Consider the following 203,338-nt stretch of genomic DNA (forward strand, 5'->3'; position numbering starts at 1 on the left):
TTTAAACTTATGAACTGGCATTGCTTACCAGTGTCCATGAAGCCAGCCTTGGCAAATGCTTCCTGTGGCTCGGCATGTGTGTCTCTGGCAGTGGTCCTGGGCAGCCGTGGGGGTAATGAAGAGAAACAGGACTCAAGCACGAAGCAAGAGGGAAACCAACCTGAGGGCATAAGCAGACGCAAAGTTTTCAAGAGCTTGTGAGTTTATGTTCTTTACTAGCAATACACTCTGGAAACACTAAAATTTAACTATATTTTCTAAGAAGATGATTTATTACGGTGATATAAAGCAAAAAATAAGTCTGTATCTTTCTACATCTAGGTTTGCCTTTGTTAATTGAATCCTCTTTACCTCGAACCTTCTTCATCTTTCAGATTAAAACAATTACAGAATTGTTCTTGGTACTGCAATCTGGGCTCCTTTTAGTGTGTGTTAAATGGATTAAGTACAGGATGTATGCTGAAATATTCAATAATAATTATCTCTATAATAATTCAGCTCTATAACAACAATGAAATCTCCAGTATTTAATTTCAGCTGGCAGTGAAATCTGAATACTGAGTAGATTAAGAAGAAAATATATAACAGCTTGGCTCCCTCGGGAAAAAGCATATCTCAAAGCTTAGCATAAATAATATTTTGGGAGCCGTGACTTTGACTAAAATATCATTTATATGTCTGCCTTATCTCGTCACAAACTGGAAGCCAAATAATTTCATTTAAAAATGTACACCTCAAAAAAATTCAGTAAATGGCACTCCAGAAGAAACATTACGCCACTGTTGGGAAATAAAAGTCACACTCTCAAAGGATAGCAAGCAGCAGGGTTTGCTTTTTGCATATGAATAGTAAGGTACCATCTATAGTGCTTTTTGCCTACAGATCTTGTAGGTCATGTAAACTGAGGTAAAAATTGCATTTGTGGAGGGGAACCTGAGGCACTTGGAAGTGAGAGGTCAGATTCTGAGAGATTCTGCTGCCCTGAAGACTGGTAAGATTTAGCCCAAGCTTTCTCACACTTTGAGGCAGCAACACCAACTGCTATGTTCCTCATGTTCACTGTGCAGCTCAAACCACTACACAAGTAAATCATTTGGTGCAGTAAGCTCAATAAGCAACACTTGTAGCAAGACAGGAAGGATAAAATGTACTATTAACTCTGAAGAGTGGTTAGCCCCATGCTGACCTAATTTATCTGATTCTGCGTTTGACTTGTGGTGGTTTCTCCAGATGGCTGATCTAGAGAAACCCTACACAGAGATGGAGGCTGCAGTATAGCTCTTGACAACTAGATTGTGTTCCCAGGCTGCAAAATTCTCGTGCTTCCTTCAGTTCCCCCTGAAGCAACAGAAAAGCCTGAAGAAGACAGCACTGGACCAAAGCTGCCAGAAGGACACCCCACGTCTAATTGCTCCAGATGGTCCTCCAGCAACTTCTGACAGCACAGCACTGATAGTGCTTCAGCAGAAAGAGACAAATGTACACCTTACATTTTATCTGACTTGATGACAGTTTGTAAGGAAATATTTCTATCTCTAATTAACAAATTTTGAAAAACACCACTCCCTTTTTTTTCAAGCATGTTTGACTACTGATTCCTATTACGTTTATTTGTGTATGTGTTTGCCCATGTGCTCCCCCAATGTATCACCTACTGATTTCCAGCTGTGGCTCCTCTTAAGATAATGTTCTAGTAGTTTTCCACTTGATTGTTTAGGAACTACTAGAGTACATGCACAAAGTAGTCCCTTCTCATATTCTGGGTAAATATGTGCAGACCAGAAAAAAAAATTAAATGGCTCTAAGCAAGGATTAAGGTAGGCAAGTTGAGAGAAGCTCATTTAATCATATGGAGAATCATATTTAATGTAGTGGTTTGTGTATCTGTAGGGATTATTTTTTTTTAGAAATCAGGTCATATACCATTTAGTTTTTCTTCATTATTATTAATAGTGCTTTTTTCTTTGCTTTTAATTTGTTTTTCTTGTGTGTGTCTCCATTTTTCTGAATCATGGAGTACTGTTTCTATGCCAGTAGATAAAATATGCAGCAAGACATCACCTCTTACATTGCTTTTTGGCTTTTATCCCTAGAAAGCTTGAGGAGTCCACATAATCCATGTAGGCAGGGAAGTGCCATTATCTGTATTTTACAGTCAGGGAATTCAGTCCAGAGAGCACAGCCAGACTACATAGAGGCAACAGCTCAAATGCACACCAGCCCTTTCCTCACAACTGTGGCTGCACCAAAGTGGAGGCCACCAGCATCCGGCTCAGTGATGACACAAGCTCAGGGAAGCAGGAAGCAAGTTTGAAGTTTAAGGTCCAGAGGACACCAGTATGACATTGGGTAGGGACACAAAGAAATAATAATTAAAAAAAAAAAGGTCAGATTTTCAGTGGCCTAAAAAACAGCGACCTAACCTGACATCCTTTGCAGTCCCTGGGAATTTTACCGCTGGCTTCACTGGGAGAAGGCTAATTTATAGACTTTGAAAACACAAAATAGTTTGACTTTTTAGCATTACATAGGAGATCTCTGGGAGAACTTATGTCCCAGTTTCCTCTTTGTCTCTTTGTTAGTTGAATATTTCATCTACAAAATACATTCATGCCCACTCTGTCCACCTCGTTTTAGTGCAAACTAAAATCTGACCCACTGATGTCAGAGTTGTTTGAAAAACCTTTAGTTAAGTACAGCTGAAGCAACACACTGCACACTCAGTCTTACTTGGTAGATGATTGTATTGTCTGCCTCATAAACAGTAATTTTGACAGCCTGCCAACTTCATCTGCTGGTTACCAGGCCAAAAACTGGTTGGACGAAGACCTTAAGTGATGCTCAAAAGATAGTGCTAAAATGAAAAGGAGCAATCAATAAAATGAAATAGTATTCGGATACTACTGCTGTTGGGGCCAATAAAATGTTTTTCTTGGAATGGATGCTAAATGCTCCTGAATAGGTTCAGCCAACTGAGTGTGTTTATGCCTGGAAGCTAAACCTGGAAAGCCCTGCACTGTTCTTTTCCAAAGCGGAGATCACAATATGGTAAAAGGGTTTGAATATTTTTTAATGAATAGCTGAAGTCCATGTGTTCCACAGGTGATGGAGTTAAAAACCAGAAAAAAAAACCCTATCTTACTAAGCTACACTGACGTTTTTCAAGTGCTCAGTGATACAGGTTTGTACACAAATGCCAGGTTTGTGGTTTTTTTTTTTTTAAATCTGCTTCTCAAAGGCAAAAATGACTGTGATATTTACATTAAAATCAGTCAGTTAATGAAGCTGAAATCAATTCTGATTTGAGCTTGTAAGTTTTAGCAGTGATGTAACTGAATCTAACACTATACTGAAATGTTACTCAGGCTTTGCTTAGCGAATACTAAGGTGCTTATTAACTGAGTTGGAATCACTCAGGTCCTTATTTTGTACAATGATAAAGGCTATTCCTATTGCCTCATTCTGTTGGATTTCACAGAAAGCAAACATAAGCTTCAAACCAGTGCTAGCAATAAGCTCCTGCGTGGTCAGATATCTTCTCCTGAACTAGTAATCTCTTCTCGTGTGACATTTACTGTGCACATTAAAAACAATCAGTGGCATTTCATTTTCAGTCCTCTTTATTGTGTGGGCTTTGGGGTAGAATTGAATAAATAAAAATATAAAGCCAAGTCTACACAACAGAAAGCCTACTTTTCTTGCTGTTCCAGCACAGAACTACCCAATACAATAAACCAGCTTGGTAGACAAGTGTGGTATACAAAATAAGCTGTAGATCAGGAAATTTACATATTTATTATGCCATTATATTGCACTATTTTTTAAGACCTTTGCCAGTCTAGAAGTCTGGCAAGTCTAAGTCCCTTCCGCCCTCAGGAAGGGCCCATTCCAATAGACCCCTGCAATGTGTGATGGCTGGGGCAGTACAACTGCTTGCGCATAAACTGTATCATCATCTGGATGAGCTGGGGTACCGATTGCTCTCCTACTTGGAGTTTGATATTTGTAAGCACGCAGCTCCCACTCAGAAACCCAAAACAGGCCAGGTTGTCAAACGTCACCATCAGATGTACTTTGAAAAAAAAAATACCTTCTTTTGGTCTTTAAGCAAAGGTAGTGCACATACATAAAAGACAAAAGTTGAAACTATTTCTCTAAGTCTGGATGCTGAGCAGTGTGGAAAAATCTGTCCCTGTGAAACTTTAAATCATTAAGTTTCCTTCTTTGAAAAACAAAAATGCCCATGATCCAGAGTCCTTTCTAATGAGTGCAACCAGTGTCACTTTCCTGTTACATTTCCAGCAAACAATACATGTGTCATACTATTTTGCTAGTTGTGTTTAAACATTTGTATTAGATTGTAAAAGGCCTTAGCTGAGTTTGAGCAAGTCTCAGATAAATGATGTACACTTATTATTACGCAGCACTGCTTGGTCCAATCAAAAATGGTGTTTCTTATTGCCTTCACCCCAGTATGGAAGAGAACACTATTTTTACAAGCAGTAGGTATTGATAGATAAGATGATCTTATGAGGTCCCTTCATATGTGTCCCTACAGCATTGTGTTGGCCTACTTCCAGATGAAAATTTCAACTTTGAGAACTATTCAATCAATTATTTAATTGTTTGCAGGAAGAGAGAGATCCAGAAGCCTTTTTTATTAATGCAGTCATTGTCTCAGACCCAGCAGCTTCCTTTGCCAGTCAATGACATTACCAGACAGATCTCCATACCAGGAGGTTTTCCTGATACTTAACGCCACCTAATTTCTTTCCCTTTCATGATATTAAGATCTCAGGAGTAGAAAGGTCTTGATAGTTTGTTGTGTCCGGCCATTACAGGCACCTTGTTATGTAAGTCTTTCCATAAATTCACAGAGTGTTGTGGCAAGCAATTTTTAAGTCCCATTTGCTTTCATAGCAAGGCAATTCTGGAACCTGATTCCAGATGCTAGTGATGAGAAAACTTTTCATTCCAAGGTATTAATGGCCACCTTATAATTGTTTATCATTATATCAATATTGCTGGTAAGCTTAAAGTTTTCTTTTTCCTGTTTATGTTTCCTATTCCCTTTGTTCCATGACTGGATGGAGCAGACAGCGATCGTATTTCTGCTCCATTTGTTTTATTAGGCTTAATAGGCCAAGCTTAAAAACTTGGATCAACACTTCTCTAAGCATCCTAGAATCAAGTTATTCCAATTTTACTTTACCTGTTTTCAAGTATGAGTGATGGACTTCTGCATACAACATCCCACGCGGTTGCACCCCCACCTTCCATGGCATTTCCTGCCTCCCTGTCTCTATTGGAAACACTTCTGACACGTGCCAGGTCACAACATGTTGTTCACAGACACATCATGCTGGCAATTAATAATCATCCTGCGATGGTCTACCTCACCCAAAGCCTTCTTCGCCTTGTTTCCAAAGTATGCACTTCCAACTTCTGAGGTGTCTACACTTTCTTTCTGACTTTATTTTTCTCAGTTTCTGCATTTATACAGTGCTAGCTGGCTGCTGCTGTGAATCTCAGGTTACAAGCAAGTTGCTGCAAAGTGATCAAGTACAGGAACATCCTTTGGTAATCACCCCTGTACATGTTTGTATTCTGTTATAAATGTTTTTTTCCAAGTGCTACAAGAGCATTTTTTTACTGCTTTACAGTACTGTAAATCTGCTATGTTCAATAAAGCTGTGACCTTGATGGGTTTGAATACCTCCAGTTTGGTAACTTATTTAACCGTTTGCCAAACATGTTTCAGTTCTTTATCCTGAAGGTTCATCTATACTGCTATTGGTAGACCTCACGTAGATGTAGATTAATGTCATGGGTTGACCCTGGCCAGCAACTAAGCACCCACCCAAATCCTCACTGACTCCCACACCCAGCAGGATGGGGGAGAGACTAGAAAGAGCAAAAGCAAGAAAAAAAACCCTCATGGGTCAAGATAATGTCAGTTTAATAACTGAAGTAAAGAGAGAAAAAAAAAAAAATAGCGATACAAAAATCACTCACTCACCACCTCGCAGAAGCAGACGGATGCCCAGCCAGTCTCTGAGCAACGGCTACTTAAGAGAGTCAGCTTCACAGGTTTTATTGCCGGGCATGATGTGATATGGCATGGAATATTGCCTTGGTCAATTCGGGTCAGCCACCCCAGCTATGCCTCCTCCCAGCCACTTGCCCACCCCCAGCCTACTTACTGGAGGGGCAGAGACCAGCAAGTCTTGATGCCATGCAAGCACTGTTCAGCAACAGACAAAACACTGGTGTGTTACCAACGCTGTCTTAGTCACAAATCCAAAACACAGCACCATACAGGCCGCTATGAAGAAAATGAAGTCTGTACCAGCCAGACCCAGTACAAAGAGCTTGCTTTCAACCAGCTGGCACAGGACACTGCAGCACATGTGGTCACGGCAGCATGACCTGCCTTGGAGCTCCTACTGCTCTGATGTCTAACAAGGGTTGAACTAACGATGAAGTTTTTTTTCTCAGGATGAATATTAACAGGCTTTCTGTACTTGACTGGCAGCCTCTTTTTATAAATTTATTATCTTTGAGATCTTTATTGTCTTCGCAAAATCTGGTTGAAATTGGCTAACATTGAAAAGTTTTAGAGGGAGTGCTGACAGACAGCTGCATGGACAGACAGACTCTGACAGCAAGAAAGCTCGGCTAAAACACAGATAGCTACATTAAATTCTCACCGAGATACTGACAAGTGTGAAGTAAAGTCAGAGAGATGAAGCTAAGGAGGCTAAACAGCCTCAAATTAGGCTGTTTAATGATATTTTAATGATAAAATTACCATTCCCCAGTCCCGTCTTAGTTTCTACTTTTAATTGCGATCATAAGGTCCCATTAACTTAAGGGGAAAAGTATTGCATAAATTTGGATAGGTGGCTGTCATAAATGGATTAACTCCTCCCCCCCCCGCCCCTCTCTCTCTTTTGGGGCTGTACAGGAAGCATGAAGAAGTTTGTTGGGTTCAACCCAAAAGCTGGGCCTTTTCCTGTGGTGTTACTGGGGGTTTTTCTACTGACTCATGGGAAGAATGAGGTTGGCATTAATTAAAACACATCAGTGATGAAAACTGCAGAAATTATCTGACTCATATCCACCAAGTGTCTGCCTCTCTCTCTCGACTACAGATGAGGTTTGGAGCAACCACGCTCCTCACTCCAGTATCTCAGTTAAATACCTCGAATTGGTGGGGTGACACCAGCAGAAGCCAGCCTGGTTTTGGGTACTATTTAAAGATGACTAGGACAACAGGCAGTGCAACTCCTAGCTCACCAAGGAGGACACTGAAGTCACAGCTGATTACAGTCAAACTTTTTTCTGTGGTGGCAGTAGCCCAGTAATACGTGGATTATGGAACCAACCTTCTCACTTAATGCAGCTTCAAAGCATGTAACACTCAGGGGAGAGATGAGAAGAGGAAAGGCATAAAGGTGGCTTTTAGTGATCTTGGTCTTTTGTCTGACAGATTCCAGGCTGGGCCCAGTTTATTGGCAAGGAGGGAATAGGAAGTTTTCCAGAGGGGATTATAATGGCTCTTTATCAGTAAGTGCCAGTGTTTGAAATAATGCCACATAATCACATCCTTATATTTTCCTACTTAGTTTAACATCTCATGGGGGATTTTTAAAAGTACGTTTTCCTTCTTTTTTATTGAACTCATTGTATTATGGTGATTGGCAGAATATAAACTATATTGCTAGATAATAACTTTTTTAAAAATTTAAACGGGACACATTTTTAAGGAGCTTTTTTCATTCTTTATTGCAGTATCTAAGAAACTTAAAGTTAAAATAGGATTTTGTCTTCTCTGCCATTTATGCACTTTTGAACATTTTCCCCAGAATTAGTTTTGTCTTATACCACCTAATAGGGACTAAATAAATTGCATTCCACAGACATTGAGTAGAATATTAAGGAGGTATATCACACAGCAGGTATGATTTTATCTCCTATATATGCTTCTTGAAAAATATACTACTCTATAGCATGAATAGAGTTTTCATTTCTTTCTGTAGGAAGGAATAAAAAAACTCCTAAACTCTTTTACAGGATAATTTTTTTCAGAAAGAAAACAAAACCAAAACACTTCACTGATCAGAAAATTATTCAAAAACACATATAACCTTTTAGCAAACGGCTGAGTGGAAAACCTAGCAGCAAATGCCAGCACCACCAGCTAAGTGGCCTCAGTGCACCCTCTCTGCAGAGAGCAATGGCTTGTCAGAAACCATTTCTCCAAAATACAGTTTAATGTTTCTGGAGACCCTGCATCTTCCATACTCTGGCAGCAAACATAATAAGATTAAAATCTTCTCATGTAACTATAGACCCTGTGCAGTTCATTCATGTCCTACTTCAGTGAGAAAGGAAACAATAAGCTTTTTACGTACAACCTTATCCCTTTTTTACTTCCTAGTTACAGACATTGTGAATCCTGCATTGCAAACTTCATAAACTGTGGTACCATACCCCTGCTGGACTACCACAACTACAGGAGCAACATTTTGGTCAGGATTCATTCAAAAAAATTTAGTCTTTGCATGAACAAATGAATTTTCTTATAAACACATCAACCAACTTGGAAAGTCAGGAACACTGGAATATGCATCCTGACCTGCCTCTTAACAACTTGTCTGGCCTCAAGCAAAATGCATTAACGTGCACTTGCAGAACTCTCTGGCAGAATTATTCTGTGACAAAATACCTCCTTCTGTAGTAAACTGCTGAGGAACAAGAGTTGTTCCAAATATTATTCAATATTTCTCATTTAATAGCAAAAAGACCCCAAACGAACGAACAAATCCTAACAGGTGCTTTTGCTTTAGTTTTAGCTTATAATCTTAAATAAACAAAGCAAATGCATTATAATTTCACCAAGAATTGAGTCTTGAAGAATGAGCAGTGGTAGGAAATTCGAAAGCTGAAGGTTTTCTATGGTTATATGCCATTGGAAGAGCTTTGCTGTAAAGTATTAGGCATGTTTTTCCGCTTTGCTGTTACCATCTCTTATATCCTGACTCTGTCATTTTCATTAATTACAAGAGTAGCTATTCTATCTAAGGGACAATGTTTTGACCTTGTACACGCAAACGGCTGGCTTATCAAATGCCCTATATTATAGTACAAAGGAAGTTGTAAAGTACGATGATAAAACAATTTCATCCTCTTTCCTCTGCCGCTGTTTCAGGCTGCCTCCGCATACTTCAGTCTCTGCCAGCCAGGAGCGCCCTGCATTACAACTGAAAGAGGCTGCACGTGAGTATTTATGTGACTAGAAACTGTATATAAGGTACTGGAAAAACTGCATTTGCAGAACAAAATTTGGACTTAACAACACATCCTTCTCTCATTGACAATCCCCATTCCTCCTCTTTGAACTTGATATCAAGTTCATTCTACATCTCTCTGGTAAGAACCTAACTCGTCCCAGATGATGACTATCACATTCCCACATACCTTTCTGGTGCAAGAGGGGCATTTAGAAGAAGCACAAATAGGCTGACTGGCCTGAATTTTCTTTCCTTTTTCAGGAGAGCAGCACCAGTAATCATGAAGGAAGTAACTTACCACTTCGGGTAAAGATGGCAGGATCAGACTCATGCCCCTGGCCTCACTTCACAGACAAGTTGTGAAAATAAACTTGGACACTCTAACAGTCAGTACCGTTAAAAACGCCCACAAGGGTTTAAAGAACATGCAATAAATATGAGCTTGTGTTCCTGCCACACACATTGGACAAGGAAGATAAAATAGTTTTGAATAACTTCTCATTAAATGAGACCTGCTTAGTTTTTTTTCTGAATATGAGAAGGGATCTGCAGAAAAGGAACTGGGTAGCCATGTAAACTGAAACCTACATAACACATGAAGACCCACAGAGGAGGCAGTAAATTTGTACGGGCCACTTTCATACTGACATTTCCCTCTCTAAGTGGTTGACTGCAACATACCTTTTGCTGGTTGTGTGTGTGCGTAACTTATAAATCTAAACGGAAAAAGCGCATTAAAACACTTATTAGCTCTATGAAGTTTGAAATCTCATGCTGTAGCCACATTTTGCTACTCAGACTCATTTCAAGATCTGTTGCATGTCTGTGCCCTCTCCCCTCTCCTTAGGAGAGCTAACTGTGGGAAGTAAGTCACTGTACCTTCCATACTTTTCTGCATAGATCCAATATCAGTGAGGACCTTGCCAAACGTCCTCTGAAGAATTTTGCTGAAGTGGCTGAAGACACTACCGTGCCTGTCTGCGTGCCCTGCCCTTCTTCTGTTACTTGCTTTTTTCCAATGGCAATTACTTAGCACTGAGCAGTTCACCTTCGTGGGTGATTTTGTTGAAAACTTGGGCTATGCCCTGGAGCAGTTTAGACACAGGTACATGTTGCTCCTTCATCTTCTACAGGATCAATAACCCAGGAGGGTAGGAAAGACAGCTAGGAGACCAATAACATCTGAAAGTGCCCTGGTGAGATTTGCCAGAGTCCGTCTGCTAAAAAGCCCCCCTTAGTAAGTAAATAAGTAAGCCCCCCTTGGTAAAGGGCCACAGTCTCCTGTAGTGTAAACCAGTACTTAGTGTCATGGAAACTCATGGAACTACACCAAGTTTACACCAGTTAATCAGTTATACCTGTTTATAGTTCATGCCCTGATAAATATTTAGCCAGCAGAAGGCAAGGTTCCTTATATTTATTCTACACTGACCAAATGAACGTCAGGCCAGGGCATAGCTTCCTCTCTATGGAGCTGCAGATCCATCCCATCCCCACCTGCCCCCACATCATCCCAAACAGAGCTGCCACAACCTTCCCCAAAGTGATTTGAAGTCACTCAGGTAGCGAGCTGAATGCAACATTAAGGAATTCAACCCTTGTCTAATTAAAGACAATGCAATCAACTGGTCCACAAACACTTAAGGATCTTCTTAATAACGCTATTTTTATCAGCTTGAGTGCCAGACACTGTAGTGCAAGGTGATCATTAGTGCTGATATCTGAAGTCAGGAAAGTTTTAGCTTACTGTATTTTCTCTCATGAGCTTTTGCTCTCTGCTAACCCACTCCCTCTGCCATTACTATGCTGGCTCCCATTTGCTGCTAAGATCCAATATAAAGTCATTTGCTCTAAATTACTTTAAAAGTACTGATGGCCATGCTTCCAAAAATACACTCTTAATAACCAGCTTCTAGGCAGAATTTTAGGATACAGGAAAATGAAAGAAATAAAAGGAACGTACTAGAATTGCTTGTAAGTGAAAAAATTTGGGACAGTTTTCAAGAGGTACATTCTTCTGGGAAGATGCATATTGTCTATTTGTTTGCCTTCATTTCCTAATTCAGAAATGGCTTTTTGATTCCCAAATATATTTATAACAAAATAGTTTATCCATAAAATTAGACAACTTCTGTTGCCCAAGCCTGTCACTTGTTGCCCTAACTGTTGCACAGAGCAGCAGTCGGAGGGCAAGTTACTCTTGGAGGCACGTAATATTCCCACAAGGCCCTGTTCCAATAAGAGAAGAGCTGAAACTTGATGGCAAAATCCACAAAATGCTATAAATGCAGCTGGACCCCTCCAGCTGTGATATACACAGTGATTCAGCACATGAGGTCCGGAACCGCTTTTGGCGGCTGGATGAAGTAAACCTGTCTATGCAGAAGTCTTTACCCAGTAAAGTCTTTACCCAGTAAAGACCCAGAAGTCTTTACCCCACTTTGCACAAGTGGGATTGTGCAAACCTCACTTGTTTTCTCACATGATGGAAACTCCTGCACATGCAGGGCATTGCTGTTTGAAAGTCTGTATGTCTTGGTGAGTGAATATAACACTGGCTATAAGATCCTTATGCTGCGCTAAATGGAGCACTGGGAAATCCCCTTGTCTTCATAGAAGCTTTATTAATTTCAAGCGGATTTGAGGAAAGTCCCCTTGGCACAACTCAGTGCAGGAGGGAGGGTCCAATTAGGATTGCAATCGTTTGACTAGTGCCAATGCATAGGATTTGTTTTCAGAGTTCATTTCTTTGCCTAAATAAGGAATTTGAATTAAGAGGAAAAAGTATTTCATACCTGCCAGGTAGAAAGTTTTCCTTCGGCAAAAGACTTTTAAATTAATTAGTTGCCATGATGGTATCACACTGCCTGATGTAGGTCTTGTAACAGTGCTAGTGTGAGGTGGAGATTTTTCAGCCATGTGTTTGGGAATTCTATCATCTGTGTTGAAATAAACACTGATTTTTTTTAGATTGTTTGTGATTCCCCTTATGAAAAAAAAGGTACAGGAAAAGAAGGCAACAGGACAGAAGAGACATTTCCAGTGTATAAACAAACTCAGACTACTAGGTCACTGATGTCTCAAATGCTACAACTCATTGGGGGTGGAAAGAGAAAGCAATACATAGGGAGTCAGCTGCAGCCATCTGTCTCTGAGGAGCAGCTGCTGCTGAGATGCTGTTATTAATGAAATGGGATTGCTCAGTGCTGTCGATTTACTGCAGTGAGCGTAGCCAACTCTGATTCATGCTACCATTATGGCTACCATGCCTGGGAGGCAGCAGGCTTTGTTGGTAGCATTGATAATACTTGGGACACCTGTGGTTCAAAACGCATGTGAAAAGCAGTAGATTCCGAGTGCTTAGGCAGACTTTTGTGGTTGAATTGCCAGGTGACTGATTGACAGATCTCAGAGCTCAGAGTTTCCTGGCTAGCGATTCTTGGTCATCTGGGAGTTGGTGAGTAGGAAATGACATTAGCTGTGTTATTCAGATTGGAAAAAAAAATGAATCAGTGGGGTTTGGTGGAATAATATACTGCTAGCAAGGAAGTGCGCATACAAATAAGACACTGTCAAATCACTCTGAGAATAGTTGTGCTAAACCTGTATCTACATCAAAGAGCTGGGGCTGAGCTTGCAGATCCAAGAGCTGATAAGAACATGGGCTCACCAGGCTGCGTGTGTGCACAACAAGCCTTTTTTTTTGTTAACATTGATGGCTTGAGCTCAGGGGCACCTGAACTCCTGTGATAAATGAGTTAGTAGGATGACAGTGAGGATTCTCTGCAGAGCAAGAGATGTCCCTTAACAGCAATCCAGGTCCTTCGGCCCAATCAGTTTTTAATACAACACACGAAAAAGTACCTGACGTACTGCACTCAGCTTTGGTACTTCTGTATTTCCTGCTGCATTTTCTATAAAACTGTATTGTTGATGTTTTTATGCACTTTTCTAACACAAATACATGTCTAGTCAAAGCAATTCTGATGCTGGGCTCTAGGGTCAGTCTTTCTCAGAAAACAGTCCATTCTGTGTAACAGCTTTCATGAGAGATGATCTAAACTTGTGGTTGTGACACTCATCTGACTCAAGGTCCTGGGTGTTTGAGACCCATTTGTGACGCAGGCAGCCATCTGATGAGGTCCTGCCCAGCAACTGTTCTAAGGTACCCACCTTAGTATGAAGTTTAGGTGGACATCTCCAGGAGGTTCGCCCCTCCAGGGCCAAGTGGGAGAGTTGCCCAATTTCTGGCTGAGCCATTTGGGCATTTAGCCATAAGGTCACTTAGCGCAGTTTCCTATTGGAGAGGTATTTGGAGCAGGGCCTTTGCCTCAAGCGTGAGGAACGCATTAAATTTGTGACAAGGGACCCAGCAGCCTCACACAATGCGATGCCCAAGGATCTTGAGGATTGGTTTCAGGACAGCCTGCCAACAGTTTGTAAGAGGTTGCTAATTACTATCAATTGCAGTGATTTTTCCAAAGGAAGTGGATTGCAATTGCAAATTCACAATTGCAATTTCACATAGACCACAAAGGAGCCATCTGAATAAACAGCCTTTGATTCACCACCATCCTTTGCTGGATTCAGTCTGCTGACTAGCTCCATACCCTGTTGTTGCACCCCTAGCTATCCCCTGGGTCCTGAGCTTTTCATAGAATCAAAGAACAGAAGGGAGGAAGATACAATGGGGCAGTTTGTGCCATGAAGCAAAGATGGAACAGCTGATTTCTAAGTGGACAAAAAGAATCAGGGCCCTTATACTGAAACAGTGCCGGGTGTTGCTGTGATTTGTGCTGAAGGCCACACTTAGGACTGAGGCAGACAAGAACACAGATAGCACATGGGGGCAGCTGGATGCAAAAGCAAGCTCTTACAGAAATGGCCTGATCTTTTGTGTCTGATAGTGGTTATGGAGAGGCTCTGCCATGGCACAGTGGCTGGCACTGTTTTGAAAAGGGAAATGGTGTGGCATCATCACTTATTTTGCGCCTACCAAAAGGCACCCCTGGATTACATGCCTTTCTTACATCTCTGGCAGATCCTTTTAAGCTTTGCCCCATGCACAGGCTGCAGGACAGCAGGGCATGGTACAGAACTGGAACCAAAGATGTGTAAACTACTATGGTTAAGGATTCAAAGGTAAATAATTAGTGGATGCCAGCAAGGCACCCAGAAAATCTTTCACATTGAGGCAATTTCACTTCAGAAAGTATAACATCACTCTTCCAACAACGTTTCCTTTTCATTATGGCCTGTCTTGAGAGCATCCTGGTGTTTGAAACAGCCTAAGCACTGAGGCCTGGGCTTCTGAGAACTGGGCTTCTGAGAACTACTCTGTCATTTTTCTCACAGGTGTCCAGTATGCTTTTCATTTCCTAGATTCTTTTCGAGCGACTGCTGCTGAGGGACGATCAGATGTCTTCACATCTGACCACATAGAGCTCAGAGGGTAGTGATTAGGGGCACAGAGTCTAGTTGGAGGTCAGTGACGAGTGGTGTTCCCCAGGGGTCAGTACTGGGTCCAGTCCTCTTCAATATATTCATCAATGACCTGGACGAGGGGATAGAGTGCACCCTCAGCAAGTTCGCTGATGACACAAAGCTGGGGGGGTGGCTGACACACCGGAAGGCTGTGCCACCATACAGAGAGACCTGGACAGGTTGGAGACCTGGGCAAAGAGGAACCTTATGAAATTCAATAAGGGCAAGTGTCGGGTGCTGCACCTGGGGAGGAACAACCCCATGCACCAGGACAGGTTGGGGGCTGAGCTGCTGGAGAGCAGCTCAGCTGAAAGAGACCTGGGAGTCCTGGTGGACAACAGGATGAGCATGAGCCAGCAATGTGCCCTCGTGGCCAGAAAGGCCAGTGGCATCCTGGGGTGCATCAAGAAGAGTGTGGCCAGCAGGTCGAGGGAGGTTATCCTTATCCTCCCCCTCTACTCCGCCTTGGTGAGGCCGCACATGGAGTACTGTGTCCAGTTCTGGGCTCCCTGGTTCAAGAAGGACAGGGAACTGCTAGAAAGGGTGTAGCAGAGAGCTACCAAGATGATTAGGGGACTCAAACACCTCTCTTATGAAGAAAGGCTGAGGGATTTGGGTCTCTTCAGTCTGGAAAAAAGATGGCTGAGGGGGGATCTTATCAACACTTATAAATACTTAAAGGGCAGGTGTCAGGAGGATGGGGCCAGGCTCTTTTCAGTGGTGCCCAGGGACAGGACAAGAGGAAATAGGCACAAACTTGAGCATAGGAAGTTCCACTTGAACATGAGGAGGAACTTCTTTACTTTGAGGGTGGCAGAGCACTGGAACAGGCTGCCCAGAGAGGTGGTGGAGTCTCCAACTCTGGAGACATTTAAAATCTGCCTGGATGTGTTCCTGTGCAGCCTGCTCTGGGTGACCCTGCTCTGGCAGGGGGCTTGGACTAGACGATCTCCAGAGGTCCATTCCAACCCTATGATTCTATCATTCACGAGATTTCCAGCTATTTTATGTAAAAATATTCCTGTTTTAAGGTTTTCATGGTCACTTAAGACTTTTATATTCAGGAACTATTTTCCTTTTCTCTGAAACTTAGGGTTTTTCTTAATACAGCATCCTTATGCAATAGCCAGTTCTGGAGCTGTGTCTGCATCCCCTGAAATCAATGAAATGCCACTGGGAGCAAGATCAGGACAAATCGTAGAAAATGAAGAACTTTGAGGTCAAGGCAGGAGACCTGTCTCCTGCTGTGACACTGGAAATGTCTAGGTTCCCCAGACCACAGTTTCAGAGAGGGAGAAAGTTTAACTGGAAGAAATTACAGGAAAAGTAGTGTCCTGTACGCTTTTCACACAGGACACAGATTTGCTCTAGTTAGTGGGATAAGGCAGTCCAAACGTACAGTGTGCTATATTTTTTTTCAATGGTATTGTTGTCCCAGGTGTTTGACAGCCCAAGGCAAAACCAGTACAAAATCTTATCTGACTCTTTCACCCCTTCTCTCTAACCATTGAGCTTCTAATGCTGTTTGTCTCTGTATTCCCTGTTATCATGTCTGACGCAATCTGTTTCTGCAATTTAGTATCAAATATGTTGTCCCAAATTTTTTCATTCCTTAATGTGCATAATAGACATTTACAAGAACTGTAAGAATTCAGCTTTTACCCAATTAGCTTTTAGCTAATGCCTTTTTATTTTTAACCACCAGCTCAATTTAAGAAAGAAAGCAACAGTATAGAATGCCAGTTATCTCATTTTTTGAGGGGTCAAATTTGCTCACACCAAATATCTTAGTCGATAAGGTGTACCACTAAATTTAACCCTTGAGTCTTCAAGAACCATACTTCCCAGAATGTCTCTAAAGTGTGGGGTCTTTATGAATAATAAGTGGGCTCTACCAAAATATACAGAATAAAATTTGACACATATCTGTTCTTCAAACGCATCAGACTGCACAGAAATAAAAGAAAAATATATCCACCATCCATATAAAGACTGCTGCATAGTGGATATTTCCTACCACCTAACCAGGGTTTACCCCATAATTTTCTCAGGAAATAGACAGCTCCTTGATGTTCCCTTCAGATGAAGCAGTCTTTACAAAAGCAGCGCATAAGAGAACATTGGACAGAGACTGCAACAGCTGATCAAGACGAGAGTTGTGTCCTGTCTTGTGTTTCCAGTGTGGACAGCGTGGTGCAGGGTTGGTGAGAGGAGCTGCTTAAGGCAACGTGTTCTTCAGTGAGCAAAGTGTAAGAATGAGTATTTTGCCTGCTATTTCTTAAAAGTTTGTTTGCGTTTTTTTAAATGACCTTTCCAATTCTGTGTATTTAAGCAAACAGATAATCAAATGCTAACTTCAATGTAAATTTGGACAAGGAAACTAGAGCTGCTCCCTGTCAGAATGAAGATGAATGCTTTAAGTGTGGCTTAAAGCTGCTGTCTTCTATGGGCAGGGTGAGCACGCAGCCATCCATGGGATGAGAACACTGCCACAGAATTCATTACAAGCTAGATCAAGAAGCACACACTTATTGCAGGGATTGCCATTTTCTGCAAGTTTGTAAAAGTTCAAAATGGCATAGCTCATCTCTACACGTTATTGCAGCATAAAGCAGCCTTACCCTCATCATGCTGAAATAATTATTTCCTCTTCTAGGTGAGGCAATGTACATATACAAGCAAAAAAAATGGTGGTGTGGATTTGTTCCTGACTTGTTAATGTCTGTCTAACTATATATGCAGATTAGGTATTGCCCCTGAAGGCCTGGAGAGCGGCCAGTGTGCCTCTTCCCTGGTAAAGTTGATGTAAACAGTTATGCATAAGCAGCGTTTGTTATTACATGCTCTGAGTTACTCCAGCTTCCCAGTTGTTCAGGCCAAGATTTTGTTCTACAGTTTCCTATCTCTGCTTCTGGAAGAGTGGCAGTTTCCCACGTACCCTCTACTTTGCAGCTCCAAAGTGATCTTTCCTCTAAGATCTTAGAGGAATTTCACCCCAACACACATATCCATGACTATGACAGTAATAGAAATTGGCATCTCTGTGTTTCCATGGTGCCACTGAAGCCCTCACTGTTTTGTCACTCTCTGAACCGTCTTTGATCAGAGCTGCAAGATTTCCTCCTGCCACGGGGCAGAGGTGTGTGCGCGGGCGCGTGCACACATGCATGTGTGTGTGTGCGTGTCGGGGGTGTGTGTGTGTGTGTGGGGGGTGCGTGTGTGTAGAATTTCTGCTCTGTCATCTGCACATAACAGGTATCTCTAAAGCCAGTCAACTGCGCCACCAAGTTTGGGCCCAAAGTGGTCCACGCAGAAGTCTTAATTTTAATCGAGCTTTAAGAAAACAAGGAAAACAAACCTGTGGCATTTTGTATTAGATATGTGTGTAGAGAGAAACAAAGGCCCCCTCTTCTCCTTATAGGTAGGCTCAATTTGAATACTTAAAACAGTCATGGAAATAATATTTGCAAGTGTGTAAGGAGTGCTTACTTTGTGGATGTCAGTAGATGTGAAAATATTTGGTCTAATTCTGCAAAGAATAATTTGGAAAAATTTTTGTATAGTATCATCCTTGGTATTCATAAAAGGAATTATATTCTTTTAAAATTATAAATGCACCATAATTGATTAATGGCCACAGACTTGTTGCAGAAAATGAAGCATACTGAAAGAAGAAACATGTTAGAAGAAACATGTTAAAAGAAACATGATTTTTCTGCATCTCAGACAGTAGTCTTTCTGTATGTACTAGGCTTTGCAAAGGGCCAAATTGGACAACTTGGAACTTAAATTCCTGTAATGCACCTCACACAGCTCTTTTGCTAAAGTGTATTCAATTAAAGAATGAGTGTATTCTAAAATTAACTGCTGCCCCAGGGTTTAGTTTTAACAGGATGTTTACATTTGTGGGTACCATGTGGCTTCTGTGCAGGGAAGTGGAGTTTTCTGTATGAAAACAGTGGATCCACTGTACAGCTGAGGTAGAGGAGAAGCTGACAGGTGTCATAGTTAGGGTTAGTCCACACTAGAAAAACTTGCCCAGAAAAGCTAGTTACATGGGCTATGAGTGTGTGATTTTCACCCCCCCCCCTTTCCCTGGCATGTTTAAATTGATACACCTGCATCCGCATTCGGACTCTTCTCTCATCAGAACAATGCACTGTTTCAGTACCTTTCATTTTTTTGTTTCCATATTTAAAAAAAATCTGTTAGCATATATTAATTTATGCACACGTATTTTCATCTGGGTTCCTAAAGGAAAAAAACTGTGCAGTCATGCTATATGCATCAATTCTTACAATAATTCCTGAACTTGTTAGCTGATTTTAATCAAGCCCGAAAAAGCAGCAGAGATCTCAGACACAATTACTTTCCCACAGATTTCATAAAGTCAGATAAGCCAAGTACAGGAAAGACTTCCTGTTTTTGCCTGTGTGGAGGGACAGCCTGCAGCTCAGCCTTTATTACACTCAACCAGAAGAGGAACATTATGAATGCTTTTAAATGCAGGAAACATGTCTTTTATAATCCACACCTTATTAGATATTAGAGAATCTAACCATAAGACATGCAGCAAGAGCAAACTGGGCTTCTTGAGTCCAGCTGCTCACAGCAGCATATCCCTATAAAGTATCCACCCTATCTATCTAGCAGCATCAACACTATGCGTGCTGCCTCCTTCTCTAGGCTGGCATGGCTAGAACAGCAGAACTTTCTGGAAGAGGCAAGCTTTTGCCTGCAATTAAATTTATGAAATTGAATTCACAAGGTACTTAAAAGTGCAGGGTTGAGGACCAGCTGCTAGAACCAGCAAGCAGTTAATTTCACTTCAGCCATGAGAGATACCTGGGTTCCTTACCAATTGGAATGCGTGCTTTGCCCAGCAGGAGTCTGGGGTTTTTTGGTTTGTTGTTTTTTGGTGTGGTTTTGGGGGGTTTGTTGTTGTGTTGTTGTTTTTTTTTTCTTACAAGGAGACTCATTGAAAGTCACCCATTTCACTCACAGTGGGACATGGCCCTTGGATAGCTGGGAGGAGTCATCGCCTGGTGCAAGTTCCTCACTCAGCTCTTGAGTCTTGCCCAATGCAAATAAGGTATTTGCATAGCCACAAGCAACAAGGAAAGAACTTCATTGAGGTTGCAAACTCAAGCACTCAGAACAAGGAAATGCCAAAACTGAGACCCAAAGAAACTTAATTTAGCTGCCCTTGGTCATATGATTTTTTTTTTTTTAAATTAGCTGTAAAAATCTTAATACATTCTATTCAGTGCTCTGGAGGGTAGAGCATAAGGAAAGAGAAAGATAATCTGATTCTTTTTTATCCTCCCTGTTCACAGCACCTAAAAAAATACAGTGAGGACCTCACAAACCTTGCTCTTAATACAAAAGTATTCTTTTGCTATGGGCTTTCCAGTAACAGTCTTTACCATGGTATCTAACAGCTTCGTAAGATTAATACCTTTTAAACCCCCTATTTAAATAAGAGGGCTTTATTATTCACATTTTCTTGGTTAGACTTTTGAGAAATAGATGTACTCCATAAAAACTAGGATTTGCATCCATAAATCCTATTATATTCAGCTGCAGCTTAACACCAATGAAAGCAAGAAGGCAGATTTTAACACGTCTCCCCAGAAAATGGGGAACATACAAATAACCAGCTGCAGAGAGTTTGGTCTCAAGGCCAGATAAGTAAAAGATGTTTGGGCACTACCACACTCAGCATTAGGGTGCCTGACTTTTGGACCCTTGGCTTGCAGGATAACACCTAGACCCTGAGTGAGATCCCTTGGAAAAATATCCTGAAAATCTGTAGATGTAGTATACAAAGCTGGTTAAAGTAGCTAGTAGGGGATGCTTAGAACATAGCTGTGCTACAAATCCAGCCACTCTCCAGAATTAAGTACTTCATTCAGGGATTTTAAGTCTTCTCCCTCTGCCTGGAAGTGTCCCTTTTTAAAAATGCAGACATGGGGTCAGTCTTTTAAAATACAGCTGGAGAAATACCCTTTACCAATCTCTCTCCATGTAACAGTTCAGCAGTTAGACCACTGGCCTGAGCATGTCAGTGAGCTGGGTTCAACTCCTTCATGACCAAACGGGAGGAGGGTTGCAAAATGCAGGGGGGTTGGACTAGATGACCTTTAAAGGTCCCTTCCAACGCAATACATTCTATGCTTCTATGAAATCTTGACTTGCTGAACAGTACATTCACCCACCTCACCAGCAAGAATGTCAGGGCCCTGATGGCACTGTCAGGTCTTAATGGCCCTGACCAGCCCCACCTGGGACCCCCATCCACACACTCTGCCCATGGACCAAGGCTCCATTTAAGCTGAGGTCAGGGCCTTCAGTCCCTACCTGAGCTCTCAAGTAGGTGGATGTGCCTTCAGTTTGGTCTCCTGCCTTGTTTCCTGGATGGATCCATGTGGTAGCCCTATCTCCAGCTGTAGCCCTATGCTCTGCTGCTCCTCACTGGATTTCCTGTACAAACTCTGCACTTGATTCATTGCTTCATCTTGTCTAAGGCTGTCAACGGATCCCGTGCCGTGCTGTGACCACTCTGTGGGGCTGTGCTCTGGCTGGTGAAGACACTGCCTGCATTGTGGTCACCCTTGGCTCAAGGCTTGTCCTCCCTTGAGCAGCAGCCTTGTTCTGGCTGTTCCCTGAGAGCTGTAGCTTCTTGCCCTTCCCAAATGTGCTATGTTAGTCAGGACACTTCCCTCTTGCTCCCTAGAGGACATCCTCCAGTGACTAAGTCTGGGAAATCTTGCTTATATCTGCCTTCTGCCCCTGTTTAATGCATAGTACAACTTCCACAGTTCAGCGTTTACTTCAAATACTTTTAATTTAATAAAAAAAAAACCCAAAAATCTTATACTGAGGGTAAAGAGTGGTGCTATGTGGCTGTTATGGACCAGGACTGTAAGAGGGCTCTGCTCCAGCAGGCTCATCCTAGCCTCCCCTGCCAGAGCCTCGCCTCGGGAGCCATCCAGCCACAGTGCAACGCTGTGGAGCTGACAGTGCTGCCACACTGATACGTCATCCCAGGCACTATCGCCTTCCAACTCTTTGAGTGTTTAATAGACTCAGTTCTTGCTGCTCTCTGTTCAGGGAGGCTGCTTTTCACCCCGCAGTCAGAGCCTGACAGCGAATGCCATGTGTCGGGGCACTGGGTGCCTGGATGACTGCCACCCGCATTTACGCTCCTCCACAGCGCCCGGGCCATGCACTCGCTGCTCTGTTCCCCGGTTTCTACTTCAAGTGCCAGACATTCACAGGTGCCCTTCACCCCGCGGCAGCTGCCCTTCAGGAGCGCCTCCCTGCGGCCCGGCCTGCCCCCTCCTTCCATCTTCACCCCACGCTTAACGAGCAGTCAGTCCGGGCACCGCCGTCCCTCAGGCTGCCCTAGCGCCCCTTTCGCCCGGGCCGCCGCTTCCCCCGGCTCCGAATCCCTCCTCAGAGCCGGCCCCCCTTCCTCGCCATCACCCCCGCGCCCCTCAGCGGCGGAGCCCTCCGTCTGGCGGCGCCCGGCGGGGCAGGCGAAGCCGGGGCAGGGGAGGGGTCGCCCCTTCCCGCCGCCCCGGGAGGAAGTGACATGGCGGCGGGGAGGGAGGGGAGGGGAGGTGAGGGGCGCCCTTTTCCTCTCGGAGCCGCCCGGCGGGTGGAGCCTGGCGGCCCCGCCCGAGCCGGCCGCCTCCCGGCGCGTGCAAACTAGTGGCAGTTGGTGGGGCTCGGCTGCCGCCCCGCCGCCCGCTCCCGGCGCCTCAGCGCGGCACGCATGCCAAGGCCCGGCGGCGCCAGGTACGTGCTCTTCCTCTGGCGGACAGCGAGCTCCTCAGGTGTGGGGCCGCCCTTCTTCTCCGGCCGGCGTGGTGCCCCGCTTAGGGAAAAAAAAAAAAAAGCCCTAAACAACCCGACACCAGCCTTCCCTGCCTCCCCAAAACAACCGCCCCCCCGGCGTGCTGTTAGCGGCCAGGCGAGGGGCCGGCGGGGCGGGAGGCGGGCTGCGGACAGAAGTTGCCTGATTTATTCGCCGCCGGGCCGGGTCTGCCCAGCCGCCGCCGAGAATTTTCCTGCCGCCCGCGGGCCCCCTTTGTGTGGCGAGCACGGCCCGCGCCGGGGTTTCCGTGGAAACGGCAGAGCTGCGGCAGCCTTGCCCCGCCGGGCCCCCCCCCCATCCCCTCCCCTCCTTGGCCGGCCGCGCCGGGCGGCGGCAGCGGCCCCTTCCACTTTCGGTCTTTCCCCTCGCGGCGGCGGGGCCGGCGGGAGGGACGGGCAGGGTGGTTGCCGTGGAAACGGGCGGGTGCGATCGCCTGGTGGCTGCCTCCTCCCCGAAGGCGCTTCTCCATAGCGAGAGCGGATAGCGTGCCCCCACGGCGGGGGGGGGGGGGGTGTCGGAGGGGACGCGGGGGGTACACGGTCACAGGTCGCGGGGGTTGTTTTTTTTCCCGTGGTAGCGAGAAGTCCGTGAGCTGAGGCAGCGTGAGCGGTGGGTTAGGCGGAGGAAGAGGGAGCCTGCCTCCCTGGCGGCGTGTTCGCCTGTTGTAGGAGCTCTGCCTTTCATCTGTCTGTGTGTCTTCATTTAAGGCGAATTAAATAATGGCCACAAACTGACTTAAGGTGTGTCGGCTGATACCATGTGGTGCGGGGAAGGCTCCAAGGGAGGGGGGGGTAATTGCTTGACTAAGAAGTAATCCTTTGTAGCATTTATTTCAACAAGTGAACACTTGCTCCTGTGGCTGAAAGGACAACCAAGAAAAGAGTCTGTTTGAACAATGCCACACGGAGATTTCTGGTCTTTATCTTTGTTATGCATTTCTGAGTTGTAAGTGTTTTAAGACCGTGTGCAAACATCTAAGAATGGTGTACCTTATGCAGGTACTTGCGTGGGTGAGGGAAACCTTGCTGCCACGTGAAAACTGAAAATACTTCACAAGAGATGGAAGGATGCAAGAAACTCTCAAAAAAAAAAAAAAGTCCCCCAAGCATTTCTTTAAAAACAGTAATGTGTCCAGCCCAGGAAGTTGTACCAGGCGATTCTAGCCTCAGCTTGCACTGATAATCACTTAACACTAAGAGTGAATTGCAAAAGAATTAAAAGCTGGTGGAGTAGGAAACTAGTGTGGAACAGCTTAAGCTGAAATTTGCAGCCTTCTTTCTTCTCTGAAGTCTCGTGTGAATGGTAAGATTACTGTAAACATACGGAGGTCTGTTTTATGCTAGGACTACCTCTGTATAAAGATTGAATGGATCGCTGCAATAGTCGAAGTGCTGTAAATGTTTGCTGTCACTGACAGCAGCTTTCTCTAGCTGTTTGTAGCTGATCTAATGCTGTGTTTTTCCAAATATTATGGTTTAAAATACATTTTGATTCATTTTAGGAATTTGTGTAAATATTATGCATAGCTTTGCCCTTTCCTAGTAATGTTTTGCATAACAATGCCTGAATAAGCTGTATCTAAAAATGAAACTTTATGGACATGTTTTATGGAAGACTGAGGGCCAGGATTCATGTGGAAGAATGTATCAGAAAGCCTGCAATGAAGAGAGGAAGTTTAGTAAGCTGCTGATGGATAAAGATTGCTCTTAAGCAAAGTTTGGTTGTGTTGTTGACAAGCACTGAAATAACAGATTTTAGTAAGTGCTTCACAAGAAGCTGTATTATATTTTAGGAGTGGAGAAACTGCACAGAGAGGTCAGTGCTTGCCCAGAGTCACAGAACAGAGAACACTGTGCCCAGAGCACGGTAATTAACTGTGTTTCTTGAAACCCAGTAGGTGTCAGTTTGGTGGGGAGATTGTTTTTTCAGTGTCTTGCTCTGTCTAGCTAAAATCCAGAGGCACTGAAGTGGTGCTCGTCTTCTCTCTGGAGTGAGGTGTGCTTTCCTGGAGTGACAGTTGTACATCATTTACAGTTTAATGTACTTACTGTACCATAACAGAGAAGACCTCTGTAAGAGAAGGGTTATCTTGCAGGTGATGGATGAGAATCCTACGACTGTGCTCTACCGTGCTGAAAAGAGGTCGTTTATTGTTTTCTGTTGTATACTGGTGTATTGCTGGCAGGTGAAGACTAGGAATAATGCCCCTTGAAATCTCTTCAGTGCAGGAAGACACTGTCACAGCTGTGCCGAGATTAGCAAGATATTGTTCTTGTGTCACAAATGTGCACTTGAGGCCTTAGAACTCGCATTAGTAATTTGGTCTTAAATTTTAAAACGTTGAATGTCCACTGCACTTCTCTAACTGCATCACTACTACTACTGTTGGTTTGCCCTGTAAGGGAGCAGGGAACAAGAGGGTTACAAGGCATTGTAGTGCACTGTGTGTATGCTTTAGTCAGTGAAAGCTTTTGCAACTGTGGGCCTCCCTCATTAGGAAAACATTATATGAGTCAAGGCAACTGTCTCCTCAGGTGTGTTTGATTTAGCTATACTAATTGCAGTGGGCTTTTTTTGTAAGGAAACTAGAAATGTGAGTGAGAGCAGTACCCTGTATGCTTTGTTGCGTTTCGGCACTGGCATGCAGTAGCTGAGTATGTTTTTTGCCCAAGTGCTTTGCCTGTGGGGTGGCTTTCCCCGGTGATTCAGTTTTAAGCATTTGGGGAAGTTTGCCCACCAGTCTGTTGTTTGGTGGTCTTAAACTTATTCACATCTGACTGTGTAGTGAGTACCCTGATCACCTCTGAGTAATGCTTGTGTGCTGACCAGAAACTGCTGACTCACTTCGTTTTTGTGCTTTTTGCCAGTCCTCCTCCAGTAGCTCAGACTAGAGATGTGGTAAGGTCAGGGAAGGAGGAAATGGACATGAATGACAACTGTGTGTTGTGGCAAGGATGATGATGCTGTAAAGACCGCTCTTTGATAATGTGAGAAAAAGGTGATGGCTGTAATGGATTTCCTGAAAAGGTCCATAACCCACGTGTTAGGAACTGGGCAGAGCAGTCTGGCAACTGTAATGAGCCCACAGTTGGGAGATGCTGGATTATGGTCCTGCTGGCTGTCTGCTCTTCGTTTGGGACTTAAAGCTTTTTTACTTCTATGCGTCCATTTTCACCTTCAGACCTTCTGTCTGTCTTGTTATATTATGCTGCAAAGAGCTTAACACTGAAGTCACTTTCTGCTGCTTGCAAAAGGGCTGACCTCGCTTGAGGTTTCTGCTGTAGCATAAATAATAGGAACAGGGAAAGACAATTAACCAGTTCCAGGCTGGAAACAAGTCAGAGGTATAGGTCACTGAGAGAGGGTTTACTTGCCAGAAGGTTAGAAGCTGCAGGCAGAGACAAGCACATTGATTTCATGTGCATGTGTGACTGTTTATTAACGTCTGAAAAAATTCTGACATGCTCCAGATTTCCCTTTAATCTGAGCAACAAAGTTAAATTTCGATCACAGTTTTCCAGCGTGATCCAGGTGAATGAAAAGGTTTGCCTGTGCAGATTCAGTTGGCAGGTGATGCAAGTTTTTCTACCTATCAGAAAAAGGAAAAGACCTGACTTAAAGCCTGCTTTTGAAGACAACTATATTTGTGCGAAGTCTATGTGTAGAAATGGCACATGATTTTTAATCCATTTCAAGTGACTACAGTCTGTGTGAAAGTTAAACTGTGTTCTGCTTCTCCGCGTGTCTCCACATTATCCCTGTCTTCACACATTATAGTTTGCCTCTTCTTGATATGTTTTTCAGCTCTTTGGAAAATACCATTACTACAGATGCTGCTTTGCACTTCTGGAAGCATTCTATCTGCAGCAGCCTACACCTGCACTTGAATCATTTGTGAGGTTTTCCCCCTTCAAGCCACAGGTGGTTTGTCAGGGGTTAACAAGGTTTTAGTTTATTTTATGGTTCTGAGGATATGTTTAGACAGTGCCGAAACTTGCACAGACCTTTTTTCCACCACCCCCCTGGTCAGGTATTAGTGAAAATTACCGTAAAACAATACAATAACATCAATGTTGCCAAATGTGCAGATGGTAGGCAGGAGCAATACCACTGTCTTCCCACAACCAACAAATGTAAACCAAGTATCTAGAGGATTAAGATAATTGAAAGAAACTGTTCATTTCTGTTGCCCAATAGTGGGAAAGGTGCAATAGGGTTGTAATTGAGCAGAAAGATAACTAGAAAAGTGCTGTTCCCTAGTTCATTGAGCTTTCAGGGTGTCACTGTGTGGTTTTTACATGCCTATGCCTGTACCTCTGAGAGTGTGCATAAATACTGCATTTCACCCAAAGTGGAGACAGAGAAAAGCTTCATTCTGAATTTAAGCCATGTAAAACTGTCTCAAATTTATTTGAAGTTAGCAGGACAAAAGCTGAAAGCCAGTCTTTTAAAAGGATTTAGGCACCTGAAGTTGTGTAGAGATGTTGTGGAAAATCCAGGTAGGTATTGATGTACCTGATGCTTAATTTAGTGCAAAATTTATAAAAATGTTACTGGACACTTGCCATCCAGTAAGGTAAATGCTGTTGGATCAAGCACTATCTCTGAATGATTTCGCTGGAAGTTTAAGGTGGTTTTGACTAGCCCTGGCTTTAGGTGCTGAGAACACAAGTTCATTGATCAGTTATATCACATTTGGCTGTTTGGAGGGATAACGTTTTCCAAACAACAAGGACTACTGAAGCTTGTTGAGATATTTCTTTTGCCTTCAACAGGATTTGAATCAGGTCCAAAATGAAACCTCCCATTATTATTGGACTTGGTAAATCCGGTGCCTGTGATAAAGGCTTTTATTCTCTGAAGTTCTCAAATTAAATCAGGCTGCTAGGGGACTGATGATTGGGGAGAATGAAGAAGCTGAAAGGGTTCTAAGTTCATGGTGTAGCAAAACAGTTCTGAACACTCCTGTCTTAGAGGCAGAGGCGAGTGAAAACTGATGTGGAATAGGACCACTGAAATGTGGGTAAAACAGTGACCATGTTTGTTTGGGTTTTTACTTGGCATCTGGGTGTCTGATTGTTTTGTGTGTGGGTGCAGCTGAACCTTTCAGTGAAGATGGCATCTTATTTTTTTGGAACCATGACAACAATATCTCAGCTGTAAGACACATGTTTTTCTAAGTATAGGCTGTTACCTCTTTGAGGCAGGAGTTGATTTTCTTTGAATAATAAATATGGAAGCTTCCCTGTCGCACTCATTCTTCAGTTAAACTATCTTATACAGACAGAAGCATTAGAAAACACTTAATGAATAAATATTAATATTCTGTGTATCCCTGTCTTGGTGTGGCTACATCTTGTATACGCATTGTTGTTTCCAATTTTGGGATGTGATTTTCATAAAGGAGGAATTCATCTGCTTCATACTCTTTAGTGTCATATGATAGAATACAGACAAATTAAATTAATACTTGGAAGTTAAAAAAAAAAAGTTGCAAATCTTTTTCTGTTTAACATTTCCTTAGTATTCAAAGAGCATACTAGTGAATGTTATTTCATATTAATTAAAAATATGCAAATGGCTTAGCTGAAGGAGGCACACTACTGTCATAGAAGATCAAAAAAACTAACAGCTCACTTGGAGTTGTAATCAGGTGGATGACACTTTTCATTTCCAGCACTGTTAACAACATCTTGTGATTTTTACTGGAAGCTTTTGGTTCCCCTCACAGACGAGGTCAGCGCTGTTCCCCCATATTCCTGTGAATAGGAAGCACAGAGGATATGGCCCATCCCATGTTGTCATTGAATCTGTGGCAGAGTTGTGAGCAGGGCTCAGATCCCCCAAGTGGGAGAACATGGTTGTCTCTAGCAGGCCATACAGCTGCTTGGAAAGAGACACTATGTTAAAAGTATTTTCACTGTTTTTTTGTGGGGACAGCAGAAAATTTGTTACCAGCTCACGGTCTCGTGGTGGAACTCCCATTTATAAAACATTGCCACCAAGGCTTTTTTCTCAGCTCAGTGATTTATGCCCTATCTCTTCCACTTTCCAGATCTTTTTAAAAGATTTTTTGCTGCCATAAATACTTTATTGTTCATTAATTGCATTTTCTGGCTTTCTTGAATAAACAAAACAACAGAGCCACATAAGTTAGGAATTAGACTTCTAGGAACAGGCTTAAAGGGGTGTCCTAAAACTACTAAAATGTAAATCACAATTCCAGAAAATATAAAGATGTAATTTTATGGGAGCATACAGAGGAAAGAAAATTATCTTTTTCCTAGTGCTGATGATTTTTATCTTCTGATTGTTGTCCTTGAAACATTTAGCAACACCTTTAATTCCTTCTTGGGTAGGAATAATGAGAGAGATGTATGTTTGTGTGCACATGCCCGCCATACTTGGCTACAACTAGAAGTTGTAACTTCTAGTTTATAGTACAGAACCATCCAAGTTGCTGAATACTCGGTTTTAATTTCTTGAGGAATGGAGAAAGGAAGGGGAAGTAGAGTTCATTAGATCAGCACATACATCCTGGTTTGAACCATCTCCTGCATTTATACCAGTTGCACCATCTGCTGCCACTGAAGATCCTTGTGGAATATATCCGTTCCTTCTCTGCTGTCTATACGTGGCCTGTCAGAAGATGTTGGCAAGGGAAACTTGAGCATGGGCAAGAAGGCAAATAAAGGAGGATGAAAACCACTGGTTTATGTTGAAGGCTGGAGCCGAGGGAATTGATACGTTGTGGTTTTGGAGTTGACTCTGTCATGAGTTTGCCACGTGACTGTCACAAGCTCTCCAACAGCGTTGTTCTGAGTTCCCCATGTGTAACACAGGGACAGCAAGACAGATCTTGCTAGGCTTACTTCACTCGCATCTTCTAAGTGGCTGGAGCTTTTCCTATGAAAGGGGATAGATAAATCCAGGAAAGAATTGTCAAAAATCCTTACTATTTTCTAATCTTATCCATGAAGGGTTTGATTAGGCATATAGAAATGGACTTGCTCCTGCTACGAAGTCTGCTGAATGGATGTGAAATTTCTCTGCCTGGATAGACTTGCTTATGTGTGTTAGTAGTGTGGAAAGCTGTCTGTTGCAGAACTGGAGTTAGGAGGTGGTACTTTTGTAGCCTAACTTTGTAACTAACTCATTATGGGTAAGAATAGGAGGATTAAATATTTAAAGCTTTAAAATAAACATGTGCTCCATGTTTCCTTGTTGCCTTGTGCCTAAAGCTAGTTTGGATGTGGGGGGAAGTATTTTGTCCGTATAGTGTATAGGCAGCTCCTGTACATTGTGCTGACCCTTTGTGTTGCTGTGAATCTAATTTACAGTTCTTTAAAACAAGATGAGTGATCAGTGTTTGGCAAGCATAAACTGTGAATCTTCATAGGAGAAACCTCCTTTCCAAAGCTTATCTCTCATCAAGAGAATGTTTGGGCTCCTGGCACATTTTATTTTATTTTATTTTTTTTTTTAAAAAGCAACCCTGGTTTTATACCAGCTCCTGAATGATCTTTTGTCTCTATCCCTCCCTCCCTTACCCCATTTCTTTAGGCTTTTCTGAAAGAAATGTTTTTATAATAACCACTGGAGAACTCAGTAGCTCCTCCTGTGTTGGATCTGTTCCTGAAATACCCAGTGCAGAGGTGATCTTGATGTGCCCTTGATGCTGGATAAATACTATGATGCAGGTGGCAACATCCTGCTGTTGTGTCCCTGCTGCCTCTGTAGTTTTTAATGGGTTAATTTCCCATGCACAAGAGCAATGTTGTAGATCTCACAATTGAGTTATTTTCCACAGGTCATGCATTAAGGACCAATGGCTTAATTAGACTCTGATCTCTGAACCTCAGATGTACAGTTGCCTCAAACAGTACCTTGACTGTTCTGTACATTAATCAATGTATCATAAACACTGATGTACATATATATATTTGAGAAGGTTTAGTTTGTTGCAGGCATTCAGATCCTGTTTACTTGATAAGCCACCTGTACTTACGCAGCAAGTCAGATCACCCACTGAAGTCGCTGGGCAGAAACACATTTTGGGGTGTTTGTTTTTATAGAGGAGGGTGCCAGATGACAGTAATGTGTGGGCCTGGTTACCTTTGACCAAACACTTAACGGTGCCTATGAGAGCAAATATTAAATTGGCTATGAGAACATTAGATAGGTGCTTGTCCTAGGCTGTTTGTTGTTATTCATCCTGCTTATTTTTGAGGTGGTATCCAGGTCGCTTATATTCGTGTGACAGCATAGCCCACATCCTGCTTAGATTCTCAGTATACTTTCCTGTAAATTTTTGTTTGCTATTTAGTCATGCTCCCTTGGTCAGTCCCTAAATTTGAGTTGTGCTTTTTATGTTGCCTTTGTTGGCAACACAAGTAACTTCTTAGATTAACGGCCTCAGATAAAGTAAAAGATGAAACAGAAAGACTCTGTTTTCCCCAGAACTGAACTCTGTGGCTGAACTCTGATGGTCTCTTCCAGGTCTTAAATATCTTAATGCAGCGCTTTCTTTTCTTTTTCCCAAGTAAATTGCAGATATTGTGCTTTGGAGAAATATATACACATATATATATTAAAATACAGAACCTTAGGTGGGAAACAGTTGAAGAGCAACACTTGCCATGCTGGGAAGAAGCAACATGCCTTCCACTGCTATTTCTGTGAACTGGATGTTCTGCAGCCAAGATAACTGTTGTACTTCACCCTGACGTATTTTTTTGAGGATCTCTGCAGGAGCTTGGAGCAGAAGTGCTTAACTTCAGGGGGTTTGCCCTCATCAAATAAATGCATCCCTCAGCATCAAACCCTGCAGTCCCTTAACACTGCATCTCCAGGAGTTCTGTATTGCCTTGTGTTTAAGCCCAGCTCCCTTTTCCCTGAATATTTCATGTTCCTGGAAGAAGGAGCTTTTCACCAGAACCTGGGCAGTGGCTTCCCATCTTTCCCCATCCTTCCCTGACTACGCGTGTCTGTCCCAGGTTGCCATCATCCCCCTTTGCCTTGCTGTATAAACACTTTCTTTTTTTCTACGTGGTAAGAGGACAAGCATTGAGGCTGTCAGGGCTAACAGCAGCTATACTGTGCATTTTACCAGCAGAAAGTATGCATACACAGATAGATAGCTTGTGTCCTGGCAGGCATGCAGCGTTTGCCTAGCTGTCTTGCTCTACATTAGATCACAGCAGGAAGAAAATAAAAAAGGGGAAGGGGAAAGCATTATTATATGGTAACCATTTCAAAAACTCCTGGGTTACTTTCGTTTCTTCAGTTTATACTCTGTTATGCTCATTATCTCTGTGCTCAATAGAAAATAAGTAAAAATTCAGTTTTATAGCAAGTCTATAAATTGGAAATCCTAAATTTGCTGGTATTTGGTATTCATTCTTCAGCCTTTGAAACAGCCAAACTGACCTCTCCTTTGTAGCGGTGTGTGTTACAAAATATGCAGTTCAGGAATGTGTGGCTCCTCAGGAAAACCTAAAAACATTCTTAAGTTCCCTTAGCTTTGGGGGAAGGACTTAAGATATGTTCAAATTCTTCCCTGATTTGGGACTTTCTGAGGAGCTGTGGTGGGTTGACCTTGGCTGGCTGCCAGGTGCACATCAAACCGCTCCCTCACTCCCTGTCCTCAGCAGGACAGGGGAAGAAAACAAGATGAAAAAGCTTGTAGGTTGAGATAAGGACAGGGAGATCACTCGCTAGTTACCATCATGGGCAAAACAGACTCCACTTGGGGAAGATTAATTTAATCGCAGGCTCAATTTGACTCCTGACTCTTCTACCACCCTCTGCCACTGCACCAGGGGCACGGAGAATAGGGGTTGCAGTCAGTCCATAACCATTTCTTGGTGCTGCTCCTTCTTCCTTGTGCTGTTCCTCTGCTCCTGATGGGATCCTTCCTACAGGGTACAGTCCTTCAGGAACAGACTACTTCAGCCTGGGGTCCCCCACAGGCTACAGTTCTTGCCAAAAAGCCTGCTCCTGAGTGGACTCTCCTCCATGGGCAGCAGCTTGCTTCAGGGCACCTGCTGCATCATGGGGTCCTCTGCAGGGTGGATATCTGCTCCACCATGGTCCTCCATGGGCTGCAGTGGGACAAGCTGCTTCACCATGGTCTTGACCACAGGCTGCAGGGGAATATCTGCTCTGGTGTCTGGAGTGTATCCTGCTCCTCCTTCTTCACTGACCTTGGTGTCTACAGGGCTGTTTCTCTCATGTTATTCTCGCTCTTCACTCACAGCTGCTGATTAGAATTTTTTACCCTTTCTTAAATGTGTTATCACAGAAGTACCACCAGCACCACTGATGAGTTCAGCATTGGCCTGCAGTTAGTCCCTCCTGGAGCTGGCTGGAATTGGCTCTGTGTGATGCTGGGGGCAGCTCCTGGTGTCTTCTTACAAAAGCCATCCCTGCAGCTACCCCCACTATCAAAAAGAGAAAGAGCACAAGGGCTTCCTGTGACTTGCCTTGCATATGTATTTCATATACAGAAGCATTGTTAAAATGGACTCTGATATGAAATACAGTGCTGCTATCTGTGCTGTTCTGATAGTAACTGAAATTCACTTAGAGGCACTACTGAAATTGCTGTAATCTGACCTGAGCGTATATTCATAGCCTTGGCCACTGTAACTCATCCATCCAAGAATCTGGTTTAGATGAGGAAATGTAATAATGGGCATCATCATATGCTTGGTTGTTCTTAACTTGCAGCAAAGCATTTAAGGACTTTATCAAAGAGTAGACCTAAGTGAAAAGCCTTTGCATAGGCTTGAAACATGCTGTTCTGAAAATAACTAGGTATAGTGCTGTCTTGCATCTATTTGTAAGTATGGACAATATTAGCTCAGTCCAGATGCTGTCAGATAGATAGGTACCATATTGTTTTGCACACTCCAAGGACTCTATTTACTACATAAGCTTTGGACAAGGTGGGTGAGAGTTCTTTGCTTCATTCTTGTCCTTTCTGTAAAAGTGAAAGTGGTTGTGTTCTTTACGAGATTACTAGTTATAGTCTTGAAACTCTTACAGACTTTGAGGTATGAAATAGTATTGTTAATTGGCCACAGCCTCTGCCAGAAGAGAGGTGTTCACCTTGCATATAACTGGTGTAACATTGCCTTTTCTTCTATGTCCTCCTGGTCAGTTGTTACAAGCAGAAGGAAATGCTGAGAGTAGTTAAAGTAGAAAACACAGTGGATCTTGCTGAAGAATGAAACTTGATGAAAAGACGTAGAACGAATAGTTGTGGAGTTTGCTTTTAAACCTGATCCTGTTATCTCCTAGTCACATGAACAGATGCTTGTTGACTTGCTCCCTAGACAGACATTTGAGGTTTGAGTCTTTTTGTTTTATATCTGAAGGAAAACTGTTATTAACGAATGTCCCTATCTGTTTTTGATCCTCTGCCTGGCCGTTTTCTCCTAATTCGTTTTAAGGGGTGTTTGATAGAAGAGAGCTTCTTGGCAGTTCTCCGATCTTAATGGCTTCTGAGAAAATGCATTGCCTGGCGCTTTTGTTTTCAAAAGATTGCTGTCATTTTCAGTCATTATCTATAAGGAAATCAGTGTAATTTATTAAACCAGCATCATGGATTAAGAATTAAAGACCTGATTCTTTATCACTTAAACTGGTATTACGTTGATGTTACCCATGAGGAACTTTAGTAAGACAAAGAGCAAGTGGAAGAAGTTCCTATGAACTCTTAAAAAGCAAGCTTCTAGACCTCTTACATAAGCTCAGAATTGATTCCTGAAAATAAATTTCTGCTATTTTGTTGCTTGTACCAAGAATAAACTGCATTTCTTGGGTAATGAAAACATTCCAAAAATATCATATTAAAAAAATCTAAGAATGAGCTTATGCCTGAGAAACAGAACACTTAGCTAGCGCTCTGTATACAATGTTTGGGTTGCAAATTTTGTAGGGAAAACAGCTTGCATTTAATCAGAAAAGAAAATTAATCTCTCTGGTCTCTCTACTTTCCAGAAAAGCAAAATTTAAACAGTGGCTCTAATTTCTTGTTCCTTTTACAAGCCGGTTAGGTTAGAGGCATTTCGGTGGTACTGCTTAAGTAGATTTAGTTTGCCTTTAAAACATTTCTTAGAAGCTTTACAGAATTGAAATTTGATGACTGAGGTGTGAAAGCAAGGAATAAATTACTTTAAACATTCCATTGTGGCATCATAAAATTGTAAGACAGTAATTATGTTTTATCAGGGTCATCTCATCTTTATTTATTTTAATTCTGTGAAGTTTTTTTTAAAGACCCAGTACGAAGTAAATGATTCCCATAAACATAACATTTTAATGCAGTTTGACTACTATTACAATGAAAAAAACCCTGAATTGTTGGAATAATGTTCTGGTGAATTCTTCTTTGTCACAGTCTGTCGATCAACTGCCTACAACAGTATATTTCTGTTGATTATATCAAATAGTGAATTTTCAGGTCTCCACTGTAAGTAGGCAGTGTGCTTTGATCTTATTTTATATATGGAAATTTTTTGATCCTGTCCCTTACCCATCTCTGGGAGTTACATTAGATTAGAGTGATTCTGTGGGATGGAGTTAAACAAGCCAGCTAGCACAAAAAACTTTTGATCAGTTTTAGCCAAGGACGGTAGGATAAAACGAGTCATCAGGGTTTTTAAAGACTGCACAGTCTTTTAAACCACACACTTGTAAGTAACTGGTTGCTTCCATTCTGTTTTAAAGAAGTGATCTAATCCTGCTACTTGGTGAAGTACAGTAGTCTGAATTAGGGAGGTGAAATCTTGTATCTTTCACTGTAAACGTATTAAAACCTTGGGTTTGCCTTTTTTTTCTTTTTTTTTTTTTTTTTTTTTTTTTAAAAAAAGTGTTTGGCTTTGTCTTCAAAGTGTGCAATGGAGGGGCTGCATGAATCATTGCAATGGTTCCTACTAGACAACATTTCTCATTCTACTTAGCCTTCAACAAAAACAAAGCCTTTTATCAAAGCCCATGCTAATAAATTGTCTGCCACCCTCAGAAACGTAACTTTAATAGAATGGCTGGTTAAAGCTGGAAAAGCATTGTGCAAGTATCATGACAGTAGTTACTACAATGAACAGAGGCCTGTTCTGCCATTCTGAGCTACAGATGATGTCTGCTCTGGTACTGAATAGTACAGCAAGATAAAGGGAACAAAGTCTGTGATACACAAGGGCACATTTTGTCTGCTAATAATAGGCTTGGGACTGCCATAAATTCTCTATATAAATTATACAACAATACAGATTCTCTTTCTTAAATTTTTCTTCATCTTCCTTGCGGTTGAAAACCTGGCTAAATAACTTGCTGTTGCTTTGCAGCGTGTGTGCTCTTTGCTGTGGTAAGCATAGTCAGCAAGGGCAGTAAAACAAATGTTTCAGGACACTGATCTAGACTTAGTGCCTCACATAATGGGGTCTCATATAAACTACAAGGATAGGCATAAAGATTTTTTTCATCAGCTAATTCCCTGGGGTGCTGACAGCTGTCGTTTTGTTATTGCCTATGACTGGCACATTCAGAAACACTGTCTCAGGGCTTCCTCACTGGGCAAACTCTCCGGTGCCTTGGAAGGAGAAACAGTGTAGGAATGGAACAGGATGGCAGCACCTTCTGCTTGACTGTATTCAAAATACTGAGGTTTTGTTTACTGAGAGGTCATGTCTTCATATTTTTTCTCCTAACAAATGAGACTAGTGTTGGTGGTAGTGACGGTTGGGGAAGGTCCATGCAGTATTTGGTAGGCCAGAATACTTGGCAGAGGACACTTACTCTGAATGCTCAGCTACTATAGTTGGACTGGTCCTTTCCAAAATTATACAAGCATTTCTTAAGTAATGTAAGAGTTGATTTTTTTTTTTTTTTTTTTTTTCTGGAAATACTGCTGGGTCACGGGTTAGTACTGTTATTGATGTTTCCTTTCTGGGCTTATGGACTGTAACTGACAGAATTACAGTTTCAAGGAATAATTGAACAAATTGTGTGTATTGTGCATAGCCAAGCTTTTATTCTCTTGCCAAAACCAACTTTTGTTTGAATGTGAGTAGGGAACAAGCCAATAAAGCTAGAATTAAGGGGCAGCTGCTACTTCTTGGTTGGGGAGCATGGCTGGCATAGCCTGTAGAGGAAGGTGCAACTTCTAACATAAAGTTCTAAAGCTTGCGTTTACTTTGGAGCTGCTCTTGAAGACAGCAGAGGCCACAGTATATATATTATGTAGTCCAGACAATTCAAATAAAAATTTAAGTGGGTTATTTTGCACATATTTTATCAATAAAGACCTGATAGAGGAGTACTGTAGTCCATGGAATGGAGCCATATGCTGATGGGTTTTGCAGACTGAAATGTGAACATTTGTTTCCAAAGCCAAATGTAAATTCATTCAGAAAGATGGTGTTCTCTTTCCACGCTTACTTTTGTGAATATTGTCATCAGGCCTTTTTCTACAATAGAATTAGCTTTCATTTTAGTGTATTTAGTGTATTTAAGTGTAAAACAGGAGGTCTGTATTAACAGTCTGTTCAGAGAAATAAATGCACTTTGTAACCACTGATACTGTTTGGTTTTGCAGGTTGTCTTCTGAATTTTGGGTCTGAAGGTACCTTCTTGCTTTCTCAGCAAATCATGGACATCGTTGGTTTTCTGAAGTCTCAATTCATTTGCCACCTTCTGATCTGCTACATATTTATAGTGTCAGGACTGATCATTAACTTCATTCAACTCTTTACACTTATACTTTGGCCAATCAACAAGCAACTGTTCAGGAGGATCAACTGCAGGCTGGCTTACTGCATTTCAAGCCGTAAGATTTAATTTTGTTTTTTAAAATATTTCCATATTTTGTCTTGAGAGAATTGGTAGAAAAGTTCTGAAACATATTTCAAAGTAACCTTGAAATGAAGGTCATTAATGTAGTAATAAAAGTAATGAAAGGTCATTACTGCTTCCTACACCACTTGCATTTGTGTGAGGATGTGTATGCTTTGTTGAAATGTCCTGTTCTGCTGAAATGTTTTGCTCTTTTTATACTGTGATACTTGCTTGACTCAGGATGTAGAAGAAAGAATGCCTCTTGTTTGGCTATTAATCCTGTTCCATTAAGCCAAATGAGAAATACTGGCCAAATAATAGCTGAACTTGCTGACATGCATTATCTGTAGGCTTACAGTGTTAACAAGTCACTTCCAATAATGCTGTCAATCTTTTTATCATGGATGATTTTGTTTATGATCTTGGTTTAAGTGTTTAATGTGCGAATACTGTTCAGGACTGGGAAGTAACGATAAAAAAAAGAAAAATCTTTGATTTCATGTGCTTCTTTCTTAAGCTAGTTGTAAACTGTTGTTTCTTTGAATAGGCATTTCAGGCCTTAAGCTGCATCTGTATGTATTCAGTATATGTATACAGTTATAATGTAGAATATAGCAGGTAGGCTGTAAGCATTGAAAGAAGCAGGGGTTGCAATTATTTTTATTTTCTGGAGCAGATGGGAGCATAAGCTCAGGATATTACTTGTAGAAAGACCAGACCTTTGTAATTGCTGAGAGACATGACAATTCACTAACACTTGTCTAAACAGGTAATTCTCATGGAATGAATGTGACCTGTATCCATTAATTTCTTCTTTGTTAGTAGGAGGTTGATAGAATCTCCATGCATCAACAATGGATTATCACAGCATATGTAGTTTTCTTGATATTATCGGTTTGCTTATATGTTTGTTTTTAAAGAGCTATGACTGCAGTTTCAGCACTGAGGTATTGCAGTGCAACTTTTTAACTTCTACTTAATTGCTCTCAATTTACAGCAGAGAGCATTCTCCACAGAAGCGGTTAAAAAATACGGTAATGGGCCTGTGTTCAGTAGAATGTGCTGTTAAATGTGCCCACCTTCCAGAGAGATTTCCCTTGGCCTTTTGAAACTCAAAAGTACTTTCTAAAAATGAAAATGTTGCAAAGTGCATGCCTAAAGATTATTCAAGTGTGATGTCACCATCAATGCCAAGTGAGTTGTGGATGGTTTCATACTAGGGAAAATAGCCCTCCAGCACAGTATTTAAGAATTGTGTTGCAGAAATGCAGCAAAATGGTTTCCTTCAGGTCACCTGTTCTGCCACTAGGAACCTAACAAGGGAAAGCCTTGTTAGTATTCATAATGAACTGCTTGAGGGAGAAATCTGCCACACGTCTCAAATTGGAGGCCACCATGTATAATTTATCTCTCATCAGTGACTCTGATATGCAACTATTTAAAGCATTGTTTTTAAAGATACTTTTGACTTAAATTTCAAAGCTGTATCAGCATGTATAGGCCTAAATAATTTGGGCGTGTTGTTTTATGATTTCTGTAATACAGAGAGGGTGTTCCTGCTGAAAAATTTCATTTTTGCAGTCTGTGTTTATGTCCCTGAAGTAGTGAGTTTGCAAGTACTATTCAGTTGTATGTAAGAACAGTTGCATGAATATGGCCAGGTTTTTACCTTTTGCCTGGTAGCATAGTATACGTTTGAAGCTGTGGAATGTGGAAGATACTGTACAGCTGTATACAGATATATGTAGGTATATTATTATTATTTTTCATGCAGTGCCTTCTTCCCCATTCTTCCTTTTTGGCTACTTAGCGCAGAGACATCAGCTACTCTAGAGTCTCCAGACTGAACCCTTTAGCTGCCCTCAATCTAGTCTCATCTATATTGGGGGCTGATCACCGTGTGAGAGTGACAGACAGTGTGCTTGTCCTTTGTTGGGCAGATGGCTTCGTACTCGGGGCTGCTGATCTAGTCTTCAGTGTTGATGCCACTGTCAAAGGTTGTGTTGTGAGGTGTTTGCACAGTCATGCTCAGAACAAACTACCTCTAGGTTAAAGACAGTTACTTTAGCTTTACAACAGAGCAAGCTAACATTTGATATGAGTCACCCTTATCTGCGTGATATTTGAAAAGGGGAAAATGATAGTTAATTAAAAAAAGTATTTGGAAAAACTGAAGAATGCAGTAGACCAATTAATCAAACCCGATGTGTTTGTGTAGTAGCGTATGTGCAAGATAATGCATTTTGGGGGCCATTGGTGTACTGACTAATAAGTTATGTCTGTATGGGTCTGATGAGTGTCATGGAAACAGCCTATAGTTTGAGAAAATGAAGCTTAACCTTGGAGAACGTAAAGAGGCATGTGCTTTGCAATGGTGACTGTTGAGGTTTAACCCCAGCTGACAGCTAGGACCACGCAGCTGCTTGCGCAGTTCTCCCCCTTTCTCCCTCAAGAAGGGCAGGGAGAAGAGGGAGAAAAGGAGGAGAAAGGAAAAGAAAAAAACAACTTGTGTGTTGAGATAAAGACAGTTTAATAGAACAGTAACAGAAAAAGGAAAATAGCAATAATAATAATGATAATGGTAAAAGAATATACAAGATAAAGTAATACAACACAACTCACTCTCACTGCCTGGTCAATTGGTTGCCCAGCCCATCCCGAGCAGTGATCGTGGATTCGCGCCCCCGGTCACCCCCCATTTATATACCAAGCATGATGTCTGTGGTATGTAACATTCCATTGTCCCTTCCATTGTTCTGCCTATGCTCCTTCTCAGATTCTATGGGAAGCTGAAAAAAGTCCTTGAATAGTATAAACATCACCTAGCAACAACTAAAACAATATGCAGATTGACATGCCTTTCATATCAAATCTGAAACACAGCAGCCACTAGAAAGAAAATTAACTCTACCCCAGCTGAAGCCAGGACGGTGGCAAGCATCATGTTGCTTTGAGTGGCTGGTACAGCCTGAGTCACCAAGTCAACCAAAGAGTGAAACAGAACAGGCATGGTTCAACTTAAGAATGGAATGAAAGCAGCAGCTATCTTTAGATCTTGCAAGTTCAGTCAGTTTCCATTTGATGTCAAAGGCAGACATAAATGATTCCATAAAATCAGGGGAGAGCATTTAGTCTTTGACACGGTGGTCTGTGGGAAATTTTTTGGTTTGGTTTTGTTTTGTTGTCTTCTACTCCTTTTCTTCCTATCTCATTTTTAATATAAGAACATAATATTCTCACTTCTCCACATGCAACGTTTGCTGTCATACTGCATATGGGAAGCTAAACTGCTCTTGTGATTAATGACTTGTTCTCACTTCAGTAGTCCAACTTGAGTCGGGGTGTTATCTGTTCACATGAATCAAGCCAGACTAGCTCAAGTAAAAGTATTCATAGAATCATTTAGGTTGGAAAAGATCCTTATGATCATCGAGTCCAATCATAAACTTAACATTGCCAAGTCCACCACTAAACCATGTCCCTAACTGCCACATCTACGCGTCTTTTAAATACCTCCAGGGATGGTGACTCAACCACTTCCCTGGGCAGCCTGTTCCAATGCTTGATAACCCTTTTGGGGAAGAAATCTTTTCCTTATATCCAATCTAAACCTCCCCTGACACAACTTGAGGCCATTTCCTCTTCTCCTGTCACCTGTTACTGGGAGAAGAGACTGACCCCCACCTCACTACAACCTCCTTTCAGGTAGTTGTAGAGGGTGATAAGGTCTCCCCTCAGCCTCCTTTTGGTATTGAGAAGTTGTTGCCTTTCTTCAAACCAGTTGTGAATCCTGGGTTGGTCAGATTGGGTGAGTTTAGCTTCTCTACTGACCTGCTTAATTGTGTTTTAGCACCGGGGAGAACTTTCTAATAGCAGTGTAGCAAATGAAAAAAATGCCAATTTTTCCATCATGGCTTTTTATGAAATTTGAATCAGGTGAATGTTCAGCCATTGTTCAGCTTGAATCTCCTGCTCCACACATGGTGTGTTAGCCATTCACCAGATTGCAGTTTGGGTTGCTTTTATATCTCCAAAATACTTTTAATGTTTTGCTATGAATAAACTCTTCCTGTTTGATGCCATTATCCCATTTGACAACTATCTACAAGGTAATGCTACATTCTAGTCCTCCTTCCTTTGTATTTCTCAAACTTTACTGAAGACTGTTAGTTGCAGAGAGTGGACATTCAACTTGAAAAGAGCAGACTTTTGTCTGTTTTGGTCTTGAAATGGTCTAGTGCTAAAAGACTAGTAAGGGTTACGCACCCTCTGTTGCGTTTTAAACTTAAAGAAACAGAACAAAACAAAAACCCACAAACCTTTGGACTTCTAACTTTCACAAAATATTTTCTGGCTCCAAGTATATGTTCACTAACTGGTTCAACTGCCTGTTAATCCCTCTTTTGTAAAATGACAACCCTGATACACTCTCCCCAATACTGAACTCCACAGAGTGCACCTCTAATAAGGAAATTGAACACTGCAAACCTCAACAAGGTGGTAACAATAAAAATTTTAAAAATAAGTGTGCTTGGAAGATGGCCTTAGAACAAAGGTTGGACAAGCGATCAATCTTATTTTTTATTTTTAAATAATTTAGGGACATCTTATCCTCAGTCTCTTTTTCCAAAAGACTGAGGGACAAGATGTATGCCAAGGAAGGAAGCACTTAGTGTGGAATACATCACAGTTCTCATGGATGCTGTTTGTGCCTGAACTGGAAGAGGTGGGAATACATCTTCCTCCTCCCCCTTGTCTGAGGACAGCAAACCACCACAAAGGGTATGCACAGCTTTTCTGCACTAGCTTGTAAAGTTGGCCAAACACAGGTTGTTTTGATTATTAGTGCCATGTCTGCAGATGGCTGCGTAGCTCACTGGGGCAGAGGGAAAGTGGTTTGTGCTTCCTGAACCAGTTTGTATTTGGTAGGCTGGTGCAGTGCTACCCTCGGGTGAGCAGAGTGTGCTGGGCTCCTGCGGGCTGTTTGGATGTAACTCTGCTGTGTGCCAAGACTATAGGAGTGGGACATCCACATACAGGACAAATGGCTTCTTCAGTGGTGCTGGGTGTATTTACTCAGGAAGCTATTTGCCTGTGAGTGGAGCAGTGGTTGATAACTTGTCCTCTTGCTGCCCACTGTGTTGGGGGAAAATTCGCTTCTCCTTGTGCTGAGATCCACCTTGTGCTCCCAGCGTGAATGGCAAACTGGCCTTCTGCTGGCTTGCGGCACGAGGTGAACTTTGCATAAACAAAAGAGCTGCCAACAATGGCACAGTGGTGTGGACAGGTGCAGAAGGGCTTTAAAAACAATTGACTTAGCTTCTAATCTGCCTTCATAAATAAATTATAGTAGTACTAATACCTATTCTTGTGCTATGAAAGGGGTGTTATTACACCTCTGGGTAAAGTTACATTATGTAGGCTGCAGTTTGTAAATCCCTCTGAGGGGAAGGCCCTTCTTTGCATGGAAAGAGGCACCCTGATGCCTGCTCGTTGACTGCAGCAAAAACAAGATGGAAACTTATTCTTCTTATGACTGAGCTTTCTAGAAACAAAACCAGAAGAAATTGAGCACTGCTTCAAGTTCATCATCTTGGCTAGCTGTTACAAGACAGTGAAGCTCATTCCTTCCACTTACAACTGTAGGCTTTGCAATGTGAGAACTGGGCATCCAAATAAGGCTCTGTGGTAGTATGCGGGCCACGTTAATTCTCAAGATTGTTTTGTTTCCTTGCATGTGCTGCCCACTTGGAGTTCAGAGGAGCCCTTGGCTATTTTGCTTATTGTTCGTACCAAGGTGGTGCTGGGACAGAGAGGAGAATTCTCTCCTCTGGTGCAGCTGAGTAAGCGGGAAGGGATGGGGGAAGCAAGAGGGCCCCAGAGAGGCAGGGCTTGCTTCTTCCTCCACTTCCCTCTACCGCCATCTTGCACTGCAGAAGGAAGCCATCTGCTGTTGTTCAAAGTATGCCACAGTGTCCTTAGTATAATCGTGTACTGTTTTATTTATAAAGCAAATTGAGTTGTGCTTGTCAATGTAGATGTAGCGAAGAGCTTTCACAGGGCACTTAGGACTGCCTTCTTAGCCTGTTTGCAGTGTTGTTTTGAGTAATGTGTGCAAAATGACTTTTTCTCAAGTGCTACTTGTCCATATAAGCCTTTGTTGTCTTGGTTCCACACACCACATTCGTACAAAGCCACTGGTAAAGACTATGAATGGTTTACAACAAATACCAAGGGAAAATTGGAGGTCAGATTTGATAGTCATGGCAAAGAGAAAATGTTGATTTGGACCTTTGGAGAGCCAGACCATCATCTTAGCCTTCTCGTTTTCCCTCAAGCCGTGCCATGGGAATAACTGTAGAAATAGAGCGTACCAAGGAAATGCCCATGTTCCTTTCAGTCCAGATAAATTCCGCTACTGAGGGCAGGATAGTTATGGTAGCATGGCAGATCTGACTAGGCAGGTGCCCAAGTACTTACCTGGCTGGTGAGGTGTCTGTTGCAGCCTGCATGCTGCTGTAGCAGTTTTATTCTCAGCACTCGGGCTACCTTGGGTAACTCTGGACAAACCATTGCCATACCTCATTTCTGTAATGCAGTCTTAGCTTTCTTCCCATGTTCCCTGCAAATCTGAAGTAGGCGTTTACATGTTAGACTCAGTGGGGTGTCTTGCTTATAAGTTCCAATCGTTGCTGTTGATCACTGAGCCATGTACAATAAGGGTAGATGATGAGCTTTCTTTAAAATCTACTTTTGTTAGAATGGTGGATATCATTGAATCTTTGGATTCTTTTGCTCTCAAAAATTAAATTCATAGGGGTATATTGTGTGTGACAGATTTCGTTAAATATAAAATATGCTTGGAGCAGATAGGAGTGTATGTATATGTCATCATACAGTAATGTTTAATTTTCTAACTTGCTTTGTCTTCCCTTCCTTATAAGTAGTGTAGTAACATACTTAGCACTGCATCATAAAAAAGATCTCATGAAAAATGAGCAAAGTGACAGGAGTGATCTCACCTTTTGTTGCTAGCAAGGACAATAGAATGTGAGAAAGTAGTATCTGATTTACTGAAGCCATCCAAACAGGAGCTGCAGAAGGTATTCCTCTGATTTAAAATAATATATGAGAAGTTATGAACTCTGTAGCAGCATATTTTTAGCTTCTGCAGCTGTATTGCCTTTTAGTGTTTTAAAAAAAAATCCCTTAACGGGGCAAAACTGTGCTCCAATTTTAAACAGTCTGTGTTTCTAAATTTTATGACTTCAAGGTTTTGGTTTTGTTTGCCCAAAACATACTAGTAGTAAGCAGTCTTTCGAAGAGCTCTGGATTGTATCTCTCCTGAAAACGTGTCTGTAAGTAAAAAAAAATGTATTGGTATTTGTTCACAAAATAATACTGAGGGATAGGTAGATTAAATGTTGCAAGCAATGAAGTACACTGCAGTCTGTATTGGTGTGTTTTCCAGCTCTTGCTTGCTTCATTCTGGGGTCTGAGTCTTCTTCTAGGGGCAGGGAGCTGGAAAGTAGACTTAGAGATGTATGCCATAATACTGAAATATGAATCTCTTGACTCTTCAAGTGCTAGGCTGTATAATTGCCCTTCATAGAATCAGTCAGGCTTGATTTTAGGGGTAACGGGGAGATCATAGCATTTTTGTTTGTGGGTGTGATTTTGAAATGTTTTCTTTTTGTTGCTGAGTATTCTCTTGTCATATGATGGCATGTGCCCCAGTATCCTACTGTTGAGTTGTCCGAATTATTGTGTGCATGACGACATATGAGCATACAGAGTTTCCTTCTGGTAGATCATATTTGCTCTTATGGTTGATTTCCCTTTTGAAGCCTTCCAAAGGATCCAGGTACATCTTTCTCATCCTGAAATTAATTTTGCCCTCAAAAACTATTAGTTTCCTTTGCCTTGACAATGTAGATGTTTTGTTAGACTGGAAGTTGTTTACTCTAAAGTGTCATTTACTCTAATTCGTTAACATCTTCCTCCAGCCTGCTTCCTAATATCCTTTTATATCTGTTATGTACTTGTGACAATGGTGGTGGTTATCTGTACAGTTCCCCACTGATACCAAACCTTGAACTTCTCTAATTTGGAAAGACTGAAGGAGCCAATCACTGCAGCAGGTTCTCCATTATTTTGTTGGCGAAGTAAGATAATGTGTTTGTTCTCTGCATCCATCACAGGTTGAACTCCCTTTTTTCCACAATACGTTAGTGGAATTATATTCAGTTATGAATAAGTCCTCTGCAGTGCCTAGCAAATGCCTCCATACTTTCCCTACTACCATTAACTTGCTGTATCAACTAATAACATTTCAGTCCCTCTCATTTTATGCCACTTGCAGGCATTGTTATCCAGTTTTCATTGTGGTTCAGGTATTGAAAGTGAGCTTTAGTGGATCAACCAAGACTGTGTGCTGACTGCAGGCATGCTGTGTGAATGTAGTGCTGTTCTGTTCATGAAGGTGTGATTGAATGACATCTGTGCATGACCTTTAGCAGAGTTCCTAATTAGCCTAAAAGGGATATTGTTTGTTATGACCAGCTCTTAGTTTAGGAGCAAGAGAGTGCTTTCTGGGAAAATGGATGTGAAAAAAAACTTTTGGTATTGATGCTTTCTGTCCAAGACTGGTGAAGAGCTAGAGGCACTTAGTCTGATCCTTAATGAAAGGAGCATCTTCACTGTCACTGATCTTTATTTTGCTTTTGCTGGGGCCTTTGTAGAGGTTGCTTCATGTCTTCATTTTCTCTTTTTCTTTCCCCCCCCCCCCCCCCCTCAGATGCCTGATCGGAAGAAAGGTGATGGTGATAGCCTGCAGACTGGAGAGGGGGATGGTAGGGAAGCAATAGAAGGTGGACGACATTCTGTTTGGTGTCTAGCATCTCACATCACAATGTGTCTAGCACCTTTTGCTAAGCATTAGATCTGGCCAGCGAGCTTCCTAGATTCCGGAACCAGGGTAAATCTGGAGTGTTTGTATGAGACCCCACCTGGTGTACTGCATCCAGCTCTGGAGCCCTCAGCACAGGAAAGACATGGACCTGTTGGAGCAGCTCCGGAGGAGGGCCACAAAAATGATCAGAGGCCTGGAACACCTCTCCTATGAGGAAAGGCTGAGAGAGTTGGCGTGGTTCAGCCTGGAGAAGAGAAGGCTTCACAGAGACCTTACTGTGGCTTTTCAGTACTAAAGGGGGCTTATAAGAAGATGGGGACAAACTTTTTAGCAGGTCATGTTGTGATAGGAGAAGACGTAATGGTTTGAAACTAAAAGAGAGTAGATTTAGACTAGATATAAGGAAAACATTTTTTACAATGAGGGTGGTGAAACACAGGAACAGGTTGCCCAGAGAGGTGGTAGATGCCCCATCCCTAGAAATAGTCAAGGTCATGTTGGATGGAGCTCTGAGCAACCTGATCTAGTTGAACATGTCCCTGCTTATTGCAAGGGGGGGTTGGACTAGATGATCTTTAAAGGTCCCTTTCCAACCCAAACTATTCTATGGTTCTGTGAAAGTGCTTCCATCTGATATGACTCGGGAACGTGGTATCTAGTGATCCAAGCCATAGCACAGAATATGAAGACATTAATGTTTGTACAAGCTCCATGCTACAGTTGTTTATTCATTAAAGGTAAATAACACAATCAGGGGATCAAATTCTCCTTAAGAGACGTAGCATAATTGTAGAAACTCATTTTAGCTGTAGGGCTGATTTTAATTGCTAAAATGGTACCAAATCTGAAGGATTACCCTATGTAACCACCCTGTAAAAATGCAGAGAATAGCTCATTGATTGCCATCACCAGTTACAAGCAAATACAAACTAGCAGTAATCCAACCCTGTCTGGGGCAGAACACTACTTCCATAGGCAGAACTACTGGGGGAATTTTGAATTCTCCTGTGTTTGGTCAGGGAATGCATCTACTGGTGTAACATCCAAGTGAGGTGCGGTGTATTGTCTCATTGCTATTGGTTGGCTACATCTTCTACCTCCCTGCTCCCTTTTGTAATATACTGTAAGTATATTACAATATACTGTAAGTATTTTGTAATATACTCTAAGTGTATACCTAGGTGATTCTCTGTCTCCCAAAAGCATGAAAGTCACATAGCAGTGAGTTGTTGTGGAGTAGGTTTATCGGACTCATCCTGCAGCGAGGATTTCAGCAGCTGGTCCAATTAAAGTATCTGGTGTCTGACTGACTTTTTGCAGGAGGATTTCCAAACCAGTAGGAAGCAGTATTTCCTTTCAGCAGGTACTTGAGGTCTTTCAGTGTGACACTTGAGATGAAAGAGCTTCTGAGTGCACGTGCTTGGTACTCCTCTATGGGTAGATGCTTATTTCTTGTGACTGGTTTCCAACCTTCAGGTTAAGGCTTCTTACTTGAGGATTATGTTGCTTTCTCACTTTGGAGACTGTTGCAAGGTAGCAGGTTCTTCTTGGGTAATTTAAATATATGTTGTTCTTTACATCCATCTTGGCATAGTCTATGCTTAAACGTGTTTCTTCCAACACTGTGTTCAGAAGTAGGAATCCTTTAACTGTGGATAAGAAACCAAATGGAAATGTGTGCAAACCAATTCTTTCATCTGCTCGGTTTTGGGAAGCCATTTACCCCTTTGCTAGACCCACTTGGTCCTTGCTGAAATAACGTTTGAAACAAAACAAGCCACAAAGGGATAGAGGTATAAGAGATTAAACTGTAATAGTTTGTGGGTAGATTGTTTTGCTCTTCTGTTAGCCCACTTTTATTAGTATTTTAGATCTGTGTGCTTTTTCTGTACTCAAGAAAATTGCATTGGAGTGTCAATAACTAACATTTCCTTTCTGTCATGGTGTTAAAGAGCAGGAAGTACACTTCAGTCTGATTATTCTTCAGTTTACTTACCTGTGTTTCTAAATTGAATCTCCAGTATATTGCATCTCTGAGTGTGAGGTTTTCTTTGAAAGTTAAAAAACAAGTGAGCTTCCAAATACATGAGGGTTTTTCCATTGTACATAAATTTCTTAGTGCTCATTAGTACTTACATGGCTCTGTTAAAACAAAATAAAATCTAGGAATCGATGTGTACTGCTAATGAAAGATTTTGATGAATGAATGTATCTGCTGCTTGTGTTAGGTAAGGATATACAGGTAGTGATTGTACAGACTTGATTTCTCACTGTCATTTCTAACGAAGCTTACCCTTGGTTTTTGCTAAGCGTGGGAGATCTGCAGCTGTGAGGCTTTTGACAGGGGCTCTCGTTAATATAGAATTGCTGCTGTAAAGGAGTTCCTTTCCTGCACCACCCTCAAATGCTGTAGAGAGTCCTTTATTAGATGTTTTTCTTTTTTTCTTAAAGCAAACAAACTCTTACCATTCTCTGACATTTTCCGGGCTTTTTCCCTAGTTTATATGGTGTCTTATCTGAAGAGGTGCGATGTGCTAATAGTAGTTTGCTGAGGACTCTATATTGGCAAGCTAGCTGTAGAGAACTGAAGAATCTGTTACTTCTTTCAAACTCAAACTATGTATCTGTAGGGCCTATGTGAAAAACCTTGTACAAAGGCAAAAGATAGGGAGGCGGATGTTAACCTTGCAATATTCAGAAAAGTGCTTTCATTGGCTGGATGGGGTTATATTTTCAGAAATTGAATGCGAACTGAGCTTAGCTGAATTTTTATCAATGAGTTGTCCTGCCCAGCAAGATATATCAATTAAAGTTTTATTGTTTGAACATGTATTGCCTTTTGTGCTCATAAAGGAGGAGGAAGATACACAGGCAAAATAGCTGACATACCTCTTTAGTTTCCACATGTTCTTAGTCTATCTAGAGTTTCTATTTTTCCACAGTACATTTTCCTTTTACTATGACACTATATTTTCAGTATTTTTTAAATGCTGAGAGTTCAGGAAATTTCTCTTGGATTGAAGCTTACCATGGAGTTTGTCCTCCTTGTGTCTTCATAGGCTCTCACTCAGTGCTAGAAATCTGCATTAATTCATGCCTGAAATTCAAGGTTTCCTGAAAGGTGATTTAAATTTCCTTATTTGTATGGTGATAGCTTGTAGCTTCCTGTAGGTGCATGCAGTCCTCAGGTGAGAATTAGAAAGTCTGGAATGGCAGATCTACGAGTCTTTGAGATACAGGCCTTATTCTGATAAGAAGTGATAAATTTCTTCGTGTGGAAAGCAAATGATGGTTGCTAAGTAGACTATTATGCGAGTGCAGGTGAGCAAAAGGGCAAACAATGTCCCAGCAGCATCCCAAGCTGTGTGGGTTACACTATTAAACTTATTGACTTATAGTTAATATGAAGACAGGACCTGATGTACTGCTACTCAATGTATATGCCATGTAAATAAGTCCTTGAGAAGTTGTATTTCTGTGTTGGAAAGATGGGGATTGGACTTCTATTAAGAGCGGTGGTATGCTAGGTGTTCTTCCTGTGTTATGTAGGATACTAGAGTGCTGTAGTAATCTTCAGGACTGTTTTTCAAAGGTGGTTCCTGTGAACAGTATGAGAAGGTTGAAAATACTGTTGAGTACTATGTCCCAAATGGGGTGGGAATGGTAATGCTGTCTCTGGCTTTCCTACAGAGACTGAGAGTCAGGATGCTGCAGTCTCTCCTTTATTTCCAGATTTGTTGCTATAGAAGAGTCCTGTAATCATGATTGCATTTTTAAACAGGTCTTTTTAAAAGACCAAAAAAGGGATAGGAAGGTTGTCTGCTCTCATGTATAAGCAGGGCTGTGGCAGGTGGGTACTTCTGTAGGATGTCTTTCTTAAGATATGAAAAATAACTGTTGGTAGAAGAAACCCATGGGACCAACTTGTCTGTCTGGACGGGCGCCTCTACTGATTTCTGGTATTACCGTTGGAAGGTCATTTCTGCTGCTCCCTTCGGTGCCTCATTAGATCTTCACCAAGGAGTCGTGTGCTGGCCTTTGGGGACAGCCCTGGTGGACAGAGGAGCAGGAGGAAATGCCTGCTTGATTGTTATCTGCACTGACTGGTCCTGTTGCCAGGAGGAACTGCTGGTTTGTTGAAACGTAGGAGTATTGCTAAATTCCTCAGGGAAGGAGGATAAGAGGAGCCTTCAAATGTGAGACACAAATCTCTCACATGTGGCTGTTAAACAATTAATTTCCCCAAAGGGTTTGAAAAGAGCATTTCAAAACACTGACTACTGCAGATCTGTATGTGTGTTAAACCCCTTGTACTTGCAAGGCTGGCTTTGTTCCACACCCTGTGTAACTTGGAGAGAAGAAGCTGTTTTGTAGGCAGATTGTGTAGAGATAAAAGACAGAAAAAAGCTGTGAAATGAAATGTTTGAAGTGCACATCTGGTTTTTTTTCTGAAGGAAGGGTTGCTTTTAACTTTCAGTATGGAGGTAGTTTAAAAGGAACAGTGGCTAAAGAAATGAACAAAACTTGTTTCTGTATTGCTCCACCCTGCTAGCTCAGGACTGCACTAGAGAAGGCAGCATCAATTGAAACCTCTTGTATCAAGAATACATGTGCCAACTTAAAATTTCTTCTTCACCTGAAGAAAAATTGTGTTTTACGTTTTGTGAGCATTACATTAGAAAGACAGAATTTATTTGGTCAAACTTGAATGATCAGTATGCATTTTGAGAGGGAAGGCAATATGGGAATGGGAGCTGGGGGGAAGCTGGGAAGTGAGGTAGTGTGCCAGTACACCTGCAGTAACTGCAAGGGTCCTGTGCAAAGCTTGTGCCCAGATGAGAGCTGCTTGCTAAAATTTTAGAGGCGTGCCTTAATGTACAGGTTTTAACCACAACTTCTCAGTTCCTATCATAGTCCTTATGCGGATCTGAAATACTCTGACTTTCAGGATACATTGAAGGCTTGTGCATTTAAGATCTTGCATTAAAACTGATTCTGATCTTGATTCCTAAAGCAATTACAGCTTGGCTGTGTTACAGGAACGCAAGCTTGGCCATGTTAAACTGTATGTAGTTTATCTTGTTTGGTATGTTTCATCTGAGAAAACATTGATGACACTCCATCAAAAATGGTGAAACACTTTTTATCAATAAAGTGTTTGTTGTCTTCATTCTGTAAGAAAATGAAGTGGATCATGTTCATGGAGCTGAGGCACAGCAAGCACCAGAACTCTCATTGTGTAATATCGGCCTTCAAAATTACAGCCATAATGTTTCAATAAAGCAACATGTTTTTTCACTTACTACACTAGCCAGTTCATGTATGTGTACATGGACTTTTTAATTCTATGACTAAGCAAGCATTGAGGTTCAATTGCCAAGAAGATCAAACTACAGATAAAGCTTTAGCTTTGTAACGGGTGTGATGAGTCTAATCCTTATTTTGTGTAACTCAGCATGTTGTAACAGTGACTACACTGGAATCGAGGATTATTTTATGCCAGTTGAGGATCTGGACAATTTAAGTAAATGTGAGTGTGTGTTTGGGGAGGGAAGTGGGGAGAAAAATATCTGTGTACCATCAGTCTTCAGGAACTAATGTTTACTTATGGCTAATGCAAAAATCACATTTCAGCTTGAAGTTACATTTGATTCTTATAGTGTACAGAATCAGCTGGAGGGGTACAATTGGCGTTGGTTAGTAGGTTGGTTTGGTTTGGTTTTTAACTACAAAATATATCTACCTCTCTCTGAATCTGTGATTTTTATCTTGAAGTTGTGTTTACAAATTACTAGGTGTTGGGAGGAGGTGGTTGTTATCACTTTAAAGTGGTAGTTTTGTTTGTACTTTAATATTCCAAATGGAGCATTTATTAAGTGTTCCTTTTAGCATGTTATTCCTTGCCAGTCACAGACTACCTCTACATAGAGCATGCCTTTGAGCAATTATCAGTGAGCTCTGCTTTCAGCAGCCTTTGCGTGCTCTGTGCTCCATAAAAAAATTCTGCCTTGCATGCTTGCCTGGGCACTGTTGCTGTACGCTGCGTGCCCTGCCTTTGCTTTCTACATGTAAAAGGTGAGCAACGGCACGTGGGCTCTGTGGCCAGCCTAGGGCTCCCTCTGTGCCCTCTGCCTAGGCATGTTAGATGAAACCCTGCTTTCTGTCCACATTCCTTGTTGAGTTGTGTGGGCTTTTTTAAATAAATGGCCATCTCTGGTTTGAAAATCAAAGTGTATTTTAAAACAGAGGTTTGAGTCTTGTTTTAGATTTATTTTTCCTTTGCTGTTTGGCTATTTTTTCTTAGCTAAGAGCAGAGAGAGACTTTGTCTTCAGATTTGGGGCTAACCCCTTGGTCTGGACCCTCTGTAGAAGAAGCTCCGTTCCCTCCTGTTCATCTTTCTCTGCAAGAGGATGTAGCTCTTGCACAAAGTTCATAAATCAAATTCCTCCTTGCTGAACTTTAAGATCTGCTTGCTTGGCCCACTGCTGTACTGTGTCAAGGAGTGATCTGATGTGCTGCAACATAAGGATTTGAGGACTCTGGGTTGATTTCTCCTTGTGTAAGACTCCATGCAATCTTCATCCCACAGAGCCAGGCTGTTGGAGGAGGCTTTGCATGCCATCTGGCTGAATTGTTGTCCTCTGCTCCTGGGCTGTTTTTTCACAAGCTTCTCAGTCACACCCTTGGCAGTCAGAAAAAAATTGGAAGGAATGATGCTTACAGCAACCTACATCATGAGTGATTTCTGTCCTTCAGCTGAACTTGCTGACGTTGCTTCTTCCACTCCTGTCAGGCTACATGGTAATTCCAGTTGGAGAAAGATCTGAACTGGCAAAAATTGCACAGTTTTCAAGTAACAGGCCCATAGCGAGAGAGGACTCGAGTACTTCTAGGCTCTTCCTGTCCCTTCTTGGTTCTGTTGTGGTGCAAGCTGTTTGCAAAGACATTGAAGCAGCAGTGTTGATAACACAGGAGGTTATTGTCTAAGCCTTCAAATAAGGTCAGTAAAATCAAATGCTAAATAATGTTTATTTGCACTGGCTTTCTGCTTTCCAGCTTTTTAGGCAAGATTTTTAGAGAAGATCCAAATGGCCTGCACAGAACCTCAAAGACCTCAGGCACAGTGCCAGCTGGCAACCTAACAACTCTGCAGTCTGCCCTTGTTGGGTCTGGTATAGCAACCAGAACTGGGGCTATTACTGTGCTTCTCTTCATTTCAAGTGGCTGAAGTCCTGTGAGAAGTCTATGATGACCATCAAGAAGGGATGATCTTAAAAAGCTGTAAATCTTCCAAATGCAAAGGGAAAATGTCAACCTGCATGATTTAAAGCAGAGTATTTCAATCCATTGTAAATCAGTAGTGTGTATGGCCTAGAGGATGGGAGGAGGATAACTTTGTCTACATCACCTTGCAAGCTGATAAACACTTCATCCAAGTCAGTGAGTCACATGGGTCCTGTGGATCTTTAATTTTGAGAAAATTGGGGCAACAAAGGTGGTCAAGGAGCTAAGTTCAAGGAAATCACTGACTCTTGCGATAGGCTGCCTTTTTTTGTTCTGGGGTTTCTGTAGAGTTTTAATCAGTTTGTCATGGGAGAAAATTCTGGTACCTGATATACTTTGTGTAATATTGTATCCCCTGCTTAAATCTTGAAGTTTTTCCTGTTTTTTTTCCTGTGATTCTGTTGTGCTAGAAATACTTGTGATAAAGTTGAAGGAAATATCAATAGTGCGTATGCATCTGATCTTGTGATACCTCTCTACTCCTGACACATGCACACCTTGTTTGCATGATGGATCTTCATTTTGCCACTGCTGTGACAAGTCAGATTGTGCCTTTTGAAAGAAGCAGTATCTATTTCTCCTGTACCTACTTGAAATGGTATGTCTGACTGATACTCTTCATAATTTGCAAAGCATTGAATAGGAGAATGTCGTGGTTACCAGAGAAGCGGAGCCTGCCTTTTGTAACTGTCAGAGGCTGTCATTTTGGAAACTGAATAGAAGAGCGTAAACTCTGAGCCTGATGATTATGCAAGGTTGCCATACACCATGTAAGCTAAACCTTTGTTTCCTAGGAAGGGTATTCAATGCAAATAATACTGAGAATACAACACTGTTGCAGCAAACATGCAAAAGCAAGAAGCTAGTTACTTCTCTGCGCAGTATTTCTGCAGTGTTGTATTGAGCCACTGTGACTACAGAGTAGGAAGCCAGTAATGTTTTGGTTTTTTCTTTTTTTGGTGGGTACCCTTTTAGTTTGAGCTGTGAGAGGTTAGGCAAGTCAGTGGTATCTTAACATCCTCGCCTGCTGGAGCATACGAGCTGCAGGCGGTCTGAACAGGTTGCGACGTTCAGCCTGTGTATTCTTTTTCTTTCCTTCTTGCTGCACTTAAGTTCTGAGGAAATATTAATGCAAGCATAGTCAAACTAAATGTGATTTCAGAGGCACTGGTGTGCTTACCTGTGGTGTAATATTGCATGCTTTGTGTGTATGTCTGTCTTAACAGAATGTACTATTTCTGATGTGTATTACAGTCTTTGGTTAAAAAAAAAAGTGGGTCTTTTTGTGTATTTATATATTTGGATAACTTCAGTTTGAGGGGTTACACGCTACACCCAGTACGAAAACCACAGCTTTATACGTACTTGATCAGGTATATTTTATCTGTAGTACTTTATTTTTAATTCATGAAAGCCATTTATTTGATTTGTATTTTCTGACCTTATTGTCCCTTTAAAGAACACTTTGTGAAAGTCACTGTTAGGGATTAAGAAGCTAAAATAAGCACCGGGACATAGTTCTTGTCTCTCAAGACCTCACGTGGTGAGATGCTGTAAGATTACAGGCAGAGACAGGGAATTCAAGGAATGCAAGTGAAAAATGAGTAATGGTTTTGTTCTGAACAATGTTCTCAAAGTGATAGAGGTTCCGTGGCTATTCAACATTAACTCTGATGATATAATACAGGTACTTAGTCAGCTTTTTGTGTCCTGTCCTGAAATCCAGATAGAATATGTTGTGCATAAGAACACTAAGTAGAAGTTATCTGCTTTAACGCCTACAAATAAATTGTTTGTAGCATGTTATTTCTAGTAATATGTGGATATTTCTTATGAGCGCGCTAGTTATCTGAAATCAAAAGCCAAACACAAATACTATTGGAAAAGTACAGGAACCTTAGATGCCATTACCCCTAGTTTTCTTGTTCTGCTGTTCTGTAGAGATGGTAATTCGTTCTTTTTATATGTTTGCACCTCTATGAAAAGTAGCTCTTAGAGTAACTAGAGGATTTATTTCAAAGCATTGCAAATTTTCTTAGGATTTAAATTATCTTTTGCCCAGTTTGCTAATCAAATTCACTTTTCTTCCAATTTGTGCTAAAGATTGCTTTCTATGGCAACCAGTAGCGTCTTTTGTCATCAGTCATTTTTCTCTGAGATAAATTCACATCTGTTCTCATCAGTAACTGAAAACACAGGTTAAACAACTTGAAGGCATGGATTTAGAGCAACAAAAACAATGGTATTTTCTCTCTTGATGTGCCATTTTGGTCTGAAATGCTTTCTTTCGAAGGTCCAAATTTTTGTTTGCTTTGAAACTAAAGAGGATAAACTTTATGTAGAAATTAAGAATATTGTAAGAATACATGCTAGAAGGAGAGAAATTATGTGAAAATAGGTTTTCTTCCTAAATATGTGGATGAAAGTTTCACTTAAGAGTCAAATAAATTTCCTAAACTTTAGATGATCTAATTAGTACATATAAGCAATGCATAAGGCAAAAAAAAAAAACGGTCACATGAACTGCGGGTATTCTGAGTGAAAGTATGAGCCCTAAGTATGAACAATGTTGATAGCCCTATAATTAAGGAAATGCTAATGATTCGTTATGTCAAAGAAGTCAATTGTGATTGAATAAATACAAGTTAAGACTGTGATATCTATTAATTTAGTTCACATTTGCTTTTATGCATACTTGAATTTTCAGATCCTGGCCCCCTGGAAGATGATTTTTTCAGCTGAGAACTCCTTTGGGAAAGGTTGTGGGCTGGTGCAACCCTGCTTAAACAGAAGCTTTTGCATATTGCTGCGAGATACTGGCTTCCTCCTTGTCCAGTGAACGCTCCTTGCAGCCTGTGGTAGCGTAGCTCTGCAGTGTGTTTCTCAAGCAGTGATGGAAGAGAGGAGACATTGGTCTGTAGGTGTCACAGATGGAGTAATGCACTTCACTCGTAAGAGAGAAACAGCTATAAATTTATTGATATAAAACAGCAGTTTCAACAAAACTTGATAGTAAATTCAACAGTGGTTTAGCAAGATTTGATGGCAAAAGGTACACATCGTACAAAACTGTCAGGGAGACCTGCTGACTCACGAGGTTCAGAGAGGACCCCTTGCTTTCTAAACTCCTTCTCAGAGTGGAGTCTAGGTGCGGCAGGATCCAATCCTGGTCCCAGATGTGGTCAATGGTTTATGTCTAAAGGATTATATGTGCACAATCAACCTAAGATATAATCTTAGTGAAGCTTCAAGGTTTAGCATGCAATTAGTCACTTACTGAGGATCTGTTGTGGCAAGGAATCTCTCAACCTTGAAGCGTAATCTTGAGAGGTGTCCCTACTCAAAGGGAGATCCTGGTGTGCAGCCTGCGGAGAGCTCAACGGGCTCTTGGGCTATTTCCTGTTTATAGGGGCAAGATGATTGATTTATAGTCATATTTGCATATTGACCAGTATCAGTACTTTATCAGTACTGTGGTTAGGCAGGCGCATTGATCAAGTTAGTCTTGGCTATTTTGTTGTTATCTGTCTCCCCCAAATCTACGTTGCCATCGTAACCGGATGCACCCTTTATGACGGCCATGGGTGGTTATTGTTGGGGCAAGGTTACAGGAGATAAAGGTCAGGTTGGGGGGCGAGCACACCCTCACAATAAGACAATCTGTTTGGAAAATCTCGCTTTTTTTCTAATGACAGGAAATAGGACTAGAAAGGAGTTCCTGAGTCATTGAAATAAATTCATACTGTTTCTAGCAACAGTATAATGTACTCTTTTTAAGATTAATCTTGTTCAATTTATAAAGGTGTAAAGTATTTTTAATCTGTCAAAGCAATTAAAACGCAGCTTCAGAATATCAGATACCTGTATTTTCAGTCATTTTAGGCACTGTTGTTCTTGCGCTAGTGGCATTTAGCTTAAATTGTTCTTTTTCTGCACTGTTAGCCTCCCACATCCTTAAGCCATATTTATGGGGGGCAACCCAGTCCTTTCTCAGCATTTGTTTGATAGCTTAAGTGAGCCACGCTTTTCTCTTTTCAGGTCATCCTGATAGCCCTGGTCTGCATCTGCTTTGTTTCAGGTTTTCCTTCCTGAGTGTGGAGTCTGGTACTGATGTGCTGACCCAGAGATAATCTTAGTAGTGCAATGCGCTTTTCCCTTTCTCTCCAGGAACAAACATCCTAATGCCATCTTTCTCCTCCTTAAAACTGCATAATATGAACAGAGCAGAAACTTTCAGTGGCAAGCTAATGTTCCCAGATATCTCTCCTCTGTCATTCCAGATTATGAGGCTCTATTTTATTAGGCATCACACAATGATCTGTCCTATCAAAATTAATTCAATTTCTGTTACCTTAACTCTCAAGGTCATCTGATTCTTAAGACGTGTTCTGACTTTGTATTATCCACAACATTTATTAATTTGCATTGAATGCTTTAGTCCTCAGGAACGCTTCAAGGAGATCTTTCTTTATCCAGATTGACCAAAAGACAACAAAAAGAGATAGTTGCACTTCTTAGTTTAGTTCTCCTTTACAGCTGTTTACTAATCTTCAGTTTCTCTTTGATTTAATAGCAATTTCTTTCATTGTACCATATGAATGGCCTAGTGTAGCCTGGGTGCATTAGATTTGAAGTCTCTCTTTTGTCTATAAAATCAGAGTTATCAGATAATGACATACAGACCTGCCTCTGAAAAATTATAGAGGGTTTGTTTTCCTAAATTCCAACTTTTGCAGACAACTCTTCTGAATAACTTGGGTTTTGGTTTTGTTTTGTTTTCGTTCTGATGTAATACTGAGGCCTGATTATTATGTCTGCAGTTACCCTGATCATTTATCTACTCACCAGTCTAAGTATTGGTAGTATTTTTTTCTACTCTTCTCTATTTTTAAAAACATGGTGCCATGCTCAATCTGAAACTATTTTTCTGATTAGACTTCATTAACCTCTGATTCAGTGTTTTGGGAGGTCATCTGGGTCTCCCCGAGTTGAAATTCCTTAGATTATGAGTTTTGCATTACCTTTGTTTTCATACTGCTCCCTTGTCAACAGTCTTCCTTGTTGCTTTCTCATTGGTGATACTGGGGCAAGAGTGTTTGTTTTGTTTGGTTGGTTTGTTGTTGTTTGCTTATCTAAAGACATTTCTCTCATCCTGGCTAGGAATTACTGAATGACTGTCTTAGTCATTTGCTGTAGTCATTAGTCTGCTCACCATTCAGAGACAGAATTTAATCATAAAGAGTGAATTCTTTATAGTTGTACTGGGTCTAGCTGGTACGGATTTTTTTTTTTTTTTTAAATAGCCTGTATGGTGCTGTGTTTTGGATTTGTAATTATAACAGTGTTGATAACACACCAGTTTTGGCTATTGCTGAACAGTGCTTTCACAGCATCAAGGCTTTCCCTTCTTCCCTGCTCTGTTCCCCCCCAGCAAGTAGGTTGAAGATGTGCAAGAAGTTGGGGGTGGGTGCAAGTAGGACAGCTGATCTGAACTGACCAAGGGCATATTCCATGCCATATAATGTCATGCTCAGCAAGAAAAACTGAGGGGAAGGTTGCTTTTTGAAATGCAGCCATTACTTCAAGACAGGCTGGGCATCGGTCTGCTTGTGGGAGGTGGTTGCTTTCACGTCACTCGTTTTGGTGGGGTTTTTTTCCTCCTTTTCATCTTCCTCTTTTCTTTGCTTATTAAACTGTCTTTATATCAACCCATGAGTTTTCTTGCTTCTGCTCTTAATATTCTCTCCCCTGTCCCACTGGGGATGGGAGAAATGAGCAAGTGGCTGTGTGGCACTTAGCTGCTGATCAGGGTTAACCCACCTTTGTCACACCTAGTTTGGGGCAACATGGCTGAGGAAGTGCTTGAGAAAGCAAAGAGAATAATCCAGATTTTTCTGAAAGCTGATACTGCCATAAAACAAAACAGGGTCAAAGGACCTTCATGAGAGATCCGGTTTTGGGGAATAATATATCAAGATGGGCATCATAACATCCCTATGGTCTGGGGGTATAGAGGATCTGAGGCCCACAGCACCCCAAATGAAAAAAATATTAGCAATGTTATGAGGGGGGTTGAGCTGCTTCAGAAAGAGTTGGTACAGAAGCAGAGCTCCTCCTAGCTGCTTGATTTAGCTGCTGACCATGGTTAAGCCACAACATGTATTTTTCTCAAATAATATGAAAAAAAATAATCCTTCCATAACCAAATGAAGTATGGGGTTCATATCAAGAGAATTCCGGGTCTATCCCAGTGGAACGGATTATCCATCCATTCCCCTTCTCTCCCACTCACTTAAATCCAAACCAACCTGACTTACTCATACTGTCTTTTCACAAAATGAAATATTACGGCCTCAGTTATTGAGGAACAAGAAGCAAAAATCTACTTTGTTTAAAACTTAGGTTGCAGTCCTGAGTTGCATTTCCACTCTGTCACTCCTAGCCTTTTCTGTACTAGCAGGTGGGTTCTTTTTTGGCATGTACCGTGCTAAATTTTACTTTTTTGTTTCTTTTTCTGATCTCTGAAATCTTGGTCAAAACTGGTAAAATTCTTTAGCTGACTGTGCCCATCTAGTGGCTCCTGTCTTCACCAATATTTGTAATTTTTTTTTCTTGTTACCTACTGAGTTTTTTACTTGTGTTTCCATCTTCAATTATTTGCTTTTCTTTCCTCTGCTTGTACATGCTGTAAGTCTTGTAAATAGCTGATGTTTCTTCTGAAAGTTTATTAAGTTATGCCAGATTCTCAACTTTTATTCAGAGCAAGTTGCTCCTAGGCCTTCTGGTATCAGGAAAGAACTTGGAAAGAAACTGTAGAGATTCAAATACGTGGTACTTGTCCATGCATTTGATGTTTTATAAAAGTTTGGGAGCTGATTTGTAACAACTGCATAATTGTTGGATTTGACTTTTTGAGTCTATTGATTTAAGATGGCACTTGCTTATGCTTGATATACGTCATCCTGCTCTCATTTAAGCCTCTGTTTTGGGATTTTGACAGTAATATACCACCCTAACCATCAAAATGAGAGCTGGAGTAACCTCATACTGTTGTACTGTTCATTCAAGCTATCATTGCTGCGACAACTTCATCAGCGGGACACAGAAGTTAGTCCTTGCACACTCCCCTGGGTAAGGCATGATGCAGGGTCATACTTGATGAAGGCATGCCAGAAGAGGGATCTGTGATGGATCAGGTGGCGTTTTGCTTTGTCCCTTTGTCCCAAGGTGGGTGTGTGTGCCAGAGTATGAAAGGTGTTTGATTGTCTCTTTAGAAAGTGGCTGATGTGCAAGCCCAAGCTAAACTAACTGATAAGGGCTATCAAATGCTGCGTTACTGATCACTGCAGAACACTTAAAAGATGTTGTTTCTCTCCTACTCTTTTCATGTTTCCTCTCCCAGCACTCATCTCTTATGCCTGTCAGTGCTCATAGACGTCAACATACTAAACTTCCTAGTTTGTGTACATCAAGTACTGAATAATTTAGTTAAAAGCATAATCTAATATCAGAGAAGCCAGACCTCAGCTACTGCTTGCTGAGAGAAGATGCTTCCCTCTAGTAAGGACAGAGCAAAACTTTTCCTAATACTCCTTAAGTAGTAAGACAGGGCAAAACTTTTGCTGATACTCCTTATGTACATTTTTGTCATGGTTTAAGGAAAGCTGCCTAACCTGCTTTTCTTGGGGGCAGTGGAGATTACTTGTGTGAAGTGCTGTTTGTTAGACATCATGAAGTATTGTGACAGACAGTGTCTGTCCACATGGAGAACAGGACACTGTAGTGTATCTGGTCTTTACTGTTTGGGATGACGTTGTCTGATTATCTGAAGACAGTTGGGATAGAGTTAGGAAAAATGGATAATATAGATATTGTTTCTTATTAGACCAGTTGACATACCTGGAAAACTGGAAAGGATTTGCATGCAGAAGCCCTTCCTCAAGCTTAAAAGAGAAATTGCAATCTCCAGGTTAAGTTCAGATTGAGAACAGTTGATCAAAGGTTCATTTATCTATTCATCCTGTTGTCCCAAATCTGAGTCCTTTTAACTCAGTGTGCAAGGAGCCAGTATACACACAGAGGTGAGATATTTGTTTATTTCATTTCTGCAGAGAGATGGGTGCTAGGTGGTTCATACGCAAAGCTAGCACACAGCGGTTGGCACAGGGTAAGCTTTTATACTTTTTGAGCAACAGTTAAGCAACAGTTATCAGTAATTTCTACAGTTACACTTAGTCATCCTCATTCCCATGGTTGTTGCTGTGTCTCATCTCTGTTTAAAGTCACAGCATTCTCTCTTTTTACTATGCATGCTCTGAGAGGAGGGGGCTTTTGTTAGTAGGGGCCTCTCTTTACCTAAGGGCGGGTTTTTTACTATATTAATTAGGATGGTTCACTCATAGTTCAAGTGACTTCTTGTTTGGCCTTGTTAGCAATTCTGTTCCTTTTGTGCTTAAATCGGTATTCCCTTATTTTGGCTAATTTATGATAGCCTCCTCTTCTTTCTTCAGGGCCACATCTCTGAAGTATTTACGGTGGTTAATTGTACCCTTTACTTCTAGTACTTCTCCAGCAATACATTAGCCTTTGAGAGGAGGAAGGGTTGGTACCTGTGGATTTGGGAAGAGTAGGGATACAGGACAAAGACAGGGAATTGTCTGTGGAACAGTGATCTTAGTTGGAGGTACACAGGCATCGTGGAGGTGACAGAAACTATAACATCATAATTATCCTTTCCAGCTATCTTCTGACTGGTTTTAATATATTATAGACTAGGCTTTCTTTGAGAGGAAGCAGAAGTCGCTTACATGAATCCACCACTGTGGAAAACATGCATGTGTGTTCAGGGCAGATGTGTATTGTTTCATCTTCTCAATTATAACCTTCTTCTGTAAGAGCATCAGTAACTTCTTCCCAGAAACTTTTTGGGGATTGCTTGCTAGCTGGAGTTGGTAGCTTTTGGACTTTGTTTTGGTCTGTCATCTCCCTCCTGCTGATAACTAATTCTGATGAAGAACTGAACTTTGAGGTCTTTATTATAAGCCTAATGGTTATAATGTACCATTCTTAACAGTGAAAAGGCTTACTCAAAGCAGCTAAGTAGGGACAGTATTTCTTTAATTTAAGATATGCAGGGTTAAAATTAATAAAACCTACAAGTAGGCCAAGGATGCATGAAGAAAAAATTCTTTTCGGTGCGTGTGTATATAGGAAGTTGCTTAAAAGGAAGTGTTGAAATGAGACTGGTGTTCGTTTTGCACAGTGACTTTCAGTGGATGCACTGTAACCATTTTTCCTTTGCTAAGCAGTTCCTCTCTGGTGGTGCTCCTGTGCACAGCAGGAAAAAGGCAGTGGTGTTTTGGGCAATGAGAAACTGCATCTGGAAGAGATGTGAATGCCTGGTTTCAAGCCCATGCGAAGCAAATGTCGATGTCATGGGAACTTACCAAGCAGCATGTTTTCTTTTCACTGTTGTTTGGTACTAACTCCTTTGATCAGCAGCACATGCTATACTGACCTCAGTCATTTGTGGCAAAACCAGCACATTGTCTTTGTTGGAATACAAGATTGGTGAAGAGAAGTACATTAAAAGAATTTCCTGCACGCAAATGCTGAAATAAATGGGTCTCAGAGCCTGAAAATATGAAAGGGCTGGCCTGTGTTTATCTCGTTCTGTGCAAGCACATCCAGTAACTTATTGTGATGGGTGGAAAATTAAGAATCGTAATTCCTGCCTTCCTCTCTGTTGGCGATTTCTGTCCCTAAAAGCACAGCCATTTCACTCATTAAAGGAGTTGCATTCAAGGGAGTTGCTTACAGGGTCTCCCGAGGGGACTGGGGCAAAAGATCTCCAAAACCAGACCTGCAGCCAATAGAGAAAGGCTTTGTTTGTTTGTTTGTTTTTGTTTTTAAATTCTCATGCATGATTTTCTCCTCATCAGCTTCCCACCTTCTGCTGCAAAACAGCTTTAAAGGAGGGGAAGACGAGTCCAAAGATGACAGTGACTATATCACCAGCCCGGGGTAGATGGAGGGGGTAGGTAATGGGTGGTGGTGGTGGTGAGGCAAGACGGGGGTTGGATTTTCCTACAGGTTGAAGACCTCTGTCTTGCAGTGGACTAGCTTACTCCATTACACCTCATTGGTGCTCACTTGCACACCTGCATGTGTGGCTCATGCAGAGGAAAGAATGGGAGGGAATCTGCTTGAAGCTGAGAGCTGATGCCTTGCCCGGCTGGGCTCTGTGAATGGCCCCCCTCATCTCGGGGAAAGGGGGAAGGCATTGCTTGACTTGGCAGCTGCAGGTTTCTTTACCAAGAACTAGCTTTGTGTTCCCCTCACAGGAGATATATGTATGCGTTTTTATAGTAATAGTATAGTATACTATACTATACTATAGTATAGTTTTTATAGTAATAAGTTATTTTAAAAATTTTTCTTGTAGACAAGTAATAATGTAGTCTGAAAATCTGTAAAAGTAGTAAGTTATTATTATAAATCATTCTTCCACAGACAGGCATGGACTGGATTACCCTATCTGTCTGTCTTTAACCTTATTTTTACATATTCATTTTTTTTTTAATGCTTTCCCCAGTCTTCTGTGCAGCATACTTATTCATCATGCAGCCATTCACCCTGTCTGGTCTCTGAAATGAAGGTCACTGCTTGCCTGCTTGTCTTGCCTTTTATTTGTATTGAAGAGTTTACTATGCTTTTACCATATATTCCCATAAGAATTTCGAAGGTCTTTTACTTGGTGTTGCCTTGATTCATAGGTTAAAGAAAATGAAGAATGTCATGGGGGGAAACAGTTTTGTTGCTCTTTAAAACAGTTTATGTACTTACTTGAGATCTTCAGATTATCGTACTTGTTGAGTCAATACGTAACTATGCTTTTGAGTCAATGCATAACTATGCTTTTAGTTGTATTTTAAAATATGTATTTTATGGTTAGTCTTGTAAGCAAATGTTTCCATGTCTTATCAAGAATAGTTAGACAAAGGAATTACTAACAACTTCTACAGAAGAACAGCGTTAACTGCTTTAATGACTCATTCTTGCAAAACTTTGAGGTGGAAAGTAACAAGTCTCAGTAAACTCTGTGTGTGTTTCCCTTCTTCCCTTAAATGTTTTTCATATAACTGGTTATAGTACAGGTCAGCCTTGGAGATGTTTTCTCTTTAGTTATTTGTTCTACGAGTGCAAGCATTGTGACAGTTCAGATTTGTGCAGTGAAAGGCTAGGAAGCAGTCTACTCTTGCAGGAGCTGGGGGCTGTTCTGTGTAGCAGGGTGAGGGGTTTTCCTATTCCTGAAAGGTAGAAAACCTCAAAATTCTTAAGCACACAGAGTACCCATATTAGGCATTTGAAGGCATGTTTTCTCCCAACCATCGGCCTCTCCTGAAGCTAGTTGTAATGTACTGCAAGGACTCTGCCTTCAAAGCATGGATGAGAATTTGCAAGTTCTTTTGTTTTTTTCCCTTCTTTTGCATTAACTATGTGGAAGTGTCACTGGAAGAATTGCTTTGCAAGGTAGGGACCCCCATGGCGTGGGTGAATGAATTTGACAGCTCATTTGTGATGTTAAAACTCCAAAACCTCATGAAAGGGGGTGGGGTGAAGCCTTAGAAATCTTGGACCAGCCCTGTTTGGGAGCAAGAGAATCTTTTTTTCCCCCCATATAAATTGATTTTTAGTTATACAGTCTGACTGGTGTGCAAAGAGGAGGAAACTTGCACTGGCTGTCTACGCTGTGAAGGAGGGAAGGAGAGTGTGTATGAGAGACGTTGTGCTGCCGAGCCACCACAGCAAGTTTCTGGTTAGTAAGTTTCTGTGGCAAGTTGTGGAAGTAAGTTGGTGACATGATGCAAGAGCTGCGCAAACTGACACTAGTAATCATTGCTTGAGAACCACAACAGAAAGGAGGCTGGGAAGAAAGGGAAAGAAAGAGTAGGGAACATGAGGGGAAAGAGATAAGTTAAGAACTTAAAGGCTGGCAGATGGTATTTATTGTATTTAATACAGAGGCGTTCACTGCCTACTTTGTGTCTCTGCAGCAGCTGCCTGAGCACATCAGTGACAACGGGCATATGAGGTGAGGAATAGGGACCTATTTCTGCAGTATTTATTAAAAAAAAATCCTGCTTCGTGACGCCTGAAGAATCAAATAACATACATAAGTATTTTTGTCAATGCTTTTTTGGAATGTATTTGAGACTGAAAATATGTACCTGAAGAGTTCTATGCATGTGGCACACCTGTATAGCGAGATTTGGATGGATTATTAGTTTGTCTCAAATTCAAAAGACATTCAAAAGACAAGATAAAACCACACACTTGAAGTGGGATGGATTTGAAGTTGGTTTTCTCCCAGATAAAGTTGGCTTTTTCTTCAAGAGGGTCTCCCAGTCATAATCTCTACTTACTTGTTTTAGGTGATAGGTTTAATGGCAGTAGAGGTTAAAGAAGAGAAAATACCATCTGGTAGTCATTTCTTCTCTTAGTTGGGTTCCTAGTTAAGCAAAAGACAAACTAATCCTGTCACTAGCTTCCTTTCTTTTCTGTGATTGTGTTCTGCCCCAGTGTGGGGTGGGTTTTTTCCCAATTATTATTCAATTTTGCTGTGTTTTGGGGAATGGAGGGCTTTTATTTCCAATACAAATCTAATAGAAAGCTACACCCTTGGAAAGATGTAAAATTGTGAATGTGTGTCACAAGGCGGCTCTTAGTAGGGGAAGTCTGGAAGTGGCAGCCAGCCCTGTATACACTTTTGTATCTCCACAGCTCTGTTGCTGAGATGTGAACATCTTTGGCTTTTGTTGGGCAATTGGTTCCCAACCAGTGAAATCATTGTTCGGTTAGCATATGGCAGTTAAGGTCTCCCTCCGTATCTCTGACTATTGTTTTGATGCACAATAGTATGCACTGAATAATATGTACTCCTACCACTGTAGTAGTTACCTGCCCTGATTAGAAATGAGCAGGGCGACTGACAAGTTAGTAATTTATCTGTACCATAAACATGGTTTTCTCATATTAAGGTAATGTTATTTGAATAGAGATTGTCTATTAGCCTGGCTATTAGATAAAATTCATTCATGTCACTAATGCCTGTTCTCCAGTGTACAGCACAATGTCATCCAAAAGCTTCAGGCAATTAATTTCGCTAATGATGACTGAAAATGTAGATGACTTGTTCCTAGCTGTTTTGTTTTCGGTCACTAGTTGAGGCCAGTAGGGGACCTAAATTGAAAGGATTTCAGAAGTGTTTCGAAGTCTGGCCTGGTTTTGATTTTTCCCTGAGGTGAATGAGGATTTGTGGTGCTTTTGGGCCTGCCTGAAGCCAGGAGAGCATCTGAGATGTCTCATCTTTCCAGCACAGACATTCATATGGCAGAGATATGCTCTGAGAAGGGTATACATTTCACTTAGCAAAGAATAACCCGTCACATTAGACCTTTTCATGGTGCAGAAGTTTTGTGATAGCTTGGACAGGAAGCAAATGTGTCCCTTAACTCCTCTTCCATTTTGACAGATAGCTCTCATTAGTCCTGTGGTTCACCCAGCTCGGGACGTGGGTTGCTTGAGGAGAGCCACTGCTTTTAGATTTTCTTTTTCCATCTCCATAGAGACAGAGCTCTCCAAGCTTGTTGGCTTTACTGACTCACTTCAGCTTCCCATGCCCCCGACCAGAGAGACTTTGCTAAATAAAGGTTTGATTCACAAGTCTTGTGGTCAGGTTTATAGTTTCAAGCAGAACAAGTATGAAGCCTACTTCTTCCCTGTGCTTGATAATGGGATAAGCAAATATGAAGGTGAAAGCTATATGATGGTCACTAGGAGACTGCTGAGAAACCACTCCCCAGCTTCTAAGTTCAGCTGTGTTTTAAACAGCCCTCATTGTCCTACCAATTCTTGTATCATTTCTTAAAATTCATTTTTGGTAACAAAGCTGGGTGCCAATCCAGAGTGATTTTGAGGTATTTAACAGTGATTTCCCTGCTTCCCCACCCCTCTTCTGTCCCCCATTTGCTTCATCAGTTCATCAACTAAGGGATGCGCAGACACTTACGCTGTTAATAACTATTATTGGCTCTGCACACTTTGTCAGCCACCCACCTTGTCTTTGGTTTGGGGATGGATGTTCTTCATCTAGTCTGAGCTATTGGCTTTGCTCTGGATGATTGATACACCCCTGTCAAACGTAGAATGAATTAGTAGTAGCAGGGCATATGGCTGTTACTTCTGACAAGTTCACAGAATGATGTATAGGGTATACATATAACAGACCTCGTTCCATGTGTCTTGTCCAAACTGCTTTCTGGTCTATAACTTTGCAGTTTTTAGAGGAGCATGAGGACCTGTATGTAGCAGCAATAGGTGTGTTTGTTTTTCCTACACGTTTGTTCTGTTCTTCATGTAATTTTTTTGTACTATTGTAAGCTATAAATGCTAATTTTACATGTATTTTGATAAAATAATTTGTGGCATTGAACTTGCAGCTTTCAAATAAATATCACTGTGGAAAATTTCTGCTCCTCTTTCCATGCAGTCTCCTTATTTCCCTTCTCTCCCCTGACCCCCACCTTGCTTTACCAAGGTGTGTGACTGTGTGGTTTATGTTCAGCATTTCAACTTCATTACAGCCCTTTCTTTGTCATGCCCTGTTGAGCTGACTGATGCTTGTCAACATGTACTGATTTGCAGCTTTGCATATACTACATACATTCATGTATTTCTTGTTCTTTATTCCAGAGATGGTGATGTTGCTGGAATGGTGGTCAGGCACCAATTGCACCCTCTACACTGACCCAGAGAGTTACAACAAGTATGGGAAGGAGAATGCCATCGTAATCCTTAATCACAACTTTGAAATTGACTTTCTCTGTGGTTGGAACTTTTGTGAAAGATTTGGGGTCTTGGGGGTGAGTTTTGTTTAGCATTTAAACTTTCTCTTCTTGGATGTGGGGAAAAAAAAACCAACAAACCAAATTCTTTGTTTTTGAAAGTTAACAGATCTGTACTTGAATTTCACTCAGACATTGTCCAGACTTAGAGGGATGAACCTAAAGCAATGTAGTGCAAGAACATGGAATACCGAGACAGGATTACTTGGGCATTCACAGAGATTTTAAAAGCATTGCAGTTAAAGCTAATGAAGGGGATATATTATTTTAACCTGTGGAGCTCATTACAGTTGTTTCTGTCTGTGTGCTTGCACAGAGGTAGTAGGTAACTAGTAGCGTTCATTGTGCTGCAGAAAAATGAGCTGTTCTGTGATTCTTTCCCAGTAAATTGTAGAATTTCTTTGCTTTTTCTACTGTAGTCTTACAAATCCACAGCTAGAGTTTGAATGGTGTGGTCTCTGTCTCTCAGAATGAAAGAGCTGCCACCTGACGTGAAAGCAGTAACCAGGGTATAGCTAGTAAGAGATGGGGGAGGAATGAATTATCCATAGTTGAATACAGTATTACATTAGGCCAGGAGTATGCAAGCATTTGTTTTCAGGGTTGGTTTTTTTGTTTCCCCTGTCAGCTCATTGGGATGATTCAAGCCCCACTGCTAAGCCAGCTTGACTTAACTCTGTGGTGGTGGTGGTGGTGTGGTTTTAACCCCAGCTGGCAACTAGGACCACTCTGCCATTCACTCACTTCCCGCCACTCTGAGTAGGATAGGGAGAAGAGGGAGAAAAAAGAAAAAAAACTCATGGGTTGGGATAAAGACAGTTTAACAGAACAGTAAAGGAAGAGGAAAAAAAATATATTAGTGAAAGGATATACAAAATGAGTGATGCAATACAATTGCTTACCACTTGATTACCTAGCCTGTACCGAGCAGCAGTTGCCGATCCCTGTCCCCCAGCCAACCCCCATTTATATATACTGAGCATGATGTCTGTGGTATGGAATATTCCTTTGGCCAGTTTGTTCTGTCTGTGCTCCCTCTCAGCTTCTATGGGAAGCTGAAAAAGTCCTTGACTTAATATAAGCATTACTTAGCAACAACTAAAACAATATGTGTTATCAACCTTACTCTTGTACTAAATCCAAAACACAGCAGCTACTAGGAAGAAAGTTAACTATATCCCAGCTGAAACCAGGACAGGTGGTGACGACGTTCTCTATCTACAAGGGATTTAGATAAGAGTTCTTCCCTCCTAAGACAGCAGACTAATACCTCGTTTTGGCGGTCTTTGGTAGCATCATCTTCTATCTTTACTACTGGGCCCTGTCAAAACTCCTGACCTTGGATTGTGTGAACCTGTGACTTCTTGTGACCTTTCCTTTGGCCACAAATGCACTCTTTGCATTTTCTGGATTTTAGGCACAACTTCAGTCACTTTCAAATTATTATAATGACAGTCTACTTAAAATAATAAAAAGGGGCCTTAAAAATGGAGAAGAATGAACCTAAGTATTACAGGCCCTGCATATTACCAGTTGGCTGCTGGTTACTGAGGAACAATTCTACCATCATGTCTAGGACTTGAGCATGGAGCTGAAAGATAGCATCAGACAGCAGGAGATGTAGGGAAGCGTGTTCCTGGCAGGCAGATGTACATGCCAAAACCATTCTCCCTTCTACGTGCTCATTATACAGTAGTGCTTTAGCGTAGTCTATCTAATGTTGTAAGCCTAATGGCTACAGTTCTGTAAATAGAGCTGCGTTTTGGAGGGTCAGGTGCCACTTCAGAAAGCACCGTTGTAGACAATTAAGGGATTATTTTTGTAAAAACTAATAGGGGCCTACAAGGTCAAAAATCTCTTGTTTTACATTGTTGCTGTGTGGTTGGATTGACTCTCATTAGCTTTAATATTATTTTTTTTTATAGTTTCTCAAGGTAATCGGGATTATGTTTTAATTTTATGTTGCTCCCTATGCATAAGAAAAGCACTGCGTAGAAGCATAACTGTTGAACAATTACTGTGCGGCACTGAGTGATAATAATTTTGTTGTGTTTTTTTTTTTTTTTTAGGTGCTTACAGTTATTACTTACTTTGTATCTTTGCTAATCTTAGGATTCTTTCAGGAAGTGGTACATGGTTGGGGTCTTTTTTATTATTTTTTAAAACTGTTTCAGGCCTGAGTAATGTACTATGATTTTACTTCCCAGAAACCGTTCCAGGAAGAAATAGTTCCCCATGTGCTCTCATTTGCGTATATGCCTTTACGCAGCAAAGCAGTGTATTTCCCTGTTGTGGCAACCAGTCAAAGTTCATCTTAAGCCAGGTTAAAAAAAATAATTGAAAAAGATACACGCAATCAGTTTCCTGATTGGATTGCCTGTATTGGCATACTGGTACTTGGCTTGGGGCAGTGCAGGAGTGGATGAATGTGTAGGGATTGGGGAGTGCACCTTTGTTTGACTTTGTGCTGCCTTCCATGCATTTGCAGTGTGCGAAGCTTCAGGGTTTGGTGTGGCAGCACAGTTAGGAATGTAAGAACCATTACGCTGAAAGCTGATGTTTGTGAAAAGAAGTTACAAGAAAAAGGCGCGCATCCAGAGAGATTTCTAAGTGCTGTCCTAGCCTCCAGCATTTTGTGGCTCAGGGATTTTGTGAGCCAAAGGGGTTTTATATTTAATGCTATTTAATTTTATACTCCATGAAGTTTCTATGCAAACCTTAGGTAACTACCAACATCTTACTGAGCTGACCTTATGTCCACTGCTGCTGAAAAGGAAATCTTGCACATGCCATCCTATTTTCTGCATCTGTTCTAGTGCTTGTCTGCCCTGTTTTGGCATTTTTCAGACACCCCTTCTCTCTCCTGCCTTAACTAATACAATGAAATAAGGAGAGGTGACTGGGGAGGGGGAAGAGGGAGAAGGTGAAGACAACTTAGGGCCAAAGGAGTTGGGACTGATTGTGCTTGGCTGCAGCAGATGGACAGAATGGCTTTGTTGTGACATCCACCTGTACCCTGTGTGGCCTTGGCTCTTAACAGTGTCATAAGCATGCGTCCAAACTCTCAGTATTTTACATCTTGAACTTTTTTTACATGAAGCCATTAAATGCTGTAATTTTTTGCTTGGTTTTGCTCATTTAAAGGCAAAATTAAGCTTCCTTAAGCCTGTCTTGTCTGTCCTGGTCTTAGTTGCAACATTCGATCTGTGCATTGTTCTGCTCCTGCTTTTGTCTCTGTTCTCCTGTACTGGCTTTCTCCTTTCTCCTTATAGCCAAATTGCCATAGTCCCAACAGGATTATAATGGTCAATCAACGTGGTTTTGTTTTTATCAATGTGGTTTTAGGGTTTTTTTGGTGGTTTTGGGGGGTGGAGTGGGAGCGGCACAGTCTCTTGCCTGTTGTTGTTAGGTCTGTAAACCTGAGTCCTCTTCTAATGACTCAATTCTTGTACTTGGACTGCATGAAGTTCTCTGCTTTCATGAAAGTTTTTAAATGGCTGTGGAAGAAAATCTAGCAAAAAGAATTAAAGAAGGTGCTAAGAATTTGAGAAGTGTGTGGAAGAAAGGCAAAATAAAAAAGAAGGCAATTCTAACAGTTATTTTACTTTTAATTTTTTTTCTTTAATATGATACTTTTGAGCACCCACTGAAAATGCTAGGAGGTACTGGGTTGACAGTGCTGAGTGAGAGACAGAGATCTATTTGTTTATAGCGGAGAAGGAGAAAACCACATGAAGAAGCAATTCTATGCTCACTTTTACTCTGCAAGTTACTGTAGCCAGTGAGATTGTCTTGCTAGCTGCACCTGGACTCTATGCAGCTGAAGTTACTGTTGTGTAATTGTTTGCAGCACCAAATCTTAGAAGATTTTTGGTTGTTGTTGGAAATCAGAAGAAGGAAGCAAACTTCACAAAAACTAGAATTTGACAGGTATTTCAGGCAAACTTGTGTTCGGCCCAAACTATTAATCGCTTACATCTGTATTTCAGTTGTGGTTTTTTTGAAGGGATCTTCCTGCTTTGTTTTCAGTCCTTGACACCTGTAAGCCACACGTGTCCACCTCCTTGTGCTGCCAGACCTCAGCGATGTGTGCAGGAGGGAGGGAATATAGGGGTGCTTGATGCCAATGATGCCAAGTCAGCATCATGCTTCTGTGGGCAGCATGGACGACCACAGGGACAGCTGAGTCCTGACTGCTCCTGACACAGAGGTGGCTGCAATGTGCTGTGAAGGAAGGAGGAGCTGCAATGCCAACTTGGCTTTTTGTAGAGTCAGAAACAGCATAGCCCCAACAGGAGAGAGCTTTGTTCACATCAGTGTTTCCTAATAAAAAGCAGGGTTGTTATTATGAACCTGAACTATGGTGACTGCAGTGGTTGTGTTGTGGATGCTCTGCTTTTCCACCCCGTGCGGTTCAATGGCTGGGGGAGATGCCAGCTCCAGTGTTTCTGTGTTGCTCTGTTGTGTAAGTAGAGATGTGGTCTTGGTGACAGGTCCCTGCACTCTGCTGTGCCCTTCCATTTTCCTGCCTATGCCATTCCAGTCCTAGGACTTACCTTCTTCTTAGTGGTGGACAGCCTAACTACTGTATCAGCATTTAAACACATCAGTAGCATTTAGTTTCTTCAAGGTGTGTGCTAAGCATCCCTTTGAAAACAGAGCCATTGGGCAACAGAACTTGAAATCAGGACATAGGCATGTTCCGAGGAGGGAAGTGTTGTTCAGGATTTACACCAAAACCACATTTGTACGTACCCTGCCAGGATTCACTGTACCCTTCTGCTTCATTGTTTGATCTGACCAAGCAGTGATAAAATAGTTTTCTTAGTGACTTTAGTAACCCTTTTTCTGAGATGGAGACATTTATATTAGCAAAATTTGCCCACACTTTAAAGCTAAACCTACTGGTTTATCTGTTCATCTTCTGGTGTCTGGAGTTTCAAGTTGTTAATGCTGGTGGGTGTTCTGCCTTGGCAAAACATAAACATTATTCTGAGTGGCATCAAAATATGTGCATTTCCAAAAGAGGCCGTAGCTGTTTATTCCTTGGCAGGGTAGGCAAGGCAAAAAAACATTATGGAAAACTAATTGTTAACTATCTTGCTTTAAGTTTCTCATAAAAAATTGCTGAGCGCATGTAATAATTTTTAACCCTAACTATCTGCTCCATATGCCAGGAAACACAAATTTTATTTAAAAGCTGTTTATGTTGAAGCTTGCTGTTGGAAAAATGGAGCATGACCTTAAATATAGGTGTGAGAAGAGACTTTTTCTAGGTTATTGTATGGGACTGATAGGTGTGTGAACACAGCAGTTCATTTGTACTTTTTAATGTATTAATAGAAGTTACGTAATTGTTCATGTAGGCAGCCAAAATTACATCATTATTTATTTTTCACACAGCATCTTAGCATATGCTCTAAAATATTGCTGTGTTAGCTTTCCAACATGTAAAAGTTTTATTTAATATGAAGCATTAGAAATTAGGAGACTAACTAAATTTCTGAAACCATGGTGGGTTCCAGAACCATGGAGGGATTAAAGAAACATATCTTTCCATCTTCATGTCCCAGAGAATATAATAGGAAGGAGTGCTATATTTCAAAAATAGAGCAAATGGAATCATCAAAAGTATGTCAATGCTGAGGGCAGCCTGGAGAGTAAAATAACTTACAAGGCAAGTTGCTGCTGCTAATAGTTTGCAGCTACAATGAATTTGTTTTGAAACTGTAGAACAATTTTTGTTAGACATCCTCAGCTTGCAGGTTGATTTCAAGCTGTTTGTTGCATTCTGTGATCAAGAGGTGTTGAATAACTGAGGCTGGACATATAAATCAAGATTTTTCTTTCTGTGACAGCATAGCTAAAGTAAGCTTGTAAAAATAATTTTGTGTGTGTGATGTTAGTGTAGGCACTAACAAAGGGAGAGCTTCATGGGTATTTCTATCTGAAGAAACTTGGCCAAAAGAAATTAACCTGGCTTAAAATGCTATTACTGTAGACAAGTTGTCCCCATTCAGTAGTAATTTCATTAAACATCTGTTGGAGTTAGACAGTTCTGAGCACTGAAAATGTTTGGCTTCCTTCAAGAAGGCATCTTACATGGAATAAATCAGCACTTTTTAATGAAATTTATTCTGTTGAACAAGCTGAATTTGAGAAGACTGTCACGTATTTACCAAAGCACTTTTGTAAAGGAAAAGTTAGTGGCTGAATTCAACTAGAGCTGCATTTTTCCTCTCGGGAGGAGGAAAGGAGCTGTGCATGGGTAGATGACTGAGACAGAATGGATTGTAGCTCTAGTTACTGTAAGAGAGATGGTAGCTTCTGAGGGGAGGCCTAATGTATGCCTCCCACACAAGAGCAGTCTTGCCAGTATACTGCACTGAAGAGTTTCCTTTCTCTAATTAGTTCTGTGTCATTAGCCTTCCTTTGACTCCTAGGATAGACAGCGTAAGGTAATTTAGTTTCTTTTTATGTGCATTTAAGGAGTCGTACACTCACGTGTCTAAAAGAGTGCTTTTAAATTTTAAAAAATGCATTAGCACATAAAATGAATAAGCACATGCCCTGGGGAAGAATTCAAACTTCTATTCTGCTTTTGTGGTTATACCTGCACTACGTGAGACCTTAGCTTAGAACATCATTTCTTTGTTTCACTGGGAAAAAAAACAACAGTGGCAACTTCTCTCCTGCCCCTTGTTTAACTCATATGCTTTTTAAAATATGAAAAACATTAGAAAATAACTATGGTGAAATGGTTAGTTCAGCTTCCTTTTGGAACTAGGATTCCTGTGTTTTAAAGTCTAGGAGGGAGGAATATTAGATTGTCTTTTCTGACTTTGCTCTGGAGGCCTGGAACATCCTATGCAGAGTATACTTGAATTTTTTTATGGTAGGTCTTATGATACTGAACATTTACTGTAAATAAACTCTAAAAGCATGGGTTTTTTTCTATTTTTTTGGGGGGGTAACGCTGTTGCTGTTTGCCACCTCGTGCAGTGGCTTGCGCTAGGCTGTGGCTACGGCTGCCCTGGTTGTGGCTGAGGCAGGCAATAGTTCCTTAAGGTTTTAGCTCTCCCTGCTCAGCTAGAAACATTTTGCATCTGTTGGGGTTTCTTGGGGCAAAGCCTTGGTTCAGCTGTCTTCCCCAGGCAGGTACAGGGGAGAGGAGTGGAAGAACGTATGAACCGGTCTGTGTGCTTTGAATGGAAGCTATATTGTATATGGTCTACCACAAAAATGCTCTTTAGAGGCTTTTAAAGCTATATGCTAGAAGGATTTACATTTATTTTGGAAATAAGAAAATTGCCTGTATTAAGAGTAACTGAGAAAAGGAAAAATGGTAGTGTGGGAAAAAACCAGAGAGGTAAGGAAAGCGGTGGCAGGACAGCCTGTTTCGCTGTGTCCAGTTTGGAGAGCTGCAAGAGGAAGCTGGGCTCAGCATTGCTGCTGCCATGCAGTAGGGACTAATGTTGAATATGACTTGAAAATGAAATGGCAAAAAGTGTGCGGAATCCTACAGCTGCTCCTTGTGGGGGAGATGTGCTTGGAGTCCTGACCTGGGCCCATCACTGAAATTCTCGAATGATCAAGAGGGAGTGCTTTATTACAACATGTTAAATCACTGAGATGGTTCCTGCATTCTTAGAGTTGGAATTGTCTCATGTTGTCTTCTGCTCTGCTTCTGTGTAACAATTGCTAGTGAAGCTACGTGGTGTGCTCTTGCCTTCCAGTCTTAGGAGGTTTTAGATAGCTTAATTATTTATGGTATTTTCCTTCTCAAGGAAGGAGAGCAGATGAGAGAAATGAGCTGAGATAAAGAATTAGGTCAAGTTTCTTCCTCTAGCAACAAAATGAACTACAGTGACCAAAAAAATAAAAGCAAATAATTTCTGTTGATGGTAATTTCTGCCAGTAAATAATTCCTGCTAGTCAAATGCCATGTTCTGGAACCCATCTGCAGAGCACTTTGATGGGATAGCTTATAAAGATATCATGAATAGAAACTGGATTGTAATTGCTCCATCTGTCTTGTAAGAAAATGTCACTGTTTTTCAGGAAATGATGATGCAATACACACACATATGCATGTGCCATTTTATTCTTTAAATAACAAAGTGAACCGTAAGACAGCTCACCAAGGTGGGCTTGCTTGGAAGACAGGAAAGGAGCAAGTGGAATCAGTTCTCCTGCCCAAAGGGATGTCAGTCTGAGATGATCATAGAGTTAAGTTCTGGAGTAGGATTTGAGATTTGAAACTTCTGAATGCTTGATAAACCATAGACTTATTGTGAAGGGTCTGGAGAAATCACTTCAGTGTCTATCACACCTGTGGGACAGGAACAGTACTTTTTTTTTTTTTTAACCTCCAGAAGCTGACACAAATGAAGTATTTTTATTGCTGTTGTTGTTTCTAGTGTCCTTTCAGGCTTCTTCTATTGGTAAACCTCGTGTATGCATCAACATATTGTTGTGCAGCAATGGCTCTGTGGCTCTGCTTCTCATTCAGAATAGGTATTTTTGGTCATGGTGAAGTGTCCCAGCTTTGGGGAGAAGTATAGCTGCAAGATATCTTAAAGGAACTTGAGTTGCCACTGCCCAGTGTCTGCTGGAATTAATAATTTTGTTTCATGTGGCTTGGGCCTTTTGCATGGGTTCCTCAGTGTTTGAAGGCATTTGGCATGTGTTTTGGGTTTCAGGGTTTGAGTAGGATAGACACACACACACACATATATAAAATTCTGGAAGTCTTCTTTCATGCAGATATCTGAAATTAGATTTGATTATTCTGCCGTATGAGGAAAACTTTTTCGTTTTTTTTGCTTTTGCACTGGTGTTAAAATTGTGGATGGTCAATAGGAATCAATATATTAGTGCCTAACTGTGCATGTGTCATATCCACAGAGGACTCTTAAGTGGTGTAACTCTGTTTTACTTGCTTTAACTCTTTCTTGCAGAGTTCCAAAGTGCTTGCAAAGAAGGAGCTTTCCTACATGCCTATCATAGGCTGGATGTGGTATTTCCTAGAGATAGTCTTCTGCAAGCGTAAGTGGGAGGAAGATCGGAAAACAGTCATGCAGAAGTTGCTGAATCTCCGGGACTACCCTGAAAACTTTTGGGTGAGTGATGACTAATGAGTGGAGTCCAAGGTGCGATCCCTTCTTTCGAGGGAGGGGATGAAGGGCATGGACAGTGTGTGGTAGTCGCCATGTTGCTCCTGAGAACTTAGATTCATTATCTTCCTGTCAGAATCAGGAGAGTATTCTCTAAGAATGGAATTTTCTCTTGAATTTCACATGTAGTAGTCTGTCTTTTCTGGTTTTCTTCCTCTGTAGTATGGAGTCCTACAGATGTTATTGCACAAATGCCTCCACTGTTATCCATTCAGTAGACTTTGTGGTCCTCTAAATACAGGAGCTGGAGATGGGTAGATGCAGGGGTTCATGGCAGTGTATCAGAAGAATGTGACAATGTTGTATTGAAACACATTAGCTGTATTCTTTAGCTAAGTTCCCCTCTCACTTATTGCTGAGTTCATACTAGTATTTTCTCCTTCCATTTTCCTGTGATTCTGTCATTCCTGTGAAGGTGCTAAGACAGGCATGGCCCAGTACAAGTGCAAGCCGGAGATAAGTACCTGGTTGGGGAAGTGGCCCCTGGAGCCATCAACTGTGTTACAGGGAGAGAATTGGTGTCACCTTTCAGTAACAGGAAAGTGTTACTTTTTGCATCACCATCATTTTTTAATATTGAACTTGCCTGGCATTTTCTAGTCTGGGAATTAAAAGCCTTTGAATTTTTTTTCTTCTCAGTAATCAGAAAAATCCTAGTTCTTGTGAGCTGGTGATGGTGAGAGAGGGATTCAGTTAAGGAAATGGTACCTTAAGCAGCATCACAAGGGCCTACAGAAACTATTGCTTAAGAAGTGATTTCCGAGTGAAGATTCATATGCTGTATCTCTCACTGTCTGAAACAAAACTTTTTTTTTTTTTTTATTTGTCATTGATTTCAATAAGGGCTAAGCGATTGAAACTAAGCTCTGTGCTTGGATAATTATTAAATGACTTCCAAGCAGAAGGCTATCTAGCAAAAGGACAATTTTTGGTTTCTAATTCTAATGTCTCTCACAGGGATTTGCGTGGGCTCTGTGACTCTCCAAAGGTGTTGAATGCCTTTCTGTATCCCTAGGCAGTTCAGCACCAATTCATGAGCACAAACTGCCACCATCCTTTATATACTGCTGTAAGGGGATTGCCAAAAAGGAGCTATACCTGTCCTGAGAGATACAGTTGTTGGTGTATACCTGGGGCTATTGCAGCATGGAGTTTTAAGTTGCCCTTGTGTGGGGACATAATGTCAAAAGGCACAGCAACAGCATAGCACCTTGGAAGGTAGAAAGACAGAGCATGCCAAGTGGGTTAGAAGGATTTTCTCATCAGTTTCTGGATGTTCCATCTAGCTGTTTAGCATGGTATGTTTCTTCTAGCTGCTTAACAGTATGCATGTGATACATGAGTAAAAGTGCTCCTAGATGAGCTGAAACTGAAGCTGGCTGCTTGGCTCATTTTCTTCAGTCTCTCTGTCTTTGTTGGGTAACTCTTTGCTGTGGGATCTGGAGACTTAGCTTGTGCGATTTGGCAGTGCTTTCTGATGTGCTAGTTTTGCATTCAGGCTTGGCAGAAAGCAGATGAGCAAGTGGTAAATCTCCAAAGATCTGTCTGCTCTCCCCTCTCTGCCAGTGGCAAAATTGTAATTGTTCGTGTCTGAGCACTTTCACTGTATAGTTCATAAGGAGGTGAGGCTTTCAGTTGTCCTACATTTACTGCCCTAGATCTGTTACCAGCTCAGTCATTGTCATCAAAGTTACTGTCTGCAGCTGTCAGTGGTCCTCATGCCATAGTGCAAGCAAAGGGGTCAGAGCAAGGGGAAGCAATCTGGGTGCTGAAGCATTTCGTAGAAATGCGTTTGGTTTAGACACTAACCAAGTTTTAGATACCAAGACACTCAAGCACTTCACCATCAGTGAGAGATTTGCAACAGGAGGTGTGTTTTGAGTGTTTTCTAACAACCCATTAGAGATGGAGTGACTCATTTAGAGAAATCAAGTCATTCAGAAACCAAGTAGCAGAGCAGATGTTAAAGCCCAAAGGCTAGAGTTCAAACCAGAGGATGGCAAGTTGGATGGGTAGGGGCAATTGAGAGAGTTTTGATTTGGCTGGTTTCTTTTTTTTTTTTAAGTCCAGGGCTATTAAATTACCTGAATGTCCCTGCTAGCAGTGTTCATTTAGGCTGTGTGGGTGGGAGTTAGAGGTGCCTCTGGTGGTGCCTCTGGTCACACAGATGTAGAAGACCTGAGCTGCTTTCTAACTGTAGTTCTTTCTTGGTTTTAGTTCCTGATTCATTGCGAGGGCACAAGGTTCACAGAACAGAAGCACCAGATTAGCATGCAGGTAGCCGAAGCCAAAGGCCTGCCCAAGCTCAAGTATCACCTACTGCCGCGAACGAAAGGATTTGCTGTCACTGTGCAGTGTTTGAGAAATGTAGGTAAGGAAAGTCACAAAGAACAATTCTAAATGGTTATTTCATATAACTGCTGTCACTTTGCCATGCTCTTCTTTTCCCTGTAACATGTGTCCTTCCAGAAAAGCCCTGGGATCCTTTCTGACCTTTCTTCTACTAGCCTGTCAAAATTAAAAATTAGGTTTTACAGACAAAGTTTTGGGGCAACTTGTTTTTTTTTTTATTTATTTTTTGCTTTGTTTCTGTTACTGAGTCTGTATCGGGGGGATCTCAAGGTGCATGTTTTGTACCTATTGCCAAAAGATAATGTTTCTTAGTATTTACTAAGCAATCCTATTCCGAATGAAGCAAATACATCACTATAGAATCTGAGGTAGTGTGTCTTCAGTGTTTTGTTGTGGTAAATATCTGCCTCAAATAACACCATTTTTCAACTAAAAAAATATTCTGCTTTCAACTTCTGTGTAGATGTACTATTTATAGTTTCTTAGTAACCTTTGTGGAGCTGAGGAATGGGAGTATACCTCGACTGAAGATATATGTAGGAGACATTTATAAAAAAATTATTTTTACATTACAGAACATGAGCAAGTTTTTCTTTGTTAATGTTGTTCTGAACTCCCTACCCCCAAGTTATTTCTGGTTACTTGAATTTGCCAACTTTTAAGTGCTGTCGGTAAGAATATGACATGCATGCCTTTGAAGTGATTTTCTTTGACTAATACAATCCATCAAAGTCTTTTGCTGTGTACTCATGGGCAAGGGAAAGACAGTGCTAAGTAGCCATAGTGCTACAGAATCTTTGGGGTTTGGTAGATTTGTGTGCTGTTGGAAGGCTGATATGTAAGAAAGACAAAGTGGTTAGTGGTTTAGAAGAAAATGTTCTAGCTTGACTGAAATTAATGTCAAAGCTTCTTTTGTCTTTGAAGACATGTTTTCATGTGGCATATCTGGGATAGCTACTGTAAAAAAAGCTTTGCAGTCAGCTGTCTTGCTATCTGTCATGTTTCTTCTACATATCCTCTTACAAGTCAGGTAGATGATATCACTGTTGTAGCTTGTCAGGCATCCACAACTCCCCGCTCCCAAAATGGATCCAAGCATAGCTTGGATCTCTTCTGATATTTGAAAAGGTAAGTTACGTGCAACATCCAGCAGCTCCCTTTAGGGCAAGTTTAACCTTACTTTTTGAATAAGGGCAACTGTTTTGCTGAGGGCGGGGGCAGATAGACTTGTGGCATTGAAGAAGAGCTGAGTCAAAACTCTGTGACCTCCAATGCCCTGAGCTGGGAATCAGGGACAGGTTCAAAACATGGTATGATCATGGACAAGTAGCTGATTTGTGGGAAATTTTTTCAAAAGGAAATAATTTTAGGGAACCCAAGTGATGTTTATTAAAAGGGGATTTGGGCGTTCATGTGATACATTACAGTAACACTCCTTAGGATCTTAAATATTTGAAATATTTTCAGAAAAAGAAGACTGAGATAGCTAGATTACTTATATACTTACGGAAGTGTATGTTACTACCTCAATCTAGCAGCTGTGACTTGCTAGATCAAACAGGGTGAGGCTAATGAGAAGGTAATGTTTCCCTGTAAGGGTTCAAGGAGAAGCACAGACAGTTATAACTTCTCATAGATAGTTTTTGTTGAAACTGTATAGCTTAAAAATCCAACGAAGAAACCTCTGAGGCAAACAGCTGATGACCCCAGACTGGTGTTGAAAAGTCTTCTGGTTATGTTGCTTTACTTGCCTTGTTGCTTTTTGCAATGAAGGGGAGATAATAAGAGTTACTGTCTGGGTTACTATATGTTTCTCTGCTATAGAGACAAGGGGTATGAGTGGAGAGCAATTGAAAGGCTTTTGTAAACAATATATCTTATTTTTAGACAATATCTTATTAAACAATATCTTATTTTTAGAGCTCCTTGTAACATCAATGCGTACGGGTAACAAGGAAGTCCATAAATGTTATCTGAATAGAGAACATGATGGAAGTCTATTTTGTCAGTCCATAATCAAAAAATATAAGTTCTATCTAGAAATTATTCCTTTCTTACTGATAGGATATGACCACTTATCTCTGTTAACCTTCGCTGACATTTGGTACCCACGTTATAAGGAGTAACATGTTGTAGGTGTCAATATATGCAGAGGCTATATGCTGTAGTCATTTGGGCGTTTTTTTTCTTTTGAATTGGTAAATAGTACTTGTTCACCGTAAACCCCCGAAGTCTCACTGTTATGCTCTGCCTTATAATGTATCCCAGCAAGTGACTTTATCCCTCTATTACAGCCTCAAATTATTTGTTCCAAAGAGCATCAGTGTAACTACTGAATTGCCGCTCTGTCTGCAGAAGCAGCAATAGCAACATGCAGCTGTTCATAACTTCAGTTCAGTGACATCTCTAATGGTCTACAAGAATGACTCTTGCAGGCTCTTTTAGTACGACTCACATCCATTTCAGTGGCCAAGTTTGCAGCGGGGTATCCCTGCATGTCTCCGAAAGTGTGAGACTGGTGCTGAGATGCCTGAGCCCATTTTGGGGCCCGACACTTAGGTTAATGGACTTTCTGTTCTTCCACAAGGGGTGGTGGGCCTGGCTGGAGTGCCTTGCTAAGGGAGGTAGCAGCAGCAGGACATAGCAGTGAAGATAAGCCAAATGTTTGGATCCAGATCCAGGCTGGGTATGACAGAGGTCAGCATGTCATTTTCTTGTAGTCTTCATTCCTCCTCTGACAGGGGTGTGATTCAACCTGTCTGAGGCTGTAGTACTGTAGGATGGACGGATGCTGGTTGCTGTGGCTGGAGAGGTAATTCACCCACAATAGCAGTGATCATAGTTGGTCCTTTTCGAAACTTTATATTAACTCTTAATGCTACCTGGCGCAGTAGTTCTGTGTCTGTTGGAAGCACACATTGGTGACATCAGTCTGGCAAGCCCATCTGTTCTGAAAAACTTAGCTTCAGAAGGACTTTTAATGTGCATAGATGGGAAACTGCCTCCATACCAGTGGGTGCCATATCTGTGAGCATAAGCAGATATATTTGGATAAAAATATATTTCACACAAAATAAGAAACAAAGAATCCTCCCTCCTAACTCATTTCCTTCATAAGGGATAGAAGAATTCTTTTCAGCGACTTACTTTCACAAATTCAGATCTCTGCACACAGTTTGATTATTAAATGAGTGCTTTTAATATTTTTTTGAACTTGTTCTGATATTTTTATCAGTGGCCATCTCTACCAGTTTGGTAGTATAAATGCAGTCCCCAGGAACTTCATTTCTAGAAGCTGTTTGCTGTCCTAATAAATTTGCTGTTTGGTTGTAGAGCTTGCTACCTGTACTGTTCATGGAAGCAAATGAAAATACAGATCTATTTCTAAAACACTCATCCATTACTTGCGATAAAAAAAAAGAAGTCATAAATATTGGAAAAGTCATATTTAACTGTCACTTTTATTGCCTGGCAGTATATCGGGCAGTTCCTTTCAGCTGTTTTTATTTAGTTAGGACTTTTATTTAAAAATGTGCCTGATGATGGATTGTAGATTGTGCATGCTGGGAACTACTGTCCTAGAGGGAACACATAAGAATAAATTCCAGGGTGATGTTCTCATGGAGTTCAATGTGATGGTGTTTGGAGGTTTTGCAAGGACTTTTTTTCCCACAAGCTGCACTTTAGTCCTGGGGTTTTTTTTTCAGTGTTTAGTGACGCTCCTGGTCAACCTTTTGAGCAAGCTACCAAGTTTGAGAGGAGGAGTGATTTTTGACCAAGATGAGCAATGAGATGTTAAATCAAAGGATTGTGTCAAGGTGGCTGTCATACCAGCAGTACAGTGAATTCCACCATTCCATCTCTTCCCCTCCCTTTCCCAATCTTCACTTCAGATCATGGTGTGCTAGTTAAGGAAGCTCTGTGTAGGCATACTCATTGCCTGTAGGTTGATTTGTTGGATGATCATTCTGGCATAATCCACCATGTCCACAAAATAGTACGTGAAATTCAAGAGGACAGCTGAAGTAAGAAAAATCCTCTCTAGATATGTGACCTGAAGATTTCTTAGGTCAAAATTCCGAAATTAAATCTTAAATTCTTAGGTACGTAGGTCTCTGTCAGAATGCTGTACAAGGAACCAAAAGTTAAAGATACAAAAAAGCTGGGCAGAGATTAGAAAACAAAATGAAAAAACATGTCAGAAAATAGCAATTTGTCTAAAAAAAAAAAATTTGTTTTCAGTTATGATCTGTTCTGAGCCTTTGAAAAGGCTTCCAAATATTGAATTGTGCTTGATTTTTAATGAAAAAGATGTTTTAAGATAACTTCTTTGGGAAAACATTGTATTTCACAATTGAAGCAAAGCTTCTCAAACACTGCCTAAATTAGTCTGAGAGTGAGCCAGTTGCGATGTTTTCAGGATTCTGTGGAGTTATTTTTTTTTACTTGGTTTAGAATGTGAGGTTTCTGGACTCTTCAGCTTTTGTATGAGAAAGTCATGAGATGTCCAGTTCTAATTATGTAATTTTGAAGTACACATTTAATGAAAAGCAATTTCAGTGTGTCACGCAGCATTCTAGTACTGCTTTGTCTGTGGAAACTTTCTGTCAAATTTTAATTCTGTGCAGTCTTTTTCTTCGACACTTCTACTGTTGTTCTTTTCCTGCACTTTCAAAATAGAAAAGCTGAAGTCTTCAGTTATTTTATATCTGGATGTAACAGAGGTCTGTTTACTCCTGCATACACTGTCATTGTCTTGGGTTTGGCACTGCTTTGCACCAAAAGGTTTTGGTGTAATATTAAAAAGGGCTGGACTGAATATCAAACTACAGACCAGTTACAAACCGCAATGGGTTATTTTTTCCCTGGAGTGAAGGAGAACTTTGTGTATGGCCATCAGCACATAAAGATGTTCCTGACCAACTCTGCAGAAGTTTTTTCAGAACAGGAGAAGAATTTTCCAATGTTTCTGAACAAGGACTCAGTTTGTACCAAAACTCCAATATAGCCATCTTCCAAAAGACTAAAGAGCAAGTGCTGCATGCATCATACTTTCCTTATTGTGTCCCTGTTGTCATTAGGATAATCTAATGCTATTAAAGAATATACTAAGAAGCTTACCCTGTATAAACCAAATTGAGCTCTTGTCTTCCTTCAATTACATTGGATTAGTAAATTAGATTAGTAAAATCCTTCTACACTAAGAAGCTTAAAAATGGAGGTAGATAATTTATTCAAAAAAGTTATTTCCTACTTATATTGTACTGGACGAGTAGTGTGCTTGAAGCAGATTCTGGCTTACATGTTGTAGTTTTGAGTTTGGTTTAAAAACCCAACTGTAGTAGGAAGAGAGTTGTTAATGAGGGGTACAGTCTGTATGCAGGCCTCTGTTTTCAGGATTTCCTTCTAGTGCTGAAGCCAGGCTGTTCTGTTCTGTGCTATGAATTCTGCTTTGCAATAACAAATGTTGCGGTGAGTTTCTGCAGGCTGAATGTTGTGACCAAGCCATATTTATCTCTCATAGCTAGATAGGCTTCAAAAATAAAAGCAAATCTGTTCTGTGTAATAAAATGTTTTTCTTAGGTGGGTTGAGAGCTCTCACAATAAAGGTTCATCAGAGTGTTCGTTATTGCAGAACTCCAAAGCAGAAAACCTAAAATACAGCAAGCTATGTGTGAAGTGCATGTTAGCCATTTAAGTGACAAAAAAAAGTTTTGTTTCTGGCATTGGTCTTACAATTTGTACCACAATGCACAATTGGTTTTAGTATCAGGAAAATTAATTGCTTTCTGGTAATTTTGTGACATCAGGAAAATAGCATCTCTAAGGATGTGTTCCAAGAAACTCTTTTGAAACACTTTATGTGGTTTAAAACAGTAAACACTTCTTCTGTAGACACTGCTTGTTAGCATTGTCTTAGTTTAACTAAAGATGGCCTTCATAAATACTTCTACTGTTACCATGCAGTCCTGAACTGCAGACACAGTGTTTTCTTAAGGCTGAAAGTTTGGTTGCTGTTCTGAGCTGTAGAACTTGGATTCTATATTCCTTACAGCTGCATGTCTTCATAGCAGCAGCCCAGCTCATGCAGGACGTGGTCTGTTACTCTGCCTCTGCCTTTGTCCTATAGCAAGTGTCTCAGTTATCAAATAATGGGCATGACAGGGAGGTTGTTTTGAGCCCCAGCAATTCACAGTTACATTAAGCCCTCCTGCTACAGGATGTACCTCACACACACTCTTACTTATTCTTAGTCAAACTGTATATATTGTTCGTTGTTTATAAAGTGTGTATCTGCCTGGGTATTTACCCAGAAGAGGGGAAAAGTTGTGTCATTTGTCACTCTTCCCAGTGAGTTGAGAAAGCTAATAGTTTTTCAGCCATTTGACTCCTAGCACATCCTAGGTATATTAACTGTCAGAAACTGTGTTCCCTATGCCCGGCATTCTGCACCTGATGGGGAAGGGGAAAAGGGTGGAGAGCAAACCCTTCCATTCTACTGGTGCTGTTCCTGAAAGGGTCACTGGTTATTTGGCTTCTTAAAACCTGCATGTTGAATATTCCATTATCATCTTTACCTTGGTGACAGTTCATACTATTGCTGATGACTTCATATTTAAATATGTTCCTTGTCTGAGAGAGAATTAATTGTTTTCATTCTATTACTACAGTAATCACATAACCTGTTTCTCTTCTTGTAGTTTCTGCAGTCTATGATTCTACCCTCAACTTCAGAAATAATGAGAATCCAACGTTGCTGGGAGTTCTAAATGGAAAGAAGTATCATGCAGATTTATACGTAAGGCAAGTAATCCATATTTTAATTCTTTTTTGCCATACAGAAATGTGTACTTGCAGTCACAATTGCACAAGCAAGGAAATATTTTCAAGTAGGTAACAGATAGCAAATGTCTGCCAACCTGGCTTCACAGAACTGCAGATAAAAACTCATATGGGATGGGAAGGGTTTCTTGTGAAGTTTCGTAACTATAAATGGGTGGAGATCCTGTAAAGGTCTACGGGATTTTGAGGTTTTTATTTTTTTTATTCATTTGCGTGTCTGTTTGTCAGTTCAGCAGCAACAGTGGGACCCCTTTTCACACACTTGGCCAGAATAGCAAACAATTACTGAGTGTTCAGATGGAGCAGCTTTATACCTGTCTTTGGCACAATAGTTCCCACTCAGGTGGAGGCCAGGCTCAGGACTGTTCCCGTCTCTGTTTGGTGCAGTTGTTGACGTATTTGACTGCCACCCCCTCCCTGCCAAGAAGGGGGTTGTTTAATGAAAAAGCAATTACCGGGATTCTGTATCATTTGTATTTCTGAGAGTGATGAATACCGCAATGGTTTCTCATAATCTTAATGAGAATGGGCCAATTCCAAGACCCTTATTCCCAGGCCAGGTTCTACCAGCAGCACTCATGCTGCAGGCACTCGGGGCATGTGATGGTTTAGGGCTGGAGCACAGGAGCCTAGAAGTGATCCCACAAGTGATCAGGAGTTCATCATAACCCCTTTATAGCTATAATTGGCTGGTCCGATTGGTTTATCTTGGGTACTGACATGAAGTGGAGTAAGGTGACCTTTTCTTCCTACCTCCCCTTTTCTGCCTGTTTGAAAAAATATTTTCTTCAGAACTGTTTTTGCACAAGGGTAAAAAGAAACTTTAGCTTGATTCCCAAGGATGCAGCATGTGTTTGCATTCCCACTTGGCTCAGCCTAGTGGCTTCGTGTCTGGTGTACATGGCCTGGCTGGCTAGTGTTCATGGAGGAGCAGTGTGGCCTACCTGTGTGGGCCATTCCTCCAACAGTGTAGAGGTGTGCATCTTGCTGTGTAAAACCCTTCCAGCCTGCTGCAAATTAATCTGGCAGAGCATGGAAATTGCTTTTCACAACTCGGGCTAACTATTTGCCCTTCTGTCCTTTTGAGCTTCCTGAAAAGCTCTTACAGGTAGGGTAAATCTTTGGCAATTAATTGGGGACCATCACAGATGTTCTTCAAAATCCTCCGTATTTGCTTATTAAAGTGCTATAGGTGTTGCATTCAGTAGAAGTTTGTAAAATTTGGATGGCCTTGTCTCTGCTTAAATTGTGTTGACTGCTAATGTTTGTCATCTTATGACTTCCTTAAATAAAGGAACAAAACAGTAGTGCTGCACCTCTTAAATTAACTGCAAACAGGAGTGTCCTGATGATGAAAAATGGGATGCTGAATTTAATTTGATGTTGTTCTTAATGGAAATTAATTAAAATATATGCTATACTGAAAAATGTAGAATTATTAAATATTGCTATTAGCATACCTAAATGAAGATTACAAGGGGATTTTTTTTTTCTGTCATAGGATTATTGACTAAAATTTGATTAAAACTTTGTTTTATCAAGAGAGGGTTTTTCAGTGATAGGAGCCATTTTTCTGGAAATCATCCAACCAAGCTGCACGTAGCAAAAAATTACAGGAATGGGAAATGTTACCTGAGAAATACTAGAGTGCTTTACCCTAGGTATAAGGAGAATAGTTTGTTTTATCTCTTTAATGCCTTGCTAGTTAAATACACCCTTGAACGCTATAGGTGAGGTAAGAAATTAATTCATTCAAAACCTTCGTTTGGAAACTGAAAATTGCAAACCTTTATCTAGAAAATGGCTCTAGTGAGCTCAAACATAATGCATTACTATTTCAGAAATCTAAATTTCTGATACATGTAGAAACTCTAGAAGCAAACTATACTTTGCTGATCTGGGATACCACAAATTTAAAAAAAGATGGAAAATGTAGTGAGTCTTCTGTCAGGTGGATAATCTGTGTATAATGAAAGTACTGTTCATGGGAGCCGAAGTATTTAATATTCTTCAATTTGTCTTGTTTACCATTGGCAGGCGAATTCCGCTAGAGGAAGTCCCAGAAGATGAACAGGAATGTTCTAACTGGCTCCACAAACTGTATCAAGAAAAGGTTGGTTTTTTTGTTTAGACAGCACTTGCAAGCCACTAGTGCTCAGTTATTTATATTACTAGTAGACCTTTACAGTGTGCATGTGTAGCGGTCCTGCTTTGGGGGCTTGGGGTTGGTTTGTTTGTTCTTCAGAGTAAAAGTGCTCTGTTTCTCCAGACACAAACTGGTCTTGTGCTGTCAGTCATGATTGCCTTTATTTTGTACTTAAAGAGCAACAGGAAGAAAACTTAAGTAAGCCTCGACAGAGTAGTTTTAAAAATCTTCTTTAGAAAGTTGCATAAGGATACAAAAACCACAACTGCCTTCTGGTTGGTAGAAGGACCTCCTTCCCCTTAAAGGCACCTCCTAAATGAAGAAGTAATTCATGGGCTAAATGAGAGATATTTTCGCTCTGGTGTCCTAAAATTTTTGTCCCTTGTTTTACCCTGTCTCTTTTCTCACTGCAAAGATCCAACATTAATAGGACAGGCTGATAAATTGCTTTCACGTTGTGTGCGTAGAAGGCATTCATTCAAGATTTCCAGTTACATAGGATGGAGGCAGAATAGTAATGACTGTGTGTTTGTAGATGCCCATTGATTTTATTTTTTTTTTCCCAAATACTCTCATATGCGTCCTTCAGACTTTCAGAATCTGTTTCTCGTGGGTTTTGTTTTTATGACTATAGGAGATAATGGCTGGGGGATGCTGTCCTTGAATACACGCAGCACCTCCCATTTCAATCAGTGGGAGTCATAGGTATGCAAAGCATGAGGGCCTGGCAGCTCAGTTTGCTTCAATAAGTTGATCAAAGTTATGTATTCAGACTGGAATACAGCAGTGCTTTGGATTTAGAAGTGATAGAATATAGCTACACTCTGGTTTCTTCTCACTGGGGCAGCAAAATTCTGCTGTGCCATTTGTTGTACTCTAGCCAGAACACCATGTTAGCCTTTCTGTATTGACTAGGTTCTAGTCTTTCTCGGCTTCTAACCGTGACTTGGTTCTGGTTTAGTTCATGGCCTGTCTAAGCAGCTACAGGAATGTGAAAAGTAAATGTGTATTGAGACCTCAGTTGTAGATCTACTAGCTTTGTCTCTGATCTCCCTTCTTGTAAGTCGTGCCACTAACACCTAATTCAGACACAACCCCTAACACCTTTCTGCAGAAAGGCATTGTGTTACCCATGGGCCTGTGCCCTCTCTACAGGCATAGAAGTGCAAAAGTCCACTTTCTGCTACTTGTGACTTTATCTCTAACCATTTCATGTTCCAAAGAACTGTTTAGACATTTGCAAGACAAAAACATAAATCAGATGAGAATGTGACTGTTTTCCTGAATCCCTTATTACATGGTTTGCGGTAAATCACTTCAAGTTTTTTCTGTTATTCCCTCTTTGGCAAATGCTCAGTGCAAACAGAGTATACATCTGTCTTGCTTTCTTCATAACAGCTTAGTTTGCTGGTTGGTTAAATCCATAGTTTCCTATTTAAGTATAGGATGAAGGAATGTGTGTTCAGTTTTCCTTTCAGTTAAAACCTGTTTGGTTATGTGGCATTTTTTGTTTGGTTGGGGATTTTTTTTGCTTTGGTGCTGGTTTTGGTTTTTTGCTGAAGGTGGTACGTTCCTCTTCCTTCAGCTGTTTTACATCAGTGAAACTTATTTCATTGCAGTCATTGCTGGTTTACGCAAACCAATGTCTCTGTAAAATCAGACTGGGAGAATACAGAGCAGGGACAACTTCTTCAAGAGTTCTGAGGTGGTGAAAGCCCACCCGCAGGGTAAAAATTCAATTCTGTTTTGCCTTTCTGCCATGCATCTTTAAAAAGATAATTGGCTTTTAGGTTGGATAAGAAGCAGCATTGCCATCTAGGTGTTGTTTCCAAAAATAGATTCTGTTTCAGGTTAATGTCTTCAGAGTTAGTAAATATTTATGATAAAATGTAACAAATCTGTATTCAAAGGGCAGTAATTGGTTGCAAGGTATGCGCTCATCCCCTGCTTTATATATTTTGGCTGTAGGACTCCCCTTTCTGTTTCGAAGTAAGACAAGGTATGCACACTACTGAAAAACAGAGTCCCTATTTTACCTTGCATTATGGTTGCATGTGCCATTGCTCATTCTCAGCGATTTTCATAATTTTGCAGTACCTTCTCAAGACTTACATACTGTGCACTGAATTATGCTCTGATAGCATGATTTAGCAGGTGGGGCGTGCCCCAGGTACTGAGGTCAAGGCCGGAGTGCCACGCAGTCACGATGGTCAGGGACACAAAGCCGTTTGAATGAACAATGACATCAGCAGTTAGTGGACGTGAAAGGACATGTTTTTTTATTATTTTTTTTAATTGTCATTAGTAAAGGAGTGAGAGTCTTTGAGAAAAGCTTGTTCCATTGTTTTTTTTTTACCTTGCTGCCCGATGTCAGTTACCTCAGTCTGAGGTACTGCTCTCTAGCAATTTATGTTCTAGCTACTTGATCACTTCATTTTCTGGTTCAGCCACTGCTGCAAATGCAATGAACAGGGCCTTGCCAAATAAACAATGACACTCTGCTGTTCTAAACCAAACACTGTACTGCCCTTTTCCAGGCTTTCCATGTCCACATGCTTCTTCCTTACCTGGGATGAATTTTGTCTTTCCATAGATGGCCGGCACTGTATCTCTTAATGCCCAATTATGACAGAGGTGCAGTTTGGGTTGCACATTGCCTTTTTTCTCTCTTTTCTTTTTTCTTTTCTCTCTCCATATACTTCCCACTCGTGCCCCCCTCTTCCCTTCCTCCCCCCCTTCCCTCACTCTCCTTCCCCCCACCCCTCCTTTCTCTTTCCTCTCTCTCCTCTTCTCCCATTGCTATAAACACTCCCTTTGACTTTAACAAGGATGGGGTTGAGCATCTCAGTGCCTGGTCTGATGAGGTACCGTTTAATAGTCACAACTCTACTAGCGCTTGCATGTTTGATTTCTTTTTTCACATCCTTACAGCCTCAGTGCCTGAAATAGAAGTTCTGCTTGAGAATCTTAATTTCCATTAAAAAGAAAGCGAGCTTCTAACTCTTCTCACTTGTAAGAGAGGCATGGAAAACAGGGCATGAAAATACATGCTGAAATGCCCCAGGGAATTAGCAAAGCATAACTGAAGAGGGGAAGCGTACAGAACTCCAGTGTTTGGTAACAAAGGATTTGTTTCTGGATACTTATTCTTTGGGCTTCCTCATGAAAGGGCAGTGGCATACCTCTGCAGTCAGGCCTCCCTGGTGGGAGCAGGGAAGAAAAATCCAGGTAGCCTCTCACATCCATCATCCATGATGGATACTCCCTGATTTCCCCCGACTGCATTACCCACCCCACTGTCTGAAGTAACTCAGATTTGGTGGGGGCATTAGAGGGAGCATATTTTTATGTCCGAGTACAATACTTGGGTGGGTGGGTGGGATTTATTACAAACTGAAAATGAGCTCTGTATGCAGGGGAATGAAAGGAACTTAATTTGGGGGAGGTGATTGGGGGAAATTTTGAGGTACATCATGGGTTTAAATGCTGACTAGAGCTGTTGATGGGTACCATAGGCACCCTTGCAAAAGCTTAGAAGACAGATCAGCCCACAGATCTCTTCTGCAAGGAATGTGAATGTTTTTAAGGGTAAGGTATCATAACTGAATTGAAGAGCTGTTCTCCACAATGGTATAAAATGTGTAGTGGAGGTGATGGCATTGACATTGTCTTGCCGTTGTATGTTTCTTCGATCTGTCTCAAACTTCTTGGTGAGATGTGGTCAATGGTTTTGCTGCCTCTAATGCCATGCAGAGCCAGCAAAAAGAACACTGCTGCGCTTGTTTTAAGTGAGTCTGTCTTGCTGTTTGTAGTAATAGGCCCCCTAATGGCGATACCAATAATAGTCAGAAATTCTTAACTTCTCTGTGTAATACTGGTATTTAGAAACCTAATTATATATAGTAAAATTCAATTTACTGATGATTAGTAGCTCTGTGTTAAACCAGTCATAAACCAAAATCCTCAAGGCACTGTAAAGAAAACTTCATATACCATGTAATTTGTCAAAGATAGCTAATTAATTGGCCATAATGATCCCAGTACGATCTAGCTCGCATGCGCAAAACAGTCATAATTTTTCTAATCTCAATAAAGAGGGTGCAATGCTTTAATTACTGTGTAATCTCTTAAAAGCTAAATGTTCCCTTTGAAATAGATAAAATGGTAGCAGCCTGTAATTGCTCAAGTTGCCATTAAATAATTAAAACATTGTCTGTGTCAGCTGGAGTGTAAGTAAATGGAAAATCATAGCAGAGTAGAAATAATCTTCTTGTGGTTGATTAGGACAATCTTGGCTTTGCCAGAATTTTTGGAAACAGTCATGAAACGTTCCTTTCTTTGAAGAAATTTAGCATCTCATTCTGACTAAATTGAGGTTCCTTTTTATGTCAGTCTGAGTTCATTAATTAACCAGTTTCTTGTGATAACCCAGATTAATAATCTTTGCTTTTGAACCAGAAGGAAGGGGGTTTTTTCCTCACCCACTTTGATATCTCGGGTTGATCACATAGCTAAAGGTAATGCTGCTCACCCATATGGGCTCTAGAGGAAGGTACTCAATTCTAAGTCTTCTTTTTGTATACCACAAACCAAAAACACCCAAACCCCACCCCATTATATTTTACTAAAAGGGGGAGTCATCTGGTCAAAACTAATGAGAGATTCTAAAGTGTTTGCATGCTCAACTGTCTGTGGAGAGGTTCAGCAGCCAGACTTCCTTATGTAAGGTTCACGGGAACAGGATGAACAGGACTGCATCTATGGGACAAAGCTGACAGGAGGAGGTGGTGTTCTTTGAAGTGGGTGCTGTTTGAGAGCAGTGGTTGGAGACAGCATTAGGGAACAGAGATCTGCTGCTGAACATGTAGCCCAACCACTTCTGTGGCTCACCAGCCACAGTATTTGTCCAGCGGCTGTGGACCTTGCAGGGGCTTCAACAGCGATGCCTACATCCCTTCACCCTTCTTATTTTACTGGGCTTGTTATACTTTCCAGGTATGCCATTTTTCAGGCTTCTGTGTGTAGGAGAAAAAAAGGATGCGCGCATCAGTGTAAGCTCTTTGTTTTTTTGACTGTGTGTTCATTGACTTCAAAGTACTAGCTTTCCAGCCATGACTTGGTCTTTGATCTTCCCCCGAAGTTACAAGCATGCAGAAAGAGGAACATCAAAGCCAGGAATGGCTAGTTTTGTTGGCAGATGGGGATTTAATTGTTGCCCTCCTTTGTTCTACTAGGACGCATTCCAGGAAGAGTACTACCGAACAGGAACCTACCCAGCAGTCCCTGTAGTACCACCCCGACGACCATGGACACTTTTGAACTGGCTTTTCTGGGCCTTATTGCTGCTATATCCTTTATTCAAGCTGCTCATCAACATGATCAACAGTGGATCATCGCTGACACTGGCTAGTTTTGCATTTGTCATTGTAATAGGTAAGTTTTCTAAAACAGAAAGATTACTTACATGGTAACTGTCAGACATGATTTATTGAGACTTACTAAATATAAACATGACTTGCCACATCAGTAGACCATCTGATACGATATCCACTTTAGCCTGGAATAGGTTAAATAGATTTTTTTTGTTGTTTATTTTTGTGTACTTGTGTTATTTTTTATGAGAGCTACATACAAAACAGTAACTTTCCAATTGTTTGCATTCTCAAAAAGTCTGAATCTTGAGCAGGTCCCATGCTAGTCTGATCAGGAATAATTAACTAATGTCCTTTTCCCCATCTGTGAATATCTTGATATGGTAGGCACACAATATTCTTTTCCAGAAAATGCTCACCATATTGAATTCTGCATAAGCTACTGTGGGAGATAATTGGAAAAGGAAGAATTTGTGTGTGTGTGTGCATGCGTGTAGGAAATTTGCTTCATGATGCTTTGGTCCAGAGGAAAGAAAACAAGAGCAAGGATAATGTCCAACATAATAGTTAGTACATTAATGTGAGAAAGGTAGAGGGAAAGGGAGAAGAATCCTGTGCTTTTGTCCTTACCTGGAGAAACTGTTGGTTCTTTTTACCCTGGGAATGTTTTATGTAAAATGTGTAAAAATTTATGGGAGCAATGACTGCAACTTAAAAGCACCTTTTTTCACCCACCTTACTTGTTGGAAGGCACAAGTGGTGCTCCCCACCCCGCCACCTTCTTTGACCAGTGAATAAGTGAGCAGTGAGCACTGTGGTTGGGGCGTGCTCCTCAGGAACGGGAGGTGTTGGGTTCAAGCCCTCTTCAGTTGCAGAAAAAGGTCAATCTGTCTCCCCTGTGCTCTAGTTCAAAATGGGTATACAACAGTGGGCGGGATGAGGTATGCACTCAAGAGGGCATTTGTTCTGCCTTTGGAAGACATGCTGGCATAGTCTACGTTTGGTACCGAGCTGTGGAACAATGGCCTAATGGGGCACTGAAGCTTAGTTATTGCGATTTTTTTTTTTTTTTTTTTTTTTTTTTTTTTTTAATTTCTTATCTTTCCTTCAGCATTTTCCTCTTAATTCAGCTTCTCCACTCAGTGGGCTGGTTGTTCGGGTGCCGTTCCAAAGTGCCTCATACCTTGTGTACCCTCCACAGGGAGCCTCGCTGCCCAATTCAGGATTTTAACCTCACGGCCAGATGCTTTAATGTTTGGCCTTGTGGCATCTATGATATTTCTGGATTTAGCTCTTATTAATTTAGTTGAGTGGCACCACACCCCCCACTGTAAGTCCAGTACCATCTTGCCATTAGTGGCTTTTACAGCCAGGTCACGTCTTCTCTTTATCAGGAAGGGAGGGAACGAACCTGTAAAGAAAAAAAAACCTATGATGCTACTAAAAATGAACAGCAAAAAGCCCTATTATTTTTCTTTTTTCTTTTCTTTTTCTTCCTGTCTTAGTCCCCACTTAGCTTTCTTCTGCTTCTAGCCACAAGGAAAGATTAATCAGCAGGCTGCTGTGAGTCCTCTTTTGAATGCAGTGATAATCCAAAGGTTCTCAGGTTATTTGTAATGCTGGAGCTAACAGCAAGCTACAGCAGCAGTCTACTGCCAGAATGAAGGCATGAGCACCCAGGCTGCAAAAGCACAGCTGAGGAACGCATTAAAAGTGGTAAGATTAACGGTCCACTGCAATATGCATTGCTGCCCTGTACATATCCACCACATTTGTGGGATGCTACAGGTTTCAGTCCTCTGCAAGCTTTCAAAGACCCTGTGCTTTGCAACAGCTCCGTTCTCACTCTGAATGTTTGGTGTGATCAAACCCAAAGTGCTTGTAATTGGCCAGGATTTGCGGCGCAGCATAAGACGCTACATTACCTGTAGTAGTGGCTGTTGCCTGATCAGACTCAGCCAGCCACCGCTGGCTGATGAGGACGTAAAAAGAAAGATGATATTGTCACTTATTAGCAGATAGCAGCCTCCATGAACCTGTAGAGGGAAGAGAATCCACAGGAGTGTAAGGAAGCTCAGCCTTCAGTAAAAACAAACAAAAAAAGCTGATCTGGTTTATCCTGGTCACTTAAAAAAAAGATGTGTCATTACATCACAAAAGTGCAATTGTTCATTTGGTATGTTGTAGTCATGTTGTAGTCTGTTTCTGGTTTACTGTATCCCTTTAAAAGCAATATTACTGTTCGGTGGTAATTACTGGCTTGGTCTGTTTCTATGGAAGCATCTAAAAACTTCAGCCCAAGCTGTCACATTGACTTTTGTAGCCAATAGCTGAGTTTCTATAGCAAGGCCGTTCTCCCCAAACTGTGTTTTATATCCCAAGGGGTGTCTCTGTCATGAATGTCCTGGGAGTGATGAAGCCATCTTCTGACAGAGGAACAACCAGTATTTTATTTTGCAGTCAGCCTCCAGCTTTAGGCAAGGTCTCAGAAGAGACTTCTGCAATTGCCGCGATGTAGCAGTACATGAACACAAATGTACCTTGGAGGTTGTGACTCTTGGTGCCAGCTGGAACTGTCTGCCTGGCAGATTCAGTTTGTAGCAAAGCAGGGAGGACTGTATAAGCTGACTTTTCCGGTGTGAGCAGTGATTGGTACGTGCTCACTTAACAATGTAAAAAGGAAGCTTTTTCTGTAAATCAGAGGGATTTATTTACCATCGTGATCACGTGATAAAATTGCCTTTTCACATGGCTCCTAGTAGACCTTTTCCCTCTGTTCGTTAACGGAAGCAGCATAGGTAGCTTTGGGACATTATTTTTGTATATGGCAATTTGACAGCTCACCTAATACTCCGGAATCAGGAAGCTTATCGCAGCGCCTAATAGCCCATTGTAAGTAGATTGCTGTTTCGAAGGGCAGATTTCAGTACCTTGTAACATTATTAGCATAGGCGCAGCGAGCACAAGATATTCCCAAACCTTCTGTGATAGGAAAGAGCGGAGGAACTAGGAGATTCTTTTACCTGGTACCCTCTGCTTTGTTTTCAGAGTGTCACTTGTCTTCTAGACAGTCTCTGCTAATTGTGCTCTCCAGTAAAACACTTACTGGCTTGTAAGTAACAGGCTGTTCAGGCAGAAAGCGCCATAAGAGGAGTGCCCCATGGCAGTCAAGCTGGAGTGAAAGCACTGTAATCCCTCAGACCCTAACTCTCAGATCCAAGGAATGGATAACCAATGTATATATAGCTTTGCTGGTTCAGCTCAAACGCTTTCAGGTCTAAATAAATGATGTCTCCTCTTTATACCGAGAATGCTGAGCCATCCCCTCTTGCTTTGCTGTGCTGCACTTTGGCTATTTATACTCATAATAATCATGGCATTGTGCTAATATCTAACTACCGGTCTGGGAGCAGGAGCCCTTTGTGATACTGCTTGACCCAACGCAAGGCAGTCCCTGCTCCAGAGGATAAATGCTGAAGCAGTTTGAGGGACAGAAGTCTCTGGAAAACTGGCTTTAGTTTCATAGGACACATGGCAAGAGATTTACGTACTTAACTCACAACTGCTATTTAAAACTTGGGGCTGATATTTTGCCGTTAAAAGCAGTGAGTGAGTCTGTCAAATGTCAGTATTTGTATTTGACAGCAGCTTCTTTTTTTTCCTCCTTCTGCTTCCCCAATCTTGTTTGGCTCCAAAGAACCCAGTGTTAGGTTGCCTTTCATGTTTTGGTAACTTGTGTTGAAAAGGACGGCCTTCATGCTCAACAAGTATTCTATTATAGAGCTGTTAACAGCAATTAAAAGGGAATTGTTGGTTCTGTATGCAAAAGATGGGAGGGCTTCTCTTGGCTTTTAAAGGAAGAAGTAGCTCTTCATGTCTAATGCTAAAAGCGTTAATGGCATCTGGGCTTATGGCGTGGGGCCAGCAGTTAAGTATCAGTTATAGGCAAGAAAAGTATTTCATTTGAACCAAGTGTGAGTAGTAACGAGCCAGGCTTGATTCTGCAGGAGCTGTCATATGTCTGCTATACGGGGTGTGCACAGTGCTGTTTGACCTGTTTCCAGGGATCAGAGTACAAACTGTGAGCGCGTCCTTGGTGACTCGACAGTGTCCAAGTGCAGAATGTGTCCCGAAGGGTTGGAGCATAATGTGCTCTGGGCAGCAATGCTGTTGATGCCTGTAGGCTGAGATGAGTGGAAAGTGAGGAGTGCATGAGCCAACAGCGTTACACCAAGTTTTACAACAGGATATAAACCATCTGCAGGATTCTGCCTGTGTTGATTCTGCTGGTTGGTGGAGCTGCCAGACAATCTGGCCTTTCAGCTTAGTGCCTAAAACTCATATTTTTTTTTTTTGTTACTTGCTTGTTTCTTCTCCTTTATAGTATGTAAGATAGGCCCTCAATGGTAATTTCTGCTATTCGTATAAGCTTAATTGTACAAATATTCATTTCAATGTGTAACCTATATAACTCAGGTTTACAGCACACTATACATGGGAAATTTTTATGCCCCTGCCTGCTGTGCTGCTTATAGCACTTGCTGTGTGGTACAAACCCCAAGTAATAGATGAGAAGAAATCCTGAGGTGCGAGAGAAAAGGTGGAAATCCTCTGCTCTGAGCTAAGGTTTAGCTGAGGGATGTGGTACTATGTACGGAGGTGGTGGCTTTCTTCGAGCTAAAAAATGTTGCAAGAAAGAGATCGCATTATTGGCTCTGTCGATTTGTGTTAGCTCAGCACCCAGCTCTCTGGCAGGCAGAGCAGGTCCTCAGCAATCTCCTGCATCTTTTGGCTGGTGGGTAGTGATGGGCAGACAGATGGCACGAGCTCGGTTACCTTCTGTAGTTTGCCATGGAGCAGTGCAGGGGTCCCTCAGCCGATAACAGCTCTCTCCTGCTCTTCTCAGGGTAGGCTTAAACCCTCAGCTGATTAAGCTAGGCACAATTACTGCTTGAACTTCCTTTCTGCCCTTCCTTGTAGTAAAAAAACCTAAGTTCCCTTTACTATAGTTCTATTTAAAACAACAGCAGAATAAATCCTTAAATGTCATGGTATCTCTAGGGTATGCACTAAGGCTCCAGGAGAGCTGTGGAGAGGAGGCAGGCAGTGCAGGGAGAAACCACTGAGGCACCTCAGCACTTAACCCACTTTGCTTCCACAGGCTTGGCAAACGTGAGCTGGTGCTTTTCCCTGCACCCCGCCTTCCCCAGCGTGCTGAGGGCTGCAGGGTGAAGTGAGGACAGAAGGGCAGCGACAGCTTCTGCCAGGGAGCAAAGGAGAAGAAACAAAAATTAATCACAACTGCTGAACTAGGTATTTTTTTGGTGTCCAGGCAGCAGCATTCTTGGAACTGGACAAAATCCCCAATGTGCCGTGTGGTTGCTGTAACAGCTGCTCTTATTTATGCTCTGTGTCCATCTCCAGATGCTGTTACTATACCTTCTGGTTAAAATCTTAATGATTTCTTGCTTACTGTTATGCTATGATCCCAGACTCCAGGCTACATGTTGGATCTTCCTTTTGTCTTCCCTAGCTCACGGCCATTTAAATGTCAGAGATGTTCTGTTCTTTTCTGTTTGTGAGAGTGAAACCCTTCACTTGTCCCAGCTGTTTGCATTTCCATTCATGGTCTAACAGTGGAGTGTAAGTGACAGTGAACTCCCTAGGAACTATCTCCTTTTCTGGGTTCTTCACTGCATGGCTGTCTTCCCGCGAGAGGGCTCTGCTTTCCTCGTGCCTCAGCATCCAGAAGACCCGAGGGCAGCCCCACAGGCAGCCCAGCTTCCCCATTGCACCACTGTTCAGCCATCGCTGTGTCACACCACGTGTGACTCACCTCTAGTATCCAATTACCACTTGCACTTCTAAAAACTGTCGCTTCATTTACTGTCATATTACAAAACCCAGTCTGTAGTTGGGTTGGTTTTCAAGTGCTGGTATCGTGAAAGAACAAAATACACAGTGCCTTTCACCCATGCAGATCAGACAGAAGACAGTAGCTGAGGTGGGAAGGCACCTCTAGAAATCATCCAGTCTAAACCCCCAGTTGAGAGCAGGGTCAGCTACAGCAGGTTCCTCAGAGCTGTGTCCCACCGTGTTTTGAATATCTACAAAAAATGAAGACCACAGCCTCCCAGGTCAGCCTGTGCCAGTGTTCAACCACTCGCACAGTAAAGATTTTCTTCCTTTTTTTTTCTTATGCTCAGAGGGAACCTTCTGTGTTTAAGTTTGTGCCCATTGCCTTCTGTCCATCCCTGGGCACCGCTGAGAAGAGCCTGGCTCCATCAGCTTTACTCTCTCCCTTCAGGTGTCTCTGTGGCCTTCACTGGCCTTGCTCTAGTATGTCCCTGTCTCTTTTGTACCAGGGAGCCCAAACTGGACCCAGCACTCCAGACGTGCCTCACCAGTGCTGAACAGGGTGGGAAGGATCATCTCCCTTGACCTGCTGGAAATGCTCTTCCGAATGCACCCCTGGGCGGCCTCGGCCTCCTTTCCCACCAGCTAGTGTCTACCGGGAAGCCCACGTCCTTCTCTGCAGAGCTGCTTTCTAGCCTATCTTCTTACTTAAATAATATATTCAGCTTTTTCAAGTTGCCTGCCTTACAGTTATAACATTTGTTGAATGGTCTGTGTTCCACCTCCAAACAGGTTGCTTGAAGCAGACGAGAGAAGTAGCTATTTTAAAAAAGTGATGGTTTTCTGCGTGGTTGATGTGGTAGTGCCAGGACAAGCGAGCATCTGGTAAAGCACAGGGCAGCACTGGTTACCAGCTGACAGCCCCCTCCCATTCCTGTGCTGAAGAGCAGCAAATGCCAGGACGCAGGGTTCTGTATCAGCCCTGCTGTGGGCAGCTGGTGCCTGGTGTAGCCGTACAAAGCCTCAGGATTCTCGTGGTGGTCTCAGGCTCTGACTTGCCATAAAGAGTCCTTTGGCTGGCGAGGAATTGGTCAGGGTCATCTCAGAGGGGTAAAGACTGATGGGAATGAAACAATTAGAGCATCTCACAGGACTGGGCCTCTTCACCATCAGCCAGCAAGAAACTGGGAGTTGGAGGCTTAGGGGAGGTTCATGGCTCTCTTGGGTTGTTTTTGGAAAAAGCGTTCTGAGCAGAGGGAAGGTCTTTGTGACTCCCAAGCAGGTTTAGGCCTGAAAGAAGCATGGCAGCTCTTGATATGTAATGTAGCTGAGCAGAAGTTTGGGGAATAATAGATTTTGGGCAGCTGAGCCCCTTTGCAAAAAAAAAAAAAAAAAAGCTGCCAGGGGAGGGGAAAGGCTTAGAAAGGCTTAGGCTAACTTGTGTTTAACTTAAACAGTCACTTCAGGCACTACAAATAAATTACAAAAAAAATACCAAATGAGTTCCCTGTGCATGGTGAGTTATTAACACTAAATCAACTAAAAAGTCTTTTAAATCACCCTGGCCTCTTGTAATGGGCTCTTTCATGTGAAAAAATGCCACAACTTTTGCTGGTTGGTTTGTTTGTTTATGAAGATCTGAAGTGCCCTTGCTCGTGCTCTTCCAGGGATGGGGGCTGTTGCAAGCAGGCAGCATTCCCTTCCCCTGGCACCATGCAGATACATTAGTACCGCTTGTCACTCCACTCCTGGGAGCCAGTAGCCCCAAAGCACCCCCATTTCACAGCCAGCCTTGTCAAAGGTTTAAAAGGCTTGCGCACATCATGCCCGTGCCTCTCGCCCCCATGTTGGTTCATGTAGTCTCTTCCCTGCTGGTGGGAGAGGACACATCTGGCCTGAGGCCAGCAACCCTGGACCTTCATGGAATGCCGTGGGCAACTTATTTGATACAGGGGGTAAATGTTTCATCAAAGGTAAAGTACAGGTAACACGGGTAGTTGCCTTTAATGCTGTGCTGCTCCAAGGTTGAGAAGGCTGTTTGTCTCTCAAAATGCTACACCTCTACCGACCTTCAATCTCTGTCTGCAAGCGGCTTTTAACTTTATTGTTATTTCTTTTGCAGCTTCTGTTGGTGTCAGATGGATGATAGCCGTTACAGAAATTAACAAGGGCTCCACCTACGGTAACAATGACAACAAGCAGAAACAAAAGTAGCATCTTCAGAGACTGCTTCAATCCAAAGGGAACAAATGCAACTTCTGAGAACTGTTAAGTGCATATCATGGTCCTTCAGGTGAGATCAGAGGAAGGGTAGGATAAGCAATTGCCACGCGTATCTGATTTTGTGCTCCTGTTATTTTTCTTGGGGAGTTTGGGCTGGATGACATGCTTGAAAGATGCACTCCTTCGTATACTCTCTACAACAGGTTTGCATTTGTTTGGTTGGTTTGTTTTCCTATAAAGTGTCTTAAATTTTGAAAAAAAAAGAAAAAAAGGAGAGGCTCTACCTGGAAACTAACCAGAGGTGCAGGCTTTATCTTTCTTAACTCGCTCTAAGGAATGGATAAATGTCAGAAGATTGTTACAAGATGATTAAAATTGATAGTTGTGTAGATTACACATTAATAGTTTAACAACCATAATCTGTCAATGTTTAAACACAGTAAGATGCTCTGCTTGGTTATACCAGTATTGGACTGAAGCAGCTCTGCTGAACTGGCAGGCTCACAGTAGAGTTTTTCTACATCTAGAACTTACTCCCACAGTTTGCACCACAGGGGCCCTTTAAAACTTCAGGCAGGGCCCGCTGTGTTAGATCCGAGCCCTGGAGTGCCACAGCCTGGAGCGGAATTTGGCCCTGTGGCCTGAACAGAGCTACCCTACCCACTGCCACATCTTCCCCCAGGCAACACATCAGAGGGATAGCTGAAACCTGGAATTAACTTTTGAGAGTAAACGCCATTTATAGTTTGGAAAAACTGAGGTAATAAAATTCCTCTCAGCTTTAAACACCGATCAAAATTCTAGGCCTTCCTAGCAAAGGGGGAAACAAAACAACTGGGTATGCTGTAACTAAGAAATGCAAAGCCTGCATTAACAGTTATGCCCCACACCCATACTGTTGCCATCCCAATTAATCTGCTTGTCTGTCTTTTCTGATAAATTAGTTTACATGGTGCCTCGTAAGAGTCAGCCTAAGACAATACTTAAATTATCTTTTGCTTTTCTTTTGGGGAGAAGAGGGGAGGTGGGAGAGAGACCTAGAGAGTTTTTTTTATGGCTGGCTGGACTTGCTTTGACACCCTTCTGAATTAAGTAAAACTAGAATCAAGCCCCTTGGGAGAACTGTGTTGCTTTGACATCCCTGGTACTGATTCCAGGGCAGCCTCCTGTTGTTTTTAAACTTCAAGAGTTAACGATATGCAAGTTACTAAAAAGAGCTTGTTTAAAAAAAGAAAAAGGTTTTCCTTTTTGGACAGGACTTCCAGCTACCAGCAATTATGAGTGAAAAAAAAAAAACAAAAACAAAAAAACCCACCCCAATCTTTTAAAATCTAAAGGTACTGATGCTGAGCAGTGGGGATGATGATTGGCACTTTCAATAATGGTACATTTTCATTGCACATAGGACTAAACCGTGATAGTCTAGGCACAGCCAGCCTGAGTGGCTCTAGAGAGGAAAGTGAGCAGCCTTCAGGTCTAGCAGCTGATACTAAAACCCATTTCTCTTTTCCTATAATAAAACTGAGGCCGGAAGAAAGAGGGGCTAATACAACAGAGTATGAATCATTCCATGAAATATGCATTTGCTGTTCAGTACATCCAATCATCTAGAAATTAGTCTTTTTAATATGCAGCAGCTAAAGAGCAGGTGGAGTACTGCTTTTAGCGGGGGGCAGGAAGTAAAGTTTTTTGAGCGTGGAGGTGGTAAAACATTACAGGAAGGAAGGAAGAGGCCTTGGGAAGTGTGAGGAACTAGTTTTGGGGTTTTTTTTCCCCACCCGTCTTGTGTACACATGCACTGCCTGTGCTCTGCAGCTTTCTGGAATAGGTTGTATGATGTAATGAACATAAACAGGGGCTTTAGTGTAGTTTTTCAACACATGAAATAGAGCCTGAGATCAGAGAATATGGCTGTGCTTATAAAGGTATTCTCTTAATAAAGCACACACCCTACACCTCTATTTGCTAAAACAATTTTAAAATTGTAAAACTGAGTATTATAACCTGTATTAGTGTCTGAAGGTCCATCTGTCCCGTAGTCATGCATCAGGCATGTTAGTGAGCCAGGCCTGAAGACACTGTATGCAAGACTTTGGAAATGGGTAGGGGTGGGAGAAAAAAGATCTCACCAATCTTGCATTTTACTGTAAACCTTTTCTGGCTGATACAGTGGGCTTTGCCTCAGGGTGGCAGAATGAACCCTATACACAGAGGTGCGTAGGTCTGAGCAGCAAATACATGTTCGTGTAGTGACAGAGGTTAGCTTTTTTGCGTTTTTAAAGAGCCGCTGCTTTAACATGCTGGTAGGGAGACATTTAACATTCCTTAGAACTCTTAGTCCTTTCCTCTCCGACTGCATGCAGTGCCACTTCTCCCAGAGGAAAACACCACACGTAAATATTTCTGAAAGAGTATTTAGACTATTTCATATCCATTTTCCTGGGATCAACCCTTAGAACAGGCTGAGGGCCAAACACGCCACTCCTGGATCTGTCCTCCTAAGCCCTTCTACAAGTCCCAGCGCACAAGGACTGCACCACTGGGCCCTTCCAGCATTCACCGGCAAAGAAAGCTTATTGGTACTTGCCAAAGTTCAACTAGTCCAGTTCGCTGTATTAAAAGAATGACATCTGTCATTAAGAAGCAGTGTTTGCCCCTCCTCCCCACAAGCAACTGTATGTTCTACAACTGCCTTAACAAAAGTAGTTTTAACCGTTTGTTTATACAAAAATAAAAGTATAAAAAGCTGATGTGCAGCGAGTTTTCTTTGGTCAGCAACAACAAAAACTAGTAACACTTTACTTTTCACCTTTATCCTGACTCCTGAAAGCAATCCTCAGTTCCTGCTGTGTTCAAGGGCACCTGAAACAAGACAAGACACAAACCACTGGGACACTTCTGATACACCGCAACGTGAAGCACACAGCAGGCCGGGAGGGGAGGGGGGAACTTCTACCTCAGGTACTTCCCCTCCTATCATAACTGAAAATGGAGAACTGAAGAGAAGGGAAAGTCTTTGTTTAAATTCAGCACTGTATTTTTTGAGAGCCTAGGTGCTTTTCTAGATTTACATGTCAGCTTTCACATTCCTTCTCAACAGCTCACCCAGCTGCTGAAAGCCACCCCACACCTGTAACAAACCAAGGATTTTCAGATTAAGAGGAGCGACAGGACCTTAGAAGAAAGCCAAATATTAAAAGCAAGTTCTCTGCTTTACAAGTTACCTGTTTTCAAGTCTAAAGCTGTAACAGGATCATGTAAACTGCACTAACACTTACAAGTAACAGTTTTAAGTCATCTGTTCGTAATAGCACGCCAAACAAAATAATCTAACTGCATGGAGAGTTGCAGACTGTTTCTTCTAATTGCTGACCACTTCTAACTTCACTTCATTTTCTGAGACCGATGACGATTGGGGGTGGGGAAGTCAAAGTCTGGAATCAAGAAATCAGTTTTCAAAAGCTAACAGGAAGTTCTTGTTTTTGCCAAACAGAACACAAGAATAATCTTAACTGATTTGCCTCTTGGCCACAGAAATGCCACACAGACCATTCCCTCTTCACAGTACTTGCATTCAAGAAGAAAATTATTTCAGCCCATGCCTCCAACCCTTATGCACCAGGTAGTGTCAGGAATTGCACATCAGAGGGGATGAAGGGGCGGGACCTTAACTCTATTATCACTTGTGCAACGCAAGATGATGCTTACACATCTTGAACTTGACAAAACGTTGACTATTGTAATATAAGAGAAGCTTATTCCAGTTCAGTTAGCCTAAGTCTTAAACAAGTATTGAAAAAAAAGTTTAAAACATCACATGACCCCACAGATCTATTTTCATAAGAAAAACCCTTCACCAACAACTCCTAAAATAAACCATTTATTGAGAAAAAACTTTTTTTTAAAATTTCATTAATCAGCCTTGTGCATAACAAATCTGAAGCTTGCCAAAAACAAATAAACAAAAAAACCAGTAAAAGTTCACAGTCAGTGCACTCAACAAACAGATTAAAAAACAAGGTCCATAACGCCTGATAACACTACAGCATTTTTCTGAACCTAAAGAGTTCAAAAATACTACATATTAACATTACAGTTCTCAATCAAATGAGAAACAGGAGAAAGAACAAAAAAAAGGTATGGTCCATATACAGTAGTAATGGCACTTTCACTGAAACATGCAGCTTCTTCCAACTTGCGGACACTGTCACGTGAGCAACGTGTGCCAAGTAAAACATACAGGAGCAGCAGAGAAAGTGACGCTCGTCACTTGTGCAGTCTTCGTAAGTTCAACTTTTATACTGTTTCTCAGCACAGTCTTTATGTAAATATTACATACAGTAGTGATTAAAAGCTATCTTGCCAGAATAAAAAAGGCCAGAGATTGAATAACTTCATTCTTCGTCTGTGCAAACCTGTGAGGAGGACAAAAGGCAATTAATTCAATTGTCTCCCCACTGCAGCAAGAAGATGATGACAGATCAATTTCTTTAGCATCTTCATTGAACGGAAAGGGAACAGGACATCTTTGAAGCTTTCTTCTTTCTCCCTTGTAATACAGATAATGAATTACAAGTGTCTATATGCGAATACTGGTGTTTCCACTATCTGTCACCGGGCAACTCTTATGTGCCTAAAAAGGTGTTCTGCCTTTGTGGTGGATGGGATCTGGCTACAGCTGCACTGAGGAGGGATGGGTATGATGATCCCAAACATGCTGTTATTGAACCAGAATACCAAAGCGAACAACTTTCTGCTGGAAAACGGGACAGAATTCAATAACCTACTGTCCTCCTACTTCTTCAAAGAAGACGTTACTAATACACCTAAATTTGTAGCTGTGAATATTTGCCTATTCTTAAGCAAAGAATTAAACCAAAGTTCATGCAAGAACTGCAGATTGTTATGCTGACCACCAGATAAACATTCAATATAAACTTAACTTCAAATATGAACTTAAAAGAAAAGCAGCCCCTTGCACTGGAAGATGGTAGAGCTCTCAAGGATGTGCTTGTTTCTCACTTTTTTGGAGGACCCTTATCTCTACATTACAGAGGTCGGTGCGTGTGTACTCACTGAAGTTTTAGGCACATAGCCCTTCAGATCAATTAACTACCACTGAAATGAAGTCTGGACAAGTCTTTTTAGTGTAAAAATAACGCATCTCAAAAGAGCAGTGAAAGTTTCTTGCATGGTGCACACCAGGTTCTTTTAGCCAAACGTTTCCTACCAACATCACATGTGCTTCCAAAAAGTTGCCAAACCTTGTTCTCTGGACAGCATCAATTTAGTCTCTGGACAGCCTCCCACCATGACACAGAGCCCTGTGGCACAGCTGCAAATGATGAAGCCAACTAAAAGCTCTTTCCCATCCCCATCTACAGCCTTTGTAGCCAAAGCCAGGAGACAAACCTTGACAAAAGGATGATCGAGGAGCTGGCTGGCCGTCCACCTCATCTTTGGGTCACTTTCCAGGCAGTGGCAAAGGAAGTCTTTCCCTTCTGGGCTCACTTTGTCAGGAATAGGAGGTTTATGACCCATCCCCACTTTATACATGATCTGGAAGTTGTGCTCATATTCGTGCCAAGGCCTCTGCAACAGGTAACAGCATTGCTAAGCGCAAGGTTTAGCGCGTAACTTGCTATCCAATAGAGCATATATTTCTGTACCCCAGGAAATTAAAACCCACCCTGGTACTTGCAGACTTAAGTGTGACAAATTGCTGGGAGCAGGTCCAGAATTTGCAGAGAAAGTGCTAAGGACAGTTTGCGCTCATTCAGCACATAAACCATCCCTACCTTGCCAGTGACCATCTCTATAACAACGCAGCCCAGGCTCCAGATGTCCGCTGCACGTCCGTGCCCTTCTCCTTTAGCTCTAGTAATTACTTCTGGAGCCATGTACGCTTTGAAACAACACATAGGATGTCATCAGTTCATACAGCAGAAGGAACAGCACACATTAAGCGATTAACTGGGCAAAACCAGGTGGTTTTTAATATGTCTGTAATGAATTACCACTCAGCTTTTCTTGCTGAGTTTTGTCATTTGCTGGCTTCTTGTTCTTTGACACATTTGCAGCGTAACTGTCTTTCAGTTTGAAAAGTGATAGTGAAAATGCTGGTACAGTACATGCTGGCAGTTATTTTCATTTTTTAATAATAGATTAAGCACCTGTTCAGTAAGAACAGTACTGCTTCAGTAAGGCTGCAGAGAAAGATACAACCACGGAAAACACAAGCTCCAGCACCTTTATAGTTACCAGACAAATACAACTTTATCTTTCCAGTTACGTCGTTCACTGATTGCTTTGGCTTCTGGATGTAAAGCACATCTAACTAGCTGACGTAAAATCACGTTTCCCTGAAACACGTCATTTTACTCCAGCCCAGACTTTTGGCAGAGGTATCTTCTTTTACGGTAACTAGACAAGTATCTGCCTAGCACATGCTTCCTTACCTGCAGTCCCCAAAGTACTGTTCACTTCTCCAGGCATTGTCTGGGTGTTGTTCTTCAGTTTCACTGAGCACCCAAAGTCTCCTAGTTTAATCAGTCCAGATGAGGTAAGAAAGATGTTGGCTCCTAGGAAACACAACAAAACCAGTAGCCCTTGTTAAACCAGTGCTGAATTGAGGAGTGAGGGCTTCTCGAAATACTCTTGGAAGTTACACAGTAGATAATAGCTGAATTTGCACTTAAATCTTTACCTGTAGATTAAGCATGGAATACGACAGCATTAGAGATGTTCCCCAAAGGGTACATTACCATTAGCCAACGGGATTTTTGGTGGGTTTGCGTTAACACTAAGCGTACTGGAAGCCGACAACAAGAAGTGTTCAAAACACAAAGCAGTACTGCAGGCAAACTCATCACCTTTCCATACGTGCTCGTTAGGAGAAAATACTCCTCCAGGAATTTATGAATTCCAGTGCTTATCCTTGTGAGTGTTGCACTGCAAGAAAACATCTGTCCTTAAGGAGGTTCCTGGCAGAGGCCATGGCTGCGTACCTGCCACTAGCCATCTTTGCAGTTCTGCTGAGTGAAGACAGATGGTATCGTACAGCTGTGTCATCATGGCAGACTTGCAAAATGGAGCTTATAGCATTGTATTACATGTCCTACCAAATGCCCACTCCTATTGCGCTCTACTTCCAGAAGGATTTCTGTTCTATTTCTTATTACTGTTATAATAAGTGGCTACACTGCCAACTTACGCTAGAAAACATTTCCCTAGCATAGCTGAAAATCTCCAAGGGGAATCTGCAGTTGGCTTCAAGTCACTTGCTCTACACAACACCGCAACATAAGCCAAGTGGTTTCGATAACCAGTGGTTTTCTTTCATTCAACATCCTGCCAAAAGACATGTTGACAGCCAACAGAAAACAGAAGGAGCTCACTATACGTGTCAGGCCAAATCCTGGATTCTGGAAGTACCACAATGAAGCCACAAGTAGGTTGCAAAAGCCACCTGGCAGAAATACAGCTTGAGCTGTGAACTCCTGTGAGGAAAGACGAATGGTTTGCACAGAACGAAACTGCTCCTCTACACTAGGAGTAGGCAAATGTTGGGGGCTTTGTTACACATTGCCTTTTCCCATGCTACACAGAAGTTTCTTTCTAAAATAGCTCATCTGAATACAGCCTTCAGAAGTTTCTCATTTTTGTTTCACCTTGAACATAGGTCACTGCAGGAATCCTTGGCTGCTCCTCCTTTGTGTTATGTTCTCTTAGTTAATGACTTTATCTTATTAGCGTGGCTGGGCATCCCCAAGATATTAATGGAAAGCAAAAATAATCCTCAAAAAACTCAAGTCAAAAAAGAAGGCAGTGCAGGTCAATGATGACAAAACCCTGCCCGTTTCTCAAAGGGCTTCTCTAACTACCACGAGGATGCTTGATAACTAAAGCAAGATTTCTTTAGTTGAAGAGGTGTTGCATCGAACTGCACTATCAAAGGAGGAGAGAAATCATTAACAGAAATAAATTCCAACCTTTAATTACTGTAAGCCTTTTACAAGTTCTAGAAGAATTAACGCTCAGTTAATACAATTCTTATGCATATTGTGTCTGTAAGTTTTCCACTCCTTGTATTCAGGTGCCTGCAAATACTCAAGATCAGAATTCTTTGGCTGGGTTCTGCAGTTTGCCAGCCAAACACAGGTGTCCAGAGTCACCCTGCAATCACAGGCACATGTAATGGAGCTGGACAGACCTTCCCTCAGCCCCTTGAATGAAAAAGAATCCAGAAACACACCAAAGCAGTACAAGGCAGCTCGAGGGGACACTAAATATGGGCAATGCATTAGAAGAGCGAGTTACTCTATCAGTATCTTTTTCCTTTGAACTACTGCCCACAGCTTTTCTTCTTCTAATGATTTTCAAGCAATTACTTGTCATATAGAAATAGGTGCACTTAGCCCACACAAAGAGCTTGGGAAAAATAGCCATCACTAGCAAACACTTTTACAAGGATGTTTTGGAAACTTATGTTCCCATTCCTCAAGAAAGCAACATGCAAATTTCATGGAAGGCTACAAAGTAGTTTCTTACTACTGCAGCGGCTGGAAACCGGCAGAGCTGAAGTGCAACCATCTCTCTTCTGACTGAATCTAAAGCTATTGTGATGGTTTAATACACTTCAGAACCTACTTACAAGGCCTTTCAAACTAAATTTGTCCCTTTAAAAAAAAAAAGTCATGACAATTTAGCATAAATGTTACTGCGAAAATTCCTGTGAGCCTTTGTCCTGAAAGCACCTGGAACTGTCAAATGGAACAAAGCAACGAACCAAAGTTTTGCCACAAAGAAAGAGACAGCACTTGAAGACTCGTGTTGCTGACATTTTCTGTCAGCTATTTGAATACGGCTTCCACTGATGCATTGTCTGCCGGAGCCTGTGTTTTGTAAGCTGCTTGGTCTCTGCTTCAGAGACCAAGATCAGACTCTAGGAGGAGTCTTTACAAAGGGTCTCCTTGTTAGATGAAACCTGCACAGAATCCAGCAGGACCTGGGTAAGAGAACAGGAAACGCAAGGGCAGTATTTTGAAAGTGCTCGATCCTTTTTACCTCTGACAGTTAATACTACTGTGCATGTAACAAAATTCCTGTCGTATCTGCATGCTTAATAAGCAAAATAAAACTGGAGATCCCAGCTAGAACAGCAAAAGGCACAACACCCATCTGTTCCTTCTCTCCTCCTACACATACACTGCCAAAAGCATCTTCATTGGATGTACTTGGCAGAGGCAGGAAGGAGCCCAGTTCTGCACAGCCCGACTGCCATTTGTATCACAAGATGTTCTGGGCAGGCTGCAAACAAAGACCAAATGTCAAAAGCTGTACCCTTGCTAGAAAAAACAATAGCTATGACCCAAAGCATTTAAACTGAAGTTTCATGCCCTGGATCTCTGTACCAAGTCAGCCCCGTATGCAGCGCAGTGAAAACTGCAGTGGCGTGATATTCCAAAGGCGCTGGTGTAAATACCGTGAGTCTGAGGAGCAGTACCAAAGGTCCCACTAAAGGCTGTGGCATAATACCACAAAGAGGGGCAGCTCACAGACGTTCCTCAGCCAGTACTTAAGCAGTACAGCAGCCAAATTCATCCAAGAAACAAGCAGGCCAAATGCTACCCTTCGATGAGAAAAATCAGCTTTAGTATTCTACTTTAGAAAGCGTGACGCGTGCCTGTACTCATCTGTTGAGCAGCCTTCTGTCTCTTGTTGAATGGCCTGCCTTCCCCTGTGCTCACCATGAAGCCACGAAGGCAGGAGTAGCAGAAATTTTGAGAGCTAACATCAAAGTTAACAAGAGTACAATAACACTTTGATGAAGACTTCCTGGCCTTGAGCATCTCATTCACAGGCTTAATTTACTGAAGTTTCAGATACAATCCCTTCGTTTTCTGTATTCATTCTGAAAACAAAATCCAAGCACTCTTCAGGAATATGCCCTTCTCTCCTGGAGAGAAAGCACCAAGTATGACCTCATTGACTAATTCTTGTCAATTCAGTACCCGCGAGACCACACTCGGTGTGCTGTGTCTTGCTTTTGGGCTCCCCAGTACAAGACTGGAGCAAACCCAGCAGAAGAGCATCAAGACGGTCAGAGAGCTGGTGCACACAATGTACAAGGAGAGGCTGAAAGATGGGTTTGTGTAGCTTGAAGAAGGAAAGACTGGAGGAGTGTGTGTGTGGAATTTATTGCTGTTTTCAGTTGTAATGGGAGGATATCAAGAAGATGGAAACAGACTTTTTCCTCAAGGGCACGCTGTGAAAGGATCTGGTGCAATGGACACACCTCTGTAAATTCAAGGGAGGCATCAGGAAAAAGTTCTTCACGATGGTGATAGGTCAGTCATTGGGACGGAGGCCCAGAGAAAAGGGAATCTCCATCCCTGGAGATATTCGTAATTCAAGTGAACAAGGTCCTGAGCAGTTTGATGTAATTTGACATTTGTTCTGATACTGAGGTTGGCCGTGTTTTGAACAGCGGGCTCAACCAGAGATATCCAGAGACTCATTCAGCATTTAATATTCCATCATTCTCGATCACTGAGCAGAACAGCTTGCTTGCAAAAAGCGAAGTAATTATAACCGAGGAATCTGGGCTTAGCCACAGGCCTTAAAATCCAATAACCAGGACAGAGATAAAAAAATGCCATCCCAAAAGACTTAATCACCTGCTACATACTAGACCAACTACTTTACACATTGATGCAGACTAATCAAAACCAGTGCAGCCAAGTGTAGCAACCAGCCAACACTACCCCCAGTTTGCTCTCACAACCATGGGTTGAAAAAGGATTCAAGGCACCTGTGTCTTGCTTCATCTTTTACACTCATAGAACTGGATGCCATAACAGCATCTGAAGGACAACGGTGCCACTAGTGGACACTACTAACCAAAACACTCAATTTTGGAGCACAAAGTACTTGCAGTCACCAACTGCGGGATGTGTATAAACCGTTACTCTAAGAATTGGTTATCTGCTGCTGAAAGAAACAGATCCACACTTACAGTCATCAAACAGACCACAAGAGTGTGACCTGACAGCGAGATTTCCAGTTTTAACAGTCTGAATGACGTATTCTAGTTCTTCCCTATCAGAAAAATAAGAGTACCCGACTACATAAGAGCTAAAAGTAAAACCAGAGTTTTCTTTACTGCCGTTAGCCTGAAAACTTGGGGATGCAACGTTAGCATAAAAGGAGACAGCAAGCGAGAGACTTCCAACGTAACATCAGGCATCCTTTATACAAATACCCTCTGTGGTCTGTCTTCATATCCTGTTATTAAGTTTCGGGAAAAAAACTGTAGACAGACGTGTCTGCAGTGACCCTCTGTTTATAGCTGCTGTTATTCTCAAGGAACATCCCAACATTTGGTATGAGGAACCTGTTGCAACAGAAATACCCTCAGATAGCACAGCATTACAGTTCTGTCAGACCGCTCTCCTCGCTTCCCTGATGAGAGGAAGGCCTATTTGGAAACATATCTAGGAATCAGTAATGACATACAGCAGCACAAAAGAAATCCCTGTCGGCCAGCCTTGGACTTTGATCACAACGAGCTTCCAGGAGAGCGTAATCCAGCTAAGCAGAACCTGGATTTGGAATGATCAAGTAAAGGGCAAGGAGGGCACTGTGAAAAGCACGAAGGGAAATCCACAACTGGAGAGAAACCTTTGGTCAGGAAGGAGAACCAGAAAAGGCAAGATTGCTGGGTAATGGGAGTGAGGGAAAGTGTTTTCTAGGAAAAAAAGCCAAAACTGACCCAAGAGTGGCCTACCTGGGTGGGAGGCCTCTGGATCGTAGATAGTTCTTTTCCCAAATGAGAAGCACGAGGCCAAAGGACCAAGAGCAACTGGGAATCTCCTACACTGCTGCGGTGATTCAAAACCCTGTGAGCAAGAGGGACATAGAAACCCAGCATCGTTGGGTTGCACTACCTTGTCATAAAATGAGCGTTCGCAGGGCATACTGTGTGCATTGTTTCCCCTACCTGCTCTTAAGTTTCTGCCATAGCTGAGCAAAATATGCCAGACTAACAAAACCAAGAGAACTAGACATGGAGGATGTTTTTGGAAGGCGCAGGAAAAGAAAAATGAATGTGAAATGCAGACTGATACTGGGTGCCTTAAGCAAATGCCCAAACCAACCCCCCCTTCAGTTATTATAGTTCCAGACTGCAAAAGCTGAGACCCAGGCATGAGTAGATAAATGTATGGCAAAAAACCCACTAGATAAGTAATTTTAATTTCTTTTAACAAGGCTTTTGTTACTATGTTTAAACCACCATTCCTCTGAAATCCTAAAACTTTTCTGGAAAATGGGAATCACAAGGAAAAGTGCTGATGAACAACTCTAGCACTGTACACTGCTAGTCAGCTCCCAGAAAACACTGTTTCTTGCACAGATGAGAAGAAAATCAACATTACATAAGTCGGTATATTAGTACTAAAAATACAAGGACCAAAATCTGAGATTGGATGAATCCCCAACAATCTTAACAACCTCTACAGAAACTATATAAATCATGGTCAGAATTTATGAGTTTGCAACACCAACTGTGAATATTTTTTATGTTCTGCACTTAAAAAGGAGCATGTAACTAGCCAATAACTTGTAAATTGAAAAACAAGAGGAAAGTTTTATACACTTAATGGCCACATAGATAATGTGCACTAAATCTGCGAAAATGTCCCCCATCCCTCCCCCCCACCCTCATCTACCGCACTGAAACAACAACATTACCTTTTTTGGTTAACATTACCTTTAATGTCTCGATGAACAATACCATGTTCATGTAGTACATTGATAGCAACCGTGATTTGCTTTGAGTAGAGCCTAATGACATGCTCCTGAAGGCCCAGTTTTGATACCTCCTCCAGAGTGCCCTCATCACAGTATTCCATGAAGATGTACATTTCCTCCTGTTGTGGGAACCAAACCGGATTTGATTGGTTTAAATTTTTTTTTCTTTCTTTATTTTTAAACACTGAATTAGGACCAAGTTTTCCTTCCATCCTTCATTGTTTATGAAAAGAGTAATGGAAGTACCTCTTACCATGGAATATCTAATAAATCATCTCTTCAGAACTCTGTTTTCTTGGGCATGCTTCAACCCCATATATTCTATTGCACAGCTATGGAAAATCTCTGCTACACGTCTATCTGCATCATTTGTATGTAACTGATACTATTTGGTGGTATAAAATACGTTGCTTTGGCATCAACCAAAAAGCACTTTGGAAATCTTGTAGGTGTATTAAGCAGAAATACAAGAAAATCCTTTCCATGTTTAGAGACAAGGTAAAACGATGTTTTGGGCTTGGTTGTGCTTTTTTTTTTTTTTTTCTCTCTCTCTCCCAGTTCCTGCAATATCATGTGTTGATTTCTTGGGGAGGGCAAGTATTTTGTTGTTGTCTATGGCTTGAAGAATGCCAACTCTAACTCACTTTAAGGAAAAGCTCCCTTCCTGTGTCGCCAAGCCCAGCCAATTTCAGCCAGACTTTATTAATACAAAAAGATGGCAAAGACACTAAGGTCTTAAACTAGCCTTAGAAACCAACGACCCAATGGCACAGACACACAAAGTTGTGTTCTCAAGTAAAAAAAATGCAGACAGAAAACAGTCTTTGACCCCTTCTAAACCAGCAATGGGTCAGCAAATCAACCCATTTGTATTAAGCAAATCAATCAAGACCACACAACGCTTTCCAGACACCAGGTGTCCTGTTCCCTGCCCACCTCACTCGGTAGAGATACAGGAAGGACCTGAGACTCACAGGGGGAGGTGGGAAGGGCATGTGGGAAGCAGAGAGTAAGAAAAAGTAGGGTATCTCAGCACACAATTCTGAAATCCAACTCCGTTAAGAAAACCAGTTCTGCTGCTCAAGCAAGAAAATTTTTTCCTTCTGAAGAGATGCTAGCTGAATCCCAGAAGATCTGCTTCCTTAACATACTTGTCTGGCAGCATGATTTAAACAGCAGCACAAAATTTTTCCAGAACTCAACAAGATCTTGGTACAACCTTTGTTGCTAACAGTGATTGTTTTTAGGCTGTCCAGTCTTTGTCTACACACAGAAGTTACCATAGCGTATATGATATAGCTTCTTTTAGAGCAGTTAAACTGCTCTAAAAAGAATAGAGCATTACTCGCTCTATTCACTTATTGTGAACGTTCTCTGTTTATGTACCGGTTCCAAAAAATGCCTCCAAACTGTGTTTCAGAGACCTTCAACATTCAGAGGAAAGAAGACACACTGCAATTCACAGAGACACCCAGACAATTAAGCTGAACTATAACGTGCTCAAGTAAAACCTCCAATGATCCAAAGCTTCTTAAAATTTTCTCTCTGCCCTATAAAAAAGCCACAATAATTTAGGTTTTCTTACCCTATGGAGCTCCACACCAAAATAACGAACAAGATTAGGGTGTTTGATGCCTTCAAAAATCTTCAGTTCATCAGCTGTTTCTTTGATGGTTTTGTGATCATTAGGTTGAAATCTTATCTGCAAGAAAGACTTTTTATTAGTTTGCCGCTATTTCAAATTACTATGGAAAAAAACCCCAGAAAACAAACAACCCACCCTAAACCAAACACAAATCAAGAAAACAGCTAAAAAAGCCTTTTTTTTTTCTTCTTTTTTTTTGTTTTTAAAAACAGCATCATTGCACAAATAGCCCCAAAATACCACCCCTCCATCCCCAAACTTAAACAAAAAAGAACACCAAACTATTTTTGGAAAATTACATACAAATACAATGATGTATAAACTTTATAACAGCAAAATGCTGTTACTTCAATGTATAAATATACACGTGTGTACAAATCTATCTCTTCCGAGCTTGCCTTCTGGCTTAAACGTGGTAGACAGACACAGTACAAGAGAATCTGAAAGTAACATCAGTGAGAGCTATCATGCAAGAAAGACTAGTTTCCAGGTACTTCATCAACGGAGATTCTAAGGGATTTCTTTGAGGGGTTTCTTCATTGAGAATGAGGCAGCTGCAAGGAAAAGGTGTGGCATGGAACAAATACCATGGAACAAAAACCACAAATACCAAGGTTTTGATATAAGAAACAGGTTTTCATCAGCTCTCCTACAATATGCCGTGATGGATTCTTCATGGAGGAAAAAAAATTTTCAAGTCTTCTCAAAAACTGATTTAAAGCTTCTATTCAAACAAAGATCAGCAAAATGCGTAGCGAGTTATGGAAGATGCTACTTTTACCATGCTGGTAGAAAGCAGAAACTTCAATTAATTGAGTACAGGACAACCGGAGAGAAATAAACGCACATATTTTACCTTTGGTTGCTATCATATTATGATTGTTTTGTTCTGTATAACAATTCCAGGATACAGTTTGTACTCAAACAGTGGTAAAACTAAACACATGGAGATTGCAAAAAGGTGACAAATGACATTCAAGAATTTTATGTATTTCCTAACACTTGAAATTGCAATGCTACGTATTTGCAGTAAAGCCTGTCCACTCTAATTTGTACAGATTTTAATGACGCTGTGGTTAAGACAATAAAGTCTGAAGAAATCTTGGGGGGAATGCAATGTTTTTAACCAGTTTAAGAATAAATAATTAAATGTTCTCCCAAGGTACTCTTTAAGGAAATAGAGAAAAGCCTTTTATTTTGAAGTTGCAAAGAGTTTGCATTTAAGACCACAGTGGTGGAGCAGGGAAAGTTTCTCGGTGAAATAATCTGGAAGTTAAAAATACTACGGGAAAAGGCAGCATACTGTAGATTTAGCCTACTAGTGAAGTGTCTGTCAAACAAGGTGCATTTAACTTATTTGAACTTCTGCTAAAGAGCACACATGTGCTCTGTAAAAAAAAAACAAAACACCTGCATCTAGAAAGCAACTTTGAATTCCAGAAACAGCGTGCTACTGATGGGGGGCGGCGGGGGGAAATGTTATTTCATCAGGAAAAAAAAACCAAAACCCAACCCAAAATTTCAAGTGTTGGTATTAGTTAGTCAGTGAATGAGTATGGTACAAGAAGTTAAGCACAAGCGCAGTCTTGCTTTTCCACACCTTTGAGAGATCACATACGTATTGTGTGTGTGGAGGAACTGGCTCATAAAATGCAACTTCTCTTGCACCAAATGGCTGGCACGGTAACTGTTGTGAACAGTTGATGCTCGCAGTTGTCTGAACGTGTGGAAAGACAAAACAACAAGATGCGTAGGGAAAATGGATCTCTACGCCTACATAGCTTTACTTACTTCTATCCTGAAAATTAAATTTTCTGTACCCACCAGGTTAGTCAACAGTTTTGTGACTCAACCTGGCTCACTTAAACTACAGGAGAAGCTGAAAAACATCTGATGTGAGACTTCCTATCTTTTTCTCAAAGGAATGTAGAAGAAAGGAATAAAAAGTGAGATGAGATACTGCAAAGTAAAATGTAAGTTTGTGTGCAGTCCTCACTAATCAGAAAACTCTTCCCAAAATAATGGGAGTTCACACATATTAAGCAGGCATTTATTAAGTTCACAACATCCCTAAGGGATTAGTGAACAACCATGATCCATTTTACATACATTTAAATTGAAAGCTGTAAACTGAAAAGAAAAAGCTTACGCAACTTAAGGAGGAACAAGTGATATCAGCAGATGTGGCTACATGAAGCAACAATTTGTCTTCCCACCCTTTCCCAGATAACTAACAATAGTGTTCAGAAATTCTTAATGCCTGCTAACTCGCGCACATCCGGTTTGGAAAAAACAAGGGCAGCAGTGATCCTTGTTTACAGAGTACTCACTTCCTTCATAGCCATCAGCTCTCCAGTGTCAACACTGATGCAGGTATAGACCTTCCCATACTGGCCTTCACCTGCAGAATTAAAATAAGAAAAATTAAGTACACTACATTCAATAAGCAACATGTACATAAGCTGCAATAAGAAAACACATCACTGAAAATTGTGCTTCCCAAGGTTATTTACTTTTATTTAGCATTTCAAGTAGCTTTTAACCTGTAACACCTCATACTACACTTACGATCCTGAATTCAAGATGATTAAAAGTAAAAAAGTTATATTAACAGGCTGACCTGAAAGAAAACTTCTCATGAATATGAGGATTTTTCCCCAGCAATCCCAAACCAGAGAGGAAACAACCATCATATGGGGGGAACAACAACAATACTGGTGAATTAAAAAAATCCCAAAGTTTGTGCTCATTTCCATTCATATTTCTGGTTCTTCCAAAAGCAGAACTCAAACTTTTACAGGGTTGAACACATGCAGGAATCACAGGATCATACCTAAGTACTTGTTCTAACCAAATCCTTCTCCTCCTTTGTTTCTTGCTATTTGACCCGTGAAAACTTCACTGAAGTGCTACGTAATGGAAATGCTAGCTGCACTGGTATTTTGTACTTTAATATTCTGATTTCAGGAAAGCTGAAAACCCTGACAGCTGAAACCCCTACCTACACAGAGACCCAAGATTTCAGAAAATAGTCTTAGATTTCCTTCAAAAATATTAAGCTGGATATTTTAGCCCGATAAATGAAGGTATAATGAACGTACCAATTTTGTTTCCTCTCTGCCACTTGAAAGTCACTTTTCTCAAACCTACATGCATGACATTATCATAAGATTTCGGTGTGTCACAAACTTGGCCAATGATGTTCTTCCTCCTCATCTCTCTGTATCTCCTTTCTTCAAACAACTGAACAGACTTTTGAACAGCTTCAATTGGTGCTTGCTTGGAAGCAGTGTCTAAAAAGAGTGACGAACAGTTTCCTTGATTGAGAAATATTCACTGTGTTTATATTTTGTTACCTTTGATATCACGTGAAGTGACCTCAGTTAGAAGACAACTATTTTGTGAGTCTAATTTAAGATGTAGGAAAAGAATGAAACATTTTAGCAATCACATATGAAACTATCACTTATGAATCACAGATGAAACTAAAGTAAAATGAGAACACTGGTACTTTTCTAATAATCTCTTACTGGGTTCAAGGAGTTAAATTAAACCAAAATCCTTGTCTTCTAGAAATTTTCAATTTTCCCTAATTCTTTTCTAGATTAAACAAACTCAATTCCTTCACTGTTTATGTTCCAAACAAAAAATAAGTCTTCAAGGTTTCAGAAAAATTTTTGCTGTTCTTCCTGTGTTCTGTGTGAGCCACATCAATGAGAGATCAGCTTTTTATATGACAGAAAACTTTTCTGTAATGTTTCATGAGGTTCTACCCTGCCACAATATACGTAAGAAAGCTATATGTATGTATCTGTACAGTATAGGAGTCTCAGAAGTAATCAAGTTACTTTAAGTTTCATGAAAATAAGCGGCAGGACAGAGAGGAAGGGACCCCATAAAAGCCTTGAATTTGGGAAATGGTCTAGGATCACACACTATTGGACACGCAAAATAAGAAAATCCCATGTTGGGGAGAGATATTAGGAAGTGAGGAAGGGCAATTCATAATCTGGCACTGTAAAGGGGCACAAACTTCTGCAATTTCTATAGCAATAAAATGTACTCACTTTGTAGGACACCATTGCTAGTATCTTTCAGAAACTGAAAATACGTAATTTTTATGAAGTTTAATTACTCCCACCTCAGAGAGTACCCCTTGTGATTTTGTTAGCAGTACCTTCTATCTGCAATCAGGATTTTCCCCCCGCCCCTTCCTGTGTACAAAGCCGTGAAAACCTCTTTGCAATCAGCATTACGATTCAGCCTTTCAACACAGCACTAGTTTCAGAGATGTTACATTACAGTGACTCCAAGACACCTACCTTTGGTCTGGTTGATTAAAGTTCTGAGCTCCCAACTCCGCCGGGACGAGCCACTTGAATCTCCTTTTGGATACGCTGGTTCTAGAGAAACAATACTGTGAGCGTAAAAGTGACTTTATCTCATATTAAGGATTATGCCACGATATTCAGCAGAAGCTGAGATCTTACATATTGGGACTAACACACCCTACAAGTATATGAGGCAACCATATAGCAATGTATGCTCTTGAACTCAAAAATTATTTATCTTTAGAAAACAAATTATGAAAGCTATTCTGAAATAGAATTTAATTTATACAGGAACAGAGATCTTCCATAACCGAGGGGAGCGCTTCAAGCCAGAGCACTCAGAATCAAGTATGTAGGAAATCTGTAGGAAAATAAGCTTCTAAGGTTCCTTAGAAAAAGACCTCTATTCATTCCAATCTAAGCCAGTTTTCCATTCATACAGATATACAAAAAAGTGAATAACCATGAAGTAGACAATATTTTCAATATCTGCTTAAAAAAACCAAACCAATCCCCCCCAAAACATCTACCACACCTCTTAGTATAAATTTTTAAGGCATTTCTTTCTTAGAAATCCGGTTCATTTTGTAGGATGACCACAGTATCAGCTCTACTTCGCTTGGCATTTCGTACTTCATTTTAGTTTGCACAGAACACACTATCTTAACAATATTTCAAGGTATTTGTTGTAATAAATACCACACATACAGGGGCTGGGGAAACCTGAAGAGGGAGCCCTGATCAGGACATTGAGTCACACGCTCTGTCCTTTCTTCCAGTATTCAAATATCAGCAAGTATTTGTAAGATGAATACTGCAGCGGTAGTTAAAGAACTGGAGAGAAAACTCTTCACTGTCCTGATGGGTCCAGTTCATACCTCATTAACGGCATTTAGAAATTTACTACTGAATGGGGTATATAATTCAGCAATTATGTTACTCATTTCATTTTGAACACTGTAACTTAGTAAGACACTAGCAAAGTCCTTCAGGTACAATTCTGAAACAGTATGACTGAAAACAGAACTTACTCCAACAATATAAGCGTGAAAGTTAAAAATCTAAGATTTTTGAATGGGGAAAGGTGAAAAAACATTCTGGAAAGGCTAAGAACTGGGATCAGAGAGAAATATGTTAATGACTTAAATCATCTGCACACCCAGGCCACAATCCGTTACTGTGACAATCACCTTCTCGCTCTTCAGTGGGACTGGAGTGACGACTAAGGGATCTGAACTGCAACTCAGCTGCTATTGAAGAGAGTCGATCATTTTCAGGGACACTGGAACCCCTGTTAAAAAGAGCCATTGTACTAATTAACTTAGCATTGCACTAAATAACTACTAGGGACAATTTAACTGCAGTTTTAAAGAGGAAGAACCTTTGAGGCCTAGGACATGAACAATGAAAGTAACACGAAAGAAAAACTGATGCTGAGAGATAAACTGAAAAGCCTTTCCATGCTATTTTTCCCCCAAATGAAGACTTTTTATATAATTTTAGTTATGCCACTCTATGAAAAAAACCTAAGCTTCAAAGGCATAAATTACTTGAAACAGTTACTTGCCTAAAACAACAAAATTCATTTGAATGACTTTTGGCATCCGACTAAGCTGCTGCAGGCTGCAGCTAGTGCCAGGTTTGGATATACAATCAGAAGTGATTCAGCAGGGTGACAATGTGAGCCATGAGCCACATTATCAGATATGGGGTGGTAACTGAATTCACACGTTCCTAGGGTGCCACAAATACAGCCATAGTCCATAGTCATAAAGTCAAAACCAGCGAGAAGAGCCACAAGCCAGCTGACAGGAAGGACAGCGTTAAATGACAGCAGCTTGACTGCTTGGAGGCCCAAACTCCTCCAGACAGCACAGAGTAGAATTAGATACCTCAGAATAAGACCCAGATGAATAAGCACATTGAACAGAAAGGGAAACAATACTAAGAGAAATGAACCTTAAATCCTTAAATCTTCATTCACCTTTCTCCAGCCCAAGACATCGATCAATCCACCTCCATTTTACAGCCATAAATTCCTCATGAAAGTCTTTCTACAATAGCTCCCTTTTGCACAAGGCTCCCTTTCAATTTTTAAAGCCTGGTGGGGAAGAGCTGGGGCTGATGCCTCCTTTAACCTAATGCTTTAGAGGTATTGGCTAAACACTACTGGGAAGTGGGGAACATTGTTAAATCCTTCACTGAAAACTAACAACTACAAAAAGATGAAAGATACCTGGCATCATACAGCGTGCACACCTATGAGAGAACTTCCCTACAGCCCTGAAGTTGCTTCTGAATTGTATAAAATTATTACCTGATAATAGATTTTAAAAAAAAAAAAAATTTAAAAAAAGACACAAGCTTCACAATCTTGAGAACAGAAGCCAAAACCCAAGACACCCTATTCCCATGTGAACATTCTCAACACAATGTCTGCTTTGCAATCCCTACTGCTGCCAACTAGATCTTTTAAGTTTGAGGAGGAACTGGAACTGAACGAGTGAAAATCCTCAGTACTCTTCAAGAAGGTGAGGTTTCACTTGGCAAAAAGGCTGAGGATATTCTCAGCCCACACAGAGCAACAATTCCAGATTCACAAAGAGCTTAAAAAAGAGCAAAGCTAAAGCACCTCTAAAATGAGGCAGTAGCTGAATAGAAGACCTTAAGCATCTCAGCTTTGAATACAGGTGTCTAAAATAGTTTTCAGGCCCATCTTAGCCACCCAGATCTTTTATTGTTTGTGTCCAGAAAGACTGTGTGCATGTTATGAAGCAAAGAAATAGAGTAAAAGAGAAGAAGATTTGCTAAATTTCTGCTCCAGTCCTGGATAAATATAAAAAGATGAATAATAACCCCAGCTAGCTCAGAAATTAAACACTTATAAAGGCCATAGTACGAACATAGTGTAAATGTATAACCATCAGAAAGCTCAATGTAAACAACCAGGTATTGCTGCTTTGGATTTTACTTTCTAGTTATATTAAACTGATTATTTTTTTTTTTTAAAGAAAAACTTCAATAGAACTATGGTGGCATTTGTGCACTACGCACTGCCTAGTACTATCAGCCTCCTACGTTCAAGTTCCTACATTCAACTTTTTCTAGATATTTAATGCCTACAATCATTTCATAAATGTCTAAAGAGCTTCTGTAAAGTGCACAAAGTTTCTGTGTCTGTGCTATTCCAGCAGCTGGACTGCACACTTCTTGTATACAAAATCTAAAAACGCTTGCTTGATCAAACAGATTCCGCATTGGAGCGCAAATAAATGAAATTCGTAATTTCAATTTATCACCGCATTGTGTTAAAGTTTGCAACTTTCTTTTAACTACACTAAAACCAGAAATTTGCTATAAATATATTACAGTGTAATATTTTGTCTTCCTCAATAAACAAAACCCCTAAAAAACCCCAACAAAAGCCTCCAAAACTCTGTCTCTGCTTTAATAATTTTTTTCTTCAAATTCTTCCTAGATAATACCGGGGTTAAAAAATGCTACTGAAAAATCCAGGCAATGCACAAAAAAGAATAAAATCATGTGATATTTTTTAACAACCATCAGAAAAGGGAAAACTGGGAGCTCTAACAAAAACACATGTCTTTGAAAAACAGGCCTAGGCAATTAAACTAAAATGCCGCATTAACATCGACTTTCATGTTACAATCCATGAAAGTATTATGCATTTGGTTGCAACTAAGAAGTAAAATTCTTATTTCTTTTCTCCCTAATGAATATCTTCTTGAACTAGAAGAAACTGTCAAAACGCCAACCTTCACATTTTGATCAATATTTGTGTAGGACACACATGCAGAAAACATTAAAAGAATGTACCACTGTACTCAAGTGTGTCAAATTATAAACCTGGCAGTTGCATTGAGTGTTATCAAATCACAACAAAGCCTACAAGTATTAAAAACTACCCTCCTATCTCCCTCTTGAAAAATTAACTAGCCTCAAAGATATGCTTTGGCTCAAAGTGCTGTACATGTTCTAAAAAAAAACAACCCCAAAAACCAAAAACCAACCTGCTTCATATGTTGTGTAAAGACTAATTATCAAATAAACAAGCTCTGTATTTTCAAAATCATAAGTACTAATTAACCCTCACCCTGTCAGCTTATGAAGCTGACAGAACCTCTCAGCGAAAGTTCTCTAGAATGTTACTTACTTGAAAATGGCTTTTCAAGTGCATAGTGGTGCCGAATACTGCCTCCTCTGTCTTTTTCAACAGGGGGCTTAAGACAGAAGCATGAAGGATATACAATAAATACATGTAGTTTGAATGACAAAAATTCAGGATGTATTTTCAATTAAAAGAAAAGGGCCCAGACTCACAAGCTGTACATCTAGAGGCTACCGTACGTGCAGGTCACAACTTACCATAAAAATTAACTGAAAAGGCTTGCAGGAAAGATTTTATGTAAGAAGTGACAATTTACTTCCCTTTTAACAAGTTAATGCTGTACATCTGGTAACAAATCAACAAACACTGATGGTTGTGGTTTGTTGGCTAACAACTGTGAATTATTTATTAAAAAATAAATAATTCATAATCAAGTCATATCTAAGTTCACATTGGTCACCATCAATCTGTTGTTCTTTCACTGCCTGTTCTCTCTTTTCTCTACAGCTGTGTGATACACCCAGATCACGTGTCTCCATTTATACAAATCTCTTGTACAAGAGAGTTTCTGGTACTCTGCAGTAGAAATAAGAATATACATATATGTGTGTGTGTGTGTATATATATATGTATGTGTATATATATAAGGTTTTGACAGTCAGGAGTGCAGGGGGAAAAAAAATAATTAAAAAAAAGAGTAAATTTCGAGAACCTGGGAGACATGTCAATGGTCTGACTGTGGTATGGGAAGAAGGAACACCAACATTCTGAAATATAACAGCCAAATCAGAGGCCAAAAAGCAAGAAAGATACTAACATAGGTCTGCCAAAAAATTCACTCATGATGTCTGCAAACAGATGATACAGAAGTGGTGTCTGTTACATATCCTGATACAGGAATGGTTTCTTTTGTATTAAGTTTATTCTGCAAAACCCTAAGAAGTCAAAGGTGTAGCAAGAAATAAAAAATCCTCCTGAAATCTTAGGTGTTTAATGCCGTGTTTGCCGCTGTATAGCATTTCAAAATATTTACGGCAGACAGTAACAATACCAAAACTGTTAGTTAATATTAAAAACATATATATGTATTCTTGGGCTTATTTGCTTGTTACAGTCATCTTAGTGCAAAGTGTTAGTTATCAATACTAATTATTTAGTAAAGTTATACTGATGAACTGATTGGCGTATGTTAATTTCATGGACATTTTTACTGCACAAATTTGTAATCTACGTGAGAACCGCATGCTTTAACTACTGTATTGTTCAGACATTTTAAATCTGAAAGCGGTCTTATCTATTTCTAAGACATATGATTTTGCTCAAGTCAAACATGAATGAAGGAGTCAGTGGAAGACATGATGGGACGGAAAAGCACGGTGCAAATGACTAGGATGCAAGTATGCGGAAACAGTTATATGGGTGATGTGAGTCAAACGAGGCTGCTACGGCATGGAGCGGAGCTACCTGGTATCATTTGCACTGCTGACAGCTTTGGGTTGAGCTGAGTCGCTACCGACGAGAGCGGGGCGACTGACAGCAACGCTGCAATGGTTCCGTACATCACAAGGGACACTCCGCGTGCTGTGGCAAGAAGAAAAACTTCAGGAAACAGTTAAAAAAAAAAAATAATAAAACTCATGGAGTCAAAAATTTCTTTTAAAAATAAAATTCTGAAGTGTGCATAATGAGGCCTGATTTTAAAAGTTTTTCAAGCACATAAAGATTTTTAATGTGGAGTAAGTCTGGGTCTCTGAAGATTCAGGGGCTGTCAATACGTGCAATAACAATAATAATCTTCAAAATAAAAATCTCCAAATCTTTAGAACAGTACTAGTTTCTGCTGACAGCTAAGCAACTTCCAAAAAAAAAAAAAAAAGTCAAGTGTAGAGTTTGACACTGTACTGATTTTCTTGAAAATAAGGCCCTCTGTTTGTGTAAAAAATATGCATGGCAAAGTTTATTTTGAAATTTTTAAAAAACTATTTTTGCATTCATTCTCACGTTAACTCTTCCAAAGGGAAGCAAAACCATCCATTGCTTTAAGCTTCTTCACAGCAGGTTGGTAATAATGCAGAAATGCCACCATATTCCAGAATGCTTCATTTTTAAGTCTTACCTACACTAAACTACAGAAAGCACTGTCACAAGCATGTATGCAGACATTCAAAGTGAGGAAGGGAATAAAAGTCTTGTGAATGCACAGTTTTCACTGAATTAAAACTTGTTACATTGAAACACTGTTTTCAGGAAAGGGGATAAGAAAAAGAAACAATATTGTCCTTCAAAGCACATGGATAAAATTCAGATCACTAATATGCTGCTTTGCCCTCAACAGGAAAAAAAAAAAAAAGGTAGTCCACTTACTAACAGTCAGCATAGCCAAGACAGGATCAACCAGTTTAGAATTCTGCACTAATGCTAAATACCTGAAGCCTTCAGGAGTAGGGATGATAAGATGAGGATTTGGTGGATCACTATGGCACCGAGGTACTTTTACAGGACGGGGACTGTTTCGATGAATAGCTGCAAACATAAAAAAGGCAGCCATTTACCCAGATGTCAGAAAAATTCTGTTAGGGACATTTCAAGACACAAAATTAAAATAAATTCCTATTTTACAGAGTTAAGTGTGAACTGGAACCTATTTTCTTGTCCTTTAAGAAAAATGAAAATTATTCCAATTTTAAATAAATCAATTGTACGTATTAATATTATTCATATTGTTGTATCACATAACTCATCTAGAAAATAATGAAAATTCTCCAGAGAATTAAAAACTAGCAATTAGAAGATGTATACTTACTCCACTAAAACTACACCTTCATTATTTCAACTTCACAGATTAAAGATGATTTGTTATCTTATTGCAAAATAAATATTAACAAACCAAATAATAATTAAAAAGCAAACAGCGCTCTAATGTTCATTTTGCATCAGAATTAGTTTTCTCAGACAATAATAGAAAGCAAAATGAGCTGGGGAATAAAAAAAACAAACACATTTGACAGTTTTACCCATACTAATGCCCCCCATGCCAGCCTGCCCCAAGAAAGTGGTACAGAGGGACAGAGTCAAAACTAAATGAGACGTGAGAGTAGTCTGCAGAGTCTTTCCCTTCCCTCAACCCCTCCTTAATTATCCAGAAAAATATTGCAGCAGTCACATCGCAAGATCGCCCATCAAAACATGAGGCAGTACTTACTCGGGTCACTGTCATTAACCTAGCCTGGCAGGTTAATTCTGCCTTCTTTGCAGTATCAGGACAAGTAAAGGATTCCAGGGCCAGGTATTAGTTGTCCTGTTATAATTCACAAGAAACACTAGCAGAAGACCCAGAAGGCAGAACTTAACCCACTTGGGTGGACACAGGCTGTTTCACAAAGCAAAGAGACAGGATAAAACACTGCGAAACCCCCAGCTATGTGCCTACAGGCAGCAGCTTGAACACAACTGGACCCGCAGCTTTGGGAACAAGATCACAGTGGGTTTAAGTCCCTCAACATGGTATGCAAATGCAACTAGGAATTCTTATTTTTCTCCTGATCACGAGATAGAAAAGGGTATCTGCAATATCTGCTGCCAGGACAGTTTATGTTTAGTTATGTATATTTCACATGTATGAAAGCTTCAGCCTGCTGTTCCAAGTCTGTGCCACCCGTCTGTGTCACCTCCTCCCCCGTGCCTCTGAGCTGAAAGCTGCCAAGCAATTTAGTTTGTGTCATCTGCTGTGTCTGCAATAGCATTTATAAGAGTTTCAGTACTTTGGGATCATCATGCTAGTGATCTACCTAAAACAGGCCTTCCTCTGAACAACAGTATCAAAAGTGAACATACAGGTTTTACATCACAGTACAGAATTAAGCTAAAATTTATTTTAGACTATGCTTCTTTCCAAAGGATTGGACTGACTTTCATTGTGAAAGGTTCCTCAGCTATAAGCTTTTCTCATCAAAATTACATCAAAACTGAAACTTTCCTGAAATACTGAAAAACTTCCTCTTGCCTGAGCCAAATTACCTTCTCTTCATGTTTTCTGCCATCAACCCCATCCAGAAGTGGACATCAGAAGAAAAAAAAGAAGACATGATATTTTGAAAGTTAAGCCAGTCAATGGGCTTGTGAGGAGGAAAAGAGAAAGAGAGCCAAGAGAGAGATACATAAAAGGGAAGCACAGCTGAGAAAATATCCTTTTCTCAAGATAAACAATGAAATATGTTGATTCCACTTTAATGCCAAAGATTTTTTTTGCACTATCACAAATTTTGTGACATTAGAGAACTATTTCCAACCACTCTATCATCAAGGCCCCAGGTGTAACTCCTCTGTACCTCAATACTTAATAAATCCATCAGAAGTGTAAATATCTGCAGTGCCACAATGAGAGGGAGAAGGAGCTGTAACTGCCTCCTTAAAGTTATAATCACTTCTTTACCCAACCTTTAAAACAAATCACAATCCTTTTCCAGGAGATCTGCAAGACTTCATACGGATTCAAGGACAAAAAACAGAGGAAAGCATCTGTAAAGCTTTTAAATTTTTTGAGTAAAACCAACACGTCACGTTGTCAGGCAATAATGGTTCCACATCCACAATCATGAAAAGCGTAAAAATACTTTTATTGTTATTTCTAACATTTTAAAATTACTTTACAATCAAAATTCTGTAATAATAGCAGCAAAGCTCCAGAACAAATGCCAGTAACTTCTGCCTTACCAAGGTACAAACCTGTAACAGGACTGTGAGGTTTTCCAATAACATGGCCGATGCACTCATTCATCAGAGCTTGTAAACTCTAGAAAAGACGAACAGAAGAAATTGTGATTTTTCATGTTACAAGAGAGCTGATACGGCAAAGCTCACAGTAACAACATTACACTGGTTAAGTATGTAATCTGTCAAGTAAGCACCCCTACATTCTATCAATTACATTAAACTTCTGGATGCACAATAGGGTTTTGACTTTGTTGATTTTATTTTTTTTTTTTAAACTAGAAATCTTAGTCTTGCCTTGCCTTTTGACCCTGTCAAAATTACATAACCATAAGAACTGAAAAATGATATATCATAAAGAACATTTCATAATATAAATCTAGAGGAACTTAAAAATACCCACTGTTAATAAAATTTAAAATCAAGCTTGCTGGAAAAAGCTGCAGTCTCCTCTGCCCTCCCTTTCCCCACCCTAAGAAGAATCACCCAATGAAAATGGGTGAGAGTATGACAGCCTGAATCACAAGACTAAAGTCTGTAAAACAAAAAATAGGAAGCACTGCATATTAAAAAAAAAATACAAAATCCACTTTCCTTCTCTACCCATGAAGTTAGCAGAACTGTAATGAAAGAAAGCTTAATACCTAAACCACTGAGCTGGGGCTCAGGCAATCTGAGCCTAATTATTGGGTGTACTATTCACTGTGTATGTAACCCTGGACAAGTTATTAAATCTTCCTCTGGTTTTGATTTACTTGTCAGAACACCAGGGATAAAATACGTCTTCACAATAAAGAATTAAAATTATGTTCTTAGGTACAAGTTGCTATGAAGGCCAGTTTTATATACCAGTCATTCAGACTAGTCAAAATTTATTCCAGAAATTCAGAAACTTAGTGAAGACCAGGAACTCGAAGCTAGACGAACAACAACAAAGTTTAAAAAAAAAAAAAAGGGAAAAAAAAGGAGAAAAAAGTGTTTAGTCAGTGATTGGCATATCTTATCAACCCAGACTGAGATAGAATCTCCGATTCAGATCTAGACTGTCCTTTTTCTGTGACATCAGGCATTATTCAAATAAGAGATTAGGACTGACATAAGATATTTCTAGGTGAAATGCTGTGACCTGGGTTATACAGGAGTCAGATTAATCAAAGTGGTTTCAAGTGATGCTCTCTAAAACTGAAATCCAGTTTAAGAAACCAGAAGTTCAGCAATGGAGTTAAAGTTTTGGTTTCCCCCCTTCCTCTCACACTTGTTCAAACTCTGACTTTGTCTTAAATAACACTCGCTCTGAATTCTCTTCTCTGTACATGTGAAACCTCTGTCATAAAACCATTCTATTTGAAGAAGTGCCATGATATCTTAGATAGTTACTCTTCAAAATACTACGTGTTTTAGAAACTGCATCAAAGCAAATAAATAAAGCTGAGAGGCTACTTCCTAAAGATACAGTATTAATGTATTTCAAATACAAGCTTAACTCTGTTGTTTAGGCAGATAACACTTTCCCGACAATGCATGCACAGGACTAAAACATAACTTACTTGAGAACTCTTGATAAAAATATATGTGAGAAGAGACTAAATTATATAGTTTCTCTATTATGCAATAAATATGGTTGGCATTTCCTAACACATCTTGAAATTAATAAAAATCAGACGTGCTGACACTCACATTCTGCTATTTTGTGGCAACTGTGCTTTCACTTCTCTGTAGTACTGTACCAAGATCAGAGAAATAAATTCTCAGAATTTTATTTCCACGGGAAAAAGGGGAAGGCAGAGCACATAAAAAAGCCAGTTTTAGTCTACTATATTTTACATAGTAAAAACAAAAGAAAGGAGCTTTAAAGACTGGTTCACATTGGCACAATTTGAAGAAATGTCTTTAAACAACTGTGAATTTGTATTCATACCCATAAATAAACTCTGGGTGCTAAGCAAGCCTTAAGCCTGTGTTAAGAAATTTATTACGACAACTATAAATTGTAACTCTGCAGAAAAGCTGCTGACAAATTTCCCAAGAGACAAAGGAGGATAGTCTCCCAAGACAGTACCAGCAACTTGTTAGCAATCCAAAAACATTAATGCCCATGGTCGCAAGCGCACTCTATTCAGAATCTTACAAAGTGAAGAGATATCAACATCCTCAGTTCTAGACAACACCAATTGTTTCAGAACAGCACCAGTATTCAGACATAGCAGTATAAAAAATATCCCTGATAACATATACTGATAGCTGCACATTTATTTAGAAATAAACAGCAAGCAGAGTAACTTAATCCATACCAAGAAGTCATCTTCTGGGAGAGCTGAAATAAATGCTGGCTCGATGGCTTGAAGAAAATCAAAACCTTGAGTTGCCCACCTATCTCAAAGAAAAAGACAAGACAGAAAATGAATTGCTCTTCAGCTAAAGCCATCATAAGAGTTTCAACAGCATCCAAGAACAGTAAGTGACAGTTACTTATTTTTCCTCTAGAAAATATGACAAAATCTTGGTAAGAAAATTGATTAATAAATAGGAGGTAATATATTTAGCTTGTATTAATATTTTCCCAGTTATATGCAGAAAAAGTCTGATTTTAGCAAGCACACTGCGAAATAAAGTGAGCAGGCCATGCTGTATACCTCAACTCTTATATGCGTTATCTTCAGGAACAGTATCATCGATTCACTCACAATATGTTGGCAACAAGCCAAACCACTACATCCCCTGCCTAAATTCTCCTTTCTGAAACAAGACTGAAAGAGTACTTATGATTTCATGACTATCTGATCAGCAGCAACTGGACATCACTGGTTTCAGGGCCTAGGTTGGTAAAGTCAGGGCCTAGGTTGGTAAAGCAAAACAAAAGAGTAACTTGGCTAGAGCAAGTTGTGTCTTCAGCCACCTGCCCTCCCCCCACTGCCTCCTTTTAGACCTACTAGAATTAGCAGCTGCAACCTAAAAAGTGCAAGGACAATCATAGGATATTCTGAGTTGGAAGGGACCAACTCCTGACTCCACACAGGAGGGCAACTTGAAAGTTGACTCACATAGAGCTTAGCATCAACCAGAACCCTGAGATTTCTTTCTGCAGGGCTGCACTCCAACCTCTTGGCCCCCAGTTTATATGTATACCCAGGATTACACCACCCCAGGTGCAAAATCTGGCATTTGTCCTTGTTAAATTTCATAAGGTTGGTGGTTGCCTAGCACTCAACCTATTAAGATTGCTCTGTAAGGCCTCTCTACCCTCGAGGAAATCAACAGCTCCTCCTAATTTAGTATTGCTTGCAAACTTACTTAGTATGTACTCAACTCCCGTGTCCAGATCATTGATAAAAACATTGAAGAGAACTGTCCCTACAACTGAGCCCTGGGGAACACCCTAGTGACTGGCCACCACCTAGATGTTACCCCCCATCTATTCCAACTCTTTGAGTCCAACTCTTCAGCCATCATATTGTTCACCCATCATATTGTGTGCGTGTCTAGCTGTAGGATGGACAATTTGTCCAGAAGGATATTGTGAGAGACGGTATCTAAAGCTTTGCTAAAATAATAATTAAAAAAACCCCAACAACAACAAAACTCAGCCACATCCATTGCCTTCTCTTTGTCTACTAGGCCGGTAACCTTGTCAAAAAAGGATATTCAGTTAGTAAGGCATGGCTTGCCCTCCATGAACCCATGTTGACTTTGACTGATGACTACATCGTCTCTGAAGTGTTTTTCAGTAACTCCTAGAATAACCTTCTCCATAATTTTACCAGGAACTGAAGCAAGACTGACAGGCCTATAATTACCAGGGTCACCTTCCCTGCCCTTCTTGAAAATGGAAATAACTTTTGCTAGCTTCCAGTCAAGGGGAACCTCTCCAGATTCCCAAGACTGCTGATAAATAACTGAGAGAGGTCTTGCAGTAACATCATCCAACTTATTCCGTACTTTGGAATTAATTCCAACAGGCCCCATAGACTTCCATGCATTTCATTGCAGCTGCAAATCTTGTACAAGTTGAAAGTCAACCAGGAGCTTATCACTCCCATAGTTCTGGTCCTTCAACCCAGGGCTCCAGGGGTCCCAAGGCCCATCATATGTGTTAAAGACAGCGGCAAAGAAGGCATTAAATGCCTCTGCTTTATCCTGGTCCCAATTTATGAGATGGACAATTTCATCCATCTCATCTTAAGTCCTCCTTTTGCTAACATGGTTAAAAAAGCCTTTTAAATTGTTTGGGGGGGTTTGTGGTGGTGGGTTGGTTTTTTTTGGGGGGTTTTTTTGGGTTTTTTTTGTTTTTTTTTTTTTTTTTGTGGGTTTTTTTTGTTTGTTTTTGTGGTTTGTTTTTTTTTTTTGTTTTGTTTTTTTTTTTTTTTTTAAGATTAGCACACCAAGCTAACCATCCTATCCACACATGGTTCATTCTTTCCTCCTCTTCTTCCACCAAGCAAAATAAATCACCTCCAGGACAAACTGATCAGCCCTATACTTTAAGAAAACAAAACTGTAAACTGTCACTGGTGTGTAATCTGCTAGCACAGACCAATATAAGGCACCTATTTTAATGCAGAAGAATTCTATTAAATTTCCGATATACCATCAGCAAAATGCTGCAAAACCACCTAAATAATTCAGGTAATGGTATCATTCTGCTTGGGCCAGTTTCCCAGTTCCTCTGTTCACATCCTCAAAGTGATGTAACTTGTTAACTTTTTTCAATAGTGCTCAGTAGTAGAGTTTCATCCGCAAATGCATCTGCGATCATAAAACTGAAGAATTTTCACCAGAGTGGTGAAACTTCTTCCTCATCAGTGGGCCGTACTGCAGATGCTTTCAGAAAGGACTAATAGAAGGACTTCTACAGGAGGCTAAAGCTTCCATACACACATCGTTTCCACAACGGGCACAAAAGAATACGGCTTTCTCTGTAGAATACCCAGAGAATGACTGTTGCATACTCTGCAATCTTTACTGACTCCTGATCACGTAGCACTTTTGTTCCAACCTAATGACCCTTATTCTGGTGTCTTTTAATTGTCTGGGTGCAACAATCTCCACTTTTTCTTGCCATTTTCTGTCATCTAACATGAGGCAAAATGAGGCAAAATGTTCCACAAAATCTTCTGCTAAGCAGCTGGAGTGTTCATTTGGCTTTATGCATTTACTATTCAAATTACTTTCAAAATGTAAGAGCCAGAAGCAGCAATAGTTCAGAAGAACTACTTCTAAACAATAAAGCGTTATTCATGGTGCGAGAAGTCCTGCATGGCATTTAAATGCAAACTGCTATGGCAGTAACAAGCTGGCTGTTACCTGGGTCGAGTGCCTCGGCCACTCTCACATTTGGTTAGCACATAATTCATCCATTTTCTGGCAAAGCTGATATACTTGTCTCCAATTTTCTGCCTGAATTCTCCAGACATCAGACGAACAACTTCTTTATGGTACTGTAAGAAACTAAAGATTACTTTTCACGTATTAAGAAGAACAACAAAAATACCATTTGCAATATCCACTGGCGTACTTGCAGGCTAACAAACTCTACTATATGGTAACAGTCACATCCTATTCTTAGACAAAATTATTTTATGCAAGCAGTTGTATATTTATAAAAAAAAAATCATGAAAAAGTATATGATATAAAACATGTTACAATGAGAGGCAGCACTTGAGCCATATTGCATTCTTACATGTGTACCGGCATGTGTGGATGTTTAACAGTGTAACATTTAAGAAACATTCTACATACATGCTCAGTTCTGTAATCAGAGATTAAACAGCAAAGTAGTGTTTACTTCTAGTTATACTGCAGGTAATATTAGGGGATAAAGGAGTTATGTATGTACATTTGAAAAATTAAACAGAAACACCAGCTGATTTTTAGAAGACTATCCTTAGAAGTAAGTTAGGATATGACACAATCTGAAAAAAATTTCACAAAGCCCACAGAAATCAAGTAGTGAAACAATATACTAAAAGCATCCAAACATGACATTTCTTCATCAGCACTCTGAGGCAGGCATTCAAAAGCTACATTCACTGCATCAAAGAACCACCACAAACTTTGAAAGAATGGCTCATATTACAGTATTATGCTATTCTAGGCTGAAAAACTGTGAGAAGCCAAGTTACACAATGACACTCAATATCAAAGGATTTTTGGATATTTCCGATCTCATCTAAAATGCTGCCAAATAGCAGAGCCTACAAGACTACACCTGAGTTCATCAAGGTCTTAAAGGTTTTTAGAGTTCCAGGCATTGCTAACTGGAGTCTGAATTTAATAGATCTATCTGGGTTTTTTCAATCACTTTCACATAAGATTTCTGCGGCAACACATGCTTTTTACGATGCTATGCTAGAATTCTTCGTATTTCCACAGTTATAATTACTTTATCTGCACTATTGCAAACCCAGAAATTTCAATTGGTTCTTACCAAAACTATAAAACAAATGTGTCATTAAGTTTTTGTTTCCTTACCTCAAACCCAAAATTATAACCCTGAATCATGGCTTCCCGGTAGTATTGCTGCAAAGTGGCAGATTCAGATTCATCAACTTCAGCATCAAACTCAGATGTGAACATGTGATCAACTCTATCAATGGCACTGCTTATCTTATTGCATAGCTGTAATGCATCACTCTGAGTAACAACAACAATAAGGGATGGGAGGCATCAAATTATTATTTATATTCTACAGTTGACTAAGGCAAACATGAATCTAACAATTACATTATTTTTAAATGGAAATGTACTTTAATGCCATTACAATTAATTCAGTCTTGGAAAAACAAACACTTTTCAGTAGTTGCACTAAGGAAGTCTTATCAATAACTGAAGTATTAGAATTAAGTTTGTTTGCTTGAGTAAGATTAACTTTAAAAACAAAGACAGCAAAGGGGGGAAAAAAAAACCACCCAAGAACCCCACTCAAACATAAAACACCCAACCAAAAATCAGACAGACAAGAATAGAGAAAATGAGTTCTACTATCTGTAACGTGACCAAGCCTTTGGTTGTATTTTCACCCTGGGGTTGTGGGCACAGCTTCTCCTGAACTCAGGGGGAAAATGTAGGGACCTGATATTGCTGCTTCAACCTATCAAATCTTTGCTTTCCTGGGTTCTCCAAAACAAAGAAAAAAAACCACCAAAGGAAACCCTCATCCAACAAAAGAACACCACAAAAAAAAAACCCAAAAAACAAACTACCCACACCAAAAACAAGAGAAAAAAAAAAGAGAGAGAGACCTACCCGCTTTTATATCACAAAGCGGCCACCTTCTTCAAATATGGGGAAAAAAAGTTGTTTCTTGCAGGTCATGGATTTTGGCAGAATTTTTTTTTTATTAAATCAAACAATTTCTTTCAATTCAATAGTGCTCTTGTACAAAGATGTATTTATTCTGTTGCTATTAATATTTCAATTGCATTATGGACTTATTTCCCACTTACCCAGTGCAAAAATGATTACGTCAATATCACTCAAAAATACACTCTCAAAATCCTTTCCAAAAACAGAATGAAAACGGTACTGGAAGTAAAGTCCATAGCAGTTCCATAAATTACAATTGCAGAATATGTCATTAGCATTGCAATCAAGTCTTCGTACATGTTTTTACTTACCAGTGGGTAAAGCACAATCAATTTTGACTGAGATAATCTTCAAAAACTGCTTACCTTTAGCTGTTGTAGAGCTTTGGCGATGACTGGTTGGCTGGACGTCTGTTCCTGGTGCAGAGAGATAAGCCCTTCAATAGACTGCTGGAAAGCTTTTCTCTGACTCACAAGGTGGGCAGATTGAATGACCACAAGGAGGAGGTTATCAACCTAGGAATACAAAATAGTTCTTATAAACAAAATCCTCTCTATAAAAACATGTCCTATAACAGCAAATTCCAACATTGTTTTTTTTTAAATCTAAAATATGAAAGAGCTCTGTTCTCATTCTTCATGAAAATCTTTAATTCACACAGAAAATCTTGATGCTGGCAACTGAACTTGATAAACTCTCATCTCATGAGCAGAGCTCTATTAGGGCAAATGCCACAGCAAGTTTTCAAGGCAAATATGCTCCTATTCACTTATGGAAAGGTTTAGGAAACACTATATTAAAATTATCTTCAGAATACACAGAAAGGCAGCATCTAAGCAAAACAACTGTATTTTTTCAAACCAGATAGAGGTAACAACCATCGCATAAATAAGGAAGTTTTATCCAACTAAGGTAATACACTTCAGGACAAAACCTACTATTGAACAAGGAAAACGATGGATTTACCACACAGCATTTGCTCGAATTCTGAAAATTAAAATGTAAGAATATGTTTTGGCAACCAGAGCTCTGATATTGCAGAAGTCTATAAAAGTACACAGTCACAGATGGTGCTGCCTTTGCTGTGGCACCATGAGTCACATACTAAGCTCTGTTGTTTCAGACAACAGACAATGCATCTGCAACAAGTTACTCATAAAACAAGACCTACTTCATCCAGATTGATTTTCCATACCTCATCCCCAAAGAATATTTTCATGCTCAAAATTCTTTAAATGTTGATGGGATTTGTCTATTTTACGTTTTTTTAAATAACACAATAAACAGCATTATACGCATACACACAAAAACACATACTCAAACACACAGTGTTTTATGTGCACTTATATATGTTAATAGAATACCATTTGCAAACCAAATTCCATCTTTGCTGTTTTCATTTTCTGAATGAAATGCTAACTTTGATAGAAGTCCAATGAAATTCTAAGCACTTAATCAAAGGCCATTTTTTTTTATTGTTCAGCCTGGACAACAGACAAACAAGAAGTAACATGCTTGCACATTAAAAACAGCAGTACGTACAGGAGTGACTTTTTCAACTGCCTGTAATTACTACAGCCCTCTGAACGCTAGAGGCCAGGCACAGCGACAAGGAAAGTCACTCTTGTTTGCGGACAGTAGAGCCCATTTATGGTTGGGATCTAAGGAACTGCATGACATACCACAAGGAAAATTCACTTAGCTTAACATAAGGATATGAGAAGAGGAGGGGCAGGGAGCTGCAGCTGGCTCAGTTGCTAGAGAGTAGCAGAACTGCTGGCAGGGAACCCCCTGTTGGCTTGGGATGAAGGAAAGTACGACTGGAAAGATTTCTCCCTGCAGAACTGCTGAACATCCAGTAGCTTCCACAGAAATTTAAGTTTGAATGTCACAATTCACGCAAGACTGAAAGTAACTGGTTTTACGCCTCAGTGTGTGGAAAGCACACAACTGCCACACGTTCTTGGAGACTTGACTTCTTAATAAAATGTACAATTTTCAAGTCCTAGCCACACTTCTGCTACTGAGCACTGAGCTAGGTATTGAAACTCTTTTTATTACAAAATTCCAACCCTGAAAAATGCACACTGTCGAGATTAATCCTTCTAGCAAATGCTAAAATCCACTGAATTTAATACTTGCATTAACATAACTAAGGGTCAACCTTATCCTTGAATTTAACTTTTCATTACCTATAAAAGGACACATGCCTCACTTAAATTACTGAGTTAATCTGAAAGGATAAGCATTCACAGAAGTGTGGAGACCACAGAAACAGGGATAAAAACCCACCTGCATGGTTCGCAGTGTATCAACAGTTTCTACTTGTGGCACTACTTTGACTGGTTGACCCTCCCATGCACTCCAGCTGTCGTCCAATTCATGGGTTTTATCACTGTGTTTGGTCATTAGTAAGTAGGCCTCATACGCAACATCATCTGAATCCTTTGAGCAATCCTTTCCAGCAGCTGCATTGAGGAGCTGCAAAATCACAGATTTTTCACCCGCAATGCTATTTGGTACAAATACTTGCAAATTCTCAAGTCCAGGGATTTGTACCTGTAGAAAAAAAAAAAAATATAGCAAATGAGCGAATCTCACTGTCTTCTATGATACATTAAATAGATATATGTCATCTCATTTCTGCAAGAGGGAGAGTTTCCATCTTAAACAGCTGTACAACATACATACTAAAACAGTACGTGCATCCATTTTACACTAAAAGTCAAAATGCATTATAAGAAATTATTTGTCTTGAAATCCACTAGATCACCAACTTCCAGTGACATCTTTCCTTGCACCTTCAATTGATCTTTCTACATATTCTTCTAAAGGAATCTTGTGAGAAAAAAGTCCAATTTCACATATATACTATATATGTGTGCATATGTATGTATAAAATACATACACACGTATTTTAAAAAAGTAAATTAGTCAAGACTAATATAAGACTTATGAAGCACACAGTTTAAAGACTGGAATATTAAAAGAAGAAAGATTCCTTCAGGATATCTAAGAATCCACATAACATTTATCAATGGCTAAAAAAGATAAGACTAGGCAAGAATAAAAAAAAAAATCAGTTATTCTTTTACTATTCATGAAAGAGAGATTAATTAAGTCCAGTAAGAGTGTCCTTTTTTTAATAAAATACTACTTATACTACTTAAAAACTACTTTTGCATTGTATCTGTCACATTGGTAACAATACTTTAATCAAGTCAGGCAGCAGAATCAGACTGTGAAAAAAGTAAAACAGTTGATACTTGTGATTCGACATGAGGTAACTGACTTACAGTGAAGTTTAATTCTCTCTTTTCAGAGTTTGATGTCATCAAACTAAGACAAAACACTGCACCCAACATTTTCACTGTTAAGCAGCCATATTTTATAGTTAAAACCATTATACTCTACAGGTAGATGTAAAAACTAGGTGGCTAGATGGCTGTTACTGAAAGCTAAAATTGTTTCCCAAAACTAACAAGCTCCTAACTGAAAAGGCTGTTAAAAAAGTAAACTCCTTACATAATGGTAGAGGACCAATATACGAAGTGTTAATCACAAATGTGTGTCATTTCAAGTGGTGTAAAAAAGGGGAGTGGTAATACATAAAGAGGGATAAATCTTGAGATTCACATAAACTACCTAGATTATTTAACCCATGTGCTTAAACGGATTTTTCAAACTCAAGATTCATTTTTTTCTTCAAAACATGTAAGAACAATGATAGAATCTTTAACTAGAAGGTCTACCAAATTTAATACTGTGTCTTAAAGCAGCCAACAGTGGACACCTAGGGGAAAATATTTTTTAAAAGTAGACACATATTGATTTTCCTAACTATTCTCTTAAACAATTCACAGACCAAAGTCCTGCTGAGCCAGATGTTTCATCCATGTATTTAACAATCCTTTACGATCTTCTCTCCTCTGAACTTGCTGGTCTCCCCTTGAACCAATTTCCACTTTTAGGAATCATTCATATAAATCTAACAAGAATTTTTTCATTAAAAAGTTAGTAGATTATTTCCCAATTGGGAATTATATATATTAAATGTATGGAAGGACAAAAAAGATCAGCAGATGCAAATAAATTTAATCGAAGCAATTGATTTACTTAAATTCAAACTACAATAAAGACTTGTTGACTTAGGAATTTATAAGGAATAAACTGCAAAACCATAAATGTGGGAATTTATAGTGCAGTAAATATTGGGCACCGAGAGTTTAACCTACTTTTGCTTTACAATAGTTTTCCAGCAAGAGTTGTTCTGGAACAGAACACAGTCCCTACATTTCTCACATTCTTAGTACTCTCACAGAAGCTTGCTAGAGCAGACAATTGTAATATTTTTGCTTTATAAAAGCACAAAAAACACAGGTCCATAGTCCGAGATTACCTACTTTAACATGTTCATTTACTAACGTATTTGTTTACCTCATAAACTTTAAAGCATTTATTTTTCATAACTCTCTCTACTAAGTGTTATTACTCCCCTCTCACAAATGAGTAAGTATTATTGAAGCAAAATGGCTTTTCCTAAGTCACAAAGAAATCTTTTGGAAGACAAGGAATTAGACACTGATTTCCCAAAACACAGACTAGCATTCCCACTCACAGGTACAGAAAATAATTTGACTGACACAATTAATATTAAATACATGACACTTTAAATCATACAATCGTATAATAGTATGGGTTGTAAGGGACCTTTAAAGGTTATCTAGTTCAACCACCAAATGTTGAGATATAGATACCACATTAAAACATTGAAAGTATGTCAATAAATATCGTTGACATTTTGCTTAGCATCCCCACTCTACTTTCATGCTTCTAAACTGAATTTACCTTCACATACTCTTTTGTTTTCAGAGCGTTCAGAAGATCTCGCACAGGGGCTGACAATGCAAATTCTGCTGCTATTTCAAGGTCCTACAAGTAATGACAAAACAAAAGAATATGCTTTCAGACTGAATTTCTTTAAAGCATATAAGATGAAACTCTACTCCACTACTAACTTACCTTCCTCAGCATTTTAGCAAAACCAAGAGCTTTGGAGGCCCTTTCTCTAGCTTCATGAAACAGTTCTTTGAGTGCTCGGCTGGTCTCTATAACAGACCTCCTGAAACATTGGTAGGAATAAATTGACAATGTTTTAATAAATCATATTGCATTTTTATAGCTCTTAGAAAATAAGAATTTTTTACACGTATGTCAACAGAAAGGGCATAGAAAAGATAAGCATTTACAAGCAGCTGACTGAAATAAATTGAACTTAGGCAGGCACGTTTTTGATAGGAATATAAAAATTGAATTTGAAGAACATTATATAAACAATCTCTCATAACCAGAACTAAAAATAAGGCTACTAGTCTTCAAACAAACAAAATGATGGTTCATTACTACTGCATAAAAAATATCAGCAATAAAGTTGATGGAGTCTTGCATTTAGAAGTTTTCATTCTAAGATATAAAATGCAGTACGTACCTGCCAGGGGTATAGAAACATGAGTGTGTTAATTATTATTATTAAACTGAAGGACTTAGTACCTGATTTCATCTGATGCAGTACTGTCATCGGCACTGGCCCAAAATTCATCACAACTGTCTTGTAGTCCAGAATCTAAAAATATTCCTGTAGATTTCAGCAGCATTCCTGCAATATCACTGTAACAACAGAAATGGTGGAACTTCAGAGTCTTGTTCAAGTAGCATGGCACCTTAAACTTCTTCCTACTCTGTCCAATGCAACAGAGCTGCGTTGCCGAGTCCGCCTGCAGAAACAAGCAGCATCTTGGGGGCCCTCAGTCACTGCACATGCACAGGGCTAGCAGGAATGGGGACCTTCCATAGAAGCAATCATTCCTGTTACAGCTAGAGCAAGAGCAACCTGGCATTACTGCATCCTGTATCTACAGTCACTGTAATAATCGACGAATTCTCAGACTATCACCTGCTTACTGAGGCTTCAAGAAGCTCAACCGAGGAACCCTGAACAAGTGCTGACCTGAATATCTATCTAGTGCAAATTAACACCATAAGCAGAGTAATTAAATAAAACCTACCAAAACAGTTTTCCAGCTTGAGCTTCACCTCCTCTTATATAAGGAGTTATCTCTTTGGTGAAATTCCATTCTTCCTCCAACAGATTTTTTAAACTATGAGACGCTTGAGGTAACTGCTGTAGCATTTGGATCCAGCTTCGCATATAATCAAAGTAAACCTGTACATGGAAAGAGACAATTTAAACAGGAATTGTTATACAACATGGAGCTAAGGACTATAACTTCGCAAATCAACAAACAATCTCAACATTATACAATTTATAGAAAATATTTCTACAACATTTTTTGTTTGCTATGACTGAAAACAAGCTACATGTTTCTACCCAAAAGGTGCAATTTACGGCGTGGGAAGAAGTGCTACTGAAGTGTATTTATACTGTGTCTTCATGATACTTCTCTGAAAATATTGACAGTATCACCACCTCACTTGCTGTGCTGCTATTCACCATTGTATCAGTGGATACCCACAATGGCCAGAGTTTTTAAAGCTGAACTATTGAAAAAGAGTTTCTAATCTTTTATTAACTGGATTACTCCAAAAGGCTCTATCTGAACATATCCTCCTGGATATGGATAAGTGCAGTGAGCAGGCTTCTCAGGTTCTATATTATGTCTTGTGTTCCTTTCTATCAAGTCTTATCTCTCACCTTTATTTAATTATTATTGTTTTAAAACAACATAAAAACACAGGTAAGTACAATTCTTCTTCAAACATCTGCCCTTCAGGATCTTACTGAATGCAAAAAACGCGCTGTCATTTTACCATGTTTTAGTTCAATAATCCATAACATCAACCAGTGTCCCTCCTTAGAAATGGTCAAGACACTTCCTATTGGTTTCAGGTATTTTCGGACCACACTGTAATAATGCAAAGATCATAGAAACATAGAATCATTTGGGTTGGAAGGGACCTTAAAGATCATCTAGTTCCAAGTCCCCTGCCATGGGCAGGGACACCTCCCACTAGACCACATTGCTCGAAGCTCCATCCAGCCTGGCTTTGAACACTTCCAGGGATGGGGCAGCCACAACTTCCCTGGACAACCTGTTCCAGTGCCTCACCACCCTCACAGCAAAGAGTGTCTTCCTAATATCTAATCTAAACCTACCCTCTTTCAGTTTAAAACCATTACCTCTTGCCCTATCACTCCACTCCCTGATAAAGAGTCCCTCCCCATCTCTCCTGTAGGCCCCCTTTAGGTACTGGAAGGCTGCTATAAGGTCTCCCCAGAGCCTCCTCGTCTCCAGGCTGAACAACCCCAACTCTCTCAGCCTGTCTTCATAGGAGAGGTGCTCCAGCCCTCTCATCATCTTCATGGCCCTCCTCTGGACCTGCTTGAGCACATCCATGGTCTTTCCTATGCTGAGGGCTCCAGAGTTGAATGCAGTACTTGAGGTGGGGTCTGACAAGTGCAAAGTAGTAAAACCCTACTCTGCATTAGGTAGGTACTGTGTTACTGTGTTCTGGTATCAGGCTGTCGCCACATTCTTGACTTTATTTAATTTGCCTTTCACTCTCTGTCTAATTCCTCTTCCAGTACTTTTCTTAGCTACCTTGCCTGTTTATACAAGGAGTCCACAGATAAAGACAAAGAATAAGTTCCACCCCCCAGCCCTCATTAATCCTGTCTTAACCTTCTCATTTCCTACAAGTTTTCCCTATTCCTATTTTCAGTCCAGATCATCTCTTCAGCAATCTTTGCCCAGCTGTTCCAACCTTCTGACAATCTTGACCATTCATCTAATCTTTCTTCCCTGCTCCTGGGGCTACAGTAACCTGCAACTCTGAAGAGGCACAAACTGTGATTCTTTGAAGTCTGATATACTTATTCCTATTTACACGGTCTTGTTACCATCACTTTCAAAACCTACAAAAAGCAAAATCCTTATACAATTAAAACTGCTGCTAGAATTCAAGCTCTTGCCTCAAAGCACAAAAACATTACGGCTACCTATAAAAAAAGTAAACCACCAGGTAAGAAATTTCAAAATGGGCAAGGTGAACCATTTTCCTTTCATCTAGCCAGGTCATTTCTGCTGGAATTTTCTAGAAATTTCAGATGGAGAGGAAGGCAGGCATACAGCATAGGAACTTAAGGTAAAACAGTACATTTTCACCAGCGTAGGCAATGAAAAGCATGTAATAGGAAAATCCACATGCACTCAACAATAGGTGCTACCAACAGCTCTGCTGATAAAACACTAGTGATGAGGTATTGAGGTGTATGTTTTTTTTTTTTCCCCGGAATAGTGAGGACAAAGCTCAAACAACTCACCAAAGAATAAAAATCAATTACATCAAAGGGAACAGTAATTTAAACTAAATTTACTAAAGAATACTTCATTTAATATCTTTCAGAGGCCAAGTGTTTGTCTTGAAAATACTTCTTTGTGTTTAACTTATTGCAATAATGAATACATATTAAAAATAAGGTATCATTAATGGATGAATGCAAGACCAAGATATTAACACATCAAAAGGTTATTAAAAGTTTATTTTAAATTTATGGAATTTACAGTTCTATTTATGAACCATTTTACTGTAAATACAGGCAATTTACAAGTATACTGTAGCACAGTCCAGAAAAAAAAATAAAATCAGTATTCATAAAATCATTGCTAATATGGCAATGGCTACTGTGTTACCATTACAAGTCCATTAAAACAATAAAATTAGTTAAAGTAGCACAACAAAAAAAAAAATTCCATGACCTACAGCCAACAGGGACGACAGATTTCTATTAGCGGTATTCTGATTAATACACTTACTAGAACTCCAAATATTTTCTCCTTTTGAGGCTTACCATTAACATTTTATGCAGGTCTTCTTCAAAGGAATCAATGTTGCAATCAATCTTTTGTAAGTCATCTAACACCTCCCGTAACATAAACTGGTAATATTGCTTCATTAACAGTCCACCCTTCAGAACCTCTTTACACTCTCTCACTAGCTGCAAGAGAAAAACCCAAAACCTGCCATCAGTCAAGGCATTACTCTTAAATTCTCCCTGGGAAGTGAAAGCTCAATTTGTCAGTCCCGTTTGTCTAAATAAGTTAGTTTAGCACCACATTCAACAGGTTTTAGAAATTAATACAGTCACTCTACATGCCTGCAGGAAAGATGTGACTAGTTTTCCAGGATTATTTAATTGCCATCACACCATTTCCCACATGACTATAAATGAAGACGGATATAGATGTTTTAGACTTCATTCCCTGTGCACGGCCACAGCAAGCAACTTACTGGATAATTAAAAATTTAGAAGTGGGCAAGAGGGCTCGCAATCATCAAATCACCAGTTTGAATGCAATCAAGTCAGGAATAATATGCAACGTGTTTGACAGATGCTTAGAGACCCATGAGAAATATTTTACTACAGGGAATTCATTGTCAATCTATTGGGCAGGTGTCTGCAACTCTTAACACCAATATCGGACCTGAAAACAGTTAGTGAAAACAGTTTTATTGCTTCCCTGGGCAAGGCTAACATGAGGAAAGTTATCTTTTCAACTGCAGAAGTGGTCACTTTTAGCCAAACAGCTGCCACCCCTCCCTGAAAGCTTATATTTATTTGAAGAAACTTGCACAACCACAGACACAGGAGTACACAAACAGCAAGAACTGTTTCAAACCTACACTAACAAATGCCTTTCCTTCAGAAGTCCTTCCAGTGCTAAGGGCGTATGCTTCTGAAATTATCAGTCTCCAGGTTTGACAGCCCCTGGCCTTTTCTGCGCAACTTCATTAAATCAAGAGTCTGAGATGAAGTGAGCGGTTCATTTGGAGGGAACGGAATTGTTGGTTAATCTGCTTATAAAAATCTTCTATAATGGCTATCCTGGCAAAATAATATATCAATATAGTGGACCCAATGTATGAGAAATTATAATGGCATGAAAGCAAAAAACATACAACGTTATTAATATGACAAGAGTCTTTGGAACCTTTTACAGGCCAGAACATGTTATACTATGTTCCCCACATGCAGGGGAACAAAGGTAATATTCCAAACTCTGTAGTTTAAAACTTACCAATAGTTAGGTGAAAAGGGGAAAAAAAAAGGAATTTTTTTTATAAGATGGAAATCCAATAGTTACACATTTTTATCACTTAACATGTCACATATTTAAAAAATGAATGTGCATTCTACACTCTCCACTCACTCAATTACATTCAGCGTACTCCGCCTTAACCTATCAGGGTTTTTTGCCCTTGGATCCACAAAAAAAACCATAAAAATTAACTGGTATTTAACTACCCATCACAGAGACAGATGGGGCTTGGCAATATCATTTATCCATAAAACTTTACTATATAATACGGCATATCTTACAGATACAAGCAAAGTTCACTGCTAAATCTTGCAGAGAGTAACATTTATCTATTTCAAAATAAAATAATCAAAACTTCATTAAAAATAGAGATATTTTGTTTAAATAATACTGCCATGCAGTGATGTGTAGTGCCACTGAATAACAGAACGTAGGATTTACAAAAAACCCTGTAGTGCTAATTTTAAGAGTCAGCTTTTGGAACTGACACTCACAAGGCAACAGGGAAACAAAAAAAAAAAAAAAGGTCTCTAACGAGCACACTAAAGAATGTGCAGCTTAAACTGAAAATATTATCACTATTACTAGTTTGTTTGATGGATTGCTTTTTGTTTAGGGAGTTTGTACAATAAATTCCTTTCTGCAAAGCAGGTGGGGGAGGTCACACAGCCTCCAGGGTACTGTAGTTTAGAGCAAGAAAGTTTATATTAAGTTTTCTGGGTTTTGGTGGTCTGGTTTTTGTTTCCCCTTGCCCCCTCCTGTATTTACTTGACCTATAAAATAACAACATGCCATCAAACATTCAATTTTTTCTGTTCCAGTAATTTACATCATTTACATCAAAATTTACATCACACCTACTCTAAGTGGCCTATATACCCAATACAAAAAAACTGATTAAGCAGAACACAGTAACTAGTCAGTACATTGTGGCCCTGCTCCAAGTGGTGTCAGCCACTTATCAGAAACCAGCCACTTATCAGAAACCAGACTTTTCACTTTTCAACTCAGTCAGACTACTTTAGAGTTAATGCATGCCACATGCCAATAACAGACCGTAAGCAGCCTGCACAAAATGTTGATGGCTGACATAAGGACTGTTGACCCAAAAATTCCAGTAGGAATGCTTTAAGATCACCTAGATAGAGTACTGATCATCAGATACGGTTTTCCCCATCCAAATACACATCCTTTAGTTGTCGTCTTCTTTAATCGTTAAAACACGTGTTCGGATTAACTGGTTAACAGGTGTGTGGATAACAGAATTGGTAATTAAGAAATCAGCACCTGCATCAACACACAATATGCTATTGTGCTTCTAGCTATAGACTTAAGTGGGTGTTGATGAAGAAATTACTTATTTGTAAATTGCATTTCTCTATTACAGTAGCCTATAATCTCAAACTAAAAATCTTCCAGCAGTGTTGACCTAATTTCTCCACCGATTTTTGTAAGGAAGAAGCTTTTATGAAATGACAGTATCATCTAGTATACCTTTTTGAAGATACAAACCGGTATGAAAGATCCAGAGAGATCTGATAGTTATTTTGCAGATCAAAGCGCTATAAGACACTCAACACAAGTTATAACAGATGAACAGTGCCTAATTTAACCACCTAACAGAAAAAAAAAAAAAAAGGTATGCATGTGCACATACAAACACACACCCCCCTCCACTTCTCAGCACAAATGCAGAACTTGAGAACCATCTTGAACTGTTCAGGGACTACACTGCCACCACATAATGGCACATTGCCATTAAAAGAGAACAGCTCTCTCTGACACATTGCATCATCAGGACCCACAAAAGCTATCGCCAAAAGTGTAACATGGACGAGATGGCTCAAGAGGAGGAAGCTAGTAAGAAAAGACAGGAGAAAAAGCATACTGTAGGAAGCATATAATCTTTGCTGGTTTTCTTTTTGTTTGTACACTTTTTCTTGCAAAGTGGATTTTTTTTATAAAATAAAATTGACCTGCTAGTAATCCAAAAATTTAACCTCACCTTGGAAAAGTGGAGGAGAACTAGCATGCCTGATAGGGTCAAACAGTACTGCTACACATTTTGAATGGTACCAAAAAGTAGGGAACACTTACAGGTTTCAGTGCCCCAAATGACACCCATTAGGTCAATCACTATAGAAACGAACTGTGCTGTGCTACGCGCATAGGAAGAACAATTCTATTTGTTTTGGTTGTCTAGGGTTGTTCAACCTAGAGAAGAGAATACGCAAAGGGAATGGAATTACAGTTTTCCAATGCCTAGAGGGTGGTTACAGAGAAAATGGGGACACTCCTTTCACTAGGATGCACGGTGACCTGACAAGAGGCAACAGGCACAAGTTGCTTCAGGGAAATTCTGTCTGGGTTCAAGATAAGTGCTTTACTGGGCAGAAAAAGCAAATGCTGGAACAGACTGTGTGGAAAAGCTGTGGAATCTCTCTCACTGGAAGTTTTCATGATCTGGCCTAATAAGGCCCTGGACAACCTGATGCAGGGCCCAGCTTCCACCACAGAAGTTTGGACCAGAGTTATCTCCAACGCAAACTTCTCTGTAATTCTGTAATATTCTGTGAACTTACAAAACAAAACTGACCCCTAGACCCTGTTTTGAGCCTGCCCAAGATTTTAGGAATTGTAATTCTTCAGGAAACAAATACATCTATTTCTGAAATATCCTCAACAGCTCCTTTGCCTGTTCAGAAATATTGCGTGGGACAGCAAGCACTTGCTGAGTTGAATTCATTTTTTCAATGTAATTAGCAAGAGAGTATACACCATCAAAACAGTCTGTAACAAACACATTGTTTTCCAGGAAAAAGTGCCATTTTTACTTAATTCAAAGTCCATAAGGTGAACACAAAACACAAAAGCAAAAAAAATAGCCCCAGTCTCTGGGGAAAAATGATATATTGTTTTACAATTACAGTATTGCTATACTATATTTTACTATAACTATGACTCTTAAGACTGAAATTGTAGGTACTGTGCTTTTGGATATAAGGACATCCAAAATCCTAGTATGCCAAGGAAATAAAAAGGCGGGGAGAGGTGGGGGGAAGAGACAGGACTGAAATTTATTTGGGACCATAAAGTAACTTAGCAATTGATTTTGGAGCAGCAGATAACTGGAATGTGAAATCATAATCAGCCCAAGACCTTACTTAACTGTTTACCCTTAAAGACCACCTGATAAAACCCTGATCTGGTTATGCTTGCCAGGGAGCAGGGAGATGACTTCAGAGAATTTTGGTATGCCCTGGACTAGCCTCTGAAAAATGGCATTGATCTAAACAGTGTTCACTGTATCAGATAACCACCAGAAAAGAAATCCTCATACAACATTCTCAACCAGTGACAGGACTGACAATCTGGGGTCACTATCCACAGAAAATATTCAGATGTTTATATAAAACGACATGCTGGGAGATTTTTTTCTTCATGTTGTTTTTCTTCTTAATCAGCTTTCACTATGTGTCTACCGTATGTTGGCAGCCGTCTTACATTTGCAAAGAAAAAAGGACCAAATCTAAGAACAATGAAACATACAGGCCCTTAAAACAGGTTATGCTACCTAAGAAATCCAAATGGAGGAACATGTGCTGGAGAAGGTTATATAGCTTATAATGCACATGGAAGAAATACTGTTTACCTTCGCTGGCTGATTATTCTTTAATCACCAGTTTTGATTCCTGGAAGTCTAAATCAGAGAGGTATCTATGACCAATTGTTTACTATGCAAAAAACAGATCTCCATATGAAATACAAGACTATTTATAAAAGTTATTAGATAATTATACATTGTCATTTCTTAAACTAATCCTCTTTAAACTGACAAATTTATCATAACGAAATTACAAAGTAATTTCAAATAGGAAATATAAACAAAAAAAAACCCAAAAAAAACAAGAGTTGAAGCAAACCTGTTTAATACTCAAAAGAGATGGCTCCCCAGCAGGTCTTTGTTCCAACCTTAGCTTGAGACATTCATGGATAACATTGAGCAGAACTCGGCAGAGGACCAAGAATGCAGGTTCAAAAGATGGTAAATCCATGGATTTCAACTCCTCCCATGATACAGTGCTGCATTTTTGCTCACAACAAGGTGGGGAATTTAATAACTGCACATAATCTGAACACAACATGGGATCTGGAAATTCTGAAAACTGTAACAAGAAATAGGCATCATGAAAAGGATCCTTAAATTCTTTAGAATTTAGCATTTGTTTAAAGTAGCATGCACCAAAGTCTATTTTTAAAAGTTAAGATTCTGCTAACTGGCAAACCAACCACAGAAGTTTCAATTTCTTTCTTTTTTTTTTTTAAAGCTAACTTTTTGCTTTTTTTATTTAAGGATTAAATAAATAAATAAATAAATAAATTTATTTATTTCCTCGCCAGGCTGAGGAAAAAAATTACAGTCCCTTGAAAGTGAACAAAACAATCTCTTACTTTACGTTTTGGTTTTAAAATGATTAAAACAGCCATTAAAATTGGCATTCACCTCCCCACAGGAAGGAACTGCTGTTTGAGGTTATGATGAACATACAAGTTAAACCTAACACAACATATAGGAACATACATTCAGGTCATTATAAAATACAGTACTTGAGAATTTAAACATATATTAAAAAATTAAGTAAATAAAAAGGTCTTACACTACTGACTATATCTAGAGAAACAAGTTTGCATTTGGCTATGTCAGGTAAGTAACATAAATACATAGTGCCTATAGTATATAAAACTCCACATTGTAAAGTAATGCAATATTCAAGAAAGTGTCACTAGCTAAATTGAACAAAACTATTGAAAGAATAACTTATGGACTTTGGTAGATGTTAAGAAATTGAAACTGAAATTAAAAAAGGAAGATTATAAAGCATAAAGAGATCAAGCTGCTTTTGTCAATTAATAAACTTAATTTTCATTTAAATCACAATTACATTTAAATGAAATTACCTTTCTAATTAGAGAAAATAATTGAAACTATCTGAAATAGACATTCTAGGTACCTAAACTATATACCTTGTGATAACATTCTAAGCAAAGTTGTACACAGAGGCAATATGGGATTTAATTTAGGAAGAAAATCTGGACTGCAATAAGTGTGCAGCTCTTAAAGATAACAACACACTGTACACCATCTAAGGACAAGATTTGTTTCAGATTAAGTTTGGTTTATCCTAATTCTCATTTCACAGCTGCTATGACATATGACACCTGAATATTCTTCATTCATATATTAGACATAACTAGCATTTTTTTCTTCAGTGCCAAATTTAAATAACATCACTTCAAAGGATAAAAGGTTACCAGAAATTAGATTGAATGATGAAATGCTGCCTAGAAAGTTAAAAAAAAAAAAAGAAGCCACTTTTAAGCTTATTATCTTGCAGAAAATAAGAAAAATAAAAAAATTAATTGTTTATTCCTTTACACCTACACATGCATTTCTGGTATTTGTGCCTACGGTGTTGTACAAGCTCTGCTTTCTCAGAAGAGTTACACAAAACTACAGCTATTGACAAAGTCAGGTTTTTTAGTATTTTTATTTTTTAATATTGTCATGTTTCTCAACTGTCGGGGGATAGGACAGCATGTTCACTACTGTCTAACGTTGGCACAAAACATGCGCTGCAGATTCTGAAGTGGTTTATAAAACCACTAGCTTGTTATGCAGAGACAGCAAACATGCAGGAGTGGGGATTTCCTTTATACCTAATTTAGTTGAAGTTTTAATCACTAGTTGATCTACAGTATAAGAACTTATCTTCTCAGATGGTACGTCTTATTTTTACAAACTCTCTTTTAAAGAAACGTATAGCACCAGAGACAAAGGCTTTTATACAAGAAGTTTTCATTAATAACAGATCATGCAAATACTACACTTCTACAGCACAACAAAACATTTAAGAAATAAAATCCTCACTGTGACGCAAGTACAGTGTCAGAAAACTGAGTTCTTATAAAAATATGAAAGAACTAGTCTATGAGCAAAAATGACACAACAAAATTGAATGTGTTATTTCATTTTCTAACATTAAGGATAACAGCACATGACATTAGGGCTTAGCATTAGACACCTAAACTTCTATTGTTCAATCTGACTAATCTTAATCTTCAGTGGGCCCAACCTGAAATGTTTCAAGTGACTACCAAATACTTCTTAAAAAACCCCCAAGAAAACAAAGTCCAAGCCATTTATTGAGATCATACATAAAATCCATACTCAAAAGTGCAGCCAGTTAAATAAACAACAAGCAGAGTACACAGGCTTAAATACTGTTCTACTAAAATATCATCTCTGTTTTTCTAAACTGAAATAAGAAATATTAGCCATTTTCTTTAACAATCAAATCATACAACTTCTACACAAAACAGACCATATAGCACCTAGGGCCTTGTTAAAGTATGAGAGCCTATGAGAAATGAAACTTGTACTTTAAAAACCACTAAAACCAGCTGACTGTGTATAAACTCACAAATGAAATGAGCATTAAAATGGATACAGTGGAAGAATCCAGAAAGCACATTTTAGATGAAAGCAATAGAAATGAAAGTATGTACAGAGATTTAAAAAATGCATGTACACACATAAACACAGAGTCAAGATACAAGAATAACAGAAGTAACAAAGATTAACAAAACACTAATAGCTCAGGCTGCAAACAAATATCAAACTGAACAGCACCAAAAAAACCCAAGACACTACATTCAATGTACTGTCAGATGCAAAGACCTAGCAATTCAAAACCATCTCTTCTATTTTAGGCTGATGTCACCTTTTGCTGCAGTAGGTACCACACTTCTCACAAAAAGTATCTTCTTTTTTGACAGCATTCTTTTAATTTTGGGGCAGGAAAGAAGTTTACAATTTTATAATATTCGCCTTTAGTCATAAAGGCATTTTTTAAGAGGACAATATTCCAAAGAAAATGTAATAATTACTGAAAAAGAACATTCAAAGGAGCTGCAAGGGTAGAAAAGGAAGGAGAAAAGATTAACCTTACATCTTATAGAAGTCATCCAACACTAAATTACCAAAAAGTTTAATTCCGTGAAGCTGCAGCAAAGACTCTAGCTACTAGCATTTCATTAACTTGTTTTAAGAACACTTATGTAGTCAAAACATTTGAGGTATTTAGGAATTTCAAAAATACATTCAAAGTAGTTTTCAATACCCCAAATTATGTTTTATTTCCTTTGGTTTTTTTAAAGGTATTTCTACCTACATATTAGGTACATATTAGGAGCTTTCTATCTAAGTCTATATGGTTTGGGAGTACTTTTGGTTACTGTAACAGATACCTGCAAGTTTTGCTTAGGCACATGACTCTAGAAGTTCACAAAGATTTTCTTAATTCAAAACTTCCTAGAACACAATTTGAAACCAATTAGAGAATAAGTAAAAATTCAACTAATAGCTTCATTTTTTACAGTAATATCTACATTAGCACCAGTACGTATAAAAACTTTTTCAAAATCAAGTAACTTTATAAAAATAAGTTTATTCATCCTAAAAAGATAACCTCCAAGGGAGATAAACAACTCTTGTTCCTTTTGCAAATGTGACAGTCAACACTAAGAGACCAACAATGTGTCAAAGACCACGTATGGTACCCATATTAGAATGGGCATGTTGGCTAAGAAATTCGTCGTCCAGAATGCATGGTTAAGCCCCACACACAGTGCTGCTTTATCGAGGAGGGTAAGTAATCCTTACTACTAGTTCTGCCTAATATAAAAATGTCTATAAAAGTTAGGTAACAGTTTATATTAAGAAACAGTATTCTGCCTTGAAAGAATTAGTGACCACAACTTACCATATGAAACTTCAGCTACTGTCCTCCGTTTGCAGCTTATTTCATATTTTTGTTTTTATAAACTCGCAATCATTCTTAATTAAAGATATAAAAAGACCCAAAGAAAAAAAAAATAGACTAAGAGCCAGCTGAAGAATGCAACATGCTAACATGACTTGCTTTCATAGAGTCCAACGTTAAGAGAGTCCATTCATTTATCCAATCTGAGCTCAAGCATAATGTGCCACCACAGTACTTCATTCATTTAGATGAGGAAAACCCCAAAACAATAATGACATTTTCATAAAGGTGTCTTGCAGGGAGATATCCAGTCTTGCAGACAAGAAAAGGAAAATGACCACTTCCATCTCTGATTTTTCTCACGATTCAACTTTTGTGCCTAGTTTTCCATTGTAATTTTTCTGACTTATGGCTTTAGACATTAGAAAAATGTAATGAGCAAAGATGTTATCATAAAAATGTCATTTCAATTACAAACAAGACAGAGAATTAGCTTGTGCTTCACACAAATTCTCATTCAGGTCAAATGACAGATTCGTTTCAGCAGAAGCAGAACTGGGCTCTTATTCATAACATACACTATCTTTCAAAAACCAACAAAGCAACCAAAACTTCCATAAGAACCCAATTCCTACAGTTTCAGTTAGAAACAACATAGCAGGGGCAGTACGCCTGTTATCCATTTACATTAGTAGCAGCCTACGCAACCTACCTCCAGCTGGTGATCACTCCTTACCAACGCCATACGGGCCCTTTGCAATGAACCATGCATTAGCTTGTGCAGTCTTAAAATTAGTTTCCTCAACCCCATTTGCTTCAGTGCTTTATCTACAAACGGCCTGTAAATAGAGGTCAAACAGTGTTGGCTGCAGCTTGCCTCAGGACTGCATTCTGGAATAACCCAAGAGGCAGAGTCATCCTCAGATTCAAGCCTATCAAGCCTCCTTGAAAAATGTTCCTGAAAGTCAAAATTTGGCTTATTAGTAAAATTGTTCTTGATGGCTTGTCTAAGTTCCTCAACATTCTCCTCAGAGATTTGTTCTTCACCATCGCTCTCCTCTGTGCACGTTCCTGAGGATTCCTTTATTTCTGTTTCCCTATCAACTTCTTCATCCTCTGGATCATTGTCCTTAGATGGTCGAGGAGAAGGAATTTCAAACACTGGCCAGCCAATGTCAGAAAGATTTTTGATGCCCAATACAGTTCCCATAATCCTTAGTTTTTGATTTAAGTCTTTTGTAATATTTAACCATAGACAGAGTGCCTGCACTCTGTCTTGGAAGTCCTTTGCAGCATACTTTTCATAGTCCTTTTGAAGAGCCTGCAGAGATGGATAAAGTGCTTCTATATACTCTAGCAGCTCCATTATCCGCTTTACTTGCTCAAATGAGACCCGCTGGCGATGGAGGTGTTCATGGTAACTTGAGTAACCCAAAGCACTAGTTCCATGTGTTGCTTTGCAAACTCCTTCTGAAGTACCATTGAGACTGGCTCCATTTTTCACACAGGAGAAGCTTCCATAGTTCACTTTGAAGGTGAGGATTTCATTGATGATATCAGGGATAGCTTGACGGGCTGCATAGAGATAGAGGTCTTGGTCATTAATGCTCCGGCCAGCGTGCCAAGCTTGCAGCTCCAGCCAGATCAGTTCATTGGATCGGTTCAGCCAGACAGAAGAGGTGTTTTCCTGTCCTCTTTGCTCCCTGTCCTTTTTCTTTGAGACTGAGGTAAGTTTTAACAAAAGCCGCAGGGTTTCAAAGAATTTTAAACGGTCAGCGGGGCAATCAGTCCTAGAAGTCTGGCGTGCAGTTCTGGGTATTGGCATGGGCACAGAGACTGGAAGCTTAGCATTGCTACAGCCAAGGCTGAGGTAAGGCTTATTGAGATCAACATCTGGAATTGGTTTTTTTGGCAGAGACCCACCAACTGAGTCTAGCATAAATGAACACTGCACATTTTTCTTGTGATCTCGTTCTGTTGTCCTTAGGGTGTCTCGGATCTTTTTTCCTTGCTTATAGCTGTGCTCCTCCACATTCTCAATGGTTTTCCCATTGTCTTTATGCACAGACTGAGTGGGCACACTCATTTTTTCTGTATGAAAAGAAATAAAGAAAGAATGTGACTGCAGCAACAAGAAAAAGAATCGTTCTATCCATACAACCTCCCAAACAAAAACTCAAAATGCAACAGAGCATTATTGAGGCTTCCAAGTCAAACAGAATTAAAGAGACTCCACTGCACGTGCAATTTCATAGAAACTGGAGCATGTACGGATTCTGAAATTTAGCTTGAATGATCCGATCCTGGCTCTTGAGGGGCTTGAACTTAGTTCTGGGAACCCCTCTGTAGTCTTAATACACTGCCTTAACACCAGGAGCCTACTTCCCCACTCTCCCAACACACAAACACTTGCCTTCTCCCTTACCACGTAACAGCAGCTCTTTCCTGCCTAATTGTGCCATCTCCTCTTCTCTTCCTGTTCTTCCTCAGGAGCAGCAGACCTTATCCCTCTTCTGCAGCACTAACAAAAGCGCTTCAACCTAGGCTTTGCAGATCAGGAGAGAAGGAACTACGTGGTATTAAACCAGTAGTTCTCTCTCTCTCTCCCTTAAGGAACTGGTGGCAGGCTGGAGAGAAGCACCTGTATGTAGACTAGCTGCAGTCCAGGGATCAGCAATTGGACACAACAAGCTACATGGTCATAGAGCCCCTGATTACTCAAGAACAGAAGAGACAACAGAACGATGGCTTAATATTGTGTCTTCTTTTCACTATTCACTGTGACTCTAAGGATTACCTGCTGCACATGGCCCATTCCCCACCCTAGAAGTAGTAATTTCCTTAGAGTCTTTGACACTCTGCTCCTCACCATAACATGCATTAATACCAGAAATGCTAATAAGCTTATTTGCAAAACAGGCCTATTCAGTGGAAGAATAATATTATTCCCTTTCTATATATGGAAAATCACAACAAAGATCCATCAAGCCAGCATACTTTTGGTTGCCAAAAATGGGAAGAGCTATTGCTCAGCATTTCAGAACACTGAGCACTTCGTGTTCAACACTCCCTGACTTCAACTGCACCTTGACTTCTCAACAACTTGCAGACCACATCACAGAATCTCTAGCTTGCTTCTAGGAAAACAAGAAACAGACAGAAGATTTTTATTTGTGTTATTTGCCTAGCATCACACAAATTTTCCTGACAGAATGCTGTTATCATATGACGCACTTCACTGACTTAATTATCAGATGGCCCTTCACTCTTGTTTCATTCACTACATATCTTCTAGCATCTGCAACAAAAGAAGGTACAGTCATACAGAAATCTGTTTCCTTCATCACAAAATTCCAAACAATCTCTTCTCATGTAAGACAGCAGTTCTCTGGAAAAGAAATGGTGCGGTAACGTAGCTTAAAGACTATCAAATGTATGCACACAAAGGCATTGTATTAAGGTTGCAGAAACGTCTGAAACAGAAGTGAAGAGGTATGTGGTCAGAACACCTTCCTTTGCTTGTTTCCATTACAAACCCTGTTTTCAGCTGTTAATGAGCAATAAATGAGTTAATAAGAGTGTGACCTGCCACATTCCTCCTTCCAACCTCCACATCTAAAAAATATAATTTAACTACTGCCATACTTGTGTATGATTAGGGCAGGTCACAATGCGTACAACGGCACTTGACTCTGGACAAAGAAGAAATTATATTCTGAGGATATGAGGAAGAAAGAAGAATCACAAAGTCATCACAGAACTTGCAGAAGAGAGAAAACTTGCTCCAAGAACTCAAAACCTATTAGTAGGGATAAACAACAGCTCCCTATTTCTCATGAAGCTATCTATCCTCAACATATGCTCAGCATCAAAGGATTACTGTGAAATACTATGCATTATAGTTCTTTAGCATCACAATTTCTGTTTAGAAATTAAACTTTTTTTAAAAAAAAAAATCACAGAAAGCAAGGAAAGTTATTACATAACTACCATATCCAAAACTAAATAAGGTTAGTGTTGCATTAAAAGAGTTTAACTTAGCCAAAAGGCACAATTTAAAAAAGCTAGTAAAAGAAGCTTAATAATTCCAATGCCTACACAGCTAACTGGCAAGTGTAACAAGATTTCTCTTCAATTTAGTTTAATGAAGACATCTTTTGGTGAATGCTCTCTCCCCAGTGACATTATTCAGAGGCTGTGTGAAATGGAAGGGAACCAAAAGCTTTGGAAGATGTTTGCATGGACCCCTCTTTTATTATGAACTTACACCCCCCAACTCTATACAACTGGAGAATAGACTGTATTCCCTTATGATAAACCACTTACCTTCTTCTCTGCTACACTTTACCTTGAAAATGTACTGCTTGCAAGTAAATGCACTCTGTGATAACATTTCCTGTTCCCTGTGAAGCATTTAAAAAAATTGCTTCCAAAATATTAATTGGCAATACTCATGTTGCCATAACAACTCTGGCAAATAACGTTGCCTGACATAGTTTAAAAAAAACCCCAAACAAACAAACATAAAAAAAACCAACCAAAAACTCACACACCCCCAAAAAACCCCAAACCTAGGTATATTCTATATGAAAATACTGAACATATAATCTTAAAAAACAGCATTTTTGCAGCCATCCCAAGCTCAGTAAAACCACTACCATTGCACATTTTTTTCTTTTCTTACTGGAAGGGCAGCTTGAAAAGATGTAGCTACCGAATGTTTTTTAAAATTGTCTTTTCAATAAGCAATTACCATATTCTATAGCTGCTCAAAATTAAAGAAAGAAAAGCTTAAAACTCCTACTTTAACCTAAAAATGTTTTATTTAGGATTAGATATCATTACTTAGTAACATTAGGAAAAAACATATATCAAGTATCTTTTGCTTTTTCCCCAGTTATGACTTTATGACTAAAGTATCAACAGAAGTAAACAGTGGTAATTACAATATAATTGCTTCAGTGACACTAAAAAGTAAAGAATAATCACAGAAAACTCTATTTTTCTATAAAACAGACTGTGAAGTGCTTCAGAACATGAAATTGAGGCACAGAAGCAACTACACCATTACTAGAGACCACAGAATTGTAGAAAAAAATTGATTGGAAAATACCTCTGAAGGTCATTTTTCCAACCTCCTGCTCAAAGCAGGGTTTATTATTTCAAAAGTAGTTTAGCCTGATCACGATTGTGTTTTGGAAATCTCCAAAGATGGAGATTCAACAACCCAATAACCTCTCTGGCAAACCGTTCACTGTTTTATCACTCTCATGGTAAAATTTTTCTTCTAATACACAAAAGAGTTTTCCTTTGTTGCAACTTATGATAGCTGCCTCCTGTTCTTTCACTGCACCTCAGTATCTGGCTCCACCTTCTGCATATATCCTCTGTCAGGTAATAAAGGGCTACTACTATGACTTTACAATCATTTTACGAAAAAAAAACCACAAACACCATAACTACCTTTCGAAGTGGAGCGGCTAGCAGGTCTCCCAACGTTATTTTTCTGATGCTTTGTTGACATACGCTTCATCTGGCGGGGTGTGCTAGGAGGAGAAGTTCCATAGAAGGTATCAGCACTTGCTTCATCTGACAATTCCTCAGGGTCAGATTCAGAGATCTTGCAAGTACCATCTTCTGATTTGCACTCTTTCCTGTAAGACAACAAGTTAAACCATGGTGTTAAAAGATAACAAGTTTTTACTTGCAATATCTGTTTAGAAAGCTAATCCATCGATAAATCCCAGCCACAGTCAACCTTCTATATTTTCCAGCCACCGCCATGTGTATTTGTCCCAAGTTTTTTCACACCCATAAGGGCAACTTTCCAATCAAGCAAAGTATAAGCAACATACAACAAAGAGGATGTATAGCCAGAGCGTCACGAGGAGAACACAGTACAAACATACATGTATATGTAATATATTTGTTTCTGAGAAAACCTGTAGCAAGCCTAAACTAAGAGATATATGAAACAACAGTTAAAAAATACAAACATAGTGCAAGACAGTCAACCTAATCAGCAGCAGAGACAACAGCAGAGGTCTTCCCTTCCACCCTCCACCCCCTAACTTGTGCATACCCTGACAGCAACTTCTAAGTTCACCAAAAAGGCTCTCCACCCCTCACAAAACTTTTATCTAGCATAAGAGACCTGAATGTATTTCATGTATTTTCCACTGATTTTAATATTAAGTAGGTTTAACCTCAGAACTTTTTTTTTTTTGGTAACAAAAAAATAACAGAGTCTCCAGAGTAACTTTATAATTAGCCTTGATTACTTTGATGGTTTGGAAAAGACACTGGTAATACTTAACAAGAAGTCAGAGCTCATGCAAACACAAAATTAAGATAACTTATATATGTTCTTCAAACCCCAAATCCAAATGGTCAGCTTAACCACTGGATGTTCTACCACTGAATTCAACAGAAAGCATGTATCTTCGCAAGATTAGTACCTGTGTCGGTAGAGTACGGCACAATAGCTTTCCAACCCCAAGTAAAACTTTCATTCCTATTACATCTAGCACTATTGTCAAACATTATAGAATAGCATTACATACAGTATTACAAAACATTTCATTATTTAAAAAAATGCTGGCTTGTCTTTGTAATTTTCCAAAACTCTAAACTATTTTGATTTAAACTGTTCAAGGACAAAACTAGAGAGCAACACTTTTTCCTTCAGTGAGGTACAGGCCTTTTCAAATAAAACCCAAAACAACAACTGCATGATATCACACAGTTCACCCCAGCAATGGCACAATTCCATTGCAGAACAAGACAACCAAAGTCTAGACTGCTGTGATTTCGGTCCAGCTCCTTCCCCCCAGCCAAAACCTCCTATATAGCCTTTCCTTTGAGTCAGTTCTGACACTTATACAATTGCCCACTAAGCCACCTCCAGGAGCTGATTTATTTGTAAACTCATGTGGCAAAAAAAAAAAAAAAAAAAAAAGAAAAGCCATTGGGTTTTTTATGTAAACTCTCGGCAAGCTCAAAGACAATTTCCAGTGCCAGCTTGCTCTCATAAGAAGAGGTCAGATGTACACCAACCACAATGGGGGGCATGCATGCACTCTTATATTAGGAGTTGCTTTAAAAATAAAATATGACAAATACAGTAAATGAGTAATCATGTCAGATACACTTTCCTTCATCCTGAGCACTTGCTCTGCCCCACCAAATAAGACTACTTCAGTAGAGTGGCAGTTGGGTACAATACCATTAATAGCTGGATCTCCTCTGCATGATAAAGTGACACACAGCAACAAAATTACTCTCAGACTGTGAACGACCAAACTTCAGTACATTTTATGCTGCACACTGACATATTGGGAAATTTCAAATTCATACATGGAAACAAATTATTTTAAGACAATCTGTGAACTGTATCACTGTCCCACCAATAATATATCATTTTAATTCTTCACAATGTTAAAAAAGACCCACAAAATAATTAAATCCTCTGGTCGGTTCAGGCTTCAGGGGAAAGTACATGGCAGCAGGACAGAGTTTTCACTTTTATCACTATCCCTTCATACCCATCAGATGTTTATCTAACTAGGGTAAATACAGAGAAGGGATAAAAAGGGAAGGAGGAGCAGAGGACTCCAAAGCCAAAACAAGTCCCTAACTGATTGAATCCCATGGATTCATCCCATGGAGCTCAAAGTGACTCCGAGACCTCTGCCTTCTCCCAGAATATGTGACCCATTCCCCAGCAGAGTCCTCTCATCACCAGCATTCCTCACTGATGCCATATGTGCAACTCTTGTTTTAACACACATTTGGGAGAAGAACATGCACCACTCTAGCTTGGAGGAGGGAAAAAATGCAATTTGCCTCCAACCTCTCACGTATTTTATTTCTGAAGCAGGCATACAAATAACACCACCTTGACCCTTGTAAAAGACATGGAAGCAAAGAAACATTTGACCTAAATCAGACGGTGCAAGACTAGCATCAGTACCTGATAACTTCAATTTTAATTTCACTTGAATCACAACTGACATTCTACTTGCTGCTATTTTTGAGGCAGACGAGGAATGTTACTCATGCTGTGGTGGAGCGAGTCTGAGTGTCTGCAGAAAGAAATATGCCAGAATATTGCCAGACAGCTGAAAAGCAGTAAGGCTAACAAAAAAAATTAAAAAAATCAAAAAGTCAGATAACAGTACTTTTTCTTTGCCTTTAGCTACAAACAGAAATAAATACCTTAACATGCAGAACAGTTATGTTCTCTGCAAAGCCATGGAAACATTTAGTGTGTGAAATTACTCTTCTCAGATTACAGCTTTGAGAAGGCGGCAGGCAAGTTCACCAACTATGGCAGATAAACTTTAGAAGTTACCTAACAAAAACCACTCAGGTGGTACCGTAGCACCACCTGTAGTCTAAGGAGAGCCCTACAGTGAATTTGGCCATAATGACAAGCACACAGAATCACCAATACTTTTAGCCTAGTTTGCTTGCCTTGGGAAATCATGCTGTTTGTGTGTCTTCTAACAATCTGATTTAATTAACCACTATTGGCCAAATACAACAAAAAAGTCTTAATTTGTTCCTACAGATCATGTGAAAACCGGTGGATAAACAATAGAAAAGGATCTTGTAAATGCTGAACTGCAGAAGTGGAACACAAGCTTACACGTTTTTGCACCAGAAAAATTTTATTCCTGAGAACCACTGCAAACAACCCTACTGCAGAAAAAACCTCTGGGCAGAGCACACCCTTCTGATTTTGCCAAAGACAAATCAACCACAAGAGACTAAACCACATGAAACAAGAAGTCATTAGTTCCAGTGCTTATGGAACTATTTATTTTTTCAGTGATCTCACTGGCCTGGCAAGGCGCAGGGTGGGGTGCTGATGCTCTTGCAGGGCCTGGCAGAGAGCATCCTGCGGCACTCGCATTAAGTCTCAGTTCCAAGGCAGTTTTGAACTAGGACAAGTTACCTCGTTATAAAAGACCAGTGAAAACACCGCTTTCCTTTTGTTTTTAAGTCAGTAACCTCTTCTAAGAATATAACGATTAAACCTCTTCACCAGGCTGACTGATCTTTAAAGACCATAAGCTGGTTCTTCCCCCAACAGTCACTACCTTGTTTGTTTCTTGCTACACCCAATGAGAGGACATGAAGTCCAAAAGTATTCAGAACACTCACCAATCTCACATCTGAATAACATAAAGACCTATACAGTGGGATCTAGTATGACTTACTTAATATTCAGATTTTTTTTTCCTGGCTAATTTAGCAAGCTGTTCTTTAATTTGTTAAAAACCATAGCAGATTTATCACAAAATATGCAGCACTAGATGTCACATCACAAAACAGCAATCATGCTCTACAGAACCACTCTTGTTAGCAGCTGACGAGATGATATAAATGGAGCCGGCTGGTCTGCTTAGAGGGAGGAAGGCACAGGCTGCAATTCAAGTTTAAAGATTCAGCACGCTCAGTTCAGGGTTTGTGTGCAAATAGTGTATCTCAACCACGACATAACCAAAGACTAATTAAATCTGCAAACCTATAAAGTGCACTGCTGGCAAACCTAAATCAGATTATAGCACTGGTTATTACATAGAATTGTTGGTTCCTAGGTACTGTTGCAACCAGATTTGGGAAACGCTAGTCAAAGCTAATTTCTTGTTTGCTACCAAGAACTGCAGATTTTCTCCCCCACAGCCAGTGAAAACCATCCTAATCTTAATTAGGCATACACGCAAAAAGTGAAAGCTAGAAACGTGACAACTGAAGTCACTATTTGCCAAGGACAGTTTAAAACCAATGCTTACAAGGAAAACGTGAAGTGCATAGTTTTCACATCAGTCTATTTACAGGCTGGTCCCAGATTCAATTTTAATGACCAAAAAGCTTCTCATCAGTTTCACCTTAGGGATATAGAAGAGACTATAGCCAGGAATACTGGGAAAGTTGCAAAGGCAGTAGGGTAAAAAAACCAAACAAAACGCCTTCACAGCTCTGAAATGCAACAAAAAATAAATAACCAAGAATGTTTCCAACAAGTAACTACTGTATGTTACACCAGTGTGCACTTCAACCAGAATGTGAAGAAACAGGATACAGAATTTCTTCAATTTGCATGTGTAGATGACAATGAGATTTTTTGTTTATTTTTTTAACAAAGTATTGGCAATGTATTTACAGTTCCAGCTCAGTCATGAAAACTGAGATACATCATCTAGATTTTCAGAGACCTGAAAACAAAAACAGGAGAGGGGGAAAACTGCGGTATGAAATTTGAAGCAGCAGGACAGGGAGCAAAAGGTCTAGTAACTACTGTTGTTGATAAAGGCCATAATCCTTTGGAGAAACACACTCATTTATCATTAAAAATAAACTAACACATTAAAAGATCACGAAAGATCATATGGGGACATATTAAAATTAAGTAGGCTAAACTCACACTTAAGAATATGATTTTTAACCAGTATAAACTTTTTGCACTTTACTGAAGCATTATTCAAATTTTCAAAGTTTGAAACAACCAATAATAACAGGTCATACTAAAAACTGTGACAGCTCTACGGGGGAAACATTTTTCTAATCTTTCCTTTGTATCAGCTACCCTTGATCCTCATAAGCAAGAGTTCAAATGTATTACGCACTTACATAATTAACTCAGGTTTGGCAAGTGGTTATCATCCCACACACAGCTTAAAAGCTTGCTGGGAATCAGAGCAGGAGAGGTCAACTGATTGGACTACACATAGCATATAGCACATAGCAATAAATGTGAGTTAGGCAATTACAACGCAGCAGCCTTGATAATCTCCCACCAGTACAGTTAGGAAGCTTCCCACTCCACAGGCTGCTGCCGTCAACAGCTTCCTGCAGTTTCAAAGACACGACACCACTGACACATCAGTAGGGCTCTTTCTCAACACTTCCTATGGCACCCTGCCATTTCCACACAGAGAACGGCAAGATCTGTACAAGGTCCACCACCGAATTACCTAGTATTTGGTTCTTGACACTCACTTGCCATTGTTTTAGAGACAAAGTGCCTATTTTTCAAACATATGTTCTTTAACAGGGATTCAGCTTGATAATTAAAGTATGCAGGAAGACAAAGCTTCATTAGTATGCTCTCACTAACTTACACTGACAATTTTAGGTAACCATCTCTGCATCTGTCAGAACTGAAAAACAAAACGGTGTCCAGTTAGAGCTGCTAAACACCACACACAACACAGCTCTGGAATCAGCAGCCCTAACTTCTGTGGGGCAGTACTGGGTTTTGTTTTATCTGCACAACACAAGAGAACGGGGCAGTGCTCCTGGACCAACTCCATTAATCAACTTGAAGCCCTTTGGGAAACTAAGACTGAGGATTAGACAACCTAATCAGGAAAGCAAGTTAAGATTAAATGAACAGAAGTTCTGCTAAAGTACAGGACTGCTATCTGGTGTAAACTCCTAGTGCTACATTCCAACATAATGAAAACATCACACAGTCCTATTTTTTAATCACCTTTTAACAATTCCCTATTCTCAGAGAAGCTATAAGCTTAAGCAAACAGACTTGGTTCTGAAAAGTTCCTGAACTGAACGCAGAAAGGACTATAAATCCAATTTTGCATACAGTCTTCTCTTAAAGATCTGCTACATTTGTGAATACTAAAATTAAGTGCTTGCAGCTATTGCATTCGAAGCAGTTATTACAAACTGTTGTAAGAGCAGCAAAAGAAAACAGTAACCCAAAAAACCTTGAAGGAGGGACTATGAGTGCAATTCCAAGGAATCCTGCAGTAAAAAGCAAGAAAAAAATCTTCGGTATCTTTTTATTATTTTGTTTTTCATTACTGAGCAGCAGGAATTTGCTCACAGTTTGTAAAAATAAAACCGGGTTTTTTTGCTAAATGCATCCTGTATAAATCTTGCACAGTGCTTACGGGGGGGGGGAAATAACCTGGTTAGCAAGACACGAAAATTCAGTGACTAGCATGGACATTTAAATGGTGCACGTCACTTATTCCTATTGTGACTATACATCCAAAGACAATAAAAAAAAAATTTGCTCACATTAAAACCTAATACTGACATACAGTAATGAAGATACTTGACCTCGTATTCACATTTGAATCTCATATGCCAGAGCTCAGCATTTTTGAGCAGTCAACATTAAACCTCAGTCACCAATAAATTCTGATTGCTGCCAACATACTAATAAGACTTACTGTTACAAAGCTGGTAATATACTTGAGATATATACATATATATATACTTATTTTTAACAGTATAATTAAATTCAACTTGAAACTAAGGACACACCTGGCTTTTTAATTTGTTATCCTTAATATAATTTGTCTAAGCAATAAGAAAGCACTAAGTTTTGGGGGTTTTTTTGAACAAGAATCACTACCACGAAGATAAACTGTGGATACAGTCCTTCTTAAAGTTCTTTTAGTGTAAAAATTATGTAAGAACAAAAAAGTCTTCAAATTATGAAGGGTGAATGCAATTAAACTTGCAAAAAGCACCATGCCTCTATTAAGGCCCAGATCAGCATCCTCCTGAGGGGGAAAAAAACAAAACAAAACAAACTTTATTACTTCTGTAAAATATCACTGCTTGGCAAATTAATGCCCATGTTTTTGGGTAAGTAACTGGAAGAAGTATCTGTTACCTGCTGCCTTCCCGAATTTTAGAGAGAACAAGACCACACAGACCCATACCACATCTCACCAGTAGAACAAAAAACACTGAAAGCAACTTTCAGCTGGAGGGGAGAGCAGTAACAAGAGCTTTGATGTTCCAAGTTTCCAGCCCACAACGATCTTTACTCTAGAAATGAGACATCTGGACAACTTGACAATAAAACCTGGCAGAGAAACACCTAACAGCAATCTCATAGTGGAAAAGGGGCACTTCAGAGCATCATCTCTTCTGGCACAAAGGCTATAGAAAAACAGGCAGGGAGAAAGCACAAAATAAAAACATTGTTCTCTAAAGCACTTGCTGCCCTTGCAACTCTTCCTTCAGTTGGTAAGTAAAAAGCAAGATTGCTAACTCCTTTCATTTCTCCAGATCTGTTTTTCAAGCACGCTTCTCTAACTCTATTTGTGTATCCCTGTGATCACCCTACATTTGCACTATTCTTCCTTTCTACAGGAGGTGGCTAATCCTATCTAGTTAAATGCATCCATTTCCCATCTCTTCTGAAAACTAAGACATAAATATTTATGAGGGTCACAGTCAACCTTTCATTGATTTCTCTAACCATAAAAGCAGGTATTAGATAAGGCACAGCAATGTCAAGGTTAAAATGAATAGGAAGAAGAAAAACAAACTTGAAACTTTTCTTAAAATTACAAGGAAGTTTGAAAGAGACAGAGATGCTAAAGATAATGTCTGGAAGAGATCTGAGGAAAGGAAAAACCATTTTATCATGTTGTCATCTTAAAACAACATCCTACGGCAGAAATCTAGGGGTTTTCTGTATTCACTAAGTATTTCAAAGTAACTTTTTAAAGAAGAAATAGTACCAGCTTAACAACTTCAGGTTTAAAAAATATTCAAGTTCAGCTGTACCTAGCTACATTATTCCTCCCACAGGAATCAGGGGAAGGCAAGGTATGTCATCAGTTGTCTCTATAATCTAGGAATGAACAACTAGCATGCTGGGGAAAAAAGGTGGCACTTGGGTGGGGGAGTCGGGGGGCAGGCATGAGAATTTACTTATAACAGAGATAGTATTTTACCATTTACTGCTGACGCTAACTGAAAAAAAAGCATTTGCATCTTTCAGGAAGTAAGTCTGCAGACGTAAATTTTACAGAATCTAAGTTTTCATTAGGGCTACGAAGATGATTAGGGGACTACAACATCTCTCTTATGGAAAAGGGCTGAGGGACTTGGGTCTTCTTAGTCTGGAAAAAAGAAGACTGAGGGAGGACCTTATCAATTCTTATAAATACTTAAAGGGTGGGTGTCAGGAGGATGGGGCCAGCCTTTGAAAATGAAAACTCTATGGACGTGTGACTGCTGGATCCAGAAATAATACAGTGAAGGAGCTCGGCCTCCTCTTGAGAGACCAGGGGGAAGAATGCAACCTGCTGTTCCAACACATTGAGAGTAATGTGAAATTGTGCCCTCAGTCACGCTCCCTTCCGGCTGCAGCTGAAGCAATTTCTCAGATGACTGTCCTTTCTGCTTCCCACTGACACTTTGACAGAAGTCACCAGCCTCCAAGATGCACAGGTATGACTGAAAGTACCAACCCCGCCTCTTCACTGGTGCTGCTGAAACAATACAGCTTCGTTGGAATGTCTTTGTTAGCAGGATTTTTCCAACTTCAACCACTTTAGTTTTGGTTAAGCAACCAAATATTCCTAATGTTATGCTACCAAGTTTCATACGGCAGATACTCCTAGTTGAGGGGGGAAAGAGAGTGATGTTAGGAGATGAGAACAGTAATTTCTAATCTGGGTCAGTGGCAAAACTAATGCATTTTTTTACTTGCAGCAATGACAAAAGCAAAATACATGGGCAGGAAGATGCTTAAGGTAATACCTGAATCACTACCAAGAACTGATGGAATTACATAATTCCAGTAGCTTATTTATAAATTAATCTATGAACAAGGGCTCATCAACATAGAAATAATTATAGAAACACTAAAACTTCATTAGTAAATAGTCAGAATGTAATAATAGCCCTGTAATAGCCATGCTTTGCTCACTATTTACACCTTGTTTATCTTTGAAGACTAACATGTAGCATGCCTGCACAAATGCAAACACCCAATGCTGCCATGAAGCCCCGGACATACATCTTGCAACCTGCTTGCAAAGTATGGATTTACGCTACAACAGCCCTGCTAACAGTTAAGCACCAAGTACAATAAATCCCAGATCAGCTGAGGCCCGAGAGAAGTACAAAAGCAAGTATTTCTGCTGCAACATAACAGTTGTTTGTAGCAAGACTTCACTGTGACACAACCACCACTATTTCTGCAGAAATCGACAAGAAAAAAGAGTCATCATTGGGGAAAAGACTAATGTAAAGCTTAGAGCTAAACAGTTAATCTTTAATTGCTTCCCAATGACATCTTCTCCTCCTTGGTAACTCTCAATTAAGCTGTTTAATTAGAACAGAAGGACCCAGCAAGTGTGAACACTTCATTTCTACAGTAGACCTCAAGCACATGTCAGACTGTAGCCAGTTCCCCCCATTACACAGTTGCTTAGAGCACTACTGTACTGACTAGCAATGTTGATTTTAAGAGAGAAATTCAAACAAAATCTTCTGCTTCTCAAGATCTGGAAACTACCAGTCAGTCTTGCAAATTACAACACTTTGACACTTTTCCCAAAATTCTCCTGCAGAAGCTTCTAAGTGCTTGATTACTGTATTTCTGTCAGAAAGACACAGAGTTACAGAAAAATGTAACAAAGGCTACTGAAAGAGCAGAGAAGTGTTGAAGCACCTATTGACTGACTACAAAAATGCGGTAAACTTCAAAAAGACAGAAACTGTCAAACAATGAGTTAAAAATAAATTAAGCAAAATGCATATTAGTATTCATATCTTTTTATTGCAAGCAGAAATAAGAGCTATTGAGACCTATCTAAATGATCTAAGAAAGTAATTTTTCTTCTGCAAGTTACACTAGCTAGAAATAAGTACAAAAAATAAATAAAATACAGCTCTTATAACAGTATTGGCTGTTCTTCATGTTCTCATTTCAGAAAAAATAATAATCAGAACTTCCTGTTCTTTTTTACTAGTAAATTTGGAAACAGAGAAAGGTTAACTAATTTTCCCATCTTTGATTATTATAAGTTTTCATGCAAATTTGGATTATGACATAACAGCATTTACAGAATATGCATGTACATTCAGTTTTGAGCTTTTCCCCACCATTCACAAATATATTATTTGATTAAAACTATGCCATAAGTTCTTGGCACCTACACAAATTAGATCTCCAGGTCTCAAGCTACTCAAGTTACACACCCAAAAAATAAGGTACATTTAATTAAGAACTACTTATGAAAAATCTATACTAACAGATCTGGATGGTTTTCAGGAACATTTAAGCCACACCAGGAAAAGTTACATACTACTGGGAAAAGAGATACTATGACAGGAAGCATCAAGCTGCTAGGCTCAACTATAAATATATCATATATAACAGTGACAAATTGGGAAAGACACAGACCTAGGATAAAAAATAGCACGATCTGTAACAGCTATTCTTCCCCTGCTCTCCTGTGCACAAACTTTACTCTTCTGGCAGAAAGTCCCATTCCTAGGTAAGAAAAAGCCACCAACGAGTTTTGATCCCAAAGTTTCAGTTCATCTTTTAGATGAATTCAAAGTCTACAAGAAACCTCAAGATGAAGCATTAAGATTTAAATATGTTTTTAGTTAAAGCTGGTGCCTAAACACTAGGTGCTGGACCACTAGTCCACAATCTTTGGAAAAATCGGGCAATGCAATGGACCTGCAGTACTCTGCACTATTTGGAGCACCCCAAATGCTCAGTGGACATCACTTACCAGACAGATGTTTCATAGCTAAAATGGTAAAAACCTTAACAAGTACTGCTCTCAGAGAAGCCATGAGCAAGTAAACCAGCAGTGCACATAAGCCAAAGGCAGAATAAATCATACATGTATACCACACTAGAAAGCAACACATGACAGTCAATACCATTAAATGTTAGCAGGACACAGAAAGAACAGAATAAAAGTCCTCCTCCTACCCCACGACAGCAGGAGACACTCATCAGGGCAATACAGTTATATGCCATTTTGTCTGGATTCAGAATAAACCTGATCAAGATTCAGGTCGAGCTGATGTGATTTTACATAGAGCATTCTTGGACTGGACATGAGTGAACATTTGGCAACTCAGTAGCACTAAAACTCAGGTGTTAAGAGCAAACATTCCAGTTTGGCTTTATGTTTGCAGTTGGCCAAGGATGAGCATGGGACAATTAGCAACTCTTTAAACAAATAAGCTTTTAAATTACTTTTAAAAATTAAAAAATTAGTTAATAGATTACAGGCTAAACATAGCATCAATGCAGTTAACACTTGAGAGCAGAAGAAAACTTAAGGAATGTAATAGCCCTGCAAACATAAATGGCATATACAACAGCAAATCCAACCACACAGCTGAAGAAATATGAGCTGAGATACCCCTATCTTCCTGTGCTGACAGGGGTCAACATACTACTTGACTAGCAGTGGGTAGTAAAGAAAAAAAAAAAATTGTTTTCTAAATCTATTTTAAATGCAGTTTAAAAGAATGGTTTGTATGTCATTTAAGAAATGTGGTTGTCATGGAAGCCAAATCTTTACAAGCCTCTAAAATTCCCAATTCGCTTCCTAAAATAAAAGTTACTGCATATCCCTTATCCTTTCCTTTAAATTCAGTAGATCTGTTTTTCATCACAGCACAGTTTGCATTCCACAAGGGCCAATATCACTAGCTTACATAATAGTAAAACCAACCTTGACACAGACAGCACTAATTAACAGACATAAAAACAACTCAAGCAGCCACACAACGCAGACTAATCCTTGCTGCTACAAATGCCAAAGACATCTCAACTAGCACTTCGTGTGTGTTTGCGCGTAGGTGGAGCAATCAGTCATTCATCCCAATCTTGCACATGTAAACAAGAAAATGCAATACATGAAGAATAGAGATTACATCTTACCTCATTTAAATGCATGGGGAAAATATAACAACAATAAAGGATAGTAAAACTCAAAACTTAAATCATTTTTCCCACTGAAGCTATGATCCTAAGTTAATAAAATAATTTTAAACTCTTTCACTGCTGATACACTATCAGTCATACAGACAGTTTGGCAAATAGAAAAACAGGTTGAGCGCAATTCATGACATGACCTCAGGCTTCCCCCAAACAACAGATGCTGCAGACTGACAGCCCAATTCATTGTCATCATAGAGCCAACAAATCTGATAGACCAACCACTGAAAAATTCTCCAGTGCAAAGGAAGCCTCCACCTTAATCACAATTCTGTCCCGCTTTATTCACAGCCTTGCTCCTTCCTTCACCCCTTGCCCTGGATGCACACCAGGAGAAAAGAGGGCTACAAGTGATCAAGGCACAAGTTAGAGTAGCCCTACGGCTCTTCATGCTTTTGCAGTGCCACCAAAATTGGCATCCCAACAAAGGAAATGCTTAAGGCCTCATTTTTCTCTACAGTGGATTTGTGCCAGAAAATTCTTGGGAAAGCCTAAAATTGGGCTCAGAAAATGTAAAGCCTACAGGCCATAATCAAGAAGAACCAAACATGTACCTTTTTAAATTCACATTCTGAATTATCAAACTGGAAACACCTTACCTTGAAAACTTTCTGTTTGCTTTGTTACAAGGATTCATACTTAAACATGAATTCTTCCCAAACAGTTTAGTAGTATCTTTTCATTTATCCATAACCACAGCAGGCTGTCCAATGTCCAAGTACAACCCTATCTCAAAATCAGCATCTGCTCATAGGTCCGCTAAGTCTTTTTCAGTTCAGAGCTGCCTCCCCTCTCTCCCCACCCCACAGGGTGCTTCAAGAAAGAAAGGAAGACCTGGGAAAAACAGTTTGCTTTTGGAGAGGGATTCTCAATCAATTTGGGCTAAGGACTGTACAAAACAAAAATGCCATGAATATACTGTAAGCTTGCCTTAGATTTACAAAATGTACCATTTCATTTACATTATGACAAGGCACAGAATTTTTACACAAACGGATTTCCAACACACGACAGTCTCACAACAATAAATCAGTAAAATTCCTTTTTTAACTAAATGTAGGTATATTGTTAATGACAACGACTGAGGACTTCTCCAACAGAATTACATTTAACTTAAAAAGAATGCACTACACCAATGCACTTCAGTGCTAGACAGAACTCTTTATCATAAGAACACATTCACACTCTACAAATGGGATTAAAAGCTATCTGCCACCAAAAGGATTTCAAATTCTCAAGCCAGCACACAGTCCCACTGATTTCAACAAGATTCTGACCTCACAGCCTCAAGACTCAACACCTAATAACTCCAAAATTTAAATCAAATTTAATCATGTTGAAAAAGCTTCAGATACTTTACTCTTGTATTTCTTTTAAGAAAAAGCAAGTACTATGTAAAGTCAGAGATGCAGTTCTGTTCTAAAGCAGATGGGAAGTTGATACACAAAGTACACACAGAAGTGAATCACGGTGGAGTATATGCATTACCCTACACAAATTAAGGCTACCTAATTATTTTGAGACATCTCCTTCCCACCCACCAGCTCACTCTGAAATAACTAATTCAATTTTCATTTGCTAGGTAAAGTTGCCACCACACTATCCACACCCACATCCGACTCATATAAACTGTCTTTTAATAAGCAGAATCCAGCAGAGGTCAGAAATGGCCCTAGACAGGAAATGCCTGGGTGTTTTCCATTCAGGCACTGCAGATTACTCTTCTACATGAAGACAGCCCAGGTCTAGGGTCATGCTGTTGTACAAACTTCATTTTAAATCATTTTCTGCTTAACCTGCACTATTACTCTTTGAAGATCCTGTAAAAAGAAACTTGGAAGCTTATGAATTCAGTTGCCCTACTGGCATTTGTATTTCATAACATTTCTGTTAAATCTAATTAACTGTTACATACCTTCTGGTTTTGACATTCTCATGACATAAGAAAAACAAATCATTAAACTGCATTAATGAAAACTCAAACCAGACATTGTTCAACTCCATAGCCTCGATCCAAACTGGAGTGCATCACCGCTTCCCTTTTATTGTATCAATACGAAATGGTACCTTGCAATATCCAAGAATGACCTCAGGAATGTGACAGCATGAAGCTTTTTTGTACAGCACACCTGGAATACAACATGTCTGACTATTGCCTTACGGTACTAATTGATCACACAAGCGTTTTAAAAAACGTTTCCTGAATGCCTCCTAGTGAGAAGTGAAGTGCATCAACAGGATGTTATTTTAAAAGGAGAAATAATTGCCAGGGAATTAATAACTTGGACTTATGCAACACTTATACAGCCAGTTGGAAACACTAAACCATGAAGCAATTTGCATCCCCATCTCTCAGCAGGGCACAGATGGAGACTTGCAAAAAGCCAATCTGCAGGTCAGCACATTCAGGAGGTAACAGCAGTTGCAAAAAGCTCGAGGCATCACAATGCTAGCCCTCTTTGTGGAAAACCTTTTTTTTTTTTAGAAAAAAATTGCATCTTCTGACAAATATCGATTGCAACATTGCCAGGAGCGGTACTCCAAGATCCTGCTTGTTTTATCGCTGCGCCAGAAAGAACCAAACTACTTGGGTTTAAGCACGGCTGCCGGGAACACCAGACACCCTTCTAGCAGGCGGCGGGGTTTTTATCGCTGCAGTTCGCCAAAGCCCAGGCGCGGGGGTGACACCCTGCCCGCATGCCGGGGGGCTCCCCCCGCGGCCCCCCTCCCCTCCGCACGCTGCTCCGCCGCCGGTAAAAGCGGTGCCCGAGAGCTGGCCTTGCCAGGGCCCCAGCAGCACCCGCTGCTCAACTCAGAGGGGGGAGGAAGGAAACGATTTGTTTTTAATTGCAAAGTGCCCACAAAACACCGCCTTACCCACCGCAGCCACTAGAGATTCCTTATCGCAGCACCTTCCCACTCGGTGGGCCCTTTCCAGCAGCGCAGAAGAAGCAGCAGCCGGAGCTTTTGCATCCCAAAGGGACGGGGAGGGGAGAAGGGGGTGGGAAGGTTAAAATCGCACCCCGGGCAAGGCAGGGCTCCGGAGGCCGTGCCCGGCTGGCGGCGGGCGGGCGTGCAGCGCCAGAGCCGTGCCGGAGGGGCGGCGGGCACTCACACCCCCGGCCCGCCTCACGATCTGGCAGCGGGCGGCCCGCACCGCTCTCTGCACGTAGCTCCCTATTTGGCAGCGCCGGGTACTGACCTCCCCGGCAGTGGCGGCTCCTCCATGGCGGCGGCAGAGACCAGCGCGGCGACGTCTCTCATGCATGCACCGAGACCGCCATGGTGGCGGGTCCCAGTGCGCGGCCCGGCCTGTCCCGCTGCGGCGCCGGGGGTGCAGCGAGGAGGAGGAGGAGGGGAGACGGACGGACGGACGGAGGGATGTCTCTACCCAGCTGCAGGAACCCGGCCGCGCAGAGCCGCCCGCGCGGCCGCCATCTTGAAAACAGCCTCCCAGGGCAGCGAAGCCGGGAGCATCGCTACGGCGGGCGAGGAGGGACCGGCCGAGACAGAGGCGCTCACTCGCTGCGCTGTGGCCGGGCGCCGAGCGGCAGTGGGGCGTGGGCTCCCCCAGCCCGCTGCCCCCGCCGAGGCTGGCGGGGGGGGGCCTGCCCCTCAGGCAGGCGGTGGGGACGGGGCTGCGAGGCTGCGGCCGTTCCCTCTCGGGAGGCGGCGGCGGGGGGGTGTTTCCCCGCCGTCCTCCAGCCGGGAGGGGCCGCCTGTGTCCCGGCGCCGGGCGGCGGTGGAAGGGCGGCGGGAGCTGTCGGCCCGCCGGCCGGCGCCTGGCTCTCTCCCCAGCCGCGATGGGGCTGGTCGCCGTTACCCACCGCCGGTCGCTGCGGGTGCCGGGGGGGTCTCAAAAACTGCAAGTTTTCGCACGGCTTGAGCAGCCGGGAGTAGAGTAAAAGAAAAAGCTGATTACTGAGAGGAACGTGGTTAGCTCAGCAGGTGCCAGCTCCCTGCAGCCCACTCGCCTGATGGCCCGCGCCTGCTGAGGTTGGGGCCACCACAGCCTTCTCCGAGGAGGTCACAGGCATGAAAGGCCTTCAAGGCCCCCCTGGGGAGGCGTTAGATGGAAGAATGAGCAGGGGTGCTCTTAGCTTTGCAGGCAAAGTAGAAAAAAAAAAAAAAAGAAAAAAAAAAAAGAAAAGAAAAGCAGGCATCATTTGTTCTGCTGCTTACGGAGCAACTTGTCTCATTGGATAAACCCCATCTTTCTAAAGCCTCCAGTAGCAATGGTTGTCGGCCTTGAACGGAGAACTGGAGCCACGTTATCCATTTGGAAATAGAGGGAGGAAAAATGTAATTTCCTGAACTATAGCTTGGCTGGAATACCAACGTTAACGCCCTTCAAAGCAGAAAAGTGCCATGAGTTATTTAATTGTTACAATTGGTGAGAGAGAGCCTGATCTTTTGTTTTATAGGGCTGGAAGCAGATCAGCAAACCGTGGCATCGGTAATGTGTGTACAAACAGTATATGTTGTTTCTGAAGAGTGAAATTTGAACTTGGACTGGAATCAATGCTAGATTCTGCTTTGTGCCTTCATTAAATTAACTGCACAAGAAATTTGCACAGGTTTCTAGCCTGAAACTGAAGTTCAGTTCTAAAGTCACTGTTCATGATATAAAGTTATCCACGTATCTGTCCAAGTTTAAGAAAAGAAGTTTCTACACATTGATTTTAACAGGCCCTTTGAAATAAGAGATTTTCTTCAAAGCTGAAATGAAGAAGGTGATTCTACTATACATTTATCATCTTAGTGTATTAAAATGTGGGACCAGATGAATTACACTATCCAGGAAGCCAGTTCCTTGTTTTCTATAGGTCAAGAAAAATACCTGGATCATCATGACCCTGATGGTCATGACATTTAAACATCAACACAATCAGCATTTAAGTGCAGAATTGTTACTTAAGATTACCTCATATAATGGAAAAAAAAGCAGTCTTTAGCATGTTAATGATTTTTGGTCAAATACTTGATCTCGAAACCAAAAAGCAGTTCTAAAGACAGATACAAACAATACATTCCTACTAGTCTGTCATCATGAACTGTACATAGAAACTATAGATGACAAAAGTCAACATTAGAAATTCTGAAGTGCTAACCTAGTAAATTACTTGTCATCTCCATAAAACCATAAATTCTCTAAATCTAAAGCAAAGCTGCTTATTTCACAGTATGCACTTTTTAAAGTATGATTGCAAATAACAAAGGCTCAACGTCATTGATGAAGTAATTCGTGGAATCATAGAATCGCCTAGGCTGGAAGGGACCTTTCAGATCATCTAGTCCAACCATCAACCTAACTCTGATAAAAACCATCACTAAACCATATCTCTAAGCACTATGTCTACCTGTCCTTTAAATACCTCCAGGGATGGTGCCTCAACCACTTCCCTGGGCAGCCTGTTCCAATGCTTGATAACCCTTTCAGTCTTACATTTTTTCCTACTATTTGCATAATTTTTCCTAATAATTGCATAGCAATGGCTTTTAGCATTCTTTTCAGCCGTGTTATGGATCGTCATCTGACACCACCTCTTCAGATATTTGCAGAGCAGAGCAATCACAGCAAAATCTTTCAGCTTCTTTGGTTCTTCAATCCAAACAATCGGTGTAGTGGTATGTTAGAAGCCCAGAGTTTTCATTAACTAGGAAAAAAAGAATTTAATCCTGCCTTTTGCCACAGATGTGATGGTGTGACAAAGGTGGAAATGCAAAGATGGAAATGGGGACTGCCTGCTGCCACTAATTTCTGTAAATATTAAGATGATTTCCTGAAGCAAATTGGGGTTCACTGCAGCCTCGCAAACAAGGAGGTCCAGGATAAACTTCCCTGCATGCCTCTTCCCCTTTCCCTTTAGGGCAACCCGCCATATTGGGTTGCATCACATTCTTGTGGTATACCGTGGAGAATATGTTAACACTACAGATAACTGGCCAAGCAAAGCAAGGCTCTAAGTTGGATACAATGGCAGTTCTTTGTCTGCAATAGGCCATAGTGAGCAACATAGCTCCTGGCATCAGGGAGAAAATTGTAAGAGGGGAGGTTTGTGAATGGCCTACGGAGAACTTGGAAGGAAAGGAGAGATGCAGCAATATATGGGGCTGACGGTACAGGAAACAGCAGATGTCATAAGACTGTCAGAGCCTGTACAGAGATAATATTTAGCAAAGACAAAATTTAAAGAAGTTGCAGAGGTCTTACAAAAATTGATACGCACCAAACTCTTTTAATGATTTTTGTCTTCTTGTGTTTTTATTGAAATAAAAATGTGTTTTTACTTCAAAGACTCCCTGACTGCTAGTTTTTGAGTCTAAACATATCAACAGAGCACAGGTGCATGGAAATTGATAAATGAAATTGTTCGCTCTGGTTCCACTACTGGAACAGAAGAATGCACAAAATTAAAACAGACATTAAAATAAATTATGTCTTAAACTGTCAGAAAAAATGAGTTAAAATATTAGTAATCTTAATGGACTTTATTGTTTAAGTTGCAAAACCACGACCGCAAAATTAAATTAGGTTTAAAAAGAAAACAGGTAACTGTCAAAATAGACAAGCTTTTTCCAGTTTATTTCTGTTTTAAATTTTGTTCTTTTTCTCACCCACCATGTGGGTTTATATTTTTAGCAGATACTGCGACTGCTTAGGAATTGCTTTTTATTCCAACAGCATGCCTTTTATTACACCAGCAGTGCTAGAACTTGCAATAAAAATTTAAGAGATGGCAATAGCATCCTAGTAACAAAAATAGTCTTTCGAATAGTTTTTCTTTTAATTTCAACTGCAACTACCCTTTACATTTCTATCTACTGCTGGGACATAGATTCTGTTATTCCTTTCTCCTCATTTCATCACAAGTATCAGGCGGGATTGTACGTGCAGCTGTGCTTTTGTCATTTGTAAGTTCTACAGCTTTTCTATATCCAAAAAATACTCATGAAGAAAAAGAAAGTTTGGGTCCATGCAGGTAATTAAATATGTTATGAGAATATCTTTCAAAATTTTTCTCACAGTACCTGTCACAAAGCCAAACTTTCATTTCACATTATGAATGTTATGCAGAATAAGGCACAACTTGTTCATTAACCAGTTAATGAAACATAGTAATTGGATGGTTCTTCACTCTGAACTGCATGCAAAAATGAAATTCTCAACAAAAACAGTTTTGTAGATTTAGTTTTTCCTTCCCATAAATTATTTATTTCAATTCCACTAAAAGCTGTGCAAAAGTTCAGCAGCAGACACTGGAAAGCAGCCTGTTAGATACAGTTAGTCTAGATCTAGTTAAATGTGCTGAAGGTAGAATTTTCATTTTTTCTTGGTCACAGGTTAGAAATGCTCTTCTGCAATGTGATGAAGAGTAAAACATGACCAATACCTGCACTTAATATCTAGAAGACAGTCTGACACCATTTCTTTCTTATGTAGATATTGCAGCTAGCTACACCAGAGTAAAAATAAAATACCGAGACATATTTCTACCTGGAAATATGCAGATTCTTTCATCTACAGTTTTGTTGTTTTCACAGAAGATCAGGTTGGGATGGGTTTTTTGAAAGAAACCCAACTCAGTTTTCAATGTCGTATAACTTGAGTTTTGCTGCAATTGATTTGAAGTGTGAACCTCTGAAAGAAAATAAGGAGTCAGGGTGTATATAGCCCTGTTCAATCATCCGTTACCACCGTGATTCATTCACTTCAGAAGCTCTCATGATAGCTGCCAAAGCTTGTTCAGCAGCGTGGTTTAACATCCATGCTATAATAGGAACCAGCTAGCTAGACAGAGGTAGAGTATTTCTGACTAAAGACTGTCATCTCACATGCTGCATGTCAGATCACATAGGGCTTGATATCATTAACTCATCGCTATTAAAGGAGTATGTGTTCGTAAGAGTAGCATGAGGTCAGAAGCATTCCTGGGATTATTGTTTTATCACCTGGAGTAGGTTTGGGTTTTTCTTTTTGATACTTTCTGTCCTAAAAAGCAACTGTGTGTAACACTGCCTCTGCCATTATTAAAACGGCGTGACCCACATACGAGAAGTGTAAACCTCAGTTGTGCTCAAAGCAGTATGCTTTTACTGTGTAAAGCTTGTCTTTGGACTTAGTGTCTGTAAAGCTGGGCTGGTATTCAAAGGTACCTAGACACTGGACGTAGAACAGATTGTCCTTAGATATAAAGAGACAGAAAATGTTTCTGAATCAATACATGTATTGTAACAGTCTGTTACAACAGACAGTAGCTTACGTCTCCCCAAGAACTGATGCTGGACCTGTGAAAATAAGCTGCGCTGAATTTAGTGCTACTTGAACTCGACTATCCACAACAGGGTAAGCTTGCTTAAAGCTAGCTTGGCTCCTGCTAAATCACGCTGTAATTCTTTCCCCAGCTGTATAATAGACACACTCAGCTGTGGGACATTTATAAACAAGACCAAGATCATTGCAGTGCTTGTTTGCATTTGTTTCCATATAGCAATTTCATTTTCAAAGAAGCTCCACTGAAGAATCGGGGCCCATCCTCTGAAACCGTGTTTGCAGACCCAGAGCATATCCATCTGTTTTCTGTGTGTGCCTGACACTGCGATTCAGTGCATCGTTGCATGCAACTCTCCCTGTATTCAAGCATCTTGCAAGTTTGAACACTTGCTTATATTAAAAGTTTTAAAGTGATGCTATTTATTTTCATCAGCCCAGAAAGCAAAAAAAAAACGTTCCAGACTATATCTTTTAAAATATCTGGTTGTGCATCTGAGATTCTTTCTATATCTGCCTTACAGCAGCTGCATTATCCCAGCAGAAAACAGCTGTGAGGTCTATATCAAACTTCCCTGCCTAGGGATGGCTGCTACAGCTCCTGTCCGTCTCTCCTCCTTCCAACAGCTCTTTCTCTACAGTGCGAATAGTCACAGCATCTCACAGTCCCTTACCCCAGCAGTTCCTGGCTGTTGCATCAGCTGTATGCAGTTATAAGCAGCCATGAGAAATTTTAATGTTAATCCCTGCAAACATTTATATTCACATCAGTTCACTTACATAACAGGCACACTGAAATCAATGGGACAACCCTGGGAGGACAGTTACTTATCTATGTAAGTGTTTATACGATTCATTTCCTCCTTCTGCTCTGAATCACCTGGAATAATTTAGCACCCACACGTTCACAGGGTGAGTTTTGTGGTGTAATCCTGTTGATGGCTCGGTTCTGGTAAACAGCAATAGGAAATAAGATATTCTCCACTTGTTGCAATGCCCCCCTAACTAGAGGGTAGCAAGGTAGTAACTCATTTTACAACTCCCAGTTGTCTCCAGTTCTGCAGTGTTTCAGTTTTTACCTTAAACCCTCATTTCTGCCCACTTCATTATTTAAGAAAAGCTATTACCTCATTGTGAGCATAACTATTTTCATCCTTTTAAATACTTACACAGTTCCTACAGTATAAAACACTCTAAAGAGATAATCGCCTGCCACTTGACATTATTTCAATGCATTTAGAGTTTTTTATTTTCACTTAAGTCTTACTGACCCCTGTCATGATTTCTAGAATTGTTTTGTATTTCCTCTTAACAGTTACTGATGCTTATTTTAAGACACATCCATGCTAGGAAACATAGCACGCAGCACTTGAAATAACTGTTGAATGATGCGAGCTGATCTGCTTTCCTGGCAGCAGCAGTCTCTCCAGCTACAGCCAGCTGAGGAATCCAGTTTATGACCCTTGTATTAGGGAGCTGAGATCCGTGTGACATTTTCTGCTGAGCAGCTACAGAAGAGGTAGCCTTCATGCATTTAGCACCTCTATGAGGCTGTTCAGAAGGAGTCATGGATGGCAGTTATGAATGACACCACTTCTGAAACCTTCCTAGACAAAAACAATGGAGAACCATAAAAGACAGCGCTCAAATCCCTGGAAGAGCTATGAAAAGCTGGACAGCAAAGCTCAACAGCTCCTTCACTCCCCCATTTTTCCTTCTTTTCCCTTCCCTCCCCAGAGACCTTCAACCAAGCAAAACTTGTATATTGTATAGGATTTGAAAGAGTCTTTTTTTCCCTATCTATTTTGTATGATGGAGTTCACACATCCTTCTGTGGAGAATCAGAGCACCACAGATCTGCAGGTATCACACAGCATTGGGCTGCCCTACTTAGTACCTCCCACTGAGATGAGAGATCCCTAGCGTCTCCAGGTGCATTATAAATACATACTGGTTGTTGCCCAGGTGATAAATTGTAAGGCAATGTATTATGCCCGTCGACTGAGACAGTTTTCTGAGGCCTTTTCTTCTGACTTTTTCCCTTCACAGCTTGAGCAGCCCTCTGCTCATCTCATTAGACTCTCTAAAGTTGTTTAGGGAGACTTGTGTCTGTTTGAGACCGAGGAGACCAAGTAGCAGGTAAAGTGGATGATCTAACCATTCCTATTATCCCAGAAGCACAGGAGGGTGGATTAAATAAAAGAAAATGAATAATCCCAGTGATCTCAGCTGTTATTTGTAAGATCCATAATGAATGCAGGCTCTCTCTAAGAGTTTCAGAATTTATTCAGCATGGCCTTCATGCATTTGTGAGTAAAAAATGATGCTGTATCAAACATATTTATGCTCATCACCTTTCTGAAACATGCCTTCAAGTACTCTACATTTTGACCTCTCCTAAGAATGGATATATGTTCAAATAACATGTGTCAGAATCAAAAGCAACACCAAGCTGACTATCTGAACCATGACCAAAGCTACTGCAGGATCATGTACTTCTGACTTCAGAATTCCCGTATGTTCATCTTCAAATTCACAACTGTAATATTTCAGCACTGACATGTATGTCTTTTGAATTAGACTGCATATTAGCCAAAAGAAAAAACTCAATCATTTAACCAGGTACTCTATGGAGATTAAATATTAATGCTTACCATGGAATTCAAGGGATAAAATTATTCCAGAACAATATTTTTTACTTTTTGATACAAAGGCAGGAAATCAGATTGTTGAGGTTTTGTTTGGGTTTTTGTTTGTTTGTTTGTTTGTTTTTTCTGTGGCTGCACATTCTTCTTATGGAGCTCTATAGAAGTTCATAGTTGCAATGACCACAAATCTTACCACAGTTACACCCTTTTCTGACATCCTCCTTCCTCTCCCCCATTTGCCTGAATAATGCTACACGCGTCCATCACAGTTGCAGAGGCTGCACAGAGCCAGCAGAACTACCTCTGTTTTGCCTTTGCTGTTGGACACCCTCAGGAGTTTTAGGTATTCTTGGCAATCCTATTATCCCACATGTGGCGTAACAGCTCCTTCTTTTTAAGATGTTGATGGGAAGATATGTTACAGATAAATGAAATAGAATCTACTTTTACTATGTTGGCTAACATGAGATTTAGATTTACCCGTGTAACCATGACGTTTTTGAAAAAGGAAAAGAAATTTTGGGAAAAATTGAAAAATATTGTTATGTTTTATTTTAATGTAAGTATTTTTTGTTACCATAGCAATGGCCTTAGTGAAAATGTGAGAGGGTACATCATTTTGCTTTTTTTCCTACGCTCATAGTTTTCCAAAAATCTTCACAATGAACCACTACTTTCCAGATTCAGACTCCATCCAAGAAAGGGTTTTGTCAAAATTTGGACAGTTTTAGCAATTTGGAATCCCATTCACATTCTTTCATTCCTAAAAAAAAATAAAAATAAACATGGATTCTTTTCCTTCTTTTTTCCTACAAATCAGAATTCCAAAAACCCCAGTGAAGTGCATCTGAAAAAAAATTATTTGCCGATATAACCATGCATCGATAGGTAATCCATTCATCTCAGTCTAAGGCCAGTGCAGTTAGTACTTTGCAGTTGCTGCCATACTAATGCTCAGGGAAGAACAGAATATCAGAAAAATAATTCTTTCTAGTGTATCTGCCAAGGGAAAGTTCAGTAGCAAAATCTGATACAGCAGCGTCTGTTAACAAGCATGAGATGTTTATATCATTTCGGTGTAAAAGGTGAAGATAAAGTTCCTATTATCTTTATGGGTATACAGTTAGTCTCATCAATATGGTATCACTGATACCATGATTGCTTTTCTGGAGATAAAAACAAAGCGATGTCAGTGATTTTTAACCAATTAAGATGTTAAAATATTACATAACCCAAACATAACTTGTAACTTTATTCTGTTTTTCTTAGCACTGTGAATGCTTTTGAAAATGCCTTTTTTAAAAAGATGGTTGCTATCAGCATCTTTGGGTGGATTTCACCGTGACTGTGAGGATACAATGGGCTTTGTTTTTTAAGAGTAGCCATTTTAACTCCAAATTGCACTCTGAAGCCATTCAATTCCATGGCAGTTGCTCTCAGCTGTGGTGGTAATCAGAAATACAAGCAAAGGTGTCAAAATTTTGTTAGTTCTTGTTTCTGTCCAGGGAAAATAGAATGAGATAATGCATTGGTGGAGAACAGGATGACCTCATTGAAGCTGAGGATCTGCCATTTCCCAGTTCTTCCTCTCTTACAGGCTGAATGCTATGGCATGTTTGAGCCCTCTTTCTGCTGTTTATCTATAGATAGTCTGAAGTCTGTGATAGAAATTTTCTTCCCTCTTAATCCCAGCAGAGACACCAGTCAATTAGCCCTACTACTTAGCCTAGACATTAAGACACTAACGTAAAATATGCTGGTGTCAGTTAAAAGACTCTGGGTTTCTAACGATGCATGGACGTTGCAGCATACATGGCTAGGGAAAAAATGTTTATCTGCAGCTTCGGCACCCAGTTTTCAACAGGGTGAGCACACATTATTCTTTCAGTAATACTGGAGAAGGACTGCTGACGAGAGCTCGCCTGTTCACCTGTTGGAAGCATTCAGTATGGGTCAGTTACAAAACTTCATCACATGTTGCATAACTATAACCTGCCTGAGATGAGATCACAGGATTATTTTTCTTCTACATAACTCTTTATATGGACACTAACTCTCTAGATGGGCATTTGGGCTATAGCCCATCTGTCTGAGGTAGTCTCTCGTTGTCTTCATTAGGCATTGGTGACTGGTCACGGAATGAGAAGATATGTGTTCTATAAGCTATGGAAGATGACTAGGGACAGTTATGGTTAGTACAAGAATAGGACTGCTATTCTTATCTGGACCTAAAATTTTAAGAACAACACTTCGGTTAAAATTTTTACATTAAAAGGTAATATTTACACTTCTATAAACCACCTCCAAATGACAGCTGAGTTCTGGGCTCCCCAGCACAAAAGAGACATGGACATGCTGGAGTGAGTCTAGTGAAGGACCACAAAGATAACAAAGGCTGTGGAGCATCTGAGATCTGAGGAGAGGCTGAGGGAGCCGGGGCTGCTCAGCCTGGAGAAGAGAAGTCTCAGGAAGGATCTTACCAACATGTATAAATACTTGATGGGGGGTAGTAAAGAAGATGGAGCCAGGCTCTTCCTAGTGGTGTCCAGTGAAAGGACAAGAAGCAATGGGAACAAACTAAACCACAGGAAATCCTGTTAAAACATGAGAAAAACTTTCCTTACCATGAGGACGGTTAAACAATGGCATAGGTTGCTCAGAGATGTTGTGGAGTCTCCATCCTTGGAGATCTTCAAAACCCAATTGGTTGTGGCCCTGAGCAACCTGCTCGTGCTTACTCTACTTTAAGCAGAGGATTGGGATGAGATTATGAACCTTTCTTCCTCAACCATTCTGTGATTGAGCTTATAAATACTTTTAAATTACAAGCCATCTCTAATACAGAAAGTTCATTAAGAAATACAACTACTTAAAAGCACACAGCACCACAATACTTTTGGTATTATATATAATTTTGTCACAAATATTTTTTTTTAATTATGGAAATTTTTTAATTGTGGAATAAGGAACAATTGCAGGTAGAATAGTTATTCTAAAATATATCAATCACACTGCTGTTAAGTCACCACTTCTGCATATTAAATTGTAACGTCCTGTTGGAAGAAGGTGCACAAAGACTATTTATATGGATTCTCCTCCTTTCCAAAGTTGTGTCATTTCCTACTAAGGAAGTTTTACAGCCAGGCTGACCATACCACCTTTTTTTGTTATTATTATTTTATACTTGTACTGTAAGTTAATTGCTTTAAGAAACTTTTAAAGAACAATTAACATTAGCAATGTCTTTTGGTTTTGTACTTCAAGTGATACAAAATCCTGATATTCAAATTGTATAAATTATAAACCATTGAATTTTACGTGTCAAATAAACCAAGCTTGTTATTTGGATGTGGTCAGCTTCAGTGATCCACAAAAAGGGAATGCGACACCCTTGTTCATTTGTACAAAGTCATATTCTGAAAATCTTAGACTCCTCTGATTTCAACAGTTGTTTTCCCTGCGTGAGGTTTGCCCAACCAAGAGATTAATTTGCTCTGTGCTAGTCCCCATTCATGGCACTGCACCTCAGCTGAGCTTTCTGATATATTTTAGTTATCACACTGCATATATTTGAAAATAGCCTGTAAGCACGTTTAGTGCCGCAAATACCTAAAATCTATTTATATCACCAATATTTTCAGAGTTACATTTCATGCTACGTTTATTCCAGCTATTCCAAATCTTCTTGTTACATCCACAACAGCCTGCCAACCGGAGTGTGGAATAAGAGGATTTAACTGTGAATGAATCTCTCTCCCTGAAGTAACTAGCTCATATAGACTTCAGAAAGGGATGTTTTGCCTGCCTCATCACTTGTCTAAAGAGGGTAAGGGCAGAGCTAACAAAATTACTCTCTGATGTAATGCAGTGAATATGAGTCTCCTAGAAAGCTGCAAGTTGTAGGTGTCACAGTCACAGCTTGTAGTGTTGTCAGCACAGAGTCCAGTTTCCTGTGAACTGTAAGGTCAAGTGATCTTTATGTGAATTTAAAAGATCTCTGCCTGAGAAAGCAGTAACAAGCAACCAGCCTTTTAAATATGCCATTGAATTCCTTTCCTATTTGATCATCGGCATTTTGGTCCACAGCTCAGTAACTAAAGCGCACTGAGAAGTTTTCTTCATATTGTACTATTTGCAATTTTTAGTGCAAACCAGAAGTGAATCTGATTACTAGCTTGACATCCACAGAGCCTTACATTCATGCATGAGTATGAAGATTCAACATAAATCAGTTGTGCTCATATTGGTCATCAGAGTCCTAGAAGCTGATTATGAAACTATGGCTATTTGCATATAAAAATAGTCTGAAAGGTACTGTTTAAATGTACAGTCTCTATATTCCGAGCTACGTAAAGAATCAGCCAGCTTCCCTACATGATGTTACAAAGCAAGTCCGCTACATTTTCCAACTGCCTCTTTTTAACATAGTTCATCCTTTGTTTTTATTTATTTTAATATAGAAATATAACATTGCTGTTGTATAATATGGGGGGGGGGAATTAAGAAATATCTTAGATAAATACAATTACAGCCATGACAGGGCACATCCAGATGTCATATTTAATGGTAGGTTCTGTTAGTAATCACAGTTATATACAGCAGCTATAGAAAGGATGGATAGCAGGAACAAGGGGATGCTGTAAGTACTGCCCTTCTAGTGTAACTTGAGCCTTATACTAATCTAAGTATTCATTTAACCATGGTTGATGGCACTGAATTTAGCTGATTTTTTTTCAAAGTAAGAGGTCTACCTTAAGAATAACTAATTGAGGTTTAATTTATGTCATCTATTACAATGCATTTATGAACCTGCTTCTCACCTCTGTTTATTGCTTGATTTTTCTGCTTCCATATGCTTGGATTACATGGCATTTTGTTCCAAAGCATTCTCACTCAGAGTGATCTTAATTTCTGTTAGATCTGCCTAGCTGAAAAAGGTTTTCTTGGTGTATGTATATTGGGAAAAATGGGCAGAACTATAAATACAGCTCCAGCAGTGCTTACGAGCATAATTGAATCTCTTCCCATTGCAGCATAAAACTATAATAAAATGTGCATTTTTTACCAGTATAACTAAATCAATAATAGAGCTGCTACTGGCATACATCATAGACACCTATCATCAGCTTACCGTGAAAGTCTCATTTATTGTGCAGACAAGTAGGAAAAAAGTTTATTCTTATCAATAAAATAAGATACAGTTTCAGTGCCAGAAAGATGCACTGTTTTTTGTTTTTTTTTTCCAAAGAACTGTCTAAGGAACAGGCTGCACAGTTTAGCTGTTGAATGCTCATCCAGCTGTGTGCTCCCCATCTGCAGAATATATTATCAGAGCAGTACCCAGATTTCTTGTCTGTAAAGAAAAGACTGGATGTTCTCCTTAGGGCCACCAGCAACCCTTGATATTCAAGGTTCATATTTCCTTAAAGTGCTAGAAAAGGAAAGAAATTTTTCCAAAACCTTAACCCCCATCCAAGTAAGAAAGCTACTTAATATTAACATTTTTCAGTGTAGCTCAAGGTCTTTCAACCGAGCTAGTCTGTTTTTCATTTTCTGTGTGAAATGCAAAAGCACAGAGGGAGTTGCAATATTCAGTGTCTCTGAACATCTTTGCAAGGGTATGTAGCTATGCATTTAATCTGCATTTGTTAGGGCTAAACCTTAAAGAAAACATTTGCAAAATCAAAGAGCTGCAAATTCAGCTCAGTGACCTGGCGAGAAATCCCTGTGGCTTTGCAGGAGGATGAGGTCACAACAGAAGGCCAGACATACCCTAGGCCAGCTCATTTTTGCTGCAGGCCTCCTTGCTCCTGCTCTGCAGAGTCCTGACCTGCCGTGAGCCTGGAGGTTGCACTTGTCTGCTTGTCTCTCCCTTGCCAGAGTGCTCCATCCCCTCACCTCCATGGGTAGTAGCAGAGTGCATGGCCCATGCTGACTTGACTTTCAGGTTACTGTGGTGTGAGTCATAACCCTGTTACATTCTACCTGCTATCTGCAAGGGTAGGGGTACAAACAATGTGACCAAGGAGGTGCTTTGCCTCTTGGTTGGACGTCAACGCTCAGCCACAGGAAGAAAACCCAGAAGAAATTATTCAGGGACTCTGGTTCTTCCCCCCAAGCTCTCTAGTACAGTTGGAGGAGCATTCAAGTTACACCTGTTTTGGGAAGGTGTAACCTCTGACTTGGGCTGCCTAGCTGGCTCAACAGGCAGGAACGGGTCAGGGTGATGCAAGCCCTGCCCATGCCCTTCCCTCTCAGACTATTTGTTCTTTCACAGGTATCAAGCAGACTCTGAAGCTTTTAAGCAGGAGGGAGGGTAAAACAGACACACAGCCATCTTTGAGAGCTACAGAGAAAAATAACCTGCCATTACGACAGTATTTTTACAGAAATACATTTAGCTAATTTATTTCAGCAGAAGGATGACCCTGTAAGGCAAAACATGGAATTCACGAGAGCAAGAAGAAGATAGAACAGGTACTCGGCGAATGGCTACAAAACCAATCATCAGGTATTAGGGTGCTAGGACAAGTTTGTTAATTTTCAGCAAAGAACAGTTGAGAGTCTTGCAATAGAAAAGGATGCTAAAAGTGTTTTCTAGAAGGGAAGCTTGCTCATCTGTACTATCGAAAAGGCCAATATATTCACTGTGTATGAATTTGGTTTTGAGGTGTTTCCAGGAAAAATACAAAAGTGAATAAAGGGTGCCTCATCCACAAAAATATATTTTCAAGTGCTCTTAGAAATGAAACAGTCACCAGCTCTTATGACACTGATTGCTTAAAAATGGATCCTTTCAAGGGAAGGAGGACAATAAACCATTCTTGCAGGGGGATTCAGTTGCTAGCAACATTGGCCAAGTTTAAAATTTGCTGGAGAGTTGGAGCTGAGGATGTACTAAATCATATTGGGCTTAAGGTTACAACTGGACAAGCAATATATTATTTCCATTTCACTGGACAAAGTCAGATCCTTGTTCTGCTTATGAGCAGCCTATTAACAGCTTTTAAAATTGCAAAACAAAAAAACCCTCCCAAATGCGTCACAAATTGGAATTACTTATACAACACATTCATCAAGCAAGTTTAAGCTAATGCCTGTTGCAAGTATTCCTTGGAGTATTTGACATTTGTGCCATGATGTTTGTGTGCCGTGTGACATTCATGACGTATTTATGCTGCATGAGCAAGTGCCTCACTCAGAAGGTTGCTGCTGTGCTGCCGTGGGTTGACTAGTGTCACCCCTGTACAGGGAGGCACTGTGCTCCCCTTCTATCAAAGCTCTGAAAACAAGGGAAGGTGGGAGATGAATGGACTCTCAGTCCTCTGCTGCTCTGTCCTTTCACTGGTGACATCCTGGTTTTGATTAAAGAAATTTCAGCTACCAGTATGACCTACGCTTTGGCAGATAAGCAAAGAACATCTCTTGACTGTTCTCAAAGAACTAATAAGAGGTGAGACCATGATGCAAAAAAAATTTTTTTTACGGTGTTTCCCAAGATTTCCCCTTGTCTCAGAACATTAGGAAGAATTTTTAAGTCCCAGTTCCAGGAGCCATGGGAATTAGAGGTAAATATGAACTCAGATTAAAATTCTATCTTCAGTTTTGAAGCAAACTACTTGAAGACGTGATCCAGAAATATTCTAAAGTTTCACTAAGCAAAGCAAACAGACAGCAAGTAAAAAAGGATCTACATACTTAGGCCAGCCTTCTCATTCTGGGGACCTGAATCATGACTTGTGAATGCTTGGGTTAGCAATTCTGTATTTAGCAGTGACCAAAATGTTCAAAAATAGCTTCTCACTATTTGTGCAGCTATATTTATGCTTGCTAAAAGCCATGCTAAGCTGCTAAAAAAAGAAACCCAGACCTTGGCAGTTAGCAGGGCATGTCCACAAAGATCAATATGCAACATTGCCTCTTGGATCTGAACTATTGCCTCGCCACAGTGGCAGAGACTGACAGGAGCTGTTCGGTGCACTCCTCCTCCTCTTCTATCACGCTTCCTTTAAGTGTGATGCAAAAAGCAACAGTATTCAATTGATTGAACTTCCAAAAGTGCAGGTTCACCAGGCAAAAATTTTATTTCCTTTTAAAGTGAAAACCCCTGTGATCTCATAAACTACGTAATTGGAAAACTGTGGAAGGTGTTCCTGATTGAACACAGGCAAGCCTTAACCAATTACCCGCATTTCTTGCTCTTGTCTGCCCTAGTCTGATTTATTGATTGATCTTATCCACTCACATATCTTTTAGACAGTTGGTTCTTTGGGACAGAAATCATCACTTTCCTTTTCGTTTAAGACAACAGTGGATAATCTGGCTGGATTTTTTCACTTGCTACATTGTAAATGTTAAATAAATATCAATTTTGGTCAGTTCCTATTCTAAGTCTTGTGTCCAAAGCTGTAATAAGAAGCAAATGAAGTACCGGAAATAAATTTGTTCAGGCCTCTATCTGGGAGACTTCCTCATTCCAGAATACAGGGTTTGAAGGCTGACATCTGGAGTGGTGCAGGTAAGTTTTCTTCTCTATCGTATGTGCCTTCTGACATATATATGTAATTTAGATGCAAATTAAGACTGTTATGTTAAAAATGTGTCCCTCATGTTCTGTGTTGACAGTCTCAATACTAGAGAAAATCCTTAAAACTCCTCCAGTCCAAATGGTAAATATGAGTACTTTAATGTCCAGAATCAGAACCAGACAGTCACAGCTGCATCTCCTCAGGGCACCAGCTGGTCCCTGTGTGCTAGCCTAGGAGAGCAGGACAAGACCACAGGTGGGTCTGTCTTTGTATCGATCCATACAAGACTATAAGAAGAGAATGTGTACGGCTCTCATCAGAACAGGGATCTCTTGTGGGACACTCTTTTTCTCTAAAATAAAACAGAGCAATATTGCAATATACTGACCTTTATGCAAGCCTGTGCCTGCACTATTGCCTTGAAGATACTAGGATGGAAATTTCTGCATGTGTCATTCTTATTCTGCCTAGAATTCCTGTATGTCCTTCCTTACCAAAACTTTTATCATCCTGTCTCTGTGGTGCAAAATCATGTGTTGTGTTATTCGAGCTATTTATTGCTCTCTGTACATTTCTTATCTGTACGTACCTATATGAATATATTACATTATTTTAATGGGACATGTTTGTAAAACATGCATACTGGCATATAGAACTTTGGTAATGAATCTAAAGATTAACAGGTTTAAAATTATGCCAAAGGTGTTTTGGATGACTGTATTTGCCAAATGTATCTAGCTGTACAATGATGTTTTGATAGCTCCTGCAAGGCAGATTCTTGCACATTATTCAGTCAAAGCTTAACTTAACTTTTCATTAAATATGTACAAGAAGGACATGGAAGCATCCCTGATTTTTATCTCTCTAGTGTCCTTCGGGAATCAGCTGCCATTGTTCTGAATTATACAGGAGACAGGATCTTAAAATCACTCCATTTTACACCATTAGTGTACCAGTGAGAGGTTAGGACCCACTGCCAAGTAATTTATCCAGTTAATGTCAGAAATTACGATTATGTGTAAGACAAAAAAATATGCAGAGTCAGCTGTGCAATGTGACCTGCCACAGCAGTCCTTCTGCATCAGTTCCTCCAAAGATCTTCTGTCACCTGAGAAGCTGCACTTCCTCCCCACTTTCCACCTTCCCTCAGGGACAGCAAGCTGTCTCAGCAGCAAAACACTGAAAAGCAAACAGGCCTGAGCCCCATGGGAAACAAAAGGGGGTTTCGGTCCTTGTAAAGGTTCCAGCTCTGTAGAAGTGAAATCCCACTCTTCATCCAACGTTCACACCAGCTACCTGGGGAACCACTCTTTCAAGACTACCCACAAAAATAACAGTAAGATTTTTTTCGGTTGAGTTCTTTCAGCCTGTTGATGATATATATATATATATATAAAATTTATATATAAATATTGCAAAATAGATATAAAATTGCAAAATACTTCGCTGGACTTTTTTGATATTTGCATATTCTGTAGCTCTGTCATTTTACAAAAAAGCCAAAAATATTTTATTAGCGGTAACTGCTATTATGCTGCTCAGTTGCCTAATGAAATGCTTTAGAGTGAAATGCAAAACCCACATGCTCTTCCAGAGGATTTAAAAAATGTGATTATAATAACACACAGTCTGTTTGTCAGTCCAACTTCCAGCCCTGTGCCCAGCAGGAAAAGTCACAGTGAACGTAAGCATGGAAAAAAATATGCAAAAGGTCCTTGCTAGTATTACATTTGTGCATCTGTAGGGACAAGGATGACAGCTAGCCAAGTGCCCCGAACACTCAATTTCTCCTTTGAGAGAAACTGTGTTCACAGTTTTTTCTCTAAAAAGACGCCTCTGAGCTTGGATTCTTTCCTATGGTGCTGAATGCCAGCTTGTTCTGCAAAGAAAAGGAAGGGATTTAAAAGGACATGAAGCTAAAAGGACTTCTGCTGGATAGATGGGCAATTATAACAAAAGAAGGTTTGCATTATATAGAGAGGCAGAACTTCTTACTCCATTGCAGTATGTGCACAAGACCATTTTATTTCTGTTAAATAATTTCCTTTGCTTGCAATGCCCTTCTTGTGTCCTAAGTGGCTCCTCTACCTGTAAAACTAAATAGCTACTACAATGGCAGGAGAAAGCTCTCATAAAAATTGTGTGACCCAGCTGGTTTGTTTTGAGTTGTTTTTTTTCCTGCAGTAAGACCATATGACCCAGAAAGATTGGCTGAAAATGTAGAAGCCTTCTCTGCAGTCCTTGATATCGAGCAGTGTTTGCACTATTTATTTTTATTGTCTGTGTTAGACCTTTTGGTTCCCTGCCCCTTTTCCTCTTCCCTGCCTAGCCCTGGGCAGGCTCACCCTGAGGCAGCACTGGCACCTGCAGCACAAGCCAAATGAAAGGCTTTTCTTGCCCGTCAGCGAAGCAGATGGGCTCATTGGTTCAGCTCGTCCACCAAGCTGCCCCTGCACGGGCTGGCCCGAGCAGTCTGGCAGGCTCGGGGAGCTGCAGCTCTGCGCTCAACCCAGGAGAGGCTGCACCTTTTCCCATTTCCATCTAAGCGCGTCACGTGTCAAGGCCAAGCCATTTTCCTCAGACCCTGTTGCAAGCCAAATAAAAACCGGGCTTTCTGTGTGTTTGCTTGTCACTCTCCGGGGATCGATTTACTGCCTGAGGTGTTTATGGGCAGCAGCCGTCCTGGCCGGAGGTGGCCAGCTGGGGCACCCCGGCCAGACGGACACCCCCTGGGTGGTGGGCCTGGCATGGACAAGACATGCTGGGGCAGAAGCTGAGGGGCCAATGGCAGCAGAACAACGGAGTAAAGACATACAGAAAGGAGACTGCTCCTTCCCACGCCGCTCGCTAGCCAGGGGCTCTGTAGCCAGCAGCAAGGCCAGGCAGAGGTGACTCACTGAGGTGACTCAGAGGTGACCTGTGACGGAGCTCGCCTCTGACGGTATCTGCCCTTCTGACCAGGGTTATTATGGATGACCAGCTGAGAACAACAGCTGCCGTGGGGCGTTCCTCAGTGTTGATGGGTTGTCTGTGGGGTGGGGGAGACTTCACCTCCCTTGCCCTTGGTCTCACAGCACCCTGCTGCCTGCCAGAGAGCACCCCGGGCAGCAGGTCTCCCCGGTTAAACCGCACGCGTGGCCTGAGCCAAGCCCTCAGGTTTTGTATGTGCTGAGCACTCGCAGATCCACTGCCGGAATGCAGCGAGAGGTGTGGGAGATCAGACGAGCCCGCCAGAGAGCGAGCACCCGCAGCAGAGGTGTGGGAAGCAGTCAGACCTCTGGCCATCAGGGGATGGCCTTGTCCCTGTCAGCCTGTTAGTCACACAGCCCGGTACGGCCTGCAGCCGCCTGCTGCAGCTGTAGTCATGTCTGCTACCACCGCGAGTCACACCTGCTGCCTTAGTCATTTCAATCTGCTTTGTAAAGAGAAGTCAGGTGAACTCTTATGATGAGCTGGATTAAAAGGTTATCTTCCCAGCTGTTTGCTGCTGCTTCGCCGCTCCAGTGCTTTTACCGCGCAGCTCTTCTGTGAAATTGCATGAACGAGAAAACCAACCAAGCCATTAATGGTGGAATATGGAGGGACGGGTTAACGGTGTGAATAGTCTGGGTGATAATCTGGTCTCAGGAACAGCTGAAACATTTTATCTGGCTGCGATCTAAGCCTGGTTTTATTTGGAAACAGCTGTAATGGCTTAAAACGTTACCATTTCCTAGCTGTCCCTTGCGGGGCAGTGTTTGTCTGCAGGCGACTACTGCCCATCTAACTGAGCTTCACCCGCAGGTTGCTTGCCTGAGCACGAGCAGTCAGCTTAGACTGCGCCATGGCAGACAGGGGCTTTTAAACTCAGCCAAGAAACTTTGCCCAGAGGCTAGTGCCTAGGATGTGCTCTTTTAGGTGAGAGATCCCTCAGACCACACAGTGGAAAACAACTGGTCAAACGTAGGCAATAGTATCTTAAAGCACCAAAGCTGGCTGTACTGTGAAGGTTAAGCCATCCTGTTTGTCACTTTAAATTCCAGATTATTTGAACTTTCTATGTACTTGTGAAAGGTATATTTTAATAATTAACTCAAGTAGTTTTACAAAAGCAAAATATATTTTGAGTATTTTGTGGATATTTTCAGTGCTATAGAATGATCTTTTATATTTGCCCTCATATGTCTCTGAAAATTTCAAATTTGCACGTATGGGATGTATAACTCAGAAAAGCTGCAGCAGACGATCATATTGTATTTGTTTTCCAGCAAAATCTGCTCAAAATACAGAAATTATTTAAGTCCTAACTGCACTGAGATAAACTTGATGGTTTGCTAACTCTATGTAAGTAACTGTAATATCGTACAGTAATAATATGTAGGCATTTCAGTCTATTATTCTAGAATGCAGAGGGCACTCTGAAATTTTCAAATGACCCAGTCTGATTGCTTGTTCTCATCCGTAGGAAAAAAAAGAAGAGAGAAACAAAATTATTATCTGACTTCCCCTAAGAAACAGCTCCCAACCTAGCCTAAAGCACCTCTGGAAATGCACCACACCACTGGGGCTTCACAGATTAGGAAAGCATGAACAAGTAGAAAATTGAGTTTCTTGACGAGAAAAGGAGAGCTCACTTTCTACTGTAAATACAGAGGTTCTTTTATATTTAAGTTAAACTCAGTCCTACAGTGATAGATGCTAGGTATTTAAAATATCAGCCCCCGACATGTTCAGTAGGAACCGGAGGCTCACCAGTAACTCATCTGAGCAGATAGGCAATGCTTTTCATTTTTAAAGCTGTTAACAAGCACAAGCTCACTACCCAGAAGCCGAGGAAGCAGACAGGCACGTGTTGTCACCCCCATCTTACTCACAGGGAGTGCAAGCACTGCTTTACCCAAAGTGCGTTATCAGGTGCTGGTGTCAAGCGTGCAGGATGTGGGGTGCCACCCCAGAGGGGCACCAGGGCCAGGAGTATCTGCAGAGGGCGGCAGCTCCCCTCTGCCTCCTCCGCAGGTGGAGAGCAAGGTGGCGAGGAGTTGCAAGAGAAGTTATGTGAGAAAAACGGATAGCACTCTGCAATGAGCCTAAGTGACCACTGGCTTTGGCCTTGTTACTCTCTTGTTCCCTAACCTTGGTCGGGATTTTTTTAGTCTTTGCACCTCCGTTTCACCCCCAAGGCCATTTCTCCTGGCCTGCATGGCTATATAGCACCAAGCCCTGGGTCCCAATCTCTGCCAGGAGAACTCATAGCAATGCTAATCAGGATGATAGTCATGATTAATAAGAAACAATTCTTTTAAATATGGCATCTTGTATAATAAAACAAAAAAAGAGCTACCAAAGCAATCAAAAAACCTAGGCAAGACTGGAACCCAAAGAAAGCAAAACACAATAGTTTAAAGAAAGTTCCTCTACTTACTGCATATATAATGGCCTCTTCCAGAATTGTGCTGTACCGAATGTATATGAGGGTCCAGTGGCTTGGGTGGAGTGGCAGTGGGTAAGAAACAAACTGCAGAAGCAGCAGGAACAGATTTAAAGGTCACGAAGCTCATTCACTTTGGAAAACAAGTGAACACTGCGATACTGTGAACAACACTGTGCCTACTGTCTATTACACCACTCCCCGTGACTGTTATCCTACTCCTTTTTCACTGTCATGGTAATATATTTCTCAGTGGAGAACTGTGAAACATCAGATATCAGAGCAAAAAATGCAGAGTAGCAAATGAAATAGCTTGTGTACATGTCCACACTGGAAGGGCGATGTGCAGGTACTCACACTTCGTGGAGACCATGACTTGCTGCTGGCTCCACATAACAAGTCAGCCCGAGAATCCATGAAGAGCTGGGTATTGAAATGCTTTTTCCTACCCTAATATAATACATTTGAAATGGGAGTCATGTGTCTAATTTTCTATTTAGTTGTCTAAAAAAGATACTATTTTTTACTTTTATGTTCCCTACACTCGTTTTCCTCCAAGGTCCTGTAACTCAGTTCTAAGGCACACACATCAGATAAAAAAAGGCTTGACAGAAAGTGCATAGGTGCTGTCAGAAGTTGAGTTCCTTGCCGCTGCCTTCAGTTGCTTGGTCAAATAACTCAGTAGGAGAAAAAAGAGTCCCTACCCCAGCTCCTCCCAGGGCTGTCACAGGTCATCATGGACCAGGTGGGAAACCTGTCAAGATGAGACAAGGGGTGGGGGATTCTCCCCAGATCACTTTCAGATTGAAGGGGGCTTACTGGCTAGGGGGTGTGGGACTCAAGATGGGATGCAGGGGAAGAACACCTTAGGATTTTACAGTACTTATTTTGGGATGTTTAGGGGAGGAAACAAAGGCAGGCAATGGGAGATTTTAACATGATTTGTGGAGGAACAAGTGTGGGAAACCAGAGGGAAAAGGGGATAAAAGGGGCTGATAGCATGCAAAGAGCTGGGTCTAGCCACACTCTACACCTGATCAGTGCTGTCTCTCCTGCCCATTTCTATTCTTCTGGGTGAAGGAGTCTCTATTCCAGGTGCACATGAGTGTTTGGAGGTTTAGGTGCAGCAACTGGAGTGAGACCATGAGTCATTGTGGCAAACTGAGAGTAGTATGTGTATGTCCGTGTGTGGTCACCAGCGAGTATTAAGCCCAACTAGCCAGTAAGTAGGGTAGAGGGTTGGGGGCTAGTTATCAAAGCCGCCACAAACCTGGCCCAGTTACTGGAGAGATAAGAGAGGCTGAGAGCTTGTTACCAGCAGGACAAGCGGGTCCCATGGCTCTGTGGTCGGCCGTGTGTGTGTGTACATGTGTATGTGTTTTTGTGCATGTTGGGAATACGTGCTCAGCCTCGCTACATGCTGGACCTGGGAACATGGAGCTGCAGCAGCTCTGTCAGGCTAATGGATTTGTCAACCTCTAACAAAAAGTACACATATATGTGTTCAAAGTCAGTAAAACAAAGCTGAATTTCCTATTGATATATTATTCTGAATCTTCATCTTTCCCTGTTATACACCTCATCTTATGCTTCATATTTTTCATTTGCTGCAGTTATTGCGATATTTATAGAGTCAGATCTTTGCAAGCAAGTTTTAAGAATTCATAAAATTAGTTGGAGACCCTAAAATGCATGTCCTTTCATTACCTTCACTGTTTTTCCCTAGAATATGTTTGCACGTTAAATAGAATGTTAAAGCACCTTTTCTAATTAATGGGTACTGAGGTCTTCTAGTTCAAATTGGTGCAAAAGCTTGATTTTTGGCCTGCTTTTCTTCATGCATTTCATAGCATTTTCATAGCTTTGTCTCTTATTGCCCTTTTGTTGCCAATGTCTGTGTCTTTGATTCCATGCTTACGTTGTCTTCTTCCATTTTTTATTTCATGTCTGCTTCTCTTTTCTTACTTGGGTTTAATGAATCAGGAATCTAGCAATACACTTCCTGGGGTCAAACTTTCGTACCCTCAAGAGTATGAATTCGACACAAAGCTATTCTGAGCAGTTCTCATTTCAATAACCAATTACTTTCCTTGGGAGAAAAAGAAAGTGCCAGTGATTTAGTTATCTGGCTCCCAAGCTGCAAGATACAAGTAAGAGCTTGAATTTTCTTACCTTTACTCGGACTTTCCTTGTCGTTTTTACTCAGTTTATTGTTATAGGCTGGTTCAAATTAGCAAGACACCATTTGTGTTATGGGAGTGATCCAGCTCTGGAAATAATGGCTACAGTTCTCTGCAATGTTTCTGTGACTTTACAAATGAAAACAGGTGAAAGTCTGTCCCTGGGTATCATGTTTAAATTCTCCATTGCACAGCTCTCCTCTCTTTCCATCAGCACTGACATTTCAATCTTGAATCACTTTTCCTTTCTGGTCCTTTTAATCATTTCAACAAGGGAGAAAGAAGCAGAGGGAAAAGAGAAGGGACTGTAATCAAGTTTCCGTATAAATTTAGCTCAGTGGAATAGGCAAGGAAATAGCAAAGGAGTTGCGAATTAACTCAGTTAATAACCAAATACCTCCTGTCTATGTGCAACAATGTGGTTACCAGGATCTTTATCATTTTGGAACTTGTGCTATTATATATTTTTTTAAATAAAATGTCATAAGCAGCACTCTTACAGACATCCACAGAAGAGCACTTTTTTAAAGACAATTTATACAGATATGTAGTAAAATCAAATGATGCATTGGATCAGCAAAAATTCAGTTTCGATGCTTTTAAAAGCAAAACCTACTTTAACTTCCATCCTTCTGGCTGGTCTTGAGACCACGGCAGATTCAATGGCATAAAATGTTTCAGTGCTATCTTCCGCCCAAATTGAAGTATGATTTCAGATCGCATGTCTATACTTACACTATATGACTTTTTGCTGCCTAAGGACAAAAACCTGGCTCCCACATTTCTTATATAATGCTCAGTTAATTGCAACCACAGTATAATATTTTGTAAATTGGAGGCAGACCAATTAGAAGGTACATGGAAAGTACATGCATTTTATTCCTATTTTTGCTTTTTCCCTCAGGAAATGAAAAAAATTGTGGAGAAGGAAGAGATTTTCCTTGCTGTTACACATTCTTGAGCTGTGATTTTCAGTCCTCACTGTCTTCAGTGATAAACAACAAATACAGTGAGCATGAGAAGAAGTGACACAGGTTAAAAAAAGGGTGTAACTGTTGAAATTAAAGAGTATCAGTGGAAGCTAGCCATGTCTGTGTTAATGCCATACCTGTGCAGCCTTAAATGGAGAGCTCTCCTCCCTTGAAAGAAGATCTTCTTCCTTATAGACTTCACATGCTGCCTGCTACAGAAAAGACATGAATATGCATATGTGTGTGTGTGCTTCCACTGAAAAAGTGTATTTTGGGTTTTTTCTTTTTGTCCTCAAACTTCATTACTAGAAGAGGAATTGTGAGTGTTTCAGAAAAATGTATGTCATTTCTCAGTACAGTATCCTACACACAGAATAAAAGAATAGATGAAAAGGGCAATTGAGATACTTGTCTTATTTGTGAAGTCCAACCCAAGACATCTTTAAACACAAATAAACTCAATTTGTCCATAAAAGGGAAAATCAATAATGCACTAGCTGATTTAATATCAGGATATATATTTTCAATAGCAGTGGTGTACACCGTTATTCTAAGGAAACAAATGATGGATGATAATGTCCAAGAGGTCTCCATGGACTAACTTGAGTTTTGCAAGTATGCGTGAGTTTAAACTTGGATGCCATACCTTAAGGAGCAGATGTCTTCTTGAGAAAATTGTCTTTTTGTTAACAGACACATAGTAATGCTTTTGTTGAAGCATAAGAAAATTACATTATTATGAACTGAGAATATTTATATGGCGTTGCAAATAGACCAGGTATTATTCAGTTTATTTTCTTGACGTGTACATTTTAAAGTCTGCTCAGCTGTCTGTACCATATTTCTGAGGATGATATTTTGACTGCATTGAAGTCTGTGACAACTCCGCTTGATTACAGCAGTACTTTGATGAACTCTTTTTCATATACACATTGAATGAAACATAGTAGTCCTTCATTTATTTGTGTGTTTAGTATTTTTATTTTGGTTTGAGCAGGAAAGAAATTCTTACCAGTTAACAATATGACAATAAAAACTAAATAATAAAAAGAATAAAATGATGAGTGACAAACTTAAGACATGGGAAGGTCAAAAAACCTGTTTTTTTTTCTATATATATCAGTATATAGAAAATGAGGAAACTTTGTCAAGGTGTGTATGAGTGCCATTAGCATGGAAAATTGCATAAATGAATGCTATATCAATTGCACATCCTGACTAAAGACTTTGAGGAGCAAAGCTCCTTAGATATTGCAATCATCATAAGTAATAATCTGCACCAAAATACCTCAAAGGTCATCACAAAAACCATTACAGGCATGCACTGTCCTGTTTCAAGAAAATGTCAAAATGCTGATGCTTTAGCAGCTTCTAGGGCTCTTCATAGCCAGGTGGGTGACTCCTGCCTAGACTCCTGGGTGAATCCTCTAAAATTCTCTTCCCCAGAGTCTCCTCCTTTTCCAGGCAAGGGAAAGTACTTAACTTTTTTTGTTCTCTCAGCTAAATTCTGCCACCTGGTTGTCAGTGTTTGTCCCCTCATAAGTTAATGAAGTGGCTGAAGCATTAGGCTACCTCGGAATGAGAGAGCAGAACTGTCAATAAAAACAGAAACGTACTGCACAGAAGAGTCTGTGGTCATATATCAAAACTCACATTATGGCAGAAGAGACTGCCTGACTACCTTGCCCAAAGAAAAGTTGTGTAGTCACAACCCCCTGACCACAGGCATATGAGGATCTTGATGACAAATGATTTATTTTTTGTAGTCTCTCCACAGCAAAAAAAGAGTAAACGAAAAGGCCCAAAGGTTCTCTTGTTTTTGCCATCCCATTAATGGTAAGCACGTTGAAGTGGAAGGAGAACTTGCTCAGCATATTCTTGAGAACAGATTGAAGTGAAGCAAGCTCTGTCTCAATGGGACTATGTACAGTGTAGGTGGATTTATCTGATCAAATGCAGAGATCAACAGTGTAGATGTCTCCTGCCAAGTTCATCACACTAAATTCCTTTTGTAGTGAATGAGAGAAATGAGAATTCCCAGGATGTGGCTCATTCCAAAGCAGACATGTATGTTTAGTCAGACAAACTGTTTCCAAAAACCTATCCCTCAATTGATTGGAAAGGGAACC

General features: G+C 40.3%; 2 protein-coding genes across 12 annotated transcripts; one reads left to right on the forward strand and one right to left on the reverse strand.

Annotated features, from left to right (window-relative positions):
- Positions 1-22,456: 22,456 nt before the first annotated feature.
- On the forward strand, positions 22,457-105,926 carry AGPAT4 (1-acylglycerol-3-phosphate O-acyltransferase 4). 3 transcript variants are annotated; one of them, XR_010070316.1, is made up of 10 exons: positions 22,457-22,583; positions 37,265-37,495; positions 68,454-68,623; positions 77,566-77,727; positions 79,999-80,152; positions 86,835-86,937; positions 89,014-89,089; positions 94,357-94,555; positions 102,473-102,643; positions 105,674-105,926. XR_010070316.1 is itself a non-coding variant. In XM_063329196.1 (10 exons), exons 2-9 carry the CDS (start codon positions 37,318-37,320, stop codon positions 100,997-100,999), a joined length of 1,182 nt encoding a protein of 393 aa, XP_063185266.1. In that variant the 5' UTR covers positions 22,457-22,583; positions 37,265-37,317; the 3' UTR covers positions 101,000-101,018; positions 102,473-105,314. The 3 variants fall into 3 exon arrangements, 2 of the variants coding, with proteins under 2 accessions (XP_063185266.1, XP_063185268.1); XM_063329196.1 differs by lacking the exon at positions 105,674-105,926 and adding an exon at positions 100,860-101,018 and having other exon boundaries at positions 102,473-105,314; XM_063329198.1 differs by lacking the exon at positions 105,674-105,926 and having other exon boundaries at positions 102,473-105,314.
- Positions 105,927-106,437: 511 nt separating this feature from the next.
- Positions 106,438-176,829, reverse strand: MAP3K4 (mitogen-activated protein kinase kinase kinase 4). 9 transcript variants are annotated; one of them, XM_063329201.1, is made up of 27 exons: positions 176,406-176,756; positions 160,909-161,099; positions 156,158-157,536; positions 151,546-151,788; positions 146,374-146,520; positions 143,570-143,727; positions 143,055-143,171; positions 142,527-142,626; positions 142,353-142,436; positions 139,797-140,063; positions 137,870-138,019; positions 136,671-136,718; positions 135,503-135,636; positions 132,493-132,571; positions 130,205-130,283; positions 127,918-128,014; positions 126,956-127,072; positions 122,553-122,653; positions 121,354-121,434; positions 120,133-120,324; positions 119,362-119,432; positions 116,972-117,088; positions 115,346-115,505; positions 109,032-109,154; positions 108,372-108,478; positions 107,986-108,165; positions 106,438-106,988 (listed from the first exon to the last, which is right to left on the reverse strand). In XM_063329201.1, exons 1-27 carry the CDS (start codon positions 176,465-176,467, stop codon positions 106,968-106,970), a joined length of 4,605 nt encoding a protein of 1,534 aa, XP_063185271.1. In that variant the 5' UTR covers positions 176,468-176,756; the 3' UTR covers positions 106,438-106,967. The 9 variants fall into 9 exon arrangements, 8 of the variants coding, with proteins under 8 accessions (XP_063185271.1, XP_063185269.1, XP_063185270.1 ...); XM_063329199.1 differs by having other exon boundaries at positions 136,671-136,832; positions 176,406-176,748; XM_063329200.1 differs by having other exon boundaries at positions 130,217-130,283; positions 136,671-136,832; positions 176,406-176,745.
- Between the last annotated feature and the right edge of the window lie 26,509 nt (positions 176,830-203,338).

Source organism: Chroicocephalus ridibundus, chromosome 3 (assembly GCF_963924245.1).
Source record: "Chroicocephalus ridibundus chromosome 3, bChrRid1.1, whole genome shotgun sequence".
NCBI classification, from domain to species: domain Eukaryota; kingdom Metazoa; phylum Chordata; class Aves; order Charadriiformes; family Laridae; genus Chroicocephalus; species Chroicocephalus ridibundus.

Excerpts from the sequence above, each read along its gene's own strand:
- AGPAT4 (XM_063329196.1), top strand. The coding sequence starts at position 37,318 with ATGGACATCGTTGGTTTTCTGAAGTCTCAATTCATTTGCCACCTTCTG. Across the intron at positions 80,153-86,834 it reads GCAGTGTTTGAGAAATGTAG|TTTCTGCAGTCTATGATTCT; the intron begins GTAAGGAAAGTC and ends CTCTTCTTGTAG. Across the intron at positions 86,938-89,013 it reads CATGCAGATTTATACGTAAG|GCGAATTCCGCTAGAGGAAG; the intron begins GCAAGTAATCCA and ends TACCATTGGCAG.
- MAP3K4 (XM_063329199.1), bottom strand. The coding sequence starts at position 176,467 with ATGAGAGACGTCGCCGCGCTGGTCTCTGCCGCCGCCATGGAGGAGCCG. Across the intron at positions 142,627-143,054 it reads ACTGCATCAGATGAAATCAG|GAGGTCTGTTATAGAGACCA; the intron begins GTACTAAGTCCT and ends CCAATGTTTCAG. Across the intron at positions 109,155-115,345 it reads TGTTCATCGAGACATTAAAG|GAGCCAACATCTTTCTTACC; the intron begins GTAATGTTAACC and ends TGTGTTTCCTAG.